A 288,358-nucleotide genomic window follows, 5' to 3' on the forward strand; every position below is an offset into this window, starting at 1 on the left:
TTCCATTTGGTTGATCAGTTTGGTTTGCCATCAATGCCAAAGAGGGAGATTGTTGAGAATAGATTGAAAAAAATAAAAATGGGAGATTGTTGAGAACATACAAGTATGATCAATATGTTTGAATCTTTGTTTTATCACTAATATAAAACCTACTACTTGCTAGTAAGACAACTACTTACATGATTTAAGTACTATCACTTATTTGATTGATGAAGAGGATTTGATCAAAAGATGTAACAGTAGCACCTAGAGGAAAGGTTTAGTTATGATTATGTAAAGGAGTACAAGAAGTAATTAAGATGGTGACAACATGATGTATTGATAATATACTTAAGGTTACAAAGGTAGGTTACACAAAGAAAGTTTAGAAGGACAAGTTGCACAAAGTTTGTCTACCAAACTTGATCAAGTGGATAGTAGGTGCCGAGCAAGGACAATGCAAGCCGAGAAAAAAATTAGTTGGAGCCAAGTAAAGGTTTATTCTAGTGTATGTCAACCAGAATAGTGGATGCCAAGTAAAGTTTAGTTGATGTTGAGCAATGTAGTATGTACTAAGCATCAAAAGCTAGATAATGTCGAGCTACTACATTATTTTAAAGATCATGAAGTCAATGGATAAGAGCTAACAATTTTTTTTTTTCTTTGATTATTTGAACCAAGTGGAAGATAAGATTGATGAGCTAGAGGCACAAAATTCAAGGTAAACCATTTTTAGGAAAATTCAAAGAGGATTCAAGGAGAAGTTTCTAGAAGAGATATGGAATATGGTGTAGATTCATTGTATCCAATGTAATCCATCCAAAGCCTAAATTGGATGATGGAGAATGAGTGGTAAAAGATCTTAATTTCCAATTTATGGGAATGACTGGTCAAAAGAAAAGGTTGTCATGTGCAAGAACCTAAGGGATACAAGGAGCCAATGTTTTTTCTTTATCAAGTGACCCAAGAGAAGAGATTGCATTAACATGTTATGTAAGAAGGCTTAAGGGTATGAATGCTTGAAGGGTGAACAAGCTATCAAAGCTACAATGTATGAAGGCCAACTAGAAGAGTGAAAAATAGTGAAAATGAGTAGCATATTCTTGGTGGTTTTTTCCAAATTATGTTTCCACATAAATCATTGTGTCAAGTGTGTTGATGAATCTATTATGTTTCATGTTTACAGTTTTGCAAGTTGATTTGATAGTAACCTACAAGTTTTAAGTGATTGTATAATCTTATGGATGCATGCATGATGATAAATGTTTTATGGGTTCACTAAGCTGTGAAAAGTTCTATTTATATATCTGGATCTTGCATAACTAATTAACCCCCCCTCTTAGTTATTCTAAAGTTTTCCAACACTTTGCAAGCCGTCCTGATGATATGAAAACTATAATAATAGATGCATTCACTTTCATTATTGCAAGTACCCATAAATCATATATTCCAACATTCATATCCTTGGGTTAGTGATTAAGGTCTTGAAGATAATAAGAAACAAAATATTGGGAACAAATAGCATGCCACAACATAATTTCCATTAAAGAAAATCTCATTGCACTCTAACGGACAACTTGATGATGGAAAATTCAGCAATGATGAATGATGGTGACACGACCCAAGAACAACATGGAACCAACAGAAAGGGAAAATTATATTAATTGAGAAAATAAGCTAGTACAAATAGTACAGAGAAAATAAACTTCAAAACATGCCCTAAGGGCTTACAATAGCATAAATCTGGAGATAATTTCTCCTTTTAGTACCTCCTCTCAAACTCCACTCCAAACTGCCTTTTACAATGCCAGAAATCTCCTTAAATAGACCCCAGAGGGTTAAGGACTAGGAGTACATTCTAGAAAGTGCTAGTAGGCATCCACTGATCAAATAGAAGGTTCCGAAAGCTGCATTAGAATTCGGTGCAAATCTAGAAGAATCTGGGAATGGTAACCGAACTTCTGGGAGGCATAACTTTTGAACCGTAGCTCCGATTGACGAAGCGTTTACATTTTCGAAAAGCTCTCGAAGTGCTCTATGGTGCTATGGACAAGCTTCACTCGTCTCCCATTTTTGGCCCTTTTTGAGGTCATTTAATGCCCCTAACCTGACTTCGAAGCATTCTTAGGAGGTCTCCAAAACCCAAAAAACTACAATAACTTTCAAAGCGTGGGGCCTTTTGACCTAATTATTTTTTTGGAATGCTCTAAATCATAATTACATTCATCTGGCCAATTCACACCTTCTAGGTCATCAAAATGATGGCCAAGTTGCATGCTCCTATTTTTTTGGGATTTTCAAACACACTGATAGTGGAATTGTGAGAGTTGGAACCTTTATTTGACCCAAATGGGTATCCAAAAATGTAAAGACATGAAACAGAAACTAATTCTAAGTATATTTTTTTGGGTGACATAGGATTGCCCTTATGCCTCCGGATGCTCCTGCATCAGACAACCAGGGCAGATTGAAAAGTGACCCTGTCACTTTATGGATGGTAGAGGAAATTCTAAATGGGAAACCTCAGCTGCTGAAATCTAAGTTGAGTCCTCGATCGACCGTCCTTTCCATTTGACCAAATACTCTTCATACTGCCTGTTTCTGGTACTCCTACCCACACAATGATCTAGAATGTCTTCTATCTCCTCCTTCTTAGAAGCAGGAATTGGACATGACTCTAACACTAGCTCCTCATCTGCACCATCATCATGATACTCTGTTAAATCTGCAATGTTGAAAATGGGAGAAATCTGAATACCATCTGGCAGCTCCACTTCATATGCATTTCCTGAGTCATGTTTCTTCAAAATTTTGCAGGGGCCAAATTTCTTCATTTTCAGCTTGTTGTAAGTACCAGCTGGAAATATTTCTTTTCGTAAGTGCACCATGACTAAATCTCCTACTTGGAATTCCTTATGTCTTCTCCTTTGATCAGCCCTAGCTTTATACTCTTGATTCATCTTGGTTATGTGTGCCTGAACCTCCTCATGTAGACACTTGATATGTTCAACAAATTCCTCAGCTTCAGCACTTGTCCTCTCCCCTTGTTCTATCTTCCTCAGCTCTAGTGTAGTCCTTGGGCTACTTCCATATACAATTTGGAATGGTGATTCTCCAGTACTCCTATTTATAGAGTTATTATAAGCAAACTCTGCCTATGGTAGAATCAAATCCCATCCCTTGGGCTTATCCCCAACTAAACATCTCAGCAAATTGCCCAAACTTCTATTTACCACTTCTGTTTGACCATCAGTCTGTGGGTGATGCGTGGAACTGAATTTTAGGTCTGTTCTCAACTTCTTCCACAATGTCCTCCAGAAATACTCCACAAATTTAGTATCCCTGTCAGAAACTATACTCCTTGGAAGACCATGTAGTCTTACCACCTCTTTGAAAAAAAAGTCTGCAATTAGGACAACATCATGAGTTTTGTGGCATGGAATGAAATGTGCCATTTTGGAGAACCTCTCAAACACCATGAATACTGAGTCATTACCCCTTTGTGTCCTTGGTAATCCAAGAACAAAATCCATACTTATGTCCTCCCATGGCTTTGATGGAATAGGCAATGGCTGATATAGGCCAGTATTGTGACTAAACCCCTTGGCAACTTGACAAACCTAGCAACTCTGTACAAACTTCTTCACATCCTGTGAAATTTGAGGCCAAAAATAATGTTCTCTAAGAATGGCAATGGTCTTATCTTGACCAAAATTTCCTGCCATCCCCCCACCATGTTTCTCCTTAATCGGATTTTCCCTCATGGAACTCCTTGGAATGCATAATTGACTACCTTTGAACAACATGCCATCCTAAATCAAATAGTCTAACCACTTGGTTCTATCTACAGCAACAGGTTCTTTACAAATTCCATGCTTCAGCAAAATCAGGATCCTTGCGGTATAAATTTTTGAGTTCATCAAACCCAACTACTTCAACCTGCATTGTTGTCAGCAACAACTGTCTCCTACTTAGTGCATCTGCAACCCTATTAGATTTTCCACTTCTATGCTTCAACACAAATGTATAACTCTGCAAGAATTCTACCCACTTCATATGCCTCTAATTCAATTTACCTTGGCTATTTAGGTACTGTAATTCCTAATGATCAGTATACAAAAAAAATTCCTTTGGCAATAAATAATGCCTCCATTTCTTTAAGGCCTGAACTATTGCATAGAACTCTTGATCATAAACATAATACTTCTTCTTTGCATCATTCAATTTTTCACTAAAATATGCAATAGGCTTACCTTCTTGGCTTAATACAACCCCAATAACGCTGCCACTGGCATCACAATCCACCTGGAACACTTTTCTAAAATCTGGAAGTGCCAAAACAGGCTGTTCTGTCACCTTCTTCTTCAGCAATTAAAAACTTCTCGTAGCTGCTGCAGTCCATTTGAACTCTTTTCTATCCCCTCTTATTGTATCAGTTAGGGGTGCACATATGCCACTGAAATTCTTAATAAAATTCCTATAAAAACTAATCAGACCATGAAATGATCTTACCTCAGTAGCAGACCTTGGAGTAGGCCATTCCAAGATGGCATTTACCTTCTTCAGATCCATTTTGAGACCTTTAGGTGATATAACAAACCCCAAATAGACTAACTCCCTTTTTGCAAAGTTACACTTCTTTAGATTAATTAACAGTTTCTCTTCCCTTAGCCTTTCAAGGACACTACGAATATGCAATAAATGTTCTTCCAAAGTCTTCCTGAAAATTAAAATATCATCCAAATAGACAATAACAAATTTTCCCAAGAACTTCTTAAGTACCTCATTCATGAGCCGCATGAAGGTGCTTGGGGCATTTTTCAATCCAAAGGGATGACTAACCACTCATAAAGACCCTCCTTGGTCTTTAAGGCTATTTTCCACTCATCTCCTTCTCGAATCCATATCTGGTGATAGCCACTCTTCAGATCTATCTTTTTGAAGTACTGAGCTCCACTCAAGCAGTCCATAATATCATCCATCCTTGGCAAAGGAAACCGGTACTTGATGGTGATCCTATTTATAGTTCGAGAATCTGTACACATCCTCCACTCTCCATCCTTCTTTGGTGTGAGTACTGCAGGTACTACACATGGACTCAGGCTCTCTCGAATCAAGCCCTTCCTCAACAACTCCTGAACCTGTCTATTTAGCTCCTCTATTTCAATAGGAGTCATCTTGTGAGCAGCCTTGTTAGGCAAACTAGCTCCTAGAATTAGATCTATCTGATGACTGATTTGCCTTACTAGTGGAAATCAATTTGGAACATTATCAGAGATAATATCTCCAAACTCCCCTAGTAAATCTGAAACTTCAAATGATATTTCACTACTACCTTCTTTATCTTTCGTAGGAATCAAAGCATAGCAAATATGCTGATGTTTCATGCCATCTAAAAACTTCCTTCCATCAACAAGACAAATCCTAGCACTGCTACATACATTTTTATCTTCCTTTTTCATGGGCTTCAATTTATAGTGAATTCCATCCTTTGTGAGAGAGTATGTGTTTGCATGTCCATCATGCACTGCATGTCTATCAAACTGCCATGGTCTACCCAACAATAGATGGCAAACATCCATCGAAATAACATAATAGAGAACTTCATCATGGTAACTCCCAATTTTGAATTTCACTAAACATTGTTCACTTACTAGGACCTTATGATCATCTTTTACCTAAGAAATTCGATAGGGCTGGGGATGTTTCTCCCTCTTGAGCTTCAGCTTAGAGACCATCTCTTTTGATACCAGGTTATCAGTGCTACCACCATCAATGATCACGTCACAACATTTATCCTCACACTTGCATCTGGTACGGAACAAACTCCTCCGTTGTCTCGGTTCATTCTCACCACTTAGTAGGACTCTTTCATTTACCAAGGTCTCTCCTCTTTTTGCATCCTCTAAATGTGATGATTGTGCATCCTCATCCACATGAGCAACCCTAGTTTGGCCCTCAGCTCTCCTATCTGCCCTTCCTTGTCGTTGAGGGCATTCAAAGGCATGATGACCTTCTTCATTGCAATGGAAACAGGTTCCATGGAAGCCTCCTCTTCCTTGTCCATGTACTCTACCTCTTCCTCTTTGATTTCCAAAGTCTTGATCATGGGAGCGGTTGAAACCCTCATTCCTCTGGTTTCTGCTAGTACCCACATCTTCATTTTTCTTTTGGGTTTCATTGCGGCCTCCAAATGATCTACCACTTCCCCTTCCTCCTTGACTGCGCCCTCTTTGTCTTCCTTCAAACCTTTTATTCAGCTTCTCTTCAACTCGTAGGGAAAACTAGTATGCCTCCTCAACACTGGTCATTCTTACTAGACTTAATTCCTCCTGGATGCTAGGTTGCAACCCACTGATATAACGAGCAACCTTCTCCTTATTTGCTTTTGCATGCCCTACTCTAATCAAGAGTCGGTAAAATTCCTCTGTATATTCTTGGACTGATCTTCCTGCTTGCTTTAACCCATGCATCTTCTTAAACAAATCAAGCTCATAGTCCACAAGAATGAACTGCTTCTTCAATTTGTCCACCATGTGATCCCATCTTGTGATCTTCTCCTTTCCTCTTCTATTTCTTTCTAGTTGAACCTCTTGCCACCAGATTTTGGCATGGCCTTTCAGTTTGGCCTTTGCAAACTTAACCCTATCTGGGTCCCTTATATCCTCATACTCAAAGTATTCTTCCAGTTCATCGATCCAATCGATCAACTCATCTGGTTTCAGATTTCTTGAAAATACACCCACTTCAATTGTAGGTCTTTTTCCAAACTTAGTAATGGCCCTAAAAAGCCTTTCCTCTACAGGATTCAGAACTTCCCCATCAAATTCCTCTTCTGGTCCCATTGCTTCTTCTTCATTGTCATCCTCACTATTGTCACCTGCGGCAACATTTGCTCCTCTACGAAGCTCCTCTTACAATGCTTGTACCTGCCTCTGGAGGGCTCTAACCTCCTCAGGATTAATAGCTCAGGCCCTTCCACCATGCTCTCTTCGTGGAGGCATCTTCTAACTCAAACCCACAACCACACAGTCCTGGTGTAAACTGCCTCACAGTCGGCGCTCTGCCTACACACTCAGGAAAACCAGCTCTGATACCACTTGATTGGGACATGACCCAAGAATAGAATGGAACCAACAGAAAGGGAAAATTATATTAACTAAGAAAATAAGCTAGTACAAATAGTACAGAGAAAATCAACTTCAAAACATGCCCTAAGGGCTTACAATAGCATAAATCTGGAGATAATTTCTCCTTTTAGTACCTCCTCTCAAACTCCACTCCGAACTACCTTTTACAATGCCAGAAATCTCCTTAAATAGACCCCAAAGGGTTAAGGACTAGGAGTACATTCTAGAAAGTGCTAGTAGGCATCCACCGACCAAATAGAAGGTTCTGGAAGCTGCATTAGAAGTTGGTGCAAATCTAGAAGAATCCAGAAACAGTAACCGAACTTTCAGGAGGCATAACTTTTGAACCGTAGCTCTGATTGACGAACCGTTTACATTTTCAGAAAGCTCTCGAAGTGCTCTATGGCCCTATGGACCAGCTTCACTTGTTCCCCATTTTTTTGGCCCTTTTTGAGGTCATTTAATGCCCCTAACCTGACTTCGAAGCATTCTTAGGAGGTCTCCAAAACCCGAAAAACTGCAATAACTTTCAAACCGTGGAGCCTTTTGACCTGATTCTTTTTCTAGAATGCTCTAAATCACAATTACATTCATCTGGCCAATTCACACCTTCTAGGTCACCAAAATGATGGCCAAATTGCATGCTCCTATTTTTTCGAGATTTTGAAACACACTGATAGTGGAACTGTGAGAGTTGGAACCTTTATTTGACCCAAATGGGTATCCAAAAATGTAAAGACATGAAATAGAAACTAAGTCTAAGTAAATTTTTTTGGGTGACACAAGATTGCCCTTATACCTCCGGATGCTCCTGCATCAATGAAACTAAATCATATTACTGATGATGCTATAGATTCTAAATGAGTCATTAGTTTACTAATATATTTGACAATTTTTAAAAAAATAAATAGCTTGGTTGTAAACTTTCTCTACCTATAAATAATTCTACAATTCATTAGAAGACATATAATGGACTTTATTTGTAACATAAAAGAATATAGGCTCAAATTATGATTATGACAAACCACAATGTTGTTCTCTTTCATTATGATTTTTATAGTGGGTTTCTTTTTTATTTCACACTTTGTTAGATAAGATCTTGGTTTTTGAGTCATTCTTAACAAAATCAATAAAGTTATTTCCATCCAAAGGAATCCATAATAGCTAATAATTAATAAGTATGATAACTTACTTCTACACAAATTCTACCTACTATTGTCACATCATAACATCCATCCATTGATAATATATGAATATACATCCTTATCATTAATCATATAAAGATGAGATAATAAAGTTAGCAAGCAACATAATCATCCAATGTTATTATTATCATTGAGGAGATAACCAAATAGAGCATCAATTACCAAACCAATCTGTAATAAATTGTAATGTTAAACATGAAATATCAGTTAGAAAGAATGTCAAGATTATCACCTTATGTATTGCTCAAATGATCATCATAATCACCCATCAATTATAACCATTACAAGAGGTATTGATTAGGAAGATTGAACATCAAAGGAAAAAATTTGTCACACCATTCAAATGTTCCCATGTTCACATCAAGCAACATAAATGCAACCTTAGTTGTATGTGTGTGTGTGTGTACATATGTATGTAGTTTCCTATTAGCAAATAGACAATCACATTATCAACAATCAACATGATATTGTCTTTATCACCAACTATGGAAGATTAATCAAATAATGACAAGTGAAGTGAACAAGTTAATTAGTAGGGATTATTCATAACTATGGAAAGACAATGATTAACCATTAAATGTGCATTTCTAAAAAAAAAAGGTTCTATCCAAACCTATGGGTACAAATATCCAATAAAAATGAGATCTATTATAAGAATCAATACCATTCTCAAAGACATCATTGAGTATTTCTTATTAGCTATTTATCCTTATTGGATTGCTCTAGGAAGTAATTTCCCTTCAAAAATCATTTTGCAAATACTGAAGGAGAGTAATCATGAAAAGCCCATTATCTTGTGTATTTCCAAAGACAAGGTAGACATAGCAATATCATTACTATAAGTAATATTGATGAACAATTTCATATGTATAAGGTACATATCAGAATTAGCAATATCATTGCTATAAGTGATATTGGAGACAAGTACAGATAAGAAACAACTATATCAATGCTCTAATTGATATAGAGATATTTGTGCACTTATAAGTTAGATCAAGAACAAGAAGATACATCATTGCTATAAGCCATAAAAGTAGACTTCAGTATATTAGTGCCATATCAGATTCAGTTATCAACACATTAAGAAGACTTGTAGTATATTTTATATTGATATATTAGAAATAAATAGCAACAATTGAAAGGAGAAGTCACACAATTCATACTGTTATAGTAGAAGTACAAATCTGAAATATAGTAGAGATCATCTTGGCATAAATCTCTTCAATATATCTAAGATAGCTATGATCGACTCTATTTTATTGATAAGTAATATATCTTATACAATCATATTATAAGAAATATCAATTATAAATCATAATCTTTCATTCTTATATTAATTTGTGTTAATTACTATCATTACAAGTTATCTAATCTTTGTAATTCAAATATCAAGCAGTTATTGTAATAAAATGAATAATATTTAAGACTAGTTGGTGCAAGAAAATGTAGCCCTAACACTTACCTCCAAAGGGGAACTTTTGTTAAGGACCTTAGATGGTACACTCATGTGGTCTACAAACATATTCACCCAAGTTTTTCAAAGGATAGAGATACAAGAATCTAGGAATCTTATTCTTTATAACACCTCTGGTGGGATCATCTAGCAGTCTTTTGATTATCAAACTGATACCCTACTATGAGGTCAGAGGTTAAAGGTGGGATAGAAGCTAATTGAAAACATTTCCACAAAGAATACAAGTGAAGAATAATTAGTAGCACAAAATCTTGGAAGAATATTTCTTGCCTTACACCACTATTGTCCATCCATTTGATGTATAGGTCCAATACAATCTTTGCAACACCTTCCTCATGAATGTGTAATTCAAATGGATACTATTAATTCATATATTCAATATTTATAAATATATATCAAAATTTATTATATACTCACCTATAATTAGAGATCAACATCTTTTGAACTCTTGGAAGAATCTACAAATCCATAGCCTCAAATCCCTAGCTACTCCTTCCCCTAAAATAAATAGAAAATACCAAATGTAATTTAAAGAATGATTAAATTGACATAAAAGAGAGAATTTAAAATGCAATATTGATATTCATAAATTTGTATTGTATTGTATTCATAAATTTGTATTGATATTCAATAGATAATTTTACAACTTACATTGGTGTACTGTATTAGTAGATGCCTAGAGCCAAGTATGCCTGTCAGCAAAAATGTTGAGCATTAAAGAAAGTTTTTATACATATGAATTAGAGTATATAAATGTAGTTAACAAAAAATTACTAAAATAAACACATGGTTTCCACCACTCTCCAATTGCTGGCTAATATGTCAGAGGAGGAGAACCTTGGGAAGGAGGATACAAAGCTTCTATATATTTTCCTTGCTGAAGACTAGGCCAAGGTTTTGCTAGCTGGGAAAGGCAAGAAAAAGGATGTAGTTAGTGGCCCCCTAGTGCTTGGTTTTTTTTTGGTGCTCTACTAGTTTTAGTTCCCTTTTTCTATTGATGGTTTTGTTTTCTTAAGTTGAACTTGGTCATGGGCTATAGGTGGTACGATGTGATGACCATCTACATGCATTATGTTACCTTGCTAAACTCTTCTAGTCTTAAGAGTAGGAATAATAGTACTTTTAATTAATGTTATAATGTTACCTTTTTTTTTTTTATGTGAACCATTAGGGGGGACTATTTGGTTGTTTTTTGGTTGTTAGCTGGTTATCCCACCATCTCTTTAAAGGGCCAACCCCTAGTTTTTGGTTGCTTTTATATAAAAAATAAATAACTACAAAAAGGTACCTAATCAAGGTTGATTGTTGTTGCACTTCTTGATAGGGGAGAAATAACATGATCTACATAAGAAATAGGACTAAGCATTGAAACTTTCTTTACAAGGCTTGAAAGATTTGTGAATCTAGCAAATCTTGTGATGGCTTCCTACATTATTCAGATAAAAATTTAGCTAGTTATATGAAATTCTTTATTGTACATGTATATGTATAGATTGAATTCTATAAATTATATATATATATATATATATATATATATATATATATTGAGATGTATAAATTTTCATTACTTGAGAAAAACTAATGTAGAGAATCGGGTTTGCTGTCATAGAATTGGCAAAGTACAACATTGCAGGGAGATCATAGACTATAATATCATCCTAATTCCAGTCCCAGAAAGCCTATGGTTACAAAATTTTCATGGATAAATGTTTGGAAATGCATATCTAAAAGTTTTGTAATGTTTTGTATGTTTGCAAATAAGTAAGAATTGCATAGAATTGTACTCTATCAGATTTGTTGTAGGTTCATAAACAATATAGGTAGTTGAGAGTCCTAGTTAAGTATTTTGTATATTTTAAAACTTTTCTAGTACACTTTACCTTAGTTTAATATCTTTTTGGTAGGTCTAAACTTTGAATAGAGCTAGTGTTATTGGAGATTGTGTATGTTCTAAACTCTAACTTCCACAATTATAACCATATTCTTGCATATCTTTCTAAATATGAAATATCATGTCCATGTTCCTAGTAGATAAAAAGGGTTAAGAAAATTGTCATGAACCTTAAGGCTCAAGAAAAGATGTTGTTTTTGAAATTTTGTTTGGAGCAATGCTAATGATAAGAGTCTTCCTTCTTAACTATACTACTCCAACCAAAGAAGACCATCTAGAACAATAAAGAGAGAAAAAATCAAAAAGAGGAAAAATGAGAAGAATATATATGATTCAGAGTGGAGATTATTTTAGAATCATATCAGCATCTCGATAAATCTAGAAGAGGAGGTTCTATTCTTGTCAATTTACTTGGCTCGTTCTCTACAAGAAAAACCATCGCCAATCCCCAAGTTATATGGGCATCAAGGTGGCAATACATCAACCAAGCTCCAACACATCCAAAATAAAAATATTTAGAGTTCCAAACATTATGAAATGTTGTTTACATTAATAAAATTGATGTATAACATAGGGATATATTTTTATTAAAAAAAAATATAGAATTCGTTATTCATATATTAATCTAGAAAAAATTATTTTTTTATTAATAAGGAAGAAAATAACATCCTTATTTTATTTTTACTTTTATGACATTAAAAACTATCATGCCATCCTATAGTTATGTCATGGTGTTGCTCATATTATCCCTCTCTTCAAGTGTACCCCCAAATACTACTTGTAGAGTACTCAACTGCTTTCCAAGCTTCTTGCCAATGCCATCAACCATCTCATTGTTGCAAATACCACCTCCATCATTGCTAAATTGATTAAAGGAGTAGTTTGCAAGCTTAGAATGATTTTGGATTAGAGTGTTTTTACAAGACAACATCTCATCCTTATCTAAGAAGATGGTTTTATCTCATGGTCAATGCATGAGAAAAAGCCACAAAAGCATCCATGCAACATGCTTCTACCATAACATTCCCCCAACTTACATAACTATAAGATTTATACATGCAGGTGGAAGAAGATGAATATGGGTATGACTTGAAATCTAGGCTACATTTTTCAATTCATATTATAATGAAAGAAATGTCATTAGTATTCATAAAAGATAAAAAGTAGCACATTGAAACTACACAAGTATTTTATATTAGTAGAGAAGAGTTGGTAAAAAGAAAGTGTTAAAATAGTTATAATGGGTATAAATAGCAGCTTTAAAAATATTATAAGTGAAGGAATTAACTATAAAATTTAACACTTTTTTCTAGAAGTCAGCCAGTCATTAGTACATAATGCTTAAATCAACCGAGTATTAGATATATAAGAAACATCATGAATTGTAAGAAAACTTTCTACTGGTAATCTTAGAAAACTAACCAAGAAATTATACCAAAAAAATTTAAAACCTATAGAAAACCATTTGAATTTACTTATAATAATGTTTAATTATAGCACCATTATATAATTATGTCTCTCACCATAACTAAAGGAAAAAATATTAAAAATAATCATATGCATACCCAGATTGTCTGAAACAAATCTGATGGTAGCCTAGCCACAATAGTATTATGTTGTGTAGGGTCAAGCAAATTGAACTTCAAAGGATCCTTATGTGGATCACAACTACTCCTAATCTTCCTATAGAGATTCATACCTATACCATAGAGTATCATCCCATCATTCTAAACCTATAATGAATGAAATTGATTAATTAATGAAGGTATGTTAGTTTGAGCTTCACTTAGTTTCTAGAATACTTTAATATTCTCTACTTAACAAGGCCAACCAAGTGAAGGTGGAAGCTTATCTGGCCTCACTCCCCTCCCCCTAACATCAATCTAAATCCCTCATTATCATCTAATTACATACTTCATTAATTCATTCATCCATTTATGAACTATGACATTCAATCATAACAATCACATAACATTCATTGATATGATATAGAATTCGTTAATACACAATACTAAACAAGACTTCATTAACACATAAAAATATTCATTAAAATGACATAAAAATAAATTTTAGTACACAAAATTCATAGATAATTACTTAAAACAACATTCTTTCATTATACAAAATACTAGAAATACAACATCCTAGAAAGAGTACCTAAGAAGAGATGGACCTCACATTCATTCATTATCACACGAAGTAAAAAAAAATTATGAGCATCCATAAAATAATCGGATAATGTCTAAAGCTAACATCTAACATTATTTCATCCTTTAACATTCATTAAGTATAACGCATAAAAAAATAACATTCAATAACATGTGAAATAAGGTATTTAAACATGCCTCAACAAATTATGATTTAATATTGGATCACCTACATGATTAGTTTAGAATTTTGGTCTCACCAAAAATCATAAAATGTAAGAACAAATGTGCTGAAAAGAGAATAAAAAGATTATTATCGTGCACCAATCATGATTTTTAGCTCTTTTGGCATAATCATTCTTACAATTTTTTGGCTCAATCTCTAACTCGTTAGTATGTGTTTTGAAAAATTATTCTTCAACTATGAGCCAGGAAAAAGAGAATTGTCAAAATTGAAAAAGATGTACATAAATGGAATTAATTTTCAAACTTCAATTTTATAAACTTGGAAAGAGAAACATAGAATTATAAGAAATTATTGTGGTTTGTACTATTTTAAAATTATAGTTACAAGTGATAAAGTTATATAACTTTGATTCAAAGAGCATAAATAATGGAAATGGAGTATTGTAGAAGGTGCAAGCTCGATTGCCCCCCACACCCCCAATGTGGATGAAACTGTTAAGTAGAGAATAATTACATACATACATACATGCATACATGGTTAAGTGCTATCTAACTATGTCGAAGGTGTCTAGACATTGGAGACATACTCTGCCTACCAGGCTTCCTACATACCGGTATCCATTAGATCAAGACCCTTGAATTACTCACTCTAACAAATATGTAGTTTTGGTTTCTAATTTTTTTGATGTAGTTGTATTCCTATAACCACTAGTGAGCTTTACTCACCTAACATGACTATTTTCCATCATACACCCTCTCGGGTGAATTAGATGGCTTTCTATAAGTACAATATTCTAATACTTTTGTGTTTTAGTTTATATTTAATGTAAGGTGAACCTATATACATCCTAACTCACTCCCTATATAGTTATTTTTGAAATCTTGTGACAATAATCAATGGGTCTAAATAGACCAGTCAAATTAATGTTGAAACATAGAGTTTAGCCCTCTATTTTCAAAAGCTAGGTACACTAGGTACATATAATGTCTTAAAATATAAGTCTCATGAGTTAACATATATTGTCTTAAAATAGTTAGTTGCTATCTAACTATGTCTAAGGCATCTGCACACTAGAGGCATACTCTACCTACTAAGTTGCCTACATACCTATATCCACAGGATCAAGACCCTTGAACTACTCACTCTAATGACTATGCAGTTATGGTTTCTAATATTTTTTATGTAGCTATATTACTACAACCACTGGTGAGCTTTACTCACCTAATATAGCTCTTCACCATCCTAGACCCACTCAGGTGAATCAGGTGGTTTTCTATAATTACAATATTGTAATACCCTAGTGCAACCTTTGTATTGTAGTTTATAAATTAAGTAAGGTTAACCTATATACACCCTCACTCACTCCTTATATAGTTATGTTTAAAATCTTGTGACAATGCTTGTGGTCATACTACCTATTGAGTGAGTTTTATTGTTTTCTGTCGTGTCAAGATCTCTCTATTTATATACATAAATACATACATACATATACACATATATATACATATACATATGTATATAAATATGTATATGTATGTATATACATACATACATATAATGAGATCACAAGGGCATGACAATGAGATGCAAAGATCAAAAAGGCACGACAATGAAATGTAGTGATTACAAGGGCACAACAATGAAATCCTAGATCTCCACTGATCTCCACAATCCACAAGATCTCTCTATATATTAACATACATACATACATATATATACACACATATACATGCATTCATACATACATATATACATCCACATATACAATTTTATCACCTTGGAAAACTATATTTGAGGACTGCTAGCTAGGAATAACTGATTGTTCATTTTATTGCACCTAATATGATGATAGTTATACATGAATTTGTAATCAACCCAAATAATCAAAAACTAGACCAATTCAACTAGGTCATGTCTTGTTTCTTTCTAAAAATATCTACTATGCTATATTTTTCAAAAATTTCTTGCCAATTTTTCCTAACCTGCATTATTTTTTGTGCAGGATCTTGAGCTAAGTTAGTTAGCATGGGTTGAGTGAGTTTTATTGTTTTATTATTTGGATTCTGGAATATTGGCCTTTTTTTATCATTAGATTTGTTCAAGTCTTGATTTAAGTATCAAATATATATACATTGAAATTAATTTAGGTAGTACCTAAGTTAAATGAACTGATCTAAACATAATGCAAAGACTGAGGAATTTGTTTCATCATTAATTCATAAGCCAAGTGAATTCATCAATAAGTCATATTTGTAAAATGTGGGTGAAGGATAGAAGTAATTTACTATTAGTACATTATGGGACATGGAGTATAGATGGGAAAAGATTTCACCCCATGTATGTATTAGTTCAAAATCTTTCTACTAAGTTGAATATAGCCTAGAATCAATACTAATACTACTTGTGTTCCTAATCTCATTAGTTATTGGTCTTTGCTCTCTTTAACCATTGATTGAATACTAAACGACATGCATTTTTGGGGTAAATTACCATAGTGCCTACATGTTCTCATGGTATAAAGTTAGGGAAGATTGAAAGGTTTTCTTTATTGTTTTAGGTTTCCATCTTGTAGGTTGACACCATAACCCTTCTTTTTATATTTGATTTGGCTGAGAGTCTATAAGGCAATTGTTGCTTCATGAAGAATAAAAGGTATCAACATTCAAGAAACATGAAAGAGGCTTGTGTATAAGTTGCATGGCGTTTAGAGGGTTGCAGTCATTCATGGGATGCTGAAGAATCCATTGAAAGAGTTGGGAATCCAAGATAATGAAGGTTTGAAATAGTATCTTAAAATAGCAATAAAACCCTCATTAAGGTTAGGGTTTGAAGGTTCAGTCATCGCCACAGTGGCTAGGTTACCAAAAGTCAAAAGTTTGGACACTCTTGATAAGGTAAATGTGTAGGAAAGTTCATTTGTCCAAGTTCTTTGAGGGTTTTGTGAGTTTTTGGGTTGAGTGTGTCTTTAGGCCTATTAGCCTAGATTAGGGTGTGTAATTTAAATACCTTAATGAATAGTTAAAAACCAAGATTTTGAAGATAGTTGAGCTTATTATTGGGTATTTGAATCCCCTTTATATTGGTAGGTTTTTTGAAATTAAAAAATTTAGGGGCCAAGAAGACCCTACATCTTGGAGCCCTAAGATTAGAAACAGTTGGAGAACAACATGAGATATACATGAAGACTAGCATAGGTATTAAAAGTACATGAAACTTCATTATTATGGATTCGATTGTAGAGAATAAATATTCCCTCTTTATATATAATTCTTACGACCGAAGTTTCATAATTTTAGAATGACATCTCTACAACTAACAAGAATGATAAGTGTGCTACTTATGCAGGCCCTAATAGATGGAATGGTATGTTCAAATATGCAATAGTTTTAGGATAATGTAAAACTATAATTTACATCACTTAATTTATTTTAATATTGATGTGTTTTCCTAAATTGATGAATCATATCTTGACATGTTAGAAGTTGGGAATGGAATCGTGACCATAGAGGAATATCAATCTCATGATGCACACACCTCCCAAAAGTTCAAGCAATGACTCCTACAATCCTTTTTAAACCTTACTCCAACATGTACAAAAAATGAGTATTTAGCTCCCGTAGTCATAATTCACTAGCCTCCCCATCAATGAATGATAAATATTGCTTGCCACTATTGCTTGGTTAGTACTCAAAGATACAAATCCTTTCACCCAAGCGTGCCCCTTGGCTGCTCCATCTGATGACCAAATAACTCAATGTCCATAACCTAAATCATGCAAATCCTCATCCCCTACAAGCACCTTAGTGTCATAGAGTGGTCCAAAACAATGGAAGGTTTTGGAAAATGCCTGCAGATGATTCAAATTGTTCTCATCATCTTACCTTAGATGAATGAAAATAATGCTTGCCACACACTAGATGCTCAACACCAATAGCTCCAATAGCATGTAGAGATGAAAAAATGGAATAAAATACAAGTAACAATTTTTTTTTTCAATTTTCTCATTTGAACCCAAGTTGGTCAAAATTTTGACCAACTTGGGCATAAAAACCAAAACAAAAGGTTTTGAACAAGTCTCTACTCAAGTTGGTAAAAAATTTAGGTCAAATTTGACCTATAATATACTAGTGCTACCATCTAAATTCCCTATTAACATCTATTTTTTAAACAAAAGGATCATTCTTTAAAGTATCTGTAATGTACTCATTGCCTCCTTCTACTCTCAGCAAAAATCCATCTTCATTTCTCATGAGCAATTCATTACAATTCCTTAGTGATTCTCATACATCTATTACAAGGAAATCCATGAATGTCCTCATCACCTCTTGCATAAAATGAATCCAATATTACAAAATGCCCCCTAAGACATAATAGTTCAAGTGTAAAAAAAAAAATTGAAAAATGAGAGAGAAAAAGAGGAATCTACTTCCCAATAGGCATTGCCATTGCTTCTGTGGCCATGCTACATGTTGAGTGAGTTTTATTGTTATTATATTGTGACAAGATCTCTTTGTTTATATACAGACATACATACATAGACACACACATGTGTGTATGTATATGTATGTACACATATGTATACATATACATATGTATATAAGTGTCTATACATATACATACATACTTACATGCATACATACATATACAAAGATCACAAGGACAATCCTAGATCTCCACTAATCACCAAAATCCACAAGATCTTTCCGTATATATGCATACATACATACATACATACATATACACACACACATACATACATATATACATACATACATATACACATACATATATGCATACATACATACATATACTTTTGTCCAAGATTTTGAGGTAAGTCACTTACCATGGGTTGAGTGAATTTTATTGTTTTATTATTTGGATTTTTGAATATTTATGCAACTGGATCAATTTTTTGTTATGCCAAGATCTCTCAACACACACACACACACACACACACACACATACATATACATATATACATATATATGTATACATATATACATATATATGTATACATATATACATATATACATATATATACATACATCGACACACAAATATGTGTGTATGTATGTATATATACACATATAAATACATATACATACATACATACATACATACATACATATTTATACATAAATAATAGTAAAATATGCATTGCATTTGCATTTTCTTTGTCATTAAGCATAAGAATGTTTCAAGGTTGGGAACCACTTCAACATCCTTTGTATGGTTTAGAGGTAATGTCATTGTGGCAAAGGCTTTTGCAAGGGAATGAGCTTTGTGATTATGGCATTTACATAGAGGTAGAACTTGCTTCTTCAACTCCTTACACTCAACTCTTCACTGAAGTTATTCTTCCCTATAGTGAGAATAACTATTGCAAATTCCTAGGAGCAAGGGACCTTGAAGCTATGCTACATTGTCTAGAGAAATGGGAGAAGTTACTACCAGCTTGTAGTGCCTCTCGTTTTTGCAATTTGTACCTCCTTATATTTTGAACTAAGAGATACTTGTGTCTCATGTTACTTTATATTTGAGATGACTTGAGGGTCATATGTTATACTTTGATTTCCCATATCATAGATGTTAGATTACTATGTTGTTCAATTGGTCATATTTAAATGATGATGCCATTTTAAGATGACAGCATATTTTATGATGATATATGGATATTTTATATTTTCAAATATCTCTGATTATGTTGTATGTTGGATTTATTGTTATAGTGATTTACTTCATTCTTGCTTTGTTATGCTTTATGGGAATGTGAGTGATGTAAATGGGATATTTCATTATGATTAAATAAATAGTTAAATGAAGTGAGTTAATGTATTTATTACTTTGGCTATGTTATTATATGTAATTGCACTTGATCATGTGTTTTACTATGTAGGATTTACATCCCTAGTAGTGGCATATGGAGTTAGTGATTCAGTTATTCATATTTTACCAATGTCATCCCTATATGGTCGACATATCTTTTAATTGTTTAAATTAAACCTTCTGGGGATTTAATAAATCCAAACTCATTTTCATTATGTGACTAGACCTATGAGCATGTATGTGCATTTAGAGGTTCGCATTATTATGAAGGTTATTAAGAAATTCTATAATTTTTGTTTAAGGGAATTTCAAGCTTTATTTGATTTAATTTTAATTTCTAGCAGCTTTTCCATAGATGAATTCCAATTATTTGGAATAGCCTATTTTCATTTGGGTTGATTCATGGTTTAACCAGGTTACCTAGTTATTTACCCTAATCGATTATTCACTTGAAAAGTGGATAAGTATCCAAAGAGGAAATTAATTCCTCACTTCTCACCTTTGGGAATTACAAATTTGGTAGCTTTTTTCTAAAATCCTCTTCTAGAGGATTGTGTTTCTATTTTTTGTGAGAGCTACAAGTGTCAGATCTTCTTGAGATTGGTATTATTGGATCTACCTTAGGGAGACCTTAGTTTACCACAACTTTTGGAAGCTCTCACGTGATATTTTATTTATTTGACTATTTTTGCTTTCTACCCCTTTTGTTGTTAGGTAGGACTCTCCCATTTTTGTGTTTCAACTCCATTTTTGTTTTTGTTTCTAGTAGCTGTTGGTTAAGATGTTGAGAACTAGTGTTCCCCTCTATTTTTGTTTATTGGTTCTACTTGGTTAATTAGGTATGAACATTTTCCTAGATTCTAGGATAAGGATTTGGCATTGCGCACCTTTATGCTAGCCATTTTTACATATGGTGTCCAAACCCAAAATTTATTGGATTTTAATGGCTTTTTTGCCCTAAGAACAAATGGATTTTAATTTTGAAGTTTCTAAGTTTTGAGGTTTTTACCTCAATTTGCATGCCACCTAGTTTTCTTGAGTTTTCTTGGCACAATAATTGGTTGTGGACTTAGATCATTTTTAGGATGTCAATCAGATCATTGTTGTACTTTTGTGTTGCATTGGGATGTTGGAATATTCAAATGGGAAGAGTAGTTCTGAGGGGGGGGGGGGGGGGGTGTGGGGTGGGGTAAATAAGAAGAAATGCATTTTATCCATTAAAACTTTTAACTAAAAATAAACATCATGCATGTAACATATCAAATAAACATAAAGTAAACACATGCATCAACACATGACACTAGAATTTGGTAACCCAAAAACCCTCCAAGAATAAGAAGGTAAAACTAGGGTGGGGATGATACCCACAAAATCACTGCAGCAATAATTGTTTGACCACTTACAATGGTCTACCCTGTGAAAGGCATGCCCTGTTAAAGGCTTTACACTATGTCAATAGTGACCTAGTTAAAGGATTTATAACACTTTACATGAAGTGTCACCCTATTAAAGGATTTAGTCACCTCTTCAAAGGATCTACAAAATAGATGTTAAGCTAACCTATCAACATAGGGTTTTCCACTATCCAATACAATTGCAAGAGAGTATTAGAAATCTTTGACTTGATTGCTTACAATCCTCAATTGCTGATTTTAGTCACTTGATCTGCACAATCCTAATGTGATCCTTGCTTGACCTGATATTTATTTGTAGCCCTTGTACTATTTTGATCAACTAGATGTGTAATTGCTACTCAATTCACTAAGTCTGTGATGCCCCTGTTGTTTTCCCTATTCTACAATTTTTCTATCTGCTTAGCAACTTCCTACACTTCCATTTAACAACATAAAATCATGGCATCTAAGCCTTCTTATAAAGACGTTGTAGACTTAGGGTGAGGTATGGATCTATGATCCATATTGAATCTTGAACTCCCACTCATTTCTTGTACTTTTCTCATTGGTTGCATGCCTTCTCCATTTTTATTATTAGCTACATGTTGATTGCATAGGAAATATAAAAGATTCATTCTTATCCACATTATCCTTCTAAATCATTCTATGTTGGCTCAAAAAGAATAGTTTACATTTGAGTTTGTGAAGGCACAAACTCATATGTTAATTTTGAGTTACTCAGCACATACTAGACTACTAATATTCGGCACATGTTTGATCCTAGTTTGCTCGACACCTATATAGTTCTGGCTCACTCAACACATGAAGCTTTCTAACTTGCTTGGCATCAATTGTGACTCGACACCTATATATCACTTAGCACCTATGTAATTTTTGGCATTTGAAGTCACTCGACACCTGTTGGAATTCTAGCTCGACACATACTGTAGCTCAGCATACATAGTGTACTTTACTTGTATATGAAAAGTGGTTAAGCGTGTTTACACTCAAATGTCAAAACCATTTTGAGACCACCAATCTCCCCCTTTGACATGAGTGGCAAGAAAACTTAGCTAAAAATTATTGGTCTAACCTTATGAGTACCCTATCCAATCTACTCTACATATGTACAAAATTCTAAAATTTGTTCAAAATATCTTATAACTCCCCTTGAATTGATTGTGCCATTTCATTCTTGCAACCAAAATTCTTGTGCTGATGTACCTAATATTATTTGCCTTTGCCCTACTTCTATAATCTGTACCTATGTGCTGAGTTGTTCTGTCTACTCTAACTGTACTTGTAGGTTTTATTCATATCTCCCCCAAAACATTATTTCTCCCCCTTTATGGCTATTTGCAATCTTTTCCCATTTTATCCTCCAAAAGAATGTAATAAAAAATGCTTAGCATTCTCTCCCTTAGTTATATCTTCCTTATTATTTCTCCCCCTTCTTGACACTTATGTCAAAAGGTTCTAAGGAGTAATACCATATTTAGCCAAAAATGTATTGTTTACCTCCATTATCATTTTCAGAGCTGCATCCCAGTTTTCCAAGGCAATTTCTATTGAATTATGCTAGATGGTAGTCTCTATAGCAAGATGTACAAGTCCATCTAATATAGAAAGATTAGGATCTTTCTTTAAGATAGTTTTAGCATAGACTTGCTCCTTGTGGAGGACCTCCAGATGTGGGGTAATGGAGGATTGAATTGGCATCAATTTGGCCTTTATATTGGCATTTTCACTTGTAATTGTAGCTAACTCTCTTTGAGTGTGAAGCGATTGGAAAAATGCTTCTCATTGTGAGTTAGATCTCTTGGTAATTACATGCTAGAAAACTTTAGATTTCTCTACAAACTCATTATCCTCTAGCTTGTCTCTTCTGTGAAATGTTCTCAAGTATAGTTTTGATCTTTTCAATCTGCTTGGCCAATTCTAATTGTGAAAGTGCTATGCCACTAGATATTTTCTCATTCACTTTCCCTTGAAACTTCCTCTCAGACCACTCCATAAGTTTGACGTTTGTATCCTAGTCTTGACTTGTCACCTAGTAAACTATATCTGATAATTGTTCCATTATAGGATTTGGCTCATCTAGTGACTACAAATTGAAGGCATCCATAAAGATGTCCTTAATCTCATGCAGTGCTTGCTTATGTTTATACTCTTTTCTAAGTATTTCCTATCTTCTCCTTCTATTTAATGCATCTTACATTTCTATAATCTGTTCCATGGTGATAGTCGTTGAGTCATAAGCAGGTATGACTATTTCTTCATCCAACTCAGGGTCTCCATAGTGAAGTACCCTGGTCACCTTGGTTGAACTCGAGCCTGGTGTTGATATTTATAAAGGTATGGCTTTAGTGCTCAACTTTTGAAGAGTTTTTGTAGGAGTGCCTTTTTTTGGTAGTTCTACCAATGTCTAAATAGTGACCCACTCCTCTTCCTTTGATGTATCCTCCTTCTTCTTAGACTTCCCTTCTTCTACACTCAACTTCTAAATGGTGTCACCTACTGCTATTGCAATTATTTGAGGTGGTGGTGGAAGCATTAGAATTTGAGTGTAAGTAGCTATATAGATGAAAAGTGGTTCTTGTGGTTTCACCTTGTCTCTTTTTGGTTCTTCTACTACCTTCTATAGCTTATCTATACTCGTCAATATAGGATTTGTGCATAATTGTGCCTGTAGAGTGGATTGGTGAAGGATCTTGGAGAGATCATCTATAATTAGAGGATTTATGTTCTAAGCATAATTTTTAGGAACATCCTTGATTGTTAAAGTGTCTACATGTGAGATGGTTACATGAGGAGGGCTGGGAGGTGGCATTTGTGTGTCTTGTGAACTCTCTTCCTATTGTTGTTGTTGTTTAGCTATTGCCATGTCTTCTTTTTGTGTCTCTTCCTCCTCTCCTTTTTCCTTATCCTTCTCATCTTCCTTTTCTTCTTCTCCTTTATCTTCCTCCTTCCTATCTTCCTCTTGCTTCTCTTCCACTTTCTTTTCCTCTATATTCTCCTTGGCATTGGCCTCTACCTTATTTTCTTCTTCATCCTTATCATCAATTATCTTGTAGATTGTCTTTCACAATTGTGTGGACTTATTCACTACATATTCAATCTTATTTTGTAGGATGCTAAAGGCTCTATATTAAGGTGGAAATTTTCCACCATGTTTCTTATTAGCCTTTGTTATTTGACTTCTTGTTAGGTTAGGCATCACTTGTGCTAATGTAGATTCTCTGATCTCCTTTTCCATTTTTAGACAATAATGCCATTTGTTTTCAATTATCTCATATAATTCTCTAGGCATGGTATTATCTAGCTCTAGAGGTGTGTTCTTAAATTCAGCCATAATGGCATATACAGATTCCTCTATTTTGTTTTACTCTTCTCTACTTAGCTTATTGAAATCAATATTTTTCAAATCATTCAAATCTACATTCTTAATATTTTCACAAATTTTATCTATAGTAGATTTGGGAGGATGGCTTACCACTCAGAATTGGCTGATATTCTCTATCTCAGTCTTCTCCTTATCAAAATATAGTTGTGCTACATATTTTCTTCTTTTCTTTTGCACTTCACCAGTCTGTTCAATGGCCTTCTTCTTCTCTTTTGTTTCCTCTTTGGCCTTTTGTGAAGATGTCGTTGTGCTAGCTCTTGTTGTTGGTATTGGCTTGGCTTAAGTTGTTCCTGTAGCCTTCTTTTCTTTAGGCTATATTGGAGGCTAAGTTTTAGCCTTTATCTTCTTTTCCTTGGCTTGTGTAGGTGCTTCCTTGGCTTCTTCTTCCTCTGTACCTTCCTCCTTATCTTCTCCCAAGCCTTGGGTCAATTCCATAGGATCTTGCCCTTGCTCTTCTTCTTCTTCTTCTTCTTCTTCAGCACCTACTTCCCTTTCAATATCTACACCAAATTTCTTCTTTATCTTCTCCACTAATTTATCTTTCCTCTTAATTATAGAGATTGTCTTCAATTCTGTTTCAAATTTGGATTTTACAACATCATATGTGCCAAAATAGGGCGCCTCTTTATCAATCTCTTTTGCAAGAAATGTTGTGATTGTTTCTAAGGCTTTATCCACATCAAGTTCATATCCTAATAGCCTTAGCCATCTCACCCTTGGAATTGCTACTTGAATGTAAGTCTAGTCAATGTCAACTAAAAAGAATATGACATTGATATGCTTTTCCACTAGGGAAACTAGTATTTTGACCCTTTGCTTCATGGATTTCTTAAAATCTTCAAAATAACTTGTCATTTGGGCTTCAAAATTGTCACCCATCTTATCAATGTACTCATTGATTAGAGTGATTGCAATTTTGTTCGGATTTTAGTTTACCTTTCCTATTGATGGAAACTCTTCCATGACATTGAAAAATATGTAGACAAGAACTGAACCAAACTTGCATTGAGTACCTTTTGACCTCCTTATTGCTCCTAGTTTCTCATTTATTTGCTACAACATTAGTTATGCTAGATCATACATATGATCTTTCTTTACAAGCTTGTAAGCTACATCAACAACTATACATGGTACACTGTTCAATCTGTTGGATTGGTAGAAAATATGAGGAATCACTCTCATTGTAAAATCTAGAAGAAGATCTATTATAGTATCAATTGGCATACCCCTCTTATTCCACTTAGCCCCTGTATTCCTTTCAATAACTTCTTTAGAATCACTATGCAGGGTCTTAGGCCGATCTAGGGTTGCAAAACCTATAACCCTATGCACTATCTTCTTGGTAATCTTCATGGGTCCTATTTCTAACCATAAATATCCATTGTGAATTCTATTGAGAAAAATCTATATCCATTCTATTTTGAAACCTATGGGATAAAGTAGGGCATTTGTTAAACCCTTCTTCTCAACTATCTGAAACTCATCCTTCAAAATTTTGTTATCACATATTTTGTCATAGGCTTGGAATATCTCAAGGTCACCTATAGCCGCTATCTTGTGGTTGTAACACTTCCTTACATCCTATACCATGAAAACCTTGGGTGGAATTATGGATAATGTGCCGGCATGGTCATTTTTGTAGGCTACCTTGCGAATGGGTCTAAAGTCAGGTTGTTTTACTTCATTACTAACCAGTTGGATCTCATGACTTTCCTTTCCCTTGGGGTTCTTAGAACTAGAAGCCATTATACCGATCTAGGGTTTCAATATATTAAAACTTTAAAACTACATAGCTTGGCACTTGATAAATACCTTAGATCGACAAAATTTATGTTGAATCCTTGTTGAAATTGATGCAAATGGCTTCAACGTTGCTCTTTGATTGCTTCTACACTCTTCTCATATTTTCTTTATGTTCGAATGGCATAAAAATGATCAAAATTTGACCTTATATCTTTCAAAACCTGGCATTAAATGCTTAGTGCATATAGCTGTAAACTCGACATTTGAAGGTTTCAACATGACTCTGCTCCTATTGGATTTCATTCCCTTGGCTTCCATTAAATTTCCACTTCACTCAACTTCCATTGACATTTCTCAACTTGGCACTAACTATCAACTCGGTTGCTATTAACAACTTGGCATCCACTGGAGCTTTACTCTGCATTTAAGGACAACTCGATAGTATTAGCAAAAACTTTAAATTTTGACTTGGCATCTTTGCTTATGTTGATTTCTTCTTTGCAGTACTTCTTTGTCTTGGGACTGATGTATGATATTACTATGTATATCAATCTCGTACACCTATCTTTTCTTAGTTAGATGAGATGTGACCACTTGACCTCTTGGGTGAAGTGATCCCTCCATTTGATGTGTTGCACTCACCTTTCTTCTTCCAAGTCTTGTTCATTTTCCCTTTGATTTATTCAACATCTACTTTCTCTTTCCCTTTGTTGAATTTTGAATTGGGTGCCTTTGACTTTTTTGGGAAATACCTACTGATATGACCAGTCTTCAAGTAACTGAAACATGTGGGTTGACTTAACCACCTAATATAGTTCCCTCTAAAATGTGTTCTTATACAGTTCTTAGGAACATGCCCATACTCTTGACAATAATGACAGCTCTACCTGGTATTGCAATCCCAATTGTGTGCATGGTTGTTTCTCCTTGTAGGCTGATTAGGTGTCCACATAGGCTTTCATCTACATTCAAATTCTCTATGTCCATATTTCTTGTAGTTGTAGTAGTGACCATTGAATCTTGGTGTTCTTATAGTATTGGCTCTGCATTCATGTGCTCAATGTCCTTGTTTTTTGCACTTGTGACAAGCGCTTTCATTTTTAGACTTATCATGTTGATGACCATCCTTGCTCCTACATACATTAGAGGTATGTCCCTTTTTACCATAGAAATGAGAAGTAGGTTTAGTGTTCTTACCTTTGTTACTCCTTTTCTCAACACTCTTTGATGATTCTTCTTGTTTAGTGCTAGTGTAACCAAGTCCTGAAGTATCATTACTGGCCCTTGGTGATTTTAGTAACTACTCAAAGTACTTGATAGCCTCATTGGGTTTGTTGAAGCTCTCTACTATATCCTTTTCTCTCCTCAATTCATTCTACAATTGTTCATTTTGCATTCTCAAGGTGGAGATCTCAATGTCCTTCATGTTTAGCTCATGATGAGCATTCATCATCTAGCTTAAGGTGTCAAGCTGCATGTTTGAGATTCTTTCAAACTCAATTGTCTTCTCCTCTAGTCTATTGGTAATATTTATCTTGTCATCTTCTATTATAGCCTTGTCTTCAATGGATTTCTTCTTTTGTTCAGTTACTTCACAAAGCATTATGGCTTGTGACTCTTGTTCAAGCTTGAGTATTCTAATTTCTTCTTCTTGATCTCTATTCTTCTCCATCAATTTTGCTATTGTTGCATCAAATTCCTTAGAATCTCCATTAGAAAACACTTGTGTGGTGTTAATCTCCTTGTAGTGTATGTTATTTTCAGCAATGGCTATATCCTTCCTTCTTTTCAAGGACTTTATCAATTCCTCTCTAGGTTCCTCCAGTTTGTGTAGGGCAAGATGCACATCAATCACCTGATTGTCTATGATCTTCCCAAGTTTGAAGACTTCCATATTCAGATCTTTTCTCTAAGATGTTAGGCTTCTCCTTGTGAGAACTTCACTCTGATACCAATTGTTTGAATACTCAAATGGGAAGAGTACTTCTGAGAGGGGCAGTGAATAAGAAGTAATTCATTTTATCCATTAAAACTTTTAACTGAAAATAAACATCATGCATGTAACATATCAAATAAAAATAAAGTAAACACATGCATCAACACATGACACCTCAATTTGGTAACCCAAAAACCCTCCAGGAATAAGAAGGTAAAAGTGGGGTGGGGATGACACACACAAAATCACTGCAACAATAATTGTTTGACTACTTCTGATGGTTTGCCCTGTGAAAGGCCTACTCTGTTAAAGGCTTTACACTATGTCAATAGTGACTTGGTTAAAGGATTTATAACAATTTACATGAATTGTCACCCTATTAAATGATTTAGTCACCTCTTTAAAGGATTTAAAAAATAGTTGTTAAGATAACCTATCAACATGGGGTTTTCCACTATCCAATACAATTGTTGGAGAGTATTAGAAATCTTTGACCCGATTGCTTACAATCCTCAATTTTTGATTTTAGACACTTGATCTACTCAATTCTAATGTAATCCTTTCTTGATCTGATATTTTTTTATAGCCCTTGTACTATTCTAATCAACTGGATGTGTAATTGTTGCGCAATTCAGTAGGTCTATGATGCCCCTATTTTTTGCCCTGTTCTGCAATTTTGCTATTTGCTTAGCAACTTCCTTCACTTCTATTTAGCAACATAAAATCATAGGGTATAAGCCTTCTTATAAAGAATTTTTAGACTTAGGATGAGGTATGGATCTATGATCCATACTGAATCTTGAACTCCTGCTCATTTCTTGTACTTCTCTCATTGGTTGCATGACTTCTCCATTTTTCTTATTGGTGACATCCTAATTGCATGGGAAATATAAAAGATTCATTCTGATCCTTATTATCCTTCTATGTCAGCTAAAAAAGAAGGTTCACATCTGAGTTTGTTAAGGCACAAACTCATATGCTAATTTTGAGTTACTCGACACATACTAGACTACTGATGCTCGGCACACATTTGATCCTAGTTTTCTTGGCACCTATTACATTCTATCTTGCTCAGTACCTATATAGTTTTAGCTCACTTGGCACATGAAGCATTCTAGCTTGCTTAGCATAAACTATGACTTGACACCTATATATCACTTGGCACTTGTGTAATGCTCAACCTGAAGTCACTGAGCACCTATTGAAATTTTGGCTTGGCACATACTGTAGCGCGACATACATAGTGTACTCGACTTCTATATGAAAAGTGGTTAAGTGTGTTGACACTCAAATGTCAAAACCATTTTGAGACCAATATGGGATGCATGTCACATCTATCCTCCCAAGATTGTTTTTGGTTGAGTACTATTTTGTTTGTGTTGTCATCCATCCTTGCTTTATGATCTTTATGATGGTGGTGCACCCACACATGAGCACATGCACATGGATTTTTCAGGTGACATATGGGGCTTGATCTCTTGATGTATTTTGGTTGAGTTATGTTCATTAGGGTTGGGTTGGGAATATGCATGCCTATGAGCACTCATCATGTGATGAGTATGGGTATGTAGGGCAGTATGTAGGGGCTTCTCTCACAACCTTGGTGACTATTTTTGAGAGGGTTGGCATCAAGAAGTTCTAAACAAGTGACAACTAAATAAATTGAATAGGTAATAAATTTAAGATAATAAAATGTTATGTGAGCACCTGGTGAAGTCTAAAGATATAGCATTGTGTGCATCCTAGGGGAGTTGATGCTGCCACCTCTAGCTTGGCCTATCTGATGCCAAGCTACATACCCTTTGAGTGAGTACCTACATAGTTACCCATTGAGTGCTTGACTAGGACCTATTGTACTTACATTGTCTCATGATCTTGGTTTTAGTCATCTTTACTATTTGGCATGAGTGTTAGCCATTTACATTGCTTTATGTGTGTGGTTGGATCACTATCTCCATCAACACAATGGGAGTGGACCTATGGGTTACACATGGTTTGGAGGCATAGCTACCTAAACCACTACTGGGGACTAGTGTACATAGATGGTCCATTATTTTAGTGTGACCAGTGCTTTACATTTCACTTGGTATATTTCAAAAGTTAGATTATGATTCTTTATGATTTATGCTTTCATTGGAATGCTTGGATATCATGTTTAGATGATGTTAGTTTAACTAATGCATTCCTATATTATGATGTTTAGCATATGATTCGAATGATGTGATTTTATTAGTTGGATTATCTATTTCTTTACTAGATTAGCATGCTAGCTATCCTTATTCTTATGATATTATTACATTTTAGTAGTGACACCCTCATAAGACAACTATGCCTATCTAGTTGGTAGTTTGCAATGTTATGCGTGGGGGATGGCTAGGACCTTCAAGGTCTCATGATGTTATTATGGTTGGGAGGAACCATACAATAATTTAGTTGTCTTTTGTATGTTGTGATGTTACTTTCAGTACATTTCTTTTACTATTTCAGTTTAGATGGTATTCTTTATTTTTGTCTTATTATTCTAGTTATTGAGTGTCTAAACCTTAATTCATGGATCTGGTCCTCCCTAGTGTGGAGGAATTTCTTTTCCTATATTTCCATCCTTAGTTTACCTTGATTTTTCTTATGTTTCCTCATTTGAGAATATGATCTCTTGTGCAAGAAAGAATTTCTTCATGTAGTATGTGGTAGTTCCTCATGTGAGATTGTAGTCTCATGCATGAGTTCATGCTTTTCCTGACATGACCACTAGAATTTCCTCGTGCAAGCTTCAAAATCAGTGCAATGGAAATTACTAGTTGGACCAAGTATCTCCTCATGTGGTCAAACCCACTTTCTCATGCAAAGATGTACTTCCTCATGCAAGACTATAGGAATTTCCTCACATGAAAAATAGTGGATATCTTCAAAGAATGTAATTTGGTGTTTTGATTACCCTTTTTGATTTCTTGTGTTTTAGTGATCTTATGTTTCATTATCACCTTTGGTTTTTTTTTTATAGTTTGAATGTATCAATTTGGTAGTGGTGCTTGGAGATTCATTAGTTACTTGGATTGTTGGTTAAGTCTTCTATTACAATCGTTGTGATCTTGGAGTGCTGAGTGTCATGTGCACCCATACTTGTTAAAAAAAAAATCTTGGCTTATATTTATCCTTGTTCCAAGGATCTCTAGGTAGGGCATTACATTGGTATTAGAGCCCATGTTGCAACATTGGGATCTCTATGTTATGCTTCCACTATGTTATAGCTTCAGTGTGTATATCATTATCTTATGTTTGTTTATTTTGATATCTTTTCAGTTCATGCATGAGACTCTTATGATTGTGACCCTTATCTTGTGATTCCTTAGTGATGCCTCCTGCACATACACCTAGTGGTTGGGGTAGCAATTGGCAAAACAATCGTGAAGAAGAACACCAAGAGGAAGAACACCAGGTTGGTGGGGAAGAATGGGTTAACAATAATCAAGGTGGATTTAGGGAATTGATTTAGTACTACAAGAGATTCTCACTCAGTTGGAGCCTCATATAGAGGAACACTAGTAGGATAGTGGTCAGTAGGAGGGATTTGATCATGGAGATTCCCATATATCTGATCATAGGGAGGAAGATGAGGGTTGTGACTATGAGCATGAATGTTCTTGTACATTACATGGTGGTACAAGGCACTCATGGAGAGCTCATGGTTGGAATGATGATGACTTTACCTAGGGGAGATGATGTAAGAACTTCAAAGGTCTAAACCACCACTATTTGATGGCCAAGGAATGAGACTCAAGGCTGAGACCTAGTTACTATATATAGGGCATTTATTTTCCTTATTAACTTATAGAAGCAACATGAAGGCCCATTTTTCTATCACATAGTTGAGAGACTATGGATCTATATGGTGGGATATGAGAGCGAGAAGATCCATATCAATATGGAAGATCTCACTTAGGAAATCTTTGTGGAGAAGATCAAAGAGAAATTTCTCTCTCCACAGTAATGTGAGGCCCATACTAATGAATTTCATGATCTTAGGTAGGGGAACATGATGGTAGATTAGTATGAGAAGAAATTTCTTAGGTTGAGGTAGTACTTGAGCTATCATCATTATGAAGCACTCCTAACTCAACATTTTTTTAGGGGCCTTAGGGTCTCTATCACTGGGGATGTTCATGTTCACTAGCCAAGGATGCTTGCACTTGCTATGGAGAAGGCAAGAATTATTGAGAATTAGGTGGCTAGTGGTTTTAGTGGAAAATTAGGTTCTTAGAACAAAAGTGCATGAAATTCAGGATAGGATGTATAGTTCATCGGTCCTCAAGAAAGGGCCAAACCTAGAAAGCACTCTCACAAGGTGGTAATCATTATAGGAATCAACAAAGAGGGATTTGGACCAAGGGTAGACAACATTATAGTGTCTCAAGGAAGAAAGGTGATGAGGAGAGCCATGAAAAGAAGTATCATCAAGGTTAGTCTCTGCAAAGTAGTCAACAAAATTCTAGCGAGGGTAGTGCACCATATTCTAGTGCTTCTTAGGATGATTATGGAACTACTTCCATATTTGTGTGAAATTGTTATTCTTCTGGCCAACCTGGCCATAAAGCATTGGGATGTCCTACAAATTCTTCATGACTTGGTAGAGGTGCAACTAGATTGGAGCCTACTATGGGAGATACATGGAGCCATCAACTCTTTTCAGTGGTGGACAATAGTCAAGATGAGCATCAAGGTATTGCAGTCAAGGTTATAGGTATGTTGTATAGTATTTCAGCTTCAGTATTATTTGATTTTGGTGCTTCAGATTCTTTTATTTCATCATCTCTTGTTCAACAATGTGGGGTAGTGGCACCATATCAATTTGATAGGTGACAAGTTGAATTAGCCATAGGATCTAAAGTGGTTGTAAAATCCTTGGTTTGTGTTTGTGTTTTCAATTCAGGTATCTTCACCACCACAATGAATCTTTGTATCCTACCTCTAGGATCATATGACATTGTGTTGGGCATGGATTGGTTAGCCACCCATTGGTAAAATATAGATTACCATCATAAGTCAGTAGAGCATGTCGATGACACATGTTGGCAAGTGGAAATTTTAGGGGTCCAAAGACCAATCTCACTTTAGATGATCTCATCTAATCAACTAAAGTGGAGTGTGCAGAAGGGATGTTAGATTTTTGTTGTTTCTATCAATGATCTTGAGGAGGTCAAGATCCATATGGTGACACTTGATGATCACCCATTCCTTCATAAGTATGTATATGTGTTTCCTGATGAGATACCAGGTATGCCACCATAATGTGACATTAATTTTTGTATCAATCTCATACTAGGAGCAAAGTTGATTTCATGAGCTCCTTACCATATGAGTACTCAAGATTTGAGTGAACTTAGATTATAGTTGGAGGAATTTTTGGCCAAGGGTCATATTCATCTAAGTGTATCCCTATGGGGTACACTAGTCATCTTTGTGAAGAAAGATGGATCATTGAGTTTATGCATTTACTCTCAACAATTGAATAAGGTGATGGTGAAGAATTGGTACCCTTTGCCAAGGATAGATGACTTGTTTGATCAGATGAAAGGAGTGTGAGTGTTGTCAAAAATTGATCTTAAGTTAGGATACCATCAACTTTGTATTCAAGAGGTTGACATTCATCAGACAACTTTTTGTACATGACATGGGCATTATGAGTTTACAATTGTACCCTTTGTATTAAACAATGTGCTACCATTGTTCACGTTTTTGATGAATGGAGTATTTTGCATGTACCTCAATTAGTGTGCCATTGTATTTTTTGATGACACATTGATCTATTCAAGGACTATTGAGTAAGATGAGGTCCATTTATGCTAGGTGTTGTAATTCTTGTGAGACTGTTAGTTGTATGGAAACTTAGGTAAATGCAAATTCCTCCAATCAGAGGTAATGTATTTGGGGTATATCATTGTTGGTGATGGTATTATAGTAGATCTAGAGAAAATCTAAGCTATCATGGATTGGATGGTATCCATTAATACCTCAGAGGTTAATAGTTTCATGGGATTGGTAGGTCATTACTATCACTTTGTGAAGGCTTTCTCATGTGTGGCTCATCCCATCACTTCTCTTCAGTAGAAAGGGAAAAAGTATGTTTGGCCATATCAGTGTGAGGTAACATTTAATGCTCTTAAAGAGTGTTTGATTAGTGCAATAGTCCTTGTAGTGCCTAATCCCAATACGTGATTTCATGATTTGCACCATTGCTTCACTGGAAGGTGTGGGTGTAGTGTTGATGCAAGATGGTCGAGTGATTGTATATGAGTCTAGAAAACTCAAGGACAATAAGCTTAACTACCCCACTCATAATTTTGAACTCATGGCCATGGTGCATGCTCTTGTTCATTGGAGACATTTACTTTTGGGACACAGGTTTGAGTTGTATAGCCATCATAGGAGCATGCAATATATCTTTTCTCAGCCAAACCTAATTGCATGAAAACATCACTAGATGGAGTTCCTATGTAAGTATGAATTTGATGTTCATTGCATTAAAGGAAAAGAAAATTTCATCATGGATGCCTTGAGTAGGAGCAGACATGAGATATTAGTGTTGTCATTGGGAGTGGATTTGTGAGGTCGTATCTTGGAGGCTTTGCCTAGTGACACATGGTATCAGGTGGTGAAGGAAAAGATTAAGTTGAGACATACCCTTTAGGGAGGTTTTAAAGATATTTTCTTTAGTTTGATGGACTACTATGACACTTGGGGTGTATCTATGTACTAGTGTTTGGTAGTCTTCATACCTTCATTTTGTTGAAAGCACATCGTGCACTGTATTCTACACATCCTGGCATCAAGAAGATGCATGTTGATCTTAAATAGTTGTACTTTTGGGCAAGGATGAGATGTGATGTTTCTAATTTTTTTGCTCGATGTCTTAAGTGCTAGAGAGTGAAGGTAGAGCATCAACACCCAGTGGGTCTTTTATAGCCACATACCATCCAAGAGTAGAAGTGGGATACGATATCTATTTATTTTATCACATGGTTTCCTATGTCATCATGATGACATGATTGTATTAGGGAAACAATGGACAACTTGTCCAAGATAGCACATGTTTCACTCATGAGGATGTTGTACACAGCTTCTTCTATAGTGCATGTTTTTTTGGAAGATATTGTTCAATTGCATGGGATCCCTCATCAAATTATTTTGGATATAGATCTTATGTTTTCTTCAGCACTATGGGTGTCTCTCTAGTATGCTTTGGGCATGTGGCTCAATTTTAGTTCAGCCTATCACCCAGAGACCATTGGTTAGACAGAGAGAGTGAACCAAGTTCTAGAAGATATGCTTCGCATGTATGTGATGGATAGGCAGGTGAACTAGGAGGATTATTTATACCTTGTTGAGTTTGCATTCAACAATGGGTATTATAGTTCTCTTGGCATGTCACCTTTTTCAAGCCTTGTACAAAAGACTATGTCACACCCCTTTGAGTTGGGATGATTTAGAGTACCAGGTACTTCTATGTCTAGAGATGCTTTAGGATATGGAGCAACAAGTTGTTCATATTAGAGAGCATTTGATTACTTCTCAGGACATGAAGAAGAAGTATGCATATGCCCATAGGTTGGATCATCACTTTTCTATTGGTCATAGGGTGTTTCTAAGAGTGCGTCCGAGGAAGAACCCCATTCGTAATGGGAGTTAGCACCATGTTTTGTTAGACCATTTGAGATCCTCGAGAGGATTTTTCCTCTTGCTTATCAACTAGTGTTGCCACCTAGACTGTCAGCCATCTATGATATTTTCCATGTTTCTATTTTGAGATAGTATATTCCTGATGTGACCCATGTTCTTTATTGCGATGCTTTACAGATGGAGGACATGCATTTTTCTTTGGAGCCCATTTGCATCCTTTAGCATCAAAGAATGGCTTTGAGAGGTCTAAACATAGAGCAGGTAAGGGTGTAGTGGGACCTGAGTGATGAGACCTTTGTTATTTGGGAAGATGCTACATGTTTGAGAGAGTTGTACCTCTATCTTTTTGCAAGATTCCAAGAGTAAGCCTGTGCATAGTGGGGGAGGATGTAGCACCTCTCATGTTCGAAGTCTATACCTTGTTATATTTTGATCCAATAGATAGTTGTGACTCATGTTATTTTACATTTGAGATGACTCGAGGGTCATATGTTATACTTTGATTTCTAATATCATAAATGTTAGATTACTATGCTATTCAGTTGACCATATTTGAATGATGATGCCATTTTGAGATGACAGTATGTTTTATGATGATATATGGTTATTCAATATCTAGACATATCTTTGTTTATGTTATATGTAGGAGTTATTGTTATGCTGATTTAGTTCATTATTTCTTTATTATGCTTTATGCGAATGTGTGTGATTAAATGGGTTATTTTAGTATGATTAAATAAATGGTTAAATGAGGTGAATTAATGTATTTATTGCTTCAACTATGTTATTATATGCAATTTTACTTGATCATGTGTTTTAGTGTGTAGGATTTACATTCTTGGTAGTGGCACATGAAGTTAGTGATTCAGCTGTTCATATTTTACCAATGTCATCCTTGTATAGTCAATGTATCTTTTAATTGTTTAAATTAAACTTTTAGTTATTTAATAAATCCAGACTCATTTGTATTATGTGACTAGACCTGTGAGCATGTCTATGCATTTAGAGGTTCACATTGTCACAAAGGTTATTAATAAATTTTGTGATTTTGGTTTAAGGGAATTTTAAGATTTATTTGATTTAATTTTAGTTTTTAGTAGCTTTGCCATAGATGAATTCCAATTACTTGGAATACCTTATTTTTGTTTGGGTTGATTTGGGGTTTAACTAGGTTACCTAGTTATTTACCCTAATCAATTATTCACTCAAAAAGTTGATAAGTATCTAAAGAGTAAATTAATTCCTTACTTCTCACCTTTGAGAATTACAAACTTGGGAACTTTTTTCTAAAATCCTCTTCTAGAGGATTGCATTTCTATTCATTGTGAGAGATACAGGCATGAGATCCTTATGAGATTAATCTTGTTGGATCTAGCTTAGGGAGACCTTGGTTTGTTGCGACTTTCTATAGCTCCCATGAGATATTTATTTTATCCAGTTGTTTTCTATTTCTACCCCTTTTGCTGTCAGGTAGGGCTCTCTCATTTTTATGTTTCAGCTCTATTTCTACTTTTGTTTCTCATAGTTATTGGTTAGGAGGTTGAGAACTAGTGTTCCCCTCCATTTTGTCATGCCCAAATTTACAAGGCAAAAACACAACTTTTTTTTTTTTTGAAAGGTGAACTAATGAATAATACATATAGGCCTATACTAGTTATGGATATACCATCAAACTATGGAATGTGCAAAATATAACAAATCATGTCTCCTCAGGAACACTAGGATGTTTCTTATTTGATTGCTAAGTTAGAGGCATTACTTAGCACCATTGAGGAATGTTTCAAACATGTTTGAGATACCTAAGAGGAATAGTGACACTTTAGGATAAGTTTGAAGAAAAATCAATTCTAGTTTATAACTATTGCTTACTAACTAGGAATCTCCACTAGCCTCTTTTATGTTATTCAACATACAATCTCTTATTTAGTCAAATTATTCCTACTTAGTTGAAAGATACCTTGTACTAATTAGAGGGTTTATAATTTCATACTCTAATATATGGGTATGTGCAGGATCATGGTGTACCAAACTATGGCCTTAAGTGGCAGTGAAAAATTAGCAAATCAGGTTTATGTCAACTTGACACATAATTTTGAAGTGGTTATGGAATTTAAATCAAAAAGTTATAAGAAAATAATCTATAAGAAATTGAATTTAGTTTCTAAACTACTAGGCCTTATAAGGAGAAAAAAATAATTAATTGGTTAAAAGTTTGAATTTGAATGCAGTACTAAGAAAATTTCAGGGCGAAAATAAAAAGTAGGTGTATGTCTGACCACCTTAATCAAAATCAAATCATAATATTTTTTTAATATAATTATAGATATGAAAATTAGACTCATGTTCGTATGTGACACATATTTTTTGGTATTTGTATTCCAAATAAATAATTAAATATGAATTTTCTACCAAAACTTTTTTAGAAGAAAAAAAGTCTCGTGTTTGACCACCCTAACTAATAGGAAATTTTACTAAATTTAAATTTATTTATTCTTTTCTTATACTAGCCGAAGTATAGAATGTGATGCAACTTTTAGATTCAAAAAATGTTATACCATTTGAAAGTTATAGCTATTTTTCAATCAGTATGTCAATCAACACTTTACAATTATCTTCATTGATAATTAACTAATAAATACTTATCAAACTCAAAATTTGACAAAAATTATATTGATGGAATCTAGAGAGCGATATTAAAAAACCCTTTTCGTTTTATTCAATTTTGATCAAAATAACATTGTCAGATGGCTACCCGAAGTCTGAGTATCACTAAAACTCTCTTCAAACATGTCTTTTGGGTTGACCGGGTAGCCTTGGTAAATACCAAGCCTAACCAAATTGGATATTCGATTTCAAATCAGATATCTGATTTAAATCGAATATCCGATTATAAATCCGATATCCGATATGTTGTGATTGGCAAATTCAAAATTCCAACCCATTTTGGAGGAAAAATTGGGTTTAAACATCATAGCTTATTATTTATAAGTTTTTTCACTTATATTACTATGTAAAGACATATTTTAATACATTATATATATATATATATATATTAACGTAATGTAAAGATATAAAATATAATCTAGCAATATATAATAATATATTATGTTAATCTTATTACAATCTATAAATATAATTTATACTATTATTATTTTTACTAAATATAATAACGTAATCTATATATGTTGATAATATACATATCTATTATATTAAATATGTGTACATATTAATATATATGAGTCAAAGGAGGTCATAGGTCAACCATTGACCCCCTTTGACGCATTAAATGATGACATATGTCCTTAGGGGTCCTAGGAGCCCTAAGGACATATTACAATGGTTAATATGGGTCAAAGGGGGTCATAGGGTGACCTATGACCTCTTTTCACCCATTAAATGACGATATATGTCCCTACGGGTCCTAGGACCCCAAGGGACATTTTGAATCGTACATATGGGTCAAAGGGGGTCATAGGGTGACCTATGACCCCCTTTGACCCATTAAACGATGACATATGTCTCTAGGGATCTAGAACCCCTAGGGACATATTTGAATGGGTAATATGGGTCAAAGGGGGTCATAGGTCCCTTTGACCCATTAAATGACAACATATGTCCCTAGACCCCTAGGAGCATATTCGAATGGGTAATATGGGTAAAAGGGAGTTATAGGATTACCTATGACTCTCTTTTAGCCATTAAATGATGACATATATCTCTAGGGGTCCTAGAACCCCTAGGGACATATTCGAATGGGTAATATGGATCAAAGGGGGTCATAGGGTGACCTATGACCCTCCTTGACCCATTAAACGACGACATATGTCGCTAGGGGTCCTCGAACCCCTAGAAACATATTCGTTCATATGGGTTAAGGGGGTCATAGGTGACCTATGACCCCCTTTGACCCATTAAACGACGACATGTCTCTAGGGGTCCTAGGACCCCTAGAGACATATTCGAATCATTCATATGGGTCAAAGGGGGTCATAGACCTATGACCCCCTTTGACATATTAAATGACGACATATGTCTCTAGGGGTCCTAGAACCCCTAGGGACATATTCAAATTGTTCATATGAGTCAAAGCGGGTCATAGGGTGACCTATGACCCCCTTTGACCCATTAAACGATGACATATGTCTCTGGGGGTCCTATAACCCCTAGGGACATATTCTAATTGTTCATATGGGTAAAAGGGGGTCATAGGGTGACCCATAACCCCCTTGACCCATTAAATGATGAAAAATGTCCTTAGGGGTCTTGGGACCCCTAAGGACATATTTGAATCATTCATATGGGTCAAAGGGGGTCATAGGGTGACCTATGACCCCCTTTGACCCGTTAAACGATGACATATGTCTCTAAGGGTCCTAGAACCCCTAGGGACATATTTCAATTGTTCATATGGGTCAAAGGGGGTCATAGAGTTACCTATTACTCCCTTTGACCCATTAAACGATGACATATATCCCTAGGGGTCATAAGACCCCTAAGGACATATTCAAATTGTTCAAATTGGTCAGAGGGGGTCATAGGGTGACTTATGACCCCCTTTGACCCATTAAATGATGACATATGTCCCTAGGGGTCCTAGGACCCCTAGGGACATATTCGAATAGGCCATATGGGTCAAAGGGGGTCATAGGGTGACTTATAACCCCCTTTAACTCATTAAATGATGAAATATATCCCTAGGGAAACTAGTACCCCTAAGGACATATTCGAATAGTTCATATGGGTCTAAGGTGATCATAGGGTGACCTATCACCCCCTTTAACCCATTAAATGATGACATATGTCCCTAGGGGTCCTAGGAATCCTAAGGACATATTCGAATCATTCTTATGGGTCAAAGGAGGTCATAGGGTGACCTATGAATCCCTTTGACCCATTAAATGATGACATATGTCCCTAGGGGTCATGAGACCCCTACAAACATATTTGAATCATTCATATGGGGCAAAGGGAGACATAGGGTGACCTATGACCCCCTTTGACCCATTAAATGACAACATATGTCCCTAGAGGTCCTAAGACCCCTAGGGACATATTCAAATGGGTCATATGGCTCAAAAGGGGTCATAAGGTGACCTATGAGCCCTTTTGACCTATTGAACGATGACATATGTCCCTAGAGGTCCTACGAATCCTAGGGACATATTTGAATCGTTAATATGGGCCAAAGGGGGTCATAGCATGACCTATGACCCCTTTTGATCCATTAAACGATGACATATGTCCCTAGGGGTCCTACGACCCCTAAGGACATATTCAAATCATTCATATGGGTCAATGGGGGTCATAGGGTGACCTATGACCCCCATTGACCCATTAAACGATGGCATATGTCCCTAGGGGTCCTAGAACCTCTAGGGACATATTCGAATAGTTCCTATGGGTCAAAGGGGGTGATAGGGTGACCTATCACCCCCTTTGACCCATTAAATGATGACATATGTCCCTAAGGGTCTTAGGACCCATAGGGATATATTCGAATCGTTCATATGGGTCAAAGGGGGTCATTGGGTGACCTATGACCCTCTTTGACCCATTAAATGACAACATATATCCCTAGGGACATATTCAAATCGTTCAAATGAGTCAAAAGGGGTCATAGGGTGACCTATGACCCCTTTTGACACATTAAACAATGACATATGTCCCTAGGGGTCCTAAGACCCATAGAGACATATTCGAATCATTCATATGGGTCAAAGGGGGTCATCGGGTGACCTATGACCCCCTTTGACCCATTAAATGATGGCATATGTCTCTAGGGGTCCTAGGACCCCTAGGGACATATTCGAATCATTCCTATGGGTCAAAGAGGGTCATAGGGTGACCTATGACCTCCTTTGACCCATTAATCGATGACATATGTCCCTAGGGGTCTTAGGACCCCTAGTGATATATTCGAATGGGCCATATGTGTCAAAGGGGGTCATAGGGTGACTTATGACCCCCTTTGACCCATTAAATGATGACATATGTCCTTAGGAGTCTTAGGGCCCCTAGGGACATATTCGAATCATTCATATTGGTCAAAAGGGGTCATAGGGTGACCTATGACCCTGTTTAACCTATTAAACGATAACATATGTCCCTAGGGGTCCTAGGACCCCTAGGGACATATTTGAATAGTTCCTATGGGTCAAAGGGGGTCATAGGGTGACCTATGACCCCCTTTGACCCATTAAACGATGACATATGTCCCTAGGGGTCCTAGGACCCCTACGGACATATTCGAATGGGCCATATGTGTTAGAGGGGGTCATAGGGTGACCTATGACCCCCTTTGACCCATTAAATGATGACATATGATCGCCTGTGACCTATTAAATGATGACATATGTCCCTAGGGGTCCTAGGACCCATAGAGACATATTTGAATCATTCATATGGGTCAAAGGGGGTCATAAGGTGACCTATGACTCCTTTTGACCCATTAAATGATGACATATGTCTCTATGGGTCCTAGGATCCCGAGGGACATCTTTGAATCGTTCATATGGGTCAAAGGGGGTCATGAGGTGACCTATGACCCCCTTTGACCCATTAAATGATGACATATGTCTCTAGGGGTCCTAGAACCCTTAGGGACATATTCGAATGGGTAATATGGGTCAAATGGGGTCATAGGTCCATTTGACCCATTAAATTATGACATATGTCCCTATGAGGACATATTCAAATGGGTAATATGGGTCAAAGGGGGTCATAGGGTGAGCTATGACTCTCTTTGACCCATTAAACGACGACATGTCTCTAGGGGTCCTAGAACCCCTAGGGACATATTCGAATGGGTAATATAGGTCAAAAAGGGTCATAGGGTGACCTATGACCCTCTTTGACCCATTAAATGATGACATATGTCACTAGGGGTCCTCAGACCCCTAAGAACATATTCGTTCATATGGGTCAAGGGGTTCATAGGTGATCTATGAGCCCTTTTGACCCATTAAATGACAACATATGTCTCTAGGGGTCCTAGAACCCCTAGGGACATTTTGAATTATTTATATGGGTCAAATGGGGTCATAGGGTGACCTATGACCCCTTTTGACCCATATGAATGATTCGAATATGTCGCTAGGGTTCCTAGGACTCCTAGCGATATATTCGAATCGTTCATATGGGTCAAGAGGATCATAGGTGACCTATGACCCCCTTTGACCCATTAAACGATGACATATGTCCCTATGGGTCCTAAGACCCATATGGACATATTCAAATCGTTCATATGGATCAAAGGGGGTCATAGGGTGACCTATGACCTCTTTTGACCCATTAAATGATGACATATGTCCCTAAGGGTCCTAGGACCCCTAGGGACATATTCGAATCATTCCTATGGGTCAAAGGGGGTCATAAGGTGACCTATGACCCCCTTTGACCCATTAATCAATGACATATGTCCTTAGGGGTCCTAAGACCCCTAGTGACATATTCGAATGGGCCATATGGGTCAAAGGGGGTCATAGGGTGACTTATGACCCCCTTTGACCCATTAAATGATGACATATGTCGCTAAGGGTCCTAAGACCCTTAGGAACATATTCAAATTGTTCCTATGGGTCAAAGGGGGTCATAAGTGACCCATTAAATGATGACATATGTCCCTAGGGCTCCTAGCACCCCTACAGATATATTCGAATCATTCCTATGGGTCAAAAGGGGTCATAAGGTGACTTATGGCCCCTTTTGACCTATTAAATGATGACATATGTACCTAGGGGTCTTAGGACCCCTAAGGACATATTTGAATGGGCCATATGGGTCAAAGGGGGTCATAGGGTGACCTATGACCCCCTTTGACCCATTAAACAATAACATATGTCCCTGGGGGTCCTAGGACCCCTAGGGACATATTCGAATAATTCCAATGGGTGAAAGGGGGTCAAAGGGTAACCTATGGGTCGAATTAAACGATGACATATGTCCCTATCGGTAACCTATGACCCCCTTTGACCTATTAAACAATGACATATGTCTCTAGGGGTCCTAGAACCCCTAGGGACATATTCGAATGGGTGATATGGGTCAAAGGGGGTCATAGGGTGACCTATGACCCCCTTTGACACATTAAACAATGATATATGTTTCTGGGGGTCCTATAACCCCTAGGGACATATTCGAATCGTTCATATTGGTGAAATGGGGTCATAGGGCACCCTATGACCCTCTTTGACCCATTAAACGATGACATATGTCCTTAGGAGTCCTGGAATGCCTAAGGACATATTCGAATCGTTCATATGGGTCGAAGGGGGTCATAGGGTGACCTATGACCCCCTTTGACCCATTAAATGATGAAATATGTCTCTAAGGATCCTAAAACCCCTAAGGACATATTCGAATTGTTCATATGGGTCAAAGGGGGTCATAGGGTGACCTATGACTACCTTTGACCCATTAAACGACGACATATATCCCTAGGGATCATAAGACCCCTAAGGACATATTCAAATTGTTCAAATTGGTCACGGGGGTCATAGGGTGACTTATGACCCCCTTTGATTCATTAAACAATGACATATGTCCCTCGGGGTCCTAGGACCCCTAGGGACATATTTGAATGGGCCATATGGGTCAAAGGGGGTCATAGGGTGACTTATGACCCCCTTTGACCCATTAAACGATGTCATATGTCCCTAGGGGTTCTAGTACCCCTAAGGACATATTCGAATCATTCATATGGGTCAAAGGTGGTCATAGGGTGACCTATAACCCCCTTTGACCCATTAAACGACAACATATGTCCCTAGGGGTCATAGGACCCCTAAGGACATATTTGAATTGTTCAAATTGGTCAAATTGGGTCATAGGGTGACTTATGACCCCCTTTGACCCATTAAACAACGACATATAGGACCACTAGGAACATATTCGAATCATTCCTATGGGTCAAAGGGGGTCATATGGTGACCTATGACCCTCTTTGACCCATTAAATGACAACATATGTCCCTAAGGGTCCTAGGACCCCTAGGGACATATTCAAATCATTCATATGGGTCAAAGGGGGTCATAGGGTGACCTATGTCCCCCTTTGACCCATTAAACAATGACATATGTCCCTAGGGGTCCTAGGACCCATGAGGACATATTTGAATCGTTCATATGGGTCAAAGGGTTACCTATGACCCCCTTTGACCCATTAATCGACGACATATGTCCCTAGGGGTCCTAGGACCCATAGGGACATATTCAAATCATTTGTATGTATATGGGTTTAAAAATGAAAGGATATATATATATATATATATATACTATTTATACTATTTTATGATAATAATAATAATAACAGAAATAAACATTAAATATTAATATTATTATATCTATAGTAATAATAATAATACTATTATAGCTATAATAATAATATATATATATTAATACTATATTGTAGCATAATAATAATAATAATATAAATAAACACTAAATATTTACACTGTTATATCTATAGTAATAATATTAATACTATTATGGGTATAATAATAATAATATTGATACTATAGCTATATTAATACTATATATTAATATTTCTATATATTAATACTAATATATATTAATACTATTATACTATTGATACTATTATATATTAATATTACTATACTATTAGCTTAGTAATAAACCAAAGTTAGTTTCCTTCCAATGATTTTCATAATATTAATATAATTATGGCAAAGGAGGGAAATTATAGCAAGTTTTCTTCCCAAATTTTTTTTTTACATAATTAGACATCCGATTTTACTGGCACTAATTTCTAATAATTCCCTGTCCCTACAGACCCGACATCACTTTTTCACTTCTATTTTCATAGGTTTTAGAATAAGTCGCATTTTGCGGCCCAACTAATCAAAAAAAATTTAAAAATATAACCTTAGGTGTTCGAATTTGTCATCTGAATGGGGAGCAGCAATCATCGAAAGGATAAACGCAAAAGGAAGATATCCAATGAAGACATTGCTGCATATAGGGAAAGGGACAAAATAGAACACCGAAGAAAAAGACAAGGTATCCTAAATATTAGTCAAGTTGATGATGAATTAATCGAAGGTGAAATCATGGAGTTAGATAATGAATATGTATAGTTGGGGAATGAAAATGTATCTATTGAAAATGATAATGCTGAGATTGAAAATTTGGAGAATGAAAATTTTGAAGAAGAAATGCCACCAAGTCATAATCTAAATTGCATAATTGACCATGTCGAAGATGACAATGCACAGGAACCTAATGCACAAGAATCTTACATATTTCCTAATTATAATTGACATGAAGGTTCTAAAACACCAAAATGGATAATTGAAATTGATGAAACAATTATTAATAGTTTGGAAGGAAAAAAATCAGAAAGAACCATTCGGTTATGGGCTTCAAGACTATATTAGATTTTTTTTTGGCAACAAGACAGTGGTAGAGCAATGTCAGCTTTTCATGCACTTATTAAAGATGCAAAATTTGAGACCTATGCTTTCCAAATTGAAGATTTGTGTTAATAAAAAGTTGGAAAGAAATGCCATTATCATGAAGAATCTTTTTAGTGCTCTCAATAGCATCGAGAAAAATAGCAGAGAGAAGGATAATAAAGCTGCTCGAAGGGTCATTACAACCTCTTTGGTAAGTCATCATTTGAGAAAGGGTAGATATATGAGACAAACTTGTATTGATTTCAATCTAAATCATACTACTTTGAGAAGAGCACTTAGTCGACGAGAGAAAATTGATGATCCTCTTCAAAATAAAACATGGGCATTTGGTGGGAGACTTCCACATTTTGATAAGAAGCTATCTGATCATCTGAATGAAGAAATTACACAATTTTGACACTCTAACTCATGAGTATCACCCAATGCTAAAGATGTCTTAAAGTTGAGAATTGGCATCAGAGACCACACAACACATCCTAAACACCATTTAGAGGTAAGTCAAACTATGTTGTTCAAACAATTTAGAGAGAGTCATCCAAGTCTTCATATATCACAAAGGGCTTTTGAATCTTTGAAGCCATTTTATTGTGTGCCACTCAAAATTTGAAATACATGTTGTTGCAAATATCATGTTGAGTTTTCTATGCACCATAAACTATTACGCTCCATCCGTTCTACTTTGCATAGTAAAGAAATGTTGGAGGATTGTGGGGCTAGTGGGCTTCCAAAATAATTAAGAGACTTGCTAGATCAACTCTTATGTTGTAGAGTTGATGGTTGTTCCTTTTATAGAAATGCTTGCTTAAATGAGAAGTGTTCAGAATGTGGTGGCTTATCCAAGTTTGACATATATTTCCATGAGGGGTGCGAACAAGATCTTGGAAAGTCAATACTAAAAAAAAAGGGTATATGAAATAGTGAAATACACATTGAAGAGTGGGAGTGAGAGCTCTAGATTTGAATTGGTTGGAAAAGATATCAGTGTGGCTAATTTTATTTTAGATTTCAAGGAAAATCTTTTTTACAAGTATGCAAGGCATAGTCACAGGTCTCAGTGGTTGGATCAACAATTTAGAATGTGTAAGGAGACTTTTTCCATTGGCACTATTATATCAGTTGTTGATTTTACTGAGAACTACACATTGCAACCTCAAAATGAGACACAATCTCAGTATTATAACTCCATTCATATTGCAATTTTTGTTCACATAACATATAAACATGCCCCTGATAGTGCGAAAGATAATCGAAAGATTATTAGAGAGTATCATTTTTTTATAAGTGATGATAGATCTCACTCTCACGAGTTTGTGCAACATTGTTTTGAGAATTTTTTTGATTTCTTACATGAGCATGCAATTGCTATGGATAGACATATCATTTGGTCAGATAACTGTACAGGTCAATTCAAAAATGCTCACATATTTTATTGGTTGTGTAGGATGCACGTAGAGAGAGGGGTGCCTCATATTTGGAGTTTTTTTGAGTCCGGCCATGGAAAAGGGGAACATGATGGAGCAGGGGCATGTGTGAAGAGAGCTCTAGTTAAGGAGCAATTGAATATTTCAACAACAAAGCTTCTTGATGCTCATAGCATTGTTGATTGGTGTAGTTTAGCATTATCAAAGGGGGGGACTCTTGATTCAGTGGTACACAGGTTCTTTTGGTTGGTTGAGGAAGGGTCCATAGGTGATAGATCAGATTGTGCTATAGTGAGAGACTTGTCAAAAATGCATTCATTTTGGAGCTCTAATTCTAGTACATGGACCATTTGAACACGACAATTAGCTTGTTTTTGTCGTACTTGTTTTTAGTGTGATTGGGATCACTGTGAGTCAAGTGAGTGGGTGGACACATGGGATCCACATTATCTTACTCCATTGTCTATCATACCCTCTATCAAAAATGATGACATGAAAAGTTCACTTGAGCATAACCATCTATCAGATCTACTTCAGCCAGGACATGTCTTTGCATTGGTTGCACCACAGGGGAATGATGAGAAATCTGATTATTGGTTAGCACATTGTGTAAGAGGAAAACAAAAACTTGCACAATCGATCACAGATGATGATGGATTCACATATCCTACTAGTTCAGTGGTTGTTGCTGGAACATGGCTGCGGACATACATGCTTAGAAGGAATGAAATTCCTGCATTTGAAGACTATCAGAAGCACAAAGTAATTCTCATATATCCGCATCTTATTATAGAAAAAAAAGTAAAGTTATTGAAGCATCAAGGAAGACTAAAAGTAAAAGAACTTTTTAATATTGCTAATGTTGATCATGAAGCCATGTTGGAGACCTAAAACAAAGAGAGGACCCTTGGAATACTCGACTAGGTATATATACTTCTTATGTTATTTTCTTCATAATGATTTAATGAATTGATGATTATCTTATTTAATACAATAAGTTACTAATTTTTTTATGATATTGGAATGTAGGTACATCATGAAGAGTTGGAAGGGGGTGGTATTGTGGAGAATTTTTAAAATTTATGATGTATTATGATGTAAAATGTGTACTTTTTTTGTATATGGTTTTTGTATTTTGGTAGGTTCTTTGTAAGGAATTATAAGAGGAAGATATTGAACAAGTTCTTGCAAATCATATTTGCATGTGATACAAGGCTATAAGAACAATTTTAAGAGCATTTATAACTATATGAAAGATAATTGCATGCGGATATCTTATTACAAATTTGGTTTTTTCCTTATTTGACATAAAGCTGACATTATGATTATTAAAACTATTTTTATCAAACTAATCAAATAAAAAAAACTTGAAAGTATGGATGAACAATTAGAATACTTGATTTCTTCCATTTTGCAACCAATCATAGCATTTGAAAGCATAAAGAGTCATAATATTGTATAATGTTTTCAAAGACTTTCATATTGAAAAGTTGTATGAAGCACATTTGGGATAAGCCATGAAATCCATGAAAGAAGATAGCATGTAGGATACGCAATTAAAGCCAATAAGCAAGATAGCACATGCATAATGACATGATATGAAGTTGGATATGAAGGCTATGACTGAATGAGAAAGTAAAATAGGGAATCTCATGGATAAGATAATGGTTTTCACCAAGGCAAATTTTTTATCTTCTTTTCTATTTTTTTTAATTTTTTAGAAATAGGTCAACTATTTTCAAGTTAGATAGTGTTCATAAAGGAAAGATAAGTTATGATAAGCCAAGACCATAGATAAGTATGCTCAATGATGTTGATAGGGTGAAGGAAGTGAGATGATAGTAGGATAAGAGTTCATTCCTTGGAAGGATTCTATGAGTATGGATAGTAGGTAAGTGTAGCTTTGAAAACATTGCATAAGGGTAGGTGACAAAGTGGGGAAGATCAAAATTTACACACACCTTGGAGGGTTTCTGAATGATGGAGGAATCATGGAGGAAATGGATCAAGGTTTAGATGTATGAGCTGGTAGGACAATGTTAGAAGAAGATTGAGTGGAATATTTGTAAGCTTTTGAGAAAGTTGTTTGGAAGAAAATGGAGTGAAAGCCTTTGGAATATTGAATGTCAACTTAGATTTATGTTCAATATTAAAGTCTTTCAAGAGAGACTTTGGAGAGCTAGAAGTAGAAAGTGTAGGAGAAGGTTTGAAGACTTTAGATTAGATGGATAAGGACCAAGGATAGAATTACGAAATGCAAAGGGATAGTGACTAGGGATTTCAACATCTTTAGAGTGAGTAGCATGACCAAAGTCATCAATAGACTCATGAGTACCTTTTATAGGAGAAAGACCTTTGATAAGGAGTGTTTGAATCTTGAGCATAGTTTTGAAGTGGATATGGAGAAGTAGAACATGAGGGGACACTTTGATCTTGACATATTTCTTTATATAGCATAAAAAGATCACTTTTCCCATAAGTTTCAGTAAGCTCAATGGAGGTAGTGGAAATGGTATCCTCATCATATGTAGGAAGTGGGTAACACACAGGATATAGAAAGGTGAAATTTTAGATGAGATGAAAAGGTGTTTGATCTTAGAGTCATCTTGATATGGAGCACCTTCTAAGGACAAGAGAAAATGTGAGGTGTTCATGATAGAATCTTAAAGAAATAATGCAGGATGAGCTAAAGTGGGCATAGTAAACATAGTATTGCATGAATGTTGAAGATCTTTAGTCTTAGTAGCATGGAAAAGGTTTGCAGACAAGTGAAGGTTAGCTTGATTTTCTTTTAGTTGTAGCCCTTGAGGCTATGCATGGTCTATATGGAAAGAATTAGGTTCTTTGTTTGGTGGAGACATTTTCGAAAGCTTTGGCACTTTAGGAGGTTCATTAGTGTTATAAGAAGTGAAGGTGTCAAGGAAATCATCACTTGTCATAGGTTCATCAGCATGATCTTGTGACACATGAATCATTAGAGGTATCAACAATCCCATCATAAATGACATATTCAATTTTATGTTTCAACACTATGGAATCTTTAGTTTTATGAAATTTTCTTCCATGGAAGTGGCAATAATGATAATTTCTCCACCATGGAGGTTTGATTTTTGGTTCATAAGGTCTAGAGTTGTCTAGTAATGTGATGGATTCATTATCAAGAAGTGTTTGCAAGATGTTATCATGAGAATCTTCCAATGGAGTAAACGTTCTCTCAAAAATTTCTCCATGAGAATTTTGTTGTTTCTTAAGTGAATAGAATGCATCCATCTCTTCATCACTATCTTGGTCAAAGATAGGTCCATAATGAAAGTTTGGCATAGGCTCAAAGGAGGTATCACTTGCTTGTTCTCTAAAGAGATCTTTAGATCTAGAAGATGAAGATATTTGTTGTCTTGGCATAGAATATGTAGACCTTGAAGAAGATGACCCGTGTGTATGTAAAGGTCTTAAGGGAGATTAATTTAAGAATGCAATATTCTCCTCTAACCTTTTCTCAAGTTTAGAATTGATTTCTATCATGTGCTTAGAGAGATGAAGATAAGAAAGATTATTTGTCTCTTCTAGCTCTTTGTATTGAACATATAGATCTTGAAACTCTTTAGCGGCATGGAGGATATCATGATCATCTAGATTTGGTTGAGGTTTGGTAGCACAAGGTTTGAATACCATAGTGGTAGATAGATAATAAAGCATGAAGGAGACTAGAGGAAGCTAATAAGGTGACACAAGATAACTTGATGTCCAAACTAGAGAGGTAGAGTGTTCACATGTCAAAGAGAGGTAGAAATGAATGAGTGACTTGTCAAACAAATTGTCCAAGAAGGTTACAACACTAGTGACTCAAGTCAAGAGCTACGAAAAAATCCCAAATAGCAATGTAGATAAAGAAAGAGAGATGACAAGTGAACAAATTTAAGTGTAGTCAATAGATCAAGGAAACCATTTAGTGAAAGAAATTATTAGTATGCATATCATAGACCATGAAGTTAGAAAATACCAATAGCTCTAAGACCAAAGAGCCATTTTAAGCATGCTCAAGCACTAGAGACATAGAAAATCAAAGTCAATTTATGAAACTCCCCTTAGCAAAAAATGCAAACAAATATTTGCGCTTGACGTTTTGACTTGGTTGAAAAAGTTTGACAATAATTGATAATATTGCAAGCTTGATGTTCAAAAGCAATTTTTTTTCCAAGAAAGATAGTGACACATGGAGTAGTCTTCAAAAAATCAAGCAAGGCACAAAGCAACCTTTCATGATACAAGTCAAAGGGGTCAACCTTTCTTGACAACTTTTCAAAATCTAACTCCTAATGGCTACAAGTCAGTGCCATTAGCTCCAAGTGGGTGGGTGAACTGTAGTGACACCCTTGTTCCAACCATGGAGACCCTTTATCATCTGTGGCCACCTCGTACCGAGGAGTCCCCAAGGTTCTCTAAGTGCATTTTGAGGTCAATCTTTTGAGGGTCATAACTCAGAGCTCGTGAGGGCTATCGATAAACTATTAAATACTATAGGATGCTAGTGTTGAGGCCTAAAATAACCTATCTCATTTTTGAGAGATCACATTTTTTTTGGATTCGGCACATCGATCTCGCTCGATGCCAAAACTCGCAGTGTGCCTCAGTTCATAGGTGCAGCACAGTGTAACTTTGAAACCGTTGACCTTGGCATCGAATCGTCAGTGCCATTAGCTCTAGATGGGCAGGTGAACCCTAGTCACAACCTTGTTCTAGCCACGGAGACCATCCATCATTTGCGGCCACCCCGTACTGAGGAGTGCACAAGGTTCTATAAGTGCATTTTGAGGTCGATCTTTTGAGGGTCATAACTCAAAGCTCGTGAGGGCTATCGATGAACTATCAAATGCTAGAAGACAATGATATTGAGGCATAAAATAACCTATCTCATTTTGGAGAGATCAAATTCCATTTGGATTCAGCATAGCGATCTCGCTCGATGCCAAAACTCACAGTGTGCCTCAGTTATTAGGTGCACCACAACATAACTTTGAAACCACTGATCTTGGTATCGAATTGTCAGTGCCATTAGCTCCAGATGGGCGACTGAACCATAGTCACACCCTTGTTCTGGCCATGAAGACCATCCATCATTTGCGGCCACCCTATACCAAGGAGTCTCCAAGGTGCTCTAAGTGCATTTTGAGGTCGATCCTTCGAGGGTCATAACTCAGAGCTCGTGAGGGTTATCAATGAACCGTTAGAGGAGAAAAGTTTGTAAGGATGAAGTGGCTTAGTGTTTTTGCTAAAATAAGTTACTGGGAAGGCTTTATTAGAGGGTCTTGGCCAAACTAGTGGGGTGTTTGCCCACTCTCTAATTTTAAAGACAGTTAGGTTTTGGAGGGAGATTAGGGGAGCTCTACTACAACTATCCTTCCCTAGCTTGGACCAAGGTTGGTATCTCAAACTTGCTTCTTTTCCATTTCTTTCTTTTAGCATGGTTAAGAAAATATGCAAGTGTGGAGTTTATCAATGGAGTATGCATTGCATTGCATTGTGGAGTGGCATTCATGTGAGTGCTTGAATGGTGTTCATTCCATGTAGATTAGTGTGACACCATTGTGCATCTTGTTTGATTGTGACTCATTGTCCATATCTTTCAATGTTCATGTTCCTTATGATTTTGAAAAGTCCCTTATGTTGCCCTATTGTGATGGAAGGAGATTGTATCATTGTTACCTAATGTACGTGTAGAGGAAATAATTAATAAGGTTGTATATGCATGTTTCATTTGGAGTTTATATTGTATGAAAGCATTGATATGAGTCATAGATTTTCTTTGACATCATTGTTATCATTTGAAAATGTGAAAGAAATTTTTCTCCCTGTGGTATTGTAAATGACTAGTTGATAATAACAATCCATAGATGTTATGTGATACCATTGATTGTATAAATTTAAAACTTAGTAGATTGCTTACAATCTTGTTGTGCACTCAATAATTTGGAAGGAAAATTTTATGTTCATATCACATGCATGGATAACATTGATTTTAATTACCAAGCTTAATGCAATTCTAAGCAAGGAAATCATCAAATTAATTTCATGATATAACAAAATGAAGTTTGTTGTAAGAGAAGACATAATAAAATCTATGAGATACATTGTTTTAGGCATGCATTTTCATCTTTGGAAAATGTATGGTAAAGGCAAATAAATCCCTTCCTTAATACAGAGCAATAAAATATTAAAGAATATTCCCAGATTCTAGACTGCTATCCAATAAAAATAAAAATAATAATAGCATATAGAGACTAATGAGTGTCCTAGACTAATATATTTCCTAAGTGACAGAATGGTACATATTACAATCTTGTGACCTCTAAGTCACATCCAACACTCAAATAATGAATTAGTAATTAAATAAATAAAGGCATATTAGTGTGCATGTTAGAGAATATGACAAATTTAAATATTTAACTCAAAAATAAAATAAAAGCCAAGATTGATCTTGACCACCCTTCTAGAGTAGCCCCCAACATTTCCTAAGCCATCATAATGCAAAAAGTTTTCTCCACTCCCCAAGGCATATTGTTAAATCTGACATTCATTCTGACATGTCATGTCAAAAATTTTATCCTTGAGCTTGCCTCCTTGAAAAGGGGTTTCATCCCCATTAATATACTTGGGTGCATAGGAGAAAGGGTTTATGTCACATCCTTGTCTTATGCACTAGTTGTCCCCTCCTTACAGTAGTGGTCATGTGTTCCCAAGCATAGGTAGTCGACTTGAAATTTCTTGCAACAGTGGTCATGTGTTCCCAAGCATAGGTAGTCGACTTGAAATTAAGGGGGAGTGAGATAGCAATCCCAAGGGATTTGTACTTAGGAGAATGTCAAGTTGAAATTTAATATGACTTGTTCACATTAGGATTATTGATTGGAGGAATGAGAAAAAGATGTCCTAAGGCTTGGATTAGTCAAAATTCTACACATGACCCACGTGGGACCTTGTGGGGACCACATGTAGGAAGAAATGTGGCCTTGGTAAGAGTTAGGGAATGATAATGATTTAAGATAGATAGCAGATTCACCCTTTAGATTTGTTTTTATTTTTATCAGATAATTATTTAATCATTTCAAGTCTTGAATAGAGGATAATTACACTTAGTGTATTTGAGCTTAGTTTAAGGGTAATGTTTATATCAAGGGGCTCATTTAGAAACATGTAACAATTAAACCATATGGTAATGGAAAAGCTCAATATAGGAAAATAAATTAAATGAAATAAATAAGTTTACGAGAATGCATATATAATTGAACATGATGTTAAGTACAGAGGGTTTAATTAAATTAGTGTTAAGATTGTAAATTAGGATAGTTGGATGTACATATAATAGGGTTAATATGAAGTAAGTTGTGGGAATGATGGGATTGGAGAATCAAGGATAAGGATGGATGATGGATTAAAATAATAACTCAAATCTAGTTTTATCTACTCAATAAAGCACATTGATAGATAAGAGTTACTAGATAGAATTGAATGCATGACAAACCTATGTAGATGTTGGATTTAATGTCAAGTGAATTTTATATTTGGCTTGAGGGAATGTTAGTTAGATAATGAATGTTGTGGATTCGATTGAAGATATTAGTAGAATATCAAAGTTGATAGAATATAAATACCAATTTGAAAATGTAGTGTAGGAATAAAGCATTAGTTAGCTAGTATGTAATAAGGGTCAATAGGCATGTCATTAGAGGTAGCTCATCAGCTCATGTACCCTATGTATAATTAATGATAATATGATTCATGTACATCACATTTTACTACGTTAGTTGCATGAAATTATGAATACATATATGTCAGAATGACAAGCTATGTTATATACAAACCTTATTCATACGCTTGCACCTAATCCTTGCATAAACAATTTATCTAACAAATTTAAATTGACACACTCAATACGATGGTGTAGTAGGATGTGTTTAAATACAGATCGTGAATTATTATTGAGTTAAGTACTTTGAATTGGCCCTTAGACTTACTAAGAGTTCCTCATTTTATGTGCTTACTAATTCGTACTATGAAACTACTTTGAATCTTAACATGCTTTGATAATAATAATATTGATAGTGAGAAAGTGAGCTTATGGTGAATAATTAGATGTAATAATGTAAAAAGTAAATGTAATAGTATAGTAATTATAGTAATTAAAATAGTAAATGTAAAAGCATGGCAATGTAGCTAGATTAGTTAGTAGTTGATGAGCTAGATGGTTAGTAATTGTCTTTTGTTAGAGTGAGTTTAATTTATGTATTGAAATAGTAATTATTGTGTTTAGGAAACTGTAGTGAGTGCTAGTTTGGTGAGGAAACAATGTTGATAGAATGCACAAGGATGACTAAATAAAGTAAAGAGGGAGAAAATGACTCAGTATTAGTCCAATCTTCGAGAGGACTTGTAACCAGTAAGATATGGATGCAAGCACATGATACACATTTGAAACATAAAACAAATTATTTATTCCATAAGTTATGTAACTAATGTGTTGAATGATGGATACTATCAATGCAAGTGGCCCCTTCTCCATCATGTAGACTTCAAAGCTACCTTTGGGGCATATCTTTTCTAATTTCCAATGGTTAGATCCGATATAGTGTGGTAGATAAGTGCACATTTTCTTATTTGATTAAGGGTGCTCATGTGATGAGTACTAAATCTAAATTCTCTAGATACGTGTGTTTAATCGATTAAGATATACTACACTTCCACACCATATAGTAATTGTCACATTAATATATATTGTAATGATTAATGAATGTGTGTACATTGGTAATGAGGATAATAAGTAATTTTGATCCCTTCCCTTACATGCTAGAATCACGACCTAGTTCATATGATACAACCAACAGACCCTAATAGAATATTAGTATTAGAGGCTTGTTAGGATATGAATTACCTCACTAATTTATGAGTATTGTATCTTGAACTTTCTTGTTTGATTCATGATGCTAACTTGAACTAGACTATCATCCAATCTATTTGAAAACCACCTGTGACTAAAATGTTACAACCGGATGACACTATCCACATGAGTCTTGAGCTCCTATTCAATGATAACCTTGTTTTACAATATGTAATTTCTTATGGGAATTCATAAGCTACAAAAAAAAAAAAAAATTATTGTGTTTTTACTAGTAAAATTTAGGGCATGACACATGATCCACGATAAATTGAACAATACTAGATACTAAATTAATATGTATATCATTGTGCACATAAATGACAAAAATATATATCAAAATACATGTATCCATAGACAAAATTTTACACAAATATAAATCAAAGATCATGTATCCATAGACAAAGTACTCAAATATATATCAAAATACATAGATCCATATACAAAATATGGCTGATCATGCCATCAGAATGTGTATAATATCAATGTTTCTATATACAATGTGGCATATGCCATCTTAAAATGTCTCATGATGCATCCTACAAAAACTATACCATCCTAGGGTGCTGGTGGATGATCAAAATGCAGCCTCTTCGCTGCACTAGGTGGATCAGATACCTCCTACATAAACAAAAAAGTAAAACCCAAAGTTAGACTACTAAATTTATATGATTCTACGTATCTAACATTGAATTACTCAAATGCATAATGATCTTTTTCATAATGGACATTAATACTATCAAAATTTAATAATAAATACCTCTCTCGTCGACCTCCTGCACTGATCATAAGTCCTCTCATATGCCCTCGGCAATGCTGGTACCTCTCTGATTGTGGGCTATATATGTTCAAATACCTTTGTCAGATGAATCTACAATTTAAACTATAACATTATAATTCATAGCATGCTAAATTTATAACATATTTAATCATGAATTCAAACTACAACTTACTATTGTAGGCTCCTCCTCAGGAGTGAGTGGTCGTGTCATCAAATCTACATAACTGTCTCGTCGGACCTCATGTGCACTAGGAGTCTCCTATGAGATACAAAATAGTAATTGTTAATATCACGAAAATTAGTTTTGAATTTATTTATGAAGATAAGTGATGCAAGAGCATCCCATGCTCATCAAGGGAACATTGAAGATCCAAGGCATTACAGAGGTCATGGAGCATCTCTTGAAGTCAATTGGGCAATCCTTGCACCAGTTATGGCTCATGAAAGCATACAAAGTTATAATGTTGGACTCATATGTGGAAAAAAGTTGTAATTGGGCATGAGATAGTATTTTTGGATTTCACATGGTAGATGAGTCATTTGATAGGTTCATGTAGGTTTTCATGATCATATCTTGTCATTAGACAAGTTAAAACATTCAATAAGCCCATTAAAAGCATAGTTTAATAGTTAGAAATTTGAATAGTAACGATTATGTGTTTTTTGGAGGGAAACTCCATAATTTAAATTTTATGAAGAGTTAAAAAATGAAACTGATTGGAGGTGGTTGAGGGGGTTACTAACCATCCCTTGAAACTTATAAATTGTGATTGTATGGCCTGGAGGGTCAGATTTGTATGGACTGTCTCAGAAAATTGAATGAAAGTGCTTGGTTTTCAAGAGCAACTTGAAGAATCCTTTTTTTTGTAAGTTCTTTATGGTATTTGAATGAGTGGTAATATCATCTTATATATGTAAATTCATGGTTAATGCTGAAGGAGAATTTCTAGATTTGAGTTTTGGGGTTTGAACAAGCAGGCCCTAGTTTTTAAGCCATTTTAAGGAGGGTTTTGAAGTTTGAGTGTTTAGGAGTGTGACCAAGACCTATAATCTTGAAAATCCTTTGATTTAGATCATTAATAGAGACTATGAAAAAGGATTAAGTCAGATTGCAAGTTTGAAGGGTACTTGCTTTGTAAAAGTGGTCTAATTAGGCTTAATTCTGAGACAAACTGCCCTGTTCCGTACAATCTTTCCAAAGGAGTGATATCTAATTTTTGGATATGTTATAAAAATAAAAAAAGAGTATCTGAAAAGATAGTTTATTTTCTTGGTGTTTTGGAAATTTTGGGAGAAAAATTAAGAAAATAGGGTCTGCTGATCCAAAGAAGAGAATAGCCTAGTAAAGGGCAAAACTGGTCTCTTTTGTATCTACTAAAGATCTGTGGGTTTTGAAACCTTAGAAACATGTTGGTTGAAGTTTTTTAAGGTGTGTAGAGGTGGAGGGAACACTTGGTGAATGTAAATCCAAGTTTGGAGTCTTTGGTGGCATTGTGTGCATTTTGGAACACCATTGAAACATAGGGGTTGGGTCCATATTGTGCTTGAATTTGCAAGTTTGTGGTTAGATCCTCCATCCTCTACATCAAATGGTATCAGAGCATCAAAAAATTCTTTTGGGAGTAGATAAGTTGTAGGTTTCATCATCATAGGAATCTTTGTCATCCTTAGTGTGTTGGTCCCTTTGTTGAAGCCTTGGCGTGTCTAATTCCTCCTTGTGTGTCCCAGAGTTGAAAGGTACATAAGTGGTGTCCATAGATTTCTTGGTGAGGAAAGAAAGAGAATCAATGAGTTGGCCCTTGGGAAGGAAGAAAACTTGTTGTGAAAATGCCTCCTAAAAATCAAATGGTTAGAGAACTTGAAGAATTGAGAGAAGAGTTGGCAAGAGAGAAAAGAGAGAGGAGAGAACTTGAAGCATCTAGAGTGAGGGAAGAAAGATATATGAGAAGAGAGAGGTTGAAGCTTATTGCAAGGATAGAATCCTTAGAAAAGGAAAGGAAAGAACCTAGAGGAGAAGAGGTTAGAGGAAGAAATCATGGAGACAACCATGAAGAAGAAGAGGTTGGTAATCCAAGGCAAGAGCATGAGACAATAGATGATCCTGAAGAAAGGAGATTTATGAGAATCATTAAGGTAGTACAAGGTAATGGTGGGAAGAACCATATTGATTTGCCAATATACCAGGGTAAAATGGATAGTGAAGAAGTGCTAGGGTGGATAGAGGCCCTTGAGAACTACTTTGATCTTGAAGACATAGAGGTAGATAAGAAGGTAAAAGTAGCAAAAGCAAGACTGAGAGGAACAAAACTCACTTGGTGGACTAGTGTTTAGAATGAGAGAGAGGAAAGGTGGTGCAGGGCACCTAACCTATGTGGCAGGGGGGAACAAGTATCTATGTTGCTGGACACCTTGCCACTCCATGAAAGCGAGGATTCAACTAGATTAGGAAGTTGGAATAAAGGTTCGGTCCATATTTTACAAGTTGTTCTATGTTTTTTAATAAAGGCACATGTAAGGCCCACAAGTATTTTGGTGTGGTTATAAACCAAGTGACTCCATGGGACTAAAAGGCCTTAGAATAGGGTATTTAGAGTCTAAATAGTATTAGCAAAAAGTGGTTGTTTATTTGTTTTATGGTTGGGAACGCCTATATGGTTGTTCCACTAGTCATGTAGACCTTTATATATGTCATATGTGATCTCAGTTGAAAGGGGGAGATCAGAGTGTACGGTGGTTTGGAGAAAAAACAATAAAAGCTTCAATTTTCTAGAAATTTATTGGTACGGATTCATACAAAACTTTTATGATTGCTAAGTGTATGAAATAGTTGCAAGGGTGAGTTAGGAAACTTTTTCTTTTGGTTTGACTCAAAAAGGAGTTAGGGTTTAAAAGTTATCTGCATTTTAGTAGAAGGTGGTTTGAAAAGCCTTGTTTCCTAGACCCTTCCACAAATGCATCCCTAACTTGCATTCCCACTGGTGGCACCCTCTAAAACTAAGGGATATGCAAGTTAGGAGACTAGGAAACATAATTCCAGAGGTTGGAGGCTTGGAGAGAAGGGCAACTATTTTTCCAAGTCGGCCCTAGGTCAAGCAAGCCCATGTGCTTGATCAGTTTTTGCAAGGTAATTGGTGACAGTCATGGTTGTAGGAACTTCTGATCAGTTTGAGTACTGGAGTTGGATGCATTGACTATGTTGGAGATTTTATTAAGTGTTTTGGGTCTTGGGAACCCACCTTGCCCATTCTTCCTTGAAGCCCTAGCCTTACTTGATCAACTAGGCCTAGGTACCAAGAAGCTGTTTGGAGAGTGCTGGAGCAAGATCAGCCCAAAAGCTTTTGGATTCTTAGTAGGTGCCAAGAAGGGTGTTTGGACCTATGGAGAAGTCCCTATGCTGTTAGGGGATGCTAGGAGAAAAGTGAAAAGAAGCTAATTGGAAGGCTACAAGGTTTGTAGGCCTAGAAGTGCAAAGGTGTGTTGAGAGTCTGGTGGAACCAAACAAATTGATGATTTTGGGTTGGAATAGTATGTCCATGATTGTCTCCATTTTTGGTGACAGTTTGTGAGGCTTTTGAAGTGGGATTGCCTTGTTTGGCTTGGAGGTTGAGTATACCCGGAGTGGGTAAGAGGACTTGTGAGAAGTCCTAGAATCCTAAGTTGAATTGTGACAACCATTTATTGGCTTGTGGAAGGTAGTTACTGTAGACTCTGCATCAAAAGGGGATTGAATAAGATTTTAGATTGGGAGAGAATGAAGACCATGGTGAGAAATCAATTCTTGCCATCTGATTTAGCAATCCAAAAAAAGATAAGAAGGAACAATTTGAAACAGAGGGATATGGATGTCATGTCCTATACTGAGCAATTCCATACCCTGAGCATTACGGGAGGACTGGAAGATGAAGATGAGAAGGTGGCTAGATACATTAATGGCCTCAAGTACAATATTCAAGATGAAATAGGATTGAATGTACCAAGGACACTTAGAGAATGTTTTCAGTTGGAAATCTGAGCAGAGGAGAAGTTGAAAAGAAAGAATGAGAGGCAACCAAATCAGAGAGGAGGTGGAACAATGAGAGGAAGAGGTGTAAGAAGTTAGTTTGACACTTCAAACAATCAAGACAAAGATAAAGGAACAGAGATTACATCTGAGACAAAAGGAAGTTTTAGGGGAGGAAGATTTGGAAGTGGAAGAGGTAATAGTGTTTTCATAGGTAAATGCTTCACATGTGGAGGAGTAGGAAATCAATCCTACAAGTGCCCTGAGAAAGGTGTGGATTTCAGGAAGGAGGAGAGGAGAGTCACCTTGACCCAAGGAGAAGAGGAAGAAAAGAAGTATGATAATGCAGACCTTGAACTTGAAGGAGAATCTTTGATGGTGAGAAGAGGACCACAAATGCAGCAGCAAAAGGAGACCAGACCATCCATTTTCAAGACAAATTGCATGAGCCATGGTAAGATTTGTAAGATGATAATAGACTCTAGTTCCTTTGATGATTTAGTGTCTTATGAAATGGTAAATAAACTAGGATTGAAGAAGTATCCTATTGATAGACCATATAGGGCATCTTCGGTCAGTGATGCACAAAATATTGTTGTAAGGAAGAAAGCAATAGTGGATTTCTCTATAGGAGAATATAAAGATCAAGTTATATGTGATGTCATTCTAATGACATGCTACCATGTAATCCTTGGAAGGCCTTGGCAAGCCTCAAGGAACACTATTCATTTTGGCTCATCAAATGTTTATATAGTACACAAAGATGGTGTTAAGTTTAAGCTAAATCCTTTTACTGGTCATGATGAGGAAAGAGTTATTTGTTTTGGTAAGAAAGAGTTTGTGGACTTGCAGGAGTAGAGGGAGAGTAAACATGATATGATAGATCTGCCACTAAAGCCATCTCTTTTGGTTATGAAGGATGAGATTGTTCAAGACAAAACTCAGAATTTTGCTTACAAGCAGACAGTGACAGCAAAAGGAGTGATGATAGGAATAGTATGGTGTCCTTTGGTGATGAGAGTGAACAAAGAAGTGAACATATCCATGGAGGATAAGAGACAGGGTTAGCATGACCTCAAACAACAAGTTATTCAACCTTTTTTCAAGGATAAAACATGACTATTCACAATCAGCAAGCAGTAAGGTTACCATGACTGGTAACAAGGATCCAATGCTTTTTGTTTCTAATGATTTGTATGCAGGTGTGCAAGGTAATACATTGCAGGTGCAAAGTTGTAAACATCCCTCTAGAAGGATGGGAGGAAAGAAGATAGTACCCCTTAACTCTTGGGACAAGAGTTGCTTTGAAGGTGGGGTGTTTGGTGCAGGGGCACCTATTAAATCATCTAAGAGAGCCTTGGTACCAGATGAAGATAGAGGATCAAAGGCATCATTGATTGTTAATTGGGATATATTAAAACCAATAATGGAATTATGTAATAAACAATGTACTTTGAAAGACAAAAGTCATAAAAGTCCTAGTAAGGACCTAAGGGCAACATGATGTAAAATGGCCAAAAGAGCCATATGGGGTAGTCTTAGGATAGTTTCATACTTAGTTGCATTTAATAAATCCATATGACCAATTTTGAGTCAATGGAATAGTTTAGAAAGTTAGGGAATGCATAAAAACTATAGTTTGAAATTTGAATTTCAAATTCAAATGGTCATATTAGTTTTGGAGGGAAAGTAGTAATTTGGTATTTGTTTGATTAAATAAACCTTTGTAACCAACTTGGTCGGTTGGACAGGTGCACATAAGCCTATTTAAGTTGTAATGAACATATGCAAGACATGAATCATTATTGGTATGGAAAAAATCACAGAAATTGTACGGAACAACAATCATACTTTCCTTTGCATCAATAAGAAAAATAAAAAATAAATGATACTTAAACATACAATGGGGCTCTCTGTGCGAATGGAAATTCCTGATGATCTAGGACGTCGAATCTGTATAGGCTCATTGCCAGTAGCCACACCCTATATACAATAAAGAATGTAATTAAATGAGATTACCACAAACATTTTACAAGAATGCATCGATATTTAATTAATTAGAAAACATCTAATTACCTTTCCTTTGTTAGTGCATGCTGGGTCACGCCCCGCACTTTGTCCCCTTGGGGCAGGTGGTATTTGCAAGATAAAAGAAAGATTAGCAACCATATATGTTACAATATCAAATAGAAAAAAAAAATGTGAACACAACATAATGTACCCTCAAGGCCAAATGAAATGGCCGAGAGTGTAGCATCGTCTATCTATTTGAGCTCCTCCTCGGTCATCAATTAAACATGAATGAAAATCGCATACATGTAAAAGTCAGTATGACTTAAAAATTAAAATTACTCTATTATAAAAATTAACTTTAAATCACTTATGTCATAAAAAAAAATGTATACATGTACCGACACCAAAGGAGTCCATGCCTTTGCATTCCCCTCCTCTCTCGCATCAAGGTTTGTAGCCTCTGCATGTGCGTCTGGTGTATCCTCATCTAATACAAAATTATACTAAGGAAGATCACCTATGAGATCTAAGAAAATATTCTTGCATGTAATGCAAGTGTGAGGCACACAAACGTGTGATGAGCTAGCCGATGATGAATTGGCACCAACATCATCAACACGAGGAGGCAGGACTGACCTAGCCTGAGATATCATTAGGCTACTCAGCCTATGAATGGCTTTGATGGTCTGAGAGCTAGCCTCTGCCATAATATGTGGATGCTGCACTCGAGGAGGGGGGGAGATATGAGGGTGGGGAACAAAAGTACCAAGTTTCTTCTGCTAGGAAGAGGGTCTATCCTGAGGAGCTCCTAGTCCTAAGCCCATGTTGGACTTCATGCTCCAATAGTTCACTTTAAGTTTCAAAACAAATTCTGCATATAATTTTCTAAGGAAATAAAATGGTATGTCTAAATTTCCATGTGGAGGGATATCAAAGACCATCCACCAATGATCCCAAAAATTTGCACGTATGGCATCATTTGTGCACCATTTAATTGATAGTTTGATTTTTTTTGGGTCAACTGGTATACCTATTTTTGGGTTAGCAAAAAGGCTAGCCAAATTGTCTTTGGTTATGTTGAGGGTCGCGACCTCATCATAATCCAAACCATCATCAAACATATGGTGCATTTCATCACGTCAACGAAGAGTGGCATTTTGTTGGTTCATAAGGGTTTCAATGTTATCCACTATGGTGTTTAACGTGGATAACGTAGGAGCCAGTGCAGGTACATTATTATATGTTCTTTGCAAACCTCTCAACTCGGTGAGATTTTCATTTATCAAATCCTCGATTCGAGGAGGGTTTTGAGGAGGTAGAGGATCATTTGGTGGATGGTTTTATGGGGATACTGGATCATTTGGTGGTGGGTTACGAGGAATATTATTCCCTGCCTCAGTGTCATCATTTTGATTAGCCATTCCTATTGAATTGCAAAACGTAATATATATTAAAAAAAAATCTAAATTTTAACCATTTTTGTCAAAAAAACCCCTACATTCAACTAAAACAAATAAAATCATCCTAAAATCTATTAAATTTAGGTTAAAAATGAGTTGGGGGGAAAAAACATACCCGAATATCTAATATCCGATCTCGTATCCGATATCTGATCCACAGTGGTAATATTAGCCCCAAATTCACATAAAATGAGGGCCCACAGGTTTGTGATTTTATTTATCCAATGCATAGGTATCGAATATCCGATACTATATCGGATATCCGATATTGTATTGGATATCTGATATGTCCCAAAACATATAACATATAATATATATTACATTATGTTACATTTTATATATTTTATTATTATATTTTATATATATTATATTAATTTACTATATATTATAATATAAAATATTATATTATATAATAATATTATTATAATATTATATTATTATAATTTATAATATATTATACTTTTTTATTATATATTATATTATAAGATATTACTTTTTATTATTATATTATATCTTTTATATATATATATATATATATATATATATATAATATTACATTACTATATATTATAATATATTAAATATTATATTATATTATTATAATATATTAAATATTATATTATATTATTATAATATAATACATTATAATATTATTATTATGCTATAATATTATACGATTATAATATAATAATAATAATAATATTATATTATAGTATAATAATTATTATAATAATAATATTATTATAATATAATAGTATGATATATTATTTAATATAATAATAATAATAATATTATTATTATTTAATATGATATTATTATTATTTAATATAATATTATTATTATATCTTATTATTATTTAATAATAATATGATATTAAATAATAATAATATCATGTAGTAAATATTAATATTAAATAATATATCATATTAAATAATAATAATAATAATAATAATAATATTAAATAATATATCATGCTATTATATGAAAATAATTATTATAATAATAATATTAAATAATAATAATAATAGTGGCATAATAATAGTGTCACATGTTAGATATCCGATGTCAAATCGAAAATCTGATATTATATCGAATATCTGATAAGGCTTGGCCTTACCTTCCAGGTTTGGTTCTTGGATAGGTGAAAAAAAGTCAGAGCAGATTTTGAAGCGCTTTTAGGCGTCTTCAAACTCTTTTTTTTGGCATCGTCACTTTTTCGCACACCATGATCTTGCACATACCCATGTGTGTGTGTGTGTGTGTATTATATATATATATATATATATATATATATATATATATATATATACATATACATATCTATATATACATATCTATATATATGTATATATATATATATACATATCTATATATATGTATATATATTTTATATATATACACATATCTATATATACATATACATATATATATACATACCTATACATATATATATATATACATATATATATATATACATATGTATATATACATATACATATATATATCTACATATATATATATATACATGTATATATACACACATATATATATGTATATATACATATACATGTATATGTATATACATACATGTATATGTATATATATACATACATATATATATGTATATATATACATACATATATATATGTATATACACACACACATATATATATGTATATACACACACATATATATATGTATATACACACACATATACATATATATATATACACATATACATATATATAGACATATATACATATATATACATACTATATATATAGTATGTATATATATGTATATGTATATATATGTATATATACATATACATGTATATGTATATATATACATACATGTATATATATATATATGTGTATATATATATGTATATACACACACATATACATATATATATACATATACATATATATAGACATATATACATATATATACATACTATATATATATATATATATATATATATATATATATATATATATATATATATATATATATATATATATATATATATATATATCCTCAAAGTGATGTACATATTAATTAATATTTTTACATGTCTTAACTAACATATTATTTTTCAATGTCATATTTTACTTTCACATATAAATCTGATTACACATTACTTATAATATGCTACGTTCATTGGTCATAGTTCGTGGGGAGATTAATTAACAAAATTATATTTATTTATTTAATGTATATATAGTAATACACAATGCCTCTTAACGTTAAGTATACTATTTTTAATGAAATAATTATAATATAAAGGAAATGTGTAGTCCATTGCCTAAACCCAAAATTAATCATATTACTACTAACTAATACTTACATGATCCCAATAGTAACTCATACCTCAATGTGGATTCTAATTACCTCTACCCCCGTGCAACATAGTTAATTATTATTTTAAATCTTAACTTCACTTAATCACATTTCCACTCTACACCCTAACCAATGATTGATTTTATATAGTGGTTTTAATCCACAGCATTACTAATCACCTATACACTTATGCTAACCTAACCCTACCTTGCTACTAAGAATCTTACACTTAATCCAAACATAATTTACTTAGTAGCTATAATCCTATCTTTATTTTCTTAAGTTCCTATTTAACTATCCTCATTTCCTAACATTTATCTTTATCGTGAAACTACACGTCTACAATCGGACTTAATTACCATTTAAATCTCTGCATCTTCTCAAGAGCATTTCCATGTCTTGGGGTCACATGCCCTCTTTTCCCTCCTGCCAAGGTGATGTAACCTTGGTCCCATCACCTCTTTTGGTGCTCAAAAGGGAGGACTTGTGCAGCATGTTTAAGTGGAGGTTGAGTTTATCTTTTTCAAGAAAAGATGACTAATGTTTGAGGGAATTGACATATGTCCATGGGAAGTCCCTTTTTCTAGTGCCTAAATGACTTCAAAACATGGGGAAGTGCTTGGGAGGGTGGGGACCATTGTCCCCTTCCCTTGTATCATTGACTTATTTCATACTCTTTAGTAAGTGGTGCTCACACTCATCTTAGGTTTTTTTTTTTTTTTCTTTGAATTTTTATTGTTAATTGATGGTGATTTTTTTTTGAGTACTACCTAGGTCTAAGGGGATAGATGCATAGGCATTTTATTACTTGACTTGACATGGCCTTAAAATATATGTATTTTTTGTTGTTGTTTTATAACATAGAGACATGTGACTCATAGTAGTATTTTCTTACAATATTTAGGAACTAGGTGTTTATTAATTGTTGAGTCTTACCCCTTAGCTAGGATATTCTTTAATTAATATTTTATGTACAAGATTCCAAGTATATTCCTTTTGAATAAAATATTGATCTATAATAGGAGAGACTTTAATTTCTTATCCTCGTACAAATTCTAGAGGACAAAAAGTGCACCTACAACATACCATCCTTATAGATATAGAGTATGAGTTAAATTGAAATTTGTTTTCTCTCCACTACTATGGAATTTAGAGAGTTTTCTAAGTGATAGGTTATTGATACTTATAGTCCATTTATGAATTAGTATTATATGAATTAATTTTAACACTCACATGCACAAACCCAGGTTTGAAAGTTTTCCAAGGAATGAGTTAAAATCATGGACTAAATTTCTATCTAACAACTAAATCATTTTAAAAGCATATGCATTGAAAAATGCAATAATTGAACCTTTATTCTCATTACATTAAGCACAAAATCTAAACTTTACAACACTCATCCTATTCAAAACAAGTAGTTCATTGACTCTTTCTCACATGAAAGTTTCACAACTTTACTACACATTAAATTTCATGGATCTATTTATGTACAAGAGCTATCTAAAACATAAATTTCCAAAAGAATTATGCATATTTCATACATGAACCATTTCTTTCTTCTTATTCAAAAATGAAGATACTATATCCTTTCTTTCACCATGCCATTTACATGCATAAAACAATCAAAATTTTACATCCCCATATTTCCCTTTTACATTTTAGAGAACATAACAATGAGGATTTGACCTTCATAACCCATAACAAATCACATGGAAAGGATGAACTCGTCACAATACTTGATTTTTCAACTATGTCAAGGGGAAACCCCAACTTCCTCATAGTATCTACTTTCTCAAAACCTACAAAAACAACAAAAAACTTGGAACCATGGAAGCTCACCTACCATCCTAGGCTTATATGAAGTCACCCACCGAGCAGGGGAAACAAGATTCAAACTAGGTTTCATTCAAATCTTACACATGCATAAAAATCACACTACAATACTTAAACAATTTCATCCCAAGGGTGTTTCACAATGGTTCACCAATAGAACCTTGAACATAGGGTGAAGGTGTGATCTCAAATAGGAGACTTTCCATATCATACCATACATGTAATAACAATCTCCAAGCCCTTTCGGGGCTTTTACAAATCAACAATGTACATGCCCTTTTGGGACTTCCACAAAACTTCCTCAAACCATACTACCATTAGTTATAGCTTCCTTGAAGCCCATACTCCATAAACTTCCTTTCTACACCATCTTTCCCTTATCACCCCCAAAGAAAGCTATCAATGAATATGGCATATAATGGAGCCCATACTCCAAGGTTCTCAACTATATTTCAAGCCCAACTAAATCCTTCACCCTAGACTTCTCTTTCCTTCCCAAAGGGTGAGTGAAGCCCTCACACCCATAACAACACTCATGCACAAAATCATGGAAACTCAAAATAAAAATAAAAATGAAAAATGAAAATCCAAACTTCATGCTCATCACAACACAACATGATACAAGGTGATACCACACATTTTCTTACAATGTCATTCTCCATACCTACATACTCATGAATGCAATACCAAGATTCAACTTCAAAATGGAAGAAGTTAATCTAGATGGTAAGAACACCAACTTTGAATTCCTTTGCAAAATGGATAATGAAAGGTTGTATAAGAGCTCCCTCCAAGCTTCCAAACCCTAAGAATCTCTAAACTTAGAGAGAGAGTGAACACCCCACTAGTTTGTCCAAGACTCTCTAAAAAGGCTTTCCCACTAACTATTTTGGCAAAAACACCAAGCCACTCCCTCTTACAAACTTGTCTCCCCCTAAGTTTTCTATATTTGACTTAGTGGGAACATGGAAAAGAACTCATGTGACAACTCCATTTTCGAATTGGTGGAAGAACACATGGGTAAAGGGGCCCCCTAGGCTTTCTAGGCATCAACATCATCAAAATTAGGTCCCTAACATGTTATACTAACATATGGGTAGCTTATTTTCACACCAAAGGCACATTGGAACCACCTAATGACCCTTCAAAACCCTAGTCAAGTCTAATTTCGAATTTCCCTTGATTGTGACCCATCCTATCCCTTGTCAAGTGGGGATACTTAGTCATTAACAAGATAATTAGTTTTAGGGTAAAATTCTACCATGACCAAATCCCTAGGTGACATGTCACTAACACACAAAAATCCACAAGTGCCAAGTGACACATAAAACCACATTTGCATCATCATGACATGTCTGTAATGCATATTTGAGATTAACAATTTCACACACAAGAGAGCTTACATTTACAAAATAAAATACATCACAACGTGGCTTTTGAATCTTCCAAACATTCACCTTGGCTATACTGTGTTCACATAAGTTTGGAACATGTTCCCCCAAAGATTTCCATGGTTTCACTTCCTACACACTAAACTCGAGTATCAGTAGTCCAAGGAGGTTATATAAAATACACATCATAAATTCATATGAATATAAATGTTATGTAATCCATATTGACATAATTCAATGGAATTCCTTTACTTAATCATTTCAAAGAAGACATTCAAAATGTTAAAATATCAACATCTTCACATCACATTTAATCATAAATCATCATAATCAATTTTAACATATTCAATTGTCATAATCAACTTTTATTTCTCAATCATTTTCATATAAAGTTTTTGAAATGTTAAACTTTTAGAATCTACATATCAACATTAATTTTCTAATCAAATGATCCAACTAACATTCTAAACCACATCTTAATCCATTTCCTATCGAAATGACAAAATATTAGAAAATTAGTTTTGATTACATACCTTAGGTCAAAACCACCAAAATGTAACCATCACAACTAGTATTGTTTGATTCAATTACATATAGTTTGATTAGTAATACTATCTTGTTATAATTATGAGATTTTACATTATAAGGCATATGTCTCTAAAATCACTAATGTCAAGAAATTAGGATGTTTTCATAATCATGTCTGCATAGGTTCAAAATTAGTCATTAGGTAGACCCATTATATCTATTAATCAATATATTATATCTTCTTCTCAATCATCATTCATTGTAGCTTACCCACCTAATACTACTTGTACGACAATTGACTTATTATATTTACACTATCTATCATTATTATTAGAACTCATAAGGGCAGGTGTTAATTCATCTTTTCACAATGGCCACCTAAAACAACTATCCTAATAGATCACAATATGCAATGAACCTATCAACATAGTTTCTAAGTTATAACATCTCAAGTCTTTATTCCATAGGGTCTTAGCTTACCAACCTAATAAAATTTTGAATACAATACTTATGACAATAATGACTACAATGTATATCAGTCTCAATTAGGATCTCAGGTCCAATATCAATAAGAAGGATGCCAATCATGAAATGCCTAAATCTTGGAACTTACTTATCATCATTCTATCCTAACTTGTAAGGTAAGAGTCTATAACTCACATACCATGCATAAGAGACAAAGACATGACATCTCACCTCCTTATGCTTCCTATTTCTAACCATATTTGTGTTATTTAAGGTTTATAATGTGATACTAGGGAAGGGGTCTTACATGTTTCTATTTGTTGCTTATGCCTGGTTGGTCGGGTATGAACATGTTTCTAGTTTTCAAGATGAAGGTTTGGGATTTTGTACTATTATTCTGGCCATTTTTGCATAAGGGTAGAGTCCCTTAAAGATTTCATCTCCTCTCAAGTTCTTGTATAGGGCCTCTTCAAGATCATCTTTATTGATCCAAGTCATTACCTAGGCTTGATGAACTCATTTCTTGCTTTAACAATCTATAGTGATCATTTGTTCCTAGTTGAGTTTCCATTGTACTTTCTTAGGGCATCACAATAAAAATAGTACAAGAACCCTAGTTTCACTCCCCAAAAGGCCATTGAAGTTCCACATGTAGAATTTATACTAGGGCCATTTGAAAATATTGTGCTCTGGTTCTGACACTGAACATGCCAATATAGTAGGAATTTTATTTTCCTAATCAAAATTTAAGAAAAATTCAAACTAAAGCCAAACAACATAGTAAGAAAACTACTCTATATGTATAGAGTGATAGAAAGGTAAATTCAATCCATCTAAGGGGTTTTGCCTATATAAAAATGCAATTATGTGATATAATAGTCTAGAAATCTTTTGAATTCAAAGTTTTTTTCACAGAAATTGACATCCAACCCATCAAAATCCATGTAGAAGATTTTATATAGACCTCTACTAGTTGTCCCAACTAAGAATGGGTTCTTCCAACTATTTTTGCACATAGTTGCTAAAGTATGCAAAAACTTGTCATGCGACTTTGCAAAGTTGTAAACGTTTATAATATATTGCAATTTCACCTTTCAATTAATCATCTTTACTCCAAACCTTGTATTATGACCTAAAACAACCTTTAAGATGTATTCAAAAACATGTTGACTCATGTTTAGTATTTTAGGGTTATTTTCCCACATCGTGCCTAATTTATCCTAGTTGACAATAATTTGGAAATCTCTTAGCAATTTTTGGCCTAATGCCTTCACACACACATACACACATGAGTGTGTGCGCATGCATGCACACACACACACACACACACACACACAGATAGAGTGAGAGAGAGACATGCTCCATAAATACTCCAAAACACCTATTGGACCTCTCTAGACTCCAAATTCATCCATGATTTGGCTAGGATCATTACAAGCCAAAATTGTGCATTGTGTTTGAAGTTAAATCCATGGTGCTCCTAGACCATTCCCCCTCTCACTTCCTCCATCCTCCCTCTCTAAACCCCTCTCATAGTCTCTCGCCCTCCCCATCCATTACCCTCTCCTCATATCTCTCTCTCTCTCACTCCTCTCTATCTCCCCCTCCTCCCCCTTCTCTGCTCTCCATCATCCCTCCCACATCTTCCTCTCCTAGTCTCCCCTTCTTTCCTCTCCCCCATCCCTCCTCTCTCTCTCTCTCTCTCTCTCTCTCTCTCTCTCTCTCTCTCTCTCTCTCTCCCCCTCTCCCCCTCCCTCTTTATTCCTTGTCCAACTCTACCCCCTCCTCTCACTCCATCCTACTCCCTCTACCTTTATGCCTCTCCATCATCTCACTTTCTCCCTCCTCCTATCTCCCCCTCTCCCTCTATCTCCCCCCTCTCTCTTAATTTCATACTTACTCTCCCTCTTTATTTTCCGTCCCCCTCCATGTCTCCTCTCCCCCATCACTCCCCATCTATTTAGCCAGGATCATTACAAGCCAAAGTTGTGCATTGTGTTTTGAGTCAAATCCAAGGTGCTCCTAGACCACTCCCCCTCTCACTTCCTCCATCCTCCCTCTCTCTCCCCGTCTCCTATTCTCTCACCCTCCCCATCCATTACCCTCTCCCCTCCTCTCCCTTTTCTCCTCTCCCCCATCCCTCCCCATCTCTTCCTCTCCTAGTCTGCCCTTATTTCATCTCCCCCATCCCTCCTCCCTCTCTCCCTCTCTCCCTCTCTCCCCCTCCCCCTCTACCCCACCCTCCTCTCCCACTCCTTCTTTATTCCTTTTCCCACTCTACCACCTCCTCTCACTCCATCCTACTCCCTCTACCCTCATGCCTCTCCATCATCTCACTCTTTTTCTCCTTCTCTCTCCCCCTCTCCCTCTTTCTCTCCCCTTTTATCTTACTTTCTACTTCCTCCCCCTCTCTCCCTCTTTATTCCCCCTCCCCCTCCATGTCTCCTCTCCCCCATTCCTCCCCATCTCTTCCTCTCTTAGTCTCCCCTTCTTTCCTCTCCCCCATCCCTCCTCCCTCTCTCTCTCCCCCTCTCCCTCCCTCCCCTTCTAACCCCTCTCTCTTCTCCCCTTCCCTCTTTATTCCTTTTCCCACTCTACCCCCTCCTCTCACTCCCTCCTACTCCCTCCCCCCCTTTCCCCCCCCCTCTCTCTCTCTCTCCCCTTTCTCCTACTTTCTTGCTTCCTATCCCTCTCTCCCTTTTCATTCCCCCCCCCTCTATGACTCTTCACCTCCTCTCACTCCCTTTGTCACCCTCTACCCCCCTCACCCATCTAATTCTCTCCCCCCCCATGCTCTCCTACTTTCCCCCTCATATCCCCATCTTCCTCTCCTACTCTCTCCCTCCCTCTTTATCTCCCCTTTGTCCCTCTCTCTCTACCCCTCCCACTCTTCCTCTCCTCCTTTATTTCCTATCCCTCCCTCTATATCCCCACTCTCTTCCTCTTCTACCCTACACTTCTCCTATTGCTCTCTCCCCTACCAACTCTCCCCCTTTCCTACTTTCCCTCTCACATCTTCCTCTATATTCCCCACCTTACCCCCTCCCTTCTTATCCTTACACCACTCTCTACCCCTCCCTCTCTATCTCTCGTCTCTTCCTCTCCTACCCTCCCACTTGCTCCCACACTTTGTCAACCTCTCTCCCACCATCCTTCCCCCTCTCACTCCCCCCTCCCCTACCCTCCCCCTACTAGCTCTCCCCCTCACATATTCCTCTTTATTCCCTCCCTTGTCTTCCTTACACCACTCTGTATCCCTCCCTCTCTGTCACTCCTCTCTCCCACCATCCCTTCCCTACTCTCCCCCTCCCCAGCCGCCCACCCCACCTTCCTCACCCTCTTCCATCATTCTCCTCCTATTGTCCCCTTACCCCATTCCTTCTCTTCCTTGCACCACTCTCCACCCCTCCCTCTTTATTACTCCTCTCTTCCTCTCCTACCCTCCCACTCGCTCCCACCCTTTGTCAACCTCTCCCCCACCATCCTCCTCTCTCTCACTCCCTCCTCCTCTACCATCCCCCTACCAACTCTCCCCCTCACATATTCATCTCTATCCCCTCCCTTCTCTTCCTTACACCACTCTCTACCCCTCCCTCTTTATCACTCATCTCTTCCTCTCCTACCCTCGCACTCGCTCCCACCCTTTGTCAACCTCTCTCCCACCATCCTTCTCTCTCTCACTCCCTCCTCCCCTACCATCCCCCTACCAACTCTCCCCCTCACATATTCCTCTCTATCCCCTGCCTTCTCTACCTTACACCACTCTCTACCCCTCCCTCTCTATCACTCATCTCTTCCTCTCCTACCCTCTTCCTTCAACTCCCTCTCTTGCCCTCTTCATATACCCTCCTCCCCAATCTCTCCATCCTCTCGCCTTGTCTCTCTCTCTTTCCCTCTTAATCTACCCTCCCCCCCCCCCCCCCCCCCCCTCTCCCTCCACTCCCCTTGAATCCCTCTCTTTCCCTAACTCTACCTTCCTCCTCCCCCCCTCTCCCTCTTCTCCCCTTTTCTCTATACCTCTTCCCCTTTGTCTCATTCTCTTCCCCTCCTCCACCCCTCTTCCCTCCCAATATTTAACCCTCTTCCTCCCTCTCCCCCTTTGCTATTCTCCCCTTCTCCCGTTCTCCCCTCCACTCTCTCTCCCCTCTCCCTTATCTCCCCTTTTCTCCCTACCTCTCCTCGTCTCTCTCCATGTACCCCTTGTACCCCCTCCTTTATCTCCTCCTCTTCCTCTTTCCATCTATCTCTTGCTCTCCCCCTTTCCTACCATTTTTCCCTCTCCCACCCCTTTCATTATCTACCTTTCCCTCTACCCCTCCCTTCCTCACCTACCTTCCCTATTGTCTCCCCTTCTCCGCTCCACCCCCTCTCCCCTTAGTTACCTCTTTCTCTCTTCCTCTCCCCCTCTTTTAACACTCCCCTTTTTTCTCCATGTACCCCATCCCTCCTCTCCCCCTCTCCCTCTTTCCATCTACCTCCCTCCCCTCTCTTCCTCCTCCCCCTCCCCTCTTCCTCACCCCTTACCTTCCTCCCAACCCTCACTCTCTCAACATCCCTCCCATTATTGCCACCTCCCCCCACCCCCTACCCTACTCTTGTCCACTTCTAGTCCTCTTCCTCTCTCCAATCCTCTCTTGTTTTCTCTCTTCCTCTCACCCTCTCTAGTCCTCTTCCTCTCTCCAATCCCCTCTCATTTTCTCTCTTCCTCTCGTCCTCTTGGGTGTTCTTCCTCTCTCCAATGCTCCCTCACTTTCTCTCTTCCTCTCTCTCTCCCCCTTTCTCTCTTGCCCCTTACCCCCTACCCCTCCCTTCTTCCTCCCTCTCCCTATCTCCCCCTACCCCTACCCCTACCCCTCCCCTCTTCCTCTCTCTCCCTATCTGCCTCTACCCCTCCTCCTCTTCCTCTTCCATCTCTCTCTCTCTCTCTCTCTCTCTCTCCTCACCCCCGCTCCCCCTCGCCCTCCCTCTCCCTCTTCCATCTATCTCCCTCTCTCTTTCTCTCCCCCTACCACCTACCCATCCCCTCTATCCATCTCCCTATTTATATCCCCCATCTTCCCTTCTTCCTATTTCCACCCATCTCCCTCCCCTCTCCTCTCTCTCCCTCTCTCTTCCTCTCGCACCATCCCTCTCCCCTACCCTCCCTCTCTCTCACACTCTCCCCTCTGTACCATCTTTCCTCTCCCCTCTATACCATCTTCCCTCTCCCCCCTCCTATTTCTCCCTACCCCTCCCCCTCTCCACCTCTCCTACCATCCCTCCCCTCTATTCGTTCCTCCTTCCCTTTCCTTCTAAATATTAATAAAAAATTTAAAATACAAAAGCTCAAAATGAAAAAAAAAAAAAAATCAAACAAAAAAATTGAAATATAATAAAATAAAAATATGACAAAAAAGAAACTTCAATTGAAAAACTTAATAAAAAATAAAAATAGAAAATAAAAAAGCTTAAAATGAAAAAAAAAAAAATATCAAATACAAAAATTTGAAATACGATAAAAAAAGAAACTTCAATTAAAAAATTTAATAAAAATTTTAAACATAATAAAATAAAATAAATGATAAAAATGGAACTTCAATCAAATTAGAAAATTGAAAGAATGATCAAAACCTTGATATATCATAATTTTTTTAACAGCAATAATAAACATATTAAATTTAAAATATAAAAAAATTTAATTCCGCTATCTAAACCTTGTATACTTCCACTATCTAAACCTTTTATACTTATAGAATTATTAAGACAGCAACATAGATAATATGCAACTGTTCCAGCTATTGGTAAACAAAAGTAGAGATTAAAATATCAAAAACAATCACAAAATTATCATTTCACATTAAAATAAAATAGAAAAAATTGATTGGTAAATTATTGCCAACAGTTATTACAAATTAATTAGCTCAATCTCATCTTTCTTTCTATACAAGATTTTTACAGGTACGCGTAAGTCTAAGATTCTCTAATCGGTGATAAAAGAGACGCACTAAACCCAGAATAATGTTGTCCTAATAGCTGGCCGATAAATAAATGTTCAGATTAAAAAAAAGCCATTTTAAACAGCGAATGAAGATTTGCTAGCAGATTGGATTCGCAACAATGCTAAAATGAATACGTGGTCTTAGTTGTATGACCTAACAAGGATTTTTGACTTGGGGTTTGTTCAATGCTTCCGAATAAGACACATTCAATACAATTATTGAAATGGCTAGCAATTTTAAAGAAATATATAGAATTCTCACATTATTTATAGGTTTTTCGATCTTGTCTATTTCTTTATAGATTATATAAAAAATGGATGGCAGTAGTGACGTAGTTAAGCAATCCGATAGGAATGGTTCTTCCCTATTTAATAGCGTATATTATAGGAATTATTTGATTTCATCCATCATTGTGTCTATCAGATCTTCGGTTGTATTTATATTATGGCGTATATTAATGCATATCATTCTAACATTAATGTCTAACAGAGAAGAAACTGAGATCTGTCTTACAAATTAATGAAATTTTCATTCACGTATTTTTAGGTGAAAGTAGCAGCACTTCCCAAAATTCCTCGATGAAGCTACCAACCCAATCAAGCAGATCTTTAAAAGCACAATGTATAGCTCAAACATCCGTAATACTACACAACAATGAGTTGGGAAATTGCAAGCCCAGGTTGATTATGGCACATGTACTTACACATTAGGAGCACATACCGATAGACACAGTTGAGACAGTTTGGGCTTTCAAAGCAGGATATGAAGTGGATTATCTTGGCCCAAAACTAAAAATGGAATTCCTTATAAGGAACAGCATAGTTGAGTAATACCAAATCCAATAAACGTGGTGTAAGCATTCTGTTTGGCAACGGCAATACAAGCGGAATAAGCATATGTAAATTCTTAAAATTTTGAATTTTTCGTTTAGATGTACCAAATCTGAATTGGAATATGAAGTAAAATAGGAATATTTATTCCAATTTTGGCCCAAAAATGAGGTTTTTCAATTCCACCCAAATAGGTGTTATTGGAATACATATTCCTATTCCAGTTTTATTTATTTTAGAAAACATCAAAGAAAAAGTTGGAAAATAATTTCAAGTTGTATCATAGCCATAATAAGAACATCCAAAGACGGATGAACAAACACATAAAGCTCAGAAGAGATGTGAAGTTGTAAACCTAAGTATATTGAGCCTAATTAAATAAATCCTTTCAAGCAGAGTATTGAACCTAAGTATGTAAAACCCTTTAATATTCTAATGCAAACAATGCTAGGAAGGACAAAACTAATACAGAAAATATATAATGCCCTTAAATAAGTCCTCCAGTCTTCTAGTTATGGATATTAATGAAGGAGGTGGATAGAGTGGATCAAAGACAAACATGAATGCAATGATAAACATTCAAATCAATGAGCAAAACACAAAGACATCAAGCTGTGGTACAGTACTTAATACATAAGTAAAATCTATTACAAGTCCTTAGAAATCTTTAAAATGCTACAGCATTCTATCCACTCATAATCCACAATGAGAAACCCAAAATGGGCTCTACTGATCCACCATGATCAGATAAACATATGATGCTCAAATCCTTACATAATGCCTCTATTTATAGAGGTCTAAGAACTCACAAAACATTTTACACATGTTACATTATATTAAATATAATATTAAATATGGACTGTTATTTTGTGGGCTGGACGGCTAAGTTGTCTGCAATTTATTGTGGACCGTGCTAGAGAGTTCTTTGATTGTGGACGGCTGAGTTGGGCTACCGAAAGTAGTTGTTGGATAGAAATTAATTTTTCCAACACTCCCCCTTATTTTTTGTGACTAATGCTACTGCATTTATATTGTTTTCCCTTGTCATAATTACTTTGGGTTTTACGGCTTACCCCTAACCAATGCAATTTTGAAGTGGTTTCAAGCTCACCACAAACTTCTCAAACATTAACAAATGGTTTCAAGATCACCATAAACTTTGCACTCCAACGGTTTACAAACCAAGCACTCATTGGTTCTATGACCACGAATCATCATTGCAGGGAAACTATCATTACTCTTGGCCTTTCTCTTTTGTACCTGCATCAAACGAATTATTGAGTCCATATAAAAAGAAATCCATCTACTGAGATACATGGGTGCACAACCGCTGTACTCGCTAGTTCTATAGGAATCCTTTTCACATACATGGTTCATCAATATGTCAAACCAAAAACCTTTAGGGTGTTGAGCACAACTGATAATGCACCCCATGCATTCACATAGCCCATTAACAAACATTCACTAATTCAATTTTCATCACTTGGTTGGGGGATTACAATGCAACCAACTTCTATTACATCACCACTATCAAGAATATCATATCCTTCACAGTTAGACAAACAAATTCACACTTCCAATCTCAAAACTTTTATCCAATCAGCACACACACAAACTTTTGAATCATGACAACCAACTCACTGACAATACAACCTACTTGCACTTACTGCAACCACAACTAACTTCAATAACTATTCAATAACATCAAACACATACTTCAAACACAAAGACATAATAAACATTTATGTGATCAATATCCTCCATGCCATGTGTATGTATTCTCTAGCACTCTCGCTTGCACAGAGATGCTCCAATGTTTCTAACGCACACTTCAACTTTGGCTTCTTTCTTTTCACAGCTTCTTTGTTTCTCATAGCAATCTCTTGACTTGTTCTTCTCTTTATTCTTGTAGAAGATAACTTCAAATGTCATTGCCTGTTGGGCTACGATGCCACAACACTCTTCACTGATTTTAAACTTCTCGAGCTCTCCACGATCTCTAGGATCATATTCCATTAGCTCTAATACCAATTTGAAGGCAAAGAGAGAGACAAATACACAGAAATAACACTGATTTTATTGCCTGTTGGGCTACGATGCCACAACACTCTTCACTGATTTTAAACTTCTCGAGCTCTCCATGATATCTAGGATCATATTCCATTAGCTCTGATACCACTTGAAGGAGGTGGATAGAGTAGATCAAAGACAAACATGAATGCAATGATAAACATTCAAATCAATAAGCAAAACACAAAGACATCAAGCTGTGCTACAACACTTAATACATAAGTAAAATCTATTACAAGTCCTTAGAAATCTTTAGAATGCTACAGCATTCTATCCACTCATGATCCACAATGAGAAACCCAAAATGGGCTCTACTGATCCACCATGATCAGATAAACATCTGATGCTCAAATCCTTACATAAGTCTAAGAACTCACAAAACATTTTACACATGTTACATTATATTAAATATAATATTAAATATGGACTATTATTTTGTGGGCTGGACGGTGGGCTGGATGGCTAAGTTGTCTGCAATTTATTGTGGACAGTGCTGGAGAGTTCTTTGATTGTGGGCGGCTGAGTTGGGCTGCCGACAGTAGTTGTTGGATAGAAATTAATTCTTCCAACAATTAAGAACACAAAACCATGCAGGAAGAACAAAATTACTAGAAAAGAGAGTAGTTTAGATGCTTAACCTCTGAAATCTTATAAATACCAAATGGTTATCATGGCGGTGAGAAAAGTGATAGTTTAACATTGCTATTGGCAAGAAATTGGTGACAAAGTGAAGAAACAAATAAGAAAAAAATTGGAAAAAAATAATCACGTTAATTAGCTAAAAAAATCGATAACGGAATAATGGTTATACTACCCCACAAATGGAAAAGTTGAGACGGGATATACTTACAGTTTCTTCTTCCCTGCAACTCCAGCCACTGAAAAGGTATCCTCCTTTCTCCCACAGAGAATATAAGGTAACATTTTAGTGGGGAACTGAACTTTGAGAAATAAGTGTTGCAGGGGACATTATTATATCCAATTAATCTGCTCTGTATTCTGTTGAATGGATCAGTGGGTTTGGTCAATACCCACATTGATCTTCATCATCATCATCATAGGTAGTAGAGAAGCCAACAGAAGTAGAACTAGGACAGGGCTAAAGCTAACAGAACTAGAACATTTGTGACAGTTGCCAGAGGATTTTATGTTGGTAGTAGATGCGCCTGCAAAATGAATCGACAAAAAAGAGACCCAGCCAACATGGTTCCAATCCCTTTGATTAGTTCTTTACTCAAGATAGCCCGTGAATTGTTTTTCCCAGTATTGTGAAACAGAACATTAGTTCAATGGATGATTAATTCATAACTTTACAAAATTCAAGAATGAAATACTGTCATTAGTGCCCAAATTGCATAATCCCCTGCTCCCACCCAGCAAAATAATAGCGAAGTTCCAATATCCGAGCAGGATTAGTTAACATGAGAGGGCCCTTACCACTTTAGAAAAGCAAAGACAAACAGCATGCAAGCTATTATTTCTAGAAAATTACAGAACCAGACAATGATTAAGCTAAAATTCATCTGTTGACCCACCCAAACAAGAGAAAGAGGAAACATAAGTGAAAGGCGAAGTGAAATCCTTGCTATAATTGCAGGTGATGAAAAACGTACCATTATCACATTTGGCACCTTCCCTTGAGCGCATGTATTGGAATCACAATTGTAGTACGGCTTCAAAGCACAGCCCCCCTCCTTTCTCCTACAAACTCGAGCAGAATAGGAAAATTCTGAATCAAAAACAAAACTTGGAAAATACAATGTACTCGAGATTCACACATGAATGCCATAAAATAGATATCGAGTTTCTTTTTCCAAATGGTAAAATTTTTTTTTTTTTAAAGGTAAAAACCAAAAAAACGAAAAAAAAACAAATAGAAGATGACCGTTGGATAGAAAAAGCTAAAAACCAAAAAATCAGATAAAACATGACCGTTGCATGGAAGATGTTTGAGTTCCATTCTGGAAAGAGGACGTGCATTTTTTTGGAAACGGCTATTTGGTCATCTCATCTCATCTATTAGCACAATTCATGTGCATGAATGAACACATGTTTTATTTGTTTTTTTAAAGCTTTTTTGAATAATATTACCGTTAGGGAAAAAAACTCGATTTCATCCCTCTGTCTTGTGGGCCGTCCATGTGCAAAACAGTGGTAGATTGTACTTTTCCAGTTTTGTTTTGTTTCTAGCATAGTAATGTCCCATTTCTGTTTTAGTCTGTGGGAGAAAGGAGGAGGGAATTCCCCATTTCTTTGAAAGAATTCACTCCTGTAGATGCAGTGAATTCATGGGTAAATGAGAAGCAACATTGCAATTATACTCCAATACATGCGCTGAAGGAATACTCATTAGCACAAAGGTATATTTTATTTTCCAGTTTTGTTTGTCCTTCAGAATTTTCCTATTATGATTCTTGTTTTGTTTTTGTGCCCCATTTCTTCTTTCTTGAATTCATGGGTTAATTCATGGGTTGATGAGAAACAGCATTACAATTATGACTCCATATGGGTTATACAGGAAAGGTTGGGTGTGCTCGTGTTAAATGTGATAATGGTGCATTCTTCACATCTACCATTTTAATAAGGATTTCACTTCTTCGCTCTTCACTTTTGTTTCTCTCTTTCTAGCATGGGTGGGCCAGTGAACAAAGTTAGTTTAATTAGTGTCAGGATCTGTAATTCTGCTGAAAATAATAGCTAACGTGCATTTTATCTTTGCAATACAAAGTGGTAAGGGCCCTCTCCTATTAACTAATCCTTCTCGGATATTGGGTCTTTGCTATCAATTGTTCCTCTTGTTTAGAACTGATTTGGATAATGGGGGCTCTGTTACATCGCTTCTGATAAACAATATGGCTGCAATGAATCTAAAATTGGGGGACTGCTAAGAAAATTGGGGTTGAATATATAAAAATTAATCATGGCATGCAAAAAGTAACCTTTTGTGTCTAGAATCTTATTCTTGTTTGCACAAATCCTTTGTCTTTGCACAATTCTCGTTTGGTTTTACAATATCAAAACAAACAATTCACAGGCTACCATGAGCAAAGAAATAACCATGTTTCCTGGATCTGTAGCTTGATCAATTGCTATAATCGCTACCAAATGTTTATTAGCCTAATTGTTTTTGGTCAATTTTTTTCTCATCTCTTTCTTCACTTTGCCACCAAATTCTTGCCCTTAGCACCTCTTTTCTCACCTGCACGAAAACCATTTGGTATTTACAAGATTGTAGAGATTACACATCTAAACCAAGCTTTGTTCTCGTACTTTTGTTCTTCCTTACATGATTTTGTGTTCTTAATATCCATAACTAGAAGACAAGAAGGATTTATTGGCATTTCTATATTTGTTTTGTCTTGTTCTCATACTTTTGCTCTTTCTTGCATGTTTTTGTATTAGTTTAGTCCTTCTTGGCATGGTCTGTATTCACATTTAATCCTTCAGACTAGAAGATTGAAAGGATTTACATTCTTAGGTTCACAAAATGATTTATATACTTAGGTTCACAACTTCACATTGTCCTGCTTCTTTTCTGAGATTTATGTGTTTGTCCGTCTGTCCTTAAATGTTCTGAATATAGCCATGATACAGCTTGAAGTTGTCATTTTTACTGTCTCAGGAATCCTATATTTGTTGTTATCCTTATTTTGACCTTGGAATCGTACTTCTTATAGATGAGATAACCATGTCGTATTGGAATCATACGACTTATACTTCTTATAGATGAAATGACTTATATTTAAAATGGTTATTTGTTAGAAAGAAATATGTGAATGATCTGTAATAATTTACCAATGTGGTAATTTTGTGATTTTTTATATATTTTAATCTACAATTTTATTTACCAATAGCTAGAAGAGTTATTGTTGTCTTAATAGTTATAATTGAAGTTTAGAAGCGAAATCAAATATTTAAATTTATTCAATTTATTGTTGTAGTTGTAAAATTATGATCTATCAAGGTTTTTATTTTCTTTTATTTGATTAAATTTATTTCATTATCATGTTATTATATCAAAAAAAAATATTATTCAATTTGTATTTCAATTTGAATATTTTATCAATTAATGATATATTATAGAGAGAAAGGACTAGAGCAAGGGGGAGGGAGAAAAAGGGAGAGTAGATGCATGGAGCAAGAGAGGGGAAAGGGAGAGATGGAGGAGGGGGGAAGGAAGGTGAGGAGAGAGAAAAGGGGAGAGGAGAGGGGAGAGGGAGAGATGGAGGAGGGGGGAGGAAGGGGAGGAGAGAGAAAAGGGGAGATGGAGGGGGGAGGGAGGGAGGGGTGGAGTAAGAGAGGGTAGGAAAGGTACAAAGGGAGCAAGATGGAGAGAGGGAGAGATAAGGGGAGGAGGAAGAGGGAAGGGGGAGAGGGAGAGAGAGGGTGGATATGGGAGTGGAAGAGAGGGGAAGGGATGATGGGAGTGTTAGATTGTGGTGACTGATCAAGAAAGTACTGTACATACTTCATAAATAGTGGGGTTCGGGAAAGTGACATCGACATGGTAGCCGACATTATGGCCGACATATGGCCGACATGTTATAACCCTAAAGCGGTTTAATACTTGTATAAAAAGGGCTTAGGGTTGGGTATTTTTGATATGTGGTGATACGAAATTGGTTCTTGCGGCGGTATTGAGCTGTAAGGGATTACAGATTGTAATCAGGTTGTAATCACTGGATTGTAATAAGATCGGACTTGCTGTTTGGTGGACGTAGCCCAGGGATTGGGTGAACCACGTTAAATCTTGGTGCCTTGTGTTCATTTCTGTGTGTTCTATTATTTTTGTTATTGGTTATATTTGCATGTAGTTTTTATTTCTGTTCGTGGTTTATCCTAACAAGTGGTATCAGAGCCTAGTTGTTTCTCAGTTATCCTCTGCAGGAAAGTCTCACGGTTAAGTGGGAGTCTCACGGTTGAGTGGGAGCAATGGCAGATGATGGTAAGCTGAGGGTTGATAGGTTTAATGGGCAGAACTTCCAGTTATGGAAGATGCAAATGGAAGACTATTTATATCAGAAGGATTTGTGGAAGCCGTTGGAAGGAAAAGCCAAGAATCAGGGAACTATGTCAGAGGCTGAATGGGATCTTTTGGACAGAAAGGCACTTGGAAGCATTCGGTTATGCTTGGCACCATCGGTGGCATTTAATATTACAAAAGCAAAGACGACAGAAGATTTGATGAAAACCCTAGCGACACTGTATGAAAAGCCCTCCGCTTCAAATAAGGTATTTCTCATGAAGCGTTTATTTAATATGAAAATGGCAGAAGGTGGATCTGTTGCAGATCATTTAAATGAGTTTAATACTATTACTAGTCAATTATCTTCTGTGGGTATCAATTTTGATGAAGAAATTAGGGCTCTCTTGATTTTGTGTTCTTTGCCTGAAAGCTGGAATGGCTTGGTAATGGCGGTGAGTAATTCTGTTCCTGGATCTAGTACCCTAAAATATGATGATGTGATCGGTGTTATTTTAAGTGAGGAAACTCGTAGAAAATCCTCAGGTGGATCTACATCAGGAAGTGCTTTAAATGCACAAAGCAGGGGCAGAACGACTGAAAGAGGAAGTAACTCTGGAAATCGTGGGAAATCAAGAGGAAAGTCAAAGGGGAGGAGGTCTCAATCGAGAGGACCAAATGATTGCTGGTACTGTGGGAAACCAGGGCACAAAAAGAAAGATTGCTGGACTCGAAAGAAAAATGAAGGAGATAAATCAGATGGAGACAAAGAGGCAAATGTGGTAAGTAACAAATCCGAAGAGGATGCTTTGCTTCTGTCTTTAGAGAGTGTTGATGATTCATGGGTTTTAGATTCTGGTGCTTCTTTTCATGCTACACCTCATAGAGGTTATTTCATTGATTATGTCCAAGGGGATTTTGGGCTTGTTTATTTGGGGGATAATGAACCCTGTCAGATTGTTGGAAAGGGAAAAATTAAGATTAAGTTGCAGAATGGGAATCATTGGCTACTACATGAGGTAAGACATGTTCCAAAACTAAGTAGAAATTTAATTTCAGTAGGGCAACTTGGTGATGAGGGTTGTGTAGTTACTTTTAATGATAAAAATTGGAAGGTTTCAAAAGGTTCCCTTGTAGTAGCAAAAGGTGTGAAAGTAGGCACCTTATATCTTTGTACAGGTCATATTGTTCCTTCTACTTTGATTGTTTCAGAGAAAAATGAATATTCAGGAACAATTACTGCAGATGAGCAGGGAGAACAAATAGCTATTGTGGATTCTGATACAGCGCTGTGGCACAATAGACTTGGGCACATGAGTGAGAAAGGTATGAAAGTACTTCATTCAAGGAAAGTTTTACCAGGTCTAAAATGTGTGAATATGGATTTCTGTGAAAGTTGTGTGTATGGAAAACAAAAGAGAGTGAGTTTTGTAAAGACAGGGAAGGAAAACAAAAAGGAGAAATTAGAACTTGTGCATACAGATGTATGGGGACCGGCTCAGGTATCTTCCCTTGGTGGCTCTCATTATTATGTTACATTTATTGATGACGCAACTAGAAAAGTATGGGTTTATTTCCTTAAACAAAAATCTGATGTATTTCAAACTTTTAAGAAATGGAAATGCTTGGTTGAAAATGAGACTGGTAAGAAATTAAAATGTCTCAGATCTGATAATGGTGGTGAGTATTGCAGTCATGAATTTGAAGATTATTGCTCCACTAATGGTATTCGTAGACAAAAAACTGTTCCAAGGACTCCACAGGAAAATGGAGTGGCTGAACGCATGAACAGGACTATAATGGAGCGCGCAAGGAGCATGAGGTTGCATGCTGGGTTGCCCTTACACATGTGGGCGGAGGCTGTCAATACTGCAGTATATTTGATTAATAGAGGTCCCTCTACTCCTTTGGGCTATGGTATTCCAGAGGAAGCATGGACTAGTAAGAAGGTGAGTTATTCTTTTCTCAAGACCTTCGGTTGTGAAGCTTTTGCTCATATAGACTCTGAAAATAGAACCAAGCTAGAAGCTAAATCAAAGAAATGTGTCTTTGTTGGATATGGCATTAATGAATTTGGTTATAGGCTTTGGAATTTTGAAAATCATAAAATTATAAGAAGCCGGGATGTCATATTCAATGAAAAAGTGTTGTACAAAGATCTGTTGCAGCAACATGAGAAGAAAGAAGATGATTATGTAGTGCTGGATGATACTCCAAAAGTTGATGTTCCAGCCATTCCTCATGATGTGCAACAACCGCAACAACAAATACCACATACACCAGTGAATGTTAGACGGTCAACAAGGCCAATTAGACCTCCACAAAGGTTTTCTCCCTCTTTGTATTCTATTTTACTTACTGATGCTGGTGAACCTGAAAGTTATGATGAAGCTGTGCAGGTGGATACTAAGATTCAGTGGGAGTCTGCAATGAAAGATGAAATGGACTCTTTGCTGAAAAATAAGACATGGGATTTGTGCAAGTTGCCTACAGGTAAAAAGGTTTTACAGAATAAATGGGTTTACAGGTTGAAAGAAGAGGAAGGAGGTAAGAAAAGATTTAAGGCCAGGTTAGTTGTAAAAGGATTTGCACAGAAAAAAGGAATTGATTTTGATGAAATATTTTCTCCTGTTGTTAAAATGACTTCTATTCGTATTGTTTTAAGTCTTGTGGCTACTGAAGATTTGCATTTAGAGCAGATGGATGTTAAAACAGCCTTTCTTCATGGTGATTTGGATGAAGAAATATATATGGCTCAGCCACAGGGTTTTGAGGTCAAAGGTAAGGAGAACTTAGTGTGCAAATTGAAGAAAAGTTTATATGGCCTGAAGCAAGCACCTCGGCAATGGTATCTGAAATTTGACAGTTTTATGCATGAGCATGGATATAATAGGTGTCATTCAGATTACTGTGTTTATTTTAAGAGGTTGGATGATGATAGCTACATTATTTTATGTTTATATGTTGATGATATGCTTATAGCTGGGTCTAACATGGATCATATTAAGGGGCTGAAACGCCAATTAGCACATGCATTTGCTATGAAGGATTTGGGGGCAGCAAAACAAATCCTTGGTATGAAGATTTGCAGAGATAGGAAGAACAGAACATTGACGCTATCTCAAGCTGATTATGTTGAGAAGGTGTTGCAACGTTTCTCTATGGAGAATGCTAAAGCTGTCAGCACACCTTTACCTGGTCATTTGAAATTGACTAAGGAGATGTGTCCCAAGACACAGGAAGAGGAGGATAAGATGTCCAAGGTACCCTATGCTTCAGCTATAGGAAGTTTGATGTATGCTATGGTATGCACTAGGCCAGATATTGCACATGCAGTGGGAGTCGTTAGCAGGTATATGAGTCATCCAGGTTTTGAGCATTGGAATGCTGTCAAGTGGATTCTCAGATATTTGAGAGGAACATCCAATTAGTGTTTACACTTTGGGGGCTCTACTACTGATTTACAGGGCTATGTTGACTCAGATTTGGCTGGGGATATTGATACCAGGCGGAGTACTACAGGTTATGTCTTTACTGTTGGTGGGGCAGCCGTGAGCTGGGTTTCTAGGCTACAGAAGATTAATGCTCTCTCCACTACAGAGGCAGAGTATGTTGCTGCTACAGAGGCCGCCAAAGAGATGATATGGCTTCAGTTCTTCTTGGAAGAATTGGGACATCCTCAGAAGGATAATTTTTTGTTCACAGATAGTCAGAGTGCCATTCATCTTGCTAAGAATTCAGCTCTGCATTCTAAGACCAAACACATACAGTTGCGGTACCATTTCATTCGGTCAGTTTTGGAGGATGGACAGTTAAAGCTGGAGAAGATACATACCAATGAAAATCCAGCAGATATGTTGACAAAGGTTGTCACAAGGGAGAAGCTGAACTCCTCTTCAGCTTCAGTTGGTCTTTTAGACTAAATGTGAATAAAAGAACAATAGAGTCCAGGGTGGTTTGATCCAGTGGGAGCCCCATGCGGTAGTTGTATTGCTACAGGATCAGTCTCCAAGTGGGAGATTGTTGTTTAGTGTGGAGCCTGATTAGTCCCCAAGTGGGAGATTGTTAGATTGTGGTGACTGATCAGGAAAGTACTGTACATACTTCATAAATAGTGGGGTTTGGGAAAGTGACATCGACATGGTAGCCGACATATTATGGCCGACATATGGCCGACATGTTATAACCCTAAAGCGGTTTAATACTTGTATAAAAAGGGCTTAGGGTTGGGTATTTTTGATATGTGGTGATACAAAATTGGTTCTTGCGGCGGTATTGAGCTGTAAGGGATTACAGATTGTAATCAGGTTGTAATCACTGGATTGTAATAAGATCGGACTTGCTGTTTGGTGGAGGTAGCCCAGGGATTGGGTGAACCACGTTAAATCTTGGTGCCTTGTGTTCATTTCTGTGTGTTCTATTATTTTTGTTATTGGTTATATTTGCATGTAGTTTTTATTTCTGTTCGTGGTTTATCCTAACAGGGAGAAGTGGGGGGAGGAAGGGGATGAGAGGTAGGGGAGGGAGGGGAAGAGAGAGAGAGGAAGGGGAGGATGAAAGAGGGGAGGGATGGTAGGAGAGGTGGAGAGGGAGGGACATAGGGAAAAGGAGAGAGGAGGGGAGGAGGGATAGGGGCTAGGACAGGGTGGGGTAGAGGGAGAGGGAGATAAGAGAGGGATAAGGTTAAAGAGGGGTAGAGGAAAAGAGAAAGGGAGAGAAGATGGGGAAAGGTAGGGAGAGGGGGAGGGATGATGGGAGAGGTGGGGGGGAGAAAGGGGGCGAGAGGTAGAGGAGGTTGGGGAAGAGAGAGAGGAAGGAAGAAGGGAGGGGTGGAGGGAGAGGGAGAGGAGAGAGGAGAGAGGGAGAAGGTTAAAGGGGGTAGAGGAAGAGAGAAAGGGGAGATGATGGCGAGAGGAGAGGGGGATAAGGTTAAAGAGGGGTAGAGGAAAAGAAAAAGGGTGAGATGATGGGGAGAGGTAGGGAGAGAGAAATGGGTAGAGGGGGGAGAAGGTGAGGGAGAGTGGGGAGAGAAGAGGGGGGGTAGGAGACAGAGAGAGGGAGAGACAAAGAGGGAGGAGTGGGGGAGCTTGGCGAGTAGGAGAAGAAGTGGAGTAGAGCAAGAGGAGAGGAGAGGAGAATAGGGTTAAAGAGGGGTAGAGGAAGAGAGAAAGGGGGAGATGAGGTCAGAAAGAGAGAGGGGAATAGGGTCAAAGAGGGGTAGAAGAAGAGAGAAAGGGGGAGATGTGTGTGTGTGTGTGTGTGTGTATGAGAGAGAGAGAGAGAGAGAGAGAGAGAGAGAGAGAGAGAGAGAGAGAGAGAGAGAGAGAGAGGTGTGTGTGTGTGTGTGTGTGTGTGAGAGAGAGAGAGAGAGAGAGAGAGAAGGTTAAAGAGGGGTAGAGGAAAAGAGAAAGGGGGAGAAGATGGGGAAAGGTAGGGAGAGAGGGGGAGGGATGATGGGAGAGGTGGGGGGAGAAAGGGGGTGAGAGGTAGAGGAGGTTGGGGAAGAGAGAGAGGAAGGAAGAAGGGAGGGGTGGAGGGAGAGGGAGAGGAGAGAGGAGAGAGGGAGAAGGTTAAAGGGGGTAGAGGAAGAGAGAAAGGGGAGATGAGGGGGAGAGGAGAGGGGGATAAGGTTAAAGAGGGGTAGAGGAAAAGAAAAATGACGAGATGATGGGGAGAGGTAGGGAGAGAGAAATGGGTGGAGGGGAGAGAAGGTGAGGGAGAGTGGGGAGAGAAGAGGGGGGGTAGGAGACAGAGAGAGGGAGGAGAGGGGGAGATGAGGGAGATAAAGATGGAGGGGGAGAAGAGGGATGAGGTAGAAGGAGAGGGGGAGAGGAGAGAGAGAGACAAAGAGGGAGGAGTGGGGGAGCTTGGCAAGTAGGAGAAGAAGTGGAGTAGAGTGAAAGTAGAGGAGAGGAGAATAGGGTTAAAGAGGGGTAGAGGCAAAGAAAAAGGGCGAGATGATGGGGAGAGGTAGGGAGAGAGAAATGGGTGGAGGGGGGAGAAGGTGAGGGAGAGTGGGGAGAGAAGAGGGGGGATAGGAGATAGAGAGAGGGAGGAGAGGGGGAGATGAGGGAGATAAAGATAGAGGGGGAGAAGAGGGATGAGGTAGAAGGAGAGGGGGAGAGGAGAGGGAGAGACAAAGAGGGAGGATTCGGGGAGCTTGGTGAGTAGGAGAAGAAGTGGAGTAGAGCGAGAGGAGAGGAGAGGAGAATAGGGTTAAAGAGGGGTAGAGGAAGAGAGAAAGGGGGAGATGAGGATAGAAAGAGAGAGGGGAATAGGGTCAAAGAGGGGTAGAAGAAGAGAGAAAGGGGGAGATGTTTGTGTGTGTGTGTGGGAGAGGAGAGGGAGAGACAAAGAGGGAGGAGTGGGGGAGCTTGGTGAGTAGGAGAAGAAGTGGAGTAGAGCGAGAGGAGAGGAGAGGAGAATAGGGTTAAAGAGGGGTAGGGGAAGAGAGAAAGAGGGAGATGAGGATAGAAAGAGAGAGGGGAATAGGGTCAAAGAGGGGTAGAAGAAGAGAGAAAGGGGGAGATGTTTGTGTATGTGTGTGTGTGTGTGAGAGAGAGAGAGGGGGGGGAGGGTAGGAGAGGGTGAGGGAGAGCAGAGAGAAAAGAGGGGGAGAGCAAGTAGAGAAGAGGGGGAGGGGAGGGGAAGATGAGGGAGAGAAAGATAGAGGGAGGGGAGGAGGGATGAGGTAGAAGGAGAGGGGGGAGAGACAAAGAGGGGAAGAGAAAGGATGAGGGAGAGGGAGAGGGAGGAAAGGGGGAGCTTGGCAAGTAGGGGAATAAGGGAGTGGAGGGAGAGGAGAGGAGAGGGGAATAGGGTCAAAGAGGGGTAGAGGAAGGGAGAAAGGGGGGGGAGGGGAGAGAGAGAGAGAGAGAGAGAGAGAGAGAGAGAGAGAGGAGGAGGAGGAGGAGGAGGAGATGAGGGAGAGAGGTAGAGAGAAAATGAGAGAGGAGGGAGAGGAAGTGGAGAGGGAGAGGAGAGGGGGATAGGGTTAAAGAGGGTTAGAGGAAGAGAGAAAGGATGAGATAAGGGGGAGAGGTATGGAGAAAAGGACAGGGACAAGGACAGGGGGATAGGGGGAGAGGAGGCTGAGGAGGGTGAGAAGGGTGGGAGAGGAGAGATGAGGGAGAGAGGTAGAGAGAAAATGAGAGAGGAGGGAGGGGAATAGAGGGAGTGGAGAGAGAGAGGAGAGGGGGATGGGATTAAAGAGGGATAGAGGAAGAGATAAAGGAAGAGATAAGAGGGAGAGGTATGGAGAAAAGGATGGGGACAAGTACAGGGGGACAAGAGGATATGAGAGAGAGAAGGAGGGAGAGAATGGGGGGAGGGATGAGGTAGAGAGAAAGGGATGAATAGGGGAGGAGTGCAATGGTAGAGTATGGGGATAGGAGGGGACAAAGAGTGAGGGAGAGAGGAAGAGGGAAAGGGTAGGAGATGAAGTGGGGAAGGGAGATGAGGGAGAGAGAGAGAGGAGGGAGGAGGTAGAGAGGGAGGAAGAGGGGTGGGGTCTGGTGGAGTGGGGGAGTATGGGAATAGGGAGAGGAGAGGGGATAGGTTTAAATAGGTGTAGAGGAAGAAAGTCGGAGAGGAGGGATGAGGAAGAGTGGAGGTCTAGGGAGGGGGAGGAGAGGGGAATAGGGTTGAATAGGGGTAGAGGAAGAGAGAAAGGAGGAGAGAGGAGGGAGAGTAGGGGGAAAGGAAGAGGAGGAGAGCAAGGATGATGTGGAGGGAACAGGGTTGGGGAGTATGGGGAGAGGGAGAATAGAAGAAAATGGGAAGAATTAGAGAGGGGGGGAGGAGAGAGGAAGATGGGGAGAGAATGGATATGAGGTAGAGGGAGAGGGAGAAGAGAAGAATATGTAAGGAGTTGGGGAGTAGAGTGGAGGAGAGGAGAGGTAGATAGAAAATGAGAGAGGCAGGAGAAAGAGGAGGAGGGAGAGGAAGAGAGAGGAGGGAGAGGAGGGACAAGGTAGAGGGAGAGGGAGGAAGAAGGGGGGGGGGAGGGTAGGAGAGGGTGAGGGAGAGCAGAGAGAAAAGAGGGGGAGAGCAAGTAGAGAAGAGGGGGAGGGGAGGGGAAGATGAGGGAGAGAAAGATAGAGGGGGGGGAGGAGGGATGAGGTAGAAGGAGAGGGGGGAGAGACAAAGAGGGGAAGAGAAGGGATGAGGGAGAGGGAGAGGGAGGAAAGGGGGAGCTTGGCAAGTAGGGGAATAAGGGAGTGGAGGGAGAGGAGAGGAGAGGGGAATAGGGTCAAAGAGGGGTAGAGGAAGGGAGAAAGGGAGAGAGAGATTAAGAGAGAGAGAGAGAGAGAGAGAGAGAGAGAGAGAGAGAGAGAGAGGAGGAGGAGGAGGAGATGAGGGAGAGAGGTAGAGAGAAAATGAGAGAGGAGGGAGAGGAAGTGGAGAGGGAGAGGAGAGGGGGATAGGGTTAAAGAGGGTTAGAGGAAGAGAGAAAGGACAAGATAAGGGGGAGAGGTATGGAGAAAAGGACAGGGACAAGGACATGGGGATAGGGGGAGAGGAGGCTGAGGAGGCTGAGGAGGCTGAGAAGGGTGGGAGAGGAGAGATGAGGGAGAGAGGTAGAGAGAAAATGAGAGAGGAGGGAGGGGAATAGAGGGAGTGGAGAGAGAGAGGAGAGGGGGATGGGATTAAAGAGGGATAGAGGAAGAGAGAAAGGAAGAGATAAGAGGGAGAGGTATGGAGAAAAGGATGGGGACAAGTATAGGGGGACAAGAGGATATGAGAGAGAGAAGGAGGGAGAGAATGGGGGGAGGGATGAGGTAGAGAGAAAGGGATGAATAGGGGAGGAGTGCAATGGTAGAGTATGGGGATAGGAGGGGACAAAGAGTGAGGGAGAGAGGAAGAGGGAAAGGGTAGGAGATGAAGTGGGGAAGGGAGACGAGGGAGAGAGAGAGAGGAGTGAGGAGGTAGAGAGGGAGGAAGAGGGGTGGGGTCTGGTGGAGTGGGGGAGTATGGGAATAGGGAGAGGAGAGGGGATAGGTTTAAATAGGTGTAGAGGAAGAAAGTCGGAGAGGAGGGATGAGGAAGAGTGGAGGTCTAGGGAGGGGGAGGAGAGGGGAATAGGGTTGAATAGGGGTAGAGGAAGAGAGAAAGGAGGAGAGAGAAGGGGAGAGTAGGGGGAAAGGAAGAGGAGGAGAGCAAGGATGATGTGGAGGGAACAGGGTTGGGGAGTATGGGGAGAGGGAGAATAGAAGAAAATGGGAAGAATTAGAGAGGGGGGGAGGAGAGAGGAAGATGGGGAGAGAATGGATATGAGGTAGAGGGAGAGGGAGAAGAGAAGAATATGTAAGGAGTTGGGGAGTAGAGTGGAGGAGAGGAGAGGTAGATAGAAAATGAGAGAGGCAGGAGAAAGAGGAGGAGGGAGAGGAAGAGAGAGGAGGGAGAGGAGGGACAAGGTAGAGGGAGAGGGAGGAAGAAGGGAGGGTGGGGTGGGGAGTATGGGGAGGGGGAGAGAATATGGAGATAGGATTAAAGAGGGCTAGATGAAGAGAGAAAGTGGGAGAGGAGGGGAAAAAGAGAGAGGGGGAGATGAGGGAGAGAGGAAGAGGGGAGATGAGGAGGAGATAGAGGGAGAAGGAGAAATGGGGGAGATGTTGGGGAGTAGAGGGAGAGGGAGACAAGAGGAAGAGATAAGGGGTTTGGGAGTAGGGGGAGAGGGAGATGAGAGAGGGTAGGGTTAAAGAAGGGTAGATGAAGAGAGAAAGGGGGAGATGAGGGGGCGAAGTAGAGAGAAAATGAGAGAGGAGGGAGAGCAAGAGAACAAGAAAAAAAGTGAAGAGGATAGGGTGAGAAAGGGGGAGGATAGGGGGGATAGGGGGAATGAGAGCGAGAGGAAAAGAAGGGGAGGATAAGAAAGGAAGAGAGGAGGGATAGAGAGAGAGGAGTAGAGAAAGAGAGAGGGGGGGAGGAGGGAAGGGGTAGCAGGAGAGAGGGAGAAGGTATAAACAAGGAGAGGGAGGAAAGGAGGGGGATAGAAGTTAGTTTTAGAGGGAGAGGAGAGGATACCAATAGAGCATGAGGGTAGAAGAGGGTGGGGGAGTGAGAGGGGAATGGGTAGGAAGAGGGTTGATAGGAGGAGAAGAGATGGGGATATATGGTTGGGTAGAGAAATAGAGGGAAGGGAAGGTGGAAGAAGGAAAGAGAGGAGGGAGGAGAGCACAAAGAGGAGGAGATGAGGGAGGGAGTATAAATAGGGAGAGGGAGGAAAAAAGGAGGGATAAAGGGTAGAGGGAGAAGAAGAGAGGGGAGACAAGAGGGAGAGAGGGGGGCATGGAGGGATATCAAGAGAGTGTGAGGGTAGGGGAGGATGTTGGGAGAGGAGGAGGGTAGAAGAGGGTGGGCGAGCGAAAGGGGAAGTGGGAAGGGGAGGATAGGGGAGGAAGAGTGGGTGAGAAAAAGGGAGGGAGAGGGGGAGGGTAAGGCTAAGGGAAAAAAGAGGAGAAGAGAGGGAGAAATATGGTGGGGTAGAGAAAGAGAGGGAAGGGTAGGGGGAGAGAGAGAGGGGGAGAGAGAGAGGGGGGGAGATGAGGGAGAGAAAGAGAGAAGGGAGATGGTGGATGCAAGAAAGAGGGGTGTTGGGAGAAGGAGGAGAGAGTGAGAGGAGGTAGAGGGAGAGAGAGAGAGAGTATAAATAAGGAGATGGAGGAAGAGTGGAGGGGTAAAGGGTGTATTGTCTTAAAATGGATGCTCTTTCCTTTAAAGACTTTTTAGATCCCTCTCCATAATGTCTTCTTCAAACCATGGATGTGCATGTGCTCGATCTCCTTTTCTCCTCTCTTTTTTTCACCTCTTTTCACCCTATTTCTCCTTATATCTACCTGATCTCCCTTTGGCTTCCCTAATCTGACCTCTAGGACAAGGTTGGCCTAGACTAAGCTAGGTTGACCCAAGTCAACCTAATCTAGGCTAGGTCAACCTAGCCCCTAGTGGTATCAAAGCTTGGGGCCTAAAAGACCTGAAGGGTTTAATTAGTTTTATTTTGCTCTCCCATCAGCTTGTATTGTTTTTTCGCCCAAAAACTCATATATAAGGAGACTAGGAGGCTTCATTTTGAGATCTCATTCTTTCATGCACTCAAGTAATCCATGCTCTTTCTCTCAAGTGAAGGTTTCTACCTTTTGTATTCAAGGAGTTCAAGTGTTTAAGGTTTTCAAGCATTTAAGAAAGAAGATTTCTATATAGCATTGAAGAATCCTTTGTGAGCATTTCCTCTTCAAGATCTAGGTTATCATTAGTCATCAAGGTGAAGATCTAAATTGAAACATGCACCATCTTCTTTTTTGATGCACATTTATATCCATCGCACCATGATGGGATTATGGTGGATCTATTACAAAGTGTGGAGATACCCTACATTCTTAAGCTATTCTAATTTGGATCATAAGTGGGATTATATTTGGAAATTCTCCTCTTTATCTTTCATACATACTTGAATGGCTTAGTGGCCTAGAAAAGAGGAGATCTATAATTGTATTGAAGTATCTCTCTTTTCCTCCTAAACAAGGGGTAGTAGGAGAGAGAGGGGCATAGGGTTAAAGAGGGGGAGAGAAAAAAGAGGAGAGGGGGGATTAAGATAGGGGCAAGGGAGGGATGTTGGGAGATGGTCATAGTATGGAAAGGGGGAGAGTGGAAGAGGATAGGGGAGGGAGAGGGGGTGAGAAAGGGAAAGGGTAGGGGAGGCGAAGACGAAGGGGGAAAGATGGTGGGGTAGAGAAAGAGAGGGAAGAGTAGAGAGAGAGAGAGAGAGAGAGAAAGCATGAGAGGGGGGATGGGGAAGAGGGAGGTGAGAAAGGGGGAGGGTAGGGGAGGAGGAGGTGGAGAGGGAAGATGGTGGCATAGAAAAAGAGAGGGAAGAGTAGAGAGGGGGAGAGAGTGAGAGCGGCAGGTGAGGGAGTTGAAGAAAGAGGGGGGATGATGGAAGAGGGAAAGAGAGGGTGTAAGAGAAGGGGGATAGGGGAAGATGAAAGAGGGGAGTGGGAAGGAGGAAATGAGAATGAGGAATTTAGTTAGGAGGTAGGAATAGAGAGAGGCGGGGGGGTCAAGTGGGGAGGTGTTGGAAGAGTGCAAGGGAGGGGGTAGAAGAGTGGGGAGATAAAAAGATGAAGGAGAAGAATGAGAAGGAGGAGGTGAGTTATGAGGGTAGGGAGGGAGGGTGATGATAAGGAGAGGAAGGATGAGACTGGAAAAGGGAGGGATGGTAGGAGATGGGAGAGTAGGAGAGGAAGAGAGGTATAGGATAATAGAGAGGGGGAGGAAGAGGGGGATATGGAGAGACAAAAAGAGAGGAAGAAAGATAGAAGGAGAGTAGGGAGACAGTGAGAGGGTAGAGGAATAGAGGATGGAAGGAAGTAGATAAAGAGAGGAAGGGAAGGGAGTGGGTACATTGGGTGATGGAGGAATATGGGGAAAGATGGATAAGGGAGGGGATGGAGAGGGAGAATAAGTGTTGGGGGAGGGGGAGGCATATAAGAAGATGGGGAGATGAAGAGAGAGTAGAGGAAGAGAGCGATATGAAGAGAGAGATGGTGAAGAGAGGGAGAGATGATAGAGAAAAAGGAGAAGAGGATGAAGAGAAAGGAGAGGGGGAGGGAGAGTGATAAGTCAGAGAGGGGGAGAGGAGAGAGATATATAAATAGATATAGGAGGGTGATAGGGAGTGGGTAGAGAGGGAGAGAAGAAGAGGGGAAGAGAAATGAATGAGGAAGAGAGGGGGAGAAGAGTGAGAGAGATAGATAGAGAGAGGAGGGAGAGAGGGAGTGGGTAGAGGGGGAGATGGAGGGATGAATAGGTAGAGAGGGAGATGGAGGTATAGGAAGAAAGAGGAAGACATAAAGAGGGAGAGAGAGGAAGAGGTGAGGAGAAGGGAAAGAGGGAGAAAGGGGGTGTGAGAGGGGTGGGTTAGGAGTGGAAGAGAAGGAGACAATAAGAGAGAAGGATAGAAGGTGGGGGAGGAAGAGAGGGTGGAATAGAGGAGGGGGAAATTGGGAAGGAGAGAGGGGAGGAAGACATGAGGAAGGATGGATGGATAGGGAAAGATAAGGGGAGGATAAAAGAGGAGGGGGAGAGGGTGGTTAGGAGAGGAAGAAAAGGATACAATGAGAGGGGCAAGAGAAGAAGAGTGGGGATGGAGAGAGGGGGGGGGGGGGGGAGAGGGAGGGGGAGAGGAATAGAGAGAGGGAAAGAGGAAGGAGTGGGGAAGTCGAGGGGAAGAGGAAAAGAAAGGGAGGGATGGACTAATATTGATAGAGAGGGGGGAGTAGGAGAAGAATAGGGAGGAGGAGAGAGAAATAAGAGCGATAGAGAGGAGAGAGGAAATTAGAGTGAGGGAGAGGGAAGGATAGAGGGAGAGGGACGAAGGAAGGGTGGAGAAGGGTGATAGAAAGGAAGGAGGAACTAAGATGAGTGGGAGAGAAAAGGGGAGATGAAAGAAGAGAGAAAACTTGAGAGAGAGAGCAAGAGAATGAGAGAGAGAGAGAGAGAGTGAGAGTGAGAGAGAGAGAGGGAGGGAGGTAGGGAGGAAGGGAGGAAGGGAGTGAGCAAAGTTTTTCTAGCAAAACCTTTATTGTCAAACCCTTTCCTAGGTCGATAATATTTATAATCAAAGACATATAAATCATAGCATACACTAATGGTGTCTACTAAATATTTATAAGAAAATATGCCTAATTCTATCGAGAATGTGCTTTCCCAATCTTCCTCAAGAAAATACTTCTTCAATACTTGATAGAGTTGTCTACATAATTCAAAAAATATGAAATAGTTGAAGGAAGTATAGTTTCATAGGTTCATCTTCAAATTCTCCCACTTGGATGTATGTGAAATGGGGATATTGTATGTAAAAAAATTATATACACTTACCAACTTCTATACTTCATCTAACATTCTTTTGTTGTTAGTGTCTCCTAATTGAAAGTATAGGTTACTAGTGAACATTTCACATACATTCTTATAATCTTTAACACCCTTCTTCCTTGTACCATTAGATAGTACTCATAATTGGTGACACTATCCATCCATTGTTTATAAAAAATTCCCACAAGTCTTTTGGTGCATGTGAGGCACTATGTGATATATGAAGTCATGAAAAGATCCTTCTTGCTGAAGTGGGTCATTTTGAGCTAATCTCTTATTGAGTCTTCTATTACTTCTCCCTAATCCACATACAATTTTCCATTTGTAATGAGCTAGATAAAAGAGTACTCATGTTCAACAAATAAAAGTGCTTGGGAAGTGCATTTTACCCCATTCTATAACACCACCAAATCTTTAACATAGGGCCTCGTGTGATCCTTGGTGAAAGTTTTTGGTAGTTGTGAACCACCTTTTTGAAATTTTAGAAACCATCTTCTGATGATAACACCTCCATGCTTATCTACATACTTGTTGAGCCTTGTGATAGATAGGACCAAGCTTACTTTAGTGGTGAATATTTTCCAAATGACTATTCTCACTTATTGGCAACCTTGAATTTGGTGATGTTTTTGGCACTTTTGGGTGGCAACATCGCCCACAATTTACAAAAATTGGGTCACATGCTTAGACCAATTGGTAATAATGATACATAATCATTTTTATTTTGATGATGACTTCACCAATAGAATCTAATATTCCTACATGTTAAATTAAATTTTTTCACCCACAATTTCTGAGGCATGTCTTAATTGATGGTTACATTCATCAATCTATAGTAAAACTTTAAGTCAGGTTACAGGTAAAGTACATATATTTGACTAGTGTCTCTATTTCGAAGACTTTCTTAAGAAATTTTTATCCTTCTAATATTTGACCCAAAATAGATTATATTACGGACAAATGTCATTATTTCAAAATCTTTCTTTGAAACTTGTTGTACTTTTAACTTTTTAGCCTGAAATGGGATTTAGACTGTTGATTTAGGATCATCTAGTTGTCATTAAATAGGGTTATTGTGTCTTCGATGATATAAATTTATGGTTTCTATATGTTTTTACTTTGTTCATGATTTTCTAAAATAATTAAAGATTCACCACAGTTTTACAAAATTATCATATACGACAGGAAAAAAATGCCAATAAAATTAAAAATTTTCTAATTTTGAAAAAATAATTTGCCAATTCAAATTATTTTTTTTCCCCTAAAATAATATTGGATTTGCCATGATTTTATGCATTTTTGGACAAAGGGGGGTTTCTTAAAGTTATCCCTGGATAGGACAATGGTGAACTCTATATATACCCTATAAGGTAATGCATAGCAAAGCTATGCAGCTTTAGGGTAATAATGGGCTTAAAAGGTTAAGAAACCAAACAATCCTACCATATCCATACCTTAAAATGGTTATCAAAGTCTCTCAAATCAAATCCTAAGACCTATCCAAGGTCAAACCCAAATAACATGGGAATCACAAGTTCTTACTTTCAAACTTGACCTCAAAAGATGCTACACTAATTTGGCTTGAATAGAGAAAACCACTAAAATCACTTCCTTTTCCCAAACTAACTTTTGGAACACTTCATAGGACCCCTCACAACATAAAATCCACAATTGGTTAGCTTCACTAAAACCCACAACACCAACATGCAATATTAGACCTAGTAGACTACTTGGTCTCCTAAACATCAAGATGGATGATAACTTCTTATTTCTTCAAAGGACCTAACAAACAAAAGATTAATTAAAATACTATTTTGAGTTTTGATCAATTCCCAAAGGCATAGGTCTTCAACCTACTCTAGCAACACTAAACCCTCACAATGCTCATAGGCCTAATTGGCCAAATTAGACTAGGTCAACATTATGAGTGATCAATGATGGGTGCCTAGGTATGAACCAAGATTTTTAATTTATGTATGTATATCATTCAAGTTTTCTTGCATAAGTAGATAGGTCCATTTAAAGATCATTTCATCCATTTTCTCTGTTTTTCACAATTTTGACTGAATACATAAAGATATTTAGTGTAGGGCTCAATCGAAACCATGCCAAACAAAATCCTCAAAAAATTTCCTTTTAAATTCTTATATTACATGTTCATACTTTACAAAATCCAAAAGGAATAATAATTTCATCCATGGAGTTGCAAGATATGATCTATTCTTTATTGTAGCCTCTAAAAATGAGGGTTTTAGACTATTTTCAGCAAAATGCCTCTAACTTCCACCAAACTTAATGAAAATTGCTCAAATCCGATTCAAATGAAATGTAGTTCAAAGATATATCCATCCATATATATTATTTACACTATCTAACCTGTACATAGTCTATACATGTACAAACAATGCTCAAAATTCTATTTTTTCCATAAGAAATAACTTTGCCCGTGCATGAAAATCACCCAAAACTTTTTAACCCATTGGAAAATGATTTCAAAATCCTAAATAGGATTTCCCCCAACTATCCCAACCATCTAGAGGATTTTTTACCATTGGAAACAACTAAAACATTTAGTTTTTGAAAGATACATAACTACTATCATAAAACAAAATGTTGTCATGCCAAAATCAGCATTATAGTAATGTAAAGTTTAGCATTATGGAAAAGTGAACCTCCTAACAACTAGAAAATGGATAACTCAAATTTTATTATGTCAAAACCACTGAGTTTCTCCATGAAAAATTCCTATCACAAACTCTTAACACAAGACATACTAGATCCTAACTCTATACAAAACTTGATTAGATCCAATGGCCTAAGGCACTCAAAGTTTATAAACATGACCTTAGAGTCCTTCACCAAACAAGGGGATCAAAAGAAACACACAAAAAATAGAATGAAAACTCAATCCTTTATTACAAGAAAAACTTGGTAAGAACATGAAGACTTGTAGAACTTTTCCAAGGTGCGATGCACCAAATTTGAGTTCAAAAATCATAGTTTCCAACCTTGATTGGTGGCCAACCTTTATCGAGATACAAACTCACTTGAACCTAATTAAACCTTTTTTGAACTTAGTTCTAAGTGGTTCAATAAATTTTGTAATAGTTCACAAGTTCCATGTAGTTTAGTCATTTTTAGTTTGAGGTACCTAAGCACATACAAAACAAGTTGTAAAGAAACAAGGCTTGAACCAATTAGGTGAACTCATATGAAATTTGAACTTGAAGGATTGTTAATGAAGAAGTGCTACACACACTTTTTGTCTTAGATATAATTCATACTTATGAGAAACCTCATAGCTTAGGAAAATAGATTTTATAGGCTGATTAATCTTGAAAATAAAGATAGAGTGACTCAAGATATAGGAACCAACATTGGTGCTAACTAGGGACTACACTTTTCAATAAACTTTAGATGATTGAGAATCTCTGGTTACACCAAAAGTAAATAAAGAAACTATGGGAAGCAAAAAACAAAAATGAAACAAATTGAACCTCTAACCTACTATATATAGTAAACTATTTTATAATAATCTTTAGAACCTAAAAAGTTTCAAGTCTTGCCTATTATAGTAAAATAGCAATACCATGCCATCAAGATATACGAGACAAAAACCATTATGGTCTCAAAACCTATTGTATCTTGATGGATCCTTCCTATAAAGAATAAAACTTTCCATGAGATCTCTTTGGTTCTTTTATTTTGTCTTATAGAAAAACTTCATCACCCTCCATGAATTTTCTAGGTCTCTGTCTTCTAGCAAATATTTTCTTAACCTTCACTTTATATTCCATAATTTTATCCACCAAATTGTATCTTTCTTCTTCTAACTTGGTCAAATACATTACTCTTTTCTTTAAATATTCTTTTATTATTGATATTTGACCATTGATCACAAGTTTTTTGCAACCAATTCCAAAGCTAAGGATACGTAAGCACCTACACCATATGCTAGCTCAAAAGGAGGCATTTTGATTGTTCTCTTCAAGGTAGTCATGTCAAACCATAATGGTTAGTATAATTTCTTATTCTATTCTTTAGCATTCTCATTTACAAGATTCTTCATTATGGAAATCAAGTTCTTACTACTTAATTTTTCCTTTCCATTACCTTATAGAAAGTAATTTGAAGAATGACCAAGGGTGATGTTTTGATCATAACAAAAAAGTACCAATGGTCTAGACAAAAAAGTACATAGCATTATCTGTAACAATTTTCTATGGGAATCCAAAATGAACTAAAATATATACTCTTTTAGGAAGTCACATACCACTTGGGAATTGGCTTTCTTTATGGGGATAGCCTCTACTAATTTAATAAAATAATATATTGTAGTCAATATGTATAAATTTCATGCACTCAAAGGAGGGTTCAATGGGCCAATGTGATCTAGTACCCATTGTTTGAAAGGCTCATCAATAATTATTGACCTCAATGGGAGGGTTGCTTTGTTTGGTTTACTAGTGAACAACTTATATTTTTCATAATTTATAAAATAAGAATAAGCATCTTTAATAATACCAAGCTAGTAGAAGCAATTTCGAAGAGTTTTGAAAGTTGTAACTATTGAAAAGAATTTTCTAGTACATGCTTTCTTGTGAAAAGTTCTAGAGATTTTTTGTTGTTGGTCTTTGTCAACACACCTAAAACATCCATTGTCTAAACCCTTTTTATACAACACATCTTAGAATATTCCATATTTTTCTAACTTCATCAAGTTTTTTTTCCCCCTCATTGTGAGATGCTCTTGACAATCTCCATATGTCATTCAATGGTCTACATTAGAGAAAGAAGAATATGTTAAGCTTACTAATAGTAATATAGGGGGATCTTCAGGCATTCACTCTTGATCGGCTACATTTTCTACTATTAATTTACATAGCCTACATCCCTATTCGAAATACAATAGGGAAAAGTAAACTCTAAGAGGGGGGGTGAATTAGTCCTTCAAAATTTTAACCATAAATTCATTCACCACACATCCATCTAATAATTGTGCATGGAAACTAAAATAGGTAGCTAAACATATTCATCCATTGTATGAAAGAAAATAACATTCAACACATGTATGACACAAGATATTTGGTTACCCAAAATCCCTCCAATGAGAAGGTAAAATTGGGGTGGGGATGACATCCACAAATCTCCACTATTGTATTAATAAAGTGTATCCAATGAAGGTTACAATGCTTGATCATGAAACATGATCTACCTTGTGAAAGGTTTACCCTATTAAAGGCTTATAATATTGTTATATCTTACCTTGTTAAAGGATTTCAACACCCCATTAGAAGTGTGCATGGTAAAAGGACCTTAACTTACAATAAATTAAGCACCCTATAAAAAGATTTACAACACCCTATTAAGACTACTATGTTAAGAGATTTAATTGATTCACCTATTAGAATGTCTCAGCAATGATCTTGTAGTTAGCACTCTACTATTAGATAACATATCACCTCTTTCCTAATGTGTACTTGATCCTCACTGATTGGATGTATCTCTTATGTCCTTTAACTCCTTTTCTTTGTTTTCCTTTAACTCATTTTGCAATGTATCTCAATTCTCAATACCTTAGTCACCATGAATACTTTGTTTGTGCATGCAAACTTCTCTCTTTTCTTCTTCCACATTCATTCATTAAAAATTTTAGGGTTTTTCCTCCTTAAGAAGACCTAGGTGACTTAGGGTTAGGTATAAATCAATGATTGTAATTCATCCATCTTGCTACTCAAAAAATCCCTTCAACTGATTGGTTACATGTACTACATAGGGATCCTCAATAAAGCTTTGTCCTTATCATCTAGTATTGTAAAATAATCCTCAAGTCAGCTTCAAAATGGTTTACATAGTATTTTGTGCCATTACAAACAACTATGTCAAAACAATATTACTCAACACTTGAAGTGCATGATACTCAACATCCACTATCTCTTTAATGTTGTAACTTGACCTCCGAATGACTTGACATCCATTGATCACTCAACATCTAAATGACTTGGAACTTACTATCTACTTGACACTTGAGTGACTTGGCACTTACTAGTTACTTGTCATATACTATATATCTCTTGCTCGACATATACTATCTAAAAACCTATGCTTGACATTCATTACTTGTTTGGCATGAACTAAGAAAATGACTTAAGTATATTGTCACTCATATATAAAAACCAATACAAGATCAACAATCTTTCCCTTTGACATGAGTGGAAAAATACTTGGTCATGCATGAATAACCTTAGCCTTTCAAGAATAACTTAGATAATATCCATTTAGTATTTTTCTTACATACAAAATTTCAAAAGTTCAAAATTTTGCATAACTTATGACATACTCATGCTGAGTATACCTGTAATGTTGATCTATCTCTATTTGGTCTCGCCCTTTCATGTGTTCTCCCCCTTTCTTCATTCTCTCCCTTTATTTATTCTCCATCTTTTGACACTTATGTTATGGGTAGTACATGAATTGTGTGCTTGTCCAAGAAAATTATATGGACCTCACATATTAACTTCAGAGCTACATTCTAGTTATCACATGCTACTTCCAATGATTTTATTTGGATAGATAACTTGGCAACAAGGTAAAAAAAACCTCAATGTGTAGAAAGATGAGGATCTTTCTTCATCACAGTTTCTAAAAAGGTTAATTCCTAGTGTAGTATCTCCATGTGTGGGCTTAACATGGACCAGATACTAATCAGTGTAGCCTAAATGTTTGTATCTTGAGCATGTAGGGCTGCCAACTAATCTTTGGAGTTCATCAAAGTCTTGAAGTACTTTTGACTTTGTGTAGGAGAATTGGGTAGAGTAGTACCTGTTAGCTTCATATCTCCTTAAAGAGTGTCAATATAGCATTGCACTTCTTGTATGAATAGAGTTGTATCACACAACTTGCTCTAAAGAGGAAAAATATTCTCTAATACTTTGTTCACACCCTCAACTAGATATTTGTTCACCCACCTTGGATTGAAATTTCTTCTCAGACCATTTGAATAATTTGACATTGGTATCGAGGTCTTCATCATTGATTTTCTCTACAATATTTTCCAACCACTCAATGATGAGCTTGGCTTCATCAAGTGCAGGGAGGCTAAATGCATCAAGAAATATTTACTTGATGTCCTAAAGTTCTTGTTTCTACCCATGCTCCTTTCTGAGTAGTTCTTGGTGTTTCTTCCTTGCTAGAGCAACCTACAATATGCTCATATGCTCTATTGTGATTGTAGTAAGATCATACTTTGGTAACTCAATCATCTCATCTAAGTTTATGTCACCATAGGATGTAACCTCATGAACCTTAGATGTGCTAGGACTTGACTTTGAGGCTTGAAAAGGTGTAGCTTCAGTACTCAGCCTGTGAAGTTTTTGACTAGGAGTAGGAGTATCAGTGTTTGGTAAGGTAACTAGTGTTTGTATTAATATTACTTCCTCTATCTTTGTAGTCAATAATGAATCTTAATTCCTATCCTTTTCCTTCCCTTTGATCTCTTCCCCACCTTTTTCTTGTAGTGTAGGTGTAGAACTAGCTTCCTAACTTGTTTGAACTAGTGTCCTTTTTTTTTCAATTATTGTAATTATAGGTACCTTGGTGTTGATGTGTGAAGGCATGATGTCCTTCTTGTGGTGTACTACCATATGCATGGAAGGTTTCACCTCTATAGATTAAGAGGGGGCACTTTATAATGCTTGAGTTTTTTCCCCTATAGATGCCAATTCCACCTTCTCAATCTCATCCACACTCACCAACATAGGACAACTACATAATTGTGCCTTGTTGGTGGAATCAATCAGTATCTTCTACATATCCTCATCTGTTAGGGAATTGATGTTGTAAATGGTGGTGTTAGACACATCCTTAACCTTTACTATATTTTCTTAAGGACTGGCACTCAACATTTGTACTACTAGTACATTCTGGTCTAGTTATTGCTCTCTTCAATTGTTTCCTTAGTGGTTTCCTCATGTACTTCCATCATAGATTCATCATTTGTTGCTTCAACTACCTATTCCTTTGTTTTTACTTCACCTACTTCTTGAGGTGCTTGCTCAATAGCCTTTTGTTTTGTCCACCCTTAAATTACCTTCCATATTTGTGTGCTTTATTGGACAACATCTTCAATCTTATTCTCTAAAATGTTAAAACCTTGGTACTTAGGAGAAGATCTTCCCTTGTACTTATCAATAGTTTTCTCATCTCAGATTTGTTCAAATCTAGCATCACTCTTTCAAATGTAGTCTCTCTAATATTTCTCTCTCCCTCTCTCTTATGAGACTATATTTCCACCTTTTCTCAACTCTATCATATAGGCTCTTTGGCAAAGTGTTGGAAATCTCAATTGGAGTCATCTTAAAAGTTTCCAACATGGCATATATAGACTCTTCCACTTTATCCATATCTAACTTCCCAAGTTTATCAAATTCAACATGTGTGAATCTACTTAAATCAACATTATTCTTAATATATTCACACAAGTTGTCCAAATTAGAAGAGAAAAAATGACTTACCACTTTGAATTGACTGTTATCATCTAACTCTATCCTCTCATCATCTAATTCAGCTAGGTTAATATACGCCATTCTTTTCTTCTTCTTAGGTTCATCTCCTTTTGTAGTTGTACTAGCTCTCTTGCCTTTAGGCTTCTAAACCTCCTGAGTCTTCTTAGCAATAGCTCTAGTACTAGCTCTGGTAATAGGAACTGTAGGCTTTTGCTATGAAGATTTCACAACCTCTTAAGGTTTTCTTGTTGTGGGCTTCTTTCCTTTCCTCTTCTTTTCTTCTATGGAAATAAGTGTTTCATTGGATTCTTCTCCCTCTACACCTTCATCAATTTTTGCTTCTTCTTCTCCTTGGTCCTCACCTTGACCCTGTGTGATAGAAACTAGTGCTTGGGCAGGTGTATCTTCACCATCTTAATTATCTTATTCTTCTTCATCTCCTTCTGCCCCTTCACCAAATTATTCTTTGAGTTTCTTCAAAAGCTTATTCTTTTTCCTCATCACAAAAGTTATCTTTAAATTCATTGTGATCTTTGACTTTTCTACATCATAATTTCCAAAAGTAGTAGCATTCTTATCTACTTATGCTAGTAAAATAGTGATGGATGTAGATGCTTGATTAATATTAATCTCATAAGGTAGTGGTCAGAGCCATCTCACCCATGGAACAATAGCTTGAACATATGTTAAATCAACATCAACTAGAAATAAAACATCATTGAAATGTTTCTCTACTATAATTCTTAGTCTTTGTTTCATTGACTTCTTAAAGTCTTCAAAATAACTAGTCATCACACTCTCAAAATTAACTCCAATTTTCTCTATAAATTCACCAATCTACATTGCAAATAATTTGATAGTCTTCCAAGCTACCTTTCCAAATGTGGGAAAAGCATTCTACACATAGAAAAATATGCAAACAAGTATTGAACTAAAATTTCATTTTGAACTTTTTGTTTCTCTTATGGCTCCCAGGTTCTTGGATAACATTTGGAGTTGTAACTTAGTGAGGTCATAAGAGTGGTCTTTCTTTACTATCTTGTAACCAAAATCCACATCCATACATGGTACACTATTTAACCTATTGTATTGAAAGAAATTATGTGCAATAGTTCTTACTACAAAAGCAATTAGGGGATTAGAAATTGTGTCTATGGTCATTCCTCTCTTGTTCTATAGTGCCCCTGTATTCTTTTCAATTGCCTCTTTTTCATCACTCCTCATTGTCTTAGCTCTATCTAGGGTTGGAACCTTGTCACTCTATGAATGATCCTCTTTGTGAGTTTTATGAGGCCATCCTCCAACCATGTAGAATTTTCATGAATTTCGCTAAGAAAAATCTTAATCCATGATGTTTTGAACACGTTTAGAAAATCTAGGGCATGGGTTAACCTTTTGCTCTCTACAACCTTGAATTCTTCTTTTGATACCCCATTCTCAAACAATTTACCATTTAAATCTCTTATCTCCATGCTTCCAATGCATCCAACCTTACAAGTGCAGTGACACCTTACATCTTGTATCATCAAAACTTGTGGTGGTATCATCGATAATACACCAGATGGGTCTCCTTTATATGAAATGTCAGGAACTGCTTAAAAATGTGTTTGTTTGATCTCATTACTTATCAATTAAACATTTAAAACTTTCTTTCCTTCCTTAACCCCAGAAGAAGAAGAACTAGGTGCCATAACAACTAAATAGGGTTTGTGAAAGTTTAAATAGCATATCTCGACACATGATAAATACCTTTAAAATCTAATGATTGGTGTTGAGTAGAAATTGAATTCATTTTTAAAAATTCTTGAATCCTTCTTTCCAATTTGCCTTCAGCTCTTCATGCTCTCTCGAAATTCAAATGATTGCAAATGAATAAAAAATCTACCATATAGCCCTTTAAACTTTGCAATAAATGCTCAGTGCTTAGATAGCTTTAAGCTTGGCTCCAATAGCAATTCTAACTCACTCGAATACCATGTAATTTCCTTTATTCTTAGAAACCACTATGAGCTTGGCCAACACTATCACCTTTGATAGCTTGGCATCAACTAACTTTCACTCAAAAACCACAATGAAGCTTTTCATGCTTGGCAACAACATGAAAACTTATAGATTTCTTCTAAGTTACAACCAATACTTTGTATCTTACTTCATGTATATATAATCTTTTCATAACTCAATCCTTGGAACTGATGTATAATTAAACTTCAAAATATCAATCCCATACGTACCTCTTAATTTCCTAGTTGGGGATGGTGTGATCACTTGATCCATTGGATGAAGTGATCCCATCTAAACTTGATGTGTTGCAATCTTCCTTCTTCTTCCACATCTTATTTATCTACACTTTGACTTCTTCAACATCAACCTTTCCTTTTCCTTTATTGAACTCACTGTTAGGTGCTTTTGACCTTGTTGGATAATTTTTTCTTATGTGACCAATCTTCAAATAGCTAAAACATGTATTTTGATTCAACCATCTTTTGTAGTCACTTTTGAAATGTGTTCTAATGGAATTTTAAGCAACATGTCCATACTCTTGACAATAGTGACAACTATACCTTGTATTATAACTCCAATTATAGAAGTTACCATTATGCTTTACCTTTGTCTACTTGTTTGATGACCACTTGGGCTTGGATGTGCACTCATATGCTCTATGCCCATACTTCTAATAGTTATAGCAATATCCTTAACATCTTTGTGTGCATATGGTCTTGGTTCTACATTCATGTGCCTGATGTCCTTGCTTGTTGCACTTGTGGCAATGACCCACAGACTTCTTAGGATTCTGATTTGCAGTCTTGCTTCTACAAACATTACTAGTATGTCCTAATTTACAACAATTATGACAATTAGGTTTGGATCTCTTACCATTAACATTCCTTTTTTTACCACTTTTAGATGATTCTCCTTCTTCAGTACTAGTGTAACCAAATCTAGTAGTATAATTGTTGGATCTAGGAGATCTCATCAATTTCTCAAAATACTTGATGGCTTCACTAGGTCTATTGAAACTTTTAGCAAATTCTTTTTCTCTTTTCAGATAATTTCTCAGTTGTTTATTCTGCAACTTCTGTGTTGTGATCTCAATATTTTTTTCCATTCAGTTCATGATTTTCAATCATCATTTGATTCAATGTTTTTAGTTGCATGTGAACAATCCTATTCACCTCTAATATCTTCTCTTCTAGTCTATTGGTCAGTATCCTTTTGCCATCTCCAATCATGACTTTTTCTTCTTCAACTTTCTTTGTCTACTCGGTCACCTCACATAGCAATACTAATTAAACTTCTTGTTCTATTTTGAGATTTCTAACCTCTTTAGTTAGGGCTCCATTCTTTTCCATTAGATCTGCAACTGCTGCATCAAATTCACTTATGTTTCCATCTGCAAATAATCTAGTAGTGTCAATGTCTTGGTAATGTGTATCATTATCTTCAATATCTATCTCTCTCCTTTTCAATGATCATTTTAACTCATCTCTTGCTTCATTCAGTTGCTGTACAACATTCTATATTTCAATCTTCTAGTTCTCAATAGTCTTTTCCAACTTGTAGACTTCCATCTTCAAGATGTTTCCTCAAAGTTTCAAAGCTTTCCTTTCTAAAGAACCATCACTTTGATATCAATTGTTGGAAATACAATAGGGAAAGAAAACTCTAAAAAGGGTGGGGGGTGTTGAATCAATCCTTCAAAACTTTAACTAGAAATTTATCTACCACACACCCATCTCATAATTGTGCATGTAAACTAAAATAGCTAGCTAAACATATTCATCCATAGTATGAAAGAAAATAACATTCAACACATGTATGACAAAAGATATTTGGTTATCTATAAACTCTCCAATGAGAAGGTAAAATTGGAATGGGGATGACACTTATAAATCTCCATTATTGTAGTAATAATGTGTATTTAATGAAGGGTACAATGTTAATCATGAAACATGATCTACCCTATGAAAGGTCTACCTTATTAAAGGCTTACAAGATTGTTAGATCTTATCCTATTAAAGGATTTTGACACCCCATTAGAAGTTTGACCAGTAAAAGGAATTTAACTTACAATGAAGTAAGCACCATGTTAAAGGGTTTACAATAGCCTGTTAAGACTAATTTGTTAAGGGATTTAACTAATTTTCCTATTAGAATGTCTCAGCAATGATCCTACTGTTAGCACTCTACTGCTAGATAACAAATCACCTCTTTCCTAATGTTTACTTGATCCTCACTAATCAGATGTATCTCTTTTGTACTTGAACTCCTTTCCTCTATTCTCCTTTAATTTCCATCAAGATTACTTGACACTTGAAGTGTTTGATGCTCAATGTCCACTGCCTTTTCAATGTTGTGACTTGACCTCTGAATGACTTAGCATCCACTAAAAAATTTGCATCTAAGTGACTTGGCACTCACTATCTACTTGGCACTTGAGTGACTCGGCACTTACTAGTTACTCAACATATACTATATATCTCTTACTCATATACTATCTGATAACTTATGCTCAACATACATTACTTGTTTGACATGAACTAAGTAGATGACCTAAGTATATCATCACTCATATGTCAGAACCAACCTAAGATTAACAATCCCCTTACCAATTTAGTGGTTTTTAAATTATTAGATACTACTCTTTGATTTTAGCTATCCATGTTGCTCACTTATTGACTCCTACCTCTTGTTATGTCAATATTCTTTTCATCATAGAATTTGGCACATATACTATTACATGTGAGTGTAAAATATAATATCTAAAGTGTTTGACCACCTTGACAACAATGAAATCTTGCTTCTTAATTAATGAATATCTGAGCTCATTATTTTTTAGTGGGATACTGATAAAATCTATGGGAGCCTTAGTTAAAGCTTCATTATTTTGCATCAATATGTTGGATAAAATGTGTTCCAATGCATAGTAGTAAATGATAGAATGGCATTCTAAATTTTGAAGTGACTAAGGTATATGCATGGGCTATTGTATTCTTAAAATAATCAAAGGTTGTCTTACCTTCAACATTCTACTTGCATGTTTTATTTTTTTTCATCAATTCCATTATATACCTAGTTATATTCGAAAAATATAGTACAAAACCCCTCAAGAAGTTGACTTGGCTAAAAATGAGTTGATCCCACTTATGCTTGAAGGTAAACTCAACTATTGAATAGATGTTGGTTAGTAAAGCTCTATTTTTAATGGCATTTTTGGACAGCATATGACCAAGTATCTTCACTTCTATAATGCCAAATATACACTTCTTATGGGTTTAAAGTTATATCGTGGTCTCTACATCTTTACAAAAAAACTGCATATCCCTTAAATGCTTCTTCTGTCTTTTTAAGAACATAGTTAAGTCATATAAGTATACTATAGCTATCTTATTTCTCAAATATCTACAAGATGAGTTGATGACCCTTTGGATTGTGGCCCCAACATTAATTAAACCAAATGACATTCTATTATAAGCTAATGTCCCCCAAGGTGTAACACATGTTGTCTTATTCATTATTCTCCTTTGTGACACTAATCTAGTTATAGCCAAAAAAAATCCATCAAGAATTATCATCATCTTTGAACCAATTATAGGCTAGAGCACATGATCCATGACAGGAATATCATAGTTATCTTTTAGCTTGTCTCATTCAAGTTACAAAAATCAACATTGATTCTTATTTTTCCATTTTTCTTTCTTGTAGGTTCAATATTTTCTATCCAAGTTGAATGGTGGATGGGCTATATTATTCTTTCTCATAAAATCTCATCAACTTCTTTCAAAATCACTTCAAATACCTTCATATTGTAATTTCTTATCTTTTTTCTTGAAAGGAACAACACTTAGTTTAAGTGGCATGTGATGTTGGAACCGACCACTTGTAAAGTCCTTCAAATCACCATAATTCCCAGTGACAATGTCTTTATAACTCTTTAGTAACTAATTCTAAACTTCTCTTTTCGTGAAAAGGACTAACTAATGGAAATCCATTTTAGTTGTACCTCGTACCTAATGTTTATCTTATCATATTCATCTTGAACCTTAGGGAAAAAAACTTTATTAACTCCCAAATGCTCATATAGTCATGGGAATAGGTGTTACAGAGTCACTAAACCTATAGGGATCTTGTAACATTTTAATTAGATTGTATCTTCTCTAGTAGTTCCTAGATCAAGGAAGAAGTTCTTACATGCATGTCCAAAACCTTGGAAGCATGCATTAGCAAAAACTTGATTACATGCTAAGAAATCATTAATTTGGAGACCCCCTTCAAACATCTACTAATGTTTGATGTTATATGAAACATTGGGTTTGTAGAGAACTTGTACCTAATAAGTATCTATTTTAAAGTCTGGGTGAGACAATAGTAGGGAGTTTGAAACAACAAGAGAGTTTGCTTTAGAAATAATGTTCCTTGGAATAACCTTGATGGAAAAAGCATCAAAGAATTCAATCACATCCTAGAAATAGTTGTGCTAATGCTTAAGCTATGTATTCTTTATGAATAAAAAATTCCTAACTTGTTTCACAATCAATCAACATCTCTTCTTACAATAATCATTTTATACCTCTAGTTTTGGCTTCTTATAGAAGTAAAAGAAAGGCTTTGTATTATGTAGTGTTTTTGGTATTTTTGAAATTCAACTTGTAAGAAACAATAATGTGTCCTCCTCCTAGTGAAGTGAGTACTAGTTCTACCACTGAACTTGAATTTGAACAACTTCCATCGAATTCTATTCCACACAGGATGAGATATTTTCTTAGCATCTCAATAGAATCAGTAATGATTTTCATCTTGAAGAATCAACTAGTTTCCAAACTGACACTCTTCATAAATGATTTACACATTGGGGTCATCTAATGGGAAGATAATAATATATTTATTTTTAGGCTTTGGTTAGAATTTGGCTTTCCTTTTAACATCATGAATGATAGCCTCTGATCAATCCATCTTGGTCTCACCTCCCATGGCTTTTCAAAAAGTTTTAGTCAAGAGCATCTTATAGCTAGTTAGTATTGTTGGAAATATTCAAGACTATGTTAGGTTATTGAGAGGAGAAGGGTGAATTAGTAACTTCTAAAAATTTACCAATTTCAATGCTTTATAGCAATATACCAATTATCATTTATTGATCTAATTACATGCATGAGAAACTAAAAACATAAACGCATTAATAAAACTTGAACACAATAATTTGGTGACATAGAAAACTTCCAAATAGAAAGTAAAATTGGGGTGGGGATGATACCCACAAAACTTCAATACTGTAGCTTAAAGTTGGCCTATTTAGGCTTACAATGATCACTTATGTTGATCTTCTCTATTAGGAGCAATTAGGATTACGAGGTCCACCTTGTTGAAGGATTTACAAACACACAATAAAGTATGCACTATGTTAAGAGATTTAAGAAAGACTATTAAGTCTAACTTGTGAAATTATTTAGACTAATTCACCTGTTAAAATGAAACAATTGATCTCTGACTTAAAATTAATTCTCTAATAGAGATTCCTTGAAGTAATAATCACCTTTTGTGATGGATATGTCTCTGCTGCTCCTTTTCTAATATGGCCTTCAATATATACTTTATTTGTTGCTTGATCACATTTGCATTCTTACATGTTCATTATCTTGCATACTACATTGAATATGATACAATAAATTACATATATATATACCAATCCAATTTACAAAATTACAAAGATATAGATATGACAGTAAACATAATCTGCTAAGTATAGCATAGCTAATCAACATTGGATTCATGGTAGAATTCATGCATGGCAAGGCAAGACTACTGGATGACAAAGGGAATTTGATTGGATCAGGCAAACAAACAAGAGGTAACCTATTTTATCTTGACCTTGGTGATTGTTCATGTTTCATTGCTCCAATGGAAGAAAGTTGGTTATGGCACAAAAGACTAGGTCGTGTAAACTCTAATAATATGGTGAAGATAAGAAAATTCAAAAAAGTAAGAGGTATCCCTAGTTTGAACAAACTAGTTGTGGGATTGTACAAAAATTGTTAGATTGGCAAAATGGGAAAGATTAGTTTTAAGAGTAAAAACTATCAATCTAAAGATGTCTTGGAAATCGGGCATACTCATTTGTGTGGGCTATTGGAATAGAAAGTTTCTCCCTCCTTGATTTTTCATAAGAACTTCTTACTTATGTTGTATTCTCCCTTTGCATACTTTCTGTTCAAACTTCTCCCTCTACGAACTCTACAAAGTTTTAGAAAGATATAGATATGATAGAAAAATTCTCCCTCTTTGACAACACATGACAAAGACAACACATGCCAAATTAATATCAATGTACCTTGAGTACTAATTCATATGCAATATTCTCTTGATTATACTGCATTAATTGATTGATCTTTGACTCAATTTATGTTGATGTATCACTAAACTTTATTTAGTGAGCTCTAGATAGGGGAATGACCCCTAGCTTACCTCTTAGATACAAGAATGCATCCTTAGGTAATGGCTTGGTGAATATGTTTGCAATTTTTTCTTTTGTATGGACATATTCCAATCTGATTTATTTTTCCTACACCAATTCTCTAACAAAGTGATATTTTATAGCAATGTGCTTTGTTTTAGAATTCAACACTGGATTCTTTGATATGTTAATTGTACTAGTGTTATCACAATACATGATAATTGGCTGTTTGATTTCAACCTTCATTCCTTCTAGCAATTGTTTGAACCAAACAATGTTAAACAATTTACTACTACTGCTACATACTTTGCTTCTATTGTAGATTGGGATGTGCAGTTTTACTTCTTGGTTGTCCAAGATACCAACCTTTTACCAAGAAAGAAAGCTCCACCACTAGAGTTTTTTCTGTCATCAAGATTTCCTACCCAATCAGCATTAGTGAATACTTTTAGGTCTAGGTTTCCTCTAAGTTTGTACCATAAGCCATAGTTTTTAGTACCTTTCAGATATCTCAAGATTCTTTTGATTGCCATTATATGATTTTCTCTAGGTTTGGCTAAGAATCTTGCCACTACCTCAACTGCTAAAGCAATATCAGGCTTTGTGTGAACTACATACTACAATTTTCCAATCATTGATCTATATGGGGTCTAATCTATTTCTTTAGAATCATCATCTTTGGTAAGCTTGAGTCCAATACACATGGGGGTACCAACTCGTTTAGAATCTTCCATACCAAACTTCTTGAGTATCTCTTTTACATACTTGGATTGGGTGATATAGATACCATTTTTGTTTTGTTGTATCTGCAATCCAACGGAGAATTTTATTTCACCAAACATGGACATCTCAAACTCTTTGTTCATTTTTTCTAAGAATGCATTGCATAGATCATCATTTCCTATAAATAAAGTGTCATCCAAAAATATCTTCACCAACACAATTTTGTTATTTGATCCTTCCTTGATGTATAGACTACTGTTATCATTTGTTCTTTGAAAACCAATCTATATCAAGTAGTTGTGTAGTCTTTCATACCATGCTCTAGGAGCTTGTTTTAGACCATTTAGTGCTTTATGTAATTTGTAGACCATGTTCCTTTTTTCAAGATCAACAAAACCTTCTAGCTATTCAATGTAGACTTCTTCATCAAGAATTTCATTCATGAATATGGATTTAACATCCATTTGATATACTTTGAATGTTCTATGAGTAGCATATGCAAGTAGGGTCCTAACACCTTCTAATCTTGTTCTAACATTGTTTGGTTCAAACAATTGTTGGAAGGAATGAAAGCTAAAATCAAAGAGCTAATGGTCATGTATTGTGATAACACCAGTGCAATTAACATATCAAAGAATCTAGTGATGCATTCCAAAAAAAAGCACATTGCTATAAAATATCACTTTGTTAGAGAATTGGTGTAGGACAAAGAAATCAAATTGAAATATGTCCATACAAAAGAACAAATTGTAGACATATTCACCAAGCCATTACCTAAGGATGCATTCTTGTATCTAAGAGGTAAGCTAGGGGTCATTCCCCTATTTGAAGCTCACTAAATAAAGTTTAGTGATACATCAACATAAACCAAGTCAAAGATAAATCAGTTGATGTAGTATAATCAAGAGAATATTGCATATGATTTAGTACTCAAGGTACATTGATACAAATTTGGCATGTGCTGCAAAGGGAGAATATAACATAAGTTCTTGTGAAAAATCAAAGAGGGAGAAACTTTTTGTTAGAGGGAGTTTTTTTCTCAAATTTTCATTGTGCTGTGACATGTTGTGTTGCCATCAATGCCAAAGAGGGAGATTGTTGGATTTAATTGATTAATTGTGTGTTGTCTTTGATGTTACACAAATTTCATATCAGTTGATAGGAAATGTTTACTGAGCTCACTTGGTCAGTGAAGATTGTTTTCCTTATCTACCAAGTGTTCATAGGTTTATTGGGAATAAATGAGAGTGTCTACCAAGCTCACTCAGGCATCGAAGGAATTGAGGTAGAAAAGAGTGTGAACTGAGCTCACTCAGTTAATGAAGGAAAATATGGATAGAATTAGTGTTCACTGAGTTCACTCGATTGTTGAAGGATTTCTACAAGTTCACAGTGTTAATTGAGCCTCTATTGGTTAACACAGAGAATCGTTCTAAAGTTACTTTCTACCAAGCAAGGTCAGCTCTGAAAGGATTTTTCTTGTTTTATGTATTGATTCTAGCCAACTATGATGGTGAATATTGGTTATTTTAATTTGAATTTGGGCCAACATGACAATCTAGAAGGTATAAATAAAAGGTCAAGTTGAAATTTCTAATGTGTTTGCAAGTGCATTGATTGAATTGAAAAGAAAAGAGAGGGAGTGAACTTAAAGGATAAGTAGGTATCCTTGGGGAGTAGAAAAGTAATATTCAATTAGGAAGGATCAAGCTTAAGTAGAATAGAGATCTAGATTTAGCAACTCAGTTGCATCACAATCAGGTCATTTCATTGTTGCTCTCTAACCATTGTAGCAATGATCTAAAATCTCTTAATAGAGTTTGTTTAACAGCTAGTTGTAAATCCTCTAACAAGGTCGCAATCCCATTGAATTTTTTTAAGACCTCTTGCAAGGCCACTTCTAATAGGGTGATTAAATCCTCTAACAAGGTCACACCTAATAGTGTGTTTTGTAACCTTTAACAGGGTTGGTTCCTAATAGGGCTCAGTTCAGAAGAGTGAGAAATAGTAACTAGTTACATTGGTGGTTTTTACCAAATTGAGTTTCCATGTAAAATTCTAGTGTCTCATGTGTTCATTTTATTTCTCTTATGCTTGCAAGATTAATTACTGTTAATGTTTCAAAATCCACTAAAAGTAATTCACATTCAACATTTACCAAGTTACAACAATTTTTTTATGTTTATCAAGTAGTAGCAATAATCAATTTTCTTAGTCTAAATTTTATTGTTGACATATAAGGGATTTGGGAAATATTTTAGTGGCAATTGATTCACCCCCACTCCCCCCAGTTACTCTTTCTATATTTCCAACAAGTATGTTAGCCACCAATATTGTAAAATTTAATCTCTTATAAGGGAAAGTTGCAAGGAAATATTAGGCATCTTGAACACCTATCCCAATAAAGGGACTTTCTTTTCATCCATTGAATAACATCTTCTAAAATTTTGGATTAGATTTAGAGTCTAGACCTAGGACAATAACAAACAAAAGAGGTCATGATGTTATCTGAGGCTTTGAAAGTTATCCATTGACATCATTGTAACTCCATAGTTGAAAACATATAGAAATGTGCCAAATATTAATTTCATAGATGACTTTACAGTTAATTTAAATTCTTATTTTGGCTTGTAAAATATGGCTTGCAGTTATTTTCTACTTACTTGACATGAATAATTGTAGAAAATATCCTTAATATAATAAACTAATATGTTTTAAAGGAAGTTTGAATATAGAACCTAAAGCATAAATCACTATACTTAATAATTTGGCTTACAGAGTCTTTAACTTCTACTAACTAATGAAAAAAGTATTCACAAGGCTTACGATATTCATTAAGCCCAACAATTCAAGCATTAAAGGGTAAGCCATTATCCTTGTTCTACAAAGTGCAACAAGCATATTCTTTTCTCTCAATTTTTTTAAAGAGGGTTACTTTTTAATAGTGTATCATACATAATTCTTGTCTTCCCATTTTGTAATACGGTTGATATCATCAACAAATTGCACATTCCCAATGTTAAACTATTATCTAATAGAAGATTTATTCATTATCAACAAATTTAGATACTATGAGACATCTACATTCTTTTGCATCACTCAAACTACACAATTAATTGCCACAAATCATAATTTGTTTAAATTTGATGTATTTGAATGCCATGAAATTTACCATATCCTCCACTCACTAGATGGATGTCTCTTATGCATAGTTTGGGGCCCTCTACTTTCCATTTTCCTCAAGTTCCACATTTCTTTCTAACAACTAGCTTTCTCAAGAACAACCCACAAATAAATATTTGATGACAAAGATATAGTGAACTTTATCAATTTTCACTATTATTCTTGCACATAATTATCTTTAAAACTTTAGTTGTACTATCTTATCAAAAAAATCTATCAACAATACACATATATGTCATAGATGTATTTATGACAAAAAGCATACTATTTCAAAGGGTGCCCTAAGTATGCTAACATGACTAATACCAAGGATTTATAAGCAAGTTCAAAAGATACAAGAAAAGGTTTAAAATTATAGAAAATGTCTTAGTAAATTATATACATGACTAAGGATGAATGTTCACAAGATATTGGAGAGAGAAATGAGCCACAAAAATAATAAAGGTAATTAAACATTTGATAAATGGATAATTTAATGTCATTATTATAAAAATTATGATCATTATAAATCTAGAAATAATAAAATATATTCTTATAAAAACAAGAAAAATGGAATCTTTTAATGAGATGAGTATGGCTATTTGCTTCTCACTTGGAATATGGCTAAGAAATCTTAAACAATGTTTTAGTGATCACATTTAAGCATGACATGTTCTCTAGAATAGATGTGAAGAAAAAATTAAATTCACTAATTACTAAAAAGAAGGCTGTTGAGAACTCTTCTCAAATTCTGTATTCTCCTAGCATCTTGAAGGAGGTTCTTCTTTCAACCCCTTCCATGGTGACTATTGGCCCGACTCTAGTTTTTGTTCCTATTATTAGTTTTCTTGCTACTATCCCTACTTCTAGGGTGGATTATGCTTCTGTCTCTACTATTTTTCCCCCTCCTTTGGCTCCTTCAGTGGTGACAATAGGTTTGTTTTCTTGTTTGGAATCTGCTCCTATCTCTATTGGTCTGTCCTCTCCTAAATTCTTTTTGATGGATCCACTTTTGGCTCCTACAGTTGTAGTTGCTAGTCCATCTTCTAATGTTTCCAAGGTAGTTCCTCCTATGGAACATTTGTTGGGTGAATCTTTTCTATCTTAGGTCTCTGCTATCACATCCTCTTCTTCATCCTTTTCCTTGGCTTCTAGGGCTTTGGGTTCTAGCTATGATGGTGCTGATTTTTAGTGGCAAAAGGCTACTGGTTTGGTGGAGGATGGATGGACTATAGTAAAAGGTAAAAGTTAAAGCCATCCACTCCCTCTTTTGACGTGGCACTGAGGTCTAACAAGAAGGGTCCAAAAGAGAAAGTCTGACTCTCTTAGCTTTTGGCTAGTTATCCCTTGGCTCTTTTGGCCTTTTGCTCTTGGAAATGTGTTACTTTATGGGGTTTTAGGAGCCTAGTAAAAACCTATTTTTGTGGCTATTTTTGTCTTGTTTTATGTTTTTCCACTTTGGTCACCTTTTGTTTGGTGACTTGTTTCACCATTGTTGACTCTTATACGGTTTTAGGCACCCTTCAAAACCTAGATGTGTGGCTGATGTGTACTATTTTATTTGTGATGCCACTCTAATGACTACTATTTTGTGACCTATTCTTCCTTAGGTCTATATTTTTGTTTGGTTTGGGCTTCATTGAAAATTCTTGATTTGTAAAGGGTTTTAAGGTCCCTTCAAAACCTATTTATCTTATAAAAAACAATGGGAAAGAAGACATCTAAACCAAATTCAAGAAAAGTGAGAATAAATTTATTAGTTTTTCTTCTACAAAAAACAAGTTCTTAAGCATTGGATAACAAAATCTTAAGACAATTGAAAATTACATAAGTAAAATTTATGATAGAAATCTAGTATAGAAAAATTATTGTAGAGCTAACTATTGTAAAATATTGTACGTTGCCTAAAAAGATTCCAATTCATTTATATTTTTTTCTTCAAAATTGTTTTAGAAGGTTAGTCTTAGGAAATTACACTTGATAAATGGACATTTGAGTTATTAAAGATTTCATTCAATTTACCAAAATTAAAAAATAGATTTCCAATAATTTATTATAGAACAATTGTGTGACCACTTATAAATTGCATAAACCAATAAAAAAGTAAATATTAGCCCCGCACACACATATATATGTATGTGTGTGTATGTATACACACACAAACATATACACATACATACATACATACATACATTCATACATACATACATACATACATACATACATACATACATACATATGAAGATTATAGTCATGGATGATTTTATACTATATAATCTCTTAGGTTAGGAGAAACCCCATATCCGTCCACACCCCCCATCCCCATGGCTAACCCCTCAAGAATTTAGAGAATTTGAGTGAGAAAAAGTGATAGAATATTATTTCTCTCATAGGAGGCATTGGAACCATTAGACAAGATCCTCATATCCCTCCTCATATACTTCATCTTTAATATAGAATTTAAGGCATTGTAGATTCTTCCAAGATATTGGACACAATGAGCTTGATAATTTCTGAACATAGAGGGAGTCCATGTGTGGTAACTAAGTTTGATAACTTCTATTATAAAAGGGTTCATGATTTACATATTTCAAAAGTTTATTAAAACAAGGTACCTTGTGAACTCAAAGATGAATGAGACTATAAATGAAAATAAACCTCATATATCTATTAGATGGTGTTAGTGTCTGTGTATATAAGAGCACTTTTGGAGTGGTGGTGGAGAGTATTTGGCTTTCCACAGCATGCTAATCACAAGGTAACCATGTGATTTTTAAAACATTATGGTAAGAATTTGCATTGTGTAAAAAATTAATTATTTTGACATGGGATCATTTCAACGGGTCAGTAGAGGTATGTCACAAGATAGGGTAGGGAAGAAACTTAATTATAGAACTAGAAATCATCAATTTGAGCATCTCATTATTCCTCTTCTTACAAAAATTTTTCCTACACATATACATCATAAAGGTGTAACATCTACTCTTGGTTCATTAAGTGCACACTAAGGAAATGTTTAGAGCAATTCACTAAAGCCAAGAAAATCCCCACCATAGAAAACATTTTAACAAGTTGTGGGATATATGTAGGGGTCTGTAGAGTGATCATAATGATGTTGAAGATGTTGGACAAGAATTTGATATTCCTATGTTTAGCTTCCCTATACAAGGGATGATATTCAAAAATAGGCAAACTTTTAATTTTAATTTGAGTGTAATTTATTACACTCTAGATATATACATGTAGGAACCCAAACATGTTGATTTATTAAATAGACGATGAATGATTGTGTACCTTCTATGGGTCATCATCATATTACCTCAAGACCAAGAGGTATTGACATCCCTTGCATGGTATGTACTTTTATATAGATACATTAAGTTCATTTAAAATAAACTATATTAAAACTCAAATGTAAGAACATGTGCAAATGCATATTTTTTGTAATTCTTTACAAACAATGATGTGCTCTAAAGATAGGTAGTTCTTTGCACATTGGTCCATCCACCTTAAATGCCTATTATATGTATTTCAAGAGTTTATATATGCATGCTTATAATTATGTACAATTCAAATTCATTGCAATTTATTGTCATTTTAGGCTATTGGACTATTTGGTAATTCTTCACACATACATCCTAACCCATATGTGGTTATGGCTAGATTCTAGGCAATATATGTATACTTTTATTTCACATAGTTGTAATTTTCATTTACTTTATGATTTATACATCTACAATTTTTATTCATGTGGTTTATGTATGATGTTTAGGACACCACCATGTGTCTTGGTGTACATATAGGACTGATCCAAATGCATCCATCCACATCATTCTTTGAGGTCATAATTAAAAATAATAATTTTAGAATCACTATTGTGTACTTATCTATTATATTTACATTTATTTTATAGGGATTCTCAATATTTTATCACATTTATTTGTATAATATTTTACTACTACCACTTTTGATGGTCATAAGAGTGCACCTCCTCATCCTATTGAGGGTAAGAAAAATCACATGGTAAAATTTTAAACATGTGATCATTATTTAATTATTTTGTGAAAAATATTATACAAATCAATTTAATTAAACACATATTATATTTTTATGTCATTTTTATAATAATGTACATTAGGGTGGAGACCCAACATCAAAGGAGAAGATGCAACATGAGGCTACATCTCATGAGAAATCCTAGTGGGATGATGCATCTTAGTCATATTCACATGGAGTGAAAAATATGATAGATCAGTTGCATGATAGATCTTATATTTCATGTTAGAACTTGTTAATTTTAATATGATGGAATTTTTATGAGGACACTTAAATTATGTTTATATGATGTAGCATCATGTTACTTGCACTTTTCATATTAGACTACACTTATGTACTAACATAATATTTGATCCACCTCACAATAGGTCTATCATAGTCATGCACTAGGCCTTGCTTAGGAATAATATATTCAAACTAAGGATTAATTCTCCCACTATGAGGTGCATTTAATCTTATCAACCCAGTCACATATACTTGAAATGGTCGGCATAGTATGTGCACTAGGTCTCTTAATGAGTCAATAAGCTTATGCTGCAGGAAAGTAAAAATGCAAGGAAAAGAACTTACATTGTTGCTTTAGGAAAATAACACAATTAACTCTATGAATATGGGAAATACAATAAAAAGATAAAAAATATTCCAACTTGGCTCATCCACTAAAACTATTCTCACATATGTTGTAAGAACATTCACAAAGCGTGATGCTATAGGAAGGAACTCACAACTTCTAATGAAGATGCTATGAATGCTTGGAAATTAATCTATTCTATCCTAATCTAATTGAACTTCCAAGTGGGCCCCCTTGGTCAGCTTCTCTAAACTACTAACACAATATGAAAGCTGAAAACTATTTCATTCAATTTAGAAATTCATTACATAACACATAATTGTAAAAGTTAATAGTCTATTCTTAGAAACTATTTTTTCTAACTAGTTCTAAAACTTAACACACTTGGGTCAATTCCTATAGATATAGGAAATCACCATTTATTCCATAATAGAAAAGTAAATGATCTAGCTTAAAATCAACTCCATAATAGAAAAGTAAATGACCTAGCTTAAAATCCACAAGAGAGAAAATAGGAAGATAACAACTAAAGATAGGAAGAATGAATAATGGCTTAAGGAAAGAATAATAAAGTCTAAACATCCACTTGCCATAGAGTAAATGTAGAGAAGGTAATAAGTCTTCATAGTTCCTCCTTACTCACTACCATGTCTTCTGGAACTGTTACAACTTTCTCCACTATGGTTGTTCCTTGGCATTCTCTTCTCCTTAAATGTTGTTGACGCTTAGCTTTTGAATTCCTCCAATCATCTTTTAGTCTTCATTAACAAGTTAGTTATAACAAAAAACATATTTGCGAATAAAAATTTATCAAATTGAATTCAAATATAAGAATGCACATTTTGATAACTATATGAAATACTGCATACTATATATAATATTAGCAAAAGATGGCATGGTTTCTACCCCATAGATTTATCATAGGTTTGGTAAATATAGATCCACAAATGTTTTAATAGAGTATCAAAAAAGTATCCTAAACATCATAAAATAAAGGAAAATTTTTGTCTCATCATTTGCCCCTTGCCAAACTAATGCTTGTCCTCAAGCATTGCACTTCCTTGGTAGTGACCTGAACTCTCTGATTTATGTTCTTCCCTTTCTATTACTCTTAAAATTGTAGTAAAATCCTCTGGTTCTCTCCCACACTTGTCTCCTATGATCTTCCTATAATTTGTCAAGTCTGTCAAAATTAATGTCATACAAGGGCCATAGGAACATTGGGGGCTGCATTGTTAAGGGACACCATGACTCTGGTCTGGGCTACTTCCCTAATTCTAAATATTTTGGAACTCTGTTAGGTGTTGCTTCCAAGTTAATAGGGTTGTGCAATTTTGACTTCTTAAGAGATTCAAGTAGTCTAGCCCACCTACTCGTAGCACTGATCATGGCTCTCTGAAATGCAAAGTAGGGAAAAATTTCATATTTAGCATAAACCTTAGTTCTAGCAACAAAGATCTTCTCCCTCACTTCTAGATTCCTCTTTCCATAGGTCAATGTGAACCAATCCCTAAGCATTTCATCCAGCTTACTACTTTTTTCTCTTAAAGGTAAAGGTTCTATTCTTTCCTGATACCTATAGTTATTCAATTGCATGTCATAATTCACTTCATTGGACATCCATGACATAAGGAATTTTAGATGTACATCTCGTATATAAAGCAAGGGATTCTATCCAATATCTAAAGGAATAAAAAAATTATGAACATATAATTCACACAATAAGTTCTGCTACCATGGTGGTAGAGTCTGATACAGTCCATAATATTCCTATGTTGATTTAAACTCTACATTCAAATTCTTGAGGGTTAACATTAATTGGAACAAAAGAAATTTCTCTTTCAAGTAGAAAGCATAAACTCTAGGTGTTGGCCTACAAGCGAGAGCTTAGTTAGCTAGCTTAAGAGCATGGTCCATGCACTATTTTTGGATTTCTATTTGTTCCTTTAATTCTGCAATTTCCTCATTTTGAGATACTATAATCTTATTTATCTTTTTATTTTCTTATTTCCACAATGCCTCAACAAACAAGTATGGTCCATACAATTGAAAGAGGAGTTTCTACCATGTGATAGCATTGTGGTCTTCTTCATGATCCCTTTTCCTCTTCCTTTGTTCCTACCATAGATGTTCTACTAAATCCCTATTGATCTATGTGTAACTAGGGTAGTGTTTGGATCAACATATTTAGGAACTATATCATCCCTATAGCTGGAGGTGCCTGGTAAGTTTTTTGGGGTATCATCTAGATTTTCTTTAATTTTTTCCCTACACTCTTTAGTAGGATTATTAGGAGTGCTTGTAATCTCAGGATGAGGGGGAGAATGACTGAAAACAATTTGCATAGGGGATTCCCTAGTGGATGTTTTAGATAGAATAGGATCCTTAGAAACTTGTCCTCTCATTCTAGGGCTTCTCCTCATAGGGGTTTCTTCCTGTGTTACAACCTTTAGCCTACTTTTCCCTTTGGGTGTTTCTACTATAGGAGTAGTTTCTACAAGACATTTCTTTGTTATCTTTTGTTTTACAATTATAGGGCTTGGTTCTTGCTAAACAGAAATTTCTTTTGGTAATTTTTGTTTCCTCTTAACTCTGCTAGTAGCAAGTTTAGGAATTTCTTGTATAGGTGGAGGCACATTTTCTTGAACAAGGGTAGCTTCTTGTTCATTTGCTTGAGTTCTTATAGTTTCAACCTCTTGAATGTTTTGTTTGACAAGCTCACTAGTGGGAGCTACATTTTCCTCACTATGCTATTCACTAGGGTCAGCTTGGGGTTGCAAGGCTTTAAGTTGCACAAATTCTTCCCACATTAAGGGGGATACATACCTAAGTGACCACTCTATTAACAACTTAATTAAAGTATGATGAGTAATAGAATTCCATTTTCCTTTTCGAGTCTCCTCTACACTAATGCAAAGCATATTATATAAGAAATTTAGAATATTCATAGCAAGATTATGCCTTAAACAACTAAGTAGCTTGAACTTACGTGCATGCAGGTATTAAAATATTCCTTTGCATGTAAAATACCTAATTATGTTCATGGCTAATTCATTGTATGGTGATGGCAATGACATTCTCTTGCATCCTTGTTTTGTAATGTCCAGTTGAGGATCATGCAGCCTAGTAAATTGGGCTCTTGCTGACCTAGGGTCATGTGTGCTAGGGTAGTGTTCTCCAACCACAGGTAACCCAGTTACCTCAACAATACACTCCTCTATTACAACTACTATTAAGCCCCAAACAAAAGCCTCTCCCTCATTGAATGTCCTTGTAAATTTTGTAACTGCCTCTTCATCATATGCAATTAACCTCAAGAAATACCCTAACCATCCACATGCAAATAACCTTCTTATAGCTTATACATCTGAGAGAAACATAGTGTGCTCTATTAGTTCCCTCCTTTTCAACTTCCCACCCATTTCCTTAACACTTCCTTTGTTTTCTCTATTTTCTCCCTTTCTGGATTCAAGCTTCAAACTATTGCTTTATTCTTCAAACTCATCACACTTCTTTGTTTTAGGAAGCAATTAATTGTCATAACACATTGTTATGCACAATAATTAAGTTTTGAATGAAGGTAAATCATAAATTTGTGTGAGAATCATTCAAAAATAGGGTTCAAATGATGAAAAAAAATTTAAACATAGGTCACATCACAACTTGACATAGAAAATCATTCAAAAATAAGGTGTACAACACCTTACTTTGTGTACTTATGGCAATAATTTTTTATTAATGAAGGGTAATGCAAAGATTTCAAAAATCACCATGAATAAATAGACATGCCTTTGGATATTATGACCTTCCCTATCCCTTCCTAAATTTAGAAAAGTCTCCACACTTGTTAGACCCACTACGGTTAAGGCACTAGCATAACACCACCATTATATAGATTATGCAGTATTAAATGTAATTACCAAAATCTGTGGACTATAAATGAAATATAATTTGAAAATGTTATACCTATCAATTTGATTGCCATGTGTACCAAAAGGTGGTAGAAATAATATCAATGGCAACATCCATTAACATTTCACAGAATTTTATTGAAAACATGGAAAATTTGATGATGTGGAAAGTGGGTGGATGGAAGATAAAGAAATGAGATGAGGTGGATGGGTGGAAGGTGAAGATATGAGATGGAAAGAAAAAGTGAATAGAAAAATGAACTTTACGCAAACATAAAGTCATTATTATGAGTATGCACACAAAAAAAACTAATGTTGAAGAGCAGAAGTCAGAAGGTTGACACCTTCAGCTGTAGGAAGAGTTACTTGAGTTGTATTTGAATCTAGTTGTTGGAACTACTGTAGGAAATTTTCTTTCATTTGTGGCCATTTGTATAACTTGAGTCTATGACCATTGACTAACAATTTGAAAGGTACCATATCAATGGTCGTTAGTTGAATAGTTCCATTATCAAAGACATGACTAATTTCATATGGTCCTATCGATCTTGTTTGTAGCTTCCCTAGTACATCCTTGAATTGAGAATCATATAATAATGCCCAATCGCCAACTTGAAATTGTTTATTGATAATATGAGAATCATGCCAATGTTTCCTTTGTTTTTGTATTAGGTTAGTATGTTCCAAAGCAACTTTGTGCATCTCATCCAAAGAGTTAAGATGTAGAAGATATTCTCTTTGTGCTACAAGAAGTTCAATATCTAATGCTAAGGTTGTACTTAGAGTTTAATGTTCAAATTCAATTGGAAGCATGGCCACCTTTCCATACAAGAGCTCAAATGGTGTGAATCCTAAAGTAGTCTTCCAGGTTGTTTTGTAAGCTGAAATAGCTTCTTGTAATTTGTTGGTCCAATCCCAATAGTGCAAATGGACTATTTTTGTTAGTATATTTTCTAGCTCCCAGTTTGTAAGCTCTGCTTGTCCATTAGCTTGTGGATGATAAGGACTAGATTTCTAGTGCCTGATGTTATACTATTTCATCAATTCTGAGATCAAATTAGAGGTGAATTGTGCACCTTGATCAGTGACTAGCTCTTTGGCTACACCATAGCGAGTAAAAATCTCTTCATATAGGAATTTAGCAAATTTTTCATCATTGGCATGCTTCATAGCCTTAACTTCAACCCAGTTTTTTAGGTAGTCAGTGCACACTAGAATATAAGACTTCCCATTAGATGGAGAATCAATTGGACCAATGAAGTCCATTCCCCATTTGTCAAATGGTGCTAATCCCATTTGAGGATTAAGAGGAATTTCATCTATTCTGGTTGGTTGTCCCATCCTTTGTCACTGGTTACACTTCCTTGTATAGTTGACTGCATCCTTATGAAGTGTAGACCAATAATAACCAATTGTCAGGATTTTGAAAGCTATTCTTTTTGCTGCAAAGTGTCCCCTGCATGGTTTATTATGACATGCATGTAGGATGTCATATGTCTCATCTTCTCTTACACATATTCTCATAACTTGATTAGGTCTAGTGTAAAACAAGAGATTTTCTGTCTATGAGAAATAAGAACTTTTCTCTACAAGCAACTTCCTTTCCTTGTAAGAAAAATGTGCTAGTATTTTATTGGCTATAATGTAGTTAGCAATGTCTACATACCATGGAGTTTGAATAGAAATATGAAACAAATGCTCATCTAAAAATGCATCATTGACCAAAGTAGTGTTAGTATCATCATGATGGATTCTTGATAAATAATCAGCTACAACATTGGCTTTTCTAGGCTTATCAGCAATAGTTATATCAAATTCTTGCAACAATAGTAACCATCTTGCTAACCTACCTATTATAACAGGTTTTTTCATGAGATATTTAATTGCTACATGATTAGTATGAACAAATATGAAATAGCTAGTTATGTAATGTTGTAATTTGTTAAGATCATAAACTACTGCTAGCAATTCTGTTTTAGTCACAATGTAATTCAGCTCTAGACCATGAAAGCTCTTACTGATATAATAGATGGCATTTTCAATATTTTGGGATTGATGTGCTAAGACTGCACCTATGACATAATCAAAGGCATTTTTATATATGTGAAAAGGTAAATTCCAATTAGGACCTTGTAAGACTAGGGCTATGGTCAAAATTTTCTAAAGCTATAAGAAGGCTTCATCACATTCAGATGTCCAATTAAATTCAGCTTCTTTTGTGAGAAACTTATACAAATGACTAGATATTTTGCTGAAATCTTTTATGAAATGTCTCTAATATCTAGCATGACCTAGAAAGGATTTTAAATCTTTTGATTTTGTAGGTATAGGAAATGTTTGAATGACCTCTATCTTAGCTAGATCAACTTGTATTCCTATGGTGGATATGAAATGACCAAGTACCACACCCTCTTGCATTAGGATGAAACACTTTTCACTATTAAGTGCTAACTTATGTTCTTGACATTTTACCAAAATCTTTTCAAGATTCACCATTTCTTCTTCAAAAGTGACTCCAAATGTTGTGAAGTCATCCATGTAGATTTCCATACAATCGTGTGATATATCAGCAAAAATACTAATAACTACTCTTTGAAATGTTGTAGGAGCATTACTGTAGATGCTCAAAAATGGTTTGCATCTACGATTTCATCACTTCTTCATACTAATTTGTCCCATTTTATCATTCTACTAATTTTGATCTTTTGGCCAGATTGACCATATTTCATCATTTGTATCCCCTTTCACATCAATTTCATATCAACTCGAAACCATTTCAAATCAACTCAAAATCACTCAAAATCAGTCCTAGTCAACCCAAAACATATCAAACATCTCAAATCAATCATCATTTATCCACTCCTAGGTATTGTTGTGGCTTTCAGTGTCTTGGAAACCTATCAACTTATCAATCTTATCAATCTGACCTTAATACTGTCATGGCTCTCAGTACTAGGTCAAAATATCATTCATGTTATTCAATCTTTGACATTGTTGAGGCTTTTAATATCAGATCATGGCATCATCAACCATTTTAATAATATTGACAGTGTCTGTTAGTGTTATTATGATCAAACCTTATCAATCAATTTCAATCCTGTAGCATTTACAATGTCAGTTAAATGTTACATATCAACCAATTCATGTCATGTGTCCTTGCCATGTTATCAACTTCAATCAATCAATTTGACCATGGCTTTGGTCTACTTTTCATCATCTTATTTGATATCCATCATCGTCACATTTTCATCAAAGGGTATGGTCGCATTCATTTAATCAATTTGGCCAATCATCTGCTAATTTTCTCTATAGGATTAAATAACCCATAATTTAATCCTATTCTTTCTAATTATTCTTCCTAATTATCATCCTCAATTAATTAATTTTATTAATTAATTAGTTTATCATCGTCAATTAATTAATTTTATTAATTAATTCATTCATTATCTGCAAACCATGGAAATTCTTAATTTCCTAAGTTCCATTTTTCATCATTAAATCCATTTTCTACTAATTCTTATTTTGTGGAATAAGAGGATTTTTAATTCAAATATTCCATCATCATGACACTTGGATATGACACCTCATGGATTCTCCTTTGACACTTGGCTGAGATTTGTCATAATCAAATATTCTTATCTCTTACGCATGTCCCTATTTGGCTTATTCATCATAGATTCTTGGCTTTAAGTGGGTTGAGGAATCTTATGACGCGTCATAGATTCTCTTCCAAATTTGACTCTCGTGTTTCATAGAATCTTACTTTTGGCATATTCTGTCATATGCTTCATAGGAATTATTATTACCTCTTACGCATGTCCCTATTTGGCTTATTCGTCATAGATTCTTGGCTTTAAGTGGGTTGAGGAATCTTATGACGCGTCATAGATTCTCTTCCAAATTTGACTTGCATGTGCCATAGAATCTTTTTTTTGGCATATTCCGTCATATGCATCATAGGAATCTCTTCCCACATCGCATGTCTGTGGGTGACAAATCCAATGTTCTCACCCTACTTGAAAATTATAAAAATGAACACTCTTTCTCTCATTTTGGGGGGGTCTCTTGGAGGAGAATGCTTAAGTCTTGAGTCCTTGAATCTTTGAGTTTTTGAGTCTCTACTAATTTTCATTTTACATTCTCTCTCTCACATAAAATCACACTTCAAGTATTCTCATGGCATTATCCACATCATAGGCTTTGGTTTCAACCTTGTGTGCACTATAGGTAAATTGGAGCCACAATCATTTGGAGAAGAAAGAAGAACATGGGAGCTACAAATGAAAAAGGGGGTTTCTATTGCTTTCTTAATTAGTTTGGCTTTCATGGTAGACTAGTGGGTGCTAACATATGATTATTGAGTTTTGCGATTTTCTCATAGTATGTTATGCATTTAACCCGTTTTTCTTGTCCTACAATTACATAGACCAAATGGTAAAATAGAGTATGCAAAAGTACCCCATGGATATGTAAATTTGGTTTTATCTTGATCTTTAGGAGCAATATTGATTTGATTATAACCACTATACCCATCTAGAAAAGAGAAATACTTCTTTCCAGCTAGTGTGTCCAAAACTTGGTCTATGAATGGTAAAGGAAAGTGATCCTTTTTAGTAGCCTTGTTCAATTCTATGTAATCTACATAGATTCTCCATTTTCCTCTCTTTTTAGGCACTATAACCAGGGGTGACACCCATCTACTATCAAAAATAGGATAAATAAAACTAACATTAGGCAATTTCTACAATTCAATTTTAACTATTTCTCTAAGGCTTGGATTTATCCTTCTCTAGGGTTGATGAAGTGGTAGACATCCTTCATTTATGTATATCCTATAAGTGCATAATGTAGGACTCAACCCCTTCATATCACTATAATCCCATGCAAAGGTATTTTCATGCCTTTGAAGCAATTCTTTTAACTATTCCATCTCTGTGGGTGTTAACCTAGGATTAACATGGAGATTATGACCTTTAGTCAATTCAATAGTAGTAGTGGAGTCTATCATAGTGGCTTCAAAAATTGGACTTGTCTCTAATTCACAAAGCAAAAGCAGATAAAGAATTTCAAGTTCTTTGAGCAAAGTACAATTCTTATCACATTCCTCATATGCGATCAATTCTAACAATGAACTTTCAGATAAATCTTTTTCTACCACACAGGTATTAGTGAGGATACTCTGAAGTACTGAATCTTCTTCTTGCAATTTTAGAAAAGACTGTCTATGCAACATCATGAGTTATACTATAGAATTTAACTCTTCTTCTTCATCTCATAAATCTATCCAAATAGATGTACTCAAATTTGGTAATGGTTTGGCTAGAGGATATAAATCAAATTGCTTTGTTGCTTGGCCATTTGATATAGTCATATTCCCTAATCTATAACTTATATTTGCATCACTATGGCTAAAAATGGTCTACCTAAGATGACAAGATAACTAGATAGATTAACTTTAGGGGCAAAATCATGAAGTTTGTAGGATACTCCAAAGAATCTAAGGTTACAACTATGTTTTCTATCATCCCATCAAGGGTGATAGTAGAACTATTTGCAAGCTAAAAAACTATTGGTGTAGCCCTTAGTCCTTCTATTTTAGACTTCTTCATGGTATCCTTGCTCATAACATTTATAGCAACTTTGAGGTCTATTAAAGCATTTTTAACAAACTAACCATTTATACTGACATTTACTACTAGACTTCCTAGATTAGAATATATTTGTATAATCACTTTCCTTAGCATGATGTCAGCCAATTGTCCCACAACATGGACTCTGGTGGGGTCCTTCTTCTTCCTTCCAGGTTTCTTCAAGCAGGCTTCCCTAATAGCTTTTCCATAGATTGGAATGTCCTTAATAGCTTGAAATAGTGGTATTTGGACATGTATATTTTTCAACTAATCAAAAATGTCAAAAGGTTGTTCCTTAGTTTGTTCAAGTTTCTTTTGTATCAGGTTTTCTAGAAAAGGAGGTTCTACTACTAGTTGAGCTAGGGTTGACATGGTGACATTAGTTGAGTCAACAAGTTCAGCAACTGAAGGTTCTAATCCTACAAGAGAATCTGGTATTTTAGTTATAAGAGACAATTTAGGTGTTGATAAAGTTGTACCAGATCTCAGATGTATATCAGTAGCATTCATGGTGTAAGCAAGGTACTACTAAGCATCAACACTATACATGGGCTACTATGGTTGTTGGCTATTCAAATTTGGCTAAGGTTGTGCTGGTAATTGTATTTTCTTTTGAGGTCCAAGATTTGTAGGTGGTGGCATTAAAGTAGGTTGTTGAATTGGAGGGGGTAATTGTGGAGCACCAATATTTTGGTTAGGCCCTTGTTGAGATCCCTTCCATTGGTTTGTAGACTACCAATTCTGTTGGGGTGGTTACCATTGATTTTTCTAGTTTTTCTAGTAGTTTTATTGGTTCTATGGCCATAGGTTACTCTGTCAATTAGGCCAGGGTAGTTGGGAATTCTAAGGCCATTGGGATTGTTGTGGGTTATTTTGCCTAGCATTGTTCCAATTGTTTTGACTATGTGGAGGACCTTGGAAATTATAGTTTTTTCATTGATTACCATATGAATTTGAACTTTACAAGGGGTCCTAAGGCATACCTTAACATTGGGCCCATGGTTGATGTTGAGCAACAAAGAATACTTGCTCATCATCTCCATCTATCTTGATGTACTCAGCTAGTTGTAATTTAGCTTCTGCTTGTTTCTTCTTTGCAATCATTGTATCTAGATGTGTAGCAGCATCATTGATGATATCTTGTTTGAAATCAAACAATAGGTTAGATATCTCAAGCTTTGAAATGCCTTGAGTGATTCCTTGAGTGATTTTGAAATGTGGTCCTCGACCTTTCTTCATGGTTGACCTTGAATAGTTTTGACAGATCTTCTTGAGATCATCCTAGAAAGCTTAATATATGTCACCACCAGCCATCAAGTTCAATGCTTCTATACACTCATCATTTGCACCTCTTAGAAAGACTAGCTTTTGTGAATCTTTAGACAAGGTATGTTGAGGGTTCTTTTATAGTGTGTCTAAGATATGTGAAACATAGTCTTCCAATATTTCTTCCTCCTTCTATGATATCCTAAAGATATCATCCCCTCTTGAACCAGGTGCTTTACAATATTCTTTATATATATCTAGAAACAAAGCTTGCATTTCATCCCAACTTCCTGCTACATTGGCTCCTAAGCCCATGAACCATTGTAAAGTTGATTCTTTGAATGTTGCTAGAAAAAACTCAAGCTTATGGGCATCAGTGTTGTAGTCAAAACTATGACAAAGGATATCAAATTCAAATAAGAAAGTATTAGGGTCTTCAATTGCAAGGCCATAGAACTTTGGAAGAGTAGTGGGAAGTATGTTCTTAAGATTAGCATTGGTTACAAGACTTGGAAGAGGAAATAGAAAAGTAGGTTGTGCTATGACTAGAGGTATCAAATTATAAGATTGTTGCTAAAAAGGAACATTGGGTACTAGATGATTAACAACTAGTGGATTTAGGGTAGTGTTATCAAGAAAATCGGCCAATACTTTAGTGAAAGGTTGAAGACCAGATATATCTATTGGTTTAGTTCTTGATACTATAGGAAAAATAGGGCTTGTGTCTTCAAAAGGTAACTCAACTTCTTCTTCTCCAACTTCTTCATTCAAATTAGCAGATCCTCATGGAAGAAATCTACCATATTCATCTTGTTGTCTTCCTCTTCGATGCATGTAGTTAAACTTTTCACACTGGTGAAAGGAACTTCAAACTTAGAGATTTCTAAAAAATACTTTATCTAGGAAGTATGACTCAAAAATGCTCCCAGCTTGACACCATCCTTGGCAATGGCACCGAAAATGACTTGCCTCATAATAGGTGTATCATAGTCATGCACTAGGCCTTGCTTAGGAATAATATATTCAAACTAAGGACTATTTCTTCCACTATAAGGTGCATTTAATCTTATCAACCCAGGGAAGTATACTTGAAATGGTCAACATAGTATGTGCACTAGGTATCTTAATGAGTGACTAAGATTATGCTACAAGAAAGTAAAAATGGAAGGAAAATAACTTACACTATTGCTATAGGAAACTAACACAATTAACTCTATGAATACTAGAAATTCAATGAAAAGATAACAAATATTCCAACTTGGTTCACCCACTAAAACTATTCTCACATATGCTGTAGGAACATTCACAAAGTGTGATGCTACAGGAAGGAACTCACAACTTCTAACTAAGATGCTATGAATGCTTGGAAACTAATCTATTCTATCCTAATCTAATCCACCTTCCAAGTGGGCCCCCTTTGTTGGCTTCTCTAAACTACTAACACGATATGAAAGCTGAAAACTATTTCATTCAATTTAGAAATTCATTACATAACACAGAACTATAAAAACACAACTATAAAAGTTAATAGTCTATTCTCAGAGACTATTTCTTCTAACCAGTTCTAAAACTTAACACACTTGGGTCGATTCCTATATATATAGGAAATCACTGTTTATTCCATAATAGAAAAGTAAATGACCTAGCTTAAAATCCACAAGAGAGAAAATAGGATGATAACAACTAAAGGTAGGAACAAGGAATAACAACTTAAGGTGGGAATAATAAAGTCTAAACATCCACTCACCATAGAGTAAATATAGAGAAGGTAATAATCTTCACAGTTCCTCCTTACTTGCTGCCATGTCTTTTGGATCCATTACAACTTCCTCCATTGTCATTGCTCCTTGGCATTCTCTTCTCCTTAAATGTTGTTGACACTTAGCTTTTGAATTCTGCCAATCATCTTTCGGTCTTCATTAACAGGTTAGGTATAACACAAAACATGTTTTCAAATAAACATTTATCAAATTAAATTCAAATGTAAGAATGCACATTTTGATAACTATATGAAATACTACATACCATATATAGTATTAGCAAAAGATGGCATAGTTTCTACCCCATAGGTTTATCATAGGTTCGTTAAACATAGGTCCACAAATGTTTTAACAAAGTATCAAAAAAATATCTTAAATGTCATAAAATAAAGGCAAATTTTGGTCTCATCAATATTTTCACCACTTGTTATCTTGATATTAAGACTTCCGTTATTGTGTACTGAGTACTTATTACCACCTGTGTTAGATTATGCTTTCAAGACTATATATCATATATATTATTTTTTAGATCATGTTAGAGCATGTTATTTTGACTTGTTCATGTGTTTTTTTATCATTTTGTTTTGACATGTTATTTAGACAAGTGTTATATCATCATGTTTTCATGTTAATTGGACTTCTTATTTTTCCAATTTAATAAGTTATGCTATCATATGTAAGGAAACTTGGCAATAAAGAATATAACCATTTCCACATAATCCATAATAGATCTAAAATAAACACGGAATTAAAATCCACATGCAAGAGAATAGACAACATACCCATAAAATGTGACACAAGATATACCCTGGGAAACCCTCATTGAGGGAAAAACCTAGCCTCCAAAAGCATTCATCACCATGTATTATTCAACAAAATAACCATTGCCATACAACCATGGAAGCCTTCATGGCCATTGCCACAACCGAGAAAACTATGTGAACAAGCATGAATCCACACATCCCATGCCATGCTTTCAACCTTCACAAATGCTCCCTTGGCTAACCTGTCAAGCCTTGTCTCGCCTGACTCTTGCCTTTTGTCTTCTCCTTGTCACTCTTTTTTTCTCTCTAAAACAACTACCCTTGTGGCTGCTTATATAGTAGCAAGTCTCACAAAACCACCAAGTGGTATTACATAAACCATGTGCTACCTAACCCACTGACCCCACATTTAATATAGGGCATTTAATTCTTTTTTCTCAATATTAAATAATTACATGAAATATTATCACAATGTTACAATACAACTCATCAAGAATATTCCATGGGAATCTTTACATGTTGCACGTCCATCTAGGTACAGCATTACATAATAAAAATAAAATAATAAAATAACAATATCGTGCAATGTGTGCAACACCCATTATCTCAACAATCTCCCACTTGTTGTATACATTGCATAGGGTCAATCCATAGCCACATAAATGAACAAGGGAACAATCCCTCCCAGCACATCCACCATCATGGATCAAAATATACCAAGTGCTCCATCCTGGTACCCGCAACAAAATCAAAGTATCTAGCATCTCAAACATGAATGATCTCACCTCCTATTATGCCACTCCCACTGGACATACATAGAAGCCATCCAAAAGGAAAGTCACCCAACCTGTCGCATTAGAAGATCATAAAATCCTATACCAACTAAAATTCCAAGCACAAATAACCTGATCCAAAGGTAATCACATGTATCCATAGTTGTCAAAATATCCATAGCTAAAATAGCACCCACAGCAAGTGCCAAACCCATCCAACTATCCATACCTCAAAGGTATAACAAGTGAATTTCATATCACCGACATATCCAATCTGCAACCTGCAATCATAAGCCTCAAGAGCAATACCTGCCATATATATACCAAGAAGCTCCCACTGCAAAAGATAATGTCAAATCTATAACCAATCCACTCAACACATCTCAAAGAAGTGAATCCATGTAGTATCAAGGAAATCCACAATATATAATCCAATATCCTGCAAGAACAACTCTCATAACAAGTCTCCAATGCTCTCCCAAGTTCACCACAACCAACAAAGGAAAGAGATAAAGGAATAACCATGTCATCTCTCACATGACATGCATGAGAACAAACTAGTGATCACAATCTCCAACCAATCTCAAATCCAATGTAGGCAAAACTAAACATCTAGGAAGATAACCAAGACTGGAGAAACCATGCAAATCATAACCTATATCATGTCCTTCTACACACACCTCTAGATGTAAACTGTGCAAGTATGATCTCCTCCATAAAACCCCAACAAGAAGCCTCAACAACACCCAAACCATACCATATAACTCATCATGGATGTAAGCCTCTCACAAGAAGATCAAACTCAATAAACCATTCCTAAACCAAGAAATAACCATTCCTAATCCAAGGAATATGCCCAAATATAAAACCATCTCCCAAACTCAACCAACATAATAACATATGCACATGGAGATAACCAATGCTAAACCATCTCTCAAATGAACCCTCCAGAACTAACTCATGTACCATAGCTCAAGATCCATATCCATGAAAGACAAGCATAAATATAATGCAACTGAGAGAAGCAATGGGCTATACCTCTCAAGTAGCAAACTGCCGAGTAGACCAAGAGTGGGGAATGAGAATGCTCATCAAGATACCCAAGTCTCCAACCAAGACTCATCTAAGAACAATCTCCTCTCAAGTCCATATCAGGTGACTGCCCCTCGGACTTCCTGCTGAAACCATTAACTGTCCCAACAAATACTTCTCTAATGCAAGAGAAATCAGCGCCACCACCGTCTCTAAGTATCCATGAGCACCTGTAACCAATCAATCCATGCCAACTCCAAATGCAACATAGCAATATCATGAAGTATCCAGCTTATGATCAGTGTACTCAATACCAAGAAACTAAACCAAGATCAATGTCAAAGTTCCAACCATGGCCTCAGGAACATAAACATGACAACATGATCTTACCATCTCAACCAAAGAGATAATATGCTTCACATGAACATACTATAACATGTCACAACTCTAAACGCGTATCAAGAGTATACCATAACATAATAATGAAACCATCCTCACACCAAGGATAACATGCCAAATAAAAGCATAATCCACACCTTTGCCAAGAACCCTATGAGTCCTCAAGATGCAACCATCTCCACACACCATGAAGAAAAACCATCTCCACATACCAGGAAGAACCATCTCCACATACCATGAAGATAACCAAGAAGTCCATGAGTCCTCAAGATCTAACCATCTTCAAACACCATGAAGATAACAAGTGCACCATGCAAATGTCAAAGATGCTTTTATAGCAACAGGATCTAAGAAAAACCTCCAACATCTGCAAACACTCGATAAATATATCAATGCTAACAACTCCCACTCAACCGTGTTACCAAGTCACCTATGGCATCATAAAATCCATCTCCTACTTGAAGATCCAAACCAAACTAGGAACTAATCCTGCACTGTCACCCCATCACTGTCACAAGCTCCCACTAAACCATGTATCCAAGCTATCCATGACATCATGATGAAAAACCATCCTCTAACCATGAGAATCAACCAAGGCATCAAACCATCAAAGAACTCAAAGTGCACATCATGAGCTCCTCAAAAGAAACTAAATAACTATGATCCTCAACCAAGAAGATATACCACCATAACTGAATCAAAAAATCCAAGCTAATGAACATCAAGGATGTGCCTCTATATCCAATCATGTTGTGCCAAAATCCATGACACCATGATCACATCCATGAACCGAGCATCTAGCTCTCAATATGTCCAACCTGTCAGCATAGTCAACCACAATCCTTTGCCATGACTGTACCTGTTAACAACATCTCATCCCTTCTACATGAAAAATAAAAATCAGCAAATCATGTGACTTAGGGCATAGACAACCCAAATCCAAGCCACCAATCTGAATATGCATCAATAATGAAAGATCAATGGGCAAAGACAACCCATAACCAAGCTATAAATGCAACCTGTAAGTATAGACCGCTTACAAAACTGCACAACTTGTAGATCCAACAAGTCATCATGCATATCCAAACCAAACATTGATAACCATATAATCATGAGACCAATCTAAAATATGAACTGAGTATACAATGACATCAAATCTTAAATCTCCAATGCCATAAACTCATAATGTTACCATAGTCAAAATATATCTATAAGCTGTTCAGATAAATATATCACCAAATAAATCATGCCAAACCTGCACCAAATCTAAACCAATTTGTAGAGCTCTCCAAGAGCTTTTCGTTGACTACTTGAAGTCCAAAATCCGACTTCGTATGCCCAAGTTATGCCCTAATTCTTGCTCAAAATAAATAACATCTAACTTTAGGGCTCTTAAAACTTGACAAAATTTCAAAATCATAGAACCAAACCTACACCATCTTGTAGTGCTCTAAATTAGCTTTCCAACGCCTATAAGAACTCTGAAATCTGATATTCTGAGAGAAAGTTATGGTCATTTTACTAAGACAGTCTTTTTACCATTTCTAGTACGATTTTTCATTTTTTATTTTTTCAGTGACGAAAATTTCGACGAGATTAAATTTGACGACCATCATGGGCTGAAACTAAAAAACTCTTTCATTTCCTCTGAACATGGCCAAACTAGGGCATATTATATATCAAAATTTATGGAAATGTCGACCCGGATCCAACGGTGAGGTCTGTTTTTACCCAGGAGGTCATTTTTGCAAGCTACCCCCCAAAACCCTCATTTTAAATGAAACATCCGAAAAAATCCTTTTGTCCAACAATTTCACATGCCCAAATCTTTTAACATCCCATCATAACAGCAAATCCAAAACCCTCAGATCTGCAATAAATCATTCATATATCTTGCCCTTTCTTTTATCCTCTCATGCATTCCTATGGATTCAATCTAGAGCTACAATATAAAAACCATAGCTCTGATACCACTTGTAAGGAAACTTGGCAATAAAGAATATAACCGTTTCCACAATAGATCTAAAATAAACATGGAATTAAAATCCACATGCAAGAGAATAGACAACATACCCATAAAATGTGACACAAGATATACCCTGGGAAACCCTCATTGAGGGAAAAACCCAGCCTCCAAAAACATCCATCACCATGTATTATTCAACAAAATAACTATTGCCATACAACCATGGAAGCCTTCATGGCCATAGCCACAACCGAGCAAACTATGTGAACAAGCATGAATCCACACATCCCATGCCATGCTTTCAACCTTCACAAATCCTCCCTTGGCTAATCTGTCAAGCCTTGTCCCGCCTGACTCTTGCCTTTTGTCTTCTCCTTGGCACTCTTTTTTTCTCTCTACAACAACTACCCTTGTGGCTGCTTATATAGTAGCAAGTCTCACAAAACCACCAAGTGGTATTACATAAACCATGTGCTAAAACCATGTGCTACCTAACCCACTGACCCCACATTTAATATAGGGCATTTAATTCTTTTTTCCCAATATTAAATAATTACATAAAATATTATCACAATGTTACTATACAACTCATCAAGAATATTCCATGGGAATATTTACATGTTGCATGTCCATCTAGGTACAACATTACATAATAAAAATAAAATAATAAAATAACAATATTATGCAATGTGTGCAACACCCATTATCTCAACATCATATCTAATTGAAATTAAGATATATTTTATGAATATAGGAATATCAAAAATTTATTTAATTGAACATAGGAATGTCAATAATATGTATAATAAACTTGCCTGAATATTAGAATAATATTTAATTAAACACAAGACTATGAGAATATGTGTATTTGAATACATGAACAATAACACACATAATCTTTAAATTTAGAAAGAACAATATTGCACAAATCAATAATTTCATATTGTCAATTATTGAACATAGTTTATCTAGTAAAAAATTATCTATTCAAACAGAAGTGTGCCTAAATTTAAATATCTAAAAAAATGGATGAATACAATTTAACTTATATATTTTTTATCAAACCCAAATTTGATGAACAAAATTGTTTAAATGGGGTCCTACATCATATAAAATGAATGTTGAAATATCAGTAAAAGTTTATATTTATAAGTTCAATTTATATGCTGTAAAAAGTTACATGTATTATAAAAATTGTGTAATGCACTCACCATGTGTAAATTCACAAGATGTAAATGAACAAAAACTTAATTGGCTACAATATGTTAAGAATATAGAGAACATATAGATATTAATATACAACTACATCTAAAATGAGTGTAGTTAACAAAAGCTTGTGTGTAAATATGATTCACCTTAGCATAACATCTTCATTAGATCTCTCTTTTGAAATGCCTGTATGATTTCCTCATTCTCTTTTATTGAAAGTGTCCATAATATCATATTGGTAGACCTCCCTTTGTATCTTTTCTAATTTGACATTTGTTTCTACCACTAAATGAGATAGTGTAAAACCTTCTTTTCTAATTGGTATTCTTCAAATGTTGGTAAACTATTCCTTCTAGCTACTTATTTGTGTAGTCATGTGCCAACCACTATGACAAACCCAATTAGATAATGAAAACCACTTTCATCTCCTTGATGACAATACAAGTTTTGTCTTAGGTTTCATACATCTAGCTAGTCAGTACTCAACATGTTGATCATTATCATCTTACAAGACAAGTTAAAGTACACGAATATACAAATTTAAAACTTGTTGAAATTTTTATTTCAAAACTATAATTAAACTAAACATGACACATATAAATATAATTTAATTACAAGAAATTAAATTAAACTATGTATCAGGTTGTTTGAGGTATGAAACACAATCATTCTCTTTTGGTACAAATATAAGATATGGGAGTTCATTTCTTCTATCATATTCAATGTTTGTTAGTAAGTGCTAAGGGTTTTATTTCTATTCTTTAATGTGTTCTATATTCTCATATTCTTCACACTCACCTATGACACAAAATTGGTAGAAACACATAAGCTCCATAGTCCATTTAGTCTAAGTGTTAGAATAATAACTCCTAAACAAATATAATTTAGTTGTCCTAATGATTCTATCATAGTCATATCTTGAAAGAATATTTTTCTATTCAACTAGACAAAAGAAATGTTTGATTGTAGAGTTGTGACTTAATCTTGTATATAATTATATATTACACCCTTTCCTAATATCATGTGCATTTTTTTAGTTTAATGGCTTCCTAAAAGTTTAGTTTTTAGATGCAAAGGGATTTCTTGATGCATGCACTATCACCATCATGTTCTCCTTTACCATGTCTAGCCTAAAAAATTCTACATATCTTAGATATTAGTTTTCTTATGTGTCCTACTCAACAAATAGTCATGGAAAATGTATGTTTCATTTTTTTTTCATTTTAAAAACCTTCTAGGGGTCGCTACAAATCTAACTTAAATCAAATACCTCTTCTCCTCAAGTTGACCAAGATATATGGAAGACTAAAAATATGCAAGGGCTATGTTTAATTGACATTTCTATGGCTCCTAACTATGTTTTTCTTGGAAATTGCACAAATTTTCATAAAATGTGGGAAATCAATAAAATACTTATCAGACACAAAATTCAACTTAAATATCAACTCAAAGATCTCAGATATTAATTTTAAAATATTGGAATAGTGCTTACTAAAATTTATTTCTCTTAAATGTTAATCAAATAGTCTAGGAGAAACATTAGCTTATATTTATCTAATTCATATTAATCTTAGAAAGTATATTCCAAGAAAATATCAATAATTTGTTACAAATGTGCATGTTCAACTTTCTATTTCAACTCTAGCTGGTAAATTAGCTTATGTCAATAGTAGAATTGGCCTCTATTTTTTATGAAAATTGGTTGAATTTTCTACCCAAATTGGTCAAATGGTTCACAAATTTCCTCATCAAAATTTATATCATCAAAATTTTTAAGAATCCTTGTTCAAGTCAAAATTTCCATACATTTATTAGTCAAAATCGATATCTACATTTTTCCATTGTGGTCATAAAAAATTCACCCATTATTGGTCAAAAAGTGTGGCCCATCTGACTAGCCTTGGTTAAGGTTTAGAAATCAACATTTACATTTTGACCATTATCATCATTGAAACTTTGACCAAGGTTGGTCAAAAATCTTGGGTCATCCGACCAAGATTCCAAACCCATAATGGTGACCTTGTTGGTGAGTAGGTCAAAAGTTTGAGTACAATTCAACAAAATTATGATCAGGCTTGGGTAGGTTTTGACCATGTTTGACCAAGTTGACTTAGTTTATTCTTTAATCAAGTTGCAATTTCTTCTTTTACTAAGTTAGCTTGATTTGTTCTTGGTGGGTTACTCTAGCTATGAGATCCAATAGCTCTTGTGTTTTCATAATATATCTTCCCATCCTTTGGAAAGTGTGAGATGCTACAAAGCATCACCATTCTGACATTTCCCCTTATTGCAATGCTTTTTCAAGGCTCTAAAATCTAGAATAATGCCATGTAGTGGAGGGTCCCATCTCTAGTGCTTAAGTTAACCCAATATGCACATGTATAGATCGATGACAAAGATTAAACATAATACTAAAATATTGTCATCCACTTTGTCAAACAACAAAATATAAGATGCTACCACACATCACCATTCTAACCAGAGATTACTTTAGTGGCAAATATTTTCCTTTTGGTGATCCTATCTCATTGGCTGATTGTCATTTGGTGAATAGCACATGTAACATAGGCCAACCATGTTGTCAGATGTTTATCAGATTTGGGTTCAATGCCCATGGTAGTCACCCATTAGTTATCACATGATTGGTCAAAAATATCGATCCAATCACCAATGCAATATACATTTTGGATACATTTATTTTAAACATGTCCCCAACCTTTGCGTGTTTTTTTCTTATAGGCCCACATTATTTTGGCATTACTACAACCAAATAATTATCCCTTGGGTTGGGCATTGCCTACCATTTTCTTGACATGTGTCGACCACCAGCCCCATTTAGCCAATTGTTTCCTGCTATAGGCTTGCATAGGAAGGTGCACTTTGCCTACATTTAACATTCCTACTTGTCAATCTTGCATAATTTTCCAACCTAGATTGGACTATAAGATATTATTATTCTATACAATTCACTCTTTTCTAGTCTAGAGACTGGCATTTCTCATTGCTGCCAAAGTTTCAAAGTGCTAAGTGCATTGCCCATTGACTCGTGGACCCTAGTTTTCGTAAAAGGCAAGTGATTTTTAATTTTTTTTATGTTGATAGTGGTACTATTGTACTGGTACAATGATACTAGTTATTTTTTAATTTTATTGTCTAGTGTCTACTGGTGACTAGACATCTCACATGCTAAGATAGCCTATAGGTTTTTGAATTATATTGGATAGTAATGTAGAATATAATACTATAGCAGTAGTACCATTTTTTGGAGAATGAATCATATTGTTGTTATTATCTGTAGTCTAAGTAGTCTATTGTCACTATTCACAATCTTTGAGTCATCACTATTTGAGTCTTTTGTTCAACAACTAAGTTGATTTATTTTTTGTAGCCTTTATTAGTTTGCAATGTCAAACAAGAGGGGTAATAGGGGTTCTAGTAGGATCCCTGAAAGCCAAGAGAGGCCACCATTACCAAAATGCAAAAGCATAGCATCATACTTTAGTGGTGGAAATGTTGGCAACCTACAAGATTCACAAGTTAGATCTCTAGTGCTTATTAAAAAAGGAGATTCATCACAAGTTGGAGACTAAAATTGTATTGAAGTTCAAGTTGGTGAACCTAATCTCTTAGTCAAGGAAAAAGTTGAACATGATTTGGAGGTACTTCCCCTAAGTAGGGAATTAGAAACTAATATTATAGAGTTGGAGTCAATCCCAAACTAGTTAGGTGAGAAAACCAAAAGCAATTACATAAATCATGTTCATGCACAAAAGGGAAAAATAAAATTGGAATAAAAAAAAAGATCAATCTCACTAGGATCTATCCAAAGGAATTTCTAGTTAGAATGGGTGAAAAAGTACTGGTTCATTGAACTAGTGGCCAATCCAATTGATGGTGAGCCTCCTATAGAATGTAGATGTAAGTTTTGCACAAAGATAACAAAGAAGGAGAAGAGGTTGTAGCTTAAATTTGATACCATTGAAAATCATGTCAGTAAAGTTTACAAAAAGGAAACTATAGATCGAGTTGAAAAATCTATACTAACTTGGAAAACAAAGAAAAACTATATGCATATTAGGAATGATGAAATATATGAGTTACACTAGAAAATATGGAAAAAACATTCTATAGTAAAAGGTTCCATCGAAGATTTCATTGGGAAAGCAATGGAAGTGCAAAATATGGGAAAAGTAGTTTAATTAAGTGTGGTATTTTATCTTTTGAGTAGAGGATGTCCTATGATGGACTATCCTTTAATTACTACCTTATTGCACTTTTTCAAACTTTTAAACTATCTCAATAGTCACTGGTCAATAAATAGTGGGCGGGAATGGGCTAGTTGTCTTGAACAGGTTGAAAAAGAAAATGTGAAGGAAAAAATAAAACAATCAAATTTCATTGCACTATCTCTAGATGAAGTTACAAAAATTGATAATACTTCCTAGGTGTGCATGGATGTTTATACTGTAAACAATCTTTTTCGTCAACCCTTTCTACTATATGTTGCTAAATTGAATTGTAGTGCAACAACTGAAAATTTATATGATTTATTAACGAGTACTCTAATTGAATGTGGAGGTTTGGATAAAATGGAGATTGCCAAAAATTTGGTGTGTGTTGGAGTAGATAGAGCTTCAGTTATGCATGGTCATAAAGGTGGTCTTTGCAAAGAGATCAAGAATGATTTGGCACCCTATGATATTCCCATTCATTGCATGGCCCATCAAATGAATCTAGCTTTTGGAATTGTTAGTAATTTTGTTTGTGTAACTAAAGTAGAATCTCTAATCAAAGAGATTTACCAATACTTTTGTCAAAGTCCAAAATGAGTCTGAGAATTTCAACACTTTGCTCAAGGACTTACTGATGGGAGGAAGCTTCTTAAAGACAATGATACCAGATGGATCTCTTTGGATGGACCAGCGCATCGAGTAATCTTTGAACATCTATCATTTCTTGGACTAATCCACTTTGTGTGAGATAGATTCCCTTGGCTATATTCAAGTCTAACTAATGTTAAGATACTCTTAACTTTAATAGCTATTCTCCCCATGCTATAGGACATCAGAAATATTATTAAAAAGGCTCAACAAAGAGCTATGTGCATTGTAGAATATAATAAGCTGCATAAAATGAAATGCAATACCTTGGATACTCTATATTGATTACTACCATTAGATGAATCAAAGTTTGCAAAGTGGATAGAAATCATAGATTTGAACAATCCTAGGAACTATTTACATATTGGTGTAAACAATGAGGTTTATGCTAGTGTACATGGAATTGACATACCAATGTAGTATGATGCCTGTGTCAACCCTAAGTCCAACCCCAATCAAGTAGGAAGAAAAGTTGAATCAAAACTAGAGAAGGTACTTTCATGTGTTACAAGTGAAGACTTCAAGAAGATCAAAGACTCTATGCTTGACTCTGTTAAATGAGTTTACTACAATCTTTCATCAGAAATCACATGCAGATTTCCCCTAGAGGAATTGCTCAAAGCAATGTCAATTGTTTTTCTATGATATTGGTCTCTAAACTATCTAACTAATTTTTGACGAAGAATGAAGAATTTGATTCAACATTTTTGCAAACCTAAAGTAATCAATGGAGTAACTATAAATGGAATTTTAGATGAATCTCGACTGAGAGATCAATCATATTCTTTTGTAAACATAATGAGGGAACAATATGATCTTATGTAGAACCAAAATGAGGAGGGATTAGTAAAAAAGATTTGGAAAAACCTTGGTGAGAGAAATCAGTTGAGAGAGTCAATACCAAAATATTTCAAGCTTACCGATTTATGTTTGATAGTGATATTGGGTTTAGTAGAGGATGAGAGAGTTTTAAGTACTTTAGGCTTCCTAAAGTCAAAGGTTAGAAATAAATTAGACAAAATTTTGGATAATTTTTTGATGCTCTATAATTTTAGGTATGAGGTAGATAGTTTCATTTATGATAGGGCTCTTAGCATTTGGAGAAACCAATGTCAAAAAAGAGGGATTGCCAACATTTCAAACCCAATAAGTAGTGGCAGTGGTGGTGACAGTGGTAGTGGTTCATGTCCTGATATTGGAAGCAACGAAGATGATGTTGACTTTGGCATGCATATTGATGTTTATAGTGACTCTGAAGAAAACACAATGAACAATGAAATGTTATATGCAATAAATTAGGAGGATTCTAATCATAGTGATGTTGACCCAGTCCAAGCGGATTAGTGACTATAGCAACTTCTCAACCTCAAGTTCTAACTTCTACATGAGTCAAGTAGTAGGCTAGTTGTAGTAGCTTTGATCTAAGACTCTATCTACTAATTAGTTATGTTTGTAGAAGTCAATTTACAACCATCATTCACTATCCTTTTATAGATGCTTAATTGTTTTGAACATGTTGATGTTACAAACTTACATGTTGAGATTTTCATTGATTCTAATTTCTTTAAGAAATTGTAATATAATGCATTTAACAAAATAAGTTATATTTTAAAAAAATTCTATTATAATTTATAATTATAAATCAACCTATAACATACTACATTTAAAAATTACAAATAATTACAACCCTTTGCAAATGACTCAATGTTAAATTGAAATGACCCTAAATTCCCTTTTACAAATACAAGGGAGAAACAATAGTTGTAGGTTGGTTTGTAATTGTATATATAATCATATTATTACTACATAATACATTATATGTATATAATCACATTGCCAATTGTACAATTTTTTGAAGTAGTAGGGAGATTTTTTCCATCTTCTCTATGTAGTAATAGTATGTCAGTGCCTAGCTGCCCAACTATCTTTATATGTTGGCTCTTGATTCTTATAACAATTAACATTAAAGAAAGCTCAAATTAAATTCAAAATTTTAAATTAAAGAGCAATAAGTAAGAAAATGATTATAGTACTATCACTTACTAAGTTGTTACTTCTTAGTGCTATCAACTATGACTGCCACTAATAGTAATAGTAACAGTTTGAAAAGAGACCTAGTTTCAATGAATTTCTTTAGGGTGCTCCATTCTACATCATTTGGAGGCTCCATTTTTTTGAGGTTGTAGCTAAATAGTTGTAACCTCATCAACAATGAATACTTTAGAGAGATAGTTTTATATGAATTGAAGAATTTATCTATAACTTCATTCATTATTGGTAGTGGTTTGATGCAACTTGCAATTCTTTCTAGAGTGGTTTCCTTAGGCAAGTTTCCTAAATCAGAATTCATGTTGTCCTACAACTTTTTCATGTAATCTTCTTTTCCAAAGAATCTACTCTTTGAATTAGCTAGATTTGGTAATCCAACATTTAGCAAGTTCATTATGATGTGATTCATCTTTATCAAGTCTTTATAGCTATTTCCATTACTTGTTCACAATTGTGATAGACATCAATGGTCATTACAGAGGCATGCAAGTGGTTGTTTATTCTATGGTTTACCAAATCCCTATCATTGGACTTGCATACTTTATTGAAAATTTGGTTAGCAAGATTTTTTAAGGAATTGGTGAAGATTTGTTTTTTTACCCTGAACATCATTTTTTACATTTTCAAAGACAAGTTTGAGATTGCTATTTAAATCAAGCCATTCAAATAAACTATCACTTTTCTTCACTACTTTCTCCCAATTTTCTTATTTGATAAGCCTAATAGTGTTTATTATAGGATCCTTCATGTAATGGTCTTTGGAGGAGGCCATTCTATTTTGTGCAATTACATTCTCCATCTTTTTCTTAATTTCAGACATCTCTTCTTCACTCTTTTTTTAATATTTCCTCTAGTTTCCCTTGCCAATTAGTTGCTCTCTTCCTCTCATCCTCCAATTTCTTCTTCAAATCTTGGATTATATTTGTAGTAGTTACCTCTTTTTTTTTTCATCCTCTAGTTCCCTTTTCAAATCACGGATTGTCTTTGCAGTGGACTCCTTTTTCTTTGCATTGTCCAATTCATTCTTCAAGTCATGGAGTCTTTAAGTAGACTCCTCTTTCTTCACTTTCTCCAATTCCTTTGTCAAATTGAGAATTTTCTTTGCAATTGACTTCTCTTTTTCTTTACATTCTCCAATTCCCTCCTCATATGGTGGATTGTGTTAGTGCTTGTAGTAGCACTAGACTTTATTTTCTTTGTATTCTCCAATTTCTTCTTCAAATCAAGGATTGTTTTTTGAAGTTGACTCCTCTTTTTCTTTCATATTCTCTAATTTATTATTCAAATTATGGAATGTGTTTGCACTAGACTCCTCTTCTTTCTTCTCATTCCCCAATTCTTTTTGCAAATTATAAATCATTCTTGCCTTAGATTCCTCTTTTTTCTTTTCATTCTCCAATTCAATCTTCGAATTATTATTTTCCTTGATAGAAAAATTCAAGCTAGTTTTCAATTTATTGTTGACCTTTGCACTACTCTCTGCAAACTTGAACAATTGTGCAGTAGAGACTTTTTCATGTTGAAGTCTTTTTTCGCACTCATCCAATTCTTTAGTCAAATTTTGCACTTGTTCATTCATCTTTTCTTACTGGACAATTTTCTCTGCAAGCGAAGAATTCTTTATATTATTTTGCAATTCTTTGAACCTATTTTCTACTACTTTCTCCTTGGTCTTCACATTATCAAGGTCTACCTGTAACTTTTCTATTTGTTTTATAAGCCCTTTATTTTCCCTCTCCACTTTTAGAAGTGTAGAGTAGACCATTTTGTTGTTCTCTTTTGATATATTTATTTTGTCAATATTTTTCACTTTTGACAAATCCATTTGAAGACTGGTAACTTGTATATTGTTATGATTTATTACATTTTTTGGTGGATTATTATCTCTACCCAAGGGCATAACAGCAATGAAGTTCATCATTTCATTGTTTGGATCATATGTTGGAAATATTCTATTAGTAGATCCCTGACATTCAACAACTAAATCACTTTTCAAAGTCTTCATAATTTGCCTATTTCTTTCACTTGTTTGTTCAAACTTTGATGCAAACTCATTTAAACTAAAATCTAAGTTTGCTAACACATTTGAGTGTTTGAAAGGTGAATTATCAGTTGTATCATTGTATGCTACTCCAACTCTAGTTAAACTTACTCCACCTACAACTGTATTTTGAGGATTGCCAATAGATTGAAGATGGCCCACTCCAAATTCTAGCATTTTAGGACTATTTTATAGGTTTTGTACAGAAGCTACTAGTGCATACATTAGTGAAGTAACCACTAACATTGTTTGTGGTGTAATTGTCATAACTTTTTTCTTTGTTTCACAAGCTTCATCCATGCTAGTGCTAGTGCTAGTGCCAGTGGGATCAACTACAACTAGATTTGAAGATTTAACAAATAATGTGTTGGGATGACCTTCAAAAAAAAAAGTATAATGTTTTTTTCCCTTTCCAGATGAATCATCTTCAATCTTAGAGAGCTCAATGATTAGTTCACATCCTCTTTTGGGTGGGTCTGGTACTAAAACTAGATTCCAAATCCCTTCACCACTTGCATCAATGGGCCCTATACCTGCATAACCCATTTTTTGTATCATAGTTGCCCCTTTACTATACATTTTTTAATAGAACCACTCATTTGAAGTTTAAAAATATCTCTATCCCTGGTTGACCTGGAATCCTGGATACCTTAAATGTTGGCATCAGACTTGAGGTCCTTTTGTCTTTCATTATCACTGTCACTGCCAAAATCATATAGTATAGTTGGATGCTCTTTATTCCAATAATTGTTGAAAAGTTCATCCTCCTTAATTTCCTCAAAACCTGTTGATGTCCTTGGTTCACCCAAATTTTGCTTCATTTTTCAAAAATTAGTCATCTTGGTTTGACACCACAAAGTAGATGTGCATGCCTCTTTGATTGCTTTTGGCATAGACCTCTTAAAAGGTTTAGATGATTTCCCATAAAAATTTAAGTATGTTAGAAGCTCTAATTTGTATGACTCTGATATATGCAATGTTGTCATTTGAGATGAAAATTCTTGCATTAAAATATTATTCTCTGTTGCATCTTTCTCCATCTCTTTCTTAACCTCATCCCATGAATCCTTTTTTTTTAAACTTTTTTACCAATGGCATCTCCTAATGTTGATATTTTCTCACAGAGTTCCCATTGGCAATAAGTCTCAGTTTTATAATGTTCAATGGATCATAATTCTAGTGATTAACAAAATCAAAGCCAAAAAAAGTTACCAATTTATTTTCCACTTTGAAAGCCTTCCTCTCAAATGTGAGGCCTCTAATTGCAAAAGACAAGGAAGGAAATATTGTTTTCTTTTATTGTCCTTTGAAATGTTCATCTGCACTCTCCATCTGCCATACATATTCTAATGAAAAAACCTTTTTTTTAATATGCATTAGAAGTTTGCAAGGTTCAACCATTGAATCATCAAACCTTAAGATAGTGTACTCTTCCATGAAGAACCATTCAGCCAGTTGAATCTAATTTCCCTGTTGAATGCAATCTTTAAAAGACAAAGGCAGTCTAGGCATCAAAGTGCCTATGATTTTTTGGTAAATAGGTGCCAAAATGAAGTCTACAAAATGGTTGTAGTTTTTATTTGTAGTAGTCATCCTCATCTTATGTGTCCACTCATATACTAGGCTTGGAGACTCTAATTTCTTCTAGGTTTTTTCATCAAACTTATAGACCTCAATATCAAGCTTGTTGTTCTCTATCTCAAATATTGGGCGATGCTTTGCTAAAAGAAGGTAGCACAAGTAACTTGTGAACCTCAATGTATGTGTCTTGCTTGTAGTTGTACTTTTTTTAATCGTTAGTAATTGTTGTTACATAGATTCAACAATGTGTTGAGAAAAATTATATCTTGCATCTACCTTCTCTACTGACTAACCTCAACAATGGATATTATAAATCATTTCAAGAACACTGGCCTGCACTTCATTGTTACTATCCAATTCCAAACAAAATGATAACAAAGAAATAATATTATGAACCCATGACACAAAAATATCATACTGATAAGGAGGCTTGTGGTCTATGTTTAGTGAGACACTAGTAAAGGACTTTGAGTTTATTAAACCCTTAATAAATGAATCTTGAAAAACTCTTTCTAGTTTTTCATAATCCTATGCTACTTTATCCAAGTCAATGTGCTTGTTAAAGATTTTTGGTTTAAACCCTAGCCCTAGGTCTAACAAAGTGAAAAATTCACTCTCAGTTATGGATAAAATTTCCTCTTGAGTGTTTTGGTTTACAATTGCCTTTCTATTTTCATCATAATTCTGAGCACGTAGCATTACAATTTTAGGGCAAGGGAATATTTTAGGTACATGGAGGTTTGCTAATCTAGTAACCAGAGTAGCTAATTTATTTGTATGTGCATAAATATTATTGTTATATTTATAATAATTTCTCCCCTTCTATGGATTTTTCCACTTATTAAACATTGAATGTCTAATTCACATTATTCCAAAATCGCCATGGATAACAAGATCAAAAATATCATGACATTCATTGGTGAAACTTGGGGTTTGTAGCACTTGCCTTAGTTTTATAATGTGTTTCTTTTCCTTTATGCTTGCACTTGTACAGGAGGTTTTTGACTTTATTTTGCCCATGCTTGCTACTAATTGTTACACAAAATTCTTATTTAGGCCCTATTAAAAATAATTGTAAAGTGTAAACCTAAGACAATTAAAATCAAGATTTCTATTGCTACAAATTGCAATAAATTTTTTAAAAAAAAATTAAATACCTAGAATTGAGATTGAATAATTGGTGTTATCATCTGATACTCAAGTTTCACACTTTAAGTCTTTAGAATACAAAATGGAATTTTGCCAATCTTTGAAAATTTGAAATTTGAAAACCTTATCGTATCACACTTGACTTGGAGAACTTTTAACTTCATACTCTTAAAACATAGAAGGCTAATAGTTAAAAGTTAAAATGAAAGTATTAAGTAATTAATGGTTTTAGGTACTTTACTAATAGTATGTACAATGTACATGTAAATGACATAAAGAGTCAAGACTCAATAATTTAGTAATGTACATAACAATTTTTATTTTTTTTAAAGTAATACTTTATTACATTAATATATATTTGAATAAAAAAATTCTTTTTAAATAAATAAGTTAATAAAAGTTAAACTTAATTATCGATATGATTTTTGGGTCAATTTGTGAAATGTTATCACTATTGTGAAGAGTCATCTAGAATCATGACAATTGTCAAGGACACTTGTCACAATTCTGGATGTTTCTTAACAATAGTGATAGTGGACCCAAATTTTACCCAAAATTAATCTCAGGTCATTTCCATTGGCGTTGATCTGCCTTTTACTTAACAATCGTGGAATAGCTGAGTCAGGATTAAGCAATAATTATTTTAAAAGATTAAACATAATTATTAATAAATTAATCAAGTCTTGACACTTAATTGAGCATTGCAATGACCAGACACATGTAACGATTTTGGATGAATCTAGGCATGTAGGAAAACATTCTCCAAATCAACCTAAAATTCATCTTGGGTCGTCAATCTTTCTTTTAGTCAATGGTTGAGATTTTGAGTAGAATCTTAGAGTACATGTGTCCCAATTTAAGGTTAATTTAATTATTTATATAAAAAAATTATATATAAAAAATATAATAATTATTATAATAGTTATAATATAATATAAATAAAGGAGATTGTCTTTTTTATCATAAACTTTTTATTGTAAAGATGATATGAAAAATTCAATGAAGATGTGTTAATTTTATAAAATAAAATTGGTGCAAGATATGAAACAAGTGTCATTAGTACTTGCCTTTAGTTTTTATATAAATCTAATTTAAATTTAATACATTTATTATAATATATAAAATATTTTAATTAATAAAAATATTGTATAATTATATTTTTTAATAATGATGTTAATTTAAATTTAGATTTTATTCATAAATATAATCATTGATATATATGTTCTGTTACATATATATCATATGGTTATATATTATAAATAATTATATTATATGTTCTATTATACAATAAATAATTATAATATAAAAATAATAATAATTGGTTGTTCGTGCCAGTGTTTAATATGGTTAGTACAGATTTGATGTGTTTATGGAGATTTATGAATCACAAGTCGACAGGAATGGTACATTACATGTATGAATATTTGAAAGGTGTCTTCTAGTATGAGTGCTTATTAATTTCTTGCATGATGAAGCTTGTTAAATATGTAGCTTTGTCATTATTTTCCTTGGTGTTTTCTGAATTTGGGGTCATGGCAATTCATGAGAGTGAGAGAAGATACTTTAGAGTGGTCAACTTGAGGAAAGAACATGAATTTCCATGGTTTGGTAGTTTGCCAGTAAATGAGTTTAAGGAAGATTTGCATATTAATTGTGATGTTTGCATGCATTGCTTTAGAGAAATTCTGGGTTCAGTTCTTTTCTCTTCAATGTGGCTGCAAGTCTTTTCCCCATATTTTATCTTATCTTAATTCTTTACTTATGCTATCGACCTCCTTCAAGATTTGACTCTAGTGGAGGGTATTGCAGATAAGCTTGGTTTTCATAATCTGCTTGGAATTGTAGGTCTTAGGAGTGCTCTTTGTAAGTATTCCTTAGTAGTGGGTGGGCTACCTTATGTAGGGGTGAGTGGTTTTTTGCAAGATAAGGGTAATCCATATTTCTTAGATTTTGTGGCATCCTTTTCCAAAGCTTTGGGTGGTGGTAATTTAGGACAAGTGGAGCACTTAATTTGTTGTTATAGAGGTTTTTTATCCCAATAGGCTTGTGAAGAGTTAAAAGGCAAGGCAAGAGGAGTTGATGAACTTATAATGCTTGATCACAAGGCATTGGCATAAATTGATATGGTGGGGTCTTCAGTAAGGTAGCCTATTAGTATTATGTAGATTGATAACCCATTGGGCAGGTTGGACTTCTTGGTAGAGTTGGAACCTTCTTAGATGGACTAGGAACCATATTGACCGACTACATTATTGTATAGCTAATTTTTTGGTGTTCATAGTCACAGATAAATTATGCCTTCTACTAGTTTATGGTCTCATGATTCTTTTTTCTTTTATTTGGTTATGCAATACTTTTCTTGCATACCAATTTGAGGCTAAGGCTATTGGAGTGTAAAGTTGTCATTTTCATCATTCTATTCTTAGTATGATGTTTTTTGTAAATGTGTGAATTTATATTATTCACAAATGTAACTTTTAGTGAAGGAAGTCACATAATTTGGATAAAGATTGAAGTGTTTCTTGTTGTGTTCTTCCCTTCACGAGCTCTTGAACCAGCTTTATTAATATATTTATATTTCTGGTGGCTCACCACCTTTCACCAAAAAAAAATTTAAAGAATATTTTATAATAATAAAAAATCTTAACTAATTATATAATATAAGTAATAATATTTTTAATTGAATGACAAAAAACATATTAGAATTTAAAAAAAATACATAATTAAAATATAAAATATAAACCAATGCACTTATATATATATATATATATATATATATATATATATATATATATATATATATATATATATATATATATATATATATATATATATATATATATATATATATATATATATATATATATGTTAATGAATCACATTGAAAATGAAATATTTAGCTCTTAGAAATAAGCTTACCATCAAGTACTAATAATAAATTATAATCACAATAGTTTAATTTAAATAAAATAATTAAAATTTAAAAATGTAACTAGCTTATACATACATACATACATATATATATTATGCCGAGAGTAATCGTTCTCAAGGCGCCTATTTTTTTTCATCCCAAAGTTATATTAATTATAGTTGGGATTTATGAAAATAAAAATAAGTGCCTTTAGAATGACTACTCTTGGCATTCCATATATATATATAGTGGCAATCACAGAAATTGCAATAGTGTAAACTTACTATAAAATTATTCTTGAACATTTTTTTTTTAATTCTATATATGGTGTTTACTTACAACACTTTGATCCAGTTTTATTTTTAAACATATTGTTATATAAAATGTTATATTTAAGAGTAGGGTTATAGTTAGGGTTAGGGATAGAATTCGAGTTAGGTTTGGCAATGAGATTTAAATTAGGGTTAGTGTTAGGGTCAGGGCTATTGTTAGGGTTTGAGTTATGGATAGGGTTAGAGTTAGGGTTAGGAATAGAGTTATAGTTAGATTCAAGGTTAGCATTAGGGTTAGGGCTAGGGCTATTTTTAGGATTATAGATCTTGTTAGGGTTATAGTTAGGGTTAGGTTTAGAATTAGAGTTAGAGTTAATGTCAAGATTAGGGTTACAATTTGGGTCACAAATATAGTTAGGGTTAGAATTAGAGTTAGGGTAAGGGCAAGGGTAATAATAAGGGTTTAGATTACAAATATAGTTAGGGTTAGGATTAGAATTAGTATTAGGGTTTGAGTTAGAGGTAGTATTAGAGTTGAAATTAGGGTAAGAATTAGGATTAGGGTTAGGGTTAAAATTAGATTTATGGTTAGAGTTAGAGAAAGGGGTAGAGAAATGGTTATTTTTAGGGTGATGGTTAAGGTTAGGTTTATATTTAGAGTTAGGGTTTTATATAGAGTTACATCAGGGTTAAGGTTAGGGTAAAGGTTTGAGTTAGGGTTAAGGTTAGGGTTAGGGTTAGGCCTATGGTTTTTGTCTAGATTAAAGTAAGGGTTAAGATTAGGATTAGAGTTTTGAGTCAGGGTTAAGGTTAGAGTTAGGGTTAGGTTAGAGTTTTAGTTAAGGTTAAACTAAGGATTAGGGTTAGGATTAGAGTCTAATTATGCTAGAGTTAGATTTACAATTAGAGTTATATTTAGGGTTAGAGTTAGGGGTAGGATTAGGGTTAGGATTAGGGTTAAGATTAGGGTTAGTGTTAGGATTAGAGTTATGGTTAAGGTTAGGATTGGAGTTAGGGTTAAGGGTTAGAGATAGGCATAGAGAAAGGGTTAGGGTTAGGGTTAGGGTTAAAATATGAGTTAGCCTAGTTAGGGTTATAGTTTGAATTAGGGGTAGACAGAGGATAAGAATTATGGTTAGGATTAGGGTTAGATTTAGGGTTTGAGTTTGAGTCATGATTTTAGTTAAGGCTAGGGTTAGAGTTTTGAGTTAGGGTTAAGGTTAGAGTTAGGGTTACCATTACAATTAGTGTTGAAGTCCAATTATGGTAGAGTAAGATTTAGGGCTACAATTAGAGGTAGGGGTAGGGTTATAGTTATAGTTAGGTTTAGTGTTGGAGTTAGAGAAAGGGTTGGGCATAAGGTTATTGTTAGAGTTAAATTTATATATAGAGTTGGGTATAATATTAAACCCTAATTATGGTACAGTTAGATTAATGGTTAGAGTTAAGGATAGCGTTATACATAGAGCTACATCAGGGTTAAGTTTAGGGTACAAGTTTGAGTCAGGGTTAAGGTTAGAGTTAAGGCTAGGGTTAGGGATTTAGTCAACTTCAAAGTTACGTTTAGGGCTAGGGTTAGAGTCTAATTATGGGGGAGTTAGATTTAGAGCTAGAGTTAGATTTAGGGTTAGAGTTAGGGATGGGGGTAGGGTTAAGGTTAGGGTTAGTGTTAGGATTAGAGTTAGGGTTAGGTTAAGATTAGAGTTAGGATTAGGGTTAGGGTTAGAGATAGGGGTAAATAAATGGTTAGGATTAGGGTTAGGGTTAGGGTTAGAGATAGGGGTAAAGAAATGGTTAGGGTTAGGGTTAGTGTTAGAGTTAAGGTCAAGATGATAGTTAGGGCTAGGATTAGAGTCTAATTATGGTAGAGTTAGATTTAAGGTTAGAGTTAGGGGTAGGGGTAGGGTTAAGGTTAGGGTTAGGGTTAAGGTTAGAGATAGGGGTAAAGAAATGATTAGGATGAGGGTTAGGGTTAGGGTTAGGGTTAGGGTTAAGATTAGGATCACAGTTAGGGTTAGAGATAGGGGTAGAGAAAGGGTTAGGGTTAGGGTCAAGGTTAGGTCTAGTATTAGAATACAAGTTAGGGTTAGAGTCTAAGTTATAATTAGGGTTATAGTTTGAGTTAGGAGGAGACAAAGCATTAGAATTATGGTTAGGGTTAGGGTTAGGGGATAAAGTAGGACTATGGTTAGAGTTACATTTAGTGTTGTGTGTAGAGTTACATTTAGGAGAGAAGCTTCTTCTCATTAGATAGCAATATAAGGATTACAATGTTCCTTAAGTAGTTTTATAATTTTATTAGTTAAGTTTATAAAAAGAGCATTGGTTCATGTTAATTATGCTTAGCATGAATAGTGTACAACGAAGGGCTAGTAAATGTTATTGAGGTAATGATTACACTTAAAATGAGTATAAAATGAATATTCTACTTTAGAGTTAGAGTTATATTTAGGGTTAGAGTTAGGGGTAGGGGTAGGGTTAAGGTTAGGTTTAGTGTTAGGATTAGAGTTAGGGTTACACTTAAGGTTAGGGTTAGTGATAGGGGTAAATAAAGGGTTAGGATTAGGGTTAGGGTTAGGGTTAGGGTAAGGGTATGGGTTAGGTTTAGTGTTAGAATATAAGTTAGGTTAGAATTTAAGTTACAATTAGAGTTATAGTTTGAGTTAGGGGTAGACAAAGCATCAAAATTATTGTTAGGGTTAGGGTTAGCGGATTAAGTAGGACTGTGGTTAGTGTTATGATTAATGTTGCATTTATAGTTATATCTAGGAGGGTAGTTTATTGTCATTAGACATGCCTCTTAGAATTAAAGAGAAATATAAGGATTACAATGTTTGTTAATTAGCCTTCTAATTTTATTTGTTACATTTATAAATAGACCATTGCTTAATGTAAATTATGCTTAGCATGAATAGTGCAGCTACAAACACAAAGGTTAAGGAAATTTTTTTCAAATATTTGCAAGTATAGTTGAGAAGAATTTGAGCTAAGAAGTTAGATCATTTATTTATTATTTTCATACATAGATGAAAGGAGAACTATATCTCCTAGTACAATTATTTAGACGAAGTAATAAGTGAAAAAATGAAAGATGAGAAAACATCATATGGACCATGTATACAATTCTCCATAATGATGTAAGTACATCACATATTCTTTAGAGATTAAAATTGTATTATGACCTTTGTTCATAATATGATCATCATAGACCTCTTTCATCATGGGTGGAAATGCATCTACTTTTGTAGAAGTGTTTCATATGTAATTGGCAACATCTTCCATCTCCATTATCTCTATCTCTTGTACATGATCAATTGATAAAGTTGCATTCTCAAGTGCTTTTAGCATACTTGCACAACATTGTTTAATTATTCATGCACACTTATGAAATTCTGTCTCAAAAAAATGATATGATCCTATAGAAGAATTTTGGCTCATGTTGAAAATGCTTGACTTTCTATCAGAGGCTACCATATCTAAAAAAAATCATGGAAAACAAATTAGAAAGCATTAGCACCAATAAAAAAGAAGAATAAATGAATAATTAATGAGAGGGACATAGATTTTAAATCAATAATGGTTTTGAAAAAACATAATAGGTCACTTAGTATAATCAACTATGGAGAAAATGAATATAAAAACCTAATTGTATTAGAATTGGTAATGAAATTATGGGTATGGAAACATGGTAATATTATGACCTTTGAAGGATAGTGAAGATTATACAAACATACTTTTCAAATATTGAGTAGCAATGTATTGGTTGAAAGTCATGAAGCATAATCATTTTGATTTATTTCAATCAAAGAATGTCTTTATAATTTGAATTAATGTAATAGGCACCTTAATTTGAGGACCCAATTGATGATCATAGTTAAATTTACAAATTGGAGAATAAGTAAAATTAAATTTCAGCCTAATCATACTTGCAACCATTAAAAAGTGCAAATAATAAGGTTATAGTGTTGCATTGAGCATATCTATTTATAGTTGTCATTAATTGTGGAATATAAACTATCAATGTAATAATAAGAATAAGAAAATAATAGTTCATGATGATAATAACATAATGTAGTAAAAAAAAAAATATTATTATTAAATAGTATGTTTGAAAACATCAAAGATTTTCAAGACTTCTCAATCTACATTCTTCTACTTTTCTCTTTGAAAGTTGTTTCCCACTTTTCATTTTCTCATAGTGGTCATATGTAAATGGTTGCATTATCCTCAACCCTTCCAGTGACTTAACATGATATATGGCCACAAATGTCAATCATGTTCTTTCTCTTGGACCTATGTCAATTGTGGCTTTTGAAAGAGTTAGCCCTTGAGATTTGTGAATAGTCAATGCCCATGCCAACCTTAATGGTAGTTGGAAGGTCCTACCCATCTATAATGGAGCTATTGGTATTATGTTTGGATGATCATCATCAAATGGTACTCTAGAATAATTATCAAATTCAACTATAACATATGCTAGTGGCTTAGGTGGAGCAATTCTTGGTTTGTAGACAATATTTTTGATATATCCCAATGATCCATTCACAAGACTAGCTTCTATCCATAGATTTGTAGTCAACATTACTCTTGCATTGTTACTGATCAATAACTATAGATCAAGTTCTTTTCTTGATAAATCTTCATTTCCATTACCATTCATTGACTTGGTTGTAAGGCTTCATGCAACTAGATGTCTTAAAGAATACAATGTCCTAATGTTATGGTTATGAATATTGTCATTTGTAGATAATAAATGCACTATCTTATCAAGCTCATCATTGCTTACAACATCTAATCTTATAGGTGTTCTTGTAATGAGCAAGTTCTAGCCATCTATTTGTCGATTTGCATCTCTGACATTTGTGAGAAGCTAACGAAATCTTTGTTGTTGAATATTTTCTCCATCTTGCCTAAATACTTTATCTAGTGTAACCACTGTCTTGAATTCCTACCATAATAACTTTGCCTACCTATTGCTATCATATGCTGGTCTATCATTAATAGGAGGTAATTGCCCCAAATCACCAACTAAAATAATAGGTACACCTAAAAGATAGTTGCAAAATTTTAAGTTATGTACATAAAGTAAAATCAAAAGATATACATTCTATATGACCAATGTTAATAAGAATTAAGGGACATTAATAACACTATGTATTGTAAGGAAAGGGATACCTGCAAAGCTTATGTTTTCTTTATATGGGAAGGCTTGTCTAAGTCGACTATCTATATTTTCTAGCATATTCTGGCCAATGAAGCTCATTTCACCAATCAAAATATATTTGATATTTTGCATCTCTTGTTGAAAGCTTTAAGTCTTGTCCCTTGTAATTAGGCAAAATCTATAATTGGAATCTCCAACTTTGAATGAATGGTAGATGCTCTTATATTGAAAGCTTCAACTCTAGTTGGTGCAAGCAATAGAAGTGGAGAAGGATTTGTCATCGATGCCATCTAAAGAGATTGATTGATGGCACCAATTAGATAAGACTTTCTCATTCTCACTATTTCTTGAATTATCATAAATAAAGGATTTCCCACTTCATTGCTATGGTAATGTGCCAGAATAATGTCAACTACCTTTTGTTTCTTGTGACTAAGAGTTGTAAAGTTGATGCACTATGCAATTTCATCATGCATAAGACATCCATGCTTTTTCATTTCAATTATGAATTTTATTTCTTGGATTGTCTCCTCTTCTATTTGATATTCACTACACCAATTTGTATTTCTCTCAATATCTCTCCTTCCCTACATGAAAATTTTAGAAACTAGCATATGTTGACCATGGTGTAACCTAGATATTATTTCCCACTCATGTTCTATAGTATTTTCTTGAATGGATCTATTATCTTCCATCTCTAAATCACTTGAAGGTTCATCATTTTCTACATGTTCTTGACTTTGGACATGCCAAGGATTGTAGTTGAATGAGTACCAATTTGCTACTATAGTATCATCATAATGACTAATGTCTCTCTCAACATTACAAAAAGGTTTGTATAGTATCAATTTAGACATAAAAAAGTCCACATATTTATTAAAATCTCATGAAGGAATAGTAAAATACCTAGGAAAAACTCTAACAATAGTTGCTTTCTTTCTTGAGCCCCATTTATTATCTTCTCTTCTTTTGGGATTATACATCCAGGACCTTGCTGCATCAATCAAACTAATACCTTCCATAGAAAGTGGACTTATTTTATAACCATCAACAAATTTTTTTTTGAGTTCTTCCTCATTTTTTTCATCATTGATTACCATGGGTTTGAAAACTTCACATGAGACATTTAGATTAACAAACTTTTTGCTACACTCCACCAATGGAAGTTATAATGGGCATTCATGCTGCCATTGTATAGAACGCCTTTCAACTTAGTTACAAATGTTATATTTTTATTCATATTTATTATTTAGTTTCAAAATTAGTATGTAAAATAGTTTAATTATCTATAAATTATTAGCATATATTGATAATTGTGATAATTGTTTATAAACATAATTATTAATAATATTAATCGAGTCTTCCAATAAGTGGACATGTGTCATGATTCTAGATGAATCTAGGCATATGGAAAAACATTCCCCAAATCAGCTTGAAATTCATCTTAGGTTATCTATCTTTCTTGTATGCAATGGTTGGGATTTCAGGTAGAATCTTTGAGTACATGTGTCTCAATTTCAGGTAGAAATAGACTTTATCTTCAATCTTACAAAATTTGGCCTGAAATAGAGCCATGGTCATTGAAAAGAGCTTACATAGCATAATAATTAATATAGAGAAAAATGTTGAAATCAATATTGTTAAAGAGATTGTTATTAAATATTATTATTTTACTTTTAAGCTTGAGCATGTCAAAATCATAATGTTAATTTAATTATTTATATAAAATATTATATATATATACATATAATATAATTTATAATTACTATTATAATAGATTTAATATAATATAAATAAAAGATTTACTTTTCTATCATAAAATTTTTATTGTAAAGATGATATGAAAAATTCAATGAAGATATATTAAATTTTATAAAATAAAATTGGTGCAAGATATGAAATAATAATGACAATAGTTTAATGTAAATAAAATAATTATAATTTAAAAATATAACTAAAAATGCTATATTTTATTCATATTTATTATTTAGTTTGAAAATTAAAATGTAATATAGTTTAATTAACTATAAATTATTAACATACATTGAAAATTGTGATAGTTGTTTATAAACTATTCTTCATCATTTAAAAGATTTCATAATGAAAAAATGTAAAGAATAGGTGACAAGACAAGTATGAAATAAAAATTTGACACATAAATTATCAAAATTATATTTAACTTTGTTAAGGGTATAATCTTTAATTTTCCTTGAAATCGGCTCTTAATATCTTATCGCTCCATTTGTGAAACCAATTAGATAATAGATTAAAGAGAAATAGTTTTAGAAATTACAAAACTTTTAATTGGATAATTTTTTATTGAATAATTTTTTACAGTAATTTGTTAATCAAATATATTATATGAAACCATAAAGGGAGTCGAGATTGTTGAAACCCTTTTTTTGTTTCTAACTCTAAGTTCTAAGTTCTAACTTTATAACTATTAACAATTAATTATTTTTAACAAAGTTGCAGACTAAAATTTCAATAGTGCATTGAGAATCGAGATGCCAAAAACAAAGTCATAGACTAACAAGAACAACAATTTGAGAAGCCAAAAACTATTTTTTTCATTAATAATATTTTAGTCGGTATAATGTACATAATACTAATTCATAGCATAGATATTTAAAATAGCTAATTAAATCAGTCTAGTTTTACTATTTTGTAATTTAGAAAAAAGGGCAAGGTCCAATCCAAAGAGAAATATAGATTTCTTAAAAACTTTAAAACATTTTTTTGCCCAAATGGCAATGCTTAAGGAAATAGTATTCAGGAACCAAGGAATAGGGAATTAGGGAACCAAGGAGGTTGGAAGCATCAATGGGTTGAGGGGTCAAGGGCTTGAAGCCTTCAATCAAAAAGGTCTTCAAGTCCCTCCATGAGGAATCTGTTGGAGAAGATGATGTCACTGAACTTGTCCAACCATGTGAATTCAGTCTCACTAATGTCATCCAACAACAACCACTTCCATATAAAATCCCTTCTGAGTTGGGCCCACTTCTGATGGAGATTCAATTGTCATTCATTTATGCCAAGAAATAAAGAATACTTATGTATAATGTACCCTATGTCTTCCTCCTAGCACTTGTCTACTATGTTTGCAAAAGGGATGCTAATGTCCAACCCCTAGACCTGCTCGGCCAATACACGAATTTTGACATTATCTTCTAAAAATGTTACATAGAAGCATCAAAATGTCTTTTTGACTTCCAAGGTTGAGAAGAGACACGATGAAGCAACGGGTAATATCTATTGACACATGGCATCTCTTATTGTTTCTCAAGAATTCATGGCTGAGGATCATGAATATATTATGGTGGATAAAAAGACTTCAAGCATCTAGCTTGAAAACCATGGCAAGGACATCATCAGGAATCCTGCACAAAAAGGGCTTTTGTAGAGCCATTATAGTGCATTTCAAGCAAATTAACATATCCATGACTAAGATTCAAGAAACTCTGCGAAGTGCAACTGCAAACTGAATTCAAATTGAAGAATATTAGAAATGATAATGAAAGAAGATTTGAAGAGGCTATTTAATGGTAGTTACATTAAATTCTTTAGCTTTTGCGATGTTTCATATCTTATTTTCTGATGTTCCTATTAATTTTCAAGTCTATGAAGTGCTAAATATAGTGGAATTAATGTTGGATAGTCAATAGTGCTTGACATTGAGTAATTATTTCTATGAAAACCTTTCCACATGTCTCCATTCTAGAGAATTCCATGCGACTCTAGGTCTTTTCAAGCAAGTCACCCCAAAATGTATTTTTTGTCATTGATCTCTAATTAATCAATGGTCAATAAAACTATCATACTTACTATTAATAATACAAAAGTGATAGTAGCTAACTTTGTAATAGTGACATTGATGAAATGACATTACAAAATTACTAATAATAGACCTAAGATCATACACAAGTTGAAACTTCAAGTGACTATTTAGCAGTTAGTATAGTCACTAGCCAATACATGTGCAAATTTTGCTTTCAGATTAAAGAATTTTTTAGTTTACTATTGAAGATTAGCCAAGACCATTATTATTCACTTTCTTATGAAACCAATAATTCTCCTATGACATTATTAATTTATTTTTGGGGAGGGGAAAAATAGCCATCATTTATTTATCTATCAACAATAAAAAACATTAATTCACCACATTTAAAATAATTTTTGCTAGGGCAAGAAAAAAATTGCCAACATATAATATTTTATTTCCCTACATGGAACAAAAAAATAGCCCTCGATATTCAAAAATTTCTACCCACAAATAGTTGGATCTACCAGCATTTTGGGCATTTTTTCTAGGAGGGATTTCTTAAAGTTGACCCTAATTCTAACATTGTTTCTTTAATGGCATAAAGCCCAAAATTGTGTCACATTGCCATGTGTTGCTATTCTGACATTTCTTCATATGCAACTACCTCCATGAGACTCTAAAGCCCAATATTGTGTGAGATGCTACCACATGTCTCCATTCTAATGCTTCCTCATACTGCAATACTTTATCAAGGCTCTAAGACCTAGAATCACTACTACATTTGGGCCTAAATTGTGATAGTAGGCCATCACAATTGTGATGACCACTAGTTGCCCAAGTGATAATACCACGAATTGACTCCAATCAAATAGTTGTCATACTTTTGATTGCAAGGGCATCCATCTCAATTATGATAGATAAAATTATTGTAACTTGGAATAAGGAAAGGACAAGGGTTTATCTTCATGCCATCTCAATTATGATAGTAGACCATCGCAATTGTGATGGTCTATGCTTTCAGTCAACCTTAGGATGAATAACTAGCTATTGGAGTTGGTCATCAGAAGAGCTACAAGTATGTGACAATAGTGTTATGGGAGCAATAACTATCTGTTAGAATAGTCTATTGCAATTGCAATAGGTATGTGACATTAATGATGTGGGAGCGACTATCTATTGGAACAAGCCATCATAATTTGTTGAATTATTCTTTAAAAAATTAGTAGATAATATTGAATAAGTATTCTTAGATTCCCCACAAGGACATCACAAAGAGGCTCAAGTCAACTATGATGCTCTAGGGAAGCAAGAGAGGGAGTTGTTCTTGGATGCAATATGTATCTTCATTGGAGAAAGAAGAAGTGCAACCATTGCAGCATGGGATATTGTGTTTTATGTAACACTTAGTTGGGAAACTCTTTTCAATGGATGTCTTGATGAGGAGGATGAAGATTTTTTAGATAAGAATGTGCAATCACTTGAGGGACATGGGGGTGTACATTGCAAATGGGCATCTTCCATACTACCTTTGGTCTTCAAAGTAGGTTATCAAGGTGAAGTTGGATGAATTACCATATTCTTTTAATAATTTAACACTCCTAGAGTATCTCAATTTAGAAGGGTTTCATAGAGCTATTAAAAACTAATCGAATACAAGGGAAAGAGGTTTGACATGTCTTACAAATGTGTGTAAATGGCTATTTGTAATCATTTGTCATACAAATACCAATTGATATCAGTGTATCCTTTATAGTTGTGGCATCTATGTGGATGCACATTTTTGTTATCAAATCAATCTATTTTGGTTATCATTCACATATAATTATGTATAGGGTTCTATTCTTGAAGCTTTAAAGCTATTTTAATTACAATAGCATATTAAACTATTGCATCCTTTTGTATTGCCTAAAACCAATAGATTTACATTGTTAGTTGTCATGCAATCATAGGTTAATATTGAGCTTCACTTGGTTTCAAGAATAGTTTAACATTCTCTACTAACAAGAGTCAACCACATGAAGGTGGAAGCTCATTTGGCCACAGCCCCCAACATCTAAATTCCTTGTCAATATTTAAAATCTTTAAGCAAGGATCAATATTTAAAGTACAAAAAAGGTTCCAAACTTACAAAAGTGACATCATTTTCCCATCTTCTAGTGCATGTCATTTTTCTTTCACATAAGATTGTACCACTCTGAATTGAGAATGCATGAAAACTACATTTTATATGCATGGACAATAGGCAAAGCTGAAAAACCCCACTAGGTTTATATTTATTTGATAGCTCTATGCAAAACTCTAACAAAATACAAACCTATTGGGTTTTTTTAGCTCCATGTGATGTTGTATGCATGTGAATAGAGATTGCATATTGAACTATGGCATCCTTCTACATTGCCTAAAACTAAGAAATTCACACAATTAGTTGTCATGCAATCATAGGTTAATGTTGAGCTTCACTTGGTTTGGAGAATAGTTTAATATTCTCTACTAATCAGAGCCAACCACATGAAGGTGGAAGCTCATTTGGCCCCACCCGACCCCCCCAACATCTAAATTCCTAGTTAACATCTAAAATATTTAAGAAAGGATCAATCTTTAAAATACAAGAAAAGGTTCTAGACATGCAAAAGTGATATCATTTTCCCATCTTCTAGTGCATGTCATTTTTTCATTGCATCCAAAATAAGATTATGCCACTCTAAATCAAGAATACATGTGCAATTACATTCTATATGCATGGACAATAGGTGGAGTTGAAAAAAATGTAGCATGATTACATTTATTTAATAGGTATATTAAGCTTTTAAAATTATAGACCATCATGAACAATGTTCATGATGGTCTATAACTTAAAATACCTAATTAATTAAAGACCTCTAACAAAAATGCAAACTTATTGCTTTTTTCAACTCTACCTGATGACATATGCATATGAATTAAGATTGCATATTGAACTATGGAGCCCTTTTGCATTTTTGAAGCCAAGAGATGCACATAGTTAGTTGTCATGCAATCATAGGTTAATGTCGAGCTTAACTTGGTTTCAAGAATAGTTTAATACTCTCTACTAATTAGGGCCAACCATGTGAAGGTGAAAGCTCATTTGCCACCACCCCCCCACCATCCCGCACTACCCCCCACCATCTAAATTTCCCATTAACATCTAAAATATTTAAGAAATGATCAATCTTTAAAGTCCCTAGAATGTCCTCATCACCTCTTACTCTTAGTGGAAGTCCATCTTCATTTCTCATGAAAAATTCATCACAATTCTTTAGTGATTCCTATACATCTAACATGGAAACATCTAGGAATGTCTTTATCATGTCCCACATAAAATGTATCCAATATTACAAAATGCACCCTAAGAAATAATAGTTCAAGTCAAATAAACACATCAAAAATGAGACTACTTACCAATACGTGTTTTCATCGCATCTGTGGCCATGATACCTGTTGACTAAGTGTTAATATTATTTTTCTATTGTGCCAAGATCTTTGTGTTTATATACATACACACACACACATGTGTGTGTGTATATATATATATATATATATATATATATATTTTATATATATACAAATACATATGTATATATATGTATATACATACATACATACATATAGAGAGATCAAAAGGGCATGACAATGAAATCATAAATCTCCACTAAACTTGATAATCCACCTCTCTATATATATACAAACATACATAGACACACACATATGTGTGTATGTATATGTACACATATATATTTATATACATATGTATATATATTTCTATACATACATATATACATGCATGCACACATACATACATCTACATATGCAATTTCATCACCTTGGAAAATTGTATTTGATCCTGCTAGCTGGGAACAAATGATTGTTCCTGCTATGATGTGTTTTTTGTAAAATTTCTTCTGTAACTCTACCCATTTTTCTTGGTTTGCATTATTTTTTTGTAGGATCTTGAGGTAATTTACTTAGCATGAGTTGAGTGATTTTTATTGTTTTATTATTTGGATTCTAGAATCTATATGCAACTGGATCAATTTTCTATTGTTCCAAGATCTCTCTCTCTATATATACATACATATGTATATGTATATGTATATGTATATGAATACATACATACATACAGATATAATATATGCATGCATATAATAGTATTATATGTGTCTAATCTACATTTTCTTTGACATTGCTTATAATAGTGTTTCAAGTTTGGGAACCACTTCAACATCTTTTGCATGGTTTATAGGTAATTCCATTATGGCAAAGGCTTCTACAAGGTAATGAGCCTTGTGATTGTGGCATTTACGTAGAAGTAGAACTTTCTTCTTCAACTCCTTACACTCAACTCTTCATTGAAGTTATTCTTCCAACAATGAGAATAGCTACTACAAATTCTTGGAAGCCAAGGGACCCTAAACCTATGTTATATTTTTTGGAGACATGGGAGAAGTTACTACTAGCTTCAGTACTTCATAATATTTTGGATCATATAGTGATGCTCAAATTAATGATAATAGTAGATACTTGGGATCCTTGTAGGGAGAGTGTGCCAATATATGCATGCTTACATCCTTGGCTTCCATTATTGGTATAGAGTATGGAACCTTTATATCCAATCATATTTTATAAATTTTGTAACACACTTCATGCTTGGCATGTAAGTGATACATTTGCATATGCAATTTTATCACCTTGGAAAATTGTATTTGATCCTACTAGCTACGAACAGTTGATTGTTCATTTTATTGTACCTAATATGATGTCAATTGTATAGAAATTTGTAATCAACTTGGATAATCAATAACTAGACCAATTTAACTAGGTTATGGCTTGTTTCTTTCTAAATATATCTTCTATGATATGTTTTTGTAAAATTTCTTATGAACTCTGCCCATTTTTCCTAGTCTACATTATTTTTGTGTAGGACTACCCATATCACATGTAGGAACATTAAACTTGGATTGCATAAGAGAAGAAATTTTTTGCTGCAAGGAACAAACAATTTGAGCAATACTAATAATAGTTGAATCAATAGAGGAAATAGGTGGCAATGACACATCCAACACACTAGGAAGAGTGTAAAAATTAGTAGGAATAGAAGGTGCTATATGTGGGATATTAAGAACCATAGTAGGAGGATTAGGATAAGTGTAAGGAACACTATTGTATGAAGGTTGTGAGATAGGAAATGAAGTAGGTGGAACACACACAGGTAGAGAAGAAATATTAAGACTACTAATTGGAGGATTAAATCAGCTCTTCTCTTGCTACTGAAACTACTAGGATCAAATGAATCATACTTGTTGCAAGCCTTCATTTGATTAGAAATTTTATTTCTTCTTCCTCTGATCTTAATTAAAATATTAGATAATTGTCTTTCAATAGTAGGAACCTCAACCATAGGCTTTTCTTTCTTCAAATTGAAATTCTTAAATACACTTAAGTTCACTACAACATTTGGGGTCAAATTGTGATGATAGGGTAATTTGTGTATTTTCATGTTTCTTTCTTTGCAATTGTCCTTGACATCATCACAATAATTATGTTTGTATCATAATTGTGATACCTACATGATTATTGAAAAAAATATGACTTGAATCATTCCCCATTTTCTTTGATTTATTGTGGAGAGTTGCACACAAAAGAGGGTGGGGAGCTCTAAACAAGGGTGGAGAGCTCTAAACATTGGTGGAGAGCTCTAAGCTCTGAATGTTGACGGAGATATCATTTTATTTCCCTTGTGATCACTGCATTTCATTTTTGTTCCCTTCTAATCTCTACATTTTATTTTTGTGCCCTTAGTGGACATTAGTAGATATCTAGGATTTTGTGGCCATGCCCTTATGATCACTGCATTTCATTATCATGCCCTTGTGATATTTGCATTTCATTTTCATGCCCTTGTGATCTTTGTGCTCTTGTTCTATTATTTTCTTCAAGGGGAGAAGAGGTACCTATGTAAATGTTCTTTTCTTTTCCTTCTAAACATATATCTCTTTATATTTCCCCTAGCAAGTGATTAGAGAAGCTTCTCTTTATGTATATTTATGTATATATATACATACATACACACATATATGTCTATATACATATACATATACATATACATATACATATACATATACATATACATATACATATATATATATATATATATAGTGTATATGTATGTATATATATATATAGAGAGAGATCTTTCTAAAGGTACATACATTTACAAAGATTACAAGGGCATGAGAACAAAATGTAGCGATCACAAGAGCACAAAAATGAAATGCTAGATATCCATTGATCTCCACCATCCACAAGATCTCTCTATACATACATACATACATACATACATACATACATACATATATATATATATATATATATATATATATATATATATATATATTCTTACATGCATACACACATATACACATATATATACTTATATACATGCATGCATATACATATATATACATATATATATGTGTACATGCATACATACATACATACATACATGCATCTACATATGCAATTTTATCACCTTGTAAAACTATATTTGATCTTGCTAGCTGGGAATAGCTGATTGTTCACTTCATTGAACCCAGCTAATCAACAACTAGACCCATTTAACTAGGTTATGGTTTGTTTCTTTCTAAAAATATCTTCTATGATATATTTTTGTAAAATTTCTTGTGAACTCTGCTCATTTTTCTTTGTCTACATTATTTTTGTGTAGAATTTTGAGATAATTCATTTGGCACAGGTTGAGAGAGTTTTATTGTTTTCTTATTTTCATTTTGGAATATGTATGCAGCTAGATCAATTATCTATTTTTTTAGGATGTAATAAGCACCTTTAGAAAGATCTCTCTCTATATATATACATACATACATATACACATACATATATGCATATATACTTACATATATGCATACATATATATATACATACATACATACATATACACATACATATATAGATGCATACATACACATATAGATACATACATACATATATGCATGCATACATACATACCTACATACATACATACATTTGCATATTTGATTTTATCACCTTGGAAAACTATATTTGATCCTACTAGTTGGGAATAGCTAACTATTAGTATTATTGCACACCTAATTTGATGACATTTCTACATGAATTTCTAATTAACCCAACTAATCAACAACTAGACCCATTTAACTATGTTATGGCTTGTTTCTTTCTAAAAATATCTGCTATGATATGTTTTCATAAAATTTCTTGCGAACTCTATCCATTTTCCTGGTCTATATATTTTTGTGTGAGATTTTGAGGTAAGTCACTTAGCATGGGTTGAGTGAGTTTTATTGTTTTCTTAGTCAGATTCTAGAATATGTGTACAAGTGGATCAATTTTTCTATTGTGCTAAGATGTAATAACCACCTTAAGAAAGATCTTTCTATATACATACATACATACAGAGACACACATATTCGTGTGTGTGTGTGTGTGTGTGTGTGTGTGTGTGTGTACACACACATACATAAAGAGAAGATTCTCTATACACACACACACACATAGACACACACATAAAGAGTTTTAATTTTTTATTTGAGATAGTGGGATTGTACTGACTCTAGCCAAGTTAGGATGGTGAATAAGATAGGAGTTATTGGGAAATGTGTGTGGAGTGTTTCTAAGTTTTGGTTTATGGCTTACAAAGGCATAGTTATAAGACCTTGAGAAGTATGTATCTATGGTGGGATTTCAAGTTTGTTATCTAGTTTGTATCTGGATAAGGAGCCATAAGATGTCATGTAGGAGTTAGGAAGTGGAAAGAGGTAAAAGATGTCAAGTTGTGCACATTGCTATGAAAGTTGTCAAATAGGCACCATAGTATTAGTTTTGTAGATTCATAATCATATTTTAAACAAAATTCTTGACTCAATCTAGATGGTTCAAGGGCTCCCAATAAGATGAGAAGTAAAGTTTCAAAATGAAAAATTTTGAAAAAATTGTTTGACAACTTTTTGAGAAAAAGTTGCAAAGTACAAGTTTGAACTTAGTGGTTATGCCAACCACCTACAACATCCTTTTAAGGCTATATATCCACCATTAAAACACATTCCAATGGTTGGGAATTGTAATAAGAAAGCCTGAGTAAGTTAATACATGCTCTTCTAAGATAGTTTTTCATTTTGATGGTTTTGTATAGCCAAATAGGTTGAATAGAAGAATCTAATTTTTTATTTTTGTTCCTCTTATTTATACAACAATTTTCTCTTTAGGTTGTAAATATTCATTTGAGTATATTTTAAAAATCTTTTTAAACTAGGCAATGTGTTGTTCCACTTTTGCGTGTTTTGGCCATAATGGCTCTCCCATGACTTCTTGTCATGAGTTCTTCATGGTTTCAAGGGACATGGTAGTAGAGCACATGTACATAATGTATTCTAGTGGTAGGGCCCTAAGAAAATTGCCAAGAAATTTAAAGGTTATTTCCTAGGCAAGTCTGTGCACTTGGTTAGGAGATTATAGAGCAAGAAGAGGAGTGTTGAGGTTTGAAAGTGGTTAGATACTTCAAATCAGTTAGTGTAGAAGGATGAGGTATGAGTAAGGTTGAATCCTACTGAGGGAAAAGTTTCTAAGATCAGTTTTGGTGGGTGAAAGACCATACTCTAGCTAGGACAGTCTACATTGTTTTTGAAATTAAAAGCAACCAAAATCAAGGGGGTTGGCCCTTAATAGTCAAAAGGCTAGTAACCAACACATTACCAACTAGTAGCAAAAATAGACAACAAGAACAAGAGAACTAGCAATTAGAGATAAGAACCTAAAACAAGAGAGCTAGAACTAGAAAGGAAACCTAGCAACTAACCAAAGTCCAATGAGGCACCTAGGCCTAATGAAAACATAATTACAGCTGATAACCAGCAAAACTATAACTATCATAATAGTATATAAAGTTTTTGGATCCATGGACCCCATAATTGAATAGAAATAAAAAAGACTTAGATTTCTTTTTTCCCTTTTCCTCTTGCATGAAGAAGAATTTGAGCCTAGTCATCAGCAAGGAACTTAAAGAGTAATTTATTGTCCTCCATGTCCAACTTAGCTTCCTCCTTCTTCTGTGCCAGTAATTAGAGGGTAGTTGTAGCAGCATGAGTAACTTTAAGTCCAAACTTGGAGAAGGTGAAAAACCCCTCCTCCAAAGCTTTGACTCTTTCCTCTAGGTTTCTGTAATGCTCCTCCACTGTCACCATCTCTTCTTTATGCTCCTCGACCTTTGTAGTGGCAACCTCCTTCATTTTCTGTCCCTTTGGTTTATCCTGCAGCACCCGTGGGTTAGAAGAAATCTTCAAATTTTCATTAAGAGGGGAAGAAATGGTAATAGGGGAATTATCCTTTTTGCTTGTCTCATCACAAAAAGTAAGGGGTTTAAGTGAGAAGCTAGCTGAAACATGGGTTGTCTCAGTATTCCTTTCTTTGTTGTTTGACACTTGAGTTTGAGTGTCTGTCTGATAGTCTACATTGTTTTGAAACCCTTGAAAGTAGTCTTAAATTGTGCTTTGGGGTGTAAAAACACTTCACAGAATAGAGACCCACAAAATATTTAAGGTTTCCCAAAAGGGTATCTAAATATCTAATTTGTTTTCCCTCTCCTTTGGAACAAAATGGAGATAAACTCCAAAAACTTAGTTTCGAGGGCTAATTCTAATACTCTTGTTTTGAGAAATTTTGACCATGGAAGGAACTCATCATGCTACCTAAATGAGAGGTTTGGACAAGAAACCATAATAGAAAGATCATCAATGAAGTATGAAGGAGCATTTGTGTGTGAAAACAAACGTAACTATTTGTGTAACTAGGTTGTAGTGGGATTGGAGGATAGAGTAAATATCCTCTAAGGATTGGGGTAGTCAAGAAGCCCTTATAGGATAGTGATAAGCATCAATGAATCCCTAATAAGGAAAGGAATTGGGTAGTAGTAAACCTTGTGTTGCATCAGCCTCCTAAGAGGTTTTTGGTGTCTAACTTCCAAAAGTTCCATATAAACCTTAAATAAAATTAGGGTAGATACCCTTTTCAGAGTTATATCCAATCCCAAAGTACCAAGACTTGGGTCTACTCCAGCACTCCATTTTCTTCACTTAGAAACATAGTCCTAATTGGCCTAATTAGGATTGATTTCCAAAGAAACTATGGTAAAGTGGGTCATGGAAATACACCCAACACTAAAGAATGTCAATTCACCTTCCTCAAACTTTCTTCCAAACACTCAACCCTCCAACAAGTCACCTTCTCTTGTTATACTTCAAACAACATGCTCACAAGGTCAAATTCTCATAGGCACTTGACCTAGGGCTAGTAAGGAAAAATACAAAAACACATTTCCCAATCTTGAAACACTAGAATCATTGAGAGGACCCATCTAACTATCATTCCCCAAGAGGCCATTAAAAACCAACCATGGGAGTCACAACTATCAGTCCATCTTTGAAGCTTGCACAAAATTGATGTCACACAAACTCCCCTGTACAAAATATGGATTAAATTGAACAAAAATCCACACAAAATAATGAAATAAAAAGAAATGGAAAATTAAGAAAAAACTCTTCTTCAAACAATCATTTGATCATGCCTGCCAATCCATAGCGTATAGACAAAGTACAAGAAACTGATTAAATTGCTTCAAAACTAAAAAATCTCTTATTGCAACTTCTCCCAATCTATATAATCTTCCCTTTTTGACTTCACAAATGACGTATATATCCTTCCTACATCAATCCCAATAGTTATAACTATTGTTTGAATAGTTACAACTCCTTTTCAACTAAGTTACATTTTTTAGCAACTTTTACAATTTTGCAAATTAGCAATTTTGCACAAAAAGGTGCAACTTTTGCAATCTTCACAATTTTTCAATTCTAAGACTTGGAAAGGTTCCAACTTATCCAAAAATAACTAAAAATGTCTAATCCTAGGCTATCTTAACTAAAAACTTAAAAAGACCCAATTTTGCCCAACTAGCAACTTTGGCTTATAACTTGCCCAAAGTGACCAAAGCATACATGAAGGTGTCTATTCATTACTATTAAGATTAAACATAAATAGAAACAAAAATTACATGAAAATATAAACAATTTTACAAAATAATAGATCACACAGAAGAGAACACAAGCACCAAAATTTAGCATGGTTCACCCAATCCCTAGGCTAAGTCTACCAAACAATGAGTCTAATATTATTATGATCTAGTCATACAACCTAATTAAAATTCATAATCCCTTACAACTCTATACTATTTCAAGAAGAATTTTTTGCATCACACCTTATGAAACAATCTCTAACCCTAAGCCCTTTTATACAAGTATTTTTTTGCTTTAGGGTTAAAAGTTAGTTACAATATGTTGGCAATAAAATGTACAATGCTTCCATGATTAGTCACCACAAACTAACAATCTCCCACTTGAGAAATAATCAAACTCCATAGTAAGAAACAATCTAACACTTGGAGACTAATTTTATAGCTATGTCTCTACTTTATGAGGCTCCCACTGGATCAAACCACCTTAGACTCAACTGTTCTTTTATTTTGTTTAGTCTAGAAGATCAACTAAAGATAAAGAGAAGTTCATCTTCTCCCTTATTACTATTTGTAAACATATCTCCTAGATTGTCATCTATATGTATCTTGTCTATATTTAACTATCCATCATCCAAAACTAATCGAATGAAATGGTACCACAACTGAATGTGTTTTGTCTTTGAATGTAGAGTTGAATTCTTTGCAAGATGAATGGCACTCTAGATTATTGTAAGAAAATAATTATCCCTTTTTGGGTGTCCTAATTCCTCCAAGAAGAAATAAAACCATATCATCTCCTTGGTTTCCTCTATTAAAATAAAATTATCTTCCTTTGTAGTGGATAAAGCATTCGCCTTCTATAACCTAGAAGCCCAACTCACTGTTGCCCCAACAACAGTAAATACATAACCTATAGTACTCCACCTAGAATCAATATCCCTACCAAATATGAGTCAACATAGCCTTATAAATTAGTAGTAGATCCCCCAAAGTGTAAACACTTAATGGATGTTCCTCTTAAATATTTGAGAATCTATTTGACTGCATTCCAATGCTCAATTCTTGGATCACTCATATATCTACTTACAAGACCCACTACATGTTTAATATCTGGCCTTGTACATACCATAACACACATCAACCTTCCTATATCTGAAGCATAAGGTACCTTAGATATCTCATCCTCATCTTCTTATGTCTTGGGACACATCTCCTTAGTCAATTTCAAATGGCCAAGTAAAGGTGTGCTGACAGCTATAGCATTCTCCATAGATAAATGTTACAAAAATTTTGCAATATAATCAAACTAAGATAATGTCAATTTCATGTTCTTCCTATCTCTAGAAATCTTCATACCAAGGATTTTTTTTTGCTCCCAAATCCTTCATAGAAAATGCATGTGCTAATTGGCATTTCAGCCCCTTGATGCAATCCATGCTAGACCTAGCTACAAGCATATCATCAACAAATAAACATAAAATAATGTAGCTATCATCATCCAACCTCTTAAAGTAAACATAGTGATTTGAATGAAACCTACTATATCCATGCTCATACATAAAATTGTCAAATTTTAATAGATACCATTGTTGAGGTGTTTGCTTCAATCCATATAAACTTTCCTTCAGTCTGCACACTAAGTTCTTCTTAACCTTGACCTCAAATCCATGTGGTTCTACCATATATATCTCTTCATCCAAATCACCATGAAGGAAGGTTATTTTAACATCAAGCTACTCCAAGTGAAAATCTTTAGTAGCCACAATACTTAAAGTAATATAGATAAAATTTATTTTTACAATAGGAGAGAATATCTAATCAAAATTAATGCCTTTTTTCTATGAAAATCCTTTTACAACTAACCTAGCTTTAAATATTTTCTTACCTACATCCTCTTCTTTCAACCTATAAACCCTCTTATTCTATAAAGCCCTTTTACCTATAGAAAACTTACATAAATCCCAAGTCTTATTTTTTAGCAAAGAGTCCATTTCATCTTCCATAGTAGACTCCCATTAAATATTCTAGTATCCACTTGCAAAACTTCATCATAACATTCAGGTTCACTAGCATCTATTAGTAGAATAGAGTACAAAGAAGGAAAAAATATTTTTAGAGGTTTACATAGCCTTTTTTACTATCCAACATTGACTACTGTGTGTGGTATTTTTTGTTGCAGTTGTTGCACATCATGAGGAATTGTTGGAACATCATCTTTTGGAGTACCATCTAGAACTACATAATCATATTCTTTCTTCTCATGTTCCTACAACAAATATTTGTACAACACTTTCTCATTGAATATGATAGCTCTACTTCTAACAATTTTATGATTTTCAAAATTTTAAAGCCTATAACCAAATTCATCAATGCCATATCCAAAAAATACATATTTCTTTGACTTAGTTTCCATTTTGGCTCTATTTTTAGAATCTATATGAGAAAATGCTTCACAACTAAAAGTTTTGAGAAAAGAATAACTCACCTTCTTATCAATCCATGCTTCCTCTAGAATATCACAATAAAAAGGAGTAGAAGTACCTCTATTAATCAAATATATAGTAGTATTAATAGCCTCTACTCACATGTTTAAGAGCAACCCAACATGTAACCTCATGCTCCTTACACGCTCCATTATTGTCCTGTTCATGCATTCAACCACTTCATTTTCATGTGGAGTCCTTGGAACAATTTTTTGCCTACAAATACCATTAGTGGAGCAACAATATTTAAATTCATAACTACAATACTCACCACCATTGTTAGATCTAAGACATTTTAATTTTTTACCAATCTCATTTTCAACCAAGCATTTCCATTTCTTAAAACTTAGAAATACATTAGATTTTTGTCTAACAAAGTAAACCCATACTTTTCTAGTTGCATCATCAATAAATGTAACATATTAATAAGAGCCACCAAGGAAAGATACTTGAGCTGGTCCCCATACATTTGTATGCACAAGCTCTAATCTCTCACTTTTCTTTTCCTTCCCACTCTTCACAAAACTCTCTTTCTTTTGTTTTTCATACACGCAACTTTAACAAAAATCCATATTAACACATTTTCGACCAAGTAAAACTTTATTTGAATGAAGTACTTTCATACCTTTCTCACTCATATGCCCAAGTCTATTGTTCCATAGCAATGCATCAAAATCTACAATAGCTATTTGTTCTTCCTACTCAACTACATCAACTATTCTTGAACATTCATTTTTCTCTAAAACAATTAAATTAGAAGAAACAGTATGACCTATACAAAGATATAAGGTTCCTTCTTTCACACCTTTTCTACTACAAGGGAATCTTTTGAAACCTTCCAATTTGTATCATTAAAAGTAACCACAACCCTCATCATGGAGTTACCCTACTAAAATTAAATTCTTACACATCCTTGGAATATGTCTTACCTCATGTAGTAGCCAATGATTCCCATTATGTAACTTAATCTTAACTTTTCCCTTTCCAACAATCTGATAGGGTTCATTATTCGCCAAATAAACAAGCCCAAAATCCCCTTGGACATAATCAATGAAATAACCTCTATGAGGTGTAGCATGGAATGAAGCATCAGAATCTAAAACCCATGAATCATCGACACTTTCTAAAGATGGAAGAAATGAATCCTCTTTAGATTAGTTATTTACCACATTTTTCTCCTTATTCCCTTTTGGTTTATCTTCATTATTGTTCTTTCAAGTCCAACAATCTTTTTTCTTATGCCTTGGTTTCCCACAGAACCAACAATCTCTTAGTCCTCTAGATTGAGACCTCTTTCTCTTTGACTTTCCTCCTTATATCCCATAATTTCTACAATTATTTCCTCTCTCAATCATTCTACCTCTACTTTGTGCATTCAAAGAAATTCCTAATGTAGATCCATTTGAAGCTTTTCTATGAGTTTTCTCACTCAAAATAACACTGATGACATCATCATATTTTAGGTTATTAGATCTAGAAATAAAATTACTCATAGCCATTACCAAGACATTCTAGCTTTTAGAAAAAGAATAAAAAATCAAGAGAGCCCTAATTTATTCATCAAAATTAATACCCATAGAAGATAACTAACTAGTAACAATATTAAATTCATTTAAATGATCTACAACAAATCCATGTTCTACCATCTTTATATTAAATAAATGCTTCATAAGAAATACCTTATTTAAAGAAGAGGGCTTTCCATGCATTTTTGCTAGGGTTTCCATCAACTCTTTCATCATCTTCACTTTTATAATGTTAAATGTCACCAATGGTGCTAGGCATAATAAAATGTTTCCAATTGCCTTTTCTATCTAAAATATCCTAGTCCTCAATTTTCATAGTTCCCTAGTTCTTAGTTTTTTCCTTCCGGCTTAGTCCTCCATTTGTATCTTCCATAACTGAAAGTTTTTCCCATTAAACTTGTCAACCCTTAGCTTACCCTTATTTTTCATTACTCCCACTCAATCGTGAGACTCCCACTCAACCACGAGACTTTCTTAGAAAGGATAACTAAAAATAAAACAATCTTGCTCTAATACCATTTGTTAGGATTAAACACAAACAAAAATAAAAATTATATACAAATATAAGCAATATCCTAAAATAATAGATTGCATAGAAAAGAACACAAGACACTAAGATTTAATGTGGTTCACTCAATCCCTGAGTTACACCCACCAAACAACAAGTCTAATATTATCATGATCTAGTGATTACAACCTAATTATAATCTATGATCCCTTATAACTCAATATCACCACAAAAGTAATTTTTGCATCACACCTTATGAAACAATCCATAACCCTAAGACCCTTTACACAAGTATTTTGCTTCTTTATGGAGTATGTGTAGCACTTCCCTAATCAGTCACTAGAAACTAACAATTACAACCATGGATTTTTCATCCAAGACTTGTTTATCCTAGCATGATTAGGTGACAAACCAAAACATTAAACCAAAATCCCTAATAGTGCCTTGGTCTTCTGCACCACCTCTCATAACATGGTTGTTGATATAAACAATTATTAACCTTATAGTTTAGTTAATGCTTAACCAAACATTATTTATATTAGGTCATTGATCTATACAAATATAAATGGATCATCTACTTGATCCTATTATGACTGAATGTATCTAATCATTACCTAGATGATATTATGCCGAGATCTTTATTTAATAACCAAGAGATAATATAGTTTGTAAGTATAGATTTCTACATATTTAGTTTGGTATGAATAGTTTCAATTGAATTCAAGATATGAATGATTAATTTAATTTAGCACAAGTACTATGCAAGTGTCTATGTATGCATGTAAAGTAGTTCACATAGTGAATTGATATACATACATACATGCACATATGCATAAAATCATCATAATTAGTTATCCTAGAATTTGACCAAAGTTATTATATATCAATAAGGGATACATGTTTAGAAGGGAAAAAATTAGGAACATTTACCTCTTCTCTTCTTGAAGAAAATCACAGAGCAAGGGTAGAGAGATCAAAAGGGCATGACATGACAACAAAATGTAGTGATTGCAAGGGAACGATAAAAAAATCCTAGATCTCCACTCTTGTTCAAAGCTCTCCACCCTCTTTTGTGCACAACTATCCACAATTAATCAAAACAAATTGGAAATGATAAATGTCATGTTTTATTTTTTTGTTTATAATCCATAATCCACAATCCACAAGATCTCTCTATATACATAAATACATGCATGCATGCATATATAGACACACAGATATGTGTGTGTGTATGTGTATATATAAATACATACATACATGTATACATAGCTAGGAATAGCTAATTGTTCATTTTATTGTACCTAATGTGATGGCAGTTCTATAGGAATTTGTAATCAACCTAGCTAATCAAAAACTAGACCCATTTAACTAGGTTTTAGCTCATTTATTTCTAATAATATCTTCTATGATATGTTTTTGTAAAGTTTCTTGAAAACTCTGCCAATTTTTCTTGATTTGCATTATTTTTGTAGAGGATCTTGAGGTAAGTCACTTAGCATGGAATGAGTTAGTTTTATTGCTTTATTATTTGAATTCTAGAATATGTCAGTAGATGGATCAATTTTTTTGTTATGCCAAGATGTAATAAGCACCTTACAAAAGATCTCTAAGATATGTATGTTTACAATGAAATATAAAGAGATACATATTTATAAGGAAAAGAAAAGAACATTTATATAGCCCTTGAAGAAAATCACAGAGCAAGGGCATGCAAATAAAATCATAGAGCAAGGGCACAACATGTCAATAAAATTGTAGAGAAAGGGCATGGAATGAAAACAAAATTGCAAGGAATGGGGACAAAGATTACAAGGGTACGACACGACAACAAAATTGTAGAGCAAGGCAATGACAATGAAATCACAGAGCAAGGGCATGACAAAAAAATGAAAATATCACAAGGGAATGACAACAAAATCACAAAGCAAGGGCATGACAATAAAATATAGAGATCAAAAGGGCATGACAATGTTCATAGCTCTCCACCCTCTTTCACACATAGCTCTCCATAATCAAAACAAATGGAGGAATTATTTATGTCTTTGTTTATTTATTTTTGTTTATATTCATGTGAGTAGCACAATTACAATCCTAACATTGCTATTGCGATGATGTCGGGGATAATTTCAACAAAATAACATGAAAATCACCACAAATTACACCACTATCACAAATTACCATCACAATTTGATCCCAAATGTTATAGTGAATTGCACCATGTAGTGAGGGTCCCCACCTTTTGTGTTGTCTACTTCCTTTGTTGGGAGGAGTTTCCTTGCAACATCTTAGTCATCTACTAGAAATAAAGCTCATATACAATGATGACTACATGTTAACCTTTCATTGGGGAGATTCCCACAACATCTTGGTCATCCATTTCAAGGGGAAGATCTATCTCAACATAAAACATTTGATTTCAAGGAAATCCATTTCCCCCTATAGTCAACCCTACATTTTTCAGGCAGATAACACATCATGACATGCTTCCCTATGGTTTTTGTTGTCTAGGCATGATATTAGAGTCATGTCTTTATGGTTGAGTCACTTCCTAAACCTTGTTTCCATGGCACCAATGCACTTCATGCCTCTTTATTGCATGTAATGACCAGATCTTTGGGGATTCAATCTCGTACAGCTAGATGCATTATTTTTTCCCTATATGTTACTTCCAATATGTACTCCATTTGCATCATAGCTCTTGTTTCTTGTGGAATGAGGCATTGATTTACCTTTAGTATGTTGATTAGATTGACCTATTTACAAGATGCAACCATTGTTACTTGTGAAATGTGGCATTCATTTACTTTTACTATGTTCATTAGAATGTTCTCTTTATCCAGACAACTATGGATGAAGTTTCTTACTTCAAGGAGCTCCTTTCTACTTACTTGACTCTATCAAGTCATTTAACCAATAAGGACACATTTTCAATTGTTTTAAAACCTTTCTTACACTCCATGTTGTAATTGGTAGAATGGGAGGCCTATTCTTTTAAGGCACAAATAAATTTATTGGATGATAATATGTTTATTGATCCCTACATAAGTAACTTAATCTATTTGTGAACCTACAACGATTTAAATTTCTCTATCACAAATGAGAGCTCTACAATAACTTTCAAGATTTTTTGTTGTTGTTTTCTGGCATTTGGTATAATTGGAAAAAAAGATCAACACACCAAAAACTAGATCATTCTCTAAGATAAGCTTAAGAATCAATATTTAATCAAGATTTAGATACAAGTTAAGACTAATATACATAGCACAAAAATGATGATAGGAATTAATTTTTTGACTTTTTAATATTAAATAACTTTAATGACCTAAATCTCAAGAAGCATTCTAATAAAAATGTAGAACCATCTGTCATGCCCAAACTACGAGGGCAAAACACACAATTTTTTTTTTTTTTTTTTTTTTTTTAAAATTTTTTTTATAATAACTAATAATATTTAAACATGCTCTACGTTTGATATGACTGAGATAGAAGTTGCAACACAGGTTCCCTACACTGCATCCTAATATTTTAAAACAAGAGGACGATAACATCGTTAAAATTTTGAAACTTTCGTTATTAGATTAATATCGATAAACTTATTAATTTATAATGATATGCAATCAAAATTTCTTAAATAACAATGTTTCTAAAATCGGAATTTAAAATTACTTGCAATATCGAATTAATTAAACCTACATTTAAAACTTGTTTTAATAGTCAATTAATCAATAACTTTAATCTACTTAATGGTTTAAAACAATTAGAGTACATTTGAATCAAAACTAACTAAATTAGTATTTACAAAATTAAGCATAACTAAAATAACTAAAATTATTAACAATTACCACAAATGTCCTTAATCAAAACATGAAATGACCCTAAACTTTATTAAATCAACTAACTATACTTAAATCAATTTAAAGTTTCTTTTTAAACAAACTATATTTATATACATAAAATACTAACTTAATTTAAAATTTTAACTATGTTACAATTAATATTAAACTAACTTTTACCAAAAACTTTAAAGTGATACAACTATTCTACAAGATCTATTACTAATTTTATTAACAATTTAAACAAACAAAAATAAATAACATAATTAAACAACCATCTAATAAATACTAAACTATCTAAAATTAAACTAAATCATATTCTAAAATTCTAACTACAATAAAACTGAAATATAATTAAATCAAATACTACTAACAAAGCCTACCTACTAACTAACACCTAACCTCTAACCCTCCTACCCTAAGACCTTACCTACACCCTAGCCCCTAACATCCACTTTACCACAAGTCAAATCGATCTGACCCCTCCCTACTCCTCTCCCTAGACCCCACAAAATCCCAAACCTGCACACAAGGAAAAAGGTACGTAGGGGATATGAAGTATAAGTTTTAAATCAGCATTCATTTGCAACATCAAATATCACCCAAAACTAAGCCAACGTCCAACTAATGTCATGTCATGACATAGCTCTCTCTCCACCCAACTCGCCACGCAGTCCAAGGTAGGGAAAACGCAACCCAAGAGGTGGGCACGTGAGCAGAGGTGAGCAAGGGAGGGTTAAGGAAATGAAGGTGACCATTTAAATTTCCTTTCTCAACATTAATGCCACCTTTCCCACAACTGGCCACTAGAAAATGGAGGAGAATGGGGATGGGACAAGGTGGCAGGGTGACATCACCCACCCATCCCATCCACTTTGACTTGAGACAGCCACTAAAGACCCCTTTTTAAAGCAAGTTTAAAACTAACGTGCAAGGCCAAGGAGAGCAATAAGTTCATAAAGTTTTATAGGTGAAAGGAAAGATATTGACTTTATATAAAAATGTACACATTTATATATTCAAAATTATACACCCAAGAGAATAACATAATATTTATTTGTTTCTTTATTCATTTAGGAAGGAATCTGAGCAAGAATATGCTCTGTGGTTTTGGAAGGAATGAATTTTCTTCCTCATGTATTTTCCAGAGAGTTTTTACTCCTAGGAGTGCATATTTTTTTTGAAGCATAATTTTAACAAGGCATGGTCATGCCATTTTATGCATTTCATTTATGTTACTAAGGATTTGAATAATTCTACTATTAACATTCTTCCTTAATACAAGTATTCCACTGCAAAGGGGTATATTACGTATAGTCTCTCCATCTCTAGTTTAAACATGTATGTTTTATATTGGTTCTTCAAGGACATGGTAAGAGTTCTAAGTTCTGATTATTATTATTATTGATTTCAAGAATACAACCTCTCAGTCTAATTGATCATATTTGAAGAACTTAGGAGGTGAATGATATTATACACATTAATTAAAAACAAAAAGGTGGTGGATTATTCTCATTCGAATTTGATTATAACCACCATGAAATTTATCAAGAAATGAAATATCTTTGATTTCGTAATATAGGGTTTGCTCTTGATTTGATCTCATCATTATAATTATACATCATAATTGAAAAACTCACTATATCAATTCAACTCTTCATTATCGTAATTAAGACTTGAACATTCATAATTCAAGACATTATCTAAGATTCTATTCTCCCATCTAAATATATGCAAATTTATTTATTCTATTTTGATGAGAATTCATACGACTGAACATTATGATCAAATATTATGAGAACCAAATACACTCAACCATTATTTTATTGGCTAACCTAATTCAAAGGCTCAGTCGGGAAAGAATCAGGAAGAAAACCCGGCTTCATTGCCATATACAATAAGGTTTAAAAATACAATTTACAATAGGATCTCAATCCCCATTTTCAACAATTTCATCAAATTTTCTTCATGATCAAATCAAGGAGTTTGTAATACTTTTTGAATCTCATTTCAAGAACCATGGAGGATACCAATAACTGATCGAGTGACAACCAAGCAGAACCAAAAGAACATCAAGCATGCATAATCACACATGGTGTACACAATAAGATTCACAATGAAACTAGGGAGAGGTGGATTCTTCCAACTGGAGAAGTCAAGCACAATACCAAATTCCGATGCCCAATCGGGGTCAATAACCAAGAACTTTCGTTCTTCCATTTAAACTTGCCATACTCATACTAGGTTTGTGCTGATGGGTAGGGGTGCATAACACCCTACCCTTTATCCCTCTTCTCATCCTGAGAAGAGACTCTACACAGGTTGGAGTCCAACTAAACAGACCTCTCCCAAAATTGGTCACTTCTGCCCTCTCCTAGGGTGAGTAATACCAAAACACCCATGCAACGAAACTCAAAATTGAAAACATAAACAAGAAAGGAAAACAACCAAAATAACATGGTTTACAAATCTTCTCAACATACCCACAACCATACAACAGTAAAACAACAACAAGGTAACAAGATCATGAAACAAAACATAAAAACTGAATAAGGGAGATGGGAGTTTCCTACCTTCACAAGAGGTAATGGAAATGAACCAGTTTGAGTAGAGTATCCCTCCTTCCTTCAAGCTTCAAGAAAAATCCTCTCTAAATGTAGAGATTGGGCAACAACCACTAGACCAAGGAAGGCCTCTAAATAGGCCTCCAACTCAACCACCCAAAAGGAGCCATAACTATTTCCACCCACTAGCCACTCTAGAAACTCCTAACTCAACCTACACCATGGTTAAACCCTAAAAGGAGGTGGGGTAAGACAACCCATGACAACCACTTGCAATTTTCGCACAAAGGCAAAAAGGGGACTTTTGAGTGACCTCAAAAGTCAAAAAAAGGGGCTTAGGGGTTGGAAAAGACCCCTAACCCATACCCATACCCTTTGGTTAGAAAAAATAACATGTTTTAAAGCCTTAGGAAAGAGGTTTAGAGTCAAATAAAATTTAGGAATAAAATAGGTCCATCTACAACTCTAACTTGCAAACTAGGCACAAATTCGAATTAGGGATGACTAACCCTAATTAAGAACCTAATAGAAAAATTGACACTAACTTGAACCAACTTGAATCCAAAGGTTAAAAAATTAACCCTAACTAGCATACCAAATCACATAAATATTTTACGAGTGTCAAGCAACACTGAAAGAGCATAATTATGAACAATAGGGTTTCCAAATTTTAGCACATGGGGATCAGTTTTGTTCCTCTGTAGGGTTTCTCGGCTAAATATCTGCACACTCATTGCACACATCAGTAGTCCCATAAAATCACATGTATATAAATATATATGTATCAAAAATTTTCATAAATTAAAACATACATCAATAAGAGTTTCTTCATCCTACATAATTCTTAACCATTTGAAATATCTTAAATCAAATCTCAATCCTACATTTACTGATTTCGTCAACATACATATACATGAACATTAAATGACAATCATCAAATATATCTAGAAATAACATCACACAACATGAAATAATAAAATATGTTCTAAGCATCAGATAATGTCTCGACATCTTGAGTCGCGGATAACAAAATAAGAGTAATGTATCACTATGCTACGATGGGTCGGGGCGAGGCCTCACACCATCAAAAGTTTTACAAAGAAGTAGAAATTGAAGCAAAAAGAAACCCCCAATTTTTAAAAAAAAACATAAAATCCATGATAGTGGAATACCAAGGAATAAATAGAATGAAACAAGAGCCAGGTGGCCCCCACAAAAAAATAAAGGAGTAACATAAGAACTCACAAAAGGAAATTGGACACTGCAATATTAAAGATGCATTGAATCTTGCTTTTCAATCAAATGATGATCTTCAAGCCCTCAAAGGAATTCCTTGTAGAAAACTCAAGGGACTTGAGTTTTTCAACAAAAGGAGTATGGTGCAGGAGCACTCTTACCATCTCTAATAAATTTTGGGTCATGATAGGATTAGTGAAATAGATGTTACTTTAATTATGTGCAATTGTGTGTTCAATTAAGGTAATGTAGAACATAGATGTCAAATATTGCAAAAGATTACATTTTAAGAAGGTTGGGTTGTTTGAAGAAGGTCACATTTTCACATTGCCATGCTTTGCAAACTTGCAGCTTTGGTTTTCCTATCTCCAAGCTCATTACCAACTGTTGTGCTACATTTTCTCAATGCAATCAAAAAATTAATGTAAAAGCCTCAACTCATCTAAGAAATTGCAAAGTGAAATGATTTATTTTAATGAGCTTCACATAGAGTTCTTACAAATTGCATTGGAATAAACATTTTGGATTAACATCCATATTTTAAAATATTTAGTCACAGTTGTATTATATAATAAATTGGGTGTCATTTCTAGAAAGAAGAATTAAGATAGAAATATGATTTTAAGATTTTCAAATTGTTTATAAAATTGGAGAAAAATGGTTATCTATTTAGATTAGATGAAATCAAAAGTCTCTTTGGGTCTAGAAATACAAACCATGTAGTAGTGATAATACCCAATATTATTTGCATGTCCTAGTTCAAGTAAGTTATGTCACACACACCAACAAGCTCAATTGAGTTAATTATGGTATGAGAGATCTTTTTTTAATCTCTAATAGTTGTATATCAAAATAAACACAAGAGGATAATCACATTAGAATATTCTCTAAATGCATCAATCTTTTACTCTAACACATAAATATATGAAGAACAATCTTCTACTCATCATTTTTTATTAATGTAAAATCTCTAGACCTGTGAGTTGGTGCAACAATACATTTTAAAAATGCAAGAATATAAAGTGAAGCTGAATAATGCTAGACAAGTTGAGTTTTGGCCCTTCCAATTTGTTATTTGATAGTTGCTTGACAATGACACATTCATAATGCACTTATGACAAAATAACTAGAATGAATGAAATTGATTAAATAATGAAGGTATGTTAGTTTGAGCTTCACTTGTTTTCGATAATACTTTAATATTCTTTACTTAACAAGGGCAGCCACATGAAAGTGGAAGCTCATCTGGCCTCATCCCCTCCCCCTATCATCAATCTAAATTTTCCATTAACATCTAACTACATACTTCATTCATTTATCCATTTATAAACTACAACATTCAATCAATACAATCACATTACATTCATTAATATGATATAAAATTTATTAACACTAAACAATGATCGAGAATTCATTAACACATCACAATATTCATTACCATGATATAGAATTCAATATTAATATGCAAAATTCATAGATAATTACTTAAAACAACATTCTTTCATCATCCAACAAGGTTTATCAAAGAGCATTTTTGAAAAATCATTTCTTTTTTATTTTTCTTAGATTTCTTAAGGAAAAGGCTAATAGGAGCATCAATATCTTCCTTGTTATCCTCCTCTTGTAGATGTAATGTCAAATTATGATTCTTCCTCCTACTTTGAGAAGCATGAGGTTGTTGCACTAAAGGGGAGGGATCTATTGCAATAACAAGTAAATGGGTTAAATTCACATACTTTTTTTTACTATTACAAGTATTTCATTAACAATAGAACATAACATGTAGTTTTTCTTACAAAAACAAATGACTAGGCATGGCCTTCAAATTGGATATCTCCAAGGCCTATGATAAGGTCAAGTGGGATTTTCTCTATGATGTGCTTGAAAAGGTGGGGTTCAATAATAGGATTATAAATCTAATCAAGATGATGGTAAGTTTATTTCATTATTATGTTCTCCTAAATGGTTCTCACTAGGGTAATTTTGGAGTGGAGAAAGGTCTAAGACAAGGTGACCCACTTTCTCCTTACCTTTTCATCATGGTTGCAGAAGTTTTGGGAAGGTCCTTCTCTAAACTAGTGAATACAAGTTGTGTCAAAGGGGTCAAGCCTACTACTACTACTGAAACTGAAGTTCTACAACAATTTGTAGATAACACATTCATATTTAGAGAATCCTTGGTTATGAACGTTGAAGCTTGGAAGACTATCTTGCACAATTATGAAGAAAGCTCAAGGCAGCAAGTGAAATATCATAAGAGTAAGATTTATTTCTTTAATATTGATTCCCATTACAAAGGAGGATAAGAAAAATTTTGGATTGTCAATCTACAAACCTCTCGGATACATATATTGGTTTATAATTAACTACTAAAGAAGTGACTAATGAATTCTGGACTATGATAGTGGATAAAATTCAAAAGAAACTAGCAAGTTGGAGAGGGAAGATCTTAAACAATGCTAGAAAATTATAATTTCTCTCAGCAGCTCTCCAGGGCATTCCAATTTACTTCCTATCCCTTTTCAAAATTAGCCAAAATATGGTGAAAAGGATTGAGAGAATACAAAGGAATTTCCTTTGGTCTGGTACAAAAGATAAAAATAAACTATGTCTAGTTAATTGGGAAGAGGTGTGCAAGCCAAAGGAAAAGGAGTATTTGTGAGTAAGAAGACTTCATGACCTTAACAAGGCTCTTCTTTTGAAGATTGGCTAGAGATTGGGAGAAGAAAACACTAATTGGGGTAATATAATGAAAGCTAAATATCTATGAAATTCCCCCTTCAATTGGAACCTATTCAAAAAATGACCTCCCAGGAGGCTCTAAAATTTGGATGAGTATTGTTAGGAGTAGAGGATTATTGAGAGAAGGGACAAGGTGGGTAGTGGGGAATGGTCATAACATCAAATTTTGAGAAGACAATTGGTTGGGAGGGAAACCACTAGTCTTAAGTAGATTTAAAAGTTTAATGAAGTTACTTAAAGAAGACATGGGAAGGAAAGTGGAAGACTATATTGATCAGAGGAGGAAGTCGAAGAAACTCTATAAAGATACTTACACTCAGGAGGATATTCAACTACTAAAGGAGTTGGAAGAGTTGTTAGGAGCACAAAGACCCCCAATTATGTTCCAAGAGGACACTATAGTTTGGGACTTAACTTCAAGTGGTAGCTTCATAGTCAAATCATTTACAAACACCTTTTTAGCAAGGATCCCCATCCACCATGGTGAAGTAAGGTTTGGATTTGTAACCTTCTTCCTAAAATAAACTTTTTTTGGTGGACGGTTTAGCATGGAAAATTTTTAACCTTAGACAATTTGAAAAGAAGGGGCTTTTATATAATAAACCAATTTTTTCTTTGCAAGGAAAAGGAGGAGAGCATTTCTCATCTTTTCCTTGAATGTTGGTCTATCGTATGGATATGGGCTATGGTCTAGGAGAGATTTAGTTTGGACTAAGTTATGAAAGACAATCCAAGTCAATTTGTGGAGAACTAGTGATGTCCATTCTATCACCCATGATTGATCTTCCTATGGAAAATTGTACCACCATATATTTGCTAGCATATATGGAAAGAAATAAATAATAGATTTTTTAGGGAGTAGGAAAAATTAGTGGAGGTGGTTTTTGAAATAATGGAGAAATTGCTAAAGGAAAATATAAGGGTTGCTAAATGTAAAAAGATGAAGGAAGAACCAAGTAGGCAAGAAGGAAAAATTGTAGAAAATGGGGTTTTCATGAGGATTTTTACCTTTTTGATAATTAAAAAATGTTGAGGAGACAACAAAGAGATGGAAATCAGCCACCCTTACACAATTTAAACTAAATTTTGATGGTGCTACTAGAGGAGGTATTGGAGTGGCAGGTGGAGTGCTATGAGATAGGAATGGTGATGCACTATTAGTTTATGCTAGCAAGGTTGAAAATGGAAATAATAATCTAGTTGAGGAAATGGCTTTGTTCTAGGGGCTACAGCTGATTAGTCCAATGCAACTAAAGGAAATAACAATAGAAGAGGACTCCAAATTAATCATCAATCTAGTTGATGGGGTGTCCCAACCAGGATGGAATATATAGACTATAATTATAGATATCAGGCATATTTTGGATGGGATGGAAAGAGTCCACCTACAACACAACTATAGGGAAGGAAATAAGGTGGCCAATGTGGCGGCTACTATGGGGTCTAAATCTATGGTAGTCATGTGTTGGAGCAATATAGAGAATCTTAACAAAGATATTAAGTCCTTGATAAGCAAGGAAAGAGGAGGGAGTATATTTTAATAATGTCTATAAAATTTAATGTGGGGGCCAAATTTGGCAAGTGCCAGTCAAAGTGTGCTAAATTTAAGAAAGGTTTTAGGGAAATTAGGAGATGTGGCCATACAAACAAAAATATGAGTGAATGCAAATTAAGAGGAATGTCACTTCATCATTATGGTAACCCATCACAAAATTTAATTTCTCCCCATTTAAAAGTACGAATGATATCATTTATTAGATTGTCAAAGATTTTTGGGGTGTTAAAATGATAATATAATACAATCATAAATCCCATAATGAATTCACATGGGATTTTGAAACTTATCAAACATGAGACTGTAAAACCTTTTTGTTCATTGTTGAAAGACTCAAGGTTGATAGTAGGTGTAGTGATTTCATAGACAAGGAGGTTCAGATGTGTATCACTGAAGTGGGGTAAAGGGAAATTGGCAGGATAGATATGGGTAGGGATTTGAATAGGTTGGAGCCCACTAAAATGGAGAACTTCAAAGATAGGATGGCCACCTAGTTTCTATTGAAGGAGGGGGGCTTTCTACCCTACATGTAGTTGATGGTGACGTATGATGAGAATTGTACCCTCTAGTTTGTCAATGGGTGGAACAAACACAAGGTCACCATTAATGGAATCACTTTTCAAGTGAATGAGGAAATGATTACCATGGCTACTAGTCTATCAATGAGAGGGGGAAAATGGAAAAAGGTCACTAAAGTTGTAGATGAGGAGAATATGAACAATTTTTTTTTAGACAGTAAGGAACTTGTGCACTATAGAGGAAGGTTTAAAAGGGACAAGTTGCCAACTCCATGGGATGATGTGTGCCTAGTTCTTATGAAATATCTAACATTGGTAGGTTTAGTGTTTGCTACTACTATCATTTCCATTTGATAAATCATTATAGGATTAGGGATTTTATTTGTATCCCATTTTTTCAACTACATTCTCTTGAAGATATGGTCAGTGATGTTAGGGAGAAGAGAAATAAAGGGAAAAACTTTACCATTATTCACCAAGGCCTTATCTTTCTCTTTTTCCAATTCCACCTTTCCCTTTGCCTCTTAGGGTGGTGGTGGTTGACAACTAGTACCACCATTATAATTCACCCTTGAGCACCAATATTAGAACTAAAATCCATATCTCGTGAGCCTCCCCTAGCCGAGAAAATAAGAAAAAGAAAAAACCTGATACAGCTGGGGAACAAAAGGGTAGTAAAAAAATTAAAATGGAAAAACCTATGGGGGTGGAAGAGGAGGACTTGAAGAAGGAGGCTAAGGGAAAGGCTAGCAAAAGGTCTTGAAGAATTGCCCAATCCCAAGCAAGGCACAAATAAAAATCCAATAGATTCAAGATTGAGGAGGCTAAAGAAGAGAGTGCAAAAAATAATGAAGAAGAAGGGGAGGAGGAGGATTCTAAAGGAGAAGGAAAGGAGGAGGTAAAAAAAGTGTTAACTTGGTGGAAATTTCTAGTGAACTTGCCCAATTGTATGCTAATAATACTCAAGTGTCAGGTAGCAATGCTGCAACCATAGAGACTACCCATGTTTTTGGTAGCTTCACCTTAGAACCCATTACCTTCAATGAGAATAGAAAAAAAATGGACACTTCCCCCATTACCATTTCCTCCTCGGCCAAAGAACAATGTAAATTTTTTACTAACCCAAGCATTTTGCAGAATGATAACTAGGTGCACTATGCTAAAGAGGAAGCTAAGAAGGTGGAAATGGATAATAAGGAGGAGAGCAAGGAGCAACTGCAGGTGTATGCCAAATTGGAAAAGAGGGTTAAATCTTAGAAGAAGGGTTCCTCTCCTTCTCTAAATTTTCCCTAAAGGTCACCCATGCTACTACGACCACCCTCAAACTATTGGCATAGGAGAATGAAGATACTAGAATGAATATGGAGGATCATAAGCTCCTCTTCGAATTCCTAGCTGATGACTAGGCTTAGATTTTGCTAGCTATGAAGGGAAAGGAGAAAATTGTGAATTAAGTTTTTTTAGTTTTTTGTCGATCCTCAAATCCAATTTTTTTATGTTTTTATACTATTTCTTTTTTTTTATTGTTTTCATCTATAGCTTAGACTTGGGTTGGCAAGGTTATGTGAACAATTTTTATGATGAACTTTTGTAGTGTGATGGACATAATAGGCTTCTTCTATAGTTTAGATGGTTTTGTTCATTGTATTATGCTAGTTGGTAACATGCATAAGTATTACTATGCTTAAGTAGAACATTAGTATTTGGTTTGTGTCCTCTGTTGGTCTCTACTAGTAATGTGCTAATTACTAGCTTTTTGGTTGTGAGGGTTGACCCCCTTGTTTTTGGTCACTTTTTATTTCAAAAACATGCATTTTTCTTTATCTAAAAATGCCACATCATGTATAGTAACATTTTGATCAACTACCACCTCAACATGTTGAACATTTCAAATATGCTCCACTCATTCACCATAATGCTCAACATGCTTTAAAATATTCAAAAAAAGGTTACATAGCCAATTGCAATTGAAGATGGTTGATTCTACTAATAATTACATCATTTATTTACAATAGAAAATTAATACCTCTACCACTATGATGCACATCATGGCCTTCATCATGCATAGGTTCTATGATAGGATTTGAAGGTTGTAGTAAAATGCCATGTGCATTGTTATCATTGTTTGATATATATATAGTCAATTTATGTTGGAAATTAACACCAAACATGAAATTTCTTAACAATACAATTTGATTTACTTTTCATTTGACTAATTAACCTATGTCTCATCTAGTGCACTAGATTCTTTGGTATGGCTTTTAGATTCTTGGTGTATGCATCAAACCATGACTTAATAGCCTTCCTTTAAGGAAATTTTTTGTCTTCATCTATGGGATCTACATTGAATTTCATGCCCTAAATTTTTGGCTTAATATCATCAATTTTTCATGTTTGATTTTATTAAAAAAAACTGTTCGAAACCTTATAGATATTAAAAAAAAAAAAATTAATATGAAATTTCATTACTTCTACTTACAAGTTGAGAGTGAAGTTTCATATAGCCACTAGAGCCAAGTTTTTTTTGTCCAACCTTTTTATACTCTCACTTCTATAGATTTTGATGTGTTGTGCAATCTATGATAAGTTTTAAACATGTTAGACCATATGCTTAGAAAGATCACTATTTAGTTCATGATTACATTCTACTTAATACTATCATGACATACCTTCTTTTTCCCTCTTTTGGTTCAATTCCTTTACCTTGTAGCCTTTTCTCTTTTGCACCTTCTATTATTTCATTCCACTCCATTGGTGGAACCATAGAAGGATGCTCGTACTTTGGGTTATCCTTTTGAACCCTTCTATATAGGTCTCTCATAGTCTTTATATGTTTGGATGCTCTTTTAAGAAGTAGGGCACTGTCAAAATTATTTTTCCAAATAGGTCCTCTAAAGATTAAATGAGCTGATTTTTTAATTCAAGACTTTGTTCATTCCACATTTTTTCAAAAAACAAATTCTTAAATACATAACCTTAATATAGTACAAGAACAAATAAGAATATGAAAATGTGAGAATGGAGTGGAGGAGAGTAGGAAGGGGTGGGAGGTTTGAATTGTCTAAGTGGGAACTCCATAGGGATACAGGGATCCCAATCTATAGGATCTAAGTAGGTCAATGATGACTGGAAGGTTGAAGTTGCAAAAGATGGGGACCCACGTGACTTGCAGCCACACCCAGGTGAGATTTTTGCTCATGTCTTGGTACATAAAGCATCTAGAGAAGGGACCCCTAAGCCTAGGGGAAATGGAATAACCTATTTGGTGTTAAACCCATAGGTAAGTCATCTTTTCCCAAGATTATTGATAAATCAAATAAGAAAAAAGGGGTTTTCACTTTAGAGGTTCCCTCTGAAATCATAGACCATAACATTTTAGGAATGGTGGTTACCCTGGTGGAAAAATTCATTAGCAGATTTGGTGATGACCTTTACTAGAAACAAATGGGAATTGAAAGGGTAGGTTAAAGTAACGACTATGGCTAAAGGTTTTATGTCTTTTGAGTTCACCTGTCAAGAGGATTACTCTAGGGTTCTCTATGTGGGGAACTAGATAATGGGTAAATCTACTCTTATCCTTCAAAAATAGACTCCCAATCTAGATTTGAACAATTATTTTCTAACCCAAGCCTTGGTTTGGATAAGGCTTCCAAAACTTCCCTTAGAATATTGGCATGTGGATTCTTTAGTTGGCATTGCCAACTCTTTTGGGGAATGTTTGTCTATAGATCCAATCATAGTAGCCAAGAAGAGACTAACATATGCTAAGTTATGTGTGGGTGTGGTTTAAGGATAGGATATGCCTCAGGTGATTGAGTTGTAGTCTTGTCTAGGTAAAAGAGTACAATAGATTGATTATGAGTCTGTTCCTTTTTCTTATTTCCACTATAAAAAGGTTGGACACAAAGAAAAGACTTGCCTAGTTATCAAAGACAAGGAAAAGGTCCGAAAAGAAAATCTCAAAAAGGGAAAACACAACCACATGTTTTCAGTTGAGGCACCTAGAAAGGTATGGAACGAAAAACCCCATATGAAAAGGACCAAGAGAGAAAGGACATTGTGCCTCCACCTAAGGAACCCAACACATTGGATGAAAATGCAAAAACTAGGGATATTACATCTATGAAGAAATTAGAGCATATTGTCCCTTTGGAGGATAATAATAAGATCTTGAAAGACTCTAAGCCAAAGCAGGAGAGTAGTGTGGAAGGCAATGCAGGAAAGGATCTTTCTAGCAAAATATCTCTTAAGGAGGACAAAGAAGGAAAGGAGGTAGCTAGTATCATAGAGAATCAGTTTGTTGTCAATTCCATAGACTCTTTGGATGGAACTCTTGTGGAAGGGGTGAATAAACCATCTCAAGGTAAAGGGTTTGCTCCATCAATGGTAAGTAGTTTCCTAAACAAGGTATTAGCTACCTTGCCTGAGCACTTATCTCATTTGGAATCCTTCTTTGATAGTTTCAAGGACACCAATGAGAACCCTTGGACTCAAGTTACCCATAAGAAAAATGAAAACAATAGAGACCCTTCACTACCCTCAGTAGTAACAACAAGAAGCAAGATCAAAGAAGATAATGGAGGAACTTCAAGTAACCTAGGCAGGAAGTGCTTGAAACAAATTAGAAAGGAAGAAGCAAGGAGGAATATTTTGGATGGAACTCAAAAGACCATCCAGGAAGCATGTCATATTTTAGAAACATGAAGATTATATGTTGGAACATTTGTGGACTCAATGGAATCCACAAATAGGAAATTGTTAGGAATATGATTAGGGACCATAGGCCAACTATTTTTTAATTCAGGAAACTAAAATGAAAAAGGAAAAAAAGTTGATAAGATTTCATTTGGTAAAGATTGGAGAAACTCAGCCACTAACTCAGATGGGGCATCTTCTAGTCTTCTTACTATATGGAAGGATTCCTTGGATGGTAATATCATTTTTTATGAAGATAATATCTTACTAATGAATTTTTTCAATCTAAAGACTTTGGAGAGATGGTTTCTTCTTAAAATATATGCCCTTAATACTAAGAATAGTAGAAGAATCTTTTGGCTTAAAATTTTGAACTTAGTTTCTTAGATTTGAGAGTCTTAGGGTATTATTATAGGAGATTTCAATACCCCCCCTTTGGCTACTAAGAAGATAGGATGTCTTCCACTTGATATGGATAGTAGGTAACATTTAGCTAACCTAATAAGGGACTTAGCTCTTGTGGATGTGGATCTTGGTGGATGCAATTTCACATGGTCCAATAGGAAAATAGGACCTAACTGTATTCAAGTGATACTAGATAGAGCTCTCTTAAGTTTAGATTGGATGTGTCAATTTCAATGCAAGCTCTCTTTGCTAGGTAGGCTTGGTTTAGACCACTCCCCTATCTCTCTTTCTATTGATAGAATTAATAGAAAGAAAGCTTTCTTTTTTAGATTTGAGAAGATGTAGTTAGTGCATCCTGGCCTATATGATAAAATTAAGGGGTGGTGGGGGATAGAGGTTGATGGAATGAAAATGTACAAGGTAGCTAAAAAAATAAGATTCATTAAATCCAAAATCAGAATATGGAACAAAGTGAGTTTGGAAATATTTTCCAAACCAAAGGAATGGTTATGGAAGAAATTCTAGAGGTTCAAGAAGAGATCTAGACATGTGGGTATGATGAAATTAAGATGAATATAGAGAAGGACATCCTTGTTGATCTTCACAATATTTTTGGAAAGGAGGAAATATTTTGGAGATAGAGGTCATGGTCAATCTGGCTCAATGAAGGGGATAAAAACTCAAGGTTCTTTCACCTTTCCACTATGAAACATAGGGTGGAAAAAAAAATTAGTCAGATTAAAAAGGGAGATGATATGATAGGGGAAGATAATGAGATAGCTAAGGAGGCCATAAGGTATTTTCCATCTATTCTTACTAAATATCTCAATTTGGCTAAAGAGTATCAAAATATTATCATTGATGCTATCCCTTCTATTATAAATGAGGATTAGAATAGGGCCTTATTGGCTATTCCCAAGATGGAGGAAATTAAAAGAGGCAATTTTTTCTTTGCCTACTAAAAAGGCCCCTAGTCCTAATGGGTTCCCCACCTTTTTCTTTCAGGTGTACTAGGATATTATTGATTATGACCTTGTCAAAGTTGTTAAGGAATTCTCTGGTGCTAAGAATCTTCTTAAAGAAATTAATGCTACCTTTTTGGTCTTGATTCCAAAAGTTACAGGGGTTTATTCTTTTGGATATTTTAGGCCTATTAGCCTTTGCAATTCTCTTTACAAGATTTTTATAAAGTCTTAACCAATAGAGTTATTAAATTACTTCTTGGGATTATTGCTTTGCAACAATCTGGGTCTGTGCCTGGTAGACAATTTCTTGATTCCATCGTTGAGGTCCATGAAGTTGTTCATTCTCTAGAATATGGTAAACATGAGTGCTTCTTGCTCAAACTTGATCTTTCTAAAGCTTATGATAGGGTGGATTGGGGGTTTTTGGATAGCATGCTTGAAGCTTTTGGTTTTAATTCTAGAGTGAGAAAGATAATTTCTCAAATGATCTCCTCCCCTACCTTTGAATTTATTGTTAATGGAACCCCTTCAATTTTTTTCAAATCTTCTAGAGGACTCTATCAGGAGAATCCTTTATCTCCTATTCTTTTCATCATCTTAGCTAAAGGTTTGGATAGATTATTAATTCCAAAAGAAGTAGGGGGGATTTGGTGGGACTAAAACCTTCTTCAAGTCCTTTGGTCTTTACCATCAGCAATTTGTGGATGATATGATTTTGGGAGGTGAGGCCTCAGTTAGAGAAGCTCAAAGTTTTAAAGGGATTCTCAATACCTATTCCAAGACCTCTAGAAAGCTCATAAAATAGGATAAGATTTTGGTTTTTTTCTTCAATACTCCCCCTGATAGACAAACAAAAATTTCTTGCATCCTAGGCTATAATATTGGGACTCTTCTCTCCATTTACTTAGGCCTTCCTTTGGGAACCAAACCACCTGATTAGTTTTGGGACAATCTCATTGACAGGTTTAATAGAAAACTGGTGGGTTGGAAAGGTGTTACTCTTAGCCAAGATGGTAAAGTATTATTGATCAAGTCTACACTCTAAAACCTTCCAACTTAATCTCTCAGCCTATTTACTATCTCTCCCAATGTTTCTAAGAATTTAGAGTCCATTCAAAAGAAATTCATGTGGTTTGGAACCAATGAGGAAAAAAAATACCCTCTGGTGGCTTGGGAGAATATATGTAGACCCAAGAATAAAGGAGGCCTAGGGGTTAGAAAGCTGAAATAGGTTAACAGTACTCTCCAAGAAAAAAAAATCTAGAGAATCTTCAATTCTAAAGGGGAATGGAGAGATATTTTGGAGCTAAAGTATATGGAAAACCAAACATTTCATTAATAGAGAAGCTAATCCTAGGGGTTCTATTATTTGCAGTGGCATACTAAGGACGAAGAGCTTTGCCTTTGACAAAGCTAAATGGAAACAAGGCAATGGAGAATATCAACTTTCCGCATGATGATTGGCTCAGCTTTGGCCCTATCTAAGAAATTGAACCTTTCAGTAGATGGGAAAATGTCTGCATTAATAGATTTGGGAGAAGGGTGAATGACTATAGGAACCAAAATGAATGGATTGACTTCACTAAGATATCCTTGGATCTCAAGGCACTCATGGATCTGATTAGACATATCCCCTTATCTTTGAAGAAAGACACCATTATCTAGGGAGATATTGTTAATAGCATTTATACTGTAGCCTCTAGCTATGAGAATATACAAAATTTTGGTCCCTCCCCTATGTGGGCCAAAGCCTAGTTCTCAGGGATCATTCCAAAAATCAACATCTTCTTCTTGATTATGCTCCAAAATTGCATCCTAGTGATGGATAACCTCACAAAGAGGGGAAATATGATGCCTACCAAATGCATTCTTTATAAAAATCAATGTAAGAGTGTTGATCACCTTTTCATCCATTGCCCTTTCATTAACATTATTTTATTTCTTTTCCTATCCTTTTTTAACATATCTTGGTGTTTTCCTTCCAACATCCTAGATTTTTTTGAGTAGTGGAACCATGGTAGATTTGGGAGTGATGATAGAGTTTTGTGTAATTAGACCTTACCCCATGTTTCTTTGGGGGTATGGAAAGAGCATAACAATAGAATTTTTAGGGATAAGGAAACTCAGGCTAATTTTGTTTTCCAAAAATGCTTTAATTCTCTAATGGAGAATTATTCCACTATCAAAGGTCTTATCCCCTCTATTGGCACTAATCAAAATAGAAAAAGAAAGAGGGAAGGGTGTATATGGTTGATGCCACCTGAGGGATGGTGTAAAACTAACTTTGATGGGGCAGCCAAAGGCAACCCAGGAAAGGCTAGAGTGGGAGGGATTATTAGAAACAAGTTCAGCAAAGGTATTGCTGCAGTGACTGATCCCCTTGGAACTCAAACCAACCACTACGTGGAGGCTATAGTGACTCTTTATATCATTAAGCTAGCTAAAGATATAAGTGTGATAAAACTTTGGTTGGAAGGTGACTCAAAAAACATTATAGATTTCCTTAATGAGAAGAATAAACCTACTTGGACAAAAAAGAATATTATAGAAGAATGCATTCTTTTTCTCAAATCTTTTGAAGAAATTTATAGGGCTCATGAGTACTTGGAGGCCAACCAAGTGGCTGAAAACTTTGCTAATTGGGCCATCAAGTACAATGATATGGCCAAGGGGATGGAAGGCAATAATCTCCAATTAGAAATTAAAGATATGATTGAATGGGAAAGGATCCTAGGAAGATTGGGCATAATTATAAATTATTATGATAGATAATATGACTTGCAAAAATTTGATGTATATTTATTATGATAGTTAGTGCTTTATGGGGAATGTGAAAAAATGTGATGTGGAAGTACAATATCACTCATACTTCTCACATCAATCATCTTTATCCTCTTAATTCAATGATAGATTTTAGATTTCTTGATAATAGGACTAATAATAGGCTAACAAAAATGAGAAGAGGCTCTTTTACTCTAAGGGGTTTTGATACGTAGTTTTTGGTTAGTGTCAAGGGTAAAATGGTTGGGGAAAGTCATAGGAGGGAACTGAAGGATGGAGCCCAGAAATGGCACAAGAGGTTGAAGGTCTGGGAAATTTTGAAAAAGGGGGATCTCACAACCTTTATAGAAAGGCTCTATGGTTGGAAGCCCTCATTCACCAAGGCTATGGTGAAAAGATAGAAGTGAAAATTGATGGAGTTAAGTTTACTATAATTGAGGATGTCATTTCTGTGGTCACTAATATTCCCATCATGGGGAAGAAATTCTATAGAGACCAAAAAATCTTGAGCCAAGTAGTGGTAGAATTTACTAAGGATCAAGAGAAGAAGAAATCTCTTGTCAAGAGAGGTACCCATTATCTCCCAAGTTCAATAAAGCAACCATGGGGGTTTGTTTTAAGGGCTATTATCAAGTATATCACCCTTGATACTAGATTTGATTAGCTATGCACTTACCACTTCATGATTTTAAATCACTTCAGGTATGGGATCAAAAATTTCCATCCCCATTTATCTTTACTCTTTAATAAATGAAAATATAAATGAATATTAGGAGAAGCACACTAGGAATCTAATGCTCCATGAGGGTCTTTTACTTTTTATTTATGAATTCTTTAGAGCTAGGACAATGGGAAAACAAATTAAACCTAAAAAGGATGGGAAGAAGTATAAAGTGGACTTGGAAGAGTTAGAAGATAACTATTTTCCATTAGATACAGAAGATAGCCTAGATATGCACACTAAATTAGATAAGGATGATACTATATAGACCACAACATCAAATAGGAAAATAAAAGTGATACTAATCCTCAACCCAAGCATGACCTTGATTTCTCCTCTAATAGTGAGTATAATGAAGAGGCTAAAGGAATGGACATAGGGGAGGAGAGTGCCAAAGGTGCAGAGGAGATTGGAGAAAAGGAGGGTTTGGAGAGTTATAAGGGAAAGAAAACCATCACTATAAAAATGTTGAAAAACAAAGAGGATTCTAAGAATACTATTAGGGGTCAAAAAATAAAATATCCTAAAGCTAAGAAGGAGAAAAAATGGATTGAGCGGGATGTGTCAAAAGGAAGCAAGAGAGATGGTCAAAACCAAGGCCTTGAGGATTTTGGTACTAGCCGATACAAGTGCTTAATTATTGGCAGAGATAGAAAGGTGGTATGGAGAAATTTTAACACTATCTTGGCCAAGATGTAGTTAGGTAGAGAATTAATTAGAACTCAAGTAAAAGAGGATGATGAGGGAAAAATACTAATTGGAGGAATTAATTGATCTATCCCTGATTATTTCTAGTGACAATGCTAAGGAGCACCCAAATATGGACATCATCAACAATGCCAAGAATAGTGTTGTCAATAGTTTTCATACAACAAAATGGATCTTTCAAGAACTCCAAGACCTAAAGTATAGGGTGTGTAGCCTTAAAAGAGAAAACTATAGCATAAAGAATAGTCACTGAAGAAGAAAAGAACAAGGATGAAAGGGTGAAGGAAGTCATAAAAAGGGTTGAAATTATGGAAAGCTCCAAGAGGATCATTGTAGAACAAAGCTACAATATCTTTAAGGAAGCCCAATGAAAACATCAAGATTCTTAACAACAATATGGAGGATCATAGAACAAGTAAGGAAGAAGATCCAACCTCCCACAACACCAAGGAAAAGACCCTTGAGGATTTCTCTAGGAAGCACACTAGATCTAGCATTAGGAAGAAGGAAACTCCGGATATTGATAAAGAGCATTTAGAAATGAAGGAGGCAGCAAGCAGACTTTCAGAGCTCAAAATTAATGTAGTAGAAATGTTAAGAGATATTTCTTGAGTGCCCCAACTTTTTTGGGATGGCCTGGGTTTTTGTCCTTTTTTCTTGGCTTTTCACTAGTTCCTATCTTTTTGTAGGGAGATGTTTCTTTGGTATAATTTAGTTAATATTGCTACTTTAACTTATTCTTTTTTAATATTTTTTTTATTGTATGGGTTTAAAGGCCTTGTTAATTCCTATTTTCCTTAATCAAAAACTGTAATGTAGTACAATAAATGGAAGAAAAGAAAAATGTTGTACCAATGTTATGAAGCTACATACCTTTAACATATGGTGGGCCAGAACAGCTTCAATGTCATTTCAAAAAGAGTATCATAAAAAAAATCATTTCCTACAAAAATATCATGGGATTATTAGTCCAAAACAAGTTATGTATAAGTAAATTACAATTACAATGTAAATAATAACAATTTTAAAGCACCTGAAATCTTTGGTACTTTTAATGTATACATAGCTTTCTTGTTCAACAACAATGACCCCACAAATGAGCCAATACTAGTAACATGGATTGATCTAGGAAATGGTTGAGTTTTAGTAGTACTAGTCTCTATTCTTGTATTAGATATAGGTGTATATATTAGTGCACAAAATAGGTCCATTAGTATAAAATACACCCAAGAAAAAATAAGCAATGCATGATTAGCACATAAAAAAATATAGCAAAACAAGGTTTTACTAGTTGTACTTGGTACAAATGAAGATGTTTATAAGCTCCTTGTTGCCAACAATTCAATTGACAATATTAGAGTGGTGATTAAAGGAGGTGTTCACACTTCATTATGAGCTAAAGAATAGATTTTTAACAAAGATATTTGCAATGGATAAAGATCAAATAGGGTACTAGAAGCATCCCAAACATAAGTTGAGTCAATAATGCATGCAAAGGTTAAATGAATGGTTAAAGGTTTAAGGGTTATTTACATGAAGGTTGTGCACTACAACCCTCACCATGTTGAAAATATTTCATAGGTGTCAAAAATTATTGTAAGAAGAACACATCATATTTTAGATCATGACCCATAAGACAATATAAAATATAAACATCTATTGAATTTTTGTTATTGCTTAAGATTAATTATTTCTTACCTTCATACAATTGACTCTACATATCAATTCATCTTTGAGTTCCTCTATCTCCTTAGTCTTGTTTTTTTTTCTAAGATAAGGGTAAGAATTTATTTACTATACTTATTTATCATCTAATTAGACATGAAGTTAAGGTAAGCACTACATGCGATGTCATCTAAAAATGTCACCTCAGTTTCATATCACATTTGGTTTGCTATCATTTTTTCTTTTCCCTATCAATATTTATCAAGTTGTGACATCAATATTAGTAAAATTCTATCAAAATAACTCCAAAGACATGAAGAAAAGAACATAATAATACACCATTTGTTTCTATATAATTTATACAATTACTCTAATTAAGGTTTAACTTTTCTAAAGAAGGTGTGTGAGGAACATTCTCACAATTGTCTTGTGGTGGATCCATATCACCCTATGACACAAATTTGTAATTCTTAGCAATCAATAGTTAAATGAAAGTAATAGAATTATCAAAAAAATTATTAATAAAATACTAGATTGTATCTTGGAGTCAATATTAATTGGAGGCAATTGGTTTAAAATATGTTATACCTACTAGTCCCATGATAGTGAATTTTTTTGGATCTACATAATTCAAATTGTAATCTATCAGAAGTTCTTCCCCTGCACTTAATGATTTTATTGCATATACAGAACATGGTTTTCCACATGTGCCTTGAATATACAATTCAACTTCTTATTAGTTGACACATGTCAAGAAATATTTATAAAACTTGCAATATTCCTTATTACTTTTGGCCTTCTATTAATATACATAGAAAGCCTTTTACTTTGGTCATTTTCTTTGCATTATATATAATTTGCTAACAATGCATACCTACACATACTTTTTTTATTTGCACAACCTGCATCCAATTATCATAATTGTAACAAGGTCCTACATACTCCATCAATTCAAGAACTATATTATAACTGACCTTTATGTCATCCATCGAAAATAGGACCAAACCATGTAATGAAGATGGAGCTATGTGATATATCCTTTGGTTAATAGGAGAATTAGTATTAATTGGAGGTTGTTCCTTGGGCACCCATTATTTTGAAGATGTGTGTACCTTAAGGGAACCTTCTTGTTGCCTTTGGTATCATTATCATAAGAACATGATCCCCCCTTAGTAAGAAAAAATTGCATTTGTTAATTGAATTTTCTTCTAATGTTTTGATCTCTAGTTGGCCTTCCTATTTTAGACCTACTAGAGGTCTCACTTTTGTCTTCTATTCTATCATTTTCCTAATTCAAGGAAGATAGATTAGCCAAATAGTTATTTGGTGATACCTAGAATCCATCAAATGAGAGACATCGTAGGACTAAAGTTGATGTGGATGCTAAAGATTTGACGCACAAATAATAAATTGTATTTATAGAGTCTATGGACTTATACTTGTCAATCCATGTCATAGTCAATGATCTTGGTCAAAGGCATTAAATTTCTTGCATGTGTAAATCATTTACCTTAAGTTAGCCAAAAATTAGATAATATGTATGCTACAAATTACATAGAATATGGAAATTACATGATGCATTCATCGAAATCATTGTATATTTTTAAATTCCTTACCTCTACTTTATGAGTGGTACCTATGTAAAATCATTGTATATAGTCCATGACATTATAGATCAACATATAATAACTTAATTATAAAAAAAATGCAAGTCATACAAATTTCTATGAATAAATGAATACCTCATATGTAACATTGATCATACCTTGACATACATTTCATTGATCATCCTCTTCATCCATGTCATCATTATGACTATCATCATCATCATCATTGTACTTGTCTGCTTCATCATCATCGTCGTTGTCGTTAGCATCATCATGATCAAAACTACCATCATCTTCATCGACATCATCATCATCTTCATCACCATTATGATCACCTTAATCATCACCATCTTCATTAGCATGATCATGATCATCATCATCATCACCATCATCATCAACATCACTAGAATCATCTTCTTCTTCTTCTACCTCATCATTATGTAATAGTTGTTGATCATCATCATTTACTTTTACTTTTGATTCTTCAGTATCTTCTTCTTCCATCACATTATACTTCATTGACCTTCCTCTTGGATCATGTCTAATGAAAAATGATCAACCTAATTTATGTGGAGCACCAAAGTAAAACTCTTTCTCACATTGCCTTGGAAAAACGTAGGTCTTGTCTCCAAATGACTCAAATGACCTTGTATTAATCATTAGAAATCCACTATCATGTCCAATAATAGTCATGTTAGGATCATTTTGATTCAGTCATAGCCTATACAATTTGACAAAATATAGAACTAATTTGAATGAGTTAAAGTCACACTCAAGTATATCATCCAAAATTCCACTATCAATTTTCATATTGTTGAGGATGTATGTCATTTCTAGATGAAATATTAATGACCTCAAAGACTACAATTATCCCTCAATCACAATTTTTCTTTGTTTCATCTAACTTTTTATTCAAAATTTATGACCATGGTAGTACATAGCTTCGTGATGTTTAATTTGCAATGATTCAAACATGTCAAGATTATTTGCATCAATTCATGAGTTGATATTAAACTTATGGGTCATGATTAGTAATCGTATATGTACATTTCTACCTCTTAAACCATATGCTAGATCAAGTACTATTGATGTAACATTGGGATCTCCATTACAATTAGCTTCTTTAACCAATGATGCAACACCATCCCATGTTAATGAGTGACAATTTTATTGAGATTGTTGAATCCATACCATCATTTGATAAATATTGTTTGCAATGTACAAATATAGTGCATCCCACTCATGACTAAATGTAAAGAAAAAAAATAAACCACTTAGAAACAACTTATATTGAACATCTATAAGAATTGATAAACTATAATAACATCTTATAATTACCTCTCACTTTTCTCAATCTACCTTTCCCTATCAAGAACTCCCCTTTATATTTGTTAATAGAGTCCAGTTCTCGAATGTAATCTACATGGATATTTGTTGCAAACTTGGAAAAATATTGACTAATGTACACCATGGCTAGGAATATCATATATCTCTCCACCATAGAACCCTTAGGATGTGTTCTTTGTCAAACCAAGCCCTTCATAAGTTGTAAATTCCTCTCAACCATCCACTTTGACCTAGTTTGTACAGACTCACACAATTCAATCTCTTCAACTTAATGTATGAGATAGTGTTCTTGAGCATTGAAAAAATTTGAAAATAAACACTTTTTCATTTCACGCTTAAGATGGGGACTTTTTCTCTTCCAATATTTTATATTTTTTTAATCAATTTATTTAGATTATAAGGATCTAAAAGAGATTCAACATGAAAGAATATATAAATAAGATTTTAGAAAAAAAATATACAATAAATTATATAAAAAGTGAAGCAATTTGTAAATATAATACCAATACAACAAATGTATGAAATAACACTTCTAACTTCATATATTTTCCAAGATCATATATAACATATTTAACTCTATTGTCAAAATGGCTTGGGAGGGGTAGAGGTAAGATGTATTGTAATTAAAAAAATGATCTTTTAAATATATTATAAAATAATAAAATAAAATATACATATAATTTTACAAATATATTATAAATAGAGAACATGACTTACGTTGACAAAGGTATGCCAATCATGTGTTTTCAACCCTAGCCTGAAATCACCTTTCTTTGATACAATATTGCTTATATTTGCAAAAAATCCTATGAAAAAAAATTTATGACTTTTCTGATGCATCACTTTTCTACTCCATTAATAACCATGGAAAGACACTCATATTTGTGATCTCCATTGCTATTTGATTCAATGAAATTTTTCAATGCATGATTGGATTCATGAATGTTATTACAAATTTTAGAAATTTTTTCTTTGTGACACCTTCCATCTAGTATTTTCCATAGTTTCCATTACATTCTTTCCAATATGCATAGCATCAAACAAATGGATGATTGGGAGATCCTTGTAGTACAACAACCTACTAAATTGTCTAAGATAATTTTATATTCCTCTAGGAAGTTGGTCATTGATTCCTTGATGACCTTCATGAGTATTAATTACATCATTACTAGATAAAAAAAAAATCAAAATATAAATTTCAAATAAAAAATATCAAATAGAATGACATTACCTTGATGATTTAGTCTATTGTATTCCAACTTCCATAGATGAGGTTTCATTTTTCATGGCCTTGATTTTGTCTCTTAGTTCCCATTCAAGTAATACTTTTTAGTAATTTGATACTTATTATTATTGTGGGGAAAGTGTCTAAACTCATCAAACACCTGCTTTCCTAAACTTCTTGAATAACACAATTTCATCTTCAGACCACAAATTGGACATCCAAATTTTCTCATTGTTTGAAGACCTAAAAGATCATGTACAATTATTATGCACAACTCAAACATACAACAATAATGTGTAAGCACTATGACATACTAAAAATATGTGACCTTAACAATATAACATACTAAAAAAATAAGTTAGACCAAGGGCATTATGTATTTTCCATAGAAGCATTCCATGGAATTGAAATTTTCTTTTTCCTATTGGTCTAGAGATGTCATACATATTGACCTCATTCCATAACTTCAACAACTTGTCAATAAGGGGCTCAATATACATGTTCATATCTTCAACTTGGTACTTACCTAATTGAATGAATTAAAATATTATATAAATATTATGACCATTTTGATGTGGTGTTGATAAATTTATTTAGATAACTATTGAATGAAAAATACCTAGTACAATCATTGACAACATTATGTGCTCCCTCTTTATAGACATCTAAGAAGGAATGTTATTGTTAATAACAAAAATATGCCACATTGATTAAATGGATCTCATATCTCCAAATGGATTGACACCATCTACTACTAATGAAAGCTTCAAATTATGAGGTTCTTCTTTAAATATAGGCCACCTATCTTCTATGTCCTTAAATGCATAACCATCTACAATAATTTGCATAATATAATTTTGACTTCTATTACATGAATGGTAATCCATAAATTGTGCCAAGCCAATGCACTTGAATAATCATTCAAGATGTGAAATAATCTGAATGCAACAAAGAACCTTGTGTGGCACCTTTTTTGTTATTTTATCTCATGGATATCAACTAGTATGAAAATAAGGGCATTCTATTGCAAATTCATGTTGTTTATGATATAAAATGTGATCATTGGGATATTAATGCATTGTTTGATGCTTAGTTCTAATTAAATTCATAATAGTAAATAATTCTCAATATGAATGAGGCAAAATGTTTGATGGTGGAAAAAAAACTCACCTATCAACCTATAATAACAAATATGATTTGTTAATATAAGAAATAGTAATGGTATGTTAACATTGAAGATAACAAAAATGGCATGCATTAACATACATGACATTGCTACATTGGATAAACCATTCATAACCTTAAAATTTACCAAGAACACTATAGTAGAGAGAAGATTTGTTTGAGAGCCTTGGTATAGGGGCTCGTATGCCTTTTCAAATATAGGTATATCAAGACCATCTTCATAATTATCAAATGAGCTAGTACTATCATCATGATCATCTTGATCAGCTATGCCAATACCATCTTCTTCAATTGTGTTCTCTATCACATGATCATCTTCTTCCATAGGAGTGTTATCCTTAGCTTGGATATTCACACCACCATTTCTTCTAGTTGGAAATCCAAATTCGCCAATCAACAAAAATTGTGCTGCCTTCAATGTAACCATGTTGCCTACAATTATTGTGGGTTATTTTGATTAGAATTCTTCAATACTTTAAGCCCTTGAGCATTTTGCAAGGACAATTACATTTATCAACTTTTCTTTAGAATTAAAACCACAATCTAGCAATTATCTCATTATTATTTTTTGGGTTCGTATTGGCAGATGTGGTCTTTCTTCATATGAAAATATTTGGTCTATAAATATACAAAATGTGAACATAAGCATTAGTAGTATATTGTATATAATCAAAAATAATAAAATATTACAAGATTATACAATATTTACAAATACACATACAAATCATACTCACAATATTAGGCCAAGAAATTTGCACATTCCTTCCCAAATCATCTTCATTTTCCCTTTATTTTTGAAAAATGCCTTTTCCACTATTCTCAAAGCTTACACATTTGTACATCTAATTTCAAAAAACTCCTTATAGTGATATGCTCTAGTGTTTATGTAGTCACTTGATCTCTTCTCTACCATGCCTCATTGATCAACCATGTGACTACATGTATCACTTAGAATGACTACTCTAGATATTTTTACTAGAAAAAACATTATTATTAAAATTAGGATGTCTGTGCCACCATCCAGTGGATAGTTTTTATCTTTTAAGCACATGGAATCCTCTAGAATCATTTACTCCCACACATTAACCTATGGATTTCTCTAGCAATGACTTCTTATCATAGATTACTAATATTGTCCCTTACTCTTAACACCTACCATCATAGCCCATAGCTAGTTTCTCTACATTCACTCTAATGGCCTATTCATACATGATTACCAATTACTAGTAGCTACACCTGAAATAGTGTACCCACCTTCAACTAATCTTGGTCTTGTCCACATCAACACCACCTACAAACTAAAATAATTTCATCAAGGCATTGTGATAACACTTCTATCTGTTATTTTTTGTCCCAATATAAGGGTGTTTCTATTAAAATGTTTACAAAAAAGATTAAGTAAAAGGACAAATAAAGAGGAATAAAATGGTAAGGGTGATGCAACTAGCACAAGGTTACTTTGTCTTTAGATATATTCAAAAGGTGTAGGAGCCATGTGGTGTAGGAGCATCCTAACCATTCCCATTGAATTTTGAATCCTTTTATTATGTTTTAATTCATGATAGTATTAGTGAAATAGTTATTTCAATTTTATGTAATTGTGTGTTCAATTAAGATCATGTAGAGCAAGGTTATGTTTTACTTAATGTTGGTCAAAGTGAGTCAAAGACCCTAAAGGTGTAAAATGTGATTCAATGCCACAGATGGATTAAAATTTAATGTTAAAATGCTCATTCTAAGCCTTTGGACCTATTTGAGGTGCCAAGTAGGCATGTGGTAGCATAAAATGTCAAAAATGCAAAAACTTGTAAAGTATAACAAAGTTGTCAAAAATGTTGTTGATGACATTTTCTTACAAAATGACATTTTTGGAATCTAAAGGGTCATCAAGCTTGTAAACTTGGATAGGAGTCTTTAGGAAGTTGAAAAGTCATTTTCTATGGCATATATTATGCAATCCATTGTAATGAAGAGGGGTAGAAGTGTATGGTGTAGTTTTTGAATAAGTTGATTAGTTTTTGTTTATGGTGAAATCAGACTAGGTACATGTATTTGACTACAATTTTGTACATTCCCCCTTAACTCATGGATGTGATCATTCTTAAGCTTTCTATATAGTTGAATGAAGTCTAGAACTAATGTTAATGCTTAAGGTGTACCTAGCATCATTCATTTATTTTCAAGATCTCATTGCTCACTAGATAGACAAAAAACACATATATTTTCATAGTGAAGTACCCCAATGACTATATGATCTTGTTGTTTCAAGTTAGGGAATGTTTAAAGATATTCCTTGTTTTTGGAGATTGCCCTCTCATAGATTCACACCATAATTGGTGCAAAAGCACCCCAGTTTTGGCTTGAAAGACTCAAATTTGGACCTTGATTATAGACTAAAGGTTAATTTGGACCTTGATTATAGAATAAAGGTTCTTAATAACCTAAGTGTGTGGTTTTATCTAAATTTTAAATTGCATTTTTTATTCATTTCATTCAATTTCTTGGTTAAAACATCAAAAAGTTTCCTAGGTAGTTAATGGTGGTCAAACAACCACAACATGGTCACAAGGCATGAAATAAGGTGAAGTGAGGTGTAATGAGGTTTGAAACATCATAAGACTTAATTACTTCCTCTATTGGTGGTAAGAAAGCCCAAAGTTGTAATGAAATTGTATAATTTGCAAAAATTGACAAAGTTTCCACCTTGGTGAAATAGGTAAGACATTTGTAGTGTGAGGTAGTTTTAACATTCCTAAGGCAGTAATGATATTAAAAGTCCTATTTAAGCCTTTTTAAAGAAAATTTTATGGGTTGGGAACAAGTTTTTATAAAATTGAATTTTAAAATCTTAGTTTTACTAGAAAATTTGTTTCATTCTTATTGTTGTTCACAATTTTCTTGATTGATGGAGAAAGGCTATGTTGGAATTTACAAGTAGGAAGAATACTTCTAATAGGGGAGTGTTGAATCAGAAGTAGAAAACTTTAAATTTTAATAGAAATTAATATATTTTTAATTAACATGAAATTAAAGGCATGCATGAGAATAGACAACACAATATTTGATTACCTAGAAACCCTCTAAAATGAGAAGGTAAAACTAGGGTGGGGATGACACCCACAACTTATCGTTGCAGTCATATGTAACTTGTCAAGGTTACAAAGTTTTACCATCATCAATGGTCTTCCCTATGATAGGCATGCCCTATTAAAGGCTCCAACACTCTGTTAAAAGTGTACCTATATAAAGGATTTACAAAACATTCACTTGGAATGTCACCCTATTAAAGGATTTAATAAAAGGTTGTTAAACTAACCTATCTTCATAGGATTTGCATTCTCCTAATACAATGGCTAGAAAGTATAGTATAATGTGTTGACCTAATAACTTACAATCTTTAATTGCTGATTTCATATCGATGTTCAATCCATTCTGATCTGATCATCTTTGATCTTATATGATTCTATACAGAGTGCTAATACTTTATTCTAATGTTCACTGATCTGGCAATTCCTTTATTTTTCTAAGTCACCTTGAATGTATTCTTCACCCTTTTGTTATTCACTCTCTTTCACTCTGTCATTCCTCTCTTCAATTCTCTTCTCACATACTCTCTCATACATTACTAAATTATGGGGTTTCAAACTCCTTAAAAAGGTTTCATGACTTAGGGTTAGATATGAATCTACGATTGAGATTCATCCATCTTTCCTACTCAATTATTTCTATTTTTTTGATTGGTTGCATGTTGATTTCATAGGGAATCAAATAGATTCAATCTTATCTTTTAATTCTTCTATATTTATCATATTTTAGTTCAAAAATGGTTTACATCTTAGTTTGTGAGGGCACAAACTCTTATGTTGATTCTGTATTACTCAACACTTACTAATTACTGATGATTGACACATATAGAAATTATGTCTTGCTCAACATCCATAGTTTACTTGGCACATTTACTAGCTTGACATCTATTAGTCACTCGGTAGTTGAAACTTTGTCAACACTATCTATTTGCTCAGCATTTGAATGACTTGACACTAGTTGAATTTTTTTCTTGACACATATTGTACCTTGACATCGACTTAGAAAGTTTCTTAAGTGTGTTGACACTCAATTTCCAAAACCAATCTGAAATCAACAATCTCCTCATTTGACATGAGTGTCAAAAATACTTAACTATACATGATGAATCTAATCTTTTTGAGTATAATATACATTATGTTTAGCATATATACAAAACTTCAAAATTGTTCAAAATTTTGTGAAACACTTTATACCTCAAAATTTGTAACTCCCCCTTTCACATCTCTTCCCTTGTAGTTATAGTTTCCTTTTGGCTTTTCTATTTCTCCCCCTTGAAATTTATCTCCCCCTTTTTGATACTTATGTCAAAGGGGTTTATACATTAACTGAGTATTTTTCCAAAAAGGATATGTTTACCTCCATTACTATCCTCAAAGTAGCTTCCCAATTCTATAGTGCCACTTCCAATGATTTAATCTGGATGGCTAACTCTGCTACAAGGTGAACTAAGCCATCTAAAATGGAAAGATTAGGATCTTTCTTTACATATGTTCTACATAGGCTAGTTCTTTTTTCAAAATTTCCATGTGTTGGGTTATGGAACATTGTATCTAGATTAGTTTGGCCTTTGTATTTGCCTCATTTTCTATTAACACAACTAGTTCCTTTTGGGTGTGAAGCATAGTGTGAAAATGCTTCTCACTCTAAGTTGAATCTCTTGGTAGTTGTATAGTAGATAACTTCAAGTCTCTTTCCAAGCTCATAATCCTCTGGCTAGTTTCCTCTATGAATATGGAAGGATTACATAGTTTTGTGTACAATGAGAAAATTTTCTCAAGTACTTCCTTCACTTTTTCAATTTTCTTAGCCAATTCACCTTGTGAAAGTACAATTTTAGTAGATATTTTCTCATTGACCTTCGCTTAAAATTTCCTTTCTGAGCATTCTAGTAGTTTGGAATTTGTATCAAGGTCTTCATTCTACACCCAGTCCACTATATTGGATAGTTGCTCCATAATTGGCCTTTTTTCATCAGGTGTTTGTAAGCTAAAGGTATCTAGAAAGATGTCCTTTATTTCAATCAATACTTACCTCTATTTATACTCACTCTTGAGTATCTCCTGCTTCCTTTTCCTCTCTAGTGCCTCTTGCACTTCATTGTTTTGATCAATGTTCATAATTTCATAGTCATACTTGGGGATGACTATGTCCTCATCTAATGCAGCGTCTCCATAGTGAAGAACCCTTGCTACTCTTGTTGAGCTTGAGCCTAGTGCAAATATTTGCAATGGCATGGAAAAAATGCTTGGCTTTTGAAGCATTGTTGGAGTCCCTATTATAGGAAAATTTACCAGTGTTTGTATTGCCTCTTGCTCCTTCTCCTTAGGAATTTCCTTTTCCTCTTTAGATCTTTCCTTATCAATTACTATAATCTGTGGGTTTGCACCTTGTACTTTTGTTGTAGAGATAGATGTATCTATCTACCATGTTTGCTCCCTTGTAGGCTCTTTCTCCTCTATACTCTATGTCTTTTTTTCACTCATGAAGACTTGAACTATGGAGCCAACTTTTTCAAATGTATCTACTACTATTTGCACTATTGGTTGTCCACTTATGGTTTTAGGGATGTGAGAAGGTAGTTCTTGTGGATTCTCCTTATCCCTTGTTATATCTACTATAGCCTTTTGCAATTCTTCCACATTGACCAAAACTAGATTTGTAAACAATTATGCTTGTAATGTGGTTTGGTCAAGAGTCTTTTTGAGATCCTTTATAGTTAATGGATTGATGTTCTAACTAGAGTTGCTAGGGACATCCTTTAGAGTTATTGTATCTGCAAGTGTGGTGGTATCATGTGGAGGGCTTAAGGGTGGCAGTTGTGTGTCTTGCACACTCTATTCATGTTGTTTCTCCTTAGTAGTTGCCACTTTCTCTATCCTTTATTTTGTCTCCTCCACTATGATTTCCCTTGGCTTTTTCTCTAATTCCTCCTCCTTTTCATTCTCCTCTTATTCTTCATTATCTTTATCTTTAAGGGGATGCTCTTCTCCTAGTTTCATTATTGTCAATCCATTTATCAACTTCCATTATTTTGTTGATTTATTTACAACATCTTCAATGTTATTCTGAAGAATTTTGAAGGCTCTATACTTGGGATAGAATTTACTCCCATGCTTTTTTATTGTCTTAGCAATCTCTCCTTTTGTTAGCTTGGGCATTACCATAGTTAAGGTAGATTCTCTTATTTCCTTTTCCATGTTAAGGTAGTAATGCCATTTATCTTCAATGATTTAATACAAATATTTTGGTATTGAGTTGCCAAGTTCAAGTGGAGTTGTTTTGAACTTGGACATCATGGTGTAGATAGATTCTTAAATCGTGTTTTGCACGTCTCTACTCAACTTACCAAAATCAAAACTTTTCAAGGCAATGAAGTCAGCATTATCCTTAATATTATAACAATTTTTTTCTAAATTAGATTTAGATGCATCACTTACCACTCTAAATTAGCTTATGTCCTTTGACATAGTCTTCTCTTCATCAGAGTCAAGTTGAGCAACATATTTTCTTCTCAACTTTTTCTTTTCTAGCTCTTGTTGCTCCATTTGAGTCAAGAGAAAAAATTTGTCCAAAAGTGAAAACCTAGCAAACAGGCACTTTGGGCAAGTACCATGGTGAAAACCTGGCAAACAGGTGCCATGTGTAATCAGTTATTGCTCTTCCATCTATCGAGATTCTATCTAGACTTTTCCCCCTCTATCATTCCTTGATCATATCCTTCATATTGCAAGACATCCTTGGTCTCTTATCATGGCTCATGAACTAGTTAATGTTCTTTGTTATCTTTTCTATGCATCATTAGTCTACACACACACTCTGCCATTGGCCTTTGTATATAGTTTGCATCTTGTCTAGGGGCATATTACCTACATGGTGCATGAGTTACAAAATTAGTTAAGAGAGTACAAAGGAAGGAAACAATGAACAATAGATCTTGCATTGTAAGTATATTGTAACCTTTTGTTTTGAAGATAATACATTGTGTAGGTTTTGGAAGGGTGGGGGTTTTTTACCAAGAGGTTTTTTCCCATTGGAATATCTTTGTTTTTATGTATTTTCTTTCTCTATCTATTTTTTGTATTCATGATTGTCTACAATATTATTCTTTACATAATATCGAATCTTAAATTGAAAGTATTTAATAGGAACTTTTGCAAAACTTTCCTTAAGGGATTAGTGTAGGAAGTTGTTTATACACCTAAGTTTCCTTACAAGTGGTATAAGAGATTGATCAACTTTTGATCCTAGTTGTTGGGTTAGTTTTTTTGAGCTAATCTCAAGTTGAGTGGGAGTTTTTTGTGCACAGCATTCTAAATCTTATTTTCAGGTTGAGATGCTAGTTCATCATATGGAAAAATAGAGGTGGAGAAATTTAATGGTAGTAATTTTGAGTTTTTGTAACTCAAGATGGAAGACTTGATTGAAGATCGTGATCTATGGGAGGTGGCTTCACTTGATGTGAGACCCAAAAAAATATTTCAAGAAGATTGGGATCACAAGGATAAAAAAGCTAAGGGTCTCATTAGAATCTGTCTAGTTGATTTAGTTCTCATGAATTTTTTTGATGAGAAGACTACAAATAGTTTGTGGACACAACTTCGGTCTATGTATCAAGCCAAATCTCTAGTGAACAAGTTGTTCCTGAGGAACAAGTTGTATTCTTTAAGAATGGAGGATAGAGGATCTTTTATAGATCATCTAAATTATTTTAATTTATTGATTGCATAGTTGACATCATCTAGTGTCAAGAGAGAGGAGGACAATCGATGTATGACCCTATTATGTTCCTTGCTAGACTCATGGGACCATCTTGTGATGGCTCTTGGAAGTACTTTAGTCACTTTCAGAATGGATGATGTGGTGTCTCTACTTTTATCTGAGGAGCTGAAGAGAAAGTCTTTAGATTTGGGTAACGAAGCTCTTGCTATTCATAAAAGATCCAATGATAGAGGAAAGAAAAATGACAAAAAAATTTAAAAAGGGAAGATCCAAATCCCATGGAAAATCAAAGACTCCTAGAAAGTCCAAGGAAAAATGATGGAACTATGATAAGACTAGTCACTTTCATAAAGACTGTAAAGAGCCAAAGAAGAAGAGGTAGGCCTTAGATTTAGGTTTAGAAAAATCTCAAGAAGATGGTGATGCTTTCATTATAGCCTTGGCAATGCATGCATTAGATGATGTGTGGTTGATAGACTCAAGTTCTTCTTTCCATATGACCTCTCACTAAAGAAAATTCTCAAAGTATGAAGTTTTTGATGGTGGAAAGGTGTACTTGAGTGATGATTCTCACCTAAAGATAGTTGGACAAGAATAGGTCAATATTAGATTCCCTGATGGATGAGTAAAGGGGATCAATAGGGTAATGCACATCCCTAGTTTGGAATGAAACCTATTATCTATAAGTATGTTGAATGATCTAGGTGTGCAAGTTATTTTTTGTAAAGATGGATGCAAGATAATGAGAGGAGCTATGGTGCTTGCTAAGGGTATCTAGGAGAGGTACTCTATTTTAGCTCACTGCATGCATTTCTTAGTGCAATAGTTCTTCTATTTCAAAGAAGGGAGTAGCTATCACTTCATCTCGACCATATGAATGATCAGTAAAGAAGATTGTGGTTATTGGTTCCAATGGTAGTAAAACATGTGTACCTAAGGGTGCAAACACATTGGAAGGAAAGCTTCCTATAGAAATTACAATGTTGTGGCATATGAGATTTGGCCACATTAGTGAGAAGGGTCTTAGAACCCTAAAAAAGAAAGAACCTCATTGAAGGGTCAAATGATTGTAATCTCAAGTTTGATTTCTATGAATATTTTATCTATTGTAAATAAAATTGTGTTCGATTTTACTATAGTTATTACAAATCTTCTGAAGTTTTGGATCTTATCCATTCTGATCTATTTGGTCCTATAAAATTTCCTTCAATCTCCAAGTTTGTACTTATTGTATCTTTCATAGATGATTATAGTAGAAGGACATGGACTTATTTCCTAAAAAGTAAGAGACAAGTATTTAGTTCAAAGAATTTTAAAGCTCTTTTAGAGAATTAGACTAGTAACAAGATTAAGTGTGTGAGAACTGACAATGGTGATGAGATTTTCTCAATAGAGTTTGAATAGTTATATAAAGAATGAGGAATCAAGATTCATAAGGAAACTTCTTATACCCCACATCAAAATGGAGTTGCAAAAAGAATGAATAGGACACTGATGGAGAAGGCTACGAGTATGCTTAGTAGAGCTAGTCTTGAACAAAGGTTTTAGGCTGAAATTGTGGCCACAGCTGGTTATTTGGTTAATAGATCTCCTACATCGGCTCTTTTTGGTAAGACACCCATCGTGGTGTGGTCTGGTAAGAAGAATTCAATTAGACATATTTGTTTTTTTGGTTGTAAAGCTTATGCACATGTTCCAAAGGAGAAAAGATCTAAGATGGAAACAAATTTGTCAAATTTATTTTCATTGGATAAAGTGTTGGTGTGGAAGGATACAATCTTTGGGACCCTATGACTAGTATAGTTTTGTATAGTAGAAATGTTACTTTTAGAGAGCTAACATCTTCTCCTATTGTGCTACAACCAAAGGAAAAAGAAAAGAAGGAAGATAATGTTTAGTTGCCTCCTACCCCTAAGAAGACTAAACAGAAAGACCATGTTGGGTCTAATAATGAGGAGAGCTCTAGAAGCTCTAATAATTCAAAAGAAGAGGAAGAAAAACCTCAAACTCGACACTTGAGGAGATCCATGATAGTAAGAAAGCAACCAAAAAGATTTGGTTATTCTATGTTAGATTCTAGTTGTGCCTTTTCTTTTGTTACTAACATTGATGAGCCTAAACTTGTGAAAGAGGCTTTGGATATGGAAGATGCAGGTTCCTAGATTGAGGCCATGGATTATGAGATGGCTTCATTGGATAAAAATAAAACTTGGGACCTTGTACCTCTTCCTAAAGGATAGATACCTATTGGTATAAAATGGGTATTCAATAAGAAATTTTGTGCAGATGGTAGTATTGAAAGGTACAAAGCTAGATTGGTTGCAAAGGGGTACTCATAGGTAGAGGGAATAGATTATGGTGAAATATTCTCTCCTATTGAAAATTTGACATCCATTATATTTCTATTATCTCTTGTTGCATCATATGATTTAGAGATAGAATAGATGGATGTGAAGACATCTTTCCTTCATGGTAATCTGGAGGAAGAGATTTATATGTCACAGCCTAAGCACTACATTGTTAAAGGCAAAGAATCTTTGGTTTGTAGATTAAAGAAGTCTTTGTATGATTTGAAACAATCTCCTAGGATGTGGTACCTTAAGTTTGATGCCTTTTTCTTGTCAATTGGATTTGTAAGTGTAGACACTCAAAAATGGTTCACATCTATGATTTCATCACTTCTTCATACTAATTTTTCCCATTTTCTCATTCTACTAACTTTGATCTTTTGGCTAGATTGATCATACTTTATCATTTGTATCCTTCTTCACATCAATTTCATATCAACTCAAAACCATTCCAAATCAACTTAGAATCACCCCAAATCAAATCAAAATCACTCAAAATCAATCCTAATCAACCCAAAACATATAAAACATACCAAATCAATCATCATTTATCTTATCCTAGGTATTGTTATGGCTTTCAGTGCCTTGGAAACCTATAACCCTATCAATCTTATCAATCTGACCTTAGTACTGTCATGGCTCTCAGTGCTAGGTCAAACTATCATTGATGTCATCCAATCTTTGACATTGTTGAGGCTTTCAATGTTAGATCATGACATCATCAACCATTTTAATAACATTGAAAATGTTCATCGATGTTATTATGATCAAACCTTATCAATCAATTTCAATCTTGTAGCATTTACAATGTCAGTTTAATGTTACATATCAACTAATTCATGTCATGTTTCCTTGGCATGTTATGAACTTCAATCAATCAATCTGACCATGGCTTTGGTCTACTTCTCATCATCTTATTCGATATCCATCATCGTCACATTTTCATCAAAGGATACGCTCGCATTCATTTAATCAATTTGGCCAATCATCTACTAATTTTCTCTATAGGATTAAATAACCCATAATTTAATTCTATTATTCCTTCTAATTATTCTTCCTAATCATCATCCTCAATTAATTAATTTTATTAATTAATTGGTTCATCATCTACAAACCATGGAAATTCTTAATTTCCTAAGTTCTATTTTCCATCATTAATTCCATTTTCTACTAATTCTTATTTTTTGGAATAAAAGGATTTTTAATTCAAATATTCCATAAAATATTGCATCATCATGAGACTTGGATGTGAGACCTCGTAGATTCTTCTTTGACACTTGGATAAGATATGTCATAATTAGATATTCTTATCTCTTACGCATGTCCCTATTTGGCTTATTCGTCATAGATTCTTGGCTTTAAGTTGGTTGAGTTGTCTTATGACGCGTCATAGATTCTTTTCAACATTTAGCCAAGTTTGACTTTCATGTGTCATAGAATCTCACAATTGGCATATTTTGTCATATGCATCATGGATTCTCAAAGGAATCTCGTGCCACATCGCATATCTATGGGTGACAAATCCAATGCTCTCACCCTCCATGTCAATTGTAAAATGGAAACCCTTTCTCTCATTTCGGATCTTAATGCTTAAGTCTTGAAAATCCAAATTCTTGAGTCTTTGAGTCTCCACTTCTTTGCATCTACACTTCTTGCTCTCTTACTAAAATCACACTTCTAGTATTCTCATGGCATTATCCATATCATAGGATTTGGCTTCAATCTTGTGTGCACTATAGAAAAATTGGAGCTACAATCATTTGGAGAAGAAAGAAGGACATGGGAGCTACAAATGAAAAAGGGGGTTTCTATTGCTTTCTTTATTAGTTTGGCTTTCATGGTAGACTAGTGGGTGCTAATATATGATTATTGAGTTTTGTGATTTGCTCATAGTATTTTATGCATTTAACCCATTTTTTGGTCCTACATTTGGTAAACCCGACGTGAACATGCATATCTAACTTGGGTTTTCTTGTTTTGTGCCTTCAAGTGCAAGTAAGGAGCTCGCTTGGAAGGGTATAATGACTATCTACTATTTATTTTTACACCTAGATTAATTAGGGGGTCCATTAAAATGCTTATATGCTCTTGTTTCAAGCATTCTATTAGCTTGCTATCCTAGGGTGCACTTTGCTCTGTCAGGGCACATTTGGGACCCCTAAGAGCAGTTTTAGGAACCCAAAAGCCACCAAAACCTCTTTCTATTGTTTTTGACCTACCAACTACACCCAACTGGGCCCCAACTACATCATTGACGTAGTCTGCACTGTTTGGGCATACTTGGGAGTGTAGCTTTGAAATTTCCAATTTCTGGGTCTTGTCTAGGCACCATTTCCCCACACTCTGCACCTGACTTCCCAACTGCACCCTAAAACTACCAACTAGGCCCCAACTATGTCATTGATGTAGTCTACACTATCTAGGTGCACTTGGGGATGTTCAGAGCCATTTTGGCCTTTTGGGGAGCAATCTACTCTGTCAGAGCACACCTAGGTTCCCAGTAAGCACATGCATCAATCAGAATCTATATTTCAAGTTCCTATCATTCTCTAGGACATAGATTAGGTGATTTTGTGTTGTTGATGGTCTATTTGTAGCATGTGGTGATCATTGGATGAAGACGTGATCATAAGAAACTACTAATGTGTGCTTTGTAGGACGTTGTCAAAGACTTTGTCTTTCAAGACTATTTGTGTGGATTTCCTAGATTAGATAACATTTTGTTTGGTGCTTAAAATGAACCTTTTTCTTTTTTGCCTGGCGTGTCCACAGTGTTAAATCCCTAGGAGTTTCATTGGACATATCCTCTCCCCTTGTCATTTATGGATGTTGGGTGTAAGATAAATCCATGTAACTTCTATAGGAGGCTTGCCTTGGACCAAGATACTCAATATTGGGTATGCCAGGGGACAACCTCAGAGCAGTAATGGGCCAAAGTTAGGTCAACATTCCAGCTGCTATATAAAATTTGATTATGATGAAAGCCATGTCAGTAGTATTGCTGCGTGATAGCTCTCCTCCAATACCCTTGTGGTGCATCAAACCTCGGTTCTTGGGGCTGGGAGACCTTCTACGGAAGTTTATCATTCACTTGCCGAATGGAATGCCCTTACTAAAAACCATGTTTTAGTGGCCAAAATCCCTTCTAGCCACTAGCTCAAGGGGTCACCCATGCCCGCGATGACATCCTACATTCTCGTAGTCCTTAGTAGAGGCAACAGTCTATTGGGAAGTCATGCCCCTTGGGAAGTGGATCTTTGTAGCCCCAAGAAGTGAGTGCACTGTAAGGGGGAGCCTATGGTGCCAAGATCCTAGGTTTTCCACTCTAGATAAGCATGGCTAAACTTCAGTTCAAGTAGGAATTCAGTGGATATAGTCCTAAAAGCCTAGGTTGTGGTGTGTTTGTTAACTTTTAACAAAAGCTATTCTTGTCTTAATGTGTCTTGCATGTGTGTAAAACATAATCAAGATAAAAAGCCAAACTTTTAAATTTACACCTTGGATATCATTTGAACTTGTCAAAACATCACACATTGCCAAAACATGTCAACCTTTATCAAACTTTGCAAACTTTGGTTCAACGCACTCAAACCTTGAAAAACATGGTGACTTGTGCTCTTAAATGTGCTTGGCAAAATGTAGATCTCACACTTGCATAGACTTCACTTGCATTCACCCTAGTATAGGCCTCATTAATAAATCATATAGACTTCATATTGCACCTTTTAGTCCTCATTTAGTAGCTATTATCTTTCATATTGCATCCTTTTAGGTTCAGTTTATCTCCCTTAGTTTTTTTGCATTCCCATCTCAAAATTAGCACTTTGCATTCACCACCTTGCATCTTTGCATACCTATTCATCATCTTAACCACTTTAACCATCATTATGAGTTTCCTAACCACCATTTTGAGCATTCACACTAGCCCTAACACTATCCCCTACTATTGACCTCTCTGTAACATCAATCCTGAAATCATAGTTTCCAGAATTGCCTCAGTTTTAGCCCAGTTTACCAACTATGCCCAATTGGGACCCAACTACATCATTAACATATTCTACACTATCTAGGTGCACTTGGTGGCCTTGAGACCCAGTTTTGGGTTCTAGATAACATTTTGGGGCTTCAACAATGTCCTCAGGTACCTGGTTAGCTCCCCTTGCACTAGCTTACCCAAATCTACATTCTGCATTACCTAGTCTTCATCACCTTCACTTAGGACATCATTCTATAGTTCATTACCTCCTTTTTTCATCTCCCAACCCATCCTAACATCAACCCCAACATATTAGCTTCTTGGCATATCAGTTTGGCAACCATTCCTTTCAGAATCAGCAAACATTCTTCCTAGCTTATCAATTGCACCCAGAAACTACCAACTATGCCCAAACTGGCTCCAAGTGCATCAATGACATAGTTGGTACTATTAGGGTACACTTGACACTATTAGGATGCACTTGGGTACTTGTATGACCATTTTGGGCCTCCGAACTGCACTTTAGGACCCCAAAACTACATCTAGGAACCTCTACACCTCCCCATTCTACACTTGACCCAAAACTGTATCTTGCAACCAAAATCCCCTTTTACATCATAGGCATTTTCCATTTCACATATCCACTCAGCACCACCACCATTTTAAGTCTTCAAAACATCATTTTGAACCCCCAAAATCTTTGAATTTAGTCAAAAATCTAGACAAAGTAAGAGTATTAGAGTATCTCCTAGTGTTGATGGATAATGGATCTTGACTAGTCTTTTAATCTTTTCTTATCATTTCTGTCTATGTCTTTTATCAGTGTTTCGTCAAAATCCAAAGTCCTTTATCAAAAGGTTAAACTCCTAGACAAAATACTTTCTAAAAGGTTTTACCTAAATTCAAAACTTTCCATATACCCTTGTCATAGCATAATCATATCCCTAGCATCCCCAAACATCATTTTGACTTACCCTAGTGGTATATCCCCTTCATATTGCATTGATCAAAATCCTTAGCATGATTTTCACTACCAAACCCTATCAAATTGTCCATCAACCAAATTTCCTTCTTGAGCATTTACCCTCATTTTGCATGTCCCAAATGTCATTACAAACCCTATAAAATCATCTTGTGCATGATATTCCTTGCATACATCAACCTTTAGCATCCTTAGGAAGTCCAAAACATAACCCTAATTTTCATTTTGCATACCTTAGAGTCATTTTCATCCCCTCTAGTCAAACTTCAAAACATCACCTCACATTTGCACTTGCACTACATCCCTAGGACATTTTCACTTTGTACATCAAAACCATAATTCATTTAGCATTTTTTCACATTGCATAACATTCCTAAACACTTAAAACTCCCAAAAACACTCATATCTTGCATACCCACCACTCTAAATCACCCAAAACACTCAAAAATTCCATTGCATTTGCACTCTTAGGTATCACGCCAGCACTTACTAGGACACAATCAGCTTAGAGACCTGAGGAACTCTATCAACCTTTATTTTCTGAGGCACAAGCACAACCAAAACCTTGTCCAAGACAAATAAAGAGCAAGAAAACCCAACAAACCTTTGGCGAAGACCAAAACAAGGCATCACAACCATTACTAGCAGACCCCTTGAACATGTATCCGCAAGATCCTCATAATCAAGCTATGACACAACAAACCTTAAAAAATGCACCTACCATGAGATTTCCTCCAAATAATTCCCCCACACATGGGATGGTTCAGTGGAGTCCTGACTTGGAACCTATATTCATGCCAATACCACTAGGAGGAGGAAGTGTACCAACCACACCTGAAGATGAACAATCACATTCATTCAAATTCAGCCAACCTAACACATCAAAGATACAAAGATACAACAAGGTACTATACACCTAAGTGATGAATCTAACACTTATTATGGCATCATTGATGAAGAAATGGCTAGGGAATGTCAAGACAAAAGTTTTTGCAAGAACTTCAAACATTTGGCAGCCCAAGAAATTGTCAAATTTAACTCAAACTTGGAAGGACCCAAGTCCAAAAACTTAGATAATGAAAAACAACCTTTGAAGTTTTCAAACATGATAATGGAACCTATAAGGTCCCATCAAGAACCAACCATCGAAATCCTCCAAAGTACATTTGAACACATCAATGTTAACCCCTTGTTCGATGAAATACCACCAATCCCTAAACACCCCAAAAGGACATTAAGACTTGATTTTAGTCACATGATGTAACAACAAGATGCACCTAAAGGGACTTGTGCTCTAGGGATGCTAGATGTACCTTCTTTGGAGGAAAATAAAAAAAGTACACCTTTGCTCCTAACTTTACCAAGTGCTATGACATCAAATACTATGAAGCCTCTCATAAGTACAACATGTGAAACATCAAGTGCAACCATCCCTATGAACACACAAAGGAAAAGTCTTATTGACATTACGCCCATTCCCAATAGGAACACATCACATAGTCAAGTCAATATGATGTCACAAGCAGGAACATCTAACACACAAAGGTACCAAAATCACAATCCAAACATGACATTCAATTCTCAAGGACTTAGTCAACCCCCACGACAACAACAATCTACAGTGGTACAAGGACTCCACACTTTCCAGGTGCAACCAAATATACATCCACTTAACACACACCCCACATATCAAAAACAACATCAACCACAATGACAACAACCTCAAGTGGGGTAAACAGCCAACATTCCTAATAGGAAATCCCATGTGAACCCACTTGACTTAAACACAATTTATCAACAACAATTTCAGCAGCAATTCAAACAACAACAAGTGATGTTTGCTAAACAACAAGAGCAAATCAAGCAACAGTTGGAATACCAAAGATGCCTTGAGCAACAAATCGCATACCAGCAAAATTTGTTACAACAACAACATGTGCCACAACAACCTCAACAAATACCTCTACAACAACAAGCACACACATGGTCTCACATAACCAACAGAGGTATCCCAACAACAACCACAACACATGGCACAACAACAACACATGGTACAATAATCAAAGTCAATCCCACAACAAGTTCCACATCAAATACCACAACAAGTTCCCCAACAATAGTGACCTTTCTATCTTTGAGGTGCCAACATACCTCCACCACCTTGTGACACTTCATTAGACTCATCAGACACAAAAATGTCAAAACCAAGTAGACATAGTTCTCGCCATAGCAAACAGTCTACTCATAGACACAAAAGGCTTGAAGGAAAGACCATCATGCAAAACCCCAATGAAGAACTATTACAACAATTCAAACAACTTTCCAAACAAGTCGAGGCATTGGGAGTCCAAAAGAAATAGGCTCTATATACAGAAAGGGACCTACGTCCTAACCCATTCGATAAAAGTTTGTATATGCCTCCATTCCCAGGACACTTTGAGGCTCCAAGGTTTGAAAAATACCAAGGAAAAGGAAACCCTATTGATCACATCTAAGAATTTTTTACTTCATGTACCAAACTCAGTGATGAGCCCACTTACCTTATGAGATTGTTCCCTTGTTCTCTAGGTGGGCTTGCACTTGAATGGTACTCCAAACTTCCTAGTAATATCAAATCTTGGTCAAAGCTAGTAGACAAGTTTATCTCCCACTTTGCCTTTAACATTACAAATGAGGTGACACTTTCTTATTTGTGCTCAACTAAATAGAAGATGGGAGAATCATTCATCACATTCTTACTGCATTCGAGAAGCTTAGTTAGTCAATGCTCACTAGACATTCCTGAAGAACAACAAGTAAACTTGTGCATTAAAAACTTAGTCTCGAACTTAATGTATGTACTCAAAATCAAGAGTTCGAGCACCATTTCTAAACTAATGAAAAAAGGGGCTAGTATTGAAGATACTCTTATCTATAATGGAATCCTCAAGATAAACAAAGAAAACACAAACACCAACTCATATAATGACAAGGAAAATTTTTTCTCCAAAAACAAGAATGTGACTAATGATGGCATTGTGGATGCCCACACGATTAGCACAACACAACCTCAACTGAATTTGAAAGGTGTAAACCCTACAAATTCACAAACCTCTAATCAAACATCAGCTCCATAATAGAAAACTAAGACTTCCATGCAAGACAAACCTCGAAGACATCCTAGAACCAAAGATAAGAAATTTACACCATTGGGAATACCACTTGAGACTGCATTACAACAGTTATTGAGTAATAACTTCCTACAACTACCCCCAATCAAAGATAAACTATTAACTAAAGCAGATTGGTGGGATGACAAAAAGTATTGTGATTACCATCGCACCAAAGGACACAAGACTTCATCATGCTTCCAACTGAGACATGCAATACAAGACCTTATCAATGATGGTGTAATCATAGTTGATCCATCACTGTTAGCATCCAACTCTGATCACACTATTTTCAAAGATCCTTTGGGTAATCATGACAAAGAGAAACCCTCAAGTTTAGACTCAAACTTGCAAGGTAATATGAATTACACACGTACTGGCTATGACTACACCATCAATTGCTTTAATGAGTCTGACTTCCACATATCCACATCCACATTGAAGGCTGAAGACCCTCGTTGTGTTGTCACTACATGTCATAGCAAGATCACCCTACCTGAAGCCCCATCTAGACCTACTGCTTCTACTAGACCTACACCCAAAGTAGACCTACTACTCCTACTTCATCCGATTATAGCCTTGTTGAACAACTCAGCAAAACCCCTACACAAATATCCATTTTGGACCTACTACGTGCATCTCCCCAACATCAAAAGATCTTGGATCAAGCCCTTAAAGATTTAGTAGTCCTAGATAACATTGATGTTGCCCAGTTCCAAGCCATGGTTGGGAACCTATCTGCATCACATCATATCACTTTTTTCCCTCGGGATATTCCTAAGGAAAAATCTAACCACAATGATCCCCTCCATCTTGAAGTCTTCATCCATAGTGCCAAAGTTAGACATGTCTTAATAGATGGAGGAGCAGGACTAAACATCTATACTCTTAAGGTTGTCAATAGTTTGGGTTATTCTGAAGATGATGTGGATCCATTTCGAAGAATCACAATAAAAGTTTATGATGATGGTGAACATTTCTCCAAGGGCATCATCACATTACCTGTCAGAGTGGGTCCAGCTATTGAAGATGCATTGTTCCATGTCCTAGATATTGAAATGAACTGCAACATGATACAAAGATGCCCTTGGTTTCATGCTATGAAAGCAGTCCCTTCTACATATCATCAATGTCTAAATTTTTCCTATAATAACATGGAGGTTACAATCCCTGGTGATCCAGATCCTTTTCATTTTTGTGTTAATTTAAGAGATGCTACTACATACCAAATCCCAACAAACAATGAAGCACAACCCGCAAATTCCTCTAAGTATGTGGATGCTGATATAGTCCTCAACAAAGCCAAGGAAAAGATGAAGATTGAAGAAAATGGGTGTGGAGAATACTTTTTGTCTCATGTATCCCACATCAGGGAGTCACCACTTTTTCCCATCAGTACACAAAATGCCACTTCTATCAATGGGAATACATGTGTATGCATTGAGAAAGAAAAAGCAGAATGAGAACCCACTTTGATATCTCCTAGCAAGTATGGACTTGGGTTTACTATCATGTAGAAACAAGGTTATAATGGCTATAGTGGTCTTGGATCTCAGAAACAAGGAATCACTGAACCTATCACTACAGAAGGATGACCTCCTAGTTTGGGGCTTGGATTTAAACCATTACGAATAGGTCCTCCTAGTACCATAGTACCTACATGTAGGACTATGGATGTTTTAAATGATGAAAAGGCACCTAAGGATATCCCACTTGAAACCAAAAATCCTCTAGCTTCTGTGCATAACACCAATGACCTAGTTGAATCAGATACCCATATATCTACCTTCAATCAAAGCCCATTCAGCACTGATGATGGCATCCCCTCAAGTTATCCTGAACTATTGGATTGGGACCAATGTGGACCACCAATTCGATGATGATGACACTCTTATAAAAGATTTTGAAATATATGGAGGCATTATGGACAATAATCATAAAGAAGAAATTTCTCCTGAAGTGAACACATTGGCATGTTATTGGGAGTCAACTCCATCTGATAGAAAAGAAAAAAAATAATGAGCATAGGTCTCTTGGTGAAAATCGATAGGCACCTTTAGCCCATGAAAAATCAAAAGCTAAGTAGCTCCCAAGGATACAAAATGAAAAATATGATGCCATGAATATTAGTGTTCCAGTGTTCAACATGCCACAAAATCTTTTGGAGCTCTCTCAATCAATGTTCATATGAAAGTTCATTGGTCTCAACCCTCCCTTATATCCCTTTGTTTATCCCCAAATCTAGCTGCCTAATTTTTCCAACACCCAAGATCAAATCTTTATCCCACAAGCCTTTTCATATGTCATCATTAGTGACATCCCACATGACATTTCTATTGACCCAATTATCCTTAGATGCCTTGATTTGCAAGAGATAGACATTGTCTTACATATAGTACACAATGGTATATCTCAAGGCCTTTCTAGTGGTTTGATTTTAGCTACAGACTTGGAATGACTCCTATGTAGTTATGGTCATTCATGGATCCAGAGCTTATCAGCTAGTAGCACCAACAATAGATATCTTCTCAGCATTTTTTAGTGACATTCTTGATTCCACCTAAAAGTCCTGAAAAAAAAATATATCAAAAAAATAGCAAAAAGTCATGAAAAAAGAAAGAAAAAAGTGAAAAAATTCATGAAAAAATGGATACCTTGATGAAAACCTAGCAAACAGGCATCTTAGCACAAAAATTTGAGTCAAGAGAAAAAATTCATCCAAAAGTGAAAACCTGGCAAACAGGCGCTTTGGGCAAGTACCATGGTGAAAATCTAACAAACAGGTGCCATGTGTAATCAGTTATTGCTCCTCCATCTATCAGGATTCTAGCTGGACTTTCCCCCCTCTATCATTCCTTGATCATATCCTTCATATTGCAAGACATCCTTGGTCTCTTATCATGGCTCACGATCTAGTTAATGTTCGTTGTTATCTTTCCTATGCATCATCAATCTACACACACACTCTGTCATTGGCCTTTGTACATAGTTTGCGTCTTGTCTAGGGGCATATTACCTACATGGTGCATGAGTTGCAAAATTAGCTAAGGGAGTATAAAGGAAGGAAACAATGAACAATAGAACTTGGATTGTAAGTATATTGTAACCTTTTGTTTTGAAGATAATACATTGTTTAGGTTTTAGAAGGGTGAAGTTTTTTTACCAAGAGGTTTTTTCCCATTGGCATATCTTTGTGTTTATGTATTTTCTTTCTCTATCTATTTTTGGTATTCATGATTGTCTACAATATTATTCTTTACATAATATTGAATCTTAAATTGAAAGTATTTAATAGGAATTTTTGCAATACTTTTCTTAAGGGATTAGTGTAGGAAGTTGTTTACACACCTAAGTTTCCTTACAAGTGGTATAAGATCTTGATCAACTTTTGATCCTAGTTTTTGGGTTAGTTTTGTTGAGCTAATCTCAAGTTGAGTGGGAGTTTTTTGTGCAGAGCATTCTAAATCTTATTTGTAAATTGAGATGCTAGTTCATCATATGGAAAAATGGAGGTGGAGAAATTTAATGGTAGTAATTTTGAGTTTTTGTAACTCAAGATGGAAGACTTGATTGAAGATTGTGATCTATGGGAGGTGGCTTCAATTGATGTGAGACCTAAAAAAATATTTCAAGAAGATTGGGATCTCAAGGATCAAAAAGCTAAGGGTCTCATTAGACTCTATCTAGATGATTTAGTTCTCATGAATGTTTTTGATGAGAAGACTGCAAATAGTTTGTGGACACAACTTGGGTCTATGTATCAGGTCAAATCTCTAGTGAACAAGTTGTTCCTAAGGAAAAATTTGTATTCTTTAAGAATGGAGGATGGAGGATCTGTTATAGATCATCTAAATGGTTTTCATTTATTTATTGCATAGTTGACATCATCTAGTGTCAAGATAGAGGAGGAAAATCAATGTATGACCCTATTATGTTCCTTTCTAGACTCATGGGACCATCTTGTGATGGCTCTTGGAAGTACTTTAGTCACTTTCAGAATGGATGATGTGGTGTCTCTACTTTTATCTGAGGAGATGAGGAGAAAGTCTTTAGATTTGGCTAAGGAAGCTCTTGCTATTCATAGGAGATCCAATTATAGAGGAAAGAAAAATGACATAAAGTCTAAAAAGGGAAGATCCAAATCCCATGGAAAATCAAACACTCCTAGAAAGTCCAAGGAAAAATGATGGAACTATCATAAGACTGGTCACTTTCATAAAGACTATAAAGAGCCAAAGAAGAAGAAGAAGGCCTTAGATTTAGGTTTAGAAAAATTTCAAGAAGATGGTGATGCTTTCATTATAGCCTTGGCAATGCATGCATTAGATGATGTGTGGTTGATAGACTCAAGTTCTTCTTTCCATATGACCTCTCACTAAAGAAAATTCTCAAAGTATGAAGTTTTTGATGGTGGAAAGGTGTACTTGAGTGATGATTCTCACCTAAAGATAATTGGACAAGAAAAAGTCAATATTAGATTCCCTAATGGATGAGTAAAGGGGATCAACAAGGTAATGCACATCCCTAGTTTGGCATGAGACCTATTATCTATAAGTATGTTGAATGATCTAGGTGTGCAAGTTATTTTTTGTAAAGATGGATGCAAGATGCTGAGAGGAGCTATGGTGCTTGCTAAGGGTATCTATGAGAGGTACTCTATTTTAGCTTTTTGCATGCATTTCTTAGTGTAATAGTTCTTTTATTTCAAAGAAGAGAGTAGTTATCACTTCATCTCGACCATATGAATGATCAGTAAAGAAGATTGTGGTTACTGGTTCCAATGGTAGTACAACATGTGTACCTAAGGGTGCAAACACATTGAAAGGAAAGCTTCTTATAGAAAATACAATGTTGTGGCATATGAGATTTGGCCACATTAGTGAGAAGGGTCTTAGAATCTTGAAAAAGAAAGAACCTCATTGAAGGGTTAAATGATTGTAATCTCAAGTTTGATTTCTATGAATATTTTATCTATGGTAAATAAAACTGGGTTCAATTTTACTATAGTTATCACAAATCTTCTGAAGTTTTGGATCTTATTCATTCTAATCTATTTGGTCCTATAAAATTTCCTTCAATCGCCAAGTTTGTATTTATTTTATCTTTCATAGATGATTATAGTAGAAGGACATGGACTTATTTCTTAAAAAGTAAGACACAAGTATTTAGTTTAAAGAATTCTAAAGCTCTTTTAGAGAATTAGACTAGTAACAAGATTAAGTGTGTGAGAACTAACAATGGTGATGAGCTTTTCTCAATAGAGTTTGAATAGTTCTATAAATAATGAGGAATCAAGAGGTATAAGGAAACTCCTTATACCCCACATCAAAATGTAGTTGTAGAAAGAATGAATAGAACACTGATGGAGAAGGCTAGGAGTATGCTTAGTAGAGCTAGTCTTGAACAAAGGTTTTAGGCTGAAATTGTGGCCACAACTTGTTATTTGGTTAATAGATCTCCTAAATTGGCTCTTTTTGGTAAGACACCCATCGTGGTGTGGTCTAGTAAGAAGAATTCATTTAGACATATTTGTTTTTTTGGTTGTAAAGCTTATGCACATGTTCCAAAGGAGAAAAGATCTAAGATGGAAAAAAAGTTGTCAAATGTATTTTCATTGTATACAGTGTTGGTGTGAAAGGATACAATCTTTGGGACCCTATGACTAGTATAGTGTTGTATAGTAGAAATGTTATTTTTAGAGAGCTAACATCTTCTCCTATTGTGCTACAACCAAAGGAAAAAGAAAAGAAGGAAGATAATGTTTAGTTTCCTCCTACCCCTAGGAAGATTAAACAGAAAGACCATGTTGGGTCTAATAATGAGGAGAGCTTTATGGGCAAGTGATATTGATAGCAGGAGATCCACCAGTGCTTATGTGTTCACTATGTTTGGTGGTATCATCAGTTAGATGAGTATGTGACAACCTATGGTTGCTTTGTCCACTATAGAAGCTAAGTACATAGTTGCTACTCATACTTGTAAGGAAGCCATTTGGATTAGGAGATTTTGTTCTAATATTGGTGTTGATGTAGGATAAATTACTATTTTTTGTGATAGTTAGAGTGTTATTTTCCTTGCAAAGAATCCAACTTCCCATGCCAGAATGAAGCACATTGTTGTGTAGTTTCACTTTGTGAAAGATATGTTAGAAGATGGAAAGGTAAATTTGGAGAAGGTAGATACTATAAAGAATGTTGTAGATACATTGATGGAACCAGTGGGCATAGAGAAGTTCAGATGGTGTTCAGAGTCTATGGGCCTTTTGGCCTATAGTGGTTAGTTATTGTTATATTCATGTTGCTCGTACAAGGTGTTCAACAAGTGGGAGAATGTTAGGAATAATGTGTCTCAACCTTGAATAATTTCTATTCTTATTTTTTTTTTGTAAATGTATTTTTTACAAATAATATAATTAAGTGTGAGTATACATGTCTAGTTGGCATGTTGATGTGTCAGTCCACTTGTATGTGTCAGTATCTTGAATTGTGTGTAAGAAGATCATGGCTAAAATAGTTATGATTTATTTTTATCACACATAAGAGCTATCTTTGGAAGATTTGATGATGGGTGAAGATGTGAAGACATGTGGTAATTGATCATTGAGTTTTGTACACTTAAGTCTCCATCTAGTATGCATTTTTTATTTCTAATTTTTCAAAGAATGGTAAAACCCTAATATGGTTGTTCTTTGGAATTTTCTCTAAAATGGAAAGTGCATAATATAAGCATTTTTTAGGGTTGTAGATAACAGAGAGTGAAAATTTTATTGTTGGTTGCTACTGGATTTGTCTTCTATGTCTTGAAAGAACTTGCATTGCAAGTGTATTTTAACCTTTTGTGTTGAAGATAATATATTGTGTAGGTTTTGGAGGGGTGGGGTTGTTTTACTGAAAGGTTTTTTTTCCACTGTCATATCTTTGTGCTTATGTATTTTCTTTCTCTATCTATTTTTTGTATTCATGGTTAACTACAATATTATTGTTTACATAATATCAAGTCTAAAATTGAAAGGATTTAATGGGAATTTGTACAATACTCTCCTTAAGGGACTAGTGTAGAAAGTTATTTCCACACCTAAGTTTTCTGACACTAACAAGGTGCTTACTTAATTATGAATTGAAGTCCTTTAACCTGGCACACTTTTAATAGGTGTTGAAATCCTTTAACAGGGGAAGACCTAATAGTCTTTTTAAGCCTTTAATAGGGAAAACCTTTCATAGGGTAGATCACGTTTCATGATCAAATATTGTAACCTTCATTAGATACAGTTTATTACTGCAATAGTGAAAATTTGTGGGTAATCATATCTTGTGTCATGTATGTGTAAATGCTTACCTGTTTACATACTTTAGATGTATATGTTGCACATGGTACTTTAGTTTACTTATTGAATATGTGAGATGGATGTGTGGTGAATATTTTTATGGGTTACTCTCAAAAGTTTACCTTTCCTATTACAATCCCAACAATTGGTATCAGAGCCCAATTCTTTGAAAGTGAAGCTTTGTAGATTTGAGAAAAGATCTTGGAATTGGAAGTCTATAAATTGGAAAAGATCATCGAGAACCAAGAGATTGAAATAAAACTCATTCTACATCAGTTAAATGAAGTAAGAGATTATCTAAAGAAAACATTGAGAAGAAGGAAAGAAATTACTATTAAGGAGAATGACACAAAATACCAAGAGATGGACACTACTAAGCTATTTGCATATGGAAACTCCAATGAATTTGATGTAATAGTTGTAGATCTAATGGAAAAGAATAGAACCCTAGCTAAAGAGATCAAAAATCTTAAGATAAAGAAAGAATCACAAGTCATATTACTATGTGAGGTGATCAAATGGAAAAAGAAAGCTATGGAAGACAAAGACATGATTGAAGATGAAAAAAGAGTTTTGACCAATAGACTAGAGAAGAAATCATTAGAAGTAAACATGATTTCTCACATGCAATTGAAAATAGTGAATCAAGTCATGATTGCTAATCATGAAATAAATAGTAAAGACATTATGATAACAACACTAAATTTGTAGAATGAATAGTTAAACAATGATTTAAAAAGGGAAGAGTTTGTTGAAAGTTTAAATAAACTAAATGAAGCTATCAAGTACTTTGAATAATTGATGAGATCTCCTAGATCTAACAATGATACATCTAGACTGGGATACACAAGTACTAAAGAGGGAGAATCATCCAAAAGTGTTGAAGAAAGAAGTAACAAAGGTAATAACTCAAAACCTCCTTGTCATAAGAAACGACATACTACTAATATGCGCATGAGCAAGACTGCAAATCAGAATGTTAAAAAGAAGAGCATGGATCACTACCATAAGTGCAACAAACAAGGTCATTAGGCACATGAATGTAGAACCAAGACCATGCACACTCAAAGATTTGAAGGATATTGTTACAACTATCAAAAGTATGGACATAGAGCTTTTAAGTGCAGATCCAAACCCAAGTGGTCATCAAACAAGCAAAAAGAGGTAAAGAACAATGGTAGCTTTTATAATTGAGATTATAATACAAGGTATAGTTGTCACTATTGTAAAGAGTATGGACATGTTCTTGAGAACTATATTAGAACACACTTTAGAATTGATTACAAAAGGTGGTTAAGTCAAACCACATTTTTTAGTTGTTTCAATACTAGTCACATTAGCCGATACTATCCAACAAGGTCAAATGCACCAAGTAATAAGTTTAATAAAGGAAAAATCAAGGCAACTATTGAAAATTTTAGAGATGAGATGAACAAGACATGGAAGAGAAAGGAGGATTGTAGCACAACAAGTGTAGAAGGGATCACTTCACCCAACAGGGTAGGTGATCACACCTCATCAAATTAAGCAATCAAGAGGTATGTGGGACTTATATTTAAAAGTTATACCATACATCAATTCCAAGGATTTAGTTCTAAAAATATTGCATATGCATGAATAAAGATGCAAAGTGTTATCAAAAATCAAGGAAAAATCTTTAAAGTTTTGTCAGCTTTTTCATCTTACTATAGAGCATAAAAAATTTCTTATGGTTTTTGAGTAAAATGTTAGTGGATGTCAAGCTAATGAAATTAGTTAGTTGAGGCTGAGCTCATAGTGGTCTCCAAGTGAATGTAAAGACATGTAGTTGAAAAGTGAGCCAGAGATCAGTTGATGCCGAGCTTATAGTTGTGTAAGCACTTAGCATTAATTATAGTGTTTTAAGGGCAATTTAGTTGATTTTTGCTTATTTAACATCATTTGAATTTGAGAAAGAAGATGAAGAGCTAAAGGAAATCAAGAGAATTTCATCTAAGAATTTGTAGGAGATTTGAATAGTTGTTTGACACCATTTCATCAAGATTTGTAAGGTGTTTATAGTGTGTCGAGCTATGCAATTTCAAATATCATAAACCCTAGATATATGTAATGGCATCTAGTTCTTCTAAACTAAAAGGTGTATAGGGAAAAGAGGTTTTAAATGTTTAGTTAGTTAGCAATGAGAATAAACAACCTATTTTCTAGGCTATTCTAAACATAGTGTATAAAAAGGTCCCTCTAGTGTGTTGCCTATGATACCATCATGAGTCTTAATGATACGAGATGTTAGGAATTGTTATACTTGTAAGATTGGAAGTATAGGTGACATAGAAATTAGAGAAGAATATGGAAGACTATGTGAACATAGAGTATTGATGGAAGAATACAATATTGTTGAGAAGAAAGGCTTAAATCATGCCCTAAATTTTCCAAATGTCTTCAAAATTGAGCAGATTAAGATTGTCTTAAGTAGAGTTCATGATAGCTCAATATGGTTAGAAGATGGGCCAGTTAAAATTTCAAGGAAATTTGTTCATAGGGTAATAGGGTATCCAACCCTAGATCAACCAAATACTATGAGAAGTGAGTGAAAGGAAGTCATTGAAAAGAACATAGGGGTTGTATGGAACAAAAGGGGAATGACCATTAACACAATCACAAATCCCTTGATAGCTTTTGCAGTGATGATAATAGCAAACAAGTTTTATTAGTCAAGTAGATTAAATAGTTTGCCTTGCCTTATAGAGGATATGGGCTACAAAATTGTGAAGAAATATCATAGTTATGATCTTGTCAATTTGTAGTTGCAGATTGAAAATCTAGGAGCAATAAGGAAAGCAAATAGTGCTTAGTGTAAATTTGGATCTATTTTGGTATGTATTTTCTTCTATGTATAAAATACATTTCCTACATTTGGTAGGGTTGAATGGAAGACAAATAGATCAATTGTAGTATAGATAGGAGAATTCATTGAGTAATTAGGTGATAACTTTAAGTTAGTAATGACTAGCTATTTTGAAGATTTTAAACAATCTATGAACAAGAGATTAAGGATTCTAGTTTCACTAGTGGAGAAACATTATGATGATGTTTTCTTCCTCGTTGACACTAATCACATATATGTTTAAGCAGCAATTCCTAGAGTAAGATGGCTAAGACCATTAGGTTATGAGATAAATGTTGATGAGGCCTCTATAGGAATCAGAGAATTGCGTGTAGAAGAAGTAGACAAAGAAGCCAAAGTATTTGATAACTATGAATTGACCAAGTCAAAGATCACTATGGAGTTGAAGAATGCCTCTGTAATCATGAAGAAGAAAAATTGGTAAAGAAATTGAAAGAAAAATTGGGTCAAGGAGTTGAGGAAGAGGAAGAAGAGAAACATGAAGAAGAAGAAGAAGAAGACACATAGGCTAAAGCATCATTGGCACTAACACATGGTCAGGGAGAGGATCAGCAAGAAGAGGAAATAGAAACTACAGAAGATGTTCAAGGAGAAGAAGTCAAGGAACAACTTATTCCTACTAACAAAAAGAAAAGAAAGCCAAAGACACAAGTAGTGAAAAGACCAATGAAGGTTACAAAACAAAGCCATCCTAAATCAAAAACACCTACCACAAGGGCTAGTAAAAGAGTCATTGCACATAAGGCTAAAGAGGTAGCCAATGCTAAAGAGTAGGAAGGTGAAGCACAGAAAAGGCCAAGAAGAAAATATGTTTCTTGAACTAAATCTGATGAGGAGAAGACTAAATCTAATGATAGTAGCCAATTCCAAGTAGTGATTCATAGTCTCTCCTCAGACCTAAATAATTTATGTGAGAACATTAGAAACAATGTTGATTTTTCAGGTTTCTCACACTTTGAATTTGATAGCCTTGGAAAGATTGAGAAGAATCAAGTAGAGGAGGCAATATATGACATGATGGCTAATTTTAAGAAAGCTCCACTAGAAATTTTGAACTCCACACCTAAGATTTTATATGATAGAGCTAAGAAAAAATGGCACTATTGCTTAGACACATAGAAGAAAATTAGGGAGACAACCCTCACTCTAGTTATGACAAAACTTAGCAAGGCACAAATGTCTAAATCCATAAAGAAATATGATGTGATATTTGTACTTAAGTATAGGGCATTTAGAATATTACAAAAAAAAATAGAGGATGTTGTAAAGAAATCCAAACAAATGTGGAAACTAACATATGGACTAGCCATAGCCAAAGATGATGAACAGAAACCTATTAAGGTACGAGATGATGAAGAGGATAACAATGAAGAAGGCATAGTTGAGGGAGGCACTAATATGAATATTGATGATTAGTCAATAGCTAAGGAAGAGTAGCAACCAAATCAAAGTGTACAAGGTACACAAATGTCGAGTGTCAACCCTTCATAGGTGATACGTGTAAGTATTGTAATTGTCATAGTAGAGGATTTTTTTTATCCTACTGATCAGAAAATCAATCCCCTAACAGAAGAAGATTTGAAAAAGATACTTATCCAATCCACACTACAAGCCAAATTATGTGATAACCCTGTATTGATAAGTGTTGATAAAATTCAAAAGTTAGGGACTATGATTGTAGGGGAGGAAGTGAAAACACAAGAAATTTCTATAATCACTCCTCAAGTCACAAGTGTACAACCTTCACCACACTTATTTTTATATCAAAGGAAGGAAATAGTAGGTTGTATTGTCAGTACACTCATGGAAGGCACTCTAGTCTCAAAAAATGTTCAAGAACCTAAAAAAGACAAAGTTTAGATAGTTAAGGAAGACAAGGTGGAAACCCCAATGAATGATGGAACACAAAGTCATATAGGTCATGCAGATGTATCTACATCTCCAACACAAGTTCAAGGTGTAACTAAAATCAAAGAAGTAGAAAAGGACAAGTCTGAAGTGATAAATTTGACATCCAAGCCAAAGGAGCTAGTAGCAATTCAAGCATTGGTAACATTAGTAGAATTAGAAAATCCTAGTAAAATTCTTTAGAGGCTAACCACAAATGCTACACCATTGCAATTCTTAGTGCCAATTCCTAGCTCATCAAAGGTAGAAGAGGTAATTACATATAGAGATGTTAGCCTAGATGAATAAATTGTATTGCCTACATTTGATTATGTAGCAATAAAAATTGAGTAGATGGGTATACTACAAGAAGCTCTAGCAAGGAAGAAACATCAAGAACTACTCAAAAGGCAACATAGGTAGAAGAAATCTTTGATTGAGATCAACGACATTTTCTTAGATGCATTCAGTCTACCTGCTCCATATGAAAATAATCCTATCATTGAACAATCAACCAATATAGTGGAAAGAGTAAGTAATACAAACCTAAATACTAATGTCAAATTATTAGAATGGTCTAAGAAGAAGTTTCAAAATAAAGTGAATGAGAAGATATCTAGTGAAATTGCACTAACACAAGTTGTATTGATAACTAAGATAAATAGTGTGAAGAAGGTACTAGAGAACATTTTCTCTCTGTACACCAAATTGTGTAATCTTACACTCTTCACACAAGAGATAAGGAATCACATCCTGAACTTGGAATTTCAAAAGTCATCTAGGGCCAAATTGCCCATGACTTTAACTCAAAGTGAGAAACACTTTAGGACCCTTTTGCAAATGCAAAGTTAGTTAGTAACATTAAAAATAGATGAAGCCAACATAAGGGCTAAATTTATTAGCATCCAGTCTACATTGACTCCTCACATGGAGATTTTACACAAGGAGCTAGGCTAGAAACACTTATGAAGAAAGACCCAATCTTTCTACATTAGATGGCTTAGTATACCTTGTTGCTAAGTTGGCCATACAAATTAGGTCTTTGGAGGTAGCATGTGATAATTGGGATGCATATCTTAAAATTATACTTGAGGTTCATAAATATTTTTTGGACAAATACACTATTAGTGTATAACCCATTGACATCAATGTTAAAAAGGGGGAGTAAGAGCAAGCAATAAGAGAAAGAAAGTAGATAAAGAGTATTAATTGAGGCAAATTTACTCAGTAGGAGAAATATTTTTATATAGAATATAGTACATAATAGATCAAACAACTCAAAGGGAGTTATAAGATTCTCAGGTATAAGTCATGTTGCAAAATTTTGACATTTTGAAATTTTGAATAGAAGTTGAACAATCATTTATGTTATGCTTGTAAGAATAAAAGTATTAATGTATGACCAAGTATTTTTGACACTCATGTCCAAGGGGGAGATTGACAATCTCAAATTGGTTTTGACAAGTGATTGTCTATACACTTAAGTCATTTAATTAGTTCATGCCAAACAAGTAACATATGTTGAGAACAATATGTAAATTTAATGCATGTTGAGTAAACACTGAGTGCTAAGTCACTCATATGTCAAGTCACTCAAGTAACGAGTAGATAGTATGTGCTAAGTGATTCAAGAGTTGAGCAAGCAGTGCATGTCAAGTAATTTAGATGTTGAGTGATAACATTGAAATCACAAGATGTGTTGAGCACCAGGGACTTCAGATGCCAAGCAACACAATTTTTTCATAGTTGTTTGTATTGGCACAAACTACTATGTAAACCATTTTGGGCTGACTTAAGGGCTGAACTATGATATTGTGGTGATAAGGACAAATCTTAACTAGGAATCCCTATGCATTAAATCCATTCAATCATGTAAATGGGAAGTTTAAGTGGAAATATGGATGAATCACAACCATTGATTCATACTTGACCCTTAGTCACCTAAGCCTTCTTAAGGAGGACAAACCCTAAACTTCTTATGAGTGGAAAGAGAATGAATGAATGATCAAGGAGATTTTTGCATGTGTGAACTAGGACATTCATGGTGACCAAGGCATTATGATCTAAATTGAATTATAGAATTTGTTAAAGGAGAATAAAGGAAACAGTGAACAACAAAGAGACATCTAATTAAGAAGGATCAAGTACACAATAGAATAGAGGTGAACTATCATCAAGCAATAGAGTGCTAATTGAAGGATCATTATAGAGACATTCTAATAGGTGAAACAATTAAATCTCTTAACAAAGTAGTCCTAATAGGCTATATTGAAATCCTCTAACAAGTTGCTTAATTGTGAGTTGAATTCCTTTATCCAAGCACACTTCTAATAGGCTATTGAAATCCTTTAACAAGGTAAGACCTAACAATATTTGTAAGCATTTAACAAGGCAGACCTTTCACAAGGTAGATCATATTTCATGATCAAACATTGTAACCTTCATTAGATACACTTTATTACTACAATAGTGAAGGTTTTTGTGGGTGTCATCTCCACCGCAATTTTACCTTCTCATTGGAGGGTTTCTAGGTAATCATATCCTGTGTCATGTATGTATGAATGCTTACTTATTTACATAATTTAGATGTATATGCTTTGCATGGTATTTTAGTTTACTTATTGAATATCTGAGATGGATATGTGGTGAATAATTTTATGGGTTAAAGTTTAAAGCACTAATTCACCCCCTCCCCATCAAAAGTTTATCTTTCCTATTGTATTTCCAATAGATGTTTGCATAGATTTAAAAGTGGCTTCATGATCATTGGAGAAGTCATTATATATTGAATTCGTTGTCAAGTGGATTCTATTTAGCTATAAAAGGTTGTTTCTAAGAATAATGAAGAAAGAGATGAACATATAAACAAGATTGTTGTCCAAAAATGGTCTATCGAATTAATCTCTTTATCTATTGTCATGGGAATTTTCTCACTTGAACTTTTCAAAATAAATTATCTATTTGGATGTATGCAAATATGATAATCATAATCTAGCTATGATTTATCATAATCTACTAATGCATCATCATATTATTAATTGAAGTGTTTAAGAGAATAGAATTTGACAGTTACCAGTTAAAACACATCTTGGTTTCTTAGAATTAGCATAGATAAAAGAGGGAATGGTCAATTTTCATTGTACATAGTGTTTCATTTTCTTAAATTTCTTATGTAAAATAGATAGATCGTTATCCTTTGTTGTGTAGTATCTCATTTTCTAAGAATGAGCATAGATAGAAGGGAGGTGATTATCTTTTAGAATACAATATCTTGTTTCATTAAAACACTTTGATCTATAAAAGGGGAAATATTATCACTTATTGTGTGCCATATTGTTTTCTTTTAATGATTATTGTTAAAAGGGGGGTGGTTATATGTTATTATATATTATTCATGTGGTAATTTAGCTTCATGATACTGTTAGTGCAAATCTTCATATGAATTCAAGTAACCATTTCATTTGGACAACATTTACAAGTTTGAAATATCCTTGTTGATATATAAGAATAGATTGAGGTGTTGTATTAATAAAATATTATATACCCTTTTATATAAAGATATACTTTTTGAAGCTTACAATCAAATAGAAGCAACATTTAAGTACAAATTTAGAAAACATAAATTCTAGCTACTAAGTAGAGTGAGGGTTTGACACCATGTCCACTTAATCAAAAAATGGGTATAATATAACTTGAAAACCTTCAAAAATGGAGTTAGTTTCAATTACATATCAAAGGTAAGAAACTGTAATCAAAACTTCTGATCATTCAATTAGACAACAAAGCATCTGGGAAACATGCTTAAACTTGCCAAGAAATTGCAAATGCAATTGTCAAAACCCCAATAACCAATTTTTCAAACTTAGCCAAAAAATGCAAATACCTAATTATTAACTCAATCTATAACACCAACTAGGGAATATTTGAACAATCATTGCAAGAAACCTCATTGAGGAGTGATTTCTCTTGGGAATAATCAAATGTTTATCCATTGTTGAGAAAACCTCTCAAAATGAATCACCCAAGATAAGAGTATTGTCTATGGGGCTTTTTTGAAATAGAAATACAAGGAAATGGTTTTTATTACCACTACATGATACCAAATTGACAAAATTCCTACATCAAATACAAAATTGAGCACATACCTATCTAGGGCAAGAAAAATACAATGGTTGAATTGCATTCCTCAAAATGTCATCAATGGAAGAACCTATAAGAAAAAGTCAAGGTAAAAGGTAAATGTGCAATAAATGTGGCTTAAAAAAAACATTCACCTCAACTAGCTAGCTCCCATGCACACAAACCTCCAAACCTCCCAAATAGTGAAAATATCTCATGCCTTTTTCTTTTCTTTTGTTTGTGAAATTATGAGCCCAACCAAATTGGACTCATAAGCCCAAAAAAAAATGAATTTTAGAAGCTGACTTGGTAAAAAATTGACCACAAATTTATTAGTGTGTTATTTTTCAAAATTCATTATGTCAAGAAGAAGAAAACTTAATTTAGTTTAGTACTTTTAAAAGTAATGAAAATGCATTCATGTCTAAAAATCAAAACAATACTCACAATTTTAGAACAACTAATCACCCTAATAGTTATAATAATCATCATCATTCGAATAACAAATTTCATCATAAGTCTTATTGTCATAACAATAATAACTCTAATAATCACAAGAACAACACTAGTTGCACATATTGTGGGAAATATTTACATGTTAGTAATTGTTTTTCTTAGCCCTCAATCTCATTATGCATTTATAGATAGCTGTAAATTTTCTAGGCCTTTGAATGGATTATTGATAGTGACACATCTCAACATGTCACTTCTCATAAACAAGTTTTTGATTCTTTGCAGCTTAATATTTCAAATGTTTCTATTCAACTAGTTAATGGTCATAGTTCTAAAGTTGAGGGTTTAGGTTATGTGACTATTCCTAATGAAAAACATAAATGATTTTATTTATGTTCCTATATTAAAATCAAACCTCTTTCTATTGCTAAGTTTTTTCAAGGTCTTATAAGCTTGAATTTTATAAGGGCATGTGTTATATTATTGATCCTAAGATTAGTCAAACTGTTTATAATGTATGAATGGATAATGGTAACCTCTTTAAAATCTCTGAGTTTTCTACTTCAAGGTACTCATTGCATACTAATATTTATTTAAATGTGTGGCTTGAAAGACTTGGCCATTTGAATTATTATTATATTTCTTTTATGTAAAAATAAAATATACTCGATGGATTGCCTAATATTGTTCTTTTAAAATTATATGTCTCAGTTACATAAGTGGAAGATGCATATGGAGTCCTTTCCTCATGGTCATTCTTCATGGAGTCCATTACTCTTTTGAGTGGTGTAATTATTTTTTTCCAACACCAAGTACTTTTACCCCTAGATGTTTTTTTCTTTATAATAAGTATAATAAATGAAAGGTAGATTTGGTGACCTTAATTAATCACACTCTTTTATGAGAATTTATCAAAGGCGCCTAAATACTTATAATTCCACATATAGTCATATTGGTCCATTTTTTCATATATCAAAAAAAAAAATTTCAAGATTGAATTGAGTTAAGAACTTGTAGCTAGGTGAAATTGCAATTTATAACAATTACATCTAGCAAGAATTGGAGGGCGGGAAGCAATAATGTATAGTGATCAATGAAATTATATATGGTATCAAAAAATTCTTCAAGAAAGAAATTGACATGATAGTACCTCTATAGGCAACAAGTGAGACAATGAAACTAGGAAACATTGTGTATATATCAATAAAAATGTATCAATTTTGATGGCTTTCATATAACACCTTCTAGACATCTCATGCACCCCAATAATAAGATGATATTTGTAGACAAGTAGTTTAACTTCAAAGGTTGAATTTGAGCAAGTATGAGGATTACTTACCTCATTAATGTGTAATATCCCCCATTTTTTTGGCCCTCAATGGAATTCTTAGCCTTTCATTCTCTAAAGGCTAAGTAGAGAAAGAAGGAGAAATAAATTAAATTAAAGTCAATAAATAAATAAATCTAAAGGTGATTTTACATTTAATTAATTTAATTTTCTGGAAGCACAACTAATTATTGTATTGGAAAGGGGGAAGCTTCTAGAGAGTGCATTTTCTAGAAGCACAACTAATTATTGTATTGGAAAGGGGGAAGCTTCTAGAAAGTGTAATTAAATAATATTTTATTTTCTTCTAGAAGGGTGAAGGAAAACAATAAATAGAGGTGAGAACTTCATTGTTAGGAATCTAATTATTGTCAATTACATTTGATATGAACTTGGGAGAAGAAACTAAGGGTTTCTGATTTTGGTTAGCCATTGGAGAGCATCAATTATTTAGTGTTGCAACCATTTGAGGTGGTGAAATATCCACTAAATTTGGCATTCAAGAGAGCTTCATTCTAGAGTTATATTTGTGCTTAAAGTTAAGGAATAACTGAAGGGTTTGAAGAATATTGAAGGGCTATCAAGGGCAAACCTAAAGATTCATCTTTAATAGTTGTTGGTCTAATTTTTCACAATACAGAGAAATTTAAAAAATTTAGTAAAAAATCATTTAAGGCATTGTATCATGCAGATAAGGGTTTTGTTCCTTGTATTTTTTAAATTCTTAGGTTGCCCTAGTTCATGTCCTAGTCCGTGTGTTGTTGGAATTCTATTAAAATTCTCAAGGTTTGTCATCAGAGCAATCAGTTGAAAAACCCTAAGTGTGTAAAAATCCTAATGCCTTATCTTATTTTACTCTAGTTTTGAAAAACCCTTGAAAATAATATTTCAAAAATGACTTTAAGACATATTAATTTTACCCTAAGGTTGGGCTTATGCAAGCATGACTTCATTAAAAATCTTGTTTAAACTTTTATTCATTGTGCTTTGCTTGCAATTTGCTTCATTATTTTATTGAGGAATATCCTATGTGATACAGATTTTGTGTGACTGTTGATCTTGTTTAGATCAATGGGTATTGCATTCCTACAATGTGGAGATGCGAGGTTTTTAAATAATGTGGGTATGTGCTTTGATGACACGCAGCCCTTGCCTATTTTAAAATCTCAATGTGCTACAAAGATTATGATTTGTTAGAAATTGTCAATACCTTTCGTGCACATGCTAGAATTCCTATGATGTCATTGGTTGATCTATTAATAGAGGTATCACTTTTATGACTAAGATTCATCAACCATTGATCTTGGCTAAATCAAGAGCTAGCACTTTCTCGCAATTAGAAGATGCTCGAGAAGTAAATAATGTAGGGAAGCATAAATAGGACATGTAGCATAGTCTAACAACATGGGCCCAACATTTCCAAGGATAATGTTGAGGTGTCTTCAGTGGCAGTTGTCAAATGAGGTTCATTGGAGGGCAGTATTTTATTCATCAATTTGGCTAACGTGGTATTTTAAGACACATGATTCTATGACCATTGATCTATGTGAGATCAAAGGCTAGCGCATGCCCGGTGTCTATTATGGTGTGCCAAGTTGTAAAGTGGTTGCTGATATATACTGCCAGTTGTGCCAGTAAAGAGGTTTGTCTACTAGATAGGATCAAATTTTTGTCAACCATAGATCCTTCAAAGATCAAGGGCTAGCACAACCTTGCATTAAGAAATTACTCAAGAAATAAGGAATGTGGGTATGTGCCTTTGTGCCATGTGTCACAGTGGGGCCAAGATTAGGAGAAAGAGTTGAGTCATGCCATGTTGTATGCCACATGTGCTTAACTAGAAGTACTTATGCTATGGGCACAAAAATCCCAAGCAATTAATGCTGTAGTTAGATTGGTCAAAGCATGAGGGTTGAGAGGAGTCATTTTATTGGTCTAAGTGGTGATGTGACCATAAAGTGCAAAGTTTTTCACACCATTGATTTTGTTCAAGATCAATGAAGGGTGCTTGCTTGCATTAAGAACTTGAATGAAGTTTAAACAAAGTGGGTATGCGCCATGTGAACACATGTCCATGGTGATGTCACTATCCCCATCTCAAAAGGTTTACAAGATTTGAGTAGTGTCATTGTTGATCTTTCCAAGATCAACAGCTAGCACAAGCCCACAATCTGAAGATACTTGTTCAACAAGGAAAGTGAGAATGCACCAGCTTGACACATGGAAAGAATGATGTCAAGTACTCATTTTCTCAGAAGATGATATGGGACCCAATTGCATGGAGGTTGTCAAGAGGCACAGACTCACATAAGGACTTCCTATTGGTCAATACAATTGATTGGGCCTTTTTTTAATTATAAATTTGTGTGATCATTGATCTTGTCTTGATCAATAGATGGCGCTTGCTTACAATTTCAAGATGCAAGAAATTTAACCAAATCAAAACTTAGATTTCACTTGAGAGGAGACATCCTAGGATTCCAAAAGCACTACTAGAATTGGTTAGACCTAAAGACCACGCAAAAGGGCTATTGGTGAGTCATAATTAGGGAGATATAATCCCTTATAATGTCTCAATAGTAATAAGAGTGTATAGTTTCTTCAAAAAGTCTCATGTGTTACCATTCCATGTGCCTCTAAAAATAGGGATAGTAGAATTGTTGTGGTGGCAGATAGGCACTATTGATGAAAGAGATTTTCAAAAGAAGGGTACCTTCTTTCTAGTTGTTACTGTAGTGCATGATTTTGTTTTTATGAGGAAAGGGTGGAAACATTTCAATTTGTTCCTAGATAGATACAACATGGCAGAATCTCATGCTAGATTTATTGAACCTGAAGGATTTTATAACATCTTAAGAGAAAGGACAAAGGCTGCTTGCATGGTGCACCAGGTATACTATCTTGAGGATGTTATTAGAAATTCTTTTTCTTTACAAAAGCAAGAATTGAGAAAAGAGAATCGTATTCAATAACACTCTAGAATTCATTAATGATTTTGACTCCAATTATGACCCATTGATAGATTAAAAAATATTGGGGAGCCAAGATGCAAGAATTAATGAATAATTTTGCTATGATAATCCAAACTGTGAATGAGAAGAAGGTCATAAATGCTAAGACTCATCCAGACAAGGTTGCAGATGTGCAAAGGAGGATAAACAGTAGAAATATAGTGGCTCTTGGTTAGTATACCTTGTAGAAAAGGGTAGGTTATGTAATGGTTCAAAATGTGCAATAGGCTCCCCTTCAGCAAAGACCAAGGCTAGAAAGTCCATCTACAGCCAATGCTCTAGAAAGGAAAAAGTTAGAGCAATGGTCTTCTTCTTCTTAGGTAGAATAGTACTCCCCAAGCTAGTCCCCAATCTAGGTAAATAATGTAGCATCTTTAAGGGAACAACTTAAACAAATTGGTGGAGAGGGGGATGTAATTGTTACTTCCATATATTTGGAGATTGGAGAACCACAAGAACCTCCTAAACCTTTCTTGGGTCTCCTGTTGTCAATTACCAAGGTAAGGAGATAGATCCTATAGTTGTCCAAGCCTCTGAGAGGTTTATTAATGATAAAAATTTTGTGAAGTCTAGAGCCTTTGCACAATTTTTGTGGAGGTTAAACATAAGCAATTTTGAAAAGACACTTGAAAAGATAAAGGAAGAGCAACTTGACAAATGGGATTCTATTATAAAAGAAGAGATGAAGTCTACATTTTTTAATGATTTTTCTCAATTTATGCCTAAGGATGGAAAGAAAATAGTTAGATAGTCAGGAGTCCTCATTTTACCAAAATGGGATATAGTGAATGTCATGGTTTTTGATTCAATAAGAAAAAAAAAGGATGTCCAATTTAAGACTGAAAAAGAGGTATTACAAGCTCATAGGAGAATCAAGTTCAATGATGACCACCAAGCCCTATTTATTTGGTCTATTGAGAAAAGAGATAAGACTAGAATGTAGGAAATTTCTACTGCAGAGCATGCTGGTGCATTAACAGTGTTCGGGGCTAGTGAAATTAGTAGCAAGCAATAATTGGGATGGCTTCAAAAATGTTAAAATTTGGTAGTGTGGTGTCTGGCTAGGAAGAAGATAAGTTTGCTCAACCCAATGCCAGATTTGAAGAAGTCTTGAAAGCCTATGAGGAGAGGGGTATACAAATATAGTCATTAGAAAACAAAGTGACCTAAATGGAGACGATTCTTGGGAAAAGAAAAATAGGAGAGTCTAGTACACCTACGATTGCATACCCCTCTGGCCACCTATTGAACCTTTTAAGTCAACACCAATTATGCAAATACTAGATACCTCAAAAAGGCCTCAATTCTACACTGCGAAGGATTTTGAAGAAGAGAAGAATAAGTTATATGCATTGCATGTAAAACTAAACAATCAATATGAAAAAAAGTTGAGGCAAGGTATAATGTATTTAGTAGACAGAATTGGATGGCCACCATTTTTTGACTTGTTAGCAAGGATTGTAGCTATTAGGGATGAATTAAAGAGAAATAAGGTTAAATTTAGACATCTTGTGTAGAAATGGACAAAAAGGAATAATGATATTACCACAATGTGCATATCTATCATCTAGATATCTTGTCATCAAATTGAAAATATTTTTGATTTGTTAAATAAATTGCAAGGTTTTGATGACAAACAAAATTCTTTTCAGAAGAGGTTAACAAATTGTTTTTCTAAGTATATTGGTGAAAAGTTTGATTTATTTCCTTGTGCTTTAAAGATTGTTGATAAAGTGAAGGAAAAGGAAGAGTGGAAGAGAGAGTTTGATGAGATTTTTTGTGAAAGGATGAATAAAGTTGTTAATGAAACTGGTCACTTGTTATGGGCAATGACAAGTGAGGAGCTAGTAAACGTACAATTATTTTATAATGTTGTTAGAAAAGATCTTGTTGATATAGAGGCAGTTGCAAATTCTTTAATAACTATACATAAGGAGGTCCTAAATTTTGATTGGCCAGATGACATTGCCTACAATGAGTGGAAAGATAAATTTGTGTCTATAGAGAAAATGGTAGAAGGTGACAAGGTAGAAGATGATGAAGAAGAAGAAGATGCAAGAGTAGTTGTCAACCATATAGTTAATGATGAAGACAAGGAGAATCCTTAGGTTAAAATAAGTTTGTAGGTAACTAGAGATGACTCATCGCTTTCAAGCTTAATGGCCACTTACTCTGAGAAATCAAAATAATGAAAGAATCAGATCATAGTACCCTTGTCTTTCCAAGAGGTGTAATAGATAGAGACCCACAAAAGAATGTTTGATGTATAAATATTTATGTTATTCATAGTTTTTTCTTTTGTGATAGGTGCATGTAAGTATCTTTTTGAAGGACACCTGTCAATCACATTTTCCCTTTGCTTGTTGCAACTCATGCCTATATAAATGATTTTTCAAGGCAATGTGATGGTCTAAATTCTGATGTATTTTTTGGAATTATCAAGAAATAGTACAGTTAGTCCTGTTTCATGTAGTAGTTTTAGATGGTCTCAAGTGTACTTTTACTCAAAAAATATGACATAACCAATTGAATTTTTTGGGCCTCTGTTGAAATCTTATTGGTTATTGTATTTCAAAAAAATAATACAAAGGGGTATTTGCACGATTTTTTTGTGTCATCACTTCCTATCTCCATTTTATGAGCTTTTTTACTTTGAGCTCATTTGAATGAGGTTCATGTGGCTGAATGTAGTCTGGATTGGTTGTGTATTGATTCTATTGTTGTTTTTGATTCAATGAATTATATTAATGCTTTAGTAGATCAATAGAATTCATGAGTTTATGGAAATGACATTTTCTAAGAATGGGAATGGGTGATTTTTGTTGATAAATTCATTCATAAGTGGTTTGAATTAGATCTCCCACCAATAATAAGTTTTTTCCCAATGGATAAGGCACTAGTCATATAAATCATTAAAAGTTGAGAGTAAATCTTGTTTCTACATGTCAAATCAGTTTTAAATTCAAAATCATTTTTAGTCAAGGTTGCATTACTGGTTAGCGCTCATTGATACATTATTTCTAAGTTATAGGTAGCCACTATTACTAGGAATTTTTATAAACTCAAGGAGAATTGTGACCAAATCTGCTTAAAAGGGATATATATGAATCAAAGAGTATCAACAAATGGATAAATTGCATATGTGATAAGGATAGAAGATGAAAATCAAAATGAAACTAAATGAAGTTTCATACAACAGTATCCTAGTAAATTATCCCCTAAGGCATACCCACCTTGGTTTAGCAAAACCTAAAGAGTAGAAAACCATTCTTGATTTTGTTGAAATTGGGTCCAAATGATTTGCACATACAATTGTTAATAGGAATTAGATATTCCTTAGGTTGTGTGAGTATTACCATGTTGATATTGAGTATTTTGTTGTTTATTAGTTTCAAACACTAAAAAAAATAGTATTTTTTCCTTACTACTATAGTACACATGAATAGTGTCACACTACAATATTTATGCTTGATTTTGATTTCAACTTTCATCTCCATCCTTTCACATCACTATTATCAGATTCCTCTTAAAACTATTAGTAGTTAGCATTATAATCTTAGGCATATAATTTTTCTATTAAAGTGATAACTTAGTATTAGATGTGGCATTATTGTAGTCATTATTACAAGCCCATTTGTCTTGGAAAATTTATAGCAACAATGTACATGGGAATGAATTCAATAAAGGAGATATGTGTTGCATACTATTTGTTTCACAAAATGTCCATCTAATAGTATATATGATCAGCATAATAGTTGTATGCCAATTATTTGTCAAAATTTTAGTTTCTTGTAGGTATGCATTCCATATCTAGTTTCCATGTATATGCATTGAAAATACCAAAAAGAACTAAACTTACATATTAGTTCAATGTAAGAGGTATTGTAATATCATTTACAAAGATTTTAAATTTCTTAACATCAATCAAACCATATCAAACAATCTAAAACACAAAACAAATCAAAAAAGAGAAAGGTAACATACAAATGTTTGACAATATTGCTTGAGTTAAAATCAGTCTATTTGGGGTTTAGCAATCACATGCAGACACTTGGAGTTGGCTCTTAATGATTTTACACTCACATGCAAGCTTTGTTTGATAGGGAACAAGCATTTGATAGGTAGCCAAACACCATGGGTGAGAGGAAAGAGGGTAGCTCACCAAGAGACAATGGGTATGAGTATCAAGAAAGAAGGGAATTTTTCAAAGCAATGGTTAGAAGAAAAGAGTAGATGGCTCAGGCTTTGTAGGTGTTGACCCACATGGTTGAGCACATGAACCCACAAGACAAATAGAATTAGGAACAATGGGATAATAGGAGTGCAATGGGATCACCTAGATCTCATAAAAATCTTTCCAAAATAGAAGCTAAGCCCATACATCCTATCTTTGTTAGAGAGGAACTTATACAAGAGCCAAAAAATGAAGCTAAGGATGGGACATTTGCAAATACCCTTATAATTTCTAATAATGAATGAAATTTATTGGCACGACAGGTACGAGAGAGAATGACTTTTTTTTGAGAGGTTTGTGAACCAAAGAAGAGAGCACTACCATGTTATCCAATAGAATAGGAGACCTTGTGGCAAGGATAATGAATTAAAGTGAACTACAAGGAAGCTTTCCTTGACTACATTTGATGGGAGTAGCAGAATGACAACACAAGCTTAGATTCACAAGCTTATACCTTCTTAGCACTAAGACCTATGATAAAAGTAAAGGAAATAAAATATGTCACACTACATTTATAGGGAGTTGCACATGATTGGTAATACCATGGGATGGTTGCCCTTTAGCATAACCAAGTAGAAATTTTGGTACATAGGTTTGATAAGAAGAATCTAAAAGTCTACTTGAGGGAGTTGGCACAATTGAGATAGATAGGTAGATTGGAGTATTTCATCAGTGACTTTTAAAGGCTATTTGTTATGGTGCCAAATATAACAGATATGAGATTGGTTGTTTTGTTCACTAAGGGATTATCTAAAGCACTAAAAGGTTGGGTAAAAGCCTTGGTCCATTCAATTTTCAATAAGTAAATAAGAAGGTTAGAAGTATGGAACAAGTAGCCCGAGTAAATAAATTTCAGTCAAGGGGAGCATCATCTAGCAAAGACAAACCATTCTTCAAGAAACCTAAGAGGGATGAAACAAAGGATGAAAATAAAGATAAATCATTTGCTCCTTTGGATAGAGAGACATTGAATGATTTAAGTAAGAAAAGACTTTTTATTTATTCAAATTACCCTTTGACATGAACCATGACTGTCCTTTGAGGCCAAAGGATAAAGAAAATGGGGTTATGTAGGCTTATTGTAAGGATTTTGATTCTAAAAATTTAGACCAGCAATTTCAAAATGAGGAATCAATTGAAGAAAATGAAGGCATAGATAATATAGGTAATTAAAAGACTTAAGGAGGCTCATCTCACTAGTGTACAACAAGAGGGATCATTTAGGATGAGAGGGAAATTGGCTAGTTAGTGATTATTACTTTTCTTGATACAGGTGTTACTCACAATTTTATTGGTTCTAGATTGATTAAGAGGTTTGGGATATAGAAAGAGTAATTTGAGGGTTTGAGAGTGAGCATAGATGATGGCTAAATCCTCAAATGTGAGAGGAAGATTATAGGTCTACCCCTAAAGATCAACAATTTTAATTTAAAAGCAAATTTTTATGCTTATAACATGCATGATACAGATTTGGTCTTGGGCATGACTTTGTTACATGATATAGGGGAGTTCACTCTCAATTTGAGAGATATGGAGATGAAGTTTCAATCAAAAGGGATTACCCATATACTTAAGGCCATTCATACAGTGGGATTAAGATGATGTCTTACAGACACATGGAGAGCTTATTGAGACATGACCAAGTTGACTGGGCAGCCCAATATCACCCATATACACAAGAACTAAGAATCAAGCACTACAAGGTTTTCAATGAAATACCACTAGGTACACCTCCAAATAGAGGTATTGAGCATATTATTGAGTTAGAAGAGGGTGCTAAACCCATCATGATCACACCTTACAAGCATCTGAAGAGATTGAAGGATCAGATCGAGAAAACCATCAAGGAACTACTTGCTATGGGGCACATTAGACCAAATAAGTCACCTTTCACTTCTTCTATGGTTTTGGTGAAGAAGAAAGATGGAGATCTTACAATGTGCATAGATTATAGGGTCCTAAACAAGAAGACTATAAAAAATAGGTACCCCAACCCATAGATTGATGGGTTATTAGATGAGCTACATCAAGCATGTTTGTTCTCTAAAATTGATTTTAGATCAGGCTATCATCAAATCTGAGTTAGAGAGAAGGATATAGAGAAGATGACATTTGAATTTCATTGTGGCCATTTTGATTTTATAGTCATGCCATTTGGGCTAACCAATGCTCTACCTAATTTTTAGTCCATAATGAATAGGGTCTTTCAACATTAGTTGAAAAAATTTGTGTTAGTCTTCTTTGATGACATCCTAGTGTATAATAGGACATGGGATGAGCATGTGCGACACTTAGACATTGTGTTGAGAATTTTGAGTGGGGCCTCCTTGTATGCAAAGGAATCCAAATATGATTTGAGATTATTGAAGTTATTATATTTGGGTCATATTATCAGTGCTCAAGGAGTACACATGGATCCTAAAAAGATTTGTGCTATTATTGAGTGGCCTACTCTAGTGAACCTAACATAGTTGAAAGGATTTTTGGGGTTGTGTAGGTTCTATAGGAGGTTTGTTAATGGATATTCTAGGAATGTAACACCTTTGACAGACTTGATGAGAAAGGGGACTTTCTTATGGACTCTTGAGGCATAGGAGTGTTTTGATAAATTCAAGGAGTTGATGACTTTTTGTCATGTGCTAGCACTCCCACATGTTAGAAAACCTTTTGAGCTACATTTTGATGCATCTAGTAAAGGTGTTGGAGTAGTTCTAGTGTAGGACAAGCACCTAATTGCTTATGAGAGTGGGAAGCTCATGGGGCCTGAGAGGAGCTTCAACATTTATGATAAAAAAATGTTCACTATAATGTGGATTTAGCCAGATTCAAACAATATTTAGTGGATAGAAAATTCAACATAAAAACCAACAACAATAGCTTGAAACATTTCCTATGGTAGCGAGATCTTAATTACAAGCAATAGAAATGGTCAGTAAATTACAAGCATGTGACTTTGATATTACCTATTTTAAGGAGACATAAAATGTAGTAGCAGATGCCTTGTGACAAAGAGCCCACTTGAGTTTGATGATAGATATATCAAAGGATTGGAGACATTTGATCCTTGTAGAGTATGCAAAGGATACATGGGCATTGGGATTCATAGATGGATTGATCCAGAATAGCGATTCCACCCTTATGAATGAGCTCATAATTTACAAAGGGCACATTTTTTTGGTGCCAGGATCAGAGGTGAGGAGGATGGTGTTGAGATTTTATCATGACTCACTATGGCAGGACATCCAGGTTTTTATAGAACCTACTAGCAAATTCATGAGTGTTTTTCTTAGAAAGGGCTTAAAGGTGAGGTGTTGTAGTATGTTAGAGAGTGTCCTACTTGCCAATAGAATAAATAGGAGCACTCTTACCTAGCAAGCTTACTTTAGGCACTTCCAATTCCTAACAAGAAGAGGGATTGTATGTCCATGGACTTCATCATAGGACTATCGAGAGCCTAGGGAAGAGATTGTATATATGTTGTTGTTGATCAACTTATGAAGTTTTTCCACTTCTTTCCAATCACTGCTACATACACTACTAGGCAGGTGGTAGATTTAATCTTAAGAGAGGTATTCAAGTTGCATAGTTTATTGTGGAGCATTGTCAATGATAGAGACAATAGGTTTATGAGTCACTTCTGGTAGGAGTTATTCAAATTGTGCAAGATAGAGCTCACTCCAAGTACTACTTACCACCCCCGGACAAATGGTCAGACATATATAGTAAACAAATGGGTGGTGGGATACCTCTAGAATTACATAGAAGGGAAACAAAAGGCTTGGATTAAGTGGATATATCTATGTGAATATTATTATAATTCCCTTTATCACATGTCTATCCAGATGTCACCATTCATGGCATTATATGGATATGAGGCACCTAGTTTCATGGATTTGTTGCCATCAAATAGTAGAGTTCTCAGTGCTAGATACTTATTATAGGAGAGCTAGGACATTGTAAAGGCTCTTAAGGAGAATATCAAGGCATAGAATCGCAAAAGTAGTATGTCGATCAAATGAGGACTAAGTGGGTTTTTGAGGTAGGTGATATGATATATTTGATGTTGTAGATTTACTACCAATCCACTCTTAAAAAGAGTGGTGCTGAGAAACTTAAGCCATGTTATTATGGTCCTTTTAGGGTGATCAAGAGAGTTGGAGAGGTGGCTTATGAGTTGGATTTTCCAAAAAAGAGTAGAGTACATAATGTCTTTCATGTGTCATGTCTCAAAAAGGTGTTAGCCTACCATATTGTTCCTTCTATAGTGCTTCCACACTTGCATGAGGAGGGAAAATTGGTATTGGTGCTAGTGGTTATCATTGATTTCAGGGAAAGGAACTTAAGGTGGTGTACTATAAGGGAGTATCTAGTGAAATGAAGGACTTTCTAGTAGAGGATCTGACATGGGAGAATGAGGAGATTTTGTAGCACCTGGAGTTGAAGTTTCTTGAGGACAAGCAATTTCAAGGAGGGTGGACTGTAATGTCCCCCATCTTTTAGGCCCTCAATGGAGTTCTCAGTCTTTCATTCTCTAAAGGCTAAGTGGAGAAATAAGGAGAAACAAATTAAATTAAAGTCAATAAATAAATAAATCTAAAGGTGACTTTACATTTAATTAATTGAATTTTCTAGAAGCACAACTAATTAGTGTATTGGAAAGGGGGAAGCTTTTAGAAAGTACATTTTCTAGAAGCACAACAAATTATTTTATTGGAAAGGGGGAATACTCTAGAGAGTGTAATTAAATAATATTGTATTTTTTCTAGAAGAGTGAAGGAAAAGAATAAATAGATGTGAGAGCTTCATTCTTAGGCATCTGATTATTGTCAATTGCATTTGATTTTGATATGAAGTTGGAAGAAGAAACTAAAGATTTTTTATTTTAGTTGGCTATTGGAGAGTGTCAATTCTTCAGTGTTGCAACCATTTAAGGTGGTGAAATATCCATTAAATTTGGAATTCAAGAGAGCTTCATTCTAGAGTTATATTTGTGTTTAAACTTAAGGAATAACAAAAGGGTTTGAAGAATATTGAAGGACTATCAAGTGTAGACCTAAAGATTCATCTTTGGCAACCATTAGTAATCATTTTTTTCCTTGTTTTTACAGTAAACATGAACAATGTCATGCTACAGTACCCATGCTACAATATCAATGCTTGATTCTAATTGCAACTTTCATCTCCATCCTTGTGCATCACTATTATCAGTTTCCTCTTGCAACTATTAATAGTTAACATTGTGATCTTAGGCACATAATTATTTTGTTCTAAGTGATAACTCAATATCAGATTTGGAGTTGTTGTAGTCATTATTATAAATCCATTTGTCTTGGAAAAATCATAGAAGCACTATACATGAGAATAAATTCAATAAAGGATATATATGTTGCATGCCATTTGCTTGGAAAAATTTTCATCTGATAGTATATATGATCAACATAATAGTTGTATCCCAATTGTTTGTCAAAATGCTAGTTGGTTGTAGGTATGTATTTCATATCTAGTTTCGATGTATATGCATTAAAAATACCAAAAAGAACTGCACTTGCATATTAGTTCATTGTAAGAGGTATTGTAATATCATTTGTGAACATTTTAAATTTCTTAGCATCATTCAAACTATATCAAATAATCTAAAACACAAAAAATTTAGAAAAGAGAAAGGCAACATACAAGTGTTTGACAATATTGCTTGAGCTAAAATCAGTCAGTTTGGGCAAGGGATATTTTAAGAATATAGCATTTCAAAACAACAAAATAGAAGATGACACAACTAAAAATTTTCTTGCATGAAGTAAAAGCTATATTAAAATTAATTGAGAGGATTAGGAATTTGATTGGTTTAATTTATTGCATTCCCTTGTAGTGGAGTACATTTGGGATAATTTCCTAAATCAAAAAGGGTAAGAATCTCAAATTATTTTAGAATAACAATTCCTTTAGTAAAGGATACAACATTGAGAAGGTTCTAAAAACATGCATAAGGATGAAAAGGCTATAAACCCTTCCTTTATTAGGGAAGTACTTTTAAAATATAGAATACTAAGGCTATACTACTTTAGAAGATACATACATGAAGCCCAATATGAAAGCTATATAGATATAGGAACTAAGAGATAATCAAAGCATGCATACTTGGTGAATGACCTTCACCATAAACAAAGTAACTTTCTTAGACCCCAATATTATCTAAGGGTTTGGAAAGTTCTCATTTTTTTTAATTTAAAGGGGTGATAATAATTTAAAAGTATGTTTAAGAGGTTGAAAGAATGAAATGACCATAAGAAGGTGGATCAAAGCTTCTAAAATTCAAGAGGAAATAGAGGTATCACCTTTCCCCTTCAAACTAGAAAACCCATCCCTTTTCCATTTCGCCCCTCAATGGATTCCAATTCCTACTCAAATTTAGGCCAAATATGGCATAGATATAGGTCAAGGAAGAAAGAAAAAATGATGAAAATGGATGATTAATGATGAATTGTGAGATGTACCACTACATGAAAAAATCCATGCACCTATTAAAATTCATAAGGAAGGTATATTTCAAGACACTGCATCAACTTCTACTAAGAGAACTCTCATAGTCAACTTAGTTATTAAATCCTTCACCTCTTTCCTCCCTAATACATCAAATTTCATAGATAACACAACTCCACCTCCAAACCACTTGAAAGATAAAATCTGATTGAAAAAATTAGCATTACTAATATGGTTGAGCTCCACCATTAGAATGGACAAAGAACATACAAAACACTTTTTAGAGGACTTCTCAAAATTAGTGGTAATATTCCAAGATCAACCGAAGCATAGAAGTGTTAAAAAAAGGTCCACTATTTGTGTAGATGTTCAAGAAGTTAGAATTCCATAGGTTACAATCTTTGCAATAGATAAGAATGAAGAAAACATGCAACTTTAGGACTATAGAATGCAAAACCATTGTGCTTATGTCATTAAGGATGACTAGAGAAAAGTTTTCTATGAAAAAATCAAGAAAGAACTAAAGGTCTAGATTGGTCAACTAGTTACATATACAAATAATCACATGGGCCTGATGGACTCTAATGTGCAACTTCCACCATTTGAAAGGATTTGGATAATAGAAAATATAGACAATATGTTGGGAGAGCAGTGAATATTATATGAGATTAAATAGATTTGGTAGAGGCACAAAGCAATAACTAGATCAAAGAGGCCATCTTGCACTACAATAGAGTTGTTTCTATTAAGAAATGAAACCATTATACTGGCTAACTTCAAGAAGTCTCTTAATTAAAATTTACTTTATTGAGGTATAACTTTTTCCAACTTTACAAAATGGCCTCGTAATTGCAAAGCAAGGATTTCTCACTAAATGGTGTGAAAATTTGGCTTAGGCTAGAATTCACCCAAGACCAAGGAACTAAAATATAAGCACATAGTAGACCAATAAGATAGAGTATGATCAAAATGATGATATTCATTCAATATGACAGCTTGAGAGTACACTAGGAGTGCCTTTATATAAAGGCCTCAAGAGAGTTTTTAGAATGCATAAAAGTTAGCATCATGATAAGTCATACAACTAGGCACATGTCCACTAGATATGGTTTATCCTCCATCAAGTATGGAATTAAGTGTGATGATGTGAGGATAAGCCTACAATGGTGTAGTGCACAAATCAGTGGTGTAGACAACATGTGCTAAATGAGGAGTGCGAATAGTTTTGTTGTCAACATGACAACTTAGTGAATAATGCAAACTCCTATGTTGTAGAAATGATGTGCATAATTAGAGTTGCATACTTCATGAGAGTACACAAACTCCAAAGTGTCTCACCTAAATAAATAATAAAATAATGCAAAATAATTGAATAATGCATTAACCTAAGTAAACTTAAGTGTAATAAGTAAATACGTATTTACACCAACACCCCCCTTAAGTGCAACTTAGGGGAATGCCCTTAAGCTTACAAAATCTAGGATGCAATGTAGAATGGGTTCTGGCTACTAGGTCATATTAGGAACCCATGCACATAATGATATGCAATCTTTCATAAAGTGGAGAAAGAGGGAAAATCTCATGGGAAAAACCCTCTCCCAAAAAGAGATATAAATAGGGATGCATGGATGGATGGAGTAATCAAGACCCCCCCATTACGACATATATCTAGTATATACATAAGAGAATGATGATAAGAGAAAGAGAGACATGACACGCTCCCCCTCCAAACAAGAATGCCTAACAGTGACTAATTTGACGAAGAAGCTAATCCAAGATTGCAAAATGGTGTTCCTCCCCTTAGGAAGAAACAATTCCAAGGGTACAAATGAGACACTTCTACTATTTGTGAAAAGAATCCCATGGATAAGTGATGTCTCTAAAACCTACTCAACTGGCTAAAGAACCTGTCCCAAAGAATTGTCTATCTCTACAACTAATGAAGAAGCCTGTTGCAACTACTGATCATAAGTATCCATAATCACTTCAACCTGTAAGGATTGATCATGTAGAGAATGAAAAAGAGAGTCATATGGAACCCTCATGACAACTGAAGAAGGTGCTTTTGCATCAAGAAGAAGAGGTAGATCATGAATGTTGTCCCCCAAATTTTTCACTGAACCTGTATCTAGAAGACTAGATGTACCCTATTGTGTTGGACCTATCATTGTGGCTAAGTATACATGCAGACTAAACTGATGTAGTGACCTCTCACTACAACTATTGATAGAACCCCATGTGTCTAAATATGTTGAAGCACTATTGTTGGTGTCACTATAAGTTTCCACACTGTATGATGTGTGAAGAGTAGAGGACAAGCTTGGTGAACTTTCCTCAAAATGTATATCCTTCTCCAAAAATATGTGATATGTCTCAAGATCTAGAAGTTTGTATGCTTTCACATTGTCTTCATAAGAAATGAAGGTACAAAGTCGAGATGACTGTACCTTGCAGCCCCTGGAAGATACCTTTTCCCATGCAGGACAACCGAAGACTCTAAAGTGTGTCACAATAGGTTTTCTACCACACCATGCCTCAAAAGGAGTTTTTCCATCTAAGGTTGGATGAGGAGAATGATTAAGAATGTGAGTGTCACTAGAGATTGCTTCAACTTCTAATGATGGATCTAGAGATCGGCATATATCATGCAACTTTCAATAGAATTAAGAGTTCAGATCCTCAATGCTGCAACATTAGTCTTATGCAAACTAAATGTTGTTGGAGTCTAAAGATCAATGCCCTTGAATCTAAAAAATTCCATAAGTCATATGTTAACATACATGCTTCCATTATCCATTCAAAGAACTTTGATGACTTTCCTAGATTTCCATTCTACATGAGTCTTGAAGGCTATAAACTTGTTGAACACTTCACTCTTGTTATGAAGAAAGTAGACCCAAGTGAACCTTGAAAATTCATCAACAAAGGTAAGTATGTAGTGACCCTAGCTAAATGCAAAAGGACCTACTAATACCATGCAAACCATCTATAGAACACCTAGTGCTCTTGAAGACTCTCCTCTCTGTAACTTCCCCTCTAGATGCATATCCATTGAATCTGTTGAACATTCACCCTTAGAAAAGTTGATTTGAGGTAGACCTTTCACCATTTAGTATGTGCAAAGTTGTTGAAGGTAGCGAAAGTCAAGATGACTATACCACTCATGCCATAATTGCATGTTTGAATTGGATTGAGATAACAAGGCCTTTGAAAGAGACTTGGGCACAAAATGAGAGAAAGAGTATAACCTCTTGTTATGATTAACTTTCTCCACTACAACCAAGGAATCATCTTTAAGACTATGCACCTTTACTAAGTCTGGAAGGAACTCAACTCTATGTCCATATCCAAGGTGAGTGATTTGGTAGATTGATAGGAGATTTGAACTTAGGTTTGGAATATAGAGAACATTTTGAAACTCTCCATTTTCCATTTCCACATTTCCTTTTCCTTCAACTTCCATTTTTCTATCATTCCCTATGAAGATGTGTGGTACCGTTGACTGCTTCATTGAAAAAAAATCATCCTTTGAAGAATCCATGTGATATGGGGCACCTGAGTCAAATATCCATTCCTTTGAAGAGTTTCAATTAGCTATGAGTGCTTGCCCTTTGCCCTTTGAATCTAAAGAAGACCCTTTCTCCTTGTAAGCATTAGGTAATGGAACATTATGTTTCTTCATGATGTTGGTCAACTCATCAATCTTTTTGAGATAACACTCATGCTCTTCATGACCTAATTTTTTGCAATAAGTGCATTTCTTCTTCTCCTTATTGTTGTCCCCCTCCTTGATGGAATTCAAGGACTTTCCTTGTTGATTAGATTGTGGTGTTGTCTTTTCTACATCATCTGATTTGTTCTTCCATTTCTTCTTACCCTTTCCTTTATTTGAAGATTGTCTAGCTAACTCTTGAGAACCCTCATTGGCCACCAATGCTTTAGACTTAGGTGATTTGAGAATTTCCATTGATTTCAACTTCTTTTCTTCATCATCCAATAGTTTATCATATTCATTAAAAGTGACTTTCTTATAGGCAGACCCTAAGGTAGTCTTTGAGGTGTTAAAAGAAGATACAAATGTGGAATACTTTGATGGCATCTTGTTGTAGATGAGATAGATTAGTCTGTCATATTTGATAGAACTCCCATAATCAATAAGCTTTGTCCTTAGTTCATTCACCTTGATGATGAAATCTTGGATTGAGTCATATGACTTAGGATATAAGGAAACAAGGTCATCTTCAATTTTGAACACATACTCTTCAAATACTTTACCATAAAGGTTTTCAAGGGTATCCCAAGCTTCCTTGGATGTAGAACACTACTTGATTTGATACATGATCTTGTAATCTAACCCCAAACATATATCACCTAGAACTTTCCTATCCATGGCTACCCAAGCTGAAATATCACTTGTTGATACATTATCACTTGCTGGTCTAGGACGAGTACCATCTACATATTGTGAAACTCCATTATTCATTAAGTGATATCACATTTTGATGGACCATGTCGCATAGTTATGAGGAGCTAATTTTGGAAACTTAAAGTTGCCCATAATGCAAAAAATGAAAGAAAAGTTCAAAAAAGAGAGAACACAACACCAAGAACACCCCCCAGTTTAACTAAATCAAGAAACCCCCCCAAAATAGATGCTTTGGGCACTTCATTAGTAGTGCAATTACAATGGACCACTTGCCAATTTTGGTCTTCATAGACTTCTAATTTTTCTTGTTACAACTTTTATATGGATTAAAAATCTAAAACTTTACAATGTGCTACAATTCTGAAGTACTACAAAGCAAAGAGAGGTCTTATTACTTAAAGTGACACTTTTGTCCATACAACCCTATAATCTAATAGCAGATCTAGAAAGTAGACAAAAATAATGCATTTTCAATCAAAATAGGACTTATTTTTAACTCTAGATGTGCCTGTACAAAGTGTTTGAACTAACAAAATGCAAAATTATGTAGGTATAGTCACCAAAAAATACAATTTCTAAACAATCCTTGCACCAAAACTAGAAAAAAGTTGTACCACTGAAAAGTTTAGGAAATTCTACCTAATTTTAACAAAAATATAATTGAATTGGAGTTCGGATGCCTGAGTTATGGCCTCCCAAAGTTGGGCTGCAAAAACTAAAATTAATCTGGAGAGGGGTTGCATTAGCAAAAGATTGGGTTAAATTTGATGGTCATATGGTCTTCATAATAGTTATAAATTACCTTGAAATGATGTCCAAATAGGCATCAAATTTAAGCTCATGAAAGTGATGATATCAGTGACTACAAGGTTGGGATGATGTCAGCATTGTACATAATCATACAAATTTTCCATGTGCCCACTGACTCAGCATACGAATTTGCTAACAAGTTTGGTAAGGCTACCACATGTGCTGACTCAAATTTGCTAACTAGATGGTGACTAGGCAATCTGTGTGTTTGCTGACAGTTGATGAGGATGCTGATGAGGGTCCACATGGTTGTGTAGTCACTATTGACTATGTACTAATTTGGCTACTAACTAGGACACAAGTGTACTTTTGCACCAAACCAAAAATCATCATGTGTCTATGGGACAGTGAGGTTTGCAGGGGTATTGTGCACTCACTGGAATACACAGAGTGCCAGAATATTTGGTGTGCTTGCCAGAATTTTAACAGCACTGCTAAATTCATGTTTACTTGCCAAAAACCCATTTGATGCCTATTGTAATATGGTTCCTTTAGTCCCACATCTATGGTTAAGTATTCTATGCTAGTTTTAATATGAAGACTATGTAGGAGGTTAATAAAAGAGCTATTGCAGGTTATAAGGGGCACGTCAAAAGTTGGAACCTTTGATAGAATGCAGTTTGATCGATTGAGGATCTTCGCAGAATATGTCACCCTCTAATAAGAAATAAAACCTAAATTACTAATGGCACTTAGAATTAAAATATAATTCCCATCAAATAAATAATTCCCTGCTATTAATAAAATAGTCTACCAATTACAATGCTGAGTTGAGGTGTCAGTACCTAGTTTGGCAAAAAAAATCTCTTCCTAGAATTAAATTTCAAATATTATTTCAAAAATACTGATAAATGCAGAGATTAATTAATTCAAATCTAGAAAAACAAATCAATTAGATCCAAAAAAGATCATACCCAATCTACAAATTAGGGCCTCTAGGTTCTGATTTGCAAAAAAAATTGGCTCACGATCAACTTTCACCTAGCATAGGCAAATTTATAGTCAATCTTCATTGAATCGATGCTCCAAACCCAATAGTGATGTTAGATCTAGCTCTAGACACTCCCAAATTTTGTAGATCCTCTGGATTCATGTTGAGGTGTTGAAGCATGAATGGTCTTGAATGGCTATGTGTAGAGAATCTCCCTTAGCTCTGATATCATCTAAGAATTTGGCTTTGGCCAAAATTCACCTAAGACCAAAGAACTCAAACACAAACACACACTAGAACAATAAGATAGAGTATGATCAAAATGATAATATTCATTCAATATGACAACTTGAGAGTACACTAGGAGTGCTTGTATATAAAGGCCTTAGAAGAGCTTCTAGAATGCATAAAAGTCAACATCATGATAAGTCATACAACCAGGCACATGTCCACCAAATATGGGTTATCCCCCATTAAGCATGGAATTAAGTGTGATAATGTAAGGATAAGCCTACAATGGTGTAGCACACAAATCAATGGTGTAGATAGCATGTGCTAAATGATGAGTGCAGATAACTATGTTGTCAACATGACTACTCAATGAATGATGCAAACTCCTATGTTGTAGACACCATGTGCATTATTAGAGTTGTGTACTTCATGAGAGTACACAAACTCCTAAGTGTCTCACCTAAATAAATAATAAAATAATGTAAAATAATTAAATAATGCATTAACATAAGTAAACTTAAATAAGTGTAATAAGTAAATACTTATTTACACCAACAAATGGTAATCCAAAAATGTGCAAGCAACTTAAAGTCATTAGGTGGAGGACAAAATTGTTGAAGGATTGTAAGAGTTTTTTTTCTAACGATCTTGACAAGGAAGCATCTCACAAGGGAGTTGAAGATGATAAATAGGATAAATAGGAACATGTGTTCTCAAGTAGAGATTTAGAAATGGAGGAGTTTATGAAGTAAATAAAGAAGACACTTTTCTTAATGATAAAAAGAGTGCAGCATACCATTGCTCCAACATCAAATCTATTTCAAAAGCACTCCAAAGATTTAAAGTCCAACTCCTAGACTTGTAAGAAGCTCTAATATGACCATCCTAGTAATAATAATAAATCAAGGGAAAATTGTGCATTTTTTCTCTTATACAATTGGAAAAATATTATTATTTATCTTATTAGCATTGATGTCAAAAATTATATAGACCAAAAGTCTTCGATGTTTTGTTGTAAATAGGTTCACATATGTCATTGTTCATAAGAAAGAAGTTTGTGTTGTATTCTTAGGTCTAAAAGTCTATTTGGTCTCAATATTTGTGTTTCAATGGTGGTGGTACATAGTTGCAAATAAAATTTGTATTATTCTTGGCAATAAGGTTTTGTTTGTGTTTTCCAAAAGGATTTCACTTCAAAAAATATGGTTGGATAAAGAAAAATGTATTTTATATTGTACTCAGTTGTTGGACTTAGTTGTGGCATTCTCTAGTGTTTGAAAGTTGTTTCTACTTATCAGTAAACTATTTTACCAAGTGTTACAATTTTGTTTCAAATGCTTATCTTTTCTGAAAATGTGTAGCAATGGCTTCTAATGTGAACTATTAGAAAGTGGCATGGCTTATAATGTGTCGTATGGATCTCTTCATTGCGTTTGAAGCTCTATTTTTAGATAATAAGCTAAATGATTATTCAAGTGGCTCATCTATATATTTGAGATGGTCTTGAAAGTTAACTGTTGAGGTTGACTACATAATGAAATTTCTTTTGGGATAAGTAATTGTAATCTAATGTGTAATGTAATATATTAATGAGGTCCTATATTATTCATTGTACATTGAGGAAGCCTCAAGGCTGACTCAATTAGCTATTAGGACTTGGTATAAAGGAAAAATGTTTCGACAACAATCTCCCATGACTTAAAACAACATCTACAGAAAATGACTAACAAGAAACCAAAAATTATAGAAAGGAGAAGATAAAACTCAAGCCCAATCTCCCACAACCAAGAATCATTAAGATTTACCTTTAACATTATCTTTGTGAAAACCAAGATTCATGTTGGAAGAGGGCATAAACATCTTGGTTTCTTTTTTCTTTCATAGTAATCCAACCCTTTTCTAGATTTCTAACTACATCCTACCACACTAACAAGCCCAACATTGGAACACTAACATCTTCAAAGCCAAAAGAGAGAACACCTACCACCTCAAAAGTAACATCACAATTTCTCCCTACATGCATGATATTGGAAATGATATACCAAAACTGGTAGCCATATCACTATTAGAGGAAGTAGACATGAGGAGGGCATCCACCTACACATCCTATAAAATACTATCATTGGAAGTAGAAAACAGAGCCACATTCTCTAGAACAATGACACCTACTACACTTCCACCAATAGTAACCAAATCAACCTAAGAAGTGGCCACAAAACATAAAGAATCTTGCACAACTACTTAGGAGAAACTCCTCTTAGACATCTTCTCAGCCATATAATGTTTGATCAAAAGCACCATTCCACCAAATTTGCAAGGGTTGTTCTTTGATGTCTAGATACTATCCATGTTTTTATTCAGCTTCTTCAACAACAACTCTGAAAGATCAAATTCCATGTTTTTCTTCACAACTTTGAATGCCAATTTAACTGCCTCACATGGCACATTGTTCAAATGAATAGAGCTATAGATTTTATGAGCAATTACATGAATGCCAAACCTTAATTCAATGTCAAAAACAATTCTAATCTTCAAACCTCTACTGTCCCACTCAACTAGGGTTTTCTTCTAAAGTTCATCCCCACCTAGGGTTTTGATAGATTTGGCTTTGCTTAGCATGGGAAGACCTGTAATCTTATGTATCATTTTCTTTGTGATCAATACAGACTATTCTAACCACAATTGTCCATTGTGCACATGACTAAGAATGTACCTAATACACTTAATCTAAAAGCTCCTTGGCATATGTGTGAAATGGGTTAATCCTTTGGTTTCTAAGTTCTTATGCTCGGGTTTTAGCAAACCATCAACACACATTTCTTCTAAGGCACTATTCATCTCTAGGGTTCTAACCTCTTGAATAGAACACTTAAAATGAGTTTGAAAGTCATTAATTAGAAGTACCTTGGTTGGAATTTGGGATTGAGCTCCATTTGGGTATAGTGACTCCACAACTACTAGAACTAGCTTGAAATTTGGTGCATTCCACTCCACACCATTAACCAACATCTCAAATCCTCTTTTCATCTTACTGTTGTTGTTGCTTTTGGATTCCATGGATGTTCGGTAAATGAAAGAAATTTTTTGAAAAAATCTTTTGCTCAAAATCGCTTATATGCACCTAGAAATCGCTTTGCTCTATGAATTCTGAAGTTGTGGTAAAAAAATGAAGTCAAATTATACCCTTTTTGATAAAAATTCATCATTAATGCTAGGTACAATAATGACATAGTGCATGACAGATTGCCATCCACTCACTAGCTCAGTAGAAACTTGTGACTCGGTGATCAAACAAAACTTTCATTACTCCTAACCTAGCTCGGTTAAGTCTATGACTAACCTTGCTCAATATGACTTGATTTCATGTGATCCCTTTGTATCTGAAATACTGATTTGGATCTTTTTCTTTCTTTCATTTGGAACTCCTTGAGATATAGCTTAAAGATACAATTCTAGTTCCTTCTATGTGAATCTAATTGCAAATGGTGGAGTCGCCCACTTCTTGAGTGACATGGCCATCATTTGAACTGTTTTGCTTAGTAGATTAGGGAATTCACTACTGTCTCATCTGCTTCTCGATGTTATCAGCTTTAGCTTTCTTTTCATCTTCAACTCTTCCTATATTCATGCAGTTCGTTGCTATATGACGAAGTTTAGTGCATGTATAACATCTTACTATTGTACCCCTTTTTCTCAAGTGATGCCTTGTATAGTCTATGCCAATGTGTCCATATTCTCCACAATGGTGACATCTACACCAAGTATTGTAGTCCCATTCAAATATTGCTTTGACAATTTGTTCAACCGGATTGAATGATTTGGATCTACATTCATATGCCTTGTGACCTTGTTTCTTGCATTTGTGACATTTACCTTCAAATTTTGTTTTCTCCTTGCATTCATTAGCTTTATGACCATGTTTACTAAAATTGTGGCATTTTTCATTGAATATTTTATTTCTATTCCTCCAACATTTGTTTGATGTATGACCTAACTTACCATAGTGAGTGCAAGTAGGTCTTTGATTCCTTTGGGCACCTTGCTTGGAAGATTCACCTTCTTCTTTGTATCCAAGTCCTACTTTACCTTTTTGCCTATGAAGATTTTGCTCACTTTGCTGATTCAATTGATCCATGTCTACTTGAGATTTCATCATCCTTTCATTGAGTTGCTCCTTAGAAATTAGATCGGCTTTCAATCTTCCATTATTTGTCTTTCAGTGATTAAATCATTCCTTAAACTTTCATTTTCAGATCTCAAATTCATGATCTCCTCATTTGCATTTGAGAGCTGATTGATAAGACTTTCTTGCTAAAGGGATTGATTTTGATTTTCATTGTTCCTTGCCTCCAAGTCTTCACATGTCTTATTCCTTTCTTCCAAGATTCTGCACATTCTTACTAAATGAACTTCTTGCTCTCTTTTCATTTTTCTTACCTCTTATTGTAGAGAGTCATTATTTTCTAGGAGTTCTTTGATTGCCTCATTTGTTTCATCTAAATTGCTTAAGGGGAAAAAGTCTTTAATCTTTTCTTCAACATACTGATGATCATTCATATGTTTTGCAAGTTCCTTCCTTCTTTTTAGAGATTGGGAAAGATGCTCTTGTTGATGTTTAGTGTTAGGAGAAGTAAATCTGAATCTTCCATATTATATTTTAGAGATATAAGCAACTTTTGTTCTACCTTTGATATCTATCTTATATTGCAAAGAAGTATCTATGCATCACTGTCTAATATACATGACAGTGACCTATATATAAATATATGTATTCATACTGATGTATGCATACATGTAGATATACATACATCCATGTTATGTATATATATTATGATAGTATTTATATGCATTATCAACCAACTTAAGTGGTCAAGATTCACATTACTCTTGACAAACCTTGCTGTCGAAACTTTGTATTATGAATCATGACAAATATCACTATAGAACTTTGTATTATTTATGATTGAGGATTATCATTGGGCTTATTGTTATCTTTGGTGGATTTTCAGTCAGGATGCTATAACCTGTGTAACATGTATTGCATCTTGTGTTAGGTTTACAACCCGTGACTTGGCACTCATAATGATATGGAGATTACACCTTGTGTTATCAAGCAAAAAAATAATAATAATCAAAGAATAGTTATAACATGGCTTCAAAGGGCCATGTCCCTATGTGGCCCTTGGGCCACGTAGAGGTATGACTCTTCGGAGTCATGGCTATTCAAGTGCCAATATATTTGCATTCCTTCAACTGTAGTGAATATATTACAAAAAAAGGCAATACAAATACCTGTAGTATTTATTCACATTAGTATATCAATTGCTATTATTATTTCACAAATTTTTTTTTATAGAGATATAATAAAAGAAATCAAAAGCTGAAGAAGGAAGAGTTCCAATACTTGCAACAAATACATGAAGATAAGTAAAGTTATTTTGCTCATATTGATTCTAAATTATAGAAATATATTTGTAATTGTTTATCTATTAGAGATCATTTACTTTTACATGGTATAAGAGTTGCACTAAGAAGAAAACCATTGCAAATATTAATTTTTGAGTCTAATTTAAAGGAAAAATAAAAGTTTTAAAAGGCATTTAAGATGGTGAACCATGTAAGAATCAAAGATAGATTAGATGGAGCTTCAAATTTTTCATCTTGGAAAACCAAGCTTTTAATATTCTAAGAGAGTTGAAAATAGAAAATTATGTTGAATCTAATTTACCTATGCATGAAAATGAATCTAAGAAAGCAACATGGAAAAGGCACAATAATAAGACAATGAAAATAATCATAGATTCAATTAAAGATCATATACTTCCTTCCATTACAAATCTCAAAACTACATTTGATATGTTCACTACAATTCAAAGTACATTTGAAATTAATAATACAAGTAGATTGCTCACTTTGAAACAATATCTACTTTACATCAAAATGAAAAATGGAGAATCAATCACATCTTACTTCCTTAGAATTATGGAATTAAACGATCAATTGGCTACTATACAAAATCAAATAGATGATAAGGAATTGAGTATGATTGCACTTAGAGGACTTCCACGTTCATGGAAAATTTTCATTAGAGGTTTAAGTTCTTGTCCTGAACTTCCAAAGTTTGATCAATTGAAAAATGAATGCACTCAAGAGGAGTCTAGATTAGCATCTAGAGGTTTAATTTCAAATCAAGATGGTGACATCCAAGCTTTGTATTCCAAATCAAATAAGAAAAGAAAGTTCAAACATAACAAGAAGGACAATAATAAAAGTCACAAATCCCACAAACATAGAGATTGGTCCAAAGTAAATCATTCCTACTATGTGTGTCCTAAAAAATAAAAAATTCAAGTAACATTGGCAAAAGTTAAAGAAGAGAATAATGAGAAGATAGACAAAGAAAATTATACATTTATAGTAGCTCTCTCAAGTGAGTTAAACTCTAATCACAACACCTAGATCCTAAACAGTGGAGCTTCTCGCCATATCATTGGATTTAAAGACAAGTTTGAAACTCTCACAAATCATGAATCAGAAGAAGTTACTATTGGAGACAACTCCTCTCATCCAATTAAAAGCATTGGTACATGTTCTATTCAACTAAATTCTGATATCACTCTGCAACTAAAGAACGTCTTTTATGTGCCAGGGATCAAAAGAAATCTTATCTCAATCTTTGGACTTGCTGATCAAGGGTACCACATTGCATTTCAAGGAAATAAAGTTCTATCCTAGACTAAGAGCTCTTCTATCAAGAAAGCTATAACCATAGGGGTTAGGGATGGAAGTCTTTATAAACTATGTAATTTTCAAAACCCTGAGTTAAACTTAACTCTTAGTAAAAATAAGTCAAACTCCATTGAAATTTGGCATAGAAGATTAGGTAATCTTAATTTTCAAGCTTTAGCATCCATAAGTAAAATTGTAAAAGGTCTTCCAAATCTTCATTCAGAGCACTCAAGTATTTGTAAAGGGTTTACCTTAGGGAAAAACACTATAACACTCATTTCTCAATAGTGTTCATCAATTTAAAAACATACTTGAATTGATTCATATAGATCTTTGTGGTCCTATGTCGGTTCTCTCTCTAAATGGATGTCTATTTTATGTATTCTTTATTGATGACTACTCTAGGAGAACTTGGATTTATTTTCTAAAACAAAAGGAGTCTTCTAAAATCTTATCCAAATTCAAAGAGTTTAAAGCCCTAGTCAAAAACCAATCAAGACAAAAGATCAAAACCCTTAGGTTTGATAATGGGGGTCAATTCACTTCTGATATTTTCAAAAACTTTTTTATTTCTGTTGGGATTAAGAGGGAGTATTATGTACTTTATAATCCACAACAAAATGGAATAGCTAAAATAAAAATAAATCCATTGTTGAATCAGCTAGGGCCATGCTACATGATCAAATCCTTCATTACTCTTTTTGGGCTAAAGCTTCCAATACAACTGTCTACATTCAAAATCATTGTCCTCACTCTATATTGGAAAAAATCACTCCTAAAGAAGCATTTACTGGAGTTAAACTAGATTAAAGTCATCTAAGAATTTTTAGATGTCTAGTATACATTCACATTTCAAAAGAAAAGAGAACCAAATTAGAGCCTTCTAGGAAGAAGGGGTATTCATTAGTTATAGTGAAACTTCAAAGGGGTACAAAATCTACATTCCTAGACAAAGAACAATTGAGATTATTAGAGATGTCATATTTGAAGAAGACACCACCTTCAAGACTTCTAGTAATAATGAAGAATCTATTTCAAAAGAAGATCAAGATACAAAAACTGAGAAGGAGGAAAACTCTAACATCTCAAATCATTCAGAATCTGAAAATGTCAACTTGAACAATAAGAAGAGACCTCTTTGGGCTAGAAAGATGTTAGCTAAAAATCAAGTTGAACCAAATGATATAATTCAGGAAAGCAAAAGGACTAGAAATCAATCCTACTATGTTGCTCTATTATCTAAACTCGTAAAATCTGAACCTACCAATGTTAAAGAAGCACTTTCACATCAATCTTGGAAGGAAGCCATGATTGGAGAATATAATTCAATATTGAAAAATGATGTTTGGGATATAGTACCAAGACCTAAAGATAAAATTGTTGTTAAAGAAGCTCCTAGAGCCTAGTATGAAAGAATAGATAATTATTTACTCAAACTAGAATTTTTCAAGAATGAAGTTGATCCTAATTTATACTTCAAAACAGAAGGTGATGATATGGTCATATTTGTATTATATGTTGATGACTTATTAATCACAAGTGATGAACACATGATAGAAAAATGTAAACAAGATCTCTTTGTTGAATTTGAAATGAAGGATCTAGGGTTACTTCACTATTTTTTGGGGTTAAAAATTTGGCAACTGGACAACTACATTATACTAAATCAAGAAAAATACACAGTTGACATATTAAACAAGTTTGGTATGATGGAATGCAAACCAACTGCTACACCTATGGAGATAAACTTACACAAGCTAAAAGATGATATGAATGAATCTAAAGATGTAGATCCTATTTATTATAGATAGATTATTGGATCCTTAATGTACCTAGTTAATACTCGTCCTGACATTTTTTATGCAACTCATACCTTGAGTTAGTTTATGTTCTCACCTAAAAAGATACATTTGTAGGTAGCTAAATACATAATGAGGTATCTCAAGGGTACTATTGGAATGGGAATAAAATATGACAAAGTTAATCCTGAGCTAACTAGATACTCTAATTCTGATTGGGTTGGAAGTTCTATTGAGCACAAAATTACTTCAGGATACTGTTTTAGTCTTGGATCTAGCGTGATCTCTTGGACTAGTAAAAAACAAACTTATGTGGCTTTGAGTTTTACTAAAACTGAGTATATTGCATCCTTCCTATATGCCAGAGAAGCAATATGGCTCCGAAAGTTACTTTCAAATCTCTTCAAAAGACCATTAAAGCCTAAAGTGATTTATTATGATAATCAAGGTTGTGTCAAGCTTTCCTCTAATCTTGTGTTTCACAATTGCTCTAAACATATTGAAATTCCATTTCATTACATTAGGGATATGGTTAATCGAGGAGTTATTCAATTGGAATATATATGTACTAATGATCAATTAGCTAATATTTTTACCAAACCTCTTGCTAAAGTGAAACTGAAATATTTCAGGGAAAGGCTTGGTATGATTATTTGTAGTGAAAATTTTTGAAATAAAAGAGTTGTTTGTTTCTTCTATTTAATATGTTATGAAAGGTGATGATCTTTCATGGACATATTCAGTAATCTTTAATTATTTACAAGGTGACAATTTTGTAATTAGAGAATATTTTTGGGCTTCTCTAGACATTGCTTAAGTGCAAGTAGAGATTATTTTTGGGCTTCTCTAGACATTGCTTAGGTGCAAGTAAAGATTATTTTGGGCTTCTCTAGACATTTCTTAAGTGCAAGTAGAGATTATTTTTTAGCATCTCTAGAAATTTCTTAAGTGCAAGTAGAGATTATCTTAAGCTCCTCTAGACATTGCCTAAGTGCAAGTAGAGGTTGTGTGTGTTGTCTCTAGACATTGCTTAAGTGCAAGTAGAGATCAATTACTGCTCTTTCAGTGTTGCTTATTAGATGACTTTGATCAAGTTTTCCTTCTCCCTAGCTAAAGAGGGAGTGTTGATGCTTAGTGTCAGGAGAAGTAAATCTGAATCTTCCATGATGTTATTACTTGTAGTTATATTTCAAAGATATAAGCAACTTTTCTTCTAACTTTGATATCTGTCTTATATTGCAGAGAAGTATCTATGCATCACTGTTTGATATACATGACAGAGACCTATATATATGTACATGTATTCATACTAATGTATGCATACATGTACATATACATACATCCCTATTTTATATATATATATATATATATATATATATATAGTGATAGTATTTATATGCATTATTCACCAACTTAAGTGGTCAAGATTCACATTACTCTTGACAGACCTTACTATCGAAACTTTGTATTATGAATCACAATAGATATCACTGTCAAACTTTGTATTATTTATGATTGAGGATTATCGTTGCGCTTATTGTTATCTTTGGCAAATGTTCAGTGAGGATGCTATAACCCACATAATATGTATTGCATCTTGTGTCAAATTTACAACCTGTGACTTGGCACTCATAATGATATGGAGATTAAGCCTTGTGTTATCGGGCAACAAATTAATAATAATAATCAAAGAACAGTTATAACATGTCTTTGAAGGGAAATGTCCCTATGTGGCCCTTGGGCCATGTAGAGGCATGACTCTTTAGAGAGTCATGGCTATTTAGGTGCCAATATATTTGTCTTCCTTCAACTGCAGTGAACATATTACAAAAATAGGCAATACAAGTACCTATAGTATTATATTCACATCAGTATATCAATTGCTATTATTATTTCACCACATTTGTTTTACAAAGATACAGTAAAAGCAATCAAAAGCTGAAGAAGGAAGAGTTCCAATACCTGCTACAAATACATGAAGATAATTAAAGTTATTCTACTCATATTGATTCTGAATTATAGAAATATATTTGTAATTGTTTATCTATCAAAGATCCTTTACTTTTAATAGCTCTTTTTCTTCCTTGAGTTGATTTATGGCCATCTCCAAATCTAGCTTTTGATTATCAATAGCTTTGTCAAGTCTAAATATCTCCATTGTCCTTGATCTTTGCTCAAGTTGTCAAACTTTATCCTAAGAACCACAAAGCTCTTATACCAATTGTTGGAAATAATCAAGACTATCTAGGTTACTAAGAGGGGAGGGGTGAATCACTAACCTTAAAAAATTTAAATCAATTCAGCACTTAACAATATAAATCATTCACCATTCATTCATCTAATCTATTGCATGCATGAGAAAGATAAAGATTCATAACACATGAACATAGTATTTTGGTGACTCAAAAACCTTTCAAATAGAAAGTAAAACTAGGGTGGGGATGATACCCACAAAACTTCACTACTGTAGTATAAAGTTGGCCTATTAGGGATTACATTGACCACTTCTGATGATTTTCCTTGTTAAGAGCAATTTGGATTGCTAAATCCAGCTTGTTAGAAGTTTTACAAACATATAATGATGTATGCACTCTATTAAGAGATTTATACAAAGGCTATTAAGTCTACCCTATTAAACGATTTGAAAAATTGATTCACCTGTCAGGATGAAACAACAGATTTGACTTACAACTTGATTCCTGATTAGATCCTTGAAGTACATATCACCTCTTGTGATTGATATATCTTTACTACTCATTGTAGACCTTGTTGAATACTCTTCTTTGCTATTGATTTGCATTCACTCTTTTCAAACCATTACACATTTATTCTTTCATACTCTCATACATACATTGCAAATGATACAATACATTACATATATACCATTCCAATATTTACAATTTCAAGATCAACTAAAACACAAGAAAACAAAATATTACTAAGTCAGCCAAATAGTAGAGAACTCAGTTTCTTCAAGCTGACTTGGTGAACTCTTGATACTCAGCATCCACTGCATTACTCAGCATCGTCATGCACTCAGTAGAAGTAGAAGCTTAGTCCATACTAGTCACACAACATAGCTTGGAACTCAATAACCATTGGAGACTTGGTAGATATAGTGTCACTTGGTAGATACTAAATCCTTTGTTTACCTAACTGTCACTTGGTAAACACTACACATCCATCACTCGGTAGACACTAAATTCACATTACACAAATAGATGACTTGGTAGACACTATGAAGCTCAGTGACCACTATTTTCTCGGTTAACACTATAAGCTCAGTAAACACTACTAAATTGCACACCCACTCAATAGCTTTAGAAATGCTTGGTCTAAACTGAGAAACATGGTTAACACTAGATTGCTCGGTATAAACTGTAGACTGAGTGATGAGCTCGGTAACCATATAAGATTGAATAAGTGTTGTCACTAATGAAAAATACAACATAATGCCAATAGGTTGTAGGCATAGAAATGGAGAAGAGGAATCCATATTCGGAATAGGAATGGCTATTCTAATAACAACTATTTTTTGGAATGGGTATAAGCTCATTTTAGAGGCAAAATAGGAATATGTGTTCCTATTCCCTATTCTAATTGACAAACCAAATGGTCAATCTACAATGGAGGATGATCCACCCTTGATGGACATGTGATTTCACCTATTATGGTTGATAGTTTATCTCTTGCACATCTCCTAGTTATCATGCACTGCCTATATATTTAGACACATCTATATCATACACATTCATTATCTATTGTTTGCATTATCAAACCCAATCAATCATTTGATCATTTTCGTCTCTTGTATAAATTTTTTTTCTTCTAAACATTGCCATATTCTTTCATTTCCTTTTCATATTTGCCTCTCTTGTGCTACTCTTTGAGCTTCTATATCTTCACATAATCTTTTATTGTCTTACACACATTCTTACAAAGCCTAAGAAAACCCAATGAATATAATCTTGATAGAAGACTCAATTAGCACACTAGAAATCAATAAAATAATCATACTATTTCTTTTGTTTTCTCAATAAGTGATAATATATGTGTTCCATGCTCTCTACATTGAGTAACTTTGTGAAAGACTGAAAAGTGGTTTAAGTTGTGGCTAGTGTGACAAATATGCACAAGTAGTACAATAGTCTTATGCTTTCAATTCTCAATATTTATGTCAAAAAACTTAAAATATCACCTCTATGATGTTTGTGATAATGTAGAATATCATTGCACTATAAATTATTATGGTTTTAATAATATTTTACAATTTGGACTAGAATTGAGTACACCATTAGATGTCTATATTTGTGGTCACTTCTTTATAACCTATTTTAAGAAAAATGACAACAATATATCAGAATTATATTTGTTACTAAAGATCTAAAATAATATCAATTAGTTTAAGAAATTTAATTATTATACACGTCTAAATGGTCAAGCTTAACATTTTGCTAGCAAAAACCCTTTAAGAAAAATGGTCATATAGACATGTTATCGCACCTTTGTCCAAAGTTTTTACTGAAGGACAACCTTGTGAAACATGAAAACAACCTCCAAATTGTTAGATTATGGTGATTGATCAAGAAAATACTATACATACTTCATAAATAGTGGGGTTCGAGGCATCGCCCCAAAAAAAAAAATTTGGTCGTGGCCGACATGGTAGCCGACATATTATGGCCGACATGTTGTAACCCTAAAACGGATAAAATACTTATATAAAAGGGTTTAGGGTTAGGTATTTTTTCATTATGTTGTGATGCGAAATTGTTTCTTGTGGCGGTATTAAGCTGTAAGGGATTACGGATTGTAATCAGGTTGTAAATCACTGGATTCTAATAAGATTGGACTTGTTGTTTGGTGGACGTAGCCCAGGGATTGGGTGAACCACGTTAAATCTTGGTGCCTTGTGTTCATTTCTGTGTGTTCTATTATTTTCTGTTATTGGTTATATTTGCATGTAGTTTTTATTTTTGTCCATGGTTTATCCTAACAAGTGGTATCAGAGCGAGGTTGTCTTTCAGTTATCCTCTATAGGAAAGTCTCACGGTTAAGTGGGAGTCTCACGATTGAGTGGGAGCAATGGCAGATGAGGGTAAGCTGAGGGTTGATAGGTTTAATGGGCAGAACTTCCAGTTATGGAAGATGCAAATGGAAGACTATCTATATCAGAAGGATTTATGGAAGTTGTTGGAAGAAAAAGCCAAGAATCAGGGAACTATGTCAGAGGCTGAATGGGATCTTTTGGATAGAAAGGCACTTGGAAGTATTTGATTATGCTTGGCACCATTGGTGGCATTTAATATTACAAAATCAAAGACGACAGAAGATTTGATGAAAACCCTAGCAACACTGTATGAAAATCCCTCCGCTTCAAACAAGGTATTTCTCATGAAGCGTTTATTTAATATGAAAATGGCAGAAGGTGGATCTGTTGCAGATCATTTAAATGAGTTTAATACTATTACTAGTTAGTTATCTTCTGTGGGTATCAATTTTGATGAAGAAATTAGGGCTCTCTTGATTTTTTGTTCGTTGCTTGAAAGCTAGAATGGCTTGGTAATGGCTGTGAGTAATTATGTTCTTGGATCTAGTACCCTAAAATATGATGATGTGATTGGTGTTATTTTAAGTGAGGAAACAAGTAGAAAATCCTCAGGTGGATCTACATTAGGAAGTGCTTTGAATGCACAAAGTAGGGGCAGAACAATTGAGAGAGGAAGTAACTCTGGAAATCATGGGAAATCAAGAGGAAAGTCAAAGGGGAAGAGGTCTAAATCAAGAGGACCAAACAATTGCTGGTACTGTGAGAAACCAGGTCATAAAAAGAAAGATTGATGGAATCGAAAGAAAAATGAAGGAGATAAATCAGATGGAGACAAGGAGGCAAATGTGGTAAGTAACAAATTCGATGAGGATTCTTTGCTTTTGTCTTTAGAAAGTGTTGATGATTCATGGGTTTTAGATTCTGGTGCTTCATTTCATGCTACATCTCATAGAGGTTATTTCATTGATTATGTCCAAGGGGATTTTGGGCTTGTTTATTTGGGGGATAATGAACCCTATCAAATTGTTGGAAAGGGAAAAATTAAGATTAAGTTGCAGAATGGGAATCATTGGCTACTACATGAGGTAAGACATGTTCCAAAGCTGAGTAGGAATTTAATTTCAGCAGGGCAACTTGGTGATGAGGGTTGTGTAGTTACTTTTAATGATAACAATTGGAAGGTTTCAAAAGGTTCCCTTGTAGTAGCAAAAGGTGTGAAAGTAGGCACCTTATATCTTTGTACAGGTCATATTGTTCCTTCTACTTTGATTGTTTCAAAGAAAAATGAATGTTCAGGAACAATTGCTGCAGTTGAGCAAGGAGAACAAATAGCTGCTGTAGATTCTAATACAACACTGTGGCACAACAGACTTGGGCACATGAGTGAGAAAGGTATGAAAGTACTTCATTCAAAGAAAGTTTTACCAGGTCTAAAATGTGTGAATATGGATTTCTGTGAAAGTTGTGTGTATGGAAAACAAAAGAGAGTGAGTTTTGTAAAGACTGGGAAGGAAAACAAAAAGGAGAAATTAGAGCTTGTGCATACAGATGTATGGGGACCAGCTTAGGTATCTTTCTTTGGTGGCTCTCATTATTATGTTACATTTATTGATGATGCAACTAGAAAATTATGGGTTTACTTCCTTAGACAGAAACCTGATGTATTTCAAACTTTTAAGAAATGGAAATGCTTGGTTAAAAATGAGATTGGTAAAAAATTAAAATGTCTCAGATCTGATAATGGTGGTGAGTATAGCAGTCATGAATTTGAAGATTATTGCTCCACTAATGGTATTCGTAGACAAAAAACTGTTCCAAGGACTCCACAGGAAAATGGAGTGGTTGAACGCATGAACAGGACTATAATGGAGCGCGCAAGGAGCATGAGGTTGCATGTTGGGTTGCCCTTACACATGTGGGCGGAGGCTATCAATACTACAATATATTTGATTAATAGAGGTCCCTCTACTCCTTTGGGCTGTGGTATTCCAGAGGAGGCATGGACTGGTAAGAAGGTGAGTTATTCTTTCCTCAAGACCTTCAGTTGTGAAGCTTTTGCTCATATAGATGCTGAAAATAGAACCAAGTTGGAAGCTAAATCAAAGAAATGTGTCTTTGTTGGATATGGCATTGATGAATTTGGTTATAGGCTTTGGGATTTTGAAAATCTTAAAATTGTTAGAAGCCGAAATGTCATATTCAATGAGAAAGTGTTGTACAAAGATCTGTTGCAGCAACATGAGAAGAAAGAAGATGATTACGTAGTGCTGGATGATACTCCAAAAGATGATGTTCCATCCATTCCTCATGATGTGCAACAACCACAACAACAAATACCACACACACCAGTGAATGTTAGACGGTCAACGAGGCAAATTAGACCTTCAGAAAAGTTTTCTCCCTCTTTGTATTCTATTTTACTTACTGATGCTAGTGAACCTAAAAGTTATGATGAAGTTGTGTAGGTAGATACTAAGATTCAGTGGGAGTCTGCAATGAAAGATGAAATGGACTCTTTGTTGAAGAATAAGACATGGGATTTGTGCAAGTTGCTTATAGGTAAAAAGGCTTTACAAAATAAGTTGGTTTATAGGATGAAAGAAGAGGAAGGAGGTTAGAAAAGATTTAAGGCCAGGTTAGTTGTAAAAGGATTTGCACAAAAAACGGAAATTCATTTTGATGAGATATTTTCTCCTGTTGTTAAAATGACTTCTATCCGTACTGTTTTAAGTCTTGTGGCTACTGAAGATTTGCATTTAGAGCAACTAGATGTTAAAACAACCTTTCTTCATGGTGATTTGGATGAAGAAATATATATGGCTCAACCATAGGGTTTTGAGGTCAAAGGTAAGGAGAACTTAGTGCGCAAATTGAAGAAAAGTTTATATGGCTTGAAGCAAGCACCTCGGTAATGGTATCTAAAATTTGATAGTTTTATGCATGAGCATGGATATAATAGGTGTCATTCAGATTATTGTGTTTATTTTAAGAGGTTGGATGATGATAGCTACATTATTTTATATTTATATGTTGATGATATGCTTGTAGCTGGGTCTAACATGGATCATATTAAGGGGCTAAAACACCAGTTAGAAAATGCATTTGCTATGAAGGATTTGGAGGCAGCAAAAAAAATCCTTGGTATGAAGATTTGCAGAGATAGGAAGAACAGAACATTGACGCTATCTCAGGCTGATTATGTTGAGAAGGTGTTGCAATGTTTCTCTATGGAGAATGCTGAAGCTGTAAGCACACCTTTACCTGGTCATTTGAAATTGACTAAGGAGATGTGTCCTAAGACACAGGAAGAGGAGGATAAGATGTCCAAGGTACCCTATGCTTCAGCTGTAGGAAGCTTGATGTATGCTATGGTATGCACAAGGCCAGATATTGCCCATGCAGTGGGAGTCGTTAGCAGGTATATGAGTCATCCAGGATTTGAGCATTGGAATGCTGTCAAGTGGATTCTCAGATATTTGAGAGGAACATCCCATAAGTGTTTACACTTTGGGGGCTCTACTACTGATTTACAAGGCTATGTTGACTCAGATTTGGCAAGGGAATATTGATACCAAGCGGAGTACTATAGGTTATGTCTTTACTGTTGGTGGGGCAGCCGTGAGCTGGATTTCTAGGTTACAGAAGATTAATGCTTTATCCACTACAGAGGTAGAGTATGTTGCTGCTACAGAGGCAACCAAGGAGATGATATGGCTTCAGTTCTTCTTGGAAGAATTGGGACATCCTCAAAAGGATAATTATTTGTTCACAGATAGTCAGAGTGCCATTCATCTTGCAAAGAATTCAGCTCTACATTCTAAGACCAAATACATACAGTTGCGGTACCATTTCATTCGGTCAGTTTTGGAGGATGGACAGTTAAAGCTGGAGAAGATACATACAAATGATAATCCGATAGATATCTTGACAAAGGTTGTAACCAGGGAGAAGTTGAACTCCTCTTACGCTTTGGTTGGTCTTTTAGACTAAACATGCATAAAAGAACAGCAGAGTCCAGGGTGGTTTGATCCAGTGGGAGCCCCATGTAGTGGTATTGCTATAGGATCAGTCTCCAAGTGGGAGATTGTTGTTTAGTGTGGAGCCTGATCAATCCCCAAGTGGGAGATTGTTAGATTATGGTGACTGATTTGGAAAATATTGTACATACTTCATAAATAGTGGGGTTCGAGGCATCGCCCCAAAAAAAAAATTTTGGTCGTGGCTGACATGGTAGCCGACATATTATGGCCGACATGTTGTAACCCTAAAATGAATAAAATACTTGTATAAAAGGGTTTAGGGTTAGGTATTTTTTCATTATATTGTGATGTGAAATTGGTTCTTGCGGCGATATTGAGTTGTAAAGGATTACGGATTGTAATCAGGTTGTAATCATTGGATTGTAATAAGATCGAACTTGTTGTTTGGTGGATGTAGCCCAGGGATTGGGTGAACCACATTAAATCTTGGTGCCTTGTGCTCATTTTTGTGTGTTCTATTGTTTTCTGTTATTGGTTATATTTGCATGTAGTTTTTATTTATGTCTGTGGTTTATCCTAACACAAGTTGTGGGACTTGAACTATGAGGTTGAGTCTCTGGAGAAGGCTAGCTTCCTCTACTATTAGGATGCATTTAAACTATTCTTGAAAAGTAAAGGGAGAAGGAATACATGAAAGTAACTACCTAATCTATTATACAAAGGTGATGCACCTAAATAGGGTGTTCAAACAAAACTATGCCCATACATGCACAGTACCATTATCATGACAGTCCAAAGATATACAAATTCAAACTTGCTTTAATCTATTAACTACATGCAAATCTGACAACCACATGAGTAACAAGAAAAAAATGCATCACTTCTTATCATTCATGGACCAACAGAGATACATAAATCTAGATTATAAATATCCATACGATATCAAAGAGAGGCAGACAAAGCTTGCACATTACATTGATGGCTAAGGAGATAAGATAGGATGTCATATAATTCAGAGGCAAAGAGGTAATTTATAGTAGCATGCCAAGGAAATACCAAAGAAACATAGAAGATCCAACCCTAAGAAAAAGTACAACATCTACTTTTATAGTGTAAGCATAACTCAGATAACTTCCACACTAAGATAGAATTCAACCACTACAATCAATTCTACAGAGAATAATTACTGCAAAACTGGAAAAAATCTGATCACAACACAAATCTAGACATGAGAAGATCACTTATCCACCAAACAATCTCTAAGAGGGCAAGAATGATGACCATTAATCATTTGACTGAGTAGATGGATCAACCGGTGGCGTTGAAGTGTTTTGTTGCATTTATTGGCCTAGGGAATGATGAAAGTGGTTGCTGGAGATCTGAAAGATTGAATCTATCATCAATGAGTTGTTTCCCCTAATATCAACCTACCAAACTAGGCAGAAAGTGAAGGTCAACCATATTCAACTGTCACCCTGTACCTTTCCTGCTACCTGATTGCATGGTAGTTCCTCTTTATCCATCTTGGTGAGTGAAATTCTTCATATGTTTTGGTCAACAAGGAGCTCATGATCCTACGAGTACCTGCTATGGTCAAAGCCCTTTATATTGCCTTTTTGTTCATAACCCTAACTTCTACAATATTACAATTGCCAATACTTCATGGCATCGATCCCATCCTTCATTCTCCTTATGATCCTTTGATAGCAATGAGATTGTATGATCTTACAACAGAATGGTGGCCCTTGACACCCCTAGTGTAAGGTCGTAGTATCATTATCTTTTCCTTGTGATGTCAC

Source organism: Cupressus sempervirens, chromosome 5, assembly GCF_028749045.1.
Source record: "Cupressus sempervirens isolate cs-2001-9-10 chromosome 5, ASM2874904v1, whole genome shotgun sequence".
Lineage (NCBI taxonomy): Eukaryota > Viridiplantae > Streptophyta > Pinopsida > Cupressales > Cupressaceae > Cupressus > Cupressus sempervirens.